Source organism: Phacochoerus africanus, chromosome 7 (assembly GCF_016906955.1).
Source record: "Phacochoerus africanus isolate WHEZ1 chromosome 7, ROS_Pafr_v1, whole genome shotgun sequence".
NCBI classification, from domain to species: domain Eukaryota; kingdom Metazoa; phylum Chordata; class Mammalia; order Artiodactyla; family Suidae; genus Phacochoerus; species Phacochoerus africanus.
In genome coordinates, this window is record NC_062550.1 from 43,165,590 (window position 1) to 43,453,947 (window position 288,358).

Below are 288,358 nucleotides of genomic sequence, written 5' to 3' on the forward strand. Positions count from 1 at the left end.
TATGCAGTCATTTGTTGATTGAAATACTATCACTGATTAGCCACTGTAATTAATGATTACTACCATCACCAATGAGCGGAATACTACCACTTATACTCTTTTGTCAGTTATCTCATGGTGGTAGACTGAGACACCACTCTCTATAGCATTAATACAAAATCCATTTTTGGTATTTATGTAATTAAAGTCTTACTATTTTCCACAAATTACAAGTTCAAAGAGACATGCTTTAATTTCGGCTCTTATTATCTAGATGCCAAAAAATTGCTAGACTTTGTTCATGCTTAATTTGATATTATTAAACTCATTTTTCAGATGAGGAAACTGTATAGATGAGACACAAACAGGTGCCATAAAGTGTTCAAGGTCATATACATAGCAAAGCTAGCATTTGAACTTAGAGAATTTGCTGACAGAAACTATGTTCTCAACCATTATGTAAAACTACCTCTCACTAACACCCTCCCTTACCAAAGCCCTGAGGCCTTCCATTACCTGGCCCAACGCAGCTTTCATTTACTGCCAGCCTCACTCTACTCCAAAGTACACTGGCCTCCTTGCAATTCTGTCCTCAAGTAGCCTTATGGCTCTTCTCCTCACTTTTTTTGGTGTGTATTCAAATGTTACCTCAAGAAAACAGACTTCCCTGGACTTTCTTTTCATAAATCCCTTTTGCCCCCTACCTCTTCACTCTCTATTAATCTGCATTATGTACATTCATAGCACTTATTAAATGTTATATGGTTACCAATTTATTTATTTATTGTCTATCTTCCCTAATCAGAATGTAAGCTCATGGGGCAGAGAATTTGACTGTTGTGTTCGCTGCTATAGTACTGGCTCTTAGAATGGGGCTGACACATACTAAATACTCAATAATTATTTGCTAAGGGACAGAATAAAGGAAGGAAGGACAGAATGGAGGAGAACAAAGCAATTCATTAAGGTTATGATGCTGGTTAGGCAACGAGTATTTCCAACCCCAATCATAACTTTTTTTAGCTATAACTTGAAAGATATCTATCTTTATGTCATTTCTTGAAGCAGATGAGGATTCTAGCTCTAATTTTCAAAGTTCCTGGGAATGGAGATAATACAAATTAGTTCTTTGATTATCAATGTATTCACAAACTCTAATATTTATTAAGCAGTTAACAGGGTCCAGACACTGAGTTAAGCACTTTACATGGCTTATTTCATTTTATTGTCACAATAGGGCTTTTGATTTTTAGTATGCCCGGTGTTTACATATGTGAGCCCTGAGGTCAACTTGTCTGGATTTAAATCCTGGATCCACCACTGACTTGCTGTGTAGCTCTTTGTTCATCTGTAAGGAGGACACCAAATGATATTAACTGTACACAACTCACAGAGTTGATGTGCAGCTTATATGAGATCAGACAGGTGAAGCATTTGGCATGGAGTCTGGTACACTGCAAACTTTCCAACATCTTAGCTATTTTTTTTTTGTCTTTTGTTGTTGTTGTTATTGTTGTTGTTGTTGCTATTTCTTGGGCCGCTCCCGAGGCATATGGAGGTTCCCAGGCTAGGGGTCTAATCGGAGCTGTAGCCACCGGCCTATGCCAGAGCCACAGCAACGCGGGATCCGAGCCGTGTCTGCAACCTACACCACAGCTCACGGCAACGCTGGATCGTTAACCCACTGAGCAAGGGCAGGGACCGAACCCGCAACCTCATGGTTCCTAGTCAGATTCGTTAACCACTGCGCCACGACGGGAACTCCCAATATCTTAGCTATTAATGTCACCATCTTCCAGATCAGGTAATCAAGGCTGAAAGTAATTAAGTAACTCACCCAAGGTGACAAACAGCTAAACAATTGCACTGGAATTTAAATTTGGCATTGTTTAACATCAAAGATTTTTGTTGACATGCCATCTTTTCTGCTTCTCTTAGTCTAGCTCTCTGTTCAAAGGGCCCTAGTAAAATAAATATAGAAAATTATACCAACTTGACTAGTATTCTCTTTTAAGGTATTAGAGGTAAATATTTGAGAACTTACACAAGGCATTATTATGCACTTGTAAATAAAACTAGGTTGAGCAATGGTGACCTTCAGAGCCACGGGTATTTACCCCTATGTCTAGAAAAAGGTGATCACATTTGATTGACTTCTAAACATAAAAAGGAAAATAATGCTAGAAGAAAGCTTAGGAGACTACTCTTATGATTTGGAACTAGGCAAAGATTGCTTAAGACACATTAGCTATAAATAGAATGATGAATTGACTACATAATATGAGGAATTTCTTTTCCCCAAAAAGACACCATTAAGAGAGTGAAAAAGGAAGTCACAGAGTGGGAGAAGATATTTACAATACTTACAAAGGATTCTTATCCAGAATACCTAAAGAACCCTACAAATCAATATGAAAAAGCCAGGTGACTAAATAGAGAAGTGAGGAAAAGGCATAGAAGGTACTTCAAAAGTGTCATCACAAAGGCCAATAAACAGATGTTTGTTTTTAAATCTGCCAAGCATGTGGAATTTTCAGTTAGGTCCAAAGAGTTGAAAATCCAGGAAGGTCAAATGCAGTGTGGATGCTGTCAGAGAATCAAGTGTAAATAAGACAGGATCCATGCCTACAGGGGTTACCTCATTAAAATGCACAATGTAATAAAATGCAAGGCATAATGTATAGATCCAAGGTATAAAGCTTGTGGTGGTAGCAGAGCTTAATTCTGAATGAAAGGAACAAGGAGAATTCAGAGGAGGTGACTGCTGAGCTGTGCCCCAATGGATGATCAAATGGTAATGTGTCCCTCCCCATGGAAGGCGCCTTGCAGGTGGCACTGTTGATAGACAAGGTGAAAGGATAATAGGAGCCAGCTTGTGTAATTTTCTGATAGTGGTACTCTTTTTTTGTTTGTTTGTTTGTTTTGTCTTTTTAGGGCCACACCCACTGCATATGGAGGTTCCTAGGCTAAGGGTCTAATCAGAGCTGTTGCTGCCAACATAGGCCAGAGCCACAGCAACACCAGATCCGAGCCGTGCCTGTGACCTACACCACAGCTCACAGCAACGCTGAATCCTTAACCTGCGGAGGCGAGGCCAGGGATTGAATCCACAACCTCTTGTTCCTAGTCAGATTTGTTTCCGCTGCTCCACAACGGGAACTCCTGTGATACTTTTTCAAGGATCGGTAAGACATGGGACTAAAACATCAGGGCTCAGTCTGCAAGCTCTCAGAGAAATGTGATCGAAAGGCAGTCCCTCTTTCATTAACTTTACTCCATCCACCAGTGGAATGAGCCTGTCTCTGTTCTGGCTCCTACTTTCTGCAAACTTCCACCCGTTTTCTAACCAGGCTTTTGCTTGCAGGCCACCAAAACAGAGATTCCTCTAGGTTGTTCCCCATTTTCTTCATGGGTCAGGTTTGATCTGATATCATTACAACCCATTTGGGTTTTGTTTCTACATCTTTAGTGAAGTAAGCACTTTTGTAGGTCATCAGTCTTTAGCCTCTGGAAGTTTTGGGACAGGTAGAATGTGTATTATTTCAGCTATCTTACACAAAGTCTTGCTCCTTTAAAAGGTTTCCAGTGTTAGGCTTCCAAAAATAATGAAAAGACTGTCAACTGGAAGGCAAGAATTTCAAAGAAGCCCTTTTATCTGTGGTGCGAGGGCACTGAGGTTAGCCTCCCTTGCTGTCAATCATTCTAGTTTAAGGCACAATAGCTTTACTGTTCTCCTGAAAACATGTGAAACCCTCCTGGAGCCATTTGGTAAAGGGATTTTTGGGGAAAAAAATTGTATTGCACGCCTTTCCAGTGAAAATAAATCATTCCCAAGTGGACTTTAAATGAAATTGCAGGGACACCGTCCTTAACACAGAATGAAGCACAGCTGTGGATACTCACCGGCATGTTTTACTCCAATTCATTTGATTGTAAGGATTTGGGTAGACTATTTGACTTTTTCGGTATTTCCTTTGGGGGGGAGGGGTCATTATAAATTATCTATAAATAACATCAACTCCCTTCCCTAAAATTTCTTTATTGTCTCATGGAGGGCGGTTGGAAGCAGGGGAGAACTACAAGTTTTAAGAAAGATTTGAATTGGATTCCTGAGGAAAAAGGGAAACTGAAAAAGTTAAATAAAGTGGCTTAAGTTCAACAAACTTCCAAAGCAGATTGGAAAACGCCATCTGGGAAACACAAATCGATGGCTGAGATACTAACAGTGGAGTAAGCAGCAATTCAGCCGTAATGTCTATGGCCTGTGTCCACATTTTTAGATGCATGGTTTTCAAGTTGTATTCCTTGGAGCCTCTTCCTAGGTGGGGATCAAGGGAGACAAAGGTGTTTCTAGGGCCATTAGCTAGATTCTGAGTCCTTATGACCCACTTCAAACACTATAATCTGGGCTGGCATCTGATTATATATTGGTGTTCCTTGTGAGATTTGTTTGAAAAAATATGTATGTTCAAGAGAAGGGGAGGAGGAAGAAGAGTTTGGAAATCATTATTTTGGATCATTTCCCTTAGCATCGTCTAAGAGTTTCTCAAATGAACCCCCAGCTCTTCAATACAGTGCCCCTTAAACTCTGAGCACCATCCTTAAGTCCCCTCCTGTGCCTGGGACTGGATGGGTCCAGCAGTGCCATTCAGACAAGGCACTTCTAGCCTGCAAGTTTTTCCTGGTCCCTGCTTCTTCTCTTTGTTCTCTGAAACTTGACCTGGTATGAGTGGTTGACCATTTGCCCCAAGAAACCCTGGCACTTGCTTCTATGGGGTGTTTCTGGGATCACATGGCCAAGCCCCAGTTCCAGGCATGTAGCCTGATAGGCAGATTGTTTCTACTGGCAAATGTGTTATCTCCTTCACAAGACACTTGAAGATCAGGTTGCCAGAGTAGTGGTGACATTCTGATTTGGGGTTACTGACACTAACAAAACTCACGAGAAAAAAAATCAGGATTCTGGACAATTGACAGTCCACTGCCCATCTTTGGACTTGAGCTGTGTGTGGGCCTGTGAACTGGCTCTTGAGTTCCATGCTCCAATTGCAGTGCCATCTCTCATCTCAAGCACCCAAGTGTACTGACAGTGGTAGCTAGAATCCCTTACCTCTAACCCTTGCTGCTGGCACCCAGGGCAGTCATCCTACTCCTTTTGCAGGTGATGTACCACATATCAGCAAGTCCTCAGGAGTGACCAGGCCCATCTTCTCCAAGGGCCTTTGAGATCATTGCTGTATCACAGCAACAGGCCTTCAGATCAATGTCCTTTCTTTCCTCTGATTGATAGGGTGACATTATGTTCTCCCAGGTAGATCTTAAGGCCTTCCAGACAGGGATGGATATTCCCTGAGTAACTGGACCTGTGTTCTTTCCACTAGGTCCATGGGCTCCTCTTCCATCCTTATTGTAGGTGGTGGTATGGAAGTCCAGAGTGTGTTCAATATCAAAAGAGATGACATTTTAGGAATGCAGTGATTATGGCCTAAGAGTTTAAGAGAAGGCATGGTTGGAATATGTGCTATTTCATATTTAAGGTATAAAATTCTGAACAATAAATTTAACGTGAGCAGAAAATGAATTACTGGGCAAGTTTCCTGGGCAAGACTTGCATTTGTGGTCATCATCAATGATAATGATCTCTGAGAGAATAACAACCTTGGAGAGGATCACTGGAAGCCAGTATCACAGGCAGCATGATGGATGATGCTCCATCAGAAGTATGATGCAAACAGCATGAAATAACTGATTTTAAGGAACTGCAGGATCAAAAAAATCTATGTTATTTTTATACAAATAGCTTGCGAAAAGCTGTAACATTTGAGTAATAACTGTTTTACAACCTCTTTCTTGTAGTGGAAGATATATATTAAGCTGGGAACAGCATATTTAAAAAGAAAGAGCATAAGGAGATAGTTCCTGGACCTGAATGGAATAAATGGAGCCTGGATACTACAAAAAAAGATTTCACTCACTGATTGGATAGCACACAATTATAAATATCTCTATTCCACCCACTTTCTAAATCATCAGTTAATCATCTTTCATGGGTACATGAATTTTGTAACACATTTTATTTTATTTTATTTTATTTATTTATTTTTGTCTTTTGCCTTTTTAGCGCCGCACCTGTGGCATATGGAAGTTCCCAGTCTAATCGGAGCTATTGCTGCCAGCCTATGCCACAGCCACAGCAATGCAGGATCAGAGCCGAGTCTGTGACCTACACCACAGCTCACGGCAACGCCAGATCCTCAACCCACTGAACAAGGCCAGGAATCAAACCCGCAACCTCATGGTTCCTAGTTGGATTCGTTTCCGCTGCGCCACAATGGGAACTCCTTGTAATATATTTTAAATCAAATTTTTCATATAGGGAGTTCCCATTGTAGTGCAGTGGAAACAAACCCAACTAGTATCCATGAGAATGAGGATTTGATCCCTGGTCTCACTCAGTGGGTTAAGAATCCGGCATTGCTGTGAGCTGTGGTGTAGGCCGGCAGCTGTAGCTCCAATTCAACCCCTAGCCTGGATCTCCATATGCTGCACGTGCAGCCCTAAAAAGCAAATTAATTAATTAATTTTCATATAGACAGGAACTCCAAGAGCAATTTGCCTACAGACTTACATTCTGGGGAAAGTCCCTCACCCTGTCTTGCTTGATATTTTGTAATAATTTCCTAATTTATCTCTCTGGTCTGTTGTTGTTGTTACTGTTGTTGTTTTTAAAATATCGACACCTTTTAATACATCTTTCAAACTAAACTGCCGAAATGTTCTCTTTTTAAAATACAAATCCAATCAAGTATTTCCTGCTTACAACACTTCAATATCTAGGGAACCAAACTGAAATTTTTGGGCTTGGCACGTCATTTCCTTCATAATCTGTCCCCTCCTTGTCTTTTTTAGCCTCATTTTCTGTAATACCCCAATAGCTACTCTATTCTAACCACATGACTAGCAATTTTCAAAATCCTCAGTGCTCTTAAATGCTCTACCCTTTCTTGGGATTCCTTTACAAGGAATTAATTATCTTCCTAAAGGATTCCTACCTGTCTGGCAAGACTCAGGCTCCCACCACCATCTCTGTATGTTTCCTTTTACCCCACTTCTCCCAGGCTGAGGGGAAGCAAGGGAGCCAGTGTAGATGGAGAGAAGTGGGTAAGGGAGGGAAGAAGGATGGAATTGAGGTGAGAGGGTGTGTGGTGCAGTTCACAGAGGTCCTCAGAGGATTTTATTCTGAGAGAGATGTGAAGTCATCAGATATCATCCCCACCACTCCCCAGTGAATTGCACCTCCCAATATTCATATCCTTAAGAAATCCCTTCCCACTTTAAATGCAGGCTGGATGTACGACTTAGTTTAACCAACACCACAAGGCAGAAATGTGTCTGTTCTGAGCCTAAGTCATCAAAGAGTATAAAAGCTGCTGCTTTTGTGATTTGCAAATCCTTGGGCACTGTGTGAGATGTTCAGCTTCCTGTTGGAGAGACCATGTAAGCAGGCCATATGAAAAATGGAGAGGCCTGAGACTATATTGTGAGAACAAGAGACCCAGCCATCAGTAACCCAGCTGAGTCCAACTTCCAGCTATCCCTGCCAAGGAACCAGATATATAAATGAAGCATCTTGGATGTTCTAGCCTCATCTATAGGTATGTAAAGGTCCTGTAAGACATTCACCTGAGCCCCAGCCAGTCTATACAATCATGAAAAACAACAGAAAGTTTATACTAAGCCACTAAGTTAACTGACAACTGAACCAGTGCTCAACAAATGAGAATGGGTTTTGGTATCAAGCATCAATGACAAGATATTGGGTAAGGGATGTGTAGCAAGTACTATTAGCAAACCCCACATGTGGCATTATGAAGCAGGGCTCAGAGACTCAACAGGCAAGCAGGGTGCAATAGTAGGCAACCAACAAGACTACACCCACACTTGTTGTTGACCTAGCCATATTCTCCCACTCCATATCATGCTTACCCCATCAATCCTACATTGACCAAGAGAGATGAGGCAGAAAACTAGTTCAGTGTGACATCTACCCATAGCCGTGCCAGGCAGGAAGGCAAGATGACCATCCAGCTGGCGAGAGGCTGAGGACAGGAAGCCAATACCTGATTAGATGTTATAACAGAAATGGCTGAAGCTGATTACCAGTTAGTCCTTTGTTCCTCTGGTCAAGGGCACAAATTCCATCCCAGTTAATTTGGCTCTATTTCATGGCCACAGGCTAAACCTTTAGCCCCAGCCAGCTGTCCAAATTGGACTCCCTCCATTAGACTCAGAAAAGATAGGACAAGAGACCATATCCAACTCACACGTTTTCTCATGAAAATTCTAGGTTGTGAGTGAGTCTATATAATAGTGGCATTATCAGCAAAATAACTGGGTTCAAAAATTCATCCACTAATGCCTTCCTTCCCATATCCCGGCCTAAACTTTTTCCTCTATTTGAATTCTCTGTATCTATTAATGGGATCACCAGTCTCTACCCAGGCCCAAAGGATGAAATTTCAACATTATTTGGAAGTCTCTATTTTGAAGTCTCTCTTCTTTCCACCTTCTACCCTCAATCTATTCCTTGATATTATTTCTGCACATCTCTTAGCTCCCTCTTCTTTTTTATACTTTTAAATTTTTTTTCAATTTAATCATTATTTTTATTTTTTTCCACTATGGCTGGCTTACAGTGTTCTGTCAATTTTCTACTGTATGGCAAGGTGACCCAGTCACACATACATGTATACGTTTTTTTTTTTTTCCCTCACATTATCATACTCCATCATAACTGACTAGATATAGTTCCTGATGCTATACAGCAGGATCTCATTGTTCTTCATTTTTAACTCACTTTTCTTATTCCCATTGCTCTAGTTAAGGTGTGTGTAATTTATGTGAAGTGTTTCAGGAGCTTCTTAACTGCTATTGCAGCTTCTACTCTTCCTCTCGCCTATCCATTTTTTATATCTTTGCAAGAATAATCTTCCTAAAATATGTTCTGAGTGTGTCATTTTTCAGCTCATAATCCATCAATGATTCTCTAGTTCCTGCAAAAGGGCTGCACACTCAAATACCTTTAAGTGATCTAAGTGTAAGATGTGACTAAACGTTGATGACAAGGAGCTGTGGAGGCCTGCTGGCAAGTATAGAGAATGAATCATGTTAAAGACATCTAAATTCCACATTAGAACTACTGTTCAGATCAAGCAAACCACAAAATTCCAGGAGTTCCCATCGTGGCTCAGTGGTTAACGAATCCGACTGGGAACCGTGAGGTTGCGGGTTCGATACCTGGCCTTGTTCAGTGGGTTAAGGATCCAGCATTGCCGGTAGCTGTGGTGTAGGTCACCGATACGGCTCCGATCCTGCATTGCTGTGGCTGTGGCGTAGGCCGGCAGCAATAGTTCCGATTAGACCCTAGTCTGGGAACCTCCATATACCGCGGGAGCAGCCCTAGAGAAAAGGCAAAAAGACAAAAAAAAAAACAAACCTACAAAATTCCAAAAAATAAAGGCCAGACTCTTCAGTCTGATATTCGAAGCTTTCCATGACTAGATTCCAACCTGCATCTCTAGGCCCAGAGCTTTCACTGTCAGTGTGTAGTTCAGAGATGGTACATATATGGCAGGTGGCCATTATCCTTCCATTTCTGGTCCATGGTAAATATTGCCACTGATCATGGTCCTCTCTCCTGCTGAGCTTAGATTCTGCCTCAGGATCCTCCTCAACACAACACTCCAGAGACAAACTATAAGCCAGAAGGGCTTCATGTGTCCGTTAAAATCTATTTGCCATTGTGTGCAACTTAGGTCTGATCAAGTCAAGCCCTGGCTGAATCCCCCAGGCTTACGGGGGAATTTGAGTATTCTGAAATAAACAGCCTATTACAGCTGTCTCCCTCTGGCCGACACTCTGGGTTACCTCAGAAGCTGCTAGGCTCTAGGCTCAACCCATTTTAGGTGAGTTGCCCCACAGGTCACCACGGTGATGGCAGGAGACTGATTCTTATCCTGGTGGTTTGCTTTAGAGAGAGGTTCATATGAAGACCTCATCTTAGTAAAAGCAGTTTTCTTAGAAATTCTCCCATCATCAGGCTCTGCTGATCCTGGTGTTTTAGATAGACTCACTCATAGCACAGCTGGTCCGCAGGATTCAGTCTATTAATAAGTGTCTTTTGTTTATTTTTTTTTTGGCCATGGCATGTAGCAGCTTCATGTGGGATCTCAGTTCCCAGACCAGGGACTGAACACAGGCCCCACTGTGAAAGCACATAGGTCCTTGTTAATGTTGTGTATTTAGATTCAGTCTCCCTAGACTGCCCATTGGATTTCACATATGGTTGTGTGTGGTTTGTTGGAGATGTTTATGCTATAGTGTCTATACAGAGTCCAAGATCTCCTCAATGAAAAATTTATTCTATTCTATAACCTTTGCTTCTGTGACATGGGGCCTTCTTCCCTTTTGCCTACTTAACTGGGGCCTGCACATTCCAAAGAGCCCAATTTTCCTCTTTGTTTGGCAAGATGTGTACTTTCTCCTAAAGCAACTGACTTTATTTTTTGTTCTAAAGGAGAAAGTAAGACAGATGCTAATAATATCACACAGACTAACTAAAAAACCCAAGGGAGGGGAAGTAGGAGAAGAACAATTTATTTTACAACCTACTTAATGGAGCTAGTTTGTCTTCATTTATGACCCTTCTGAGAGGCCTTCAGCCTGCTCCCTGTTGTGGTGGATATCACACCTCATCCCTGTGGATATCGTGCCCTAAAAATAGGCTTGGAAACAGCAAAACTGAACATGAAAAAGGAGTCCTGCTTCACATGTCAGCCTAAAGGCTACTCTGATTTCCTAGGTGGGTTAACATGTCTCCTGCAAAGCTTTAAAACTATTAGGTCCCTAGGGCAACCACAGCTAACAACACAGCAGGTTTGAGAGGGAATGTGTAGGGTGATCAAATGCATTGCAGCTGGGAGCCAGGACCTCATGAACCCCCATTCCCCCATGGCCTTAACCCACTGACTGTCTTTTGTCTCTTCAAAGTTCTGAATGGGTTGAATGTTTGCACACACACATTCCCCATGCATATGCTGAAGCCTTAATCCTCCATATGGTAGTAATTGGAGGTGGGGCCTTTGGGAGGTATTAAGGTCATGTGGGTGGAGCCCCCATGGATGGGATTAGTGCTCTTATAAGAAGAGACACAAGAGAGATGATCTCTCTTTCTGCCACATGAGGACCACCATTTGCAAGGAAGAAGTGCCCTCATGAAACACTGAACCTGCTGGCAGCACCATCTTGGGCTTCCCAGGCTCCAGAATGGTGAGAAATAAATGTCTGTTGTCATTTACAAGCCACTTAGTCTATGGTAATTTTTATAGCAGCCTGAGCTAACCATACAAACAAGCCACAAGAACTAGTTATATTTGAAGAGAAGGAAAAAGGTAAAAATCCATGCTAAAGATCACTTGCCAAAGTGTCTCTCCCAGGGAGACTGATTTCTTCCATCTATTCCATCTATACAAAGGTGGAAGGAGGCACTACATGGTGAGAATCACCCCCTACCCACCCCAAGAATGGGAATTTGTTAAAGTTGGGGTATTGCCTTTAATAAAGACACTGTAACTGGGGAGGGTTTGTGGAGAAGGCAGAATTTGCTCACTCCAAGAGAAATGAACCCTCACAACCACTCATGTTTCACCAAAAGCTTGCTCATCACTGAGAATTCACCTCAACTGACCACAGGGTCAGCCCAGGCCTGGGTAGCTAGGCCTCCCGTCTGATCCCTGCCCTGGCTCATGGAACATATGAAGTCCCCTGAGCCTGGGGTCCTGGTGGAGAGAGTTCTTTAACCTTGAGGACTCCAGGGCACATGGAGTTACAGTTTATGAAAATTCATGAAGGATTTAAAAATAGGCTTTTATTTTTTATTAAACATTTCCCCAATTAATTGATTTAATAACTTTTTGTGTAGAGGAAAATATAATTTTACCAAAAGAAGACAATCTGTCATCCTTATTCCCACCTACCCAACCCCCAACTCTTTGTTTGATCACCAGTAGAGTGATAACGTTAACTCACCACCCAGTAAGGAATCATGCCACAAACAGCCTCCTAGCCAAGGATCTGTGGGCTAAGGATGAAGACCACGGCTGGTAAGAGGAGTCAGGGACCTGTGATATTTAACACATGTTTACAAAACAATGAACTACTAAGTATGCTAGAAAACTGACAAAATTATGTCCCTCTCCTGATCATCGTAGAGATTTTAAAATTTAAAATTGTATTAGGAAATAGGAATACTCAGGAAGACAGAAAACAATCACAAGATACCATGAATAATTAATTAGGAACAGGCACAAAGAGAAGGCCGTGACAAATAATAACATATACAACTCCCCTGCTGGAATCAAGAGTCAGTCTTCTGATAATTTTTTTTCTCAAAGCCATGTTTCATTTTCATCATTTCTCAATTTATTTCTCAGCAAATATTTAGGCTCTTCACCCATTGTCTTATATAAAGTTACTAGTACATCTCCTGTGTTCTGTCTTGTCCTTGTTTCTCTAAATGCCGCTTTAAATGGCAGGCCAGGGTGTAGGGTGTTTGATGTTCTCTAAGTTACCATGAATTCTGGGCTGTAAATAAATCATGAATGTACCACATCATTCATGAATTATTCATTTTTGCTTGTGCTTTTATAGAACACTATGCATCAAAATTGAATCCAAAGTACTAAAGTCTTAGGTGGTTTCGGATCATTAAAATAGATGGTTATTCAGCCTTGCAAAAAGATTTTTAAAAAAGATCTATGTCTATGTAAAAATTCTTACTAGCTGAAAGAAGTACAGCCTTCCCTATCCTTACCAACACCATGAAGGTGATGCATTAGGTCACAGAGGACACGAAGGGCTTGAAAACACAGAGTCCTGATGTCGTGGGGTATATATTTGAATTTTTTTTAGCAAAAATAGTGCTTTCCCATAATATGCAACCTTTTAAGTCTTTGGGCTTAACTACATGGCTGATAGGATATTTTTTCCACCTTCACAAATGGAGCACAGTTTGTCCCCAACTTACTAAGTATCCAACTTAGAAGTTCCAAAGCTTCATTCAGAGGTTGTTTGGTTGGAACAGATTAAACACATTTTCCAAGAGAAACAAGATGAGTGGTTTCTGGCCCCATGTAAGCTCACAATCTGTTAATTCACAAGGTACCAGAAATATGGACCTAATGATAATCCAGAAAGTGATCCACAGATAGAAATATATTTCAATTGAAAACTGTTTTCAGTAATTCACCTTGGAATGAGAAGAACAGATTTTCTGTCATTCCTCTTTTGCTCCTGCTTTCCTCAGCTGTTATGTCACATAGGCCTGATGTTGTTCCAGTCAGGCCAGGGCTAAGAAGAACGGCAAGACATCAGAAAGAGGGTCAGTATAAATGGGTGCACCCATGTGGAAGATTGATTCTTACTTCTAGGGGTCATTGAATTCAAAATTACATTTCAGAAGTTCCCGTTGTGGCACAGAAGAAACGAATTCAACTGGGAACCATGAGGTTGTGGGTTTGATCCCTGACCTCGCTCAGAGGGTTAAGGATGTGGTGTTGCCATGAGCTGTGGTGTAAATCGCAGACATGGCTCGGATCTGGCATTGTTGTGGCTGTGGCATAGGCCTGCAGCTGTAACTCTGATTAGACCTCTAGCCTGGGAACCTCCATATGCCACAGCATGGCCCTAAAAAAAGCAAAAAAACAAACAAAAAAATCCCAAAACAAAATTACACTTCACATGTGTGTCATGCATGTGTGCATATACCAATGCGTATTTTCTAGAAACAGTCTGTTCCTTTTGTTAGATTCTTAGAAGGATCTCGGACCCTCAGATTAAAAAAAAAAAAAATCACTACTCTAGCAGATATAAACAAAGAATGGAAAGAGATTTCTTGCCACCACATCCCCTCAGGATCTTTCCTCCATCCTAGGCAATCTCCCAAGACATTTAGAATAAGCAAAAAGGTTCTTTTGCTCTCTGAGCTCCACTAATACCTGATTTTTAAATCACAGTTCCTCTTTCTGATGCACTAGGAAATAGGACCTCTTGCTCCGCAGGCAGTTTTTAATTGTTCTTGCTGTGTGTAAAAATGTGAAAGCAGAAGCAGAATTAAAGATAACTTTCCTCTTTCTTTCGACTTCTCTCTCTCTCTTCCCCCCTCTATGTCTGTCTAAAGGAACAGGTCATAGAGAGGCTTGATAAGAGAGAACTCAGATAAGACCCACTTACATTTTAGAGGAACACGTTCTCAAGTATTCTGTGGTGTGTCTTGGTGGTTTTGTTTTGGAGCACGTCTGTCTGTTCTGTCAGTGAAAGTCAGTGTGCTGTCCTGAGGTCTGCAGGGTCAGGAAAAGGTGGAACCTATAGAAGAGTTACTCCAGGTAGCCTGATTCAGTGCTACGGACCTAAAGAATTCAAACTGCTCATTCATTCACATATTCATTCTGTTTGGCTACCAAGAACCTACTACATACAGAGAATTTTGCTGGACTCTAAGGGGAACTAAGAAGAAAAGATCTGGTCCTTCTCTTTAAGTAACAATGTCATAGGAAGATGGACATGCAAGTGAACAACTGCAAATTAAATGCAATGGCTACAGGGTAGGTATATATTCAAGTAACAGAAGAAAGGGAATAGAAATACTTAATTCTGTCAGTTGGGGTACTGGTGGTATGAGATTCTATTTTGAAAGGAAGTGAACTGTAGCCAGGAATACACCAGGTTTTAGTCCTAGGGCAAGATGTTCAGCTCTTTGCTCTTGAGTTTCCTCATGTGACTATGGTAGGATAGACTAGATCACCTGTAGGGTAAACTAGAGAATTCTGCTTGGTGTAATAAGTGGAGCTTTTCTTAGATTTTTTTTTGCCTTGGGTTTTTGTAGGAATTGTTTGCTAAAATCAGGAGTGTAAATCAGGGGACTGCTTTTTTAACTAACAATTATCGAGTACCTACTATGTACACTAAGTACCATAAATGGATTTTAATCTCACAGCAGCCTAAGAAGGCAATTATTATTATCCTCATTGTTAGTGTTCTCCAGAGAAACTGACCAACAGTCAAACTTATGTACATATAGGTACATCTTGGAGATATTGGGGATTGGTTCCAGACCACTAAATAAATAAAGCAAATATTGCAATTAAGTGAGATGCATAAATTTGTTGGTTTCCCAATGCATACAAAATTTATGTTTACATTATACTGTAGTCTATTAAGTGTGCAATACCATTATGTCTAAACAAACAAGGTACATACCTTAATTTAAAAATACTTTAACGGAGTTCCCTTCATGGCGCAGTGGTTAACGAATCCGACTAGGAACCATGAGGTTGCAGGTTCGGTCCCTGGCTTTGCTCAGTGGGTTAACAATCCGGCATTTCTGTGAGCTGTGGTGTAGGTTGCAGACGCAGCTCAGATTCCTCGTTGTTGTGGCTCTGGCATAGGCCGGTCGCTACAGCTCCAATTAGACCCCTAGCCTAGGAACTTCCATATGCTGCGGGTGCAGCCCCAGAAAAGGCAAAAAGACAAAAAAATTAAAAAAAAATACTTTATTGCTAAAAAATGTTAACTAACCATCATCTGAGCCTTCAGAATCATGGTCATAACATTAAAGATCATTGATCATAGATCAACATAATAAATATAATAGCAATGAAAACGTTTGAAATGTGCTAATTACCAAAATGTGACACAGAGAAGTGAAGTGAGAGAATGCTGTTGGAAAAATGGTGCTGATAGACTTGCTTGACTCAGTGTTGCCACAAACCTTTAATTTGTAAAACATGCATTATCTGTGAAGCACAATAAAATGAGGTATGAAAGTGTAAATTGTTTTATATATATATGTTAATATATATATGATCTATATATATGATAAGGAACTGGCTCATGTGATCACAGAGGGTGAAAAGCCTCAAGATCTGCAGGTGAGTTGGCAAGCTGGATGGAGACCCAGAGGAGTCAGTGGAGTAATTATAATCCAATGTCCAGTAGACTAGAGATCTAAGAAGATCTAGTGTTTCAGTTGGACTCTGAAGGCAGAAAAAAGCCAATGTCTCAGCTCAAATGACATCAGCCACGAAGAATTCTCTCTCCCAGGAGAGCGTCAGCTTTTTCTTTCTGTTCAGGCCTTTCAACTGATTGGACAAGGCCCACCCACATTAGCAAGGGCAGTCTGCTTTACTCAGTCTACTGACTCAAATGTTAATCTCACCCAAAACTTCCTCACAGAAATTCTCAGAATGTTTGGCCAAATATCTGAGCACCTGTGGCCCAATTACGCTGACACATAAAATCAACCATTATATCTATACTGGAAATGAGATTAATGTACTTTTCTCACAAACTGTATTTGAAGGAGGGGAGATCTGAAACCTGGCCTTTTGACTTAGGAGTCCAAGACTAGGGCACCCCACTTTTGTTGGATTATCTTCCCCTGGCAAAGATACTTTTTTGCTTACTGAAGATAAAAAGAATCATTCCTAAATAGGGTCAGAATGATCTGGTACAGAGGGTTACTATAAAAGTAAATAAAAGGAAAGCAGGAAAACTGAAAGGTACTTCCTCATAATACAGATATATTTTGCTGAAAAGAATATGAAAAAGTGTAAGAGCATCACACGGAGGACGAGATAAGTGTTCCACTATCTACTAACTCAAAAGTCCTGCAACTCTGTAGAGGCATATTTCCATGCCTCTGATATCAGAAACTGATGTGCTATCAGAGATTCCCTTTAGAAGAAAATATTCTCTGGGAACTGTAATCTATGCCTGCCTTTCTTTCTTTATTTCCTTCTTTCTTTCTCTCTCTCTCTTTTTCTTTCTCTCCTCCTTTTTCTTTTTCAGCTGTGGAAGTTCTCAGGCCAGGGATCAAACCCACACCACATGGTAACCAGAATCATAGCAGTGACAATGCCAGATCCTTAAACCACTAGAGAACTCCTCTATGCTTCTCCACTGTTAATAATTTCACTTGTACCTTAAGTAGGGTCAGCCATTAGAAGACTCATGAATATTGTCTCTGCTCCAAGAGTGCATGTTCAGGAATACCTGGATTGTGTCCAGATGGTTTTGGTTATTATATGGAATGATATAGCTGATGAACTATGTCTTTGCATAATTTTGTAATCTGCATACCCCATTCTGTGGGTCTTTCTATAGAAAACCAGAATGATCTTGTCCTCCAACTCACCTCACACAACTGGCAACACCCCCACCACCATGACTCCTGTATCAGCATCTACAGTTCCTGATGGAACAACTGCCTCTTATTTAGGTGCCCTCTTTTAAAATAATTTTTCAAAAATAAATAAATTCTATATAATTCTTTATCAAGGAAGCTCTGATTACCATAAACTCTCGCTTTGTCTTTCACAGCCTAAGTAAGGCCCCTAACAAACTCCCTCTTTCCTTGTGACAGGGTTCAGGATATACTACTCCAACATATAACACCTTGACATATCATATATTTTTAAGCTGAAGGAATTTGAGATATGGAAACTGCAAGATAGATTTTCTGACTTTGCCCTAATGCAGGACATAAAACCCTACATGAAAAGTGCCCTCCTTAAACCCAGAGGAAAGGAATATCCTTATCACTAAGACACTAAGCAGAATCTGAACAAACAGGCCTGGCTGTTTCCCCAAGTTCACTACACTTAGCTCACACCCTCGGGTTCTCTTTTGTCTTTTGAGGGCCGTACCTGCAGCTATGGACGGTCCCAGGTTAGGGGTTGAATCGGAGCTGCAGCTGCCTGCCTACACCACAGCCACAGCAATGTGGTATCCCAGGCACGTCTGCAACCTACACTACACAGCTCGTGGCAATGCCAGATCCTTATCCCACTGAGCAAGTCCAAGGATCAAACCCATGTCCTCATGGATATAGGTCAGGTTCATTAACCACTGAGCCACGAAGGGAACTCTGCTCGTACCGTTTTAATTCTGTCACATTTTCCCATCTTTCCTCCCTTCATGAAACCTAGCATAAAATAAGTGTGAGGGTGTGTGTGAAAGAGAAGAGTGAATAAGTTTGCAACTGACTGAAGCAGCTTGCTGGAAAACAACAGAAACCAAGTGTGTGTGAGAGATGAAGGCAGAAACAGAAAGAAGAAAGGAGAAGGGAAGGGAAGAGACATAATTTCTCTAGTATCTAGCATTAGAATAGAAGGAGCAGACTGTAATATTAGAATGATGACCATACCCAGTCTAGGGTCTCTGGGTTCCTTTGCCCTGCAGGGTATCAGCTAGTGAAGACTGAAGTACAATGCCATCTGGGCAGTAAGACTGGACTAGACTCATGTCTACGGGAACATCCTGGAATGCTCTCACCAGACGGGCAGCTTGGTGAGCAAAGGCTTCTTTCATGGGTCACATGAGATTGGTCCACCAGAAAGATGCTGACAAGATGATTTGGGAAGGCTCCAATTTTTTATATGGACAAGGGCCCCATACACACTTGGGGAAGACTACCCACTAATTTTGCTCTTCCATGATAATGCTATACTGAAGAAAGAAGGAAGGCAGAGGAAAGTCTACCTAACCAGATGATAGGGAGGGAATCATAGAAATAAAGGGACCACATTTCCCAGAGGACATTGCGAGACTCGGAAATTATATCTCAGATTCGGATTCAAAAAAATTCTTAAATCTTGTAGAGAAAATATCTGAGTTGCGTAGTACATCTTATAACAACCTTGGCCACAGTGCGTCTCATTTGGAGAAAGATATGAAAGACAAATTGCAAAATTTCCCTACAAATGGAAATTTAAGGACTCTGGTTAACTGAATAAAACAATGATCTCAGGGAGTTCCCGTTGCAGCACATCAGAAATGAATCTGACCAGTATCCATGAGGATTCAGGTTCGATCCCTGGCCTCGCTCAGTGGGTCAGGGGTCCAGTGTTGCTGTGAGCTGTGGTGTAGGTCACAGAGCAGCTCAGATCCTGCGTTGCTGTGGCTGTGGCAAAGGCCGGGAGCCGCAATTCAGATTTGACCCCTAGCCTGGGAACTTCTGTATGTCACAGGTGCAGCCCTAAAAATAAAAAAAAGCAGAAACAAAAATAAAAACAAAACTGTATCTCAATGAGTAAGAAGTAGGAAAGTAGAAGACAAAAGAAAATGAAGGAAAAAGGAAAAAGAAGCACAGACTAGTAGGGGACAAAGCATATCTATATTTTGGGAAGACAAGTTGTCAGGAAGGACAGGAAGTTGAGATTGGGGGCTTTGGTGGTTTTATTTAAAAAGATGAAATAGCCTTGAGTTTGACACCTCTTTAGAGTATCTGTGTCAACGGGGAGAGCAGAGCCTACAGGGAGTCTCAAATTTGAGAGGTGGGTGTCTTATCGAAAATGTAAATTCCAGGGTCCTAAAGCTGTTTTGATTTGTAGTCTTATCCAGGGCCCAGGCATCTGCATTTAAACATGCTTTCTGGCTGATTCTGATACAAATGGTCCATGGGCCACACTCTGGGAAACTCAGATAAAGTCAAGATTCTTTTTTAATGATTAAAAGAAAAACATGTTACAAATGCAAACACAAGCACTTCCTCCAGGTCGCAAGGTTAAAAAATTCCAGGCCCCTTCAGAGCCCATCTCTGGGTCCCACCCCAACTCTCCACTTGTTTCTGTGACCTGAGGTCTGACCCTCTCCTTTTATGGGCTCCCCAAGACCACAAGCTGCTTTTGGATGGTAAGGAAGACTTTGTCTGAATCTAAAGATTATTTTCACTAATGAAAACAATTTTTCTAGAACATTGTGTAACTTTTTTTCCATGGAGGGGTAGGAAATCAGTGAATATAATTGTCATTTTTCTAGATTCAGAAAGGAAGAAAACAGTTGACTGGTAATTAAATTTAAGAAGCAGCTTAATTTTTGTGTAAGCACTGCAACTTTTAGAAAGCATTTAAAAAATACTTTCCCCAAGCAGTTGAAATGTAATTACTTATACCAACATTTTCTACACAGTAAATTAAAATGATAAAGAAAAGTTCTGCCGTAATTGATATAGAAAGGCTATTGAAGAGGCTGCAGGCCACCTAAATGGCCTCTTTTTCAATCCTAAGTGGATGGGAGACAGACACCCTGCCTAATCCAACTGGTGCTCAGAATGTGTTTAGAAGGATGAAGCCCATTTACTTTTTTTTGTCAAGTCATTTTCTTTATTAATAGTTCCCATTTATATGCCCAAAGAAATGAATGGGTCTGAAGGTTATTTAGTTCAACAGGTATTTCTTTCTTTCTTTTTTTTTCTTTTAATCTTTTTAGGGTTGCACACATGGAGAGTCCAAAGCCAGGGGTCTAATTGGAGCTGTAGCCACTGGCCTATGCCACAGCCACAGCAACAAGTGATCTGAGCCTCGTCTACAACCTACACCACAGTTCACAGCAACACCAGATCTTTAATCCACTGAGTAAGGCCAGGGATCGAACCTACGTCCTCATGGATGCTAGTCAGATTTGTTTCTGCTGAGCCATGACAGGAACTCCTCAACAGGCATTTCTTTTGTTTCAGAATTTCAGCTGAAATCTAAAGCTGAGAACAATAGCTAAGGGGTACAAGTTCTAAAAAGAGTGATGTTGGACACAGCTATTCCAGATTTGTTAAGGGTGGCCAAATGTGATGATGTGCCCCTTGGCCTATTGCCCACCTCTGGCTTGTCTAGGAGAAGGCTAAGGGTTTGGTGGAGGAAAGATACTTTCTTTGAAAAGACCTGTCAGTTAGGAAGGAGGGCTCTGGAATGTTCCTCTACCTCCAGTCAGGTGAAGGAAGCAAAGAACCTTTCAGAGCCAACAGTGTGATGTCTGCCACAAAGGGAAAGGGACAACTACCTAGCCCTCAGCTAGATGCTCAATTGAGGTGCCCCAGTTCTCCCACCAAGCAGGGAACCTACCTGTGACCACTGGAGTTGGGGTGTGTGCCTGATGAAGACAAAGGCTTCCCCTGAAGGCCCCAGATGGCATGGCAAGGACAGTGGCTTGATCTTCCAGGTTTCAGTGGAAATGAGGGGGCGGGGGATAAGAGAGGCAAGACTGCATGATGTTTTCTAGAGGGCCAAGTGGATGCTAGGAAAAGAAGCTGAGAGAAGAGCTGACTGGGAATTACCCAACGGGTGCATTACACGCATCAGGGAGTAGAGCTGAATGAAATTATGGAAGTGAGCGTGGGGAGTGTCCTTCAAAGAACCCACAAATGTTCTTCACCAAAACAGAGACAGCATTTGAGCTTTTTCTCTTGAGAGAAGGCATTCAACAGCCAGAGAGATAAACAACACTAGTTAAACAGTATTTTGCCCCTTTTCCTATCATCTTTCCTCCCCTCCACTCTTTGCTCTAAATGTGGAGGAATCAATACCAACCTGGGGATGGGGAGCATGGAGTATAAGGGCACGGAGTAAAGACAGACCACAGTCCCCTCCCCACTGCCCCCAAGCCAGGATTCTGAGCATAGGTTAGGTGTGAATAGGGGGAAGGAAAGAAGCTTTGAATTAGATGAGAGTAGAAGTTTGACATTAGCTTGGTCTGGATTTCCTAATTACTGAAATAAGAGTGTTCTACGGAGTGCCCACTGTGGTGCAGTGGGTTAAGACTGACTGCAGCGGCTCTGGTCGCTGGGTTCCATCTCCAGCCTGATTCAGTGGATTAAAGCATCGAGCATTGTTGCAGCTGCAGTGAGAAAGGAGAATCAACAGGATGTTTGATGGGAGTAATAGAAGAAAAATAAGACACGCACAAAAATAGACATTTCCAGATTGAATCCTCTTGAGTCCTATCTATTTATTAAACCAGATAGATACCTTTGCAATACGTATAGGCTACAGAGGATAGAAGCATGAGTAAGACCACTGGAGCTCCTGTCCTGGTGAAGTGGTTAATGAATCCGACTAGGAACCATGAGGTTGCAGGTTCAATCCCTGGCCTTGCTCAGTGGGTTAAGGATCTGGTGTTGCCATGAGCTGTGGTGTTAGTCGCAGACGTGGCTCAGATCCCGTGTTGCTGTGGCTGTGTTGTCCATTTATCAAACCAGATAGATACCTTTTCAATATGTATAGGCTACAGAGGATAGAAACATGAGTAAGACCACTGCTGTCACCAGAAAACTTGGACAAGTATGGCTGGATTCCTGATTGAGACAAGAACTTGTTTGTTCTCCCTGACTTTGCAGCCTTGCCCAGACTGAGAAGATTGCTCCTTTGCCTCAGGGAAGTTCATGTTTCAGGGCAGAAAGCAGAAATAGAGGAAGACAATTTCTCCTTTTTTCTTTTATAAAAGATTGTATGACTTGTGAAAATATTAGGTATCCATTAAGGAGAGGCAGAAAAAAAGGAGTATCTTTGAGGGTCAAAAGAGGAGGAAAATTTCCCTCAAATGGAAAATAAACAGAATTCAGCTGGGTCCATATGTAGCAGGAGCCTCTGCCTCCTTCCAGCAGCACTGTATACAGACAGAGCTTAGAGGACAAGAGTAGACCATGAGAGAGGGTATGTCCCAGCCAGGGGGCCCCATTCAAAAACAAAGAAGACCTGGATAATGAAAACAAACTATGGGTTCAGTGGGATACCCTGTAGGCTTCTTCTTTTTTTCTTTTTAGGGCTGCACCCGAGGCATATGGAAGTTCCTGGGCCAGGGATTGAATTTGAGCTGCAGCTAACGGCCTACACCACAGCCACAGCAATGCAGGTTCTGAGCCACTACTGTGACCTATGCTGTGGCTTGCAGCAACACTGATTCTTTAACCCACTGAACAAGGCCAGGGATCCAACACTCATCCTATGTTGGGTTCTTAACCCTCTGAGCCACACAATAGGAACTCCCATGTAGGCTTCTTAAATTCTCTTTCACCCCTGGAGAAGATTGAGTTCACTAATGTGGAGGTATTGGGACTTAGAGTCAGATATAATATGATCTTTGAATTGACATTTATTGACCATCAATATTTGGAGTTGTAAATTCATATCCACAGTATAAGAAAAAAAAAAATAACCACTCTATAAATGTCTTGATAAATTCCACAAGAGAGGTATATGTTAAGAGGTTGAGAAGAAGAAAACACTCAAGGAAAGGCTCACCAGCAAATCACTTTATGGAGGAGGTAGGAACTGAGATAAGCCTTGGATGATATGTAGGATTCCAATGGCAGCAGGAGCAGAGGGATGAAGGCATTCTAGTGTCAGCAAATGACTGGAGATGGAAAAGTCAGGGGAACAGTGAATAAAAGCACTTTTCTGAAGTTAGCCATAGAAGACACTACATAGGGAGATCAGGGATGAGGAATGGAATTGGGTGGTGCTTGAATGGGAATCTGAGGATTTGTATTTATTTTGGCAACAACAGGGAAACATTGACGGTTTTTTTCTTTTCCCTTCTCTTCTCTTCTTTTCCTTTCCCTTCCCTTCTCTTCTCTTCTCTTCCTTTCCCTTCCTTTCCCTTCCCTTCCCTCCCTTCCCTTCCCTTCCCTTCCCTTCCCTTCCCTTCCCTTCCCTTCCCTTCCTTCCCTTCCCTTCCCTTCCCTTCCCTTCCCTTCCCTTCCTTCCTTCCTTTCCTTTCCTTTCCTTTCCTTTCCTTTCCTTTCCTTTCCTTTCCTTTCTTTTCTTTTCTTTTCTCTTCTCTTCTTTTCAGGGCCACACCTGCAGCATATGGAAGTCCTCAGGCTAGAGGTCTAATCAGAGCTATGGCCACCAGCCTACACCACAGCCACAGCAAAGCGGGATCTGAGCCGCATCTGCAAACTACACCACTGCTCATGGCAACACTGGGTCCTTAACCCACTGAGCAAGGCCAGGGATTGAACCCTCATTCTTAAAGACACTATGTTGAGTTCTTAACCCACTGAGCCACAAAGGGAACTTCTATTGACAGTTTTTAAGGAGATATGTGACATGATCAGAGCTGAGCTTTAGAAAAAATCAGTCTGCCAGAGAGATATGGGATGGATAGGAGGAGAAAGTAATTGAGATGAGATGGGAAACAGGAGGTTATTGCTGAAATCCATCCAGGAGGTCATGGAGGGTGTGGCAGAGCAAATGGCCACGACCTTCGATTATGGGGAAGGCTGTGAAAGACACTGAGGAGGTAGATCTTAGACCTGCAAGGGTGTGAGACAAAAGACTTCTAAGCATCAAGCTCAACTGATGAGGAAAACATAGTGCCATGGTAGAAATGGGAAATAGGGGAAGAGGAGCTACTTTACAGTTGACAAGTTCTAAACTTGAAGTTTAACCTGATGACTGAATTAAGAATTAGGTGGAGGTATTGGGGAGTGGAAGAGTTTAGAGATGAAGAGTCAGTGGTGTCTTTGGAGCAAAGCTGCCTCTCTCCATATCTGGGACTGTCCCTTTGTGGATGTCTCAGAATGATTTGTGGGTAGGAGGGGAGAGGCTGGGCTGTGGATATGGGCAAAGAATGTGCCTCAGACCAGATACTGAACCTGAAAAGAACTGATTTTAAAGAATTTTCTGATTTACTTAAGATTTTTCCCCCATTTCCCCTAATGTTCCTTTCAGTCCCGGTCCTGTTTGTTTTTCCAGCATCTGTCCCATGGACCTTTATCAAAAATAGGATGAATATACACCTAAGAGCCAAATCAACCTCCTGAGTGGAGAGGCTTGGCCACTTTCAACTTGGTGGACATGGGGAGAATTTCTTAATCCCACTTGGTCTCAGTTTCATTACTCCCACATTTTTTTTCTAAATTAAAAAAAAAAATTAGTAGGTTTTTTTTTTGGTAGAGAAGAAATGAGATAATGCATAATAAAGTACCAGACAGAATGGCTGGTAAATATTAAACCTTCAATAAATGTTAGTTCCTTTTTCTTTTGCTGTGATAGAGATGAGGACACCTTATTAGCAGAGCAGCACTGAATTCCACATAGAAGAATGCACCGAGACCCACAGCCTTGTTCAGCTCCATTAATGGCAACTCCATCATTTTGGTTCCTCAGGTCAAACCCTGAAGTCATTATGAATCCCTCTCTCCCTCTCACATCCTTCACGTATCCCTCTGGCAAGTACTTTTGGCTTCACCAACAAAATATGTGTGGAAACTGACAGTTTTTCACCACTTCTGCAATAGCCTCACACCCATCCACCAGTATCTCTGCCCTGATTATTGCATCAGCCTCTGAATTGCCCTCCAAGCCTCTATTCTTGCCCCTCACAGACCATTTTTTCACACAGCAGCTGGAATGACCCTTGTAAAATCACATTTTCTTTTGCCCCTAACCCTCCAGTGTCATGTCATCTCCCTGATCAAGCCCAGATGCTCAACCTCCGTTCACATGGGCATGTAACCACTCCTGGCTCCTCTGACATCACTTCCTGCCACTTTCCAGCCCCCTGACCTCCTTGCAGTGTCCAGGCAGGCCTGGCACTTGCTGCTCCCTGCCCTTTGAATGTGCTTCCTCGGGGACAGCATAGCTCCCTTCAAATCTCTCTGAAATAACATATCTCCCAATTTCTTAAAAAAAAACGGATTAAAAAATAAAAAATTCAAATGTCATTTCATTAGAGAAAGCTTTCTCTCTCCCCCTCTGACAAAACAGCAAAGTCTCTTATCCCTTTACTCCTTTCTATTATTCTTTTTTTTTCCTTCATAGCACTTACCATCACTCCATCGTCTGTCACATTATGTTTACTTATTTATTTGGCTTTTTAATCACTTTCCAATCTCAGACCATAAGCTTCATGAACAGAGTTTTCCTCTACTGCTATATTCCCTGTGCTTACCTAGACATGGCACCTCATTTCTTGGTTTAAACCTGCTTGCCTTAGTCTCTGTCATTGCACCTGAGTCTTTCATTACAGTCCATCATAATTAGCCATTTATATTTTATTGGTCTGTTTACTCTTTTAATGTCTGTATCTGCAATGGCATGTGAGCCCCAAGAGAGCTGGAGCTGGTCTGCCTCATTCGGGCCCCACAGATTAGACATAGAGCCTATACCCTGGAGGCTTTCACTAAACTTAAGTGAATAGGTGAATGAGTGCATGTGACTGTAGTGGAAAGGGGTAAATGGCCATTTCAAGCAAACAGAAGGAAATCTGGCTGTACATGCTTTTAGATTCTTATGAGGTAGTGTATTTCTCATGGAGGAAGAATAGGCTTTTATACTGTCCCTTCCAACTTAAGGAGACTGGTGTGCCAAAGAGTTTGATCTTATTAAAGAAAGGCTAATTTCCCAGTTTCTATGGGTACTCTGTGCTACTAATGGCAGATATCCTGAATGGCCTTTTGTTTAGCAGAGAGCCTTAATGAGGTTAAGGATTTACCAAAGGAAGCTTTCGTGGGTTCAGAGCAGTGGAGAATAAAACTGTCCTACATTAAAAAGAGGAATGTTTAGTTTTCTAGGGCTGCCGTAACAGAGTAAAAACAGACTGGGTGGCTTAAACAACAGAAATTAAATTTCATACAGTTCTAAAGGCTGGGAGTTCAAGATCAAGGTGCCAGCAGGATGGTTCCTTGTGAAGCCTATCTCTTTGGCTTATAGATGGCCGTTTTCTTCCTCTGTCAACACAAGTCTTTCCTTTGTGTGTCTGTCCTAACTTCCTCTTCTTATAAATACACTGGTAATATTGGGTTAGGGCCTACTTTAATGACCTAATTTTAACTTAATTACCCTGACCCCCCCCCCCTTTTTTTTTTTTAAAGGACAGCACTTGCGGCATATGGAAGTTTCCAGGCTAGGTTGAATGGGATATGCAGTTGCCTGCTACAGCCACAGCCATAGCAACACTAGATTCACATCAAGCCGCATCTGTGACCTGTGCTGCAGCTCATGGCAATGCCAGATCCTTAACCCACTGAGCAAGGTCAGGGATCGAACCTGTTGGGTTCGTTACTGCTGAGCCACCACGAGACCTCCAAGGCCCTGACTCTTTCTGTGACTGGTTTATTTCACTTAGTATGAGCTCTTCCAGTTTCATTCAAATGAACCTGGATTTGTTTGTTGCAAATGGTAGAATTTCCTTCTTTTTAAACAATATCCCAGTTGCATCATTTGAAACTATTTTCTCTCATTCTGTGAGTTGTCTTTTGTTTTTGTTTGTTTGTTTGTTTTTTATGCTGTACAGTAGAAAATTGACAGAATACGTAAACCAGCTATAAGGGAAAAAAATAAAAATCATTAAAATAAATAAATAATATTCCATTGTATGTCTATACCACATTCTCTTTATCTATTCATCCATCAGTGGACATTTAGACTATTCCTATATATGCAGCTTTTGTTCCCATGCTTAGAAAGAATGTGATTGCCCTACATTTGTACTCTTTGTCTTCTGCGAGTGGTAATGCAGACTTGTCTGCAGCCCAGCTTTGACTGTGCAGTCAAGGACAAGACCTAGGGGGAGTCAGGGAAACAAGATGAGAAGAACTTAGAACTCTGCAGGACTGTGAGGCATCATCTGTTATGTGAGGTTGCACCATCAGCTTCTGTATTTTAGAGACTCTGATATGGCAGCTCAGCCTTTATCCTAACCAACACAGACAGCAAAACATCTTCCATAGTAACATGACTAGTGTTTTGTTTTTTGTTTTTTTGTTTCTGTTTTTTAGGGTCACATCTGCAGCATATGGAAATTCCCAGGCTAGGGGTTGAATTGGAGCTGCAGCTGTTGGCCTATGCCACAGCCTCAGCAATGCCAGATCTGAGCCATGCCTGCAACCTTCAGTATAGCTCATGGCAATGCAGGATCTTTAACCCACTGAGTGAGGCCAGGGTTCAAACCCACATCCTCATGGATATTAGTTGGGTTTGTTACTGCTGAGCCACAACGGGAACATCCTATTTTTAAAAACTCTTATTATAAAAACTTTATAACAGATGAAAAAATAGCAAAAATGGAAAAATTAACCCTATGTATCCATCTAATTTTAGACTATCAACTTTTTGCCACGTTTACTTCATCTATTTTCTTCCAAAGCGGTTTAAGAGGAGGCATGCTTTATTTTAAACTATTTTCTGTAATGTCTGGCATTGTAAAACTATTTAAAAAGTTGTTTCAAACTTCTGTAAATATTTGTTACACACAAACTTGTTGCATCAGTGGGGAAATCAGAGAAAAAAGTATATGTTTTCCCTTGTAAGGTGACAATGGATGGAGAAAGGTCAAGAACTGTAGGAAGTGGAATATAAAGTGGATTGAGAGTTCACCAGGACTAGGAAATCTGGGTAAGAAACAAGCATAGCAATCAAGCCCCTTGGGGGTCTGCAGAAATCTTGGGAAATGCACTGAAGTCTCCATACTGTTATGATAGGTACTCAAGCCATTTTTGTATAAATAGTAAATATGAAAGCAACCATATAGACTAGAGGGCTTAGGGACACTACGATGACAATTGGTGTATGCTTAGTATATACATGAATGATGAATGAGAGAATGAACTTAGTATATATGAACTAGAGAGTGCATTAATAGTACAATATCAGCTTTGGTATTTAAACCCTAGAGGGCCATTTCAGACCAAGATGAAAGAAAAATTAATGGGGTAGACCCGTGCAACTCCTTTCAGTGTTCAGATCCTTGATCTAGAATTTTACCTGGTGCTCCATTACCTGGGCCTGAAATGAAATTTCCTTTGTCTTTGACTTTGCAATCACTGACTCTCAGCTCTTGTCTCCACCTCTCCCACAGTTATGAGAGGGGAAGATATTCAGAAGATTGATATTCCATTTGCTTGTGAGCTGTTCAACCTGCCTTATTTGACCATATTTTTCTCCAATAAGGAGTAAATAAATTTACCATAACCTCCAAGAAGCAATCCTACCAGATCATGAGTATTGTTATTTCTTGATTGCTTACCAAACCAAAAGTGTGCATCTTGCTTCTTGATGCAAAAAGCCAGGATGAAATATCCAAATAGAAGTACAATGTGTCCAAGAGGCAGATGGGGGCCACATAACAAATATGCTGGTTTTTAAGTTTTTTCATCATAATTTTCAACCTTTCCTAATTGGACCTACAAGTCCATAGTCAAATGTTCTGTGTTATCCAGTTTTGAAATCATAAACCTATTTCCTCCTCCTACAGAAACCCTAGTTTCTGAGATAGTACTCATGCACATGCATCTCAAGGTGGGGAGGCCAAAGGCTTGTGATAGGGTTTCCTAATGTGCTAGATAAACTTCCGTAGTTAAAATTAATAGGGAAACGTGAAAATTTAGATGGATGTTGTATTGGATGATGAATTGGGTTAGGGGACTATATGAAAATAGAAAAATAATTTTAGCTTGACGACAATTTATAAGTCATATTTGGAAGGAAGTTTCTCAAATTCAGTTATTTAAATTTCAATTCTATTTAAACCAGTCTGTAGATTCTGTGTAGAAGATCAGACTATACAGAGAGAATTCCCGTTAAAATCTCTGGAGAAAGGACCCTTTCAGGATTATGTGATTTGTAAGAGATCTGTGTCTTTCATTGTCCCTGAGTATTTTGCAAGTCTCTAGAAATTGAAGTTAACTAGTGGAAGGCTGATGGTGATGCAAATAATTCCATTTTTAGAAATAAATGTGAACTTTATCCAGTGAAGGTAAATCAATTTCCACTCTATGGAAGATGCCAGTTTTGCATCTATTAGCAAATTTAACTCAGTATTCCTGATTTCCTATATATGTGCTTTTCCTTTGAACCAGTTTTTACTTCTCACTGGGCTCCTCATTAAATAATGAGTGAAATAAAATCTTTGACACATATTTATTTTACATTTATTCAAGAGAGTTACCATTTTTAAAACCTACCTTTTAGCACCCTGATTGTCTAGCAACTGAGTTCATCTCCAAAAGTGTAGTTAGAAAGGGGTGAGAGAGAAGCTTGAATTTCTGACAGTATTTACTAAGAAGCAGCAGTTGAATGGGCTATTTAATGGGGAAAAATAATGCTTATCCTTAGAGGCTCTAGATCTGAGTTTATTTCAGTATAAAGTTATAAAAAACATGTTTGACAGCCATATTTGAGGACTGCTGTCATTGCTCTCTTTTTCTTTCTTTTTTTGGTCTTTTTTTAGGGCTGCACAGGCAGCATATGGAGGTTCACAGGCTAGGAATCTAATCGGAGCTACCACCGCCAGCCTACGCCAGAGTCACAGCAACGATGGATCCAAGCTGTGTCTGCAACATACACCACAGCTCATGGCAACGCCGGATCCTTAACCCACTAAGTGAGGTCAGGGATCGAACCTGCCACCTCATGGTTCCTAGTCGGATTCGTTAACCACTGAGCCACAATGGGAACTCCTCTTTCTTTTTCTTCTCTTTTCTTTTTTTGTTTTTATATTCTGACCCTACATTTTTAACTGGTTCACTTATATAAGAAAAAAATGGTAATAACAGATGTGCTGGCCATAGAGAAATAGGATGGAGAACTAACACCACTGGATATTGCTCTGTCTCTGCACCCACCTCTCTCTCTTCCCAGTGCTTATGTCCTTACCTGTTCCTATGTTAATTTCACTCTCATAGGCTGGCTTCTCCACAGTTGTGGACTGGACCAGCTGCTAGCAAGCATCTCAGCATCTCTTAACCTATCCTTTGTGGAAAAAAACAGGAGTGCCATTAGCGTAAGTCTTTCTTCAAAACTGTCAGCAGGAGAAGGAGCATTCTAACTTGGGAGGGAGGGTGGAATTTTTTACAGGGCTTCAGCAGGCAGGGTCAGCTGAAGTTCAGCTAGTTTCAAGAATATTTGTTCAAAGATGGTTCTTAGTAAAGGGAGGAATTATTCTGACTAATTAGCAGCCATTGTTTGGACAATCTGGATTTTACAAAGAGGAGTGGGAGGAACAGTGAGGAGCAGAGGTCATGTGGGAGCAAAGGTACAAGCTACAGTTGACAAGGACATGGAAGGCCACAGAGGGACCTTTCCAGTTCTTCAGTATCTCTTACACTTTACAGTCCTCAGAACCTAGAGGCTTTTTCCCTACATGCAGGGAAGAATTTTGATTGATCTGACTTGAAAGCTCTGCCTATCCCTGGATCAGGCACTGTGGTCAAGGAGGCAGGTCAAGAATGAAGAAGCTGCTCCCAAAGCCTGGAGCAGGGAGAGGAGCAGCTCTTGAAAGGAGGGAGTAGCCCAGACCTGCCCTGTGAGTGCATCACAGTGAGCAGGGAAGCCCCCATCCCTCCTCCTCTTTGTGTCCACATGCCCCTCTTTTCTTTTGTCCAAGTGAATGGCTCCATTTTGTCTTTATGGGATACTGCTTAGGAGAGGACCACTTAGAGAACTTTTCATTTAAAGAGTGAGGAGAACCAACCCAGCAGAGGTGAAAGCCTCTTCTGGGAAAGCAGGCCCCAATTCGGACTGCCGAAAGGCTGGACACAGCACTAATGCCCTGATTTCTTCTTCTGAAATCCTTAGAACTTTCTAGATGATCACTTAGGAAAGATGAACAAGTTTGGTTTTAATAAACATCCCAAAATCAGCTGTGCTCTGTGCCTCTTGATTCTTCTCTCTCTCCTGTTTTTGGCAGCAAACCCCCTTTCGAGTATCTGGTGACCATTGCCCCTTCTGGCCTATGAAAATAAGGCAGTTCTGCCCTAAGAACATAGTTACCAATGGAAAAAAATGAAGGATTTAGGGGGAGAAACTATCTGTCCTTATCATTTATGTTTTGCTAGAAAAACAAAATTGGTTACATACCATAAACTTTAAAGTCAAAAGCCCGAGAATTTGAATCCTGACCTCCCACTGACTTGCTCCATGACCTTAGGCAAATAGTTAACCTCAATAAGTCCCAGTTTTCTCATTAGGAAATGAAGAACATCTACTTCAAAATGTAAAGGGATTGTGCATATGAAGAGTACATCACTTTATATAGAATATATTAAAATTCAATTATCAATTCAATTCAAATTATAAAATGTATACTTTTTTGTGATGTTAAGATGATGGTGATAATTATGAAGGTAGTAAAATCTACTCATTTATATGTTTTCAACCTTTCATTGCTTTTTTTTTTTTTTTGGTGTTTTTAGGGCCACACCCACAGCATATGGAAGTTTCAGGCTAGGGGTCGAATCTCAGCTACAGCTGTCAGCCTATGCTACAGCCACAGCAACATGGGATCTGAGCTGCCTCTGCGACTTACACCTCAGCTCATGGCAATGCCAGATCCTTAACCCACTGAGTGAAGCCAAGGATCAAACCAGCATCCTCATGGATACTAGTCAGACATTTCTGCTTAGCCACGATGGGAACTCCCTCATTGCCATCTTTAAAATAGAATTTCAGAATTAGAAGGGAACTCACAGATCACCTCAGCCAATGGTCAAACCTTTCCAAAGAGATCTCAAAGATCCAAGAAGGAGGGGGATGGGGTGGGGATTCATGGGGCCAGAAGCGGGTAAGTGAACTAGGGAAAAGGGAATCTTCATTTTAGAGAGATGGATCATGGCTCTCTTTGTCTTTGTTTGAGTGTGAGAGTATGACTGTATGTGTGTGTATCCCTGTGCCTCTGTGTGTCTGAATCTAAGTATGTTCATGTGAAGTGATGAGTAAACAGTACGTGACATCAAGGAATTACCAACATTGACACTGATTACAGATGCTGGTGAATTAGCAATGTAGAAAGGGGAAATGAAATTTGGCTTAGCTGTGAAAAAGTAATACTAATTACAGTGATTTACATGAACCCCTTACCATTTATGCTAATTACCATGCAGCACAATCATAATTATGTGCATCAATTAAATATGTGCCCAGTTAACTTTTGTGTAAGTTGTCTTGATTGGAACCATCACTTCTGTTCTAGACACCTGTTCAGAGACACACTGCTTAAAGTCCTGCTACTTCAGGAGCTCTCTAGAGGGACCTGACTCCCTGCAGTTCCAGAACTGGCTGCCAGGCTATATGATAGTTACTCTCGCTGGAGAAAACAGTTCTCTCAATCATGGCCCAGTGCAGGAGGAGGCACGAGATCTTTTTCCCTCTTCTTCCCACCAGCAGGTCTTTAGAGGGCCCAGGGAGCTCAGCTCCCACAGCTGAGGGGCCACACACGCATACACACAGACACACACACACATACATACACACACAGGGGCATGTGCACACAGCAGGAGATAACAATAGATACAGTGAGAAATAAAGATATGCAGACCAAGACAAGGAGAGAGTCAGAGAGAGGAAGATATAAAAAGTGGGGTAGAGGTATAGACACAGAGTCCGTTCAGTGAAAAGAGTAGATTCTGAGACATTCACAGGGCAGGTCGTTTGTCTCTGATGCTTCATGGGAAAAAACAGTTTCAACAGGCAGACCCAGCCAATTGCAGGGTCCTTCACTGCCCTGCATGGTGAAGAAACAGGAAGGAGACGAAAAGAAAAGCAGAGGCAGGGAAAAGATAGGGAGATAAAATAACAGAAAGAGAGATGGGGAAAGAGACATAGGGTAGTCAGAGAAAGGGAAGAGGGATGTGAAAGGGCTGTGAGTTTGTTGGACACTTGGTCAGTACCTATCAGGTCAAGGGCTGCGGAGACAGGGGTCATACTCATGTTCTCTTTTTTCTCTTCTTGGCTGCATCTGCAGCATGCAGTAGTTCCTGGGTCAGGAATTGAACCCATGCCAGAGCAGTGACAATGCCAGGTCCTTAACCTGATGAGCCACCATGGGAACTCCCCCACGTCCTTTTTCGTTGTGATAAAATTCCCAAGTCCTTAATGAGTTGTGTAGACGTAATCATTAACTGGGTACCTACTATTTACTTGAAACCTGGCTAAGAGTTCTTACCTGTATTGAATCATTCAGTCCTCAAAAATGACACTATCATGATGCCATATTATGGGAAAGGAAGCTGAGGCATGTCACTTGTCCAGGGTCACCCAGATAGTAAGTGAGATTCAAACCCTGCCGTCTGGCTCCAGATTCTGTGTTCTCAACCAGAGCATATCACCAGCAAAGCCAGTTACATAATAAACTATATAGTTAAGGGATCCCTGACTTAAGAGCATTCTTGTTTAATTAAACTTTTGTTATAAATTAGCTTATATGCAAGTCAATCAGCATTCCCAGAATAAAGCATTTTCATTTCCATGAAGATTTCAACACCGTCTCAGTTTAGCAAGACAAGCAAAGGCAGAATTCTAGTGTCGTGGTTGACAGATATTGAAGCTTCCAGGGGTTTAGTGACTCTGTGATTTCCACACAGTGGGATGGGGCAGATTCCAGTGTCCCACCTCCATGCATTTGGGTTCTGTTGTGTTTTTTTTGCTGAGAGACCTTGAAGGGACTGAAATCTCCAATCTCCCCTGTGGAAACTCATGCAAAATATCTCCATCAGCTTTCAGCTTTCTAATGTGTTAATAAATAATGATAATTTTTAAAAGAAATCATTCGGTTATCATCCTTAGAGATTAATTGGATAATTAATTTTAGCTAAGTGATTATGAAACATAAAGCGCTTCATAAGTCTTAAGGATTTATGCTCCCATCTTCTCATTAAGCCTTTAGGGCAGAACATCTCTGCAAAATGAGAAGCTGGTTATGAATGTGCCTCATCAGGGCTGATTCTCACTAGATTAAACCAATCCCCCCATGGAATAACTCATCAGGTAGGCAGATGATTGTCAGGGTCATTTCTATTTCCCACACTGAAACTCTGATCACTGAACTGCAAAGCAAAGGGAACTGGCAAGAAAGGGAGCTTGGCTTCTTGGTGACTCAGTTGCAGGCATCCATGCACCACACTGATTCTTCAGTAGGGGAATATTTTGGGGCTGGTGGCGGTACAGAAGGCTTCTTGTGTCCATGGAACCCTTGTCAACCCAACAACTGAGGGGATATTGGTACAACTTGAGGCTTCCTTTCTGTAGCTGCTGACTTTTGAACTTATTGACAAAATTAACATTTAAAAAGGGCAAGAAGGTGATGGCACAGGTTAGTGGTTAAAAGCATGAACTTTGGAGTTAGACAGCCTGAGTTTGAATCTGGAATAACAGTTCACTAGCTGCATATTTACAGTTTAGCCATTACCTCTATGCAAATAACTTCTGAATGCAATCTTGTATTATTATGTAAAAATGACTGTGCTAGATCCTTTAGAGAATTTGGTGACTGTAAACTGAGCCAGAAAGATACATACACATTCTAATCCCAGAATTTGAGAATATTATCTTATCATGGCAAACAACATGATTAAATTAATGGCTTTGCAAGAAGGCATTTATCCTGGATTATCCAGATGGGCTCTAAATCCAATGACGAGTGCTTTTGTATGAGTGAGGGAGAGGGATTATTTGACAGATGGAAGAAGAGAGGGCCATACGACCCTAGAGTAAGGTGGCCACAATCCAGGGAATTTCTGGAGCCACCAGAAGCTAGAAGAGGCAAGGACCGATTCTCCCTTAGAACATCCAGAGGGAGCACAGCCCTGACAATACCATGATATCAGACTTATGATCTCCATAACTGTGAGAGAATACATTTCCGTTGTTCTAAGCCACCCAGTTTATGGTAATTTGTTACAGTAGCCACAGGAAACTAATTTAGTAGTTAGTTCTGATAAGAATAAGTAATAGGATGAAGCCTGGGAAAACTGTCAGTTTGTGCTTTGGGTGACTGGGGTACCAAGACTGGACACAGAAGAGCAGGTCTTAAGAAAGATTTTGGTTAATTCGGTTGGACATGAGGGTGGTTGGAACAGTCTTCCTTGGGGTTTCTTCCACTCCTACATATTTTGCTCCTACATGTTTTGCTACATGTTTTGTTACATGTTTCTAAGAACACTAGGCCCTGACTGCTCTTTACCTGGGCCATTTCTCAGCCTTGTTTTTGCCCTAAGTAACCTTGAGGGACTCTTTCCAGGATAAAGAACAGACTTGCTCACTGCTTGCAATAAAACAGCAGGATCCTCAGACTCAGTGTCCCTTTCCTGTAGTGCAATCCACCGTGTGTGCAAGAATCCATCTGGCCCTCCATTTCACCCTTGTGGGACTTGGGGTGCCAAGGGCAACTGATGTCAACATGCTGATGCTCATCAGCTGTGCTGTGAGGCATAAAGACTTTTGTCTCTGAACCAAGAGCCTTGCTTGTTTTGTCTGCATCCATGAAACAGTAACAGGCTAATTTACTGGCTTGAAAACAGGGTAAAACCAACCTCCACTGGAGCCTGAGTTGAGGGTCTGTGAGTCCTCCTGGAAACCTCAAGTAGGGGTCTGCAATTCACCAAAGGTGTTTGGGTTACAGATAACAGATTTGTAAATCATCAGCTGAGAAGTCAATAGTCAAGACTATAAATATGAATAATGTCACCCAGGACAATTTTATGAGGTGGGAAGGGAAGAGAACAGAAGGGAAAGGAACCTGAGAAACGCTGACATTTATAGGACAAGGAGAAGGAAAACTTAAAAAGTAGACAAAAATGATACAAATATTTTCCTACTTACTCAGCCTCTGCATCTTAGCATTTTTTTTTACTTATCTAGACTCCCTTCCTCTGCATTCTTCTTCATCTAAACAGCTGTCAATTCCAGTCAATCTTTGAATCACATTTTGTCCCACACTCATCTATTCCTTCCATTCCTTAGCTCCCCATCTATTGCATACTTCTGTAATGACCTCCAAATTCTTAATTGGTCTGTATGCTTTCTGTTATACCTATAACAATCCATCCTACACAGTGCTGCCAGATTAATTTTCCTAAAATATCACTTGGATTGACTCACTCTCTCTAGTTAGAAGCAGTCCATCGTTCCTCAGGATGTCTGGGATTTCTGTTCTTTATCCATTGTTCTGGGATTCTCATTATAGAAAAAGAGCTGGCATCATAAGGATAAAAAATTAGAGAGAAGAAGCAAAAGGATAAGGGAGGGAGAAAAATGAAAAGAACAAAGGTTGTGAGGCAGAGTCAAATTTTCAGATGAGTGTTTGTTTTTTTAATGGCCGCATTTGCAGTATATGGAAGTTCCCAGACTAGGGGTTGAATTGGAGCTACAGATGCTGGGCTACACCACAGCCACAGCCACAGCCACAGCAATGCCATATCCAAGCCACATCTGCAAACTACACCACAGGTCCTGGAAATGCTGGATGCTGAACCCACTGAGCAAGGTCAGGGATCAAACCTGCATCCTCATGGATACTAGTCAGGTTCTTAACATACTGAGCCATAATGGGAATTCCACCAGTTGAGTCTTGTTCAGGGGGTTAGCAAGATACAACCTGGGGCCGAATCCAGCCTGTTACTATAATAAAGTTTTATTAGAACACAGCCACATCCACCATTTACACATCATCTGTGGCTGCTTTTGTTAAAAAACTGCAGAGTTGAGTAGTTGTGACAAAGACTATCTGGCCTTTTATTTTATTTTGGCTGCACTCACAGCACATGGAAGTTCCTGGGCCAGGGGCTGAGCCACAGCCATTACAGAAGCAAAGCCAAGTAGTTATGTTGTGAGCCACACAGGAAGTCCCTATCTGGCTCTTTATAGAAAAAGTTTGCCAACCCCTAGTCTAGTTATAGCTGTAACACATGAGAGGTATTAGACCTCAAGGAATATAGAAAGGGATATTTAAGAAGTAATTGCAGGAATCCCTGTGGACAGCCTTAGAAAGGTTCCAGAAAAGATTTGAATGATTTTTTTTTCTTTTGTCTTTTTAGGCCTGCACCCTCAGCATCTGGAAGTTCCCAGGCTAAAGGTCGAATCAGAGCTGTAGCCACTGGCCTACGTCCCAGCCACAGCAACACGGGATCTGAGCCATCTCTTCAACTTACACCACAGCTCACAGCAATACTGGATCCTTAACCCACTGAAGGATGCCAGGGATCAAACCCTCATGCTCATAGATGCCAGTCAGATTCATTTCCGCTTGGCCATGATGGGAACTCCAAGATTTGAATGACTTTTTTTTTTGTCTTTTTGCCATTTCTTGGGCCACTCCCATGGCATATGGAGGTTCCCAGCTAGGGGTCAAATTGGAGCTGTAGCCACCGGCCTTCGCCACAGCCACAGCAATGCAGGTTCCGAGCCGTGTCTGCAACCTACACCACAGCTCATGGCAACGCCGGATCCTTAACCCACTGAGCAAGGGCAGGGATCGAACCCATAACCTCATGGTTCCTAGTCGGATTCATTAACCACTATGCCATGACAGGAACTCCAAGATTTGAATAACTTTTAACGCTAGATTATATCTTTGAATGTCTTCTCAGAGACTGAGTCACAAGGCAACACCAATTAAATCTCCTTTGTGTACTGATTTCTTAGAATCTTTGTTTACACTGCTTACTCTCTCCTGAAATTTCTCCTCACATATCCAGGTCTACCTTATTCTTTTAAATTCTTTCCTTCAAATTCCAGCTCAAGTTCTGTCTCCTCTGAAAAGCCTTCCCTGTCCTTTACTGAACATACTAAATTTACCTCGCATACCAATAGCTGCATTTAATCAGTGCTCCCCCCACCCCATTCAACCCTTATATATGGATATGTATTTTTGGTTAAGATTTTCATGGTTCTGCTATCTCCAGGATACAGGAAGGAAGGGGACAAGGCACAATCATTGAAAGAATGGCACAACCACTAAGAAGAACAGGACACCACAAAACCTCTTTAGAACCTACGAGGCCCAAGATGGCAGAAGATTCAACTTCCTTGAGTCTCATTATATGCTCACGGTAATACATTAGCATGCTAAGTGACACACTCACAGGTGCCATGACAGTTCAAAGGCCAACCATTAAAGGCCAAAAAGTGGGTGGTGCCCCAATTCCTGGAAATTGTCACCCATTCTCCAAGATAGTTAGAATATCCCTCCCATTCGTTAGTATATGAAATTACCAGCCCATAAAAACTAACCACCCCCCATATCTCTGGCTGGTCTCACTTTTTAAGAAGACCCTGTGTCCTGGGGTTGCCTCTCTTGCCTTCTGAGATGGCCCACACTGTCTATGGAATGTGTACCTCTCTAGATACACCTGCTTTCACTTTGCTATGGCTCACTCTTCAGTTCTTTCCTGTGCGAAGCCAAGAACCACTTGGCAGCCCATCCCAGGAACTCACCAGAGACCTGGGACATGACCATTATTCTCTCATGTCCCATTTTTTTCAGTAACATTCCTGTTAAATCAATAGTGTATTGAAGTCAAGGACTGTGTCTTATGTATCTTTTTAGCTATCATAGCTCCTGGAAAAGGCACTTGGATACAGTTGTTTGATATATATGCTTAAAAGTAATGAAATCATGAGAAACACCAGAAAACATATTTCCAACCTCCAAGTCCTACAGAAATGCTGTGCCCAAATATTTCCACACATTAATGTCTGGGTCATTTTTAAAGTTTTAATGGTATTTATTACCTTGTAATGAGAATGTGACAGTGACTGGGCTATGAGCGTCACCGCAATGATTCCTAGACTTGATTTGCTCCTTAAACCCTCACTAAGTATCACCTTCTGAAGCCACCTGGTCAAAGAGGGTGTTTTCTCAGACAGGAGGACAGTTCTCTGGTCACATATGTGGCAACCTTCTATTACAACCGTGTATGATGATGGCGAGTGTGGTCTAATGTTCTAATTTTCTGTTTAGGGCACACATCTCCTATAGTTGTTCCATATATTTTCTTATTTTAAAAAACCTTTTTTATCGAAGTGGAACATAATGTATAAAAATGCACCTATCATAAATGTACAGCTCAGTGACTATCACACTGAACACTTTATGTAACCAGCTTCCAGATCAGAAAATGGAACATTTCCACCTCAAGAAATCCACAGCATGCTCTCTTTCAGTTGCTTCTTCCCCGGGCCCCACTTCAAGAAGACTGCTGTACTGACTTGTAATAGCATTGACTGATTTTGCCAAGTTTCGAACTTTATATAAATGGAATCAAACAGGATGCACGTTTGTAACTGACTTCTTTTGTTTGTGATTCATCCACAGTGTTGCCTGCATGTCGTAGGCTGTTCCTTTCCATTGCTTTGCAATGAATAAATAAATTGTGGTATATTTATACAATGGAATACTACCCATTTCATTTTCATTAACAATATCATACACTGGAAATCTTAAGAGCTCCGTTGTTGAAAGTGAAGTCTAGCGTTGTAATGAACACAGTGTTATTCTCAAGTCAGAAATTTCACTTAATACTCTCAGCGTCTTGCATAAGGATAATATTATAGACACTATATCAGCTTCTGAGCCAGGAAAACCTGCTTTGCTTCATATCTACTATTGGTTTTGTAACAAAATAACAGTCTCTTAAGTTCCATTGTTGAGCATCATTGTTGATCTTAGAACAATATTCATACAGAAACATCTTTTCAGGATAAAAATAGAGCAAACAAAAACGTCAGAGTTTACATTAAAGTAACTTGATTTATTACCTCTGAAATTTTTCTTCCCTTCATTCTTTACGTAGTTGTGAAAATGTTATTTTTAATGCCAAAAGTGTACTATATGTAGTTTACTTTGATGTGTTTAGTCCCCTACCCTTTCACCAACACACATACACACTCCCCTCATTCTCACTGACTGCAGGGTTTTAGCTACAGCACCACTAGATAGGTTAAACTTTATTGTGACAGTCTTCTGTTGATACTCAGGAATAATACTGTTTGGAAGAAACCCCAAATCTATATTATGGGAAAATTCACGATGTTATGCTACTCCTCCATAAAAGTGCTTGCATAAAAGTATGTTTTTTAAAACTCAGGTATAATGAGATAGAATTTACATATAGTAAAATGTACCCTCTTTAGTCTACAGTTCCAAGAGTTCCAACCAATGCATATAGTCTCATAACCAGCATCACAATCAAGATACAGAACAGTCTGTCATTCCCAAAATTTCTTCATGGCCCTTTGTAGTCAACTTCTACACCCAACTCTACTCCCTGGCAACTACTGATCTTATAAAATTATATGAGACTTTTTCCCCTCCTTTGTCAGACACAGATAAGCACAACAGAGGCTGGTTCCTGCCACCTCTCCTGTCTTGGGACACAGCACCTCCCCTGCCCTGGCCACACAGCCTCATCCAGTGCCTTGTCCTTTCCATGCTTCCACCACTAATCTTACCCTGTTGTCTCTTCTACTGAGACCGCTGTTCTTTTTCTTCTGTACCTAGTCAACTCCTACTCATCCTTGAGATCTCAGGTTCAACATCATTTCCTCAGAGAAGTTTTCCTACCTAGTTGTAGTCCCTCTATATTGCATTGTGTACATGTGAAGCAATGACTTCTTCTTCTTTTTTTTTTTGTGTCTTTTTAGGACCCCAATCTAGGGGTCCAATCAGAGCTGTAACTGCAGGCCTATGCCACAGCCATAGCAATGTGGGATTTGAGCCGCGTCTGTGACCTATACCACAGCTCATGGCAATGCCGGAATCTTATCCCACTAAGCGAGGCCAGGGATCAAATCTGTGTCCTCGTGGATACGAGTTGGGTTCATTAGCTGAGTCACGACGGGAGCTCCTGAAGAAGTGATTTTACATTTATATGTTATTTAATTAATGTCTGTATTTCCATTAAACTGTGAGCTCTTTTGGGCAGGGAGTGGGTTTTGCTCATGATCCTATGCTGAGCATAAAGCAGCACAGTAGTAAATACTCAATAAAGATGAAGTAAATGAATATGGACTTTGAAGCCAGCATTGTTCTAGACATTCACTTTTGATTCTTTCAAGGATACAATGAAATCAATATTATTATTTCTCTTTTACTGATGTTATGACCTTAAATCAAAAATTCTCTGACATTCCTCCCTCTAAAGGGTGGAGCCTAATCCCCCTCCCATCAAACATAAGCTGACTAATGACTCACCTCTAATGAATAGAAGACAACAAAAGTGACAGTATCATAAAAGTCATTGCACCTTCTCCTTGCTCCCTCTGAAGTCACTTCCTCTACAGGAAGCCAGCTGCCATGCCATTCAGACACATAAAGCCGCCTTATGGAGAGGCATAACAGTGAGGAACTGAGGCCTCCTGCCAACAGCCATGTCAATGAGTTAAGTGGATCCGTCAGCTCGTCATTGAGTCTTCATATGATTGGAATCCTGACCAACATCTTCACTGTAACTTTATGAAAGACCCTGAGCCACCCAGCTAACCCACTCCCAGATTCCTTACCCACAGAAACTGTGTGAGAGAATAAATGTTTGCTGTTTCAAATTACTAAGCTTGAAGATAATGCTGTTACACAATAGATAACTGAAAGCAATGAAGAGGGAAGTAAAGTACAGCAAGTTTAAATAACTTATTTAAGGTCACATAACTAGTTAGTGGCAGATCCCACTCCAACCACAGCTGGTGTGGCTCTAAAGTCCCAGTTGTCTGTACCATGCCATGCTTCCTCCTAAAGATGCTTAGTGTGGCAAATGCAAAATTGTTTGACTGTGCTATTATAAAATCTTTGCAGATTGGTTCATGGTACAGTTTCAAGAGGTTGTTTTTCAGATTTCCAAAGAAGCTGCTGACAGGAAGAATTTCTAAGAGAATGGTGGGTAAAAAGGCAATTCAAATGAAGTATACTGTACTATTTAAAGAATTTCTGTGAAGACATTTTGTTGGAAGACTAGATTGAAGCAAGTTTGTTATAAATCTCTGAAAGTAGCTAACCTGAAAGTAACTTTTTTCTTTAGCTTAATACTATGGTATTATAAAATAGTTTTCAGGGTGTGAATGGATTGTGCTAGATTGCTTGATTTTAATATACATTAAATATATTTTTGTGTTTAATAGTGTTATGTAATATACATTTTAAAATACATGTATTTATTCAAATGTATAAATTTAGTATTTATGAAGAAACAATTGAAATGCAGTATTTCCCTGAGATTTCTTAGTTACCACTGCAAAGGCCCAAATCTTTGAGTAGTCAAAGATGTGTTAAACAGGACATGAAAAACATCAATCTTAAAACACAACCTTAATTAGCCATTGCAAGCTATTTATATGCATGGTGCCCAGTGGCCTTTCAGTCTATGCTGTTAAAACCTAGTATCTTCATCCCATCCATCAATTCTTTTCTCCTCTGTTTCTTCAATTTTCCTAATCAAATTAATAAAACAGCACTTCTATCTAATCACTTCACCAATCTTTATTTTCTTTCTTTGTAAAAGCATTATCATTAGTTCCCTCCTCGGGAAGATTAGATTATTTGAGTTAATTTAAGTAGAGGAGTCACCTGGCACCCAAAAGAAGAAATATTGCTGGGCCTTGGCAAGCTCTGGACTTGAGAACTGCAGAGCTCTGTCCACCTTTTGTCTCTAATTTCAACATCATGTTTGTGGAGTATGTTTAATGGAACAACTTCTATTCAGTAGCAGAGAACATGGAACACTTTTAGATTCTTCAAATAACTTTGTTTTTTAGAGTCTCAGTTCACCCTGGAACTGGAAAAAATTTAATAATGCCAAGTAACAGCTCTTGGGTCTCTTTGACTAAATTAACCCATTCCAGGGATTGCTTTTAGAGCTGATTACTAAAATCTGTCTCCTGCCCAATTCACATATCTTCTTCCCAAGGACAGCTTAGCTGTTAGTTATGTGGAGACAATGGCCTTTCCATTTCTCTCTGTGGGCCTGGTTCACGGCTGCTAGGAGCCTGGGGAAAGAGTTCAGCCACATGAGCATGTGAATGCTCACAGGTGATGTTAAGACAGTTCATGGAGTTCCTGTTGTGCACGGCAGAAACGAATCCCACTAGTAACCATGAGGTTGCAGGTTTGATCCCTGGAACCACTCAGTGGGTTAAGGATCCAGCATTGCTGTGAGCTGTGGTATAGTTCGCAGACATGGCTCAGACCCCAAGGTTGCTGTGGCTGTGGCATAGGCTGGCAGCTGTAGCTCCCATTCGACCCTTAGCCTGGGAAACTCCATATGCTGCAGGTGCAGCCCTTAAAAAAAAAAAAAAAAAAAACAAATCAGTTCAACTAGTCTTTGCTGCTACTTGACATACTTGACACTGACAATAAAAAACTGGCAATGTCTGTGGCAGGGGAGGGGTTTTAGGAGAGCCAGTAAATAACTCCCCTCCCATTGGCAGGTACACATGGGAGTCAGGCTGAAGGAGACAGAAATACCACAGTAACTTCTGTCTTATGCTTATACTGGATCCCAGGGCTTAGACTACTAAATGGAGCAGGCAGGTGAGTGCTCCATCTCTGAATCAGACAGATGGACCTGGACATGATTCCAACTCAAGCTCATGATTCCTGCTCTAAGCCTGCAAGAGTGATAGGGGTGACACTGACCCTGCTTCCTTTCTCATAACCAAGAGAAAGAAAGGGAGTGCTGACCCAGGTATGTGCAGTTCCTCCAACTTACCCTTTTTTTCTCTGGAGACGAGTGAGTTAAGACAAGAGGCCAAGAGAAATCTCAACCAAGGTCAAAAATAATCCAAATGTACATATATGAATATGAGTGCACATTTGCATTTGATTTTATAAGCAGCATAAGGAGAAATATAGAAGGATACCTGGTAGGTGACTCACAGGATTACCTGGTTTGGAGATTAGTGTCTGGGGGACAATGTGAAAGGTGGGGGGATAGAGTGGGGAGATAAGCAAAATAGGAAAGGAAAATACATCACTAAAAAATAGTACGCAGGTAGGTCTGATAGTGATTTCCAGTTGATAATACACTTACTCATAAGTTAAGATCAAATTCTTAAAACATAACAGGAAAGTTTTCTTATCATATGCTACCTAATTCAGCTAATAGGCACAATTCACATTAAGAAAATCTGTAAATCCTAGGTGCTGAAGATCCTCTTCACGGGCTCAAATGACTGGTAAGCTGATGCTTGGCTGTTGGCTGCAAACTTCATCAAAGCTGCGGATTAGGGCCTTGGTTCTTCTCAGGCTGCTTGAGCTTCCTTACAGCACAGTGGCTGGGTTCCAAGAGCAAGAGTTTCAAGAGAACCAGAAGATTGCCTTTTATAATCTAAGAAATCACACACAGGGTCACTTTCATTACAGTGTCTGGGGCAGGGCAGTCACAAGGGCTAATCCAGGTTTAAGGAGAGGAGACTTAGACTCCACCACCTCATTGGAGGAGTGTCAAGGTCATACTGTAAGAGCACATGGCAAGGGAAATATGGAAGAAAATACAAATGCCACAACAAATTTCTACTCTATCTGTGATATCCATGGTCCATGCGGCATAAGTCCCAAAGGTCTCCGCTTTTTTCCAGGTAGGGCACAGGTTACAAAGTACATCAGAAGAATTGGAGGAAGGAGGGAAAAGTTTAAAATTTATGGGCAACCAAAGGAAGAAATAAAGCTAATATTTATTAAGCGCCTACTTAATAATGTGGCAGGCATTATGTTAAACACTTCTTATAAGATACCTTTACTTATCTTCATCACAGTTGTGTAAAGTAGGTACTATTATTACCACTTCACAGATGAGGACATTAAGGCACAAGAGGTATTTGGCAACTTGTCCAAAGTACACAAACAGTAACTGGTAGAGCCAGGATGGAATTCTGGTTTGCTTGACTTCATATACTATGTTCTTTCTGCTATACCGGGTCTTCAAAGTTTAGAACATAAACTCAATCTTCAAAATGTCCCAATTTTGTCTTCATTATACAGTTAATTTTGTTTTTCTGATACATTTATAAAAAATCTCATTTTTCACTTCTCAAAATGGTTAGAGTAAAATAATGTAAAGAATATAAATTTATAAATGGAACCCCCCCCCAATAACCAACAAAGGCTTCTTCTTAAGGAGCACATCTGGTAACTGCCTTATCAAGTTATGCCCAAGTTATCATTTGCTAATGCTCTTGTAGGAATCACTATCTGGGGGATTGTATAAGAAATTCTAATTATTAAGATTAATCATATTGCAAGTTAATATGAATTTTAAGACATATAACACAAATTAGAAGAATTTAATATAGGAGTTTATTAGGTACAAATGATGTGCAAACTGTGACAGAAACACAAGTCAAGTCCCCAAAAGCTTTGCATAAACATACTTTTAGAATATGTATTAAGATTAAATATACCATGGAGCTCCCTCTCCCCTTTTCAACATTTGTTGCTGCAGCAGGTATTTTTCTATAGTGGGAGACAAATAATGGAAACCTCCATAGGTAGTTTCTTGGAGCACACCTGTGTTTAATCTGGGCACAAGAACTTTGGTTGCTATGATCAGGGGTTTTTCACCCAAATATCTATTTATAATTGATTGGGATTTTACTTGAAGCTAAATAAAAACATCCAAAGAAATAGTTGTAAACAACAGAGACTGCAAGCATTATGCATATGTACCATACTGTCAACCTAAGCATAAATTCAATTCAACCAAAATACAACATGTCATCAATACATAAGGCTACAGGGAGGCTTTCGGCACAGACTTGGGAATAAAATTTCCTACTGAGAGCTACTTTTTAAAATGGCCAAAAGACTGTTTAGGACAGAGATGTCCTAAGTCATCTGAAAGAAAAAGAATGGCTCCCAGGCTGATAGACTCTGCAGTGATTTAGTAGTTTAATAATAATAAAAAAAATTAGATCCATCAGAGTTTAGGTGGTTTGGGAAACTAAAATAGTCATTGAGGCCAAATCTGGTTGGATCTATCCCATCACCACTCAGAAGGGAAACTTAGTCATTCTTTCAATTGGTTCACTTCTATTCAATCATTCATTCACTAAACTTTATTGAGTGCCTACTTGACCTAGCACTATCCTACATGCTGGAAATATAGATGTGAAAAAGTTGGAGTCCTCATGGGGTTTACATTATGGTGGAGAACGCAGTCAATACAAAAAATAAACACACACACTAATAACATCAGATATGTGCTTCAAAAAGAGCTTAACCAGGTAGGAAGTAGGGAACAAGGGAGGGCATGGGGAAGCAATATGGTATTATCTTAGACTGAAAGGTCAAGAAAGGTACCCTGGAGGTGACATTAAAGCAGAGATACATGAATAAAGTGAGGAAGTGAGCCATATGAAGATCAGAGGGGAAGATTTTAAAGAAGACAGAATAGCAAATAGAAAGCTTAGAGACTGGAATGAACTTTTGTGTTCAAGGGACAGAAAGGAAGCCATTGTGCTGTGTGCCAAATGTTCTGGTTCTCTCTCCTTCCAGGCACAAGGTAGGATTGCACTACCTGCTTCTTCTGAGGATGGATAGCACCATGTGACTAATTCTGGACAGTAAGCAGAAATGACATGTCCAGCTATGAACAGAGCCAACACAAGACCCTCTAGATCTCTTTTTTTCTCTCCCTCTGGCATGATTTGTAACACTCAAGATAGTGGCTACTCCATTAGCCTTTCTAGGAATGATGAGGAAAACAGTGTGGGGTCAGTGTTCCAATCAGACTTTTAACAGACATGAATGCGAGCAAGAAATCAATTTGTACTGTTAAGCCTCCTGAGATTTGGAGTTATTTGTTACCTTAGTGTGGCCTAACCTGTCCTGACTGATAGTGTACCTGGTAGGGAGAAAGACAGATGAGAGTGGTAGGAGATGAGGTTTAAGGGATAAGCAAAGGACAGTTCACATATGGCCCTGTAGACTACGATAAATTTGGATTTCATCCTCTGTGAAGGAAAAACCTTAGAGGACTTTGAGAAGAATGACATGACAGGATATGCATTTTAAAAACATCATTCAGTCATGTAAGTGAAATTCTTGTTCATGGGAAATATATACCGATGTATTTAGGAATACAACTTGTTTTCAAATAGTTCAATAAAATGTGTGTTTGTGTGTGTGTGCATGCACAAAGGTAAAATAGCAATTTGTGGAACTAGATGAAGGGTATGTGGGAGTTTGTTCTGCTCTTTTTCCAACTTTTTTTTGGGGGGGGGGTTAAAAATTTTTAAATAAAAAGTTTATGGGAAATCACACTCGAGGTGAGACGAGCAAAGAAGAGCATTAGGAGGCTGTTGCAGGTGAGAGAGATGAAGTGATTTGGGCTGGAAAGGCAATCATGAGAAATGAGTGGATTGGAAAATCTACTTTATATGTGGAGCCAGCAGGATTGCTCGTAGACTGGCTGTGGGACCTGAAGGAAAGACTGGAGCCAAGGTGTCTTTCAGAATTTTGTCCCAAGTAAGTGGGAAATTGGTGATGCCATTAACTGAGATTGGACAGCAGGGTAAGGTCCAGGTTTAGGGGATGAGAAATAGAGGTCCTGTTTTGGACAAGTTAAGCATCCATGTGGAGATTAGGTTGGGAGTTGCATAAATGAGTTGGGAGTTCAGAGAATGACTGACTGGAAATACAAAATTTAAAATTATCAGCATGGAGTGGTACTCAAGTTACAGAACTGGATAGGATCCCGTAGGAACCAAATATAGGTGAAGACTGAGGACTGAGCACTGGGGAACTGGACCATAACTGGCTGGGAGGAGGCTCAGGAAGTTAATTTGATTTCTCTTGTTCTGATTCCATGCTTATTGAGCAACCACCTGATCATTTGACTTCCCACATATAGATCTATAAAGGCTGATCAGATGGACATGGAATATTCTAGTTCCTGGGACAATACTCGTTGTAAATAAATTGACCACACTCACAAGTTTGGTTTGAGTCAGTCCTTGAGACAGAGCCGTTCTCAATGAGCTGACAAAATCTGATGCTGAGTCTGCAGAAGGGGAAGCCAGACTCATGACTGGAAATTGTTGAGGAAATGAAAGCCACATTGCTTGCCAGCACTTCCTTGGCTTAGAGTAAGTAGCCTGCTAAGGGAGAATGTTTTCAGAATTGTTGAGAAAACCCCTAGCCAGGTACAGCTAAGAGAATATTCCCACTTTTAATTGTATCGCTTTTCTGTTGTAAAATACTACTGATCCATTCCTGTGTCTCTTACATGGTTTTTCTTCCATGACCTTGCAATTCCTTAGATCAGGATCCTTATTACTCTGTCACTACTAGGGGGGCGGGCATTCTATATGTGTTTTCTCGGCTAAGTGGCTAAGTGGTTAACAAATCCGACTAGGAACCATGAGGTTGTGGGTTCGATCCTTGGCCTCGTTCAGCGGGTTAAGGATCCAGTGTTGCCGGGAGCTGTGGTGTACATCGCAGACTCGGCTCCAATATGGTGTTGCTGTGGCTGTGGCATAGGCCAGCAGCAACAGCTCTGATTAGACCTCTAGCCTGGGAACCTCCATATGCCACAGGTGAGCCTCTAGAAAAGAAAAGAAAGAAAAAAAAATGTGTTTTCTCTATTTTTAAAAAATTTATTTCATTTGAATAAGTAGTATTCAAATGGTTCCAAAATCAAAATGGCATAAGCTATACACTGAGAAATCACCTGTCTACCTCTTCCCTACACACCTTTCCTCCACTAATCACTGTCCCTATCCCATTTAGTTTGTGTGTCTATCTAGAGTTTAGGTTGTTACCAGTCTCTTGCTATGAACAAAGCTGATATACACACACACACACATTGTCGTTACCCTGCCCTCTGCCAAACTGTAGTTTTTGTTTTCTCTGCTGTGCTGTGGTGATGGGAAAAACATATTCTATTCCTTTTGGGAGGTGATGAGTAATTTCTGACAAAAGTTCAGGCTCAAACTGCATTGCTGTACCCCATCCCTATTAGTCTAAAACATGGATACCACGACACTCCAGTGTAACAAGGTTAAATAGCCCCCTGGTTAAAACAGTTCAAGGATGATCAACTATTTAATGTCTATTGTTTTAGGAATAAAAATGGCTTGTACTGATCCAATGAGAAAAAATAAGGAGTTCATAAAAGTTATTGGGGAAAGAAATTGGTACAACATTGTTAATAAAAAGTTATTGGGAAAAATGTGTTTGTGGGAGGTATATTGATATGTAACTTCAGAAACAATACAAAACTCAGCTGATAAGTTGTCCTCTGTTCTCTCCTATGGTGTATCAGATTCTATTTTCCAGCGAGCTGCCTCAATATATCTTATCCCACATGCTCTTCTATAATGTGACACTGACATTTCCCATTGAGTGGTAGGGCTTGTGTTCCCTCCCCTTAAACTTCAGCTGAACTTTACTGCTGCCTCAACCAACAGAATACAGTGAAAGATGTCCAGCTAAATCCAGGCACTCCCAGAGGTAATACAGTGATTCAAATCATCTAAGTATCACTATCTACTATCCATTAACCTCTGATGAAAGGTGCATGAAGGTAGGAACCAAATCTACTTATTTACTGTGGTATGTTAAGTATCTGGCACATAGTAAGCGCTTAGTAAGAATTTGCTGAATTAGTAAACTGGAAACACATAATTAGAACATATTAAAGATAACAGTTTTATTCAACAAGCACTTCTCAATTCTTGGTATGAACATACCACTGCCTTGGGTGTTACAGAGAACTACTAAAAGCAGAAGACACTGTCCTTATTCATGGCTAGATGCACAATAGTATTTGCATTTATAAACCTTTAAAATAAAATATATACATTAAAAAATTCATTTTGGAAAAACAGCTGTCTCTCAGTATCCAAGAGGGACTAGTTCCAGAAACCCCACTGTGGACACCAAAATCTGTGGATGCTCAAGTCCCTTATATAAATAGCACAGCATTTGCATATAACCTATGCACACCACCTTGTGCACTTCAAATCATCTCTAGATTACTTATAATAGCTAACATAATATAAATGCTAAGTAGTTGCCAGTGCACCTGGCAAATTAAAGTTTTGCTTTTTGGAACTTTCAGGAATTTTTTTTCCTGGAATATTGTCATCCACAGTTGGTTGAATCCATGGATGCAGAATGGACTGTAATTCTCAGATTATTTGCTACTATTGAACTCTGTCTATGCACCAAATACAATAAAAATCAGCAAATATATGAATTATTTTTGCAAGCTCTTGGGGGACAGAAGAAAATGATAGTATGAATTTTATGCCCTTTCTGGAATTAAATTTCAACTAAAGAAATGAAAATAATTTTATAAGGCACAGAGTCATATTTCAGGTAATACACTCAATGGTTTACAGATGGCGAAAAAAATCTATCCAGGATTTTCCTCATGAAATGGAAATAAACAAGGGGCCACATAAGAGTTAAAAACTAATTTTATTTATATGCTATTTGAGGGGAAAAAATGAGACATTTACTCACTGCTTCAGAAATTATGGGTAGGGAAAATAAATTACTTATTTATTTATTTATTTATTTATTTATTTATTTTTATTTTTTGGAGGTTCCCAGGCTAGGGGTCTAATTGGAGCTGTAGCCGCCAGCCTACACCAGAGCCACAGCAACATGGGATCCGAGCCCCGCCTGCAACCTACACCACAGCTCACGGCAACGCCAGATCCTTAACCCACTGAGCAAGGCCAGGGATTGAACCTGCAACCTCATGGTTCCTAGTCAGATTCCTTAACCACTGAGCCACAATGGGAACTCCCAAAAATAAATTATTTTAAATGATGCAAACAATGCTTTATGTTACAAACAAAGTAGAATGGCATTTGAAGACCTCATCCAAATCTGAGATTAAATTGTTCTATTAACTAAATACATAAAGGCAAGAGAGAAGAGGCAAGAGAGATGAGGAATGAAAAAAGATACAGAAAAGTAAAAATGATACAGAAACACCCTTCCCCAAACATACAGACTAACACAGATCTGAGGCAGAGGGTTACTGAGGGGGAAGAAAGACACTTACTCAGATCTTGGCTTCACTCATCCAGAAGGCTTCCTCCCTAAAACTCTTCCAATAATGTAGTATCTAATATTTCTGCCTGAATGTCCAATGGCCTTGTGTACTTTTCTAAAGACTTTTAAAGTTATGCTGTTTGCCTAACTGGACTGAATTGATTTGAGAATCAGTGGTCACATGCCTGCTTTGCTTTATGGTTTGAGTTGGATAACTTGCTAATAAAACACACCAAATTTTATAGTTCTTCTTCTGAATCTTCATCATAAATTTCCTGCGGTAGTCTCTTAATATTGATTACCAAATCAATGGTTAAAATGTTTGTCAAACACTGAAGAACTGAAGTTAGTAACTGGTATTTACCAGCAACTGATTCCAAACCTGCTGGATTGCTTACCATGGGTTGATTGGTTTGCAGTGCATGGAGAGCTCTTGTATATATTTGTGGGAAGCATTTATTTCCTTTCTTAGACTTATACAAGGTTTTGGGAATGCCTAATAGTGCATTAGCTATTATGATACTAACCATGGTTTCCTCTGATTGCTGGAATTTTTTGGCATAGTTGAGAAGATAGTAATGCAGTAAGATCTCAAAATTACCACCCACTGGCAAAACACAACCAGCTGGTATACATGAGAAACAGTAACTCTGGGAAGCACTCATTTCTAATGACTTATATCTCACTGGTAATATACTCCTCTTTTCAGCAATTTTTGTGACCTGTACATTTTCAAAGGAAATTTCTATCCTAGTATTTTCTGTTCTTGAGTTAGCAGAATCACTCTCAATAAATGGTTCATGGTCATCGATTATCTTGGCTTTGTCTGGAGATAAACATCTCAATGTTTCATCTGTCTGGTATGTATTTGCTGGCATCACTTCCGGTATTGAACATGGTATGTATGTTTCTAATTCTATACCTGGAACTACCAAATTTGAACATACTTTTGAATATGAATGAGTTTTTGCCAGTTCATCTTCATTCTTTACAACTGTGCCCTGATATGGCCTTTGAACTGAGCTGTTAACAATTTCTGATAACTGATTACTTTCTCTACTATTCTTATAAACATTAGTACTTGATGTACAATTTTGGTCACTTGCTCGTGTCACATAATTTAGATTAAGGTCTTTAAATAACTGCCGAAGCATTTTAAATGCTCCATGTAGAGCACCCTCATGTTGTTCAACAAGACCTTGCACTGGTCCACAAAGTACTATACAGTGTGGTATAAATGAACATGTGCTAATCAAGCCAAGATGAACATACCTTTTGGATCTAAGGATAAGGGGCTTACAAAATTTCACCAAAGCAGTATTAGAGATTTCATACTGCGAAGAGGCCTGTGGTAGTACAAAGGGAGCAATACCAGTGACCTTCTGGATAAGAGAAAGTTCTTCAGATGATAAACACTCCACCACGGATATGCCATTCAGTCTTGCATAATAAATTACTAAGTCTGGTTGCTTCACACTAGATAGGAGCAATCTTACATTCTCACTCTGTAAATGTTTCATTATTGCTTTTGTCTTTTCTTTAATCCAAAACTGAGATGTCTGAAACTGTTGTTCTGAATTTAGAATAAACTCTGATCCAGAAGTTGAAAAAAGAGGCTGAATGGTTTCAGTTACTATCACTATTCTTATGTCACCATCTGCTGGACAGTATACAGAAAAGTCTCTGTGAAGCACAAGCCCAGCTATGATCCTGGAATTGGAAACAGGAAGGCCGGTGACACCAACTTTCAACTCAACAAAACAGTCATCGACTAACTCAAATACTTCTTCAAATTCACTTTCACAGGACATACAGTTGAAAAAGTAGTCACACATCAACTGTGAAATAAAGGTGTGATTATTTCTTCCCACTCTTCCACAAAAAAATGCTTCTAAGAGCATCTCTAAAGAACTTCTACACAATGTTCTCTTTTTAGTGGATGAAGAAAAGATGGACAAAAAGTGTCTACTTAAGAAATGATCCATAACATAGTCTAATACTTGTGTCTGAAATGTTAGAAGAGCTTGGGAAATAAATTTCCACTGACAACAATTTTTCCAATGCCTTCCATGGGTTTGAATATTTTTGAAAAATAAAGAATCCTTTTCTTTGTCTGTGATTGCATGGAATTCTCTGAGTAAGTGGCAAAGAAAGATAATAAATGTTTTAGCACCATCTCCTGTTTTTCTTAGATGACTGGAAACACATGCCACCATCATCCTGTACAAAAAAAGAAATAAAGCAACTCAGATTTTCAGAAGGCTGCCTCCCTACATCTGAATAACAGTTGAAATCTTGTTTTTACAGCTACAGGCATAAAATGAGAATACTGTCCCTTTGATATACTTAGTTTTCGTTTTTTCCTTTTATAGGTTGCTTTGTTCTATTTCAAGATTCTAGGGTTGGGTCGAGCTGGAAGGAAAGCAGTGAAAAATGTTCTCGGCAGCTGTTAAGATCTTAAGTCTGGGAATGTTTTCTTGAGCAACGCTCAAACGCTGAGGGTACAGTGGTCTCATTTAAGGTCAGTTTTTTCAGGAGCATAACCTCAGGGACAAGAAGTTCAGGGAGATGGCCTGGAATGCCCATCTATGGGCTGGAGTGTGGGACGTGAGTACCTGATTACGAGACGCTCTAACCGGCTGGGGCGTACCTGGCTATGGGATGCTCTAAATGCAGCGCCTTCAGGAGGAGGCCTCCGTCCCGGCTGAGCAGCACCTCGCCAGTGGGCTTCGTACACAGAATCTGCCGCCCTTCGGGCCCCAAGCAGCAGCTCACGATGGTTTCTAACACTTCGGCCACCTGCAATGCCGCCCTCACGGAACCCACAGCAGCCATAGCCTTTCACGTGCCGGCGGCTCCAGGTCGCCAGAGCGGAACCCGGACACATCCAGGAGGGAGCTGAGCGGAGTGCAGCCGGAAGCGGAAGGGGCGGGGAGGCCGGAAGTCACGGCTGCGCGGCCTCTGGGTTGGGCGAGTGTCCGTTTTTTCGCCAGCTCTGCGGTAAAGACCCGCGTTTCTCCCGGTAGGAGCTATCGTCGGTAGCGCGCGAGGTCAGAGAAGAGGTCGGGACTTTAGAGATGGCTGGAGAGAAAGCCGCAGGCCCTTCCCTAGCTCCCTACGTGAATTCATTCTTCTCCAGAGGCTACAGCTGCCACCTGTTCCCTCCGTCTCCCAGGAAACTTCCTCTCAAGGACTCGGCACGGTCCTTGAGGGACTGGGCTCTGCAGCTAGAACTCTGCTCGTTCCCAACTCCCGACAAAAGTTGTTTGGTAACAAAACCTCTCTGCCTTGGACTAGCGCATACCATGTCCACACACTCCATCAGCGGTTCTTTATTGATGCAAGACAGATGGGGAGGGCCTGGCCACAGTCAGGAGCTGCAGGCATTCAGAAGGGGGCTTTACCACATTACCTGGGCTTAGGTATCACTATGAAACCCTAGTTACCACAATTTACTTTTTCTTTAGCAGAAGTGATGTATGTGAAGACTTAGCCATATTGGTAATCAATAATATGCTTTAAAAACGCATTGACCCAAGATGCCTGGACACAATTCGACGACAGGAAAAAAAAAATCCTGTTGAGCAGAAAGAACATACCGTTTCGCATACTAAGATACACCTTCTCTCTTAAGGATGAAATAGTTAAGAACATGGGCTTGAGATTTAGACCTGGGTTTGCTGTGCCATTTACTCATCTGTGACATTCTTTTGTGTCCACTTCTCAAAAAAAATGGTGATATGTAAAACTCAAAGTTTTGAGGAGGGCGAGAATGTTTACAAAGCATTCTTTTTGTTTTTGTTTGGTGTCTCAAATATTAACAGTATGTTCAACAAACTGCTGTGCCGTGCCATCACTGAAGGGGTTTACTATCTCCATAAGAAAGGGATGTTTTTTAAGGTGCAAAAGAGTCGATTATCATAACACAGGACACCTATTAGTGTGTGGTCAATATTATTAAGAAAATTATTTACACTATAGATGTTTCATTGAGATTGAACAGTGAGGATCTGTTTTCCCTACCTCTTATTCCCATACATAGGACAGGAGAAACCTCCCCTTTTCCCTAATAAGACAGAACCAACTGACTATTAGCCAGGAGCAACCAGATCCTGAGGAGAGCAAATATGGGAGGGGAGGATAATGGATGAAAAGAGGAAAACTAGAGAGGAGTGATTTCTTGGAACCTGTGTGATATTGACTCATAGACTAGTAGATAATTTGAGGGGTTTTGTACATAAGCTTGTGTAACAGCAAGGTTCTTTTTTTCTTACGCATTACAAATGAGTTACTCAGTACACATAGATTTGATCAGTGAATTTCAAGCATTTAAAGTCAGGTGTTTTGATCGGAGTTGTATTAAAGTACCCAGTGGAAAGAGGAGAATGGACAGTGAAGTCAGACATAGACTCAAACCTGGGCTCAACCCAGTCTTATGATACAGCTTTTGGAATCATTTTAACTTCTCTGAGCCTCAGATTCTTCATCTATAAAATCTAATCCCCACTTACCTGAAAGTCATTGTGAATATTCAAGAAGAATGAATCTAGAGCATTGGGTAAAGCATACATTAGGGAATCTACCTATTAAATCCCTTCCAAGCCCTTCAGCATCCTTCACAACTACTCCCCCCCAAATTATTTTTAAGTAAAAAATTAAGTAATTTAATCGCCATATGTTATATTCAAAGTCATTTTGTTACAGTTTGATTTTTTTTAAAAATTTTATTTAGAATGCCTACTTGTTGAAGTTAGCATCATCTTACAGATTAGAAAAATTCAATTGTTTTATCTCCGCAAACAATAGATTAGGAATAACAGATTAAAAATGTAGTTAATACATTACAAAACAGTTGCCTATGACTCTGTACATTTACTGTGCACCTTAAGGAAAAGAATTTGACAGTGTGCTGTACTTACATCGCAGATAACATATTTTATTCTATTTTATAAAACTGACCAGTGGTAGTGTTTGAATTTATAAATGGCCTTTAAATAGGATATTTAACTTAGATTTACAGTCAGCATGCTAAAAAGTGAAAATTTTCAACTGACGTTCTGTTGCTCATCAGTTCAAATGTTTCATGGCATTTTTTTCTTTAAATAAATTTCAATATTGTAATACTAAAGTAATTTTACATGATAAATGTGGAAAGAAATTTTCTAAATATTTTAGAAAGTATATTCACATTCATTTTGTCATGGGTTTCTTGTGGCTTTTCTAAATATGTTAATCATATTAAGGAGACACTGGTCCTATACAATTTTAACAGTCCATTTTCAATTAAAAAATGTAACAAAGCCAACAATATGTTAAGAGTAACAAAAAGTAAGTTAAATATACTAAATTTACACGGTAGGTGAACAAAATGAAACCAAATTACATAAAAGTGGCAGGTTATACATTTTAAAGAACCTCTTTTTCACATAGTCAAATAAGAGAAGTGGAAATGTAAGCTTAGTGATTTGTGTGGGGATCCTCCTTCCCCCTTCCACCAATGGTTCAAATTGGAAAATTTGGTATAAATGCTAATATTTTATTTCTATACATTTAACATAATTCAAAATAATCTGCAGTGTCATATATGGCTCATCATCATGCAATTATCACTATGTCAAACAAAAAAGCCTTCCAAATGTATTCATTGCTCACTAGAAATGCTAAACAATGGAAAAAACAGAATTTTATACTTTTGTTTCCTTAAATATTTGACTAAGATATTCTTCAAAAAGTTAAAACTGCCTTCCACATAATTTTGTGTTTATGGCACGAGTTGACACCCTAAAACAGTGTGAATTCCATTGAAAAGGCACTGTTTACAATACTCAGAATAATCTGACAAGTCTACTTCAACGATGTCTGAAAGTGAAGAATATATTTGAGATAGGTAAATAGACAAACCCTTATAAAAGTACAGCATTACTGTTTAAATATACTATAGCTATATAAAAGGAAATAAAGTGACACAGAGAAATGACCCTTTTAGGACAATTAAGCCTATAGAAATGACCCTTTTATGACAAGCCTATAAACACTTTGAATCATATTATAGTTCTGTAACACAAAAATAACAAAGTATTTTCTTAAAGGCACAAAAGCATGAATACTAAATGAGGGTTGTATTTTTACAAGGCCAACTTTTTCAATGGAATGGTGACAAAGATTACACTGTACCTTTATAAGTAATACAAAAGAGTACTGACATAAAATACAAGTAAAATATCTATTGCTGACACATTTCATGTGCCCTATTTATTGTCTTCCTCAGCCAGCTATATCTCACTAAAGGGTGGATAACTGAAGGCATAGTATATTTAACAACTAAAACAGAAATGCACATGTCAAAAATTGTTACTCATTTAAATTTTTAAGTGAAAAAATAAAATTTTTGAGCAACTGAAAAAAACTGGTCATAGGTCTTAAATCTTAGAAATCATCATGAGGCTCTCAGACAGTTGGGAACTATCACAATTTCTATGAATCCATGTGTGAAGGAAGATTAATTTCGGGTGGAGAACATTCAGAGTCAATTACACATATGGCTAAATACAAAGTTAATTATGTGTTTTGAAGGATTCACATACTAACCCTAGTAAGTCCTGATCTAAAACTAAGCAACCAATTCCTGAGTTTTGTGTTCAGTTCACAGAAAAGAACTCATACAACTAAAAGCAGAAGAAGACTAGAAGAAGATTAGATATATGCTTTTAGTGTATAAGAAACAGTCATGAGTAACTCTGCGCTTTCTCATGAAATAGTTTTTGACTCCCTGGGTAATAAGAACCCATAACGTCTGCCCTAAAAAGAAAATTAAAAAATAAAGAAAAATAACTACCACTCTAGTCTTAGAAGATAACCATACAAATAAAATGATACTTAGACCAAATGAAAAGTAACATACAAGTGGATAAGACTAAAGACCCAAAGGGGAGTTACCAAAAAAAAAATATATATAAGTTTTCATGGTTTAACAGTGAAATTATTTTTATGATCAGCCAATCAACTTAAATAAATTAATACTAAATTTAAACCATAAAAAAGATCAGGTTGTACAATATTTACAAAATATATATCAATGAGTAGGCAGTTGAGCATAATATTGGTAACAGAAATTGAGTACAAAAATTATATCAAGTACGAAATACAAACAAAAAGCCCATCTGTTCTAGTGTAGTCATATTATACCTATACTTATATTGGTATATTTTATTTACGTATAATCAATTTAAAAATATTTTCACACATATACATGGAATACAGCATTGTTTTGCCAAAAATACAAGGAAAATGCTTCTTCATAAAACATATGGTTATATTGGTTAGGAGGTAAAAAGTAGGCTCTTAATATCATTTTTTTTCTTTTGTCTTTGTCTTTTTAGGGCTGCACTCATGGCATATAGAGGTTCCCAGGCTAGGGGTCAAATCAGAGCTACAGCTGCCAGCCTACACCACAGCCACAGCAACACAGGATCCGAGCTGTGTCTGCCACCTACACCATAGCTCATGGCATCGCCAGATACTTAACCCACTAGACAATGAGAGAGACCAGGGATTGAACCCTCAACCTCATGGTTCCCAGCCAGATTCGTTTCCACTGCGCCATGATGGGAAGTCCTGTATCACTTTCGATTATCATAAATTATCAATCATTCCTTGATTTTATACTTACTATGGGATAAAATTGATTGTAATTTGCTAGTGTCTCACAGTCTCTTCTCAGTCAAAGGCATACGTAGTCAGAGCAATTATTCTTTCTGACTTCCATTTTCATTTCAGAATCTACCTTTAGAATTCTAAGATACAGAAAGTAAAAATATTAAACTCAAAAAAATATTTAGGAAAAAGGTTCTCCTGAGCCTGAAAAAGGAATCTTGAGGAACTGTGGTTTTTGCCACAGACTGCAGTTGCTAAGAACAGAGGAGGATAACGGAGAATTAAAATTCAGAACTTGCTGATCTTCTTGATGCTCAACTTATTGCACATTTTAAAGAAACCAATTTTAATGTACACATAAATACCACCACGTGAAGTATCTTTTCTTATTGCCCTTCTCTTATTTGGCTTTTGAAGTCAAATATTGATTACATATTTTTTCTATTCTACTTTTTCACTGAACACACTAGGATCTAAATGAAAGCTAAAATAAGTTTTTCATAATGAAAAATAATATCAGCACTTAATATGCCCTATAAACATTTTGTGAATTTGGCCAATGTTATTGGACCAAGAGAATTTAAAAAAAATTTAAGAAAAAAGACGGCTATCATGTTTGACCACACTTTTCTCAGCAAGTGCTAAAGGGATATTATATAGTTATGATAAGGAAGATATAATCAATAGATCCAAGTAGCTGCACACCAGTTTTTTGCTGTTGACATATACACATACACATACATATATTTATACTTGTATCTATAAATATTAAATTCCAGGGGTTAAAAAAATCTTGTGTAAACTTTAAAAAAAAAAGCAATTTGCCATCTTGTGTCTCAATTTTGACCACTTTTTTTTTTCCTGTTTCTAAGAAGACAATTAAGCTGAATGATTTGGAAATGATTTTTTTTTAATAGTACAGTGTATTGAACTATTTATGTCTATTGTCTCATCATTTTCCACTCTAATTCCTTACTGATAAAAGTTTTGTGCCTGCTTTATGAAGAAATAGATTTCTATAGGTATACTTACAAGATTGACAGCATTTTTGTTATGAACAATATTACTGCTATATATTTCAGAACATGAACATACTACGGACTACAAGGACTACTATAAGGTATACATAAGACAACTGTGTATACATGTGGATTTATTATACTCACATGTAGGCACATTCTCACAAAAGCTAGAAATGTTCTGGCACAACACATAGCTCACTTGAATAACCAAAAAGAATAGCTCTTGCTTCAGTTTAAGGATAAAAGGTATGAAAAGTCAACACTTCTACAGTTATCTCTAAGGTTTTCTGTTTTAGAAATATTGTGATGTTTTAATAAAGACCAAACCAACTTCGACACTGGTCCCAGGCCAAATCTGATCACTGCAGTTCATAGACCCAACTGTAAAGAACTTCTACTTAAACATGAAGTTTATTATGACTTGAAGCAAAATCAGGAGGAAAATGATGAAGTAGTCTTTTTGTTGCAGAAAATAATCCGTGGCAGGTGTGCTTGAAATTAAATGATTTCGAAGAGCCATAATATTTCTACAAAAATAAGTAAGAATAAATTAAATAATTATTTATCAAAAATATTAGCACAGAACTCATAATTGATATATGGTCACAGAATTCAATTGTAGCTGTATGGCAGAAATTGACACAACATTGTAAATCAACTATACTTTAATAAAAAATTTTTTTTAAATTCAATTGTATAAAGTTTAATCAATTACTACCACCTGAACAGGGAGCTGATTATGCTATGTGGAATATTATCTAAATCTATACTCCATTCTGTACCAAATATACTACTTAATGATATATATTAAACATAATTTTTAAAGTTTGATCATGTAAAATATACCACCTTCTTTGTTACAACAGTGTTTTTTAAAACAAAAATTTTGCTTCTTAATTGGCCCATTAAGTTTCTTTTATCTTTCTTCAGGGAGACAGAGGAGAGGTGAAGAAAAATCCTAAATTTACCACGAAATAAATAATTAATACAACAGATTTTGTGACATTCCTAACTTCAAGAATGCTCTGTAGGCATTTCATATGCTAACATAAATAAGACGTTAATTCAGTCATGAAATGCGTTTACACGATCCTCATGCCACCCTAAATGCTTTTGGCTAAAAAGAGCTGATTAGTAAAGACTTTTTCTTTTTCTGACTTCCTCTATTAAAGTGTCTTACCAGTATAAAGAAGGCAAAATGAACAAGAAGGCTCATTAATTTACAAATATAATTGAATTAGGAAAGTTGAGCACTTAATGTAAGGGCTGGTAATACCAAGATGCAGAAGACATACTTCCTGATTTAAAGCAGCTCATGGTCCAACTGGGGCAGAGTTGGGGAAGGTACAGTAAACAGACACACACAATAATAACTCTAGCCCAGTAAGCAAAAAAAGACTGTATAGGGCTAGCCATACAAGCCAGGTGGAAGGATAAATAACTACAGGGCAGGTAAATGATTAGAAATGTTACCAAAAGGGTGGCATTTGAGTTATATTCTCAATGATGGTTAGAGTGAGAGGAAGGGCAATCTAAGAAGTGGATTCAGTGTGGATAAAGATCCAAAGATGAGTTCCTGTCGTGGCACATCGGAAACAAATCCGACTAGGAACCATGAGGTTTCGGGTCTGATCCCTGGCCTTGCTCAGTGGGTTAAGGATCTGGTGTTGCTGTGGCTGTGGCTGGGAGCTGTAGCTCTGATTTGACCCCTAGCCTGGGAACCTCCATATACCATGGGTGTGTCCCTAAAAAAAAAAAAAAAAAAATCCAAAAATGAGAGAGTTACAGTATATTCTGGAGATGTGAGGGGTTTTATAGGATCATGGGATAGGAGTAGAGGATGGCAGGAAATGAGGCTATCGATGGAATAGCAACTTAATATAAGCCATAAGATCACTAAAACAGAATATTTTTTTATAATGATTTTTATTTTTTCCATTATAGCTGATTTACAGTGTTCTGTCAATTTTCTACTGCATAGCAAGGTGACCCAGTCACATATACATGTATATTCTTTTTTTCTCACATTATCATGTTCTGTCACAAGTGACCAGACATAGTTCCTAGTGCTCTACAGCAGGATCCCATTGCTTATCCATTCCAAAGGCTATAGTTTGCATCTATAAACTCCAAATTCCCAATCCCTCCTACTCCCTCCCCCTCCTTCTTGACAGCCACAAGTCTAAGAACAGAATATCTTTAAAAAATTCCTCCAGAATGTCTAGGACTGATTGCTGAACACAAAAGCAGGCTGGCTAATAATACAAAATTTCTAACATCTGATACAACAAATGGGAGACAATCATTCTGAACTCATGCTAGCCTTAGCAATGGAGCAGGATCAGGACCCCTTCCCCTCCAAGGAACTTCCCTAAGTATTATGACCATCAGTTGTTGGATTATGGGGAGGTGAATGTGAAGAAAGGTCTGTGAGTGCAAGAGGAACACTTAAAAGTCTCAAGTTCAAGTAGGGTAGCAGCTATTTACCCTCCACTATGGGAGTATTACAGTGTTTCAACAACAGGGAATCTTCAATTAAAATTAGCCGTGTACAAAGAGGACTGTGGGAAGCCTTTGTTAACTGATTCCCAGAAACCATCCCACTTTCACAGCCAACCCAGCTACATTCCCAGTATGCTACAGCAATAAAATGAAGAGATTCCAATTCTAGCCTCACAGAAGAGAAAAAAAACCTTCCCCAATGCCCCCAATATTTTAGTGCTAAAGGAATTTCTTTCAGTAGTCAGGGGATAAAAGCCAAGATTCTACTTTAGCTTAGCAATGTTATAAAAATGTAAAGTTTGTATATGATTATATATGATTTCCTATGATTCTTATCTCTTCTGGACTCAAATGAATAGTTACTGTCAGTACATATTACCTTTTAATTTCTTCCTGTGTTTGTTTTATAGATTCAATGGAAGTTTGAATGTCTCCCAGTTCTATCCCTTTCTTTCTTCTTGCACTTGGTTTCACTGATTGAGCTAAAAAGACATTTATAATAAAATTCGTGAAAATTAGTGAACATATTGATTGTAAATAATCTACATTTCAGATAACAATTCTCATGTAATAAAATTTTCCCTAGGCATTATTTTTATGGCTTAGAGACTAATATTCTACTACTCATACTTGGCATTTTTGAATTATATTTAAAAGTATACTAAAATAACAAGTATATTTAAAATAACCACAGGGAGTTCCCATTGTGGCACAGTGGAAATGAATCCAACTAGTATCCATGAGGATGCAGGTTCAATCCCTGGCCTTGTTCGGTGGGTCAAGGATCCAACATTGCCATGATCCATGGTGTAGGTTGCAGACATAGCCTGGATCGCATGTTGCTGTAGCTCTGATTCAACCTCTAGCCTGGGAACTTCCATATGCTGCAGGTATGGCCCTAAAAAATAGAAAAAAAAAAGGGAAAAAAGAAAATAACCACAAATTAGTTAAATTTTGGATTCAATCAGTTTTATTTCTTAAAAATTGAAATAGACAAAAATATTTCTTTAAAACCACAAATATTAATTTGGGGAAGGTATTACTCTCTTCTATATCTTACCTATTTGCCTAGATCTGAAGAAGTCAGCTTTTCCAATTCCCTTTTAATTATTTTTTTTATTATTAGTGTTATTTCTTCCCTTAATCACCCACTTTGAGCCTTTTCACTTGGTTTAAATATCTCTTCTATTAATTTTTATTGTTAACCCACAAAGTGTACGGATCATTTTTTAAAAATCCCTTCTCATATCCATTCCTTCCTTTCTACTTTTGTTCAGATCTTAACCTCTCTCCAGATCTCAGCTTTTTCATTTGTAAAACAGGGATAATAATAACACTCAAACTTCACATGGTTGTAGTAAGGGATGTTTAACATTCAACTTTGCACACATTAAGTACTCAAAAAATGTCAGCTGATACAGTATAAGTAATACAGCAGAGCAGATAAGAGAATGAATTAAGGATCCAAAATATCTGCATATGTTACATATAAATACTGTTTAACAGGTTATACGACCTTGGGCGGTTCAACCTGTGTTTCAGTTTCCTTTTCTGTGAAATGGGAAAACAGTGTAACTAATACTTCTTCTTCTTTTTTTTTTTTTTTTCTTCTTTTTAGGGCTGCGCCTGCGGCATATGGAAGTTCTCAGGCTAGGGGTTGAATTGGAGCTATACCTGCCGGATTACACCACAGCCGCAACGCCAGATCCGAGCCGCGTCTGTGACCTACACCAAGCTCACATCCAGCAATGCTGGATCATTAACCCACTGAGCAAGGCCAGGGATCGAACCTGAGTCCTCATGAATACTAGTTGGGTTCATTAACCACTGAGCCACAATGGGAACTCCTAACTAAAACTCCTTTTGAGCACGATGGTACTATATGACACTGGCTTTTAAAATTTTATTCATTTTATTCCTCTTTTACTCTACTATGTTGTCTACCTATCTGCATCCCTCAAGCCTAGATTGCTAGAATCCATTAGAAATCCTAACAATTCTCCAGGGTTCCTCTCCTCTAAGAACCTTCCCTCAAACTGAATTCAGCCCCCTTTCCTTTAAACTCTTTACTATTTGTCATCTACAAATATCTTAACATTTATCATTTGTTCACCTCTAGTATTTTCTCTGTAAAACTGAGTTCCCCCGTTTACCATAAGCTCAGTAGAGACTACGGCTTCAAAAAAATCTTTTTTTTTTTTTTTTTTTTGCTTTTTAGGGCTGCACCTATGGCATTATGGAAGTTCCCAGGCTAGGGGTTGAATAGGAGCTACGGCTGCCAGCCACAGCCAGAGCAACATGGGATCTGAGCCTCATCTGCGACCTACACCACGGGCTTGTGGCAACGCTAGATCCTTAACCCACTGAGCATGGCCAGGGATTGAACCTGCGTCCTTATGGATACTAGTCAGGTTCATTACTGCTGAGCCACAATGGGAACTCCAAATCTTTATTTTCCCATAATGTCTCAGACATGACCTTAATTCTTGATTAATCTCAATGTAGTTCAAGACAGTTTACGTGTTCTCTGACTTAACAATGGCACACTAGTTAATTCAGTTCATAATTTGATATGTTACATTTTCACTTGTCTATGTCTTCTAAATACCACAATAATTTATTATGAGAATGAAGAACTTCTCTCAAGCATGGAACTGAACCCAAAGCTCAAGAAATGGTGCCTCAGAGTTCCCATTTTGGCACAGTGGAAACAAATCCAACTAGAATCCATGAGGATGCAGGTACTATCCCTAACCTTGTTCAGTGGGTTGGGGATCTGGTGTCGCCATGAGCTGTGGTGTAGGTTGCAGACACGCCTCAGACACCACATTGCTGTGGCTGTGGCACAGACCAGCAGCTGCAGCTCCAATTCAACCCCTAGGCTGGGAGCTTCCATGTGTTGTGGGTGCGGCCCTTAAATGCAAAATAAATAAATAAGAAAAAGAAAAAGAAAAGAAATGATGCCTGCATTGAATCTAGGAAACCTCAAGTTTTCAGAAGCTAACAAGGCATAAGAGCTAGTATTGGGGTTTGGTTCTTGATTTGAATGTTTCCCCTTTTTTCATTTCCCATGACTTTACCTTGTGGCAAATTTATCTATAATCTAAAATGGCTTTTTATTCCCACATCATCCATGCCCCCATCAAAATTTACAAAGCTTCTTAATATGAGAAACCATTTTCATATATCAAACATAGTATTGTAACATACTTTTTTTTTTTTTGTCTTTTGTCTTTTTAGGCCCTCACCCTTGGCATATGGAGGTTCCCAGGCTGGGGATCCAATTGGAGCTGCAGCCGCCGGCCCATGCCACAGCCACAGCCACGCCAGATCCGAGCCGCATCTGTGACCTACACCACAGCTCATGGCAATGCTGGATCCTTAACCCACTGAGCGAGGCCAGGGATTGAACCTGAAACCTCATGGTTCCTAGCTGGATTCGTTTCCACTGCGCCATGATGGGAACTCCAGTAACATCCTTCTAAAATTGACTCTTATGGGAGTTTCCATCATGGCACAGCAGAGACAAATCCGACTAGGAACCATAAGGTTGTGGGTTTTATCCCTGGCCCTGCTCAGTGGGTTAAAGATCCGGTGTTGCCATGAACTGTGGTGCAGGTCGAAGATGCAGCTCAGATCTGGTGTTGCTGTGGTTGTGGCGTAGGCTGGCAGCTGTAGCTCTGACTCAATCCCTAGCCTGGGAACCCCCATATTCCACAGGTGTGGCCCCAAAAAGCAAAAAAAAAAAGGCAAAAAAAGAAGACTGTTATAGTGAATAATCTGCAATAAATATTTCTACCTTCACTTCCAGATGAGTCCTGGATATCAGGTTCTGGGGAGGAATAGCCTTTTGCCACTTTCTTCTGTTGCCTGGTTGGCTTATGTTTCATTTTGGGGACACTAACCTGAAAAAAAAATCATGGTATTATGCTAATTTGCATTGAATTTTATAATTAAAGACCAACATTGTACAACTGTCAAAAGTGCTTATGGGCATAATACTTAGAAATAAAAACAAAGATGAAATAGTCTAATTAAAACTTAACAAACAAGATGCGACGCACTTATATAATCAAATTATTTAATTTTAATAGGAAACATTAATTTGGCACAAACATCAAAGAGTATAAGAAAATAAAATAATGAAGAGGTTCCCTTCCACTCCTGACCCATATCCACCCAGTCTCTCCCTCACTAAAAAGATTCTCATTGCTATTAGTTTGTACATTCAAGAGACATTTTTATGCACACATAAATATGAATACAGGTACCCCACTTTTCTAACTGAACAATTTAGTACATCTAGCTGAATGTTAAGTAATAGTGACTCTTTTTAAGGTCATACTTATCTTGTTTCCAACATTAAAAACATTCTCATGGAATGATGTTTGGTTTCCAATAAAATTATTTTGGCTACGTCCTTTCAATAATATCTGGATAATGCAGAAAGCATCTTATAATAAATGGAAATATTATTTTGCAGAGCATAATTTAAACTTACTGAAAACATTGGAATAAAAATATAAGATTCAAAAGTATATTTAACCATCAATTAGAGTTAACTTTTCCTTAGGATAAAAAAACCAAATGCAAAAGAAGAAACAGAATTAGAAGGGCAAGATAATTTACATACTTAGAAAAACAGGAAACCAGTGGTCTTAAATCTCTACCTGTTTACTGTTCTAGATAGGAATTATTCCCAAATATTTATTCCTTGAAATGATTTTGCAAAATCTTACTCATGGGCTTAAAATTAAAACGAAATTCGTATAATTTTATTATAGAAAATAAATAGGCGTGTTCTGGATTCAGCCTACTCTGTGCCCTCCTACTTCAAATCACAGAAACTTAAGATTTTATAACATTTAGAATCCAAATTCATAGTCTTGGAGTAGGTTCAAATTGGAGACTGATAAAGACTGGTAGGAAGTTATTTAAAATGAGAAAGGGAGTCAGTAATCTAACTCTCAGTATACAAAGATTTAATGAGATCAGTAAGCTCTACAGTTAGGAGGAAATATGGATGCCCTATGTGTCTCTATCATGATAGTGTTGTTAAAGGAAGAAACCACATTTTAAAAAATTAGGAATTACCATATGATCCAGCAATCCTAGAAAAAAAACTATAATTTAAAAAGATATATGTATAGGAGTTCACATCATGGCACAGTGGGAACAAATCCGATTAGGAACCATGAGGTTGCAGGTTCGATCCCTGGGCTTGCTCAGTGGGTTAACTATTCGGCGTTGCTGTGAGCTGTGGTGTAGGTCACAGACGCGGCTCGGATCCCACGTTGCTGTGGCTCTGGTGTAGGCTGGCAGCTACAGCTTCGATTAGACCCCTAGCCTGGGAACCTCCATATGCCGTGGGTGTGGCCCTAAAAAGCAAAGATATATGTGTGTGTGTGTGTGTGTATATATATATGTGTGTATATATGTATATGTGTATATATGTATACACATATATATATGTGTATATATATATGTATGTATATATGTATATATATACACATATATATATACACATATATATATGTGTATATATATATGTGTGTGTATATATATATATATATGTGTATATATATATATATATATATATATATATATATATATATATCTCCTGAAAAAAACATAATTCAAAAATATACATGTACCCCTGCATTCATATTCACAATAGCCAAGATATGGAAACAACCTAAAACACCCATCGACAGGTGAATGGATAAAGAAGATGTGGTACATATACACAATGGAATACTACTCAGCCATAAAAAGAATGAAATGATGCCATCTGTAGCAACATGGATACAACTAGAGATTACCATACTAAGTGAAGTCAGAAAGAGAAAGACAAGTATCATATGATATCACCTATATGTGGAATCTAAAAAATGACACAAAAGAACCTATCTATGGAACAGAAAAAGACTTACAAACATAGAAAACAGACTTGTGGTTGCCAAGGGGGAGTGGGTTTGGAGGGGGGATGGAGTTGGAGGCTGGGGTTAGCAGATGTAAGCTACTACACATGAAGTAGATAATCAGCAAGATCCTACTGTATAGCAGAGAACTGTTCAATATCCTATGACAAACCACAATGGAAAAGAATATTTTAAAAAAGAATGTATATGTGTGTGTGTATATATATATACATAAAACTAAATCACTTTGCTGTACAACAGAAATGAACACAACATATTAAGTAGCTTCACAACATTTTACAATCACTACTTCCAAAACATTTTTATTATTCCAAAGAGAGCCTCTGTAATAGTTAAGCAATAACTCTGTATTCCCTCATCCCCTCAGTCCCTAGAAAATCTTTCTATGAACCTACCTATCTAGATATTTTATATAAATAGAATCAAAATAGTATTTATCCTTTTGTGTTCCATGTATTTTTCTTAGCATAATATTTTCAAAGTTACTCCATGTTGTAGAATGTAACAGAACTTCATTCCTTTTCATGGCTAAATAATATTCCATTGTAAATATATACCACATTTTGTTTACCCATCTTGTGATGGATACTTGAATTGTTTATACCTTTTGGCTATTGTGAAGTATGCTGCAATGAACACTTGTATGCAAATACCTGTTTGACTCAGTTTCCGTTTTTTGTAGTGGAATTGCTGGCTTATATGGCAATTCTACATTTAGCTTTTTGAGAAACCACCAGAAAATCATTCTCTGCAGCAGCTGCACCATTTTATATTCCCACCAGCAAAATATGAGGGTTTCAATTTCTCCATATCCCCACCAACACTTTTTATTTTTAAAACTATTACCATTCTAGTAGGTGTGAGGTAGTACCTAACTTCCTTATGGTTTTGATGCGTATCTTCTTTGGAGAAATGTCTATTCAAGCCCTTTCTTGGAGTTCCCTTCGTGGCGCAGCGGAAATGAATCCAACTAAGAACGATGAGGTTGCAGGTTCGATCCCCGGTCTTGCTCTTTCTTCTTCTTCTTTTCTTTCTTTTTTTTTTTTTTTTCTGTCTTTTATCTTTTTAAGGCCTCACCCGTGGCATATGGAGGTTCCCAGGCCAGGGGTCCAATTGGAGCTATAGCCGCCGGCCTCTACCACAGCCACAGCAACGCCAGATCTGAGCCTGTCTGTGACCTACACCACAGCTCACAGCAATGCCAGCTCCTTATCCCACTGAGTGAGGCCATGGATCGAACCCACAACCTCATTGTTCCTAGCCGGATTCATTTCCGCTGCTCCACGAGGGGAACTCCCTTTCTTCTTCTTTTTTTTTTTTTTTTTAATTGTGTTTGTTTTTGATTGTTAAGTAAGGAGTTTTTTACATATCCTGGATATTAAGCTCTTATCAGATAAATAATTGCAAATATTCCATCACTTATCTATTTCTTGTTGTTGTTCTGCATGCCTTTAGTGTCATATCTAAGAAAGAATACAGTGACAAATAAAAGGTCATAAAGATTTACCCCTGTGTTCTTCTAAGGGTTTATTATTTTAGCTCTTATTTCAGGTTGTGGATCCATTTGGAGTTAAAACTTGAAACCAAAACTCTCCCAGTCTTATTCAGCAGTTAGGCTCTGAGCAGGGGCACTCCTTCAACACTTCAAGCCTAGAAATTAGCCTGAAGTGAAACTTAGGGTTTTTTCAGGCATTTTTTAAACATAAGCATCCTGCCTTGGCATTTTCATAGCTTTCTAAATTCTCCTATAAAGGTAGGGTTTTCCATACCCTAGATTCCCCAAGAATCTCTATCCAGCTTTTTCCCCAGGACCTTACCTAGTCCTCTATATATTTTAATGGTAATCTTTTGCTGCAGGTACCTGCAAGTTGTTAGTTTGGCTTGCTGTACTTCCAAGCAATGCCTGCAGATCTGGCTGATCTCTCAGATTAAAAAATAAGATGCATGCCCTGCATAAACCCTTAAGGTAGCCCCCAGAGAGGTTATAAAACACACACAATTTGTTAATAAGGTCTGCTCTGTTCCTCTGGAACCAGGGCTCATGCCAGGAATGAAGGCACCTTTTAAGACTGCCACTGCACCAAAGAAGTATTAGGACAAGAGCAATTAAAAATGCCATACTCCTCTTACCGCTTTTTTTGTTTGTTTGTTTTAGGGCTGCACTGGTGGCATATGGAGGTTCCCAGGCTAAGGGTCCAATTGGAGCTACAGCTGTCGATCTATGCCACAGACAAAGCGATGCCAGATCCGAGCCAAGTCTGCGACCTACACCACAGATCACAGCAATGCCAGATCCTCAACCCACTGAGTGAGGCCAGGGATCAAACCTGCGTCCTCATGGATGCTAGTCAGATTTGTTTCCACTGAGCCACGACAGGAACTCCTTCTTACTGCTTTTAAGTCATCTCTTTTTTGATTCACCTCTCAGTTAGTTGCTGCAAACCTCTAATGGTTTTCCAGAGCTCTAGCAAATTTGGTTATGGTAGTTTCTGTTTGCTTTTTTATCTTTCTTTGAGAGAACAAGACCTTGGAACTACTTATTCTACCATTTTTCTGACCTAAAATTTTATATTTTGAAGCCAAATTTTAAAGGTTGGTAACTATGAAATGTATATATATGTATGACTGGGTCACTCTGCTGTACAGCAGAAATCGACACAACATTGTAAATCAACTATACTTTAAAAAAATACAGTTAAAAGTTGGTAACAAAAATCACTATTTAAAAACATTTATATATATTTAGTTTCTTTTTTACTACATACCATTGGAGTGCGATGTTTTACTTTGGTCTGGATAACACCATCTTTTTCAAATTGTATCATATCATTAAGTGGGTCCCATGGTCGAGTACTACAGAAATGAAAAAGCACCACTTATTTAATGACTAAGCAAAACATTCAAAAACTGTTTCAAAAATTTTAATTTTTTATTAGATTTTCATTGGTAATTGTAAACATAGCTATAAGATTAAGATTTGTCATATTTAATCTTATCATCCTCAGCTTATTTTATAGGCTATTATCACAGAGTCAAATTTATAATGAATGGAACATCAAGTGTAAAATCACAGTAATATACACACATATATATGGCTAATTAAAAACTATTCATACTAACAACAAAAAAAATCTAGAAATGAAAGCCAAAAACTTTGAGATATTTTTATAATGTACTCTTTTAAATTACTTACTCTGCAAACTTGTAATGCCATTCTCCTGTGAGTGGGTCAAGTTCAAATAACTTGCAAGTCCACTCTTCATTTTTTGTTTTCCGATCTCTGGCAGCTTGTCTTTGAGCTTCTTCTAAAACATACTTTTCTTGTGTAGCTTCTGTTTGGTCTTTGGCATTTATGGCTCGAGTTACCCGATGCCAGAGTCTGTGCAAAAGTAATATTAAAAAAGCAACAGAAAATCAAACCTGCATGGAATAAGCTTGAATCCCCTTAAGAGAAAGTGATGCCCATGTGGGTTTTTGGCTTTGACAAAGCTTATACTCAAATGCTTAGAAACAAGTCAAGATATAATGAGGTAAAAGTTTTCCCCTTCTGAAGTTTAGTTTTTTATTAGGTCAACAAAAATGGATCTACATTCTACCCATCTGAGAGCATGTCGGGACTGAAAGAATAAAGGCTATAGCATCAGATAGACTTGGTTTAATCCTAGATCTGCCATCCCTTGGCTGGTGAACTTAAAGTTATTTCTTTTGTCTCAGACTCCTTTTCCTCATTTTTAAAATGTTAACTTATATCCACATCTCAAAAACTGCCAAGTGAACTTGGCAAAGTTTCACTCTGGATGGAAGCATCATGTGGTTATAGCTGAAACAGAATTTTTATAACTGATACTCTTTCATCATCGACAATCTCAATTTTGCGTATAGAAGGCACAAAGACTTGAATTCTCATGAGAAGAGAATGTTATTTATGTGAAAACATGTAATGAGAATTAAACTGCATAATGTTTATAAAGTACCCAGTGTAGTATCTTTCACATGGCAGTTCCCTTCTCCTAACAAAAAGAAAGAAATATAAGAATACAATTGGGGACGTGTATATAAGATTTTTGGTGTAAAAGTATAAGAGATCCAGGAAGAACTGCATGATTTAAGAACAGAAATCATGGCCTTTAATTAAGTCCTCTAGAAGCCTGCACATCTAAAGGCATTATTTTTGTATTTTAGAAAAGAAAACATAAATAGATTTTGTACCACTCACTTCACCTAGAGTTCTACATGGCTAACCCAGGTTAGAAAATAGCTGCCAGATAAAAACAAAGAATTATTAGTCCCATAACTTTATGCAAACAAAACAGAAGTAGTTGTTGTTCTTTATTTAAAAAATAGGTACTCAAGCAGATAAGAGAAAGGAAAAAAGAGGATGTTTTATGTTAGAGCTGCAGAAAGCAGCAAGATTTGTATTATAATTATTTGATATTCACATATACCAAAACAGAATCTTGTCACATCCCACAAGTATTTAACTATTTTAAAACAGAGAAAAGTGACCACACTGTTGAGAGATTACAAAAAAAAAAAAACTTTGATTTTCATGAAGTTAGCTGAAAAATGGTATACTTACTTCTCTGATTCAAAATCTCCCTGCTCTTCAAATTTTACAGTGTGCCTTATTAATCTCCACTGCTTAATGTCTGGTGTTGGATTCCAGAAAACCTCTGAATTATCAGTCTTTTTGTCATTAATAAAAACTTCACTATCCTATATTTAAGGAAATTAAAAATTAATGTTGAGATTTATGTTTATTTAAAAGGAAACTAAGTTTAGTAATACAATAATTTCTTCTTCATGCTTAATCCACTGTGAAACATGTCTTTAAAATAAGTATAACTAGTATTTTACTAAAAGCCCCAAATCTTTTGTCATTCTCATAAAAAAACTAAGGTTAAATATGTAATACCCATCATTAAAAATTCAGTTGAATACACAGGAAGTTCATGAGATTTCACAAGCTTCACTTAATAAGCAAATTTTAGACAATTACATGCAAAGCCTCAACAACCATCTCCAAATCAGAGTGTAGTGTTTGCTACAGTTACAATGAGATGCTATAGATCATTTACGTATTTAATATATGTAGAAAAACCCAAGATGTTGGGAGACATGTTTCTACAGTCTTTTCTTAGCCTCTTTGCTTCTATTTTCTATGCTAAAAACTTCATCTTGTCCTGCTTTACTTTACCCCATATTCCTGTCTGAAAAACAGTCGCAGTGCTGATAAATAACTTTAGCTTAAGAACAAAGACCAAAAGGCATAAGTTATTCATGTGGTCAGCTGAATGAGGACATAATGTACTGGTCTAGGTATGCTGGACCTGTGCAGATAGGCACACCGTTTGCACAGCATGATATGTCCTGTTAAGAGGAAGATGAGCCTCATGGCCCCAAGGGGTTTATGAGGGGTCGTTAGCAGGATATGCATCAGCAAGGAGAACAAGGTGCAAACCTAGGCATTCGGGGTTGCTGCGGATAGGCATGCCATCTGTAAAAGCACAATAGTGATTCTCTAGATGATATGCATAGATAGCTGATGCCAAGCTTCCTCAATGCTAATGACTGTTAAATGCCTAAAGGTCAGAGTAAAAGCTTAACCAGCTACCAGCTATGTGACTTTTAAAATAATAAAAAACTATATCCTGCAGCTATAGCCCCCTCCTTACTTGACACAATCCTAAAGAGCATAATACAAGCAGTGTGGTTTTTTGAGGTGCTGCTCTTGGTCCCTGAGATCTTGAGTACCCTAGTTCCCACCTCTGATTAAGATAAATGTCTCTGTGTCTTGTTTTATGTTAACTTTTTCTTAAGTTTCACAGCACCCGTTCTTCAGGCCACACCTGCTGAGCTGGTCTCTGCACTAACAGCCTTCCTTAGCATTAAAAACCTTGAGTTCCTGTTGTGGCTCAGCAGTTTAACAAACACGACTACAATCAATAAGGATGCGGGTTTGATCCCTGGCCTCACTCAGTGAGTTAAGGATCCGGCATTGCCGTGAGCTGTGGTGTAGGTTGCAGATGTGCCTCGGATCCTACATTGCTGTGGCTGTGACTTGGGCAGGCAGCTATAGCTCCAACTCGACCCCTAGCCTGGGAACTTCCATGTGCAGTGGGTGCAGCCCTAAAAAGACCCCCCCCCCAAAAAAAGCGACTGTAATCAATAAAAGCCACTATCTTTTTTTTTTTTTTGGTCTTTTTTTGTCTTTTCCAGGGCTGCACCCACAGCATATGGAGGTTCCCAGGTTAGGGGTCGAATTGGAGCTATAGCTGCCAGCCCACACCACAGCCACAGCAATGTGGGATGCGCGAGCCCCATCTGCAACCTACACCACAGCTCACGGCAATGCCAGATCCTTAACTCACTGAGTGAGGCCAGGGATCGAACCTGCAACCTCATGGTTCCTAGACAGATTTGTTAACCACTGAGCCACGATGAGAACTCCTCTTTTCCATGTTCCTGAAAAGGAAATAAACTCTACCTGGAAATGCCTCTTCTGGTGAGAGGCAGTATACTATAAGCCAGAGTGCCTGGGGTGGAAATCTTACTCCACCACTTTGAACAAATTATTTAAACTTTCTGTGCCTGAGTGTTCTCCTCTGTAAGATGGGGACAATAATAATACTTACCTCAGAGAGTTATTATATTAAATATTAAATGAATTAATATGAGTAATATTTTAAAGCAATATAGTACATGGTGATATATGTTAGGTATTTTTGATTTAAATTTTGCACAAATCAAATAGTATATAAAACTAAATATTGTTAATAACAGCCAAAATATTTAAGTTGAAGCTTATGTTGACTTTTAGAAACGGAATAACTTCTAAAATCTGACTTGCAATTTTTTTACACAGAAAAATTTTTTGTAAAGCTAACATATAAAAATACTTACCCAGTGTCCTTCCAAAGTAGCTAGTACTTCTTTTCCTAATTTTAATTTCCCTGATATTTGATTAACACAGTCACTACTACCTAGAAATGGCTTTTAAAGGAAAAAAAATTAAAGAAAACATTTTATTTTTAACTTATATTTACATACAATGTAGACAAAAAACAACCGAAAAAGTAAGTGCATAGTTACAGTGCTATTAAAGCCACAAATGAAGAAATATTGACTTAAATTTTAGTTAGAAATGTTAACAAATATATATATTTGTTGCTGTAGAAAAAATAAGTAAAAACAGACTATGTGAAGTACAAATAAACATATTACAAAAGATCACACTGCAATAACTGACTTCTGTCCTGTGGTCTCTCCGGGCTCAAGAATGTATTCTATCAATGCTGCAATATTTTAAGCAATAACAACTCAGTAAACATAAGGGACTTAAACCGTCTATTGAAAATAAAGCAACCTTGTTTTTAAGACAAAACAATAAGATAATACCCAATTAAAAAACTTTTGAAAATTCAATTAGAAGAGATATATTTTGAGTCACTATATCGTCTTACTGGTATTCCTCCTCATTGACAAAATTCTGATGCATCAACCTAATCCTTAATGGTATCACAAATTACTTAGGACCTCTTTGGTCATGATCTTCAAATATCGTCATCATCAAACAAGCAAACAAATTTTGCTAAGAAGAAAAAAATCAGAAGACATTGCATCAAACAATACTATTCAACAGATCGTTTTTATTAAAGTTGCTGATTAGCTGGATTCAACACGGGAAGAATTTAGTCCTAAGTATCAAATAATTCATAGAAATATTTTAATCTAAACATAATGTACTGTTCTACACCAAGTGACACTGTGAAAAGGTCTTACATTTTCCTTTCATGCTGAAGCAGAGGGAATTTTCCAAAGATGGCCTCAATGACATTTCCTTTCCTCCTTCAGCCCACATTTCTCCCTCAATGAGCTCTTGTCATCCTCTCACTACATCCCTTCCCCTTGAATTTAGGTAGGAAGTAGTAGAGTTTGGTGGAAGTGATGTAATTGACTTCTGAGCCTGGGTCATGGACAGCAAAGCTGCCACCTTGCTCACAAGGATACTTCAGTTTTATTAATTAAAATTAAAAACATAAAAAATCATGGCTTTCTGTTGATTTGGATCTTCTAGGCATGTCCTTTCATGACTTCTCTGTTCTTGTATTTAGTTTTTAATTAGGAACTAAGTTGTGCTCTTTGTTTAATATTTACAGCATAGCTCCTCTTTAATTGTTAGCCCCATTATTCTCTACTAACCTTTAGTTTGAATTCAAGTATTGCACTGTATCCAGTTTTTTGACATGTAATATTGACTGTTCCACCAAGCTCCAGTGTCATTGTGCCATAAAGAATTCCTAAACAAAAAAAATAATTTTGACAAAAGGTTGAAGAGATACTGGCCAATAACAACTAAAACTTTATAATCTAATCTCCTTCTAGCAGAAACTAATAATTCAAGAGGATTCTGTCCCAACAAGCTATAATATAATCTGTAATAGAAATCTGTAGGATTTAAATAGATAACAGTTGATCCACATTATTTGCTGATTCCATGTCTGCAAATTCATATTCTCACTAAAAATATTAGTAATCTCCAAACCGTATAATACTGACAGCATTTTTGCAGTCATTCATGGACCTGTGCAGAGAGGAAAAATATTTGAATTGTCTAGTGCACCTTGCCAGCTAAAAGCAAACAAGGTGAGACTCTGCCTCCTGGCTTCATTTCTCCTAAAGTAAACAAGCATCTTTTTTGCAATATATCTAGTGCCACAATTTTTACATTTTTGTGTTTTTTTGCTGCTGATTTTACAGTGGTCTCCAAATGAGGAGCTAAAGTGCTGTCTGGTGTTCCTAAAGCACAGAACGCTGTGATGTACCTTAGGGAGAAAACATGTGTGTTAAAGCTTGGTTCATACATGAGTAATAGTGCTGCTGGTTGTTAGTTCAATGTTAATGAATCAAAAATATATTTGATAAGGAGTTTTTATTTATTTTTATTTTTGTCATCTTAGGGCCACACCCACGGCATATGGAGGTTCCCAGGCTAGGGATCGAATTGGAGCTATAGCTGCTGGCCTATGCCACAGCCACAGCAACATGAGATCTGTGAGAACTGTGCCTCGTCTTCGACCTACATCACAGCTGACGGCAACGCCACATCCTTAACCTACTGAGAGAGGCCAGGGATCAAACCTGTGTGGTCATGGATGCTAGTCAGATTTATTTATGCCAAGCCATGACAGGAACTCCTGATAAGGTGTTTTTAAATAGAAACAAAATTATGTTTTGACTGGTTGATGAAAATGTTGTGACGAAGCTCACAGGAACCTAACTATATGTTTCCTTTAGAAGCAACAGTTTAGTACTCACTAATTCAGTGTTTGTGGTGACATTATAGAACACAGAAATGACAAAAAACCAACTGTATAAATAAGATAAATTTTAAAATCTTTATTTTGGTTCTTGACTAAAAGTTGGGGAAAATATGTTTTATGAGTTACACAGGCTGTGTGTGTGTGTGTGTGTTTGTTCTTGGACTAAACTCTTTTTTTCCCCCAATGTTTATCATTCTCATAGTTTGTATATTTTTACTATGTATACATATAAATATATAGCTTCATTTTGCATATAATCATATTATACATATCTTCCTTCAATTTGATTTTGCAACTCAACGTTTCAGATAGGATTAAAATTTTTTAAAAATGTCATATAATTTTTAAAGATCACTTTCCATTTATTATTATAAAATTAGCTATATCCCCTATGTTGTACAATACATCCTTGAGCCTATCTTACAGCCAACAGTTTGTGACTGCCCCCTCCCCCCCAACTGGTAACTAGTTCAGTCTCTGTATCTGTGAGTCTGCTTCTTTTTTGTTATATTTACTAGATGGTTGTATTTTTTAGATTCCACATATAAGTGATATACAGGATTTGTTTTCATCTTATTTCACTCAGCATATGCCCTCTAAACTAGACTAGATTCTTAGGGCAGCCTTTAATATGCAAATGCACAATGTTAATTTCTAAGAGAGGAACAGGCTATGCAATGTTCCTCATACCTACTTGGCTAAGGAATTCTTTTTTTTTTTTTTTTTGGCTTTTTAGGGCCACACCCGTAGCATATGGAAGTTCCCAGGGGAGGCGTCAAATCAGAGCTAGAGCTGCCGGGCACAACCACAGCCACAGCTACACCAGATCCAAACCAAGTCTGCAACCTACACCACAGCTCATGGCAAAGCCAGAGCCTTAATCCACTGAGTGAGGCCAGGGATCAAACCCACACCTTCATGGATCCTAGCCAGGTTTGTTAACCTCTGAGCCATGAAGGGAATGCTGGAATTATTTTATTTTATTTTATTTTTTTTTGAATTATTTTATAAAACAGTTTGAGCTAGTGATTTAGGGAATGCATCTTAGAAAATACACAAAGGTAGAAAATAATGTTTTTTCTTTTTTCTTTTGCTTTTTAGGGCTGCACTTGTGGCATATGGAAGTTCCCAGGCTAGGGGTCTAATTGGAGCTACAGCTGCTGGCCTATGCCACAGCATCTTGGGATCCGAGCCTCATCTGCAATCTACACCACAGCTCATGGCAATGCCGGATCCTTAACCCACTGAGCAAGGCCAGGGATCAAACCCGCATCCTCATGGATTCTAGTTGGGTTCGTTAACTGCTGAGCTACAAGGGGAATTCCCTAGAAAATAATTTCTTATGCTCATTCACAAGGTTATAATCTCTTCTTTTTTCCATGCAATAAAAACACTTCTATGAAAAAAAAATTTTCCTGTTGATGTTTGGGTATGGCATTAGGTAGCCATCTAAATAAAGTATCATTTTTCTTATTCCAAATTATATAAAATTTAAAAATATTTTTATTTTTTAATTTTATTTTTGCTTTTTAGAGCCACACCCACTTACAGTAAATGAAAGTTTCCAGGTGAGGTAGGAGTCGAAGCGGAGCTGTAGCTGCCGGCCTACACCACACAGCACAGCAATGCCAGATCTGAGCTGCATCTACGACCTACACCATAGCTCGTGGCAACACTGGATCCCTAACCCACTGAGCAGTGCCAGGGATCAAACCCAGGTCCTTGAATCATTTGATACTAGTCGGGTTCGTTACCACCAAGCCATGACAGGAACTCCTCAATTCATGTTTTTAGATATTTCACTTCATGCCTATTTCAAGAATCACACATGAAGCTCTAAAAATTAGCTAGCCTGAGGCCACAAATTGGCACTCTTGTACTTAGTATTTAGGTAGCTTCATGGTACAGTGGATGAGGATTAAGAAGCCTAAGAGTTTAGTCTCTGTATTCTTACTAACTAGCTGGTTTGACTTTAGATAAGGTTCTTAACCCTCCCAGTTTTTTCATCTGTGAAATGAGGCCATATTAAATAATTTCTATGTTTTCATGAACCAGCTCCTAAAATAGAGGACAATTACCCTAAAAAATTATTTTTAAGAAATGGGTTGGAAGGGAGGGTACCAATAATGACCACACTGAGTGTTTAAGATGATGATGTTATACACAGTTGTACAGACTGCACAGCTGTGTGACCTCAGGCAAAATAACCTCTTTGTGCCTCATTTTCCTCATCCGTAAAACAGGGATAATATTACCCACTTTATAGGGCTGCTAGAATGATTAAATGAGTTTATTAATGTAAAGTGCACAGAACAGTTGAATGCCTGGCCTGTTGTAAATGACAGTTATTAATTAATATCTTTATCTATATACTAAATAATGGGGGAAACATTAATTTTTAAGAAACTGCCAAAAAAGAAAAATTTTAAAGAACTTAGTACACTGAAAATCAATAAATTATAAATTTTAAAAGGGGTGGTGGTGCAAGAAGAAGTAAACCACTTTTAAGGATTCTGAAATAATAGGCAGTTTCTTCAAACTTTAAAACTTGCAGATAAAGCAAATGAAATTACATAATTATGAATCAACCTCTTCAAACTAAAGTATGTGTCACAAAAAGCCCATTGTGGGTGAGCTAATTTACCATAGAAATATTCAGATGAAAACAAAGATCTTAAATATCTGTAAAACAAGGACATTTTCAAACAAACAGCTGACTCCCGCAATCTCAGAACATAACAAATTATAGTCATATACACTTACTTAAAAAGAAGGTTTAAGGAAAACCTAACTCAGGTGTGGAAAATATTTACCTTTACAATGAGCATATGGCATTGTCATTACATAATCTTCACCTCTATTCAAGAAAGTTAACCGTGCTTCTCCTTCTAATATTGCAGATAATGAGTTTCCTGAAATAAATATTGTTTATTAAGTTTCACAAAAATAATTCAACCAATTTAAAACAAAATGTATTTAGGACACCTACCAGATATCTACACTGGAATGTCTTAAAAATGTCTTATTCTATGGAGGGTCCTCAGAAAACAAAGTATAGAACTACCATATGATCCAGCAATCCCATTCCTGGACATATATCTAGACAAAACTTTCAAAAAGATGTGTGCATCCCTATGTTCACTGCAGTGCCATTCACAACAGTCAAGACATGGAAACAATCTAAATGTCCATCAACAGATGAATGGATTAAGAAGCTGTGGTACATATTCACAATGGAATACTACACAGCCACAAAAAGAATGAAATAATGTCATTTGCAGCAACATACAAACTAGAGATTTTCATATTAAGTAAGTCAGAAAGAGAAAGACAAATACCGTATTTTGTCACTTATATATGGAATATAAAATATGGCACAGATGAATCTATCTACAGAACAGAAACAGACTCACAGACATGGAAAGCAGACTTGTGGTTGCCATGGGGGAGGGGGAAGGAGTAGGACAGACTTTGGAGTTTGGGGTTAGTAGATGCAAACTATTACATTTAGAATAGATAAGCAATGAGGTCCTGCTGTATAGCACAGGGAACAATATCCAATCACCTGTGACAGAACGTGATGGAAGATAATATGAGAAAAATAATATATGTGTGTGTGTGTGTGTGTGTGTGTGTGTGTATGTGTGTACATATATGTGTGTGTGTGTACATATATGTGTGTGTGTGTGTATGTGTGTACATATATGTGTGTGTGTGTATATATATTTATATATATATAAAAATAACTGGGTCACTTTGCCATACAGCAGAAATCGACAGAACATTGTAAATCGAGTACAATAAAAAAATTTAGTAAATTCTTTCAAATTATAAAGGAAGATATACTTCTGACATATCCAATTACATACTATAACACAGAAAAAAAGAAGGTCACTGCCAAAGTAAGCCTAGAAAGTAACCAATTACCTGGTACTCAAAAATTCTACGAGGGCAGCACACACATTGACAAAAACCAGTTACACTACAGTCAGAGAATAAGCATGGCTGGATGGAAGGTGCAGTGAGCAGGGAATAACCCACATATATGTAAACTTCAGAGAAAATGATCACCCTCTGAAACAAGCAAAATATAAAACTACAAAAAAGAGCAAACCCAAAACTCAAACAAAGCAATCATCAAGGAATGATATTTGTTTGAATTGTCACGGGTTTTAGACTAAGGGTTTCCTACTGTAACCAATTTTTTAAATTTCCCCTTGTACTTCCAAAAGTTTTTATTAGTATGCTATTTGATCCAAAGTTAAATATCATTACTGATTGATCCTGGACGAAGAATTCTAATTGTATGCGGATTCTTCCTTTCTCTACTCAAAGACTAAAATAAAAAGATCATCCCCTCAGGTACAATGGGATGAAACAAAACACTTTAGTAGAACCAAAAGGCAAAAGAAACACATTATGCTAAACTAAAATGGCTAGCTATAGCAGACAATTACTATTCTGTCTTTGATTAAGTGATATTTGGTGAATTTATACATATGTGATGAACACATATAAACTGAGTCATACCTCTATTTATGAATGGGCAAAGAAAAACAACAAAAGAAAGGTCATTATCCGAGTCAAGATGATACTTAAAATGACTTATAAATTCCTTACTTCAGACAGCCCAAGACACTGTCTCTATAAAAGCTCACCAGGAAATACTTTCTACCAGAAAAGGTTATAGATTGAAGCAAGGGTAAACTCACCATAGAACTTGGACTTAGCCAGGATACTACCGCTAAGGCAAAATCCATCTTTTCGGTTACTAACATAAAAGGCAGATATTGGTGGATGATGAGACACCTATTGAACACAAGAAAAAACATAAAATATAATAATAAAATCATATTACTGTGCTATTATCAAAATTTATAGTCTTTTTTTTTTTTGTCTTTTCTAGGGCCGCACCTGCGGCATACAGAGGTTCCCAGGCTAGGGGTCTAATTCGAGCAGTAGCCTCTGGCCTGTGCCAGAGCCACAGCAACAAGGGATCCGAGCCATGTCTGTGACCTACACCACAGCTCACGGCAATGCCGGATCCTTAACCCACTGAGCAAGGCCAGGAATCAAACCTGCAACCTCATGGTTCCTAGTTGGATTTGTTAACCACTGAGCCATGAATGGAACTCCAAAAGTTATAGTCTTAAAAATATACTCTAATAATAAATTAGAAGAAACATTTGCTAAGTGGTAAAATTAAGTACTGATGATTGTAGTAACCAATCTCTAAGATGTAACTCAAGGAAACCCACTTCCTGATATTCACATTGTTAGGTGAGTTCCTCTTACACTGTACCAAAGTTAGTGTGGAAGTAATTGTATGTCATCTACCTTGGTGTCTCTCTCTTAGATCATTTGCTCTGAGAAACCAGCTTCCATGCTGTGAACAACTCTATGGAGAGGCCCATGTGCCAAGATGTCCTTTTATCAAAAACCATGTCCTTTTATCAAAAGCCATGTGATGAGCTTGGAAGAAGAATCCTCCAGCCCAGGTAAGCCTTCAGATGAATGCAAAGCTGGCAGACTTCTTTTTTTTTTTTTAATTATTTTTTTTTCTTTTTAGGACTGCACTCACAGCATATGGAAGTTCCTAGGCTAGGGGCTGAATTGGAGCTCTAGCTGCTGGCCTACACCAGAGCCACAGCCACAGCAAAACAGGATCCGAGCCGTGTTTGTGACCTACACCACAGTTCACAGCAACCCTGGATCCTTAAACCACTAAGCGAGGCCAGGGATCAAACCTGCATCCTCATGGATACTAGTTGGATTTGTTACTGCTGAGCCACAACAGGAACTCCAAAGCTGGCTGACATCTTGACCTAAACCTCTTGAGAGATCTGTAGTCAGAACCACCCAGCTAAACAGCTCTCAGATTCATGAACCTCACTGAGATAATCATTAAGTTTTTAATTTGTTATATAAACAGATAACTAATACAGTGTCTATTCTTCATGTAGATTACTGAACAGACTATAGGAAACAAAAGCTTTTACAAATGTTATTTTAATAATTAATATTTTAATATGTATACATCTTATGTTTTCTGAAATGGGATAAATTAAAATTAATTAAACACTTCTAAAGCTTAACTTAGTAAAGAATTCCTGTGAAAATGCAAGATAGCATAATTACTAATTTTTAAAAAGTTAATATAGATAGGTGGTTTCAATCTGAGAGGTATATCAAACTCTTGGGAAGAAGAAGGTTTTCAAATAACACATGGTCTTCTCATCTTTCTTACACTCTGTATATGCAAGAAAAGCAAATCTGGGTTTGTTTAGATGAAGAATGGCTGGGAAGAAATACCAGGGTGGGAGAATTAAATTTAAAATACCGAGGCAAAAAAGTATAATATAGGTTATCTAAATGTGAATGTACAGAGGCAGAAAGGCATGTAATCAGGATAAATTTAGAAAGATATGGAGGACCCTGAATGTCAGAGAAATGGGTATAAATTTGATTTAGGAACTGAGGGACCACTGAAGTATTTGGTCCAAAAAAAAAAAAGAAAAAAAAATGGGACAGAGCAAGAAAAATAAAGATTTATTTTTGATCACAGGATTCCAAGACTGTAACAGAATATGTAACTTAAGGGTATGGTATTTAATAGTGGTCAGTACTAAGAAGTTAAATACTTACCGAATGTTCACTAATAAGAAAGGTTAATCAACAGTGAGTTTAAAATTGGCACAACATTATAAGTCAACTATACTTTAATTAAAAAAAAACCAGTGAGTTTATTGAGTTAATATTTTATATAAAAATATCCCAGTAACTTCCAAATCAGTTCTGTTTCTATAACATGCATTTCTAGTACCTGTTCAGCAATATAGAAGGTTTTGCTGTTTGTTCTGGGATGAATCCACAAACAACGGAAAGTCTCACCAAGTATAGGATTGTAAGGTTTCTTCAGTCCCTGGTAAAAAACATCCAAGTTCCAAATTATAAACAAGGAAGATTCAAAGTACTAACTTAAGCCAGTCAAGACAGATTTAACTGTGTTACCTGGGAATTATCCTTATAAAATTTCATAGTAGTGACACAAAATAAAATTAAATGACTTTAATAGTCACAAGTATAGGTCTAAATAATCAAGTATTTTTCAATTTTGCTAACTCAAAGAGGTCCTATAATGCAATTATTAATAAATAATCTAAAGATAACATAAAAATAAAGAACACATATAAAGCTAATGAAAGTAAAACATAAACATTACCTTTGGCTTTTTATAGAATCCTGACAAATACCATTTTACTACTTTCTTCAAACGGAAATAAGGATTTTCTTCAAGAGCAGCCCTAAAATCAAAATGATATATGCAAAAATTTTATAAAATATATGACAAATTCTCCCTCGCATTAAGTCAACAACTGAATATGAGATGTGACTGGAAAGTATAATTCATATTTAAAATAGATGGCAAAAACAACCACGCAAATTGGTTTGCAGGAATCATTTTTAATAATCTGGTTACCCTTCTCCCTATTTTTTATATTCTTTGATGTATTGCCCAGGTCTTTGCTTATGCAGTTTCTGGAAACTCTCTTAAACAAGGCTTCTCAATCCTGCTGCAACAATCTTGTATATATGTCATTTTGCATATGTGGAGTTGCATCTGTAGGAGTTATTCCCAGAAGCAGGATTACTGGATCAAAGGACTGAATGCATCTATAATTTTGGTAAATACTGCCAGGGTCTGCTCAACCTAGTTTTTATCACCCAGCAGCATTCTGTAAGCACCTGCTACTTCACACAAGTTTGGCAACAGTGTTTGTTTACAGAAGAGCAAGCTTTCCCTTTGGGAAAATGATCATCTCTCAAGATCTGTGATTCATAGGAACCTGCCTCATATTCTGAGTGAAATAAGTTTCTACTCAGATAAAAGAAAACAGAAATGGGATATTCTGGTATTCCAACCAAATTGGATTTTTGGTCAATGTGATAGCTGAACAGATCTTACTATGGTCTGAATTTGTACCTTTCTTATTTTGAGTAAAGTTTAAATGTTTAAGGATTGTTTCTATTATTTTTTGAACTGTTTGGTCATTTTCCTTCATTCCTTTTTCTATTAGGTTGTTAAGCATTTTCCTTCAATGCCTAAGAGCCTTTTTTATTTTAAAGAGATTAACGCTTCATTTATTCCTTAATTTGCAAAAGTCTCCCACAGTTTATAAGGTATCCTCTAAATAAGCTTTTCTTTTTTTGCAATATTCATTAATGCAACTAATAAACTGAATACAGATATTGATGAAAAATCTAAAAATCAGGTCACAGGCCAGAAACTAGTTATCTAAGAAAACACAGTGCCTTGAAACTGTTGCTGGAATGGGGCAGCAGATGAAACCTGGAAGGGTATGGTCCTCTAAGAAACTGCTGGAAAAGAGGTGGGAAGCTCCTCTACCACCTCCTTTATGCCTGTCATCTTCAGAATTACACCCAGGACTGGCTGGCAAGAAGAAAAGTAAAGATGACAGTGGGGATTTATGCCATGAGCCAGCAGTTGGCAGGACATGAGGTCTGTTATAAGCTGCATATGCCTCACTGAAGGCAGAGAGGATAAGCACAAACAAAAGCACAGGCCCCAGGACAGGACCTGAATGAGGGCTTAGGTGAGGGAGAACAAAGAATGCCAACCATCTCTCCCTGTGTTAGGTCAGAGAGCCTGTGATGGCAGTGCTGTCAAGGCAGGAGCAGAATTCCTGTCTTCCTCAAGCTTGTGATCTCTCCATTGAACCTCATAAATGGAAACATCACAACGAAGCATTAAATACACTTCTTATGTTCAACTATGGAAGTGGTGGAAAAGAGAGACTGTATCTCATTAGAGCCTGCTTTTATTTATTTATTTTTAATTTTTTAATTTTTATTTTTTGCTTTTTGGGGCCACACCTGTGGCATAGGGAAGTTCCCAGGCTAAAAATCGAATCAGAACCTCAGCTGCCGGCCTACGCCACAGCCACAGCAATGTCACATCCGAGCCGTCTCTGTGACCTACACCACAGCTCACATAACCAGATCGTTAACTTACTGAGTGAAGCCAGGAATTAAACCTGCATCCTCATGGATCCTAGTCGGAATCATTTTCATTGAGCCACAAGGGAAACTCCCTAGAGCCTGCTTTTGTAAGGCATAACTGAAATTAGCACCCTGAAAAATCTCTTAAACCATAAATTATTTTTTATTTTAAGAAATGAGAATCTACTTACTCAGATAGGAAATCTGCATGATAGTAGTAATCTGAAAGTTTATCCAGGAAAGAACGAGGTTCCAAAATAAAGGTAGGCAGAACCACCCTGGACAGGTCCATGCCAGGACGTACTTGTTTCAGCAGAGTCCATATAAGGCTTTTGTTTTCTTCAGACACAGTTTCTGTTTGAGAAGCCTCACCTGCCTATAGCAATTAACACAAAATACTGAAATACTGTATTTATTTCAGACACACAGATATATAAGCCAATATTGAAAATATGAATTCTTTATAGTACTATTCCAAGTTTCTTAAAATGTGAAAATAATCCAGTTAGGTAATAAGTAAAATTCAGTAAAAGGATAGCTGCAAGAGACATTAATGTGAATGATTTATTTGAATAATCCATTAAAAAACATCCTACTCTATTATTTTATACTGTTTACTTCCATGCACTAGCAATAACAAGAAAGCTATAAATTCATGTTTCCTTGAAATTTACTTTGAACCTAGAAATAACATCAAGGGATATCTTTTGTGTTTTCTGGCTGTGTCTGAAGCATGCAGAAGTTTCCAGGCCAGAAATCAAACCTATGCCATAGCAGTAACCAGAGTTTCAATAGTGACAACGCCAGATCCTTAGCTCACTGAGCCACCAAGGAAATCAAAAGAGTATCTTATTTCAAAAACAAATCTGAAGAAAATGTAAACTTTAAATTTAATGGAATACAATGGCAAACTGCTGTATAGCACAGGGAACTCTACCCAATATTCGGTGACAATCTATATGGGAAAAGAACCTGAAAAAAAATGGACGTGTGTATATGTATAACTGAATCACTTTGTTGTATAGCAAAAATCATCACAAGACTGTCAATTATCTGTACCTCAATAAAACTTAAAAAAAAGAAATTTAATAGAATATATTGGTATTTGTGTGAGTGTATGTTTAGTTGTGCATAAATCTTGATGTATTTCATACGTATGCAACTTTTCAAAAGAAACAGGTTTAATACAAATACTATTGTCCTTCAGGAAAATAAGCGATAGGTCAAACAAATGTCTTCATTTCATCTGTAAATTTCCAAGAATTGGAAAACCTAAATCTCTGAAAGTTACAAACTTTTACCTCTCCAAGTTCTTCATGGCTTTGTTCAGTGTAGGTAGTCTCCTTTAAAGGCTCAACAGGCTCAGGTTCAATATATGAGTCATCCTGCCTTTCTGATGTATCTGTGTCACTTTCTTCACTTTTCCCCATCCCCTCATTGTCAGACTCATCATGCTCTTGATCATTTTCTTTATCAGATTTATCAGAATACATATCTTGGTCCTTAAAATGCTGTCGTTCAATTTCACTATCATTTAACCTTAAGGGAAAGAATTAAGAGGAAGAATAAAGGAGGTTAAGAATATTTAATTTATAAATTAGAATAATATGTAATATTTACTGAGAATAAATATGGTTGGGTACCATTCTAAGTGGTTAACTTTTAATCATAAAATAACCCTATGAGTTGATTAAAATTGAGTTGATTAAAATGATCATTCTCATTTCATAGGTTAATAAATGGAGGCACCAAGAAATTAAATTAAAACCTGGGAAACATTAAACGATGACAATGACACTCTGAGCTCTTTGCTTCTTTATTCTTTGGTTCTAAAATCTGCCAAAGACATAATTTTAGATTATCTCTTGTTAGATTTCTTTTCTTAGTTTTACAAACATCATCACTTGAATCAACCTATCACTTCTGGTCTGAAGGAAAACTTCAAGTTAAGACCATCAGATTTTCAAGTGAATGCAAATGAATTACAACTTTCTACCTAGAAAGGTCTCCAAAGTCCCCAAAATAAGTCCAAAAACAAAAGGAGAAAATGTATGAGATAATTATATTGATTTAATATTTGACTCTATTTACTCTTCAAAAAAAAAAAAAAAAAAAATCCAGGGAGAATTGGCAATGGAAACTTCAACTTAAGGAAATGAACCTACAGCCTAAAATTGTTAAGTTGCTATACCCAAACTTATTCTTAATTACAAGATCAGGGTTACTGATTTGTACAAAAAGGAAACAATTTTTTAAAAAATCACTTATAGAATCAAAAACTTTTAAAAGAAACTTATTTAAGAAAGTATCTGTGGGTTTTATATGGTATAAAAAATTTAAGTATTTTAAAAATGAATACATGGTGCCATTATATATAATTGATATTTTAACAATGTTGAGGTAATAGAACAAAGCAGTCCTATTTGATTCCTTAGTCTCTATTTTTCTAAAATCTTATGTTCTGATTTTAATCAGAGATCTTCAAAAAGAAATTCATGTTTACAATATATTATTCTTTCTTTTCCTTTACAATCATGTATTTTTAAAAAAGTAGTCTAAAATTGCTCTCTTTGCTTACTTACCATCTAGTCTCTCTTTAACCCTCTCACAACCTGATTTTTTATTTTCTTTTACCCTCTCTCCCCTTTGGCAAGCTATTCAATTTCAAGATGTCATCATCCTTTCTATGTGATGATTTCCCATGCATGCAAGAATAAACTTTAGACCCATTTTTTTTTTTTGGTCTTTTGTTGTTGTTATTGTTGTTGCTATTTCTTGGGCCGCTCCCGAGGCATATGAAGGTTCCCAGGCTAGGGGTTGAATCGGAGCTGTAGCCACCGGCCTACGCCAGAGCCACAGCAACGCGGGATCCGAGCCGCGTCTGCAACCTACACCACAGCTCACGGCAATGCCGCCGGATCGTTAACCCACTGAGCAAGGGCAGGGACCGAACCCGCAACCTCATGGTTCCTAGTCGGATTCGTTAACCACTGCGCCACGACGGGAACTCCTAGACCCATGTTTTTAAATGTTTGACTGACATCATCTATATGTCCTGGGACCACTGCATCCTCAACATGTCCAATATTTAATAAATTATCATCTCCCAAACATGGTCTTCTTAAAAAATTTTACCATCATCTTTCCACACACTAAAGATTAAAACTTGATAATCTTTTTTAAACCTCACCCATTTCCTGTCTCTTACAGCCAAGCAGATTCTAAGTCTCTGAGGTAGGTTCCCATCCCTGCTCATCTCTGCATGATCAGTTTCTAGCTAATTTTCTGTCATACAGCCAAATGAACATGTTGATACGCTGATTCTACCTAACAGTAAAATAGGTTATATCAATCCTCTCCTTGATTCCCTAGCTGGATACTACACTTTCATACTCTAAATTCTCCTGATCTTATTACTATAAGACATCTCTTCTTCCATTGTTTGTTTCATTCTTTTCTTTCCACTATTTATAGCTGCCTGTTATTTTTAGAGGTTTCAAACAAAACAAAACAAACATCTCTCTAGGATCACAAAGTAAACTATTACACTGGATTCAAATTTAGGATCATATCTGATTCATCTCCCTACTCACAATTCAGTGAATTATACAGAAAAGTATATTTATCTTACATAGAAAAGAGGGTCAAAAATATTTAATTAGTAAATATGTGAAGCAGATGAATTTTTAAGATCCCCAAACAAGAGCATTTAAGAATTACCTGGTATTCAATAATACCAGGGGAAGAGGCCCCAACAAAAACCTATTCCGGTATCAGTAGCAAACTACCCCCTCCAATCCTATCCCATTAAGACTCCTATTCTGGAGTAAGATAAAGATCCAGATTATACCTGCAAATAAAGGATTTAAAAGGTTAGGTAATGGCAGTTTTAAAAAAGAATAAAGAAAAAGAGTCAAACAAAAGGATAGAAAAAAAAGTTCAGCTCAGGTTACACGGAGGCAAGGAGAGGAGCAGTCTAACTTTGAGGAAGGTAACTCAATACTGATAGAAATAAGTAGCTGCAGAGAAGCTGAGGGCTGGAGCAAGGGGGCAAAAGGGGAAGTCTATTTTTCCTGCAAGGCAACAGAAGAGATCTGAACCTCCACAAACCTCTGAACCTCCAACAAAGGACCTTTTCGTTTTCCTGGCGAAAAATTTTTTTAGTATTAACTATAATGAAATGCTTCAAGGAAAAAAAAGACGCAAACAGGATATGGTTCCTAACTGAAACATAATATAATAGGAGAATTCCACAAATACCAGGTAGAATAAGTCCCATTATATATATATATAAAAAAAAAGTGCTGTTGAACAGCAATAAAAGAACAGATTACATTTCATTTTTATGAGGCAGGAAAGGCTTGACATATGATATAATATTTGAGATTGAGATTTAGCCTTGAAGAAAACACAGGAGTATGAGGAAAGGAAAGAGCAAGGAGGACTAGAAATCATTCTTAATGGAGTGAACACCACTCAGAAAGACAAGGTAGTTAGCATGGTTGTATTTAGCAAAGAACAAAGCTGGAATCAAAGAAATAACTTTTTACACCTCCCTATAGCAACTAAACAAATTTTAAACCAGGCCATAGGCCGTATAATGGGAAGAAGACAGCCAAGTTTCAATCCTAGATACACTACAAAAATTTTAGGCCTGCCAAGTAACCTAGTGAGTAACATAGTCTCAAAAGTAATCACCAGATTAGTGAGTACATCTACTTACTGGAAGTTGTCACCACTGTGGAGATTGTTAGCACGTAATAAGCCATACAAAGTCACATGTGTGCTGTCTGATGAGATGCTCAGGTCATGTTCCTTTCCTTCCCTGATCATTGTACGTTTAAGAAGACTAGAACATTTCAAAGCCAACTCCAAAGCATCCATCCAGCACCTTCCTAGAAGAACACAGAATATAATTCAGAAACTAGAAAAACTAGCATGTATCTTAACACTGCTAACTTTTATTTATTTATTTTGTCTTTTTGCCATTTCTGGGGCCGCTCCCGCAGCATATGGAGGTTCCCAGGCTAGGGGTCGAATCAGAGCTATACCCATGGGCCTACACCAGAGCCACAGCAACACGGGATCCGAGCAGCGTCTGCAACCTATACCACAGCTCATGGCAACGCTGGGTCCTTAACCCACTGAGCAAGGCCAGGGATCGAACCCGCAACCTCATGGTTCCTAGTCGGATTCGTTAACTACTGAGCCACGACAGGAACTCCAACACCGCTAACTTTTAAACAGTTATTATTGCTCTCAGAAACATGGACTATAAAAGTTAACTTGAACATAAAGTCCTGCCAGGGTTTCTTAAAGCAATTTTTCAAGTTTAGCAAGTGCTTTTTACATTTTAAATACCTAGAAATCACTGGTAAATACATAGCACTATGTACATTAAAAAATATACCTGATCTAAAATAAATGTACTTTATTTTTAAAATCTTTGAACATTAATGCATAGTATAACTTGAAGATAAACAAAGTACATAAAATACACTAAAGGGATTATGTTTCTACTATAAATAAACTATCTAAAATATTTTGTTATTGACAGGACATCTATCCCATGGCTAGCATCCATTCTGCTTACACATATGGAAAAAAATTTTTTTTTCTTTTGTCTTTTTTTGTTGTTGTTGTTGTTGTTGTTGTTGCTATTTCTTGGGCCGCTCCCGCGGCATATGGAGGTTCCCAGGCTAGGGGTTGAATCGGAGCTGTAGCCACCGGCCTACGCCAGAGCCACAGCAACGCGGGATCCGAGCCGCGTCTGCAACCTACACCACAGCTCACGGCAACGCCAGATCGTTAACCCACTGAGCAAGGGCAGGGACCAAACCCGCAACCTCATGGTTCCTAGTCGGATTCGTTAACCACTGCGCCACGACGGGAACTCCCATATGGAAAATTTTAAGTCAGAAAAATACCTGTACAATACTGTTATTAACTGCCATATTAGTTAGCAGAAACATTAATAACTTTATTTTTAAAATTAAAATTTAGAACAGTATCAGCAGAAAAAAAAGTTAGTTGCTCTTCAATGTCATATATATTTGTTTCAAGATACTTTAGAAATACCAGCCAAATAAAATCAATTTCATAATGAAAACTCACGTTTATGATTTTTTTTTTTTGTCTTTTAAGGGCTGCACCCTCGGCATATGGAGGTTCCCAGGCTAGGGGTCAAAATGGAGCTGTAGCTGCTGGTCTACGCCACAGCCACAGCAACACCAAATCCTTAACCCACAGAGTAAGGCCAGGGATCAAACATGCATCTTCCTGGTTACTAGTCAGATTAGTTTCTGCTGAGCCACGACAGGAACTCTTGATATTTTAATTAAAAAAATAATCACCTGGTAAAAGTAAACTTTAAAAGGTTATACAATTCCCTAGGCTAAGCTAGTATAAACTGTAGAACATAAAAATGAAGAAAAAATTACATTATCAATTATTAAGGTTTTAAAGTTACCTTGCTTTCATATAAGTTATACTCTACCTATATTTGCTTCAGTAATTATTAAGTAATAAAGTACAGAATAGAAGTTTGTATTTGAATGTCCTATATAAAAAAAAATCAGGCGTTCCTGATGTGGGGCAAGAGGGATTGGTGGTATCTCTAGAGGCCTGGGATGCAGGTTTGATCCCCGGCCTGGCACGGTGGAATAAGGGTCCGGTGTTGCAGCAGCTGCAGCATAGGCCACAACTCCAGCTTGGATCTGATCTCTGGCCTGGGAACTCCATATGCCATGGCGCAGCCAAAAAGAGAAAAAAAAAATCAAAATAGTGTATACAATGTCTTATGTTAACGTTTAATGATAAAATATAAACATTATTAAATGTATTTCTAAAATGACAAAACTTAATGTGTTATCACAGAGAATACTAACCAAGTCAATAAGGCATTAATATGTCAATAAAAGATGGAGAAAAGGAGGTCTTGTTGTGGCTCAGTGGGTTACAAACCCGGCTAGTATCCATGAGGATGTGGGTTCAATCCCTGGCCTCACTCAGTGGGTTAAGGATCTGGTTGTCATGAGCTGTGGTGCTGGTCACAGTGGTGGCTTGGATCCCATGTTGCTATGGCTGTGGTGTAGGCAGGCAGCTGCAGCTCTGACTTGATCCCTAGAGCCTAGAAATTTCCATATGCCACCAGGTGTGGTCCTAAAAAACAAGGAAAAAAAGATGAAGAAGAAAACTCGAGGCTGCTAATTTATCATTCAATTATATAATGCTTCCTTCCCATCTGATTTCCCTGTTCGTTAGCCAAGTTAATGATATATTTACTGTCCTAAGCAATTTATGATTATAATACCTCTGCTGCAAATTCCAGCCTGAAGACACATTTCCCCAGAGGAAAATGCAGTGATATATAAAATAAACCTATAAAAATGAGGACCAAAATCCAATCCATCACTTGTATTTACCATCTGACTCTGAAGTGGCTCGGATGATTAAATAACTGCTAGGTAAGGGCTGAGTTATAGATCCAACTGCTTCACCTTTTGGACCCTTAAAAGAAAAATAAACAAAGTAAATGGTGTACAGTATTACAACTTCGTATTATCTACTATTATCTATAATAATTTGAGGCATGTATTATAATTTTTAAAAGCAAACAAGCTTTAATTTCATGCTTCTTGAGAAGGTAACTGTTAGTATTGAGGAAAGTTTTCCTCTTCCAACAAATTTACGTCCTTACCTGGAAACTGATTTTATAGTTAACATTAAATATTACCTCTGCCTCTTGTTCACATGTTAAGAAGAAACCTAAAATTTATCATACTAGATGAAATTTTAATTTAACAGGGAATTTCTCTATCACAAAAGAAATACTAAATTTCTGGAGGCATAAAGAAATAGCTGGAAATATAGTTTATAAGAAAAGGAGAAATAATTTTTTACTAGGTCCAGGGAAAAATGAATCTCCATTTCACAACCAATGACACACTTGTTTATAAATATCAACTTAAAAGCTAATTTTATTTTTCCAGAAACAAGAGAAAAAAAAATATATTGTTGCTGGTGGTGATGAGGTTGTTTTAGAAGTACACACCACCAAGAACTTTACAGTGATTAGTATCACCAAGGCTAATATTAGATGGACATAGTTCTTATCTGGAAAAAAAAATGAGGATAGAATTTATAATATAATTTTGATTGAAAAAGCATAATTTTTCAAGGTTGTCGGATCAAAGAGTAATACGATTTTAAGATGCATAGACATTAGCAAGTAAAGATGGACATTTAAAATGAAAAAAGCAGAAACAAATCAATATGATTTTAACAAACCCTGTAATATCCCTTGGGGACTTTAAAGTAGCTTTATAATTTATGGTCCAGTTCCCAGAATCCGAGTAGGGCAGGACTCCGAGTCCTGCATTTCAATCTTGATTCCATGCTAGAAAAATTACTTAAGTAACCTATTTAGGCCTCAATCCCTTTATATGGGTAAAAGAGGAAATTTGTATTACCCTTACAGGTATGAGTATTTTAAAAAGATTCCATGTAACATGCAGAAAAGAGTCCCTGACACAAAGTAAAAGTTTATAAACATAACCATTACCTAATCATAGACATTGACTTTGAAGCCGTTTAACAATGTCCTAAGCAGGTTTTGCTTGTGAAGAATATTCTCATGTTTATATAACTATACAAAGTCCCCCCCCACCAATATTTGGAGTGAAATAATTTGACATTTTAAAGTATTTTTTAATGATTTAAAAATTCATTATAATTTTTACGATTCCTAAGAATAGCAGTAAAGAATAAATCATATATATATATAAAAGATTTTGAAACTTTTTTTCACATGAGAATTACATGATATAGAAATACCAGAGGTTTCATGGCTTGAATTCTTTCTCCTATGGGAAGTACATGATCTCAGAATAAAACTAACTTTGTAATCCTAAATTTACTCCTGCTATGACTCTGGACTACTGAAATAAAGGCAAAAGTCCAGGTCTTTTTCTAGGTGTATTAAGCAATATCCAACTAATTAAAAAGCTGAAGCTACTTTTAGTTAGCTCTAATCTCAATTAGGTTGTTTTCCTAAAGGAGGAGTCCTAATACCTTTATTCAAGTGTAACTGACTTAAGAAACTAAAACAAGGATCCTTTGTAAAAACTTAAGCTGAGAGTTCCCTGGTGACCTAGTGGTTAAGGATTTGGCATTGTGACGTAGTGGAAACAAATCAAACCATGAGGTTGTGGGTTTGATCCCTGGCCTTGCTCAGTGGGTTGAGGATCCAGCGTTGCCATGAGCTGTGGTGTAGGTCACAGACTCGTCTTGGATTTGGTGTTGCTATGGCTGTGATGTAGGCCAACAGCTGTAGTTCCATTTTGACCCCTAGCCTGGAAACCTCCATCTGCCGCAGTTGTGGCCCTAAAAATACAAAAGACAAAAAAAAAGAATTTAACATTGTCACTGCTGTGGCTCCTTGTCCCTGGCCTGGGAACTTCTGCATGCCACAGGCACAGCCAAAAAAAGAAAAAGAAAACTTAAGCTAGATTCATTTATTCAGTCAGCATGTATTACATGTCTACTGTTTGCAGAATTCCTTAGTAGTTTATCAAACAAAGGATTTCTATTTTCTAAGTGATCATGGTAATGCTTTTTAGTTATAAAAGCATTGGAGCTCCATTTTCAAAGAGAGCGACCTCTCAAGAGTAAGTAGGACTGTTCTACTTATAGGCTTCTTATCTCATATTTACATCGCTACAGGAAAGACCACCAAAATAAATGGCCAATTCTGTTCTGGGGACCTTATAATTTGATAAAGAGAAAAACACATTAAACATGATACAATATTACAAGGCAAAGCTGGTAATTGCAAACTGAAAAAACAGTACTAACTGAATACCCATGGAAAAGAGATAATATAAATATAAATTTCAGAACATTTTCTGGAGAAATTTTTAAGTTTGATCTTAAAGGTAAAACTAAGACTTTTGGCGCATATTTCACTGTGGGTAAAGAAAGAAAAAGGAATGGTGTAACTGAAAAGAGAAACACATTTTAAGTCCTGACAGAGGACAGCAATCATTCACTGATTTATCTCGGTTCTACTCATAGTCAGTCATCTTTACATTTTACTTATATAACAAATGCTTACTTACCTTCACCGCCCAAATAGACTGCTCCAAAGGATGGAAGAGTTTAAAACAAAAGCCATCTTTTTTTGATGGACGCTCAATGATCTCACAGGCATTCAGAAGGACTGTTCCTACCCACTGACCATTTTTTTGGGTTTTATAGATCAGTAGCACCCCGGGTTTCAATACACACCACAGTTTGGTCCAGCTCTTTAGAGTACCACGAATCTACAGAAAGATAAGTTTATTTAAGGAATAAGGCTCTGTTTTTATCTTTCTGCTTCACAAGATACTAATCAAAGAGAGGTAAATAGAGTATTTTAATCTAAAATTTCCATAGAATGTACACTTTAGATTCACTAGATATATGTTCCTTAAGCTACCAAAAGGCAAGCATGGCAAATAAACATGAAAATAGCATGACTCTTGCTTCTGAGGAACTTAAATTCTAAGGACAGACTGAGTCAACAGGTAGAAAATAACATACCAAGTAGAATGGTCTTCCTAACCTTCCTGGCCAGGGCAGGGACCATTAAAATATACTTTCCTAGTACTGAGATCTGGAGCTTAAAGACTGAGTAAGTAGAGCCAATATAAGTCAGAAGGTATTTTTCAGAATAACACTGAAGATGAATACCAGTATTACTTGAACTATCAAGGAAATTATCCTTAGACTTCCATTTTAGTAAGTGAATTTCCACAACAGATTTCATAAGGATTTTAGGTTAGAGGTTATATTTACTCTTGGGAAAGTGGAAAACTTGCATGGCTGGGGTGATTTTTTTAGGTGAGAGCTAGGTACTAAAACTTCCTGGGAGTCAGGGTCTTACAAGGTCATTCTTAAAGTTAGCACTGGTCTAAAGATTCCTAACAAGTATCCTACAAGTAAGAATGATAAAGGGGACAGGGTGATTAGGATGGTAGAAAAGAAGGTAAAAATAAGTGGGTCTAGTCAAAGGCCAAAAGAATAAGGTACAAACAGATGGCCAATGGGCACATAAAAAGATGCTTGACATCATTAATTATTAGAGAAATGTGAATCAAAACTATAAAGAGGCACCACCTCACACCAGTCAGAATGACTGTCATTAAGGAGTCTACAAATAATAAATGCTGGAGAGAGTGTGGAGAAAAGGGAATCCTCCTACACTATTGGTGGGAATTGTAAACTGGTACAACCACTATGGAAAACACTATGAAGGTTCCTCAGAAAAGTAAATCTAGAACTACCATATGATCTAGGAATCCCATTCCTGGGCATATATCCAGACAAAAATATAATTTAAAAAGACACATGCATTCCCATGGCAGGACTATTCATAATAGTCAAGACATGGAAACAATCTAAAATGTCCATTAAAAGATGAATGGATAAAGAAGATGTAGTACAACAACAACAACAACGACAACAACAAAAAAGGAGTTCCTGTTGTGGCTCAGAGGTTAACAAATCCGACTAGGAACCATGAAGTTGCAGGTTTGATCCTTGGCCTTGCTCAGTGGGTTAAGGATTTGGCATTGCCGTGAGCTGTGGTGTAGGTCACAGACGCAGCCTGGATCCCGCGTTGCTGTGGCTCTGGTGTAGGCCGGTGGCTACAGCTCCAATTAGACCCCTTGCCTGGGAACCTCCATATGCTGTGGGTGCAGCCCTAGAAAAGACAAAAAAAAAAAAAAAAAGAAGATGTAGTACATTATCAGCCATAAAAAAGAATGAAATAATGCCATTTGCAGCAACATGGAGGCAACTATAGACTATCATACTAAGTGAAGTAAATCAGAAAGAGAAAGACAAATACTATGTGATATCTTTTATGTGTATAACCTAAAATATGATGCAAATGAAACTATCTATGAAACAGAAACAGACTCACAGACATAGAGAACAGACTTGTGGTTACCAGGGGGTGGGGGAGGCAGTAGGGGAAGGAGAGATTGGGAATTTGGGGTTAGCAGATGCAAACTATTACATACAGAATGGACAAACAACAAGGTCCTACTACATAGCACAGGGAACTATATTCAAAACTCTGTGATAAACCATAATGCAAAACAATAAACATATATATATATATATATATATAAAGAATGTATATACATATGTAAAACTGAATCACTTTGCTGTACAGTAGAAATTAAGACACTGTAAATCAATTATATTTGAATTTAAAAATAAGGAATGCAAACAGCAATACGTATGTTTTTCTGAAAATTAATGCTTTTCAAATAACTTTTACATTAACTTTGTCTTATAATTTCTCAAAAATGCATATATACCAAGCCTACAATAATATTAAGTGATAATGTGAACAGCAAACAAAATATTCCTTTACAGCATATTGGTTAGACTATACCATGTCACATATATCAAAAAGCCTTTCTAAAAGAACTGCTATCCATATCTGATGCTATTGTCAATAGAGACAATGTTATGGTTCCTTCTCTCCATTAAGACTGGAACATAGATCCTCTGGGATACCATTAATAGCTTCTTTGTTAGTGAAAAACAATCTCCTAGGAATAGTTTTTGTCTTGTAGGCTTTAAGGGCACTCTGGACTTTCCTATTCCAGTAGGTAAATATCCAGCAATTTGAATTCAAGAGCCAATACAAACTGACCTTCAACCAGTCAGCCATAACGATAACAGAAGGATCTGTGATTGTACTGAGTAACTCCTTTGTGGCTCTCTTCTTTTCTTCTCGGTAATTTTTCTTCTGTACCTATTTTTATAGAAATGACAGGAAAATTAAAATTTCATTAGAAGTAGGCAATTTCTTTTCAATTTTTTAGCTCTACAGAATGTAGAGTATAAAATTCTAAACTGGAGTTCCTGTCATGACTCAGCGGAAACAAGTCTGACTAGGAACCATGAGATTGCGGGTTTGATCCCTGGCCTTGCTCAATGCATTAAAGATCTGGCGTTGCCATGGGCTGTGGTGCAGGTCACAGACATGGCTCAGATCTGGAGTTGCTGTGGCTGTTGCGTAGGCTGGCAGCAACAGCTCCGACTAGACCCCCAGCCTGCTAACCTCCAAATGCCTTGGGTGCAGCCCTCAAAAAGACAAAAAAAAAAAAAAGAAAGAAAGAAATTCTAAACCTCTTAGAATTCAAGCATCTTAGGCTAGAAAAAGGTTTTTTTGTTTTGTTTTGTTTTGTTTTTTTAAGATTTGGTAGGATTTTCAGAAAAGCAAGATTAGAATCTAGTTTTTCTGATCACTAGTCCAGTTCTCTGTATATTTTTAAAGAATTTTACCTTTTAAAATTATACAGTACACGAATACAAACTCATAGTAAAAATTTCAAACAACACTAGTAAAGCTAAAGGGCATTTTTATTATACCCTATCTTATCCTGATTCCCAGAACTGATGACTATTAACCTTAAGGAAAATGCTACCCTTTCAGGCCTTTTCTATGTATACAACTTATAGAAATACATAGCTTTTGTGTTTGTTTTTGTTTTTTTAATACATAAAAAAGATTCTCCTGTCAATATTTTTTGTAGCATTTCAATTCTATTTCCATTCCAATGTCTACTTCATTCTTTTAACTGCTATACAATATTCCTAGTATGAATACAATAATAAGACGTAACATTTATTGGGCACATTCTGTGTACCAGCGGCTGTTATAGACACTTTATATGTATTACATCATTAATACTGACAATAACCTTGGGAAGTAGGACTATCATTATTCTGATTTTAAAGATGAGAAAACTGAGGGACAAAGAATAACTTGCCCAGTAACTCACACAGTAAGTCTTAGAAGCAGAATTCAAATAGAGGCAGACTGGCTCTAAAAGACAGGCTTTTAATCACCATGCTATACTGCTTTTATAATTTTTCTTACTATAGTCTCTTACTGATGTAAATCTACTCTGTTGTCAGTTTTTCATATACAAACAACTGGTAATTTTGCTCTTTTTCCTGACACATAGCTATAAATAATTCAGAAACTACCAACAGTGAAATTCATTCAAATTACCAAAGTTTTACCCTTCATAAGTCACTTCTGAGATAATCTGGGTAAGCAGCCGTGGATTAATGAAATATTATTATTGCTTTGTTACTATTTATAAATGGGAGAAAATAACCTATGAGCGATTTCTTTTAAAAACCATAACACAAAATCCTCCTAGCTGCATTTAATGGTAAAGAGATTACACGCACACAACAAAGTTTTAATAGTTAACAAAGTTAGACTTTGATAACTGAATCACTTTGCTGTACAGCAGAAATTAACATAGCATTGTGAATCAACTATACTTTAATAAAAAATTTTAAACTTTTTTATTAATATGCATATCTGAATTAACAGATTTAATATGGGGTTGCAAATGCAAACATATACAGGATTAGATATGGGAAAAAAATGAGAGTTAAAGAGACTATATGAGAATCAAGAATCAACTGGAAAGTATATGTCTCTTAAGCTCCAGGATCTGTGGCTATTTTGGAAGACAGGCCCAAGATCATATATTTCTTAAGAAAAGCTGGAACTCTGTACTTGTAACTGTTGGCTCAAATTTTTAAAAACTGTGTAGATCAAAAAAAAAAATCTATCCATGGGCCAAATTCAGCCCATGATATACACTTAGTAAATGCAAATCTCAAAGGGCAGCAAAGCTTCCCATCAGGTGTTCCATAGCACAGTGATGTCCCTGGCTTAAGTACAACTATGCAGAAACATCTAGGCCTCAGCCCTGCTCCCAAACAGCCAGCTGAGGCCAGAGCAGCCCTGGGACAGTCATCAAAGGGCCTTTTCAGCTGACTCCAGTGTGATATACAAACATTAACTTTTTTTTCCTGTAATTTTTCTTTATCTTATTAGCCTACTGTCAAAAGCACATGCAAAGCATAACATTAGTTATAAAATAACTGGAAACTAACCTTGAGAGATTCTTTTTTTGTGAGCTTGCTTGAAGCTGAATTATCCTTCTCCGAGCCATTATAAAGTTTAGATTCAGACTGAAATCACATAGAAATGAAGAAAAGAGAAATAACAATTAAAACTGCCATTTATTCTATATATACATATGGCATATAAAAACTAATATTAAAACTATGTTTGTGAGGGGTTGCTGTTGTGGTGCAGTGGAAATGAATCCGAATAGGAACCACTGGTTGTGGGTTGGATCCCTGGCCTTGCTCAGTGGGTTAAGGATCCAGCGTTGCCATGGACTGTGGTGTAGGTTGAAGGCATGGTTCAGATCCTGTGTTGCTGTGGCTGTGGTATAGGCCATCATATGTAGCTCCAATTCGAACCCTAGCCTGGGAACCTCCATATGCCGTGGGTGCAGCCTTAAAACAACAACAACAAAAAACTATGTTTGTGACATTGTTCCCATTTATTGCTGTGACTCAGGCAAATATCAACTTTCAAATACTGATTTTCCCTATACAATATTTGGGTTTGAAAACGAATCCACACTAAAGCCACAAAAACACAAAAATAAAAACATCAGTAGCTTAGTTTATAATGTGAGGTTAAATAAGATCACTTATAAATTTTTACATTCTATTTTTCAGAGTATTTCTGAAAAATACAATTATTTATTTATTCTTAGGACCAACATATCCAAAGCAATGTAATATTTTAACTTGAAATATTCTAAAAACAAAATAAAACAAAACCAAAAAACTTTGGCAAGCTGCTGTACACACTGCCCTGTTACTACTTCTCCAAAGGGAATAAATACAAATACCTTCAGAACTAGTACTGAAACACTCTAATTTGTACAGAGTTGAAAAATCAATACTCCTAGTATCTATTTCTTCCTAACTACCCATGCCCCTAAATTATTATTGTCTTATATTTGTTTCCTGACCTTGTTTATACTTGATATTTCTATTCAGTCTTCATGAGAACACTGATAAATAGGCATTACAAGTGTTTTTATCTCCATTTACAAATCATGAAGGGAGACTCAGTGAGGTTGCTATTTCTAAAATCAATCAGTAGCAGAGATCATAACCTGGGCCTTCTCATCCAGTACTCTTTCAGAAGGCTATTTTCTTCCACCAGAGCAGAAGAATATAAAACTAAATGTGCCTCCTATAAATCCTGGAACAATAAAATTAAACATATTCCTTTACTGTCTTTTTACTATTGTTAGAAATGGAAGAAGGTACTTAAAGTTCATAGCATTACTCCCAGTGCCAAGAAAGGCTATGTAACTTAATCCAAATCGTAGCTTTCAAATATTTCATGTCCAGCTCTGTATAATATCACTAGATGTGCTCAAGGATGAAAAACTGGGTATAAAACTCCCTCACTCAATTTAAAAATTCCTGAGGATAAGGATCATCTTATTCATCAATTGTACCCAGATATCACCTGGAGAAAAGAAAGGGCTCCAAAAGTACCTGCTGAATTAATAAAATGAAAATGAAACTAGCATTTACAGCTAATTTCTTTCCTCTCTCCTAAAAGTACTTCTGCTACTTAGCACAAAATACAGATTATTATGCTAATGGTAATAAATGGCTGACCTGGAAGGGAACTGCAAACTACACTCAATGTAGAAGGTGTGAATTAACCTGATTACATTTTTATTAAAGATACTCCTCTGAGGAGTTCCCTGGTGGCCTAGCAATTAAGGATCCAGCGTTGTCACTGCTGTTGCCTAGGTTCAATCCCTGGCCAGGGAACTTCTGCATGCCACAGGTGTGGCCAAAAAAAAAAAAAAAAAAGTTACTCCTTTAGGAACTGGATTTGAAACATTATATAGCTCACTCCCAGAATGACAGGCTTTACTATGATACTGAAACAATTTCACAAAAGTTCTCAAGCCAAAGAGGTCTCTGTCCTCTCCTTGCCACTGGAAACCCAAAGATGAAATAGCTACAGGCAGAAGAATATTATGGTCTCTATTTCCCACAGCTTAACAGGAAAATGTGTATCATAATGTACTTTTTAGATACTATTATGTGAAGAATACTAATAGTATTAGTTAAAAGTTAATGAAAATAAATGACTGTTTAACTCTTTTATCAAGTACTATGATGTGTGTGCTCTTCCTCATTTAATCCTCGAAGCAACCCTATGAGACAGTGGCTGCTAATAAAGAAACTAGGACTAACATATTAAATAACTTCCCAAAGTCACAGAGCCATAGCAGGTGATATGGGATTTGTACTCTGGTGTGTCAGTCTCAGGCTCTTAGCCATCTCACTACATTAATTTTTCATCTCTTAAAACTGTTCATATAGAATCTCAGACTCAACTTTAAGACATCTTTATGAACAACAGGAAATCTACTTCCCTGGACAAGACAAAATCTGGCTTGGAGATTCCTAAAAAGTTCTAGTATATAAGGGACCAGCAGGCCTGTCAGGTATCACATGAGCTTGGTAATTACAGCACACACACACACACACACACACACACACACACACACTTCAAGGAATCCTTGCCCTACCATATAGCTAGTTCTGAAGAAAAATAAAAATCCAATGACCAAGTGCTATAGTCTTTCTAATATGGTATACTTAAGTTTTCTCAATCAAGTTACCTTTTTTTTTTTTTTTCTTTTACAGCTGCACTTGGAGCAACTGGAAGTTCCTGGGCTAGGGGTCGAATTGGAGCTGCAGCTGAAGCCTATGTCACAGCCATGGCAACAATGGATCTAAGACACATCTGCCACCTACACCACAGCTTGTAGAAACGCCAGATCCTCAACCCACTGAGTGAGGCCAGGGATTGAACTTGCATCCTCACAAACACTATGTCAGGTTTGGGAACTCCAACAAGTTACCTTTTAAATTCCAAAAATCTTTAACTGTTTTTGTTGGAAATAAACTGAGTTTTCTTTCTTTTATAACCTTAAAGACTACTATCTTCATGATGACACCCTATGGGCTGTGTGACTACGGGAAAGTATTCAATCTCTTCCAGGCCTAGTTGCCTCATTTGTAAAATAAGGATATTCCTACTAACTCATAGGGTTGCTTTGAGGGTTAGATGAGGTAGTATGAGTGATATGTTTAACAGAGCACTTGTGTGTCAAATTTGTCAGAGCACTATTTTGTATCAAGTTTGTGACTATCTAAATTGCAAGTGCTGTCAAAAACTTGACCTTTAGGGAGTTCCTGTCATAGCACAGCAAAAATAAATCCAACTAGGAATCATGAGATTGGCGGGTTCGATCCTTGGCCTTGCTCAGTGGGTTAAGGATCTGGCGTTGCTGTGTCTGTAGCATAGGCCAGTAGCTGTAGCTCCAATTCGACCTCTAGCTTGGAAATCTCCATATGCCGTGGGTGCTGCTCTATAAAGCAAAAACAAAACAAAACAAAACTTGACCTTTAATAAATGGAATATTAACATACGGGAATGCTTTCAACTTGCTTTGAAAATTATAAAATACTGAAGATATAGGATTAATAACAATAATGATAAGTTACTAGGACAAATATTTTCATTTAGAAAGGTTTTTTTTTTTTTTTTTAAATGTCCAAGTAAATACATTTTTAACAGCAAGTGACAGATGGCTTAGCAAACCCATAGGCAAGCAGACTGATGACGGGGAAATCAAGTCAAGAGATCTGGGCTCAGAAACCCTTATCCTTGTAATAGGATTCCTTTCATCCCCCTAGACATAATACTCATGCTGACAATTCCTTTCATTGAGATGGACAATTAAAATTTTATTTTAAAATGCTAAAAGGAAGGTGTGATGATTTGATTAACTGACTTCTCTAATTCACTCATTTCCAGGATGCATGAGAAATAAGAACTGCCTTTATTTTAAAAATGGCTGGGGCTGGTGGAAGAAGAATTGCGCTTACTGGTCTCAAACGTGTATTTTTTTTTTTTTTGTCCTTTTGCCATTTCTTAGGCCGCTCCCATAGCATATGGAGGTTCCCAGGTCAAATCAGAGCTGTAGCCACTGGTCTAGGCTGGAGCCACAGCAACTTAGGATCTGAGCCACGTCTGCAACCTACACCACAGCTCACGCAATGCTGGATCCTTAACCCACTGAGCAAGACCAGGGATTGAACCCGCAACCTCATGGTTCCTAGTCGGATTTGTAAACCACTGAGCCACGACGGGAACTCCTCAAACGTGTATTTTTAAGAAATAACACAACCCCAAATTCAATGACCAAAATAACAGTATTGATACTTTTTGCATAAAATTCATAAAAATGATAAGGTTAAAGCTATTTAATGGTCTGAATTATACAGATCAATCCTAGAAGGAATAAGGATTTTATTTCTCAAAGTTACTTAGATAAGAATAAAATCTTTAGGGAATTCCCATCGTGGCGCAGTGGTTAACGAATCCGACTAGGAACCATGAGGTTGCAGGTTTGATCCCTGGCCTTGCTCAGTGGGTTAAGGATCTGGCATTGCAGTGAGCTGTGGTGTAGGTTGCAGATGTGGCTCAGATCCCAAGCTGCTGCGGCTCTGGTGTAGGCCGGTGGCTACAGCTCTGATTAGACCCCTAGCCTGGGAACCTCCATATGCCATGGCAGCAGCCCTAGAAAAGGCAAAAAGACAAAAAAATAAAATAAAATAAAATAAAATAAAATCTTTAGAATTCCATGAGAATAAGATTTGATCATAAATGTATACATTTTAGGATTATTCTGAAAAATAATAGAGTGGAATGTATATTAAAATAAGGACAAACTAGTCACTATGCATCTTTTAAGCTAATAGAGTAAACCAAGATTAAATCTAAGTTAAGACAGAATCAGTATGATTCAGCTCTTGGAAAATAACAGAATGAATTTTACTTATACCAAATAGTTACCATGTCAAAAAGCCCATTCTTTCACTGTAGTTCTTTATTCAAAGGAAGAAAAACAAATTCTCAAATACCTACTATTAACCAGGCACTTTGCCAGGCACTTAAAGTATCATAATCTGGGAGGTATAGATCGTATCTCCTTTGTACAGATAAGAAAAGTGAAGCCACTCTAAATTCTAGCCGTACCACTTTGACCCTTGGGAAGTTACTTAACTTCAGTTTGTTCACTTACAAAATAGGGCCAATAATACCTGTTATGAGAGTTAAGAATGACATTTATCATGCTCTTATATTATAAAGGAACTTTAATATCATTGTAATTAGCCCCTTAGAAATCATAGGTAATGTATGAGAGTCAAGATTCAAACTCACTTTTTTGACTCTAAAGCAGTGAACGACTGCTGTCCAGTAGAACTTTCTGAATAACAGAAATGTTCTCTATCTGAATGATCAAATATGGTACTGAGCTATTGAGTTTTGGCTATGACTGATCTGCATAGTTGAGACTGAGGAACCAAATTTCTAATTTTATTTCATTTTAATTTAAAGAATTATATACAAGTAGGTGCTACTGTACTCAAAGTGCAGTCCTAAAGCCTATGTTTCCTTTTTTTTCATTAATGCACACTGCTTCATTAAGGTATGTAGGCTTGCTTTTCAGGCTCCCTACCATCCCCTCACCCTCCTATTTAGAAACTACATGTAGATGGCTGTGGTAGGTAGGTCTGGGATTTAGATTTCTGAGTAGGAATACCACTATACCATATATTCACCAATTCTGGCATTAATTGCTTGAAAATAGGTTTTTTAAATTCCATAAATTTCACCGTATTTTTAACCATGTCAGAATCAAGATAAATTATGTCCTCATTAATTATGTGTCTCATATAAAATGACAAAGGCATTTCTCATGTATATGTTAGATACACAGACTTTCACCTGAAGTACTTAGCACATATAAGTATAGGATGGACTGTTATGTAACTTTAATAAAAGTTTAGTGTGAAAAAAATGTGTGTAAAACATACCATGGAATATGATAAAAATATATTGTGGAATCCTTTCAACTACTCTCAAGAATAGGAACAAAAAATGTAGGGTTTTAAAAGCAAAGCCTGCTGCTGAGAATAGCAGACAATTTACTAGCTGAAGAAATAGATTTTCTTAGTCATTGAAGTTTGATTACACAAACACAAAAGCTTCCCCTACTACTAAACCTGACCAGACATAGTAGTACAAAATCAAAACCAGTGACAAATTATAGAAAATCCAGTGAATTACAAACCCATAGGAAAGACAATGCATTATATAGTGCTTCTCAAATTTGAACAGTACTCTTTAAAGAAAAAAATTCTCAATAGACTTAAGAATATGCACAAACATCCCGGTTTGAGAATTACTTATTTAGGGAACTATGTCTTATTTTAAGAAATTGTCTTTCAATTGCAAGCTATTACAGTGAGAGATGTTTGGCCTTTAAGTGGCAAAATGTACATTTATTTTTTTTCTTTGGCCTTGCCTGTGGCATGTGGAAATTCCTGGGACATGGATCAAACCTGTACCATAGCAGTGACCCAAGGCACTTCAGTGACAATGCTGGATCCTTGACCTGCTGCTCCACAAGAGAACTCCTAAATGTACTTTTTTTTTTTTTTTTTGGTCTTTTTTCTAGGGCCACACCCTTGGCACATGGAGGTTCCCAGGCTAGGGGTTGAATCGGAGCTGTAGCCACCGGCCTACGCCAGAGCCACAGCAACGCGGGATCCGAGCCGCGTCTGCGACCTACACCACAGCTCACAGCAACACTGTGATCCTTAACCCTCTGAGCGAGGCCAGGGATCAAACCCGCAACCTCATGAATTCCTAGTGGGATTCATTAACCACTGAGCCACAACAGGATTATCAATTGATTATATTTTGATTATCAATTGAATGAATCCAAAAAAACTTCCCCAAGATTGTTTTTTTTTTTAAAAACAATGAACCCTGACTATTTCTCTCCATGGTACCCACAGAGATACACTGCTGTCACAGACATCCCAGAAACAACATCATTCTAGAGAGATCACTGGTTACCAATAGGCTGTATTTCCAAGTAACCAATATCACCTAAATAGGCACCAGTGGAACTTTCTTTTTTTCACCCAAACTACACGGTTTACATATATCAACATAAAAACATCTCATAAAAATCTGATAGGATTTCAGTGTTAGCTCACTCATCTTGAATATTGGAAAAATGTTAGGATCATATATTTGAAGACAACAATATGCTTACCTTGCTCTTTGACATAGAAAGTGAAGATTCATCTTTATTTTGAGAAATGTCTTCCTTTCCTCTTTCAAAACCTTTAAAAACATGATTACCTCAGTATTTGAACATATAAATAGGCATTCAAAAAGCTATTCAATTTCAAATATACATTATATTTGATATATATCAGTGCAAGAAAGTCTAAACTGAACATACCATTTTAAACAACTATGGTTTAAAGACTACCAAAGGGACATCTGTAGTATAGTAATTCATTAGCATAAACCAAGGCTTACAGAGGCACTGATCCCTTTTCCTGAATCCATCAACATAAACTAAATATCTGTTTTCTCTGCTCATTCACTTGGCATGAATTCAACTCATGGAAATTTTATTTCAGTTAGGTGTTTTCTAACAAAGAATCCTAAATGACAGAACCAGCCCAACATATTTTCACAACTCTTGCCAAACAATTCCAGAATTGGTGATAAAAGAAAACTAGAGAAATAAATCTGAATTGAGGGACAGACTTTTAAAAAGTCTAATAATGCGTTTATTGTGAGAATTAAATGAGGATGTATAGAAAGCGCTTAGCATAGTATTTGCACATAGTATGTATTCAATTAACACTGACCTTTAATATTATCACTGTTGCTTCTTTTTTTTTAGGGTTGTACTTGTAACATATGGAAGTTCCTGGACTAGGGGTTGAATTGAAGCTGCAGCTGCCAGTCTACATCATAGCCATAGCAATGCTGGATCCGAGCTCCATCTGCGACCTTGGCCATAGCTTGGGTCAATGCCAGATCCTTAACCCACTAAGCGAGGCCAGGGATTGAACCCACATCCTCACAGAGACTACACTGGGTCCTTAACCTCTGAGCCACAGTGGGAACTCCACTGTTATTTACTATTGCTATATAAATTTTAAGATAGATCTAAAAATATGAGTGCACTGGGGTAAACATGCACACATCTTTGCAATCATGTAACATTTTAATAGAGCACTATGGTGAAAGTAATCAACAAGTTAATGCTGAGGGGGTATAACTAGAGAAATGCTAATGCTGACAGGCATAAGAGGAGCACTACTTATTCTGTTCTTTCTACTTTTGAAGATGAGTAATATTAACTCTTCCTCACAATTCTGAGTCCATTAAAAGCCTATATTAAATATACAATCATTCCTAAAGCACTGCTTAAAAAGTCATCAGTAGTACTAGTAACTGAAGCATTTAAAAATCATTTCTAGCATATAAATGACACCATTTCTTCTGTATTTGGTTTATATTAACTAAAACAAATCCTTTCCATCTTCACTTTTGTTTTCTTGGGCCTTCCTTCCACATGTTCCCTGACCAGGTCTCAAACTTGTGCCTCAGCAGCAACATGAACCACAACAGTGACAACACCAGATCCTTAACATGCTGAGCCACCAGGGAACTCCACATTCCATTTTCTTAATCCAGAGATTTTACTGATTTTTTTTTTTGTAATATGAATAAATGATCTTTTTTCATTCTATCTCTAATAAGGATTAGGATCAGTTAATCCTAAAACTGAGGGGGGAAAAAAAACTTTCATAAATCTGACATGGAATTTTAAATGAAAACTTACCAGAATTGGAAACTTTCTCTCCCCCCCCCCCTTTTTTTTTTTTTTGCTTTTTAGGGCTGCACCTGCAGTATACTGAAGTTTCCAGGCTAGGGCTTGAATTGGGGCTGCAGCTGCCGGCCATAGTCACAGCAATGCAGGATCAGAGCTGCATCTTCAACCTACACCATAGCTCACAGTGATGCCAGATGCTTAACCCACTGAGTGAGGCCAGGGATCAAACCTATATTCTCATGGACATTAGTCGGGTTCATTACTACTGATCCACAATGGGAACTTCCAAGAATTTGAGGTGTAAAGCAAACCAAAGTTACATAACTGAATTTAAAAATTTTAAACTATTCATTCAGAGTAATGAACATTTTGTGATAAGTATTTCTCAATATCAATAAATTAACATAAATTATTTCAAAGACCTAAATATATATACAAGTGAACAAAGATTTTCTAAAAGCATATGTTATGAATGGAAGAAAGATGATGTCTTCTTTCATTCTTGTAAGAACAGACTTTTACTTCAATTTCTCTAATGCAATTTAGCTGAATCTAGATCAATCCATTCATCAATGTAAGAAAAATGCCCATTTCACTGTGTCTACATTTTCATATTAAAAACAGAACAGTAAATTAAAACAAAGTAGAAGTTATAAATCTGAATAGACCTTTTTTGAACATGCAAATGTGTCTTGCAGAAAGCTTCAAATACTTGAAAAGGACACTCATACAAAAAAAAAGACAAAATTAAACCAAAAGAAGAGAAAAAATGAAAGAAAGAGGCACTCATAAACCTAGATTGCATATTATCTGTCAGACCAATAAATGTATCCTATTTTAAAAGATTTTCTAGGAGTTCCCGTTGTGGCTCAGTGGTTAACGAATATGACTAGGAATCATGAGGTTGCCAGTTCCATCCCTGGCCTCGCTCAGTGGGTTAAGGATCTGGCGTTGCCGTGAGCTGTGGTGTAGGTCACAGACGCAGCTTGGATCTGGCTCCAGAGCTACAGCTCGGATTAGACGCCTAGCCTGCAAAATCTCCATATGCCGTGATGCGGCCCTAGACACAGCCCTAGAAAGAAAAAACAAACAAAAGATCTTCTATACCTCACACTTGCAAATCAAATCATTATTTTAAAAGCTGGCCCCGATAATTTCCAAGTTATTTAAAATAATAGCAGGACAAAGCAAAAGGTTCTCAAAGTCCAGTCAAATAATTTTGAGTTTCAGCTACATGCAAATAGGGAGATGATTAGCATAAAATTCAGAGACCGTATAAAAACGTTAAAAAGCCTTAAAAAGAAAACACTGCCATATTGTACACTAAGTTTTCAAGGGTAATCTGAAGGTAAACAAAGCAAAAAGCACCGCATGAGGGACTCTTTCTTTTGACTAGATAAAAGTGGCTTCCTAAAAACATGCAAAACAGTCTTACAATGCAGAACAATCTCAGATCATAACTTTTCACCAAGTTTGCTTATTAGCAATGGTGGTAGTAAATTCTCTTCCTACTATCCTGCTCACTGCCACCATGAGATGGAAACCTACATCCGACTAAGATGGGTAAGATTAAAAGGACTAACACCATCTAAATACAGGCTGGAATATGGAGGAACTGGAACTCTATTCACTACTGGTGGGACTATAAATAGCATAATCACTTTGGAAAACTATTTGACAGTATCTAAAAAACTGAAAGTTCTCATTCTAACAGAGCGTTTCTCATCTGATCCTAGATATACCAAACAGAGATGACTGCATTCATGTTCATTAAGAGACAGATACAAAAATGCTCACAGAAGTCTTATTCATAATTGCAAAATCTGGAGGCAACTCAGATAACTATTAATAAACGAATGTATTAGATTATAGTCATACAACAGAATGATACACAGCAATGAAAAAGAACCAATTATCACTATACAAACCAACAAACAGACTATTGAGTGAAAAAAACTACCTCTCACCATCATCAAAAAAAAAAAAAAAAAAGCACATACCCCATAAGATTCCATTTGTATAAAGTCCAGGGATTAGCAAACCTAATCTATTCTATGGTGTTAGAAATTGGAACACTGGTTTATCTCTGTTGTAGGAGAAACTGACTAGGAGGGACATGAGAGGGTCTTCTGGGGATCTAGGAAACGGTTACATGTGTCAATACATAACTAAAAATCCAAAAAGCTGTACACTTAACTATAAGCTATGCCTCAATAAAAAATAAAAAAATTCAGATATTTTTCCTTTTTTTCTAGTTTATTAGACTTCTCCTGCTTTGACATCTTTTCTTCTTTAGCCTATATCTCTTTAACCTATTCTGCTCTGGGCTAATTATGATTCAACAATGATGACAAATATCATGATAATTAACAGAATAATTTTTTTTTTTTTTTTAAGAGCCACATCCACAGCATATAGAGGTTCCCAGGCTAGGGTCTAATCAGAGCTGTTGTTGCCGGCCTACGCCAGAGCCACAGCAATGCCAGATCCAAGCCGTGTCTAAAACTTACACCACAGCTCACAGCAATGCTGGATCCTTAACCCACTGAGCAAGACCAGGGATTGAACCTGCAACCTCATGGTTCCTAGTTGGATTCGTTTCTGCTGCGCCACAACGGGAACTCCGACAGAATAATCTTAATGAAAACAACAATAAAGCCACTAATATCCATTTGTAGGAACACTTGTGGTTTTAAGACACTATGCCAGATGGTTTACTTCTAATCTTTAAAACAATGCCACACCCTTCCCCTAAATATTAGGTATATTCTATATAACTGAAAAACTAAGGCTCATGGAAATTAAGTGACTGGACCAATGTCTATAACGGTTTATCAGAACTGATTCAAACTTAGGTCCAACTTTAGAATTCATGCTGTTTCTAGAATGCCAGGGTACCTCTCAAGATCTTAGGCCAATATCTCTAGGAGTCCTTGCTTAGATCATGTAGGCATAGTTAGCTGTCTCCTTCTCTATTTGTACTATCATGTTTCTAACAATGTACTTCAATTCTTGCTTTCATGTTCATGTCCCATACTTGACTGTGAGTTCCTGAAAAGAAGGGTCTAATTCTTTTTCATCTTTTCAAATACAAAGTTTGATAAGTTGATCCAAATATTAATAAAAATGGACCCCAATTTTATTTGTAGTAGCTTTTTAAAATATGTGAAATATAGCACACCTTCAGAGAAATGCATAAAACATAAATGTGTAAGCTAATGTATAGAGTGAACATTTGCCTAATCACCCCCCAAATCAAGAAATACAGAACTGTCAACATTCCAAAAGATTCAGTCCCCACCAGCCCCATGCCATTCCTGATCACAATCTATTTTCTCTTCTTCTCCTCAAAAGTAACTACCATGACTTGTACAATTATTATTTACCAGCATGTCACAGCAGGTATTTCATTCATTTTCAGTGCTGACTAGAATCTTACTGCATGACGATATCACTATTTATCTACCCACTGTTTGTTTGGGTGGTTTCTAGTTTGTTCCTCTTATGAACACTTGGTGATACGAATATTCTTGGAAATGTATCTTAGTAGACATATACATTCATGAGTTTCTTTAGGGTTTAAACCTAGAAGCAGAACTCCTGGGTTAGAGTATATGTGTCTTCAACATTAAGAATACCAAATTGTTTACCAAATTGTTTATTTTTCCACTAACAGTGTGCAAGAATTCTTCTTTCTCCATATCCATAGTAACATAAGTATTGACAAATTTTTAATACTTTTGCCACTCTGTTGGGTGTGTACAATAATGGTAAATCAAAGATATTTTGGTTTGCATGGCCCTGATTACTAACGATGTTGAGTACCTTCTCGTACATTAATTACCGTTTTCACTTTCTCTTTGTGCATTAAAAAACCCCCTCATTGCCACTTCTTATTTTTCCCCTTTGGCCATGCCCAAGGCATATGGAAGTTCTCAGGGCTAGAGACCGAACCCACGCCACGGCAGTGACCTGAGCCACAGGAGTGACACCAGATCCTTAACCTGCTGAGCCACCAGGGAACTCCAATTTTTATAAGAATTCCTGGAGTTCCCATCGTGGCGCAGTGGTTAACGAATCCCACTAGGAACCATGAGGTTGCGGGTTCGATCCCTGCCCTTGCTCAGGGGGTTAAGGATCCGGCGTTGCCATGAGCTGTGGTGTAGGTCGTAGACACGGCTCGGATCCTGCGTTGCTGTGGCTCTGGCATAGGCTGGAAGCTACAGCTCTGATTCGACTCCTAGCCTGGGAACCTCCATATGCCATGAGAGCGGCCCAAGAAATGGCAAAAAAAAAAAAAAAAGAATTCCTGATGTTTCCCCAGAAATTGGTTCTTTATAGTTATATTCATTACACATATCTCTCCATTATATGTTTTGTCTTTTAGTTCTCTGCACTATCTCGTTAAATGAACAGCTCTTAACTTTAATGTTGTCAAATTCAGCAATTTCATTCTTTCAACAGTTAGTGCTTCTTGGTCTTAAGAAAGTCTTCCCTAAATCTGCAGTTATGAGGATATTTTCTAATAATGTAGTAGTACAGAGAGTTTATGTTCTACTAATTCAATGGACTATTATTCTTGAATAAATTAGCACTCTGTCCCTAACTTCTAATTTGTTAAGAGAATATAAGTGCTATCATTATTGATAAATTGTAACCTTTTTATATACTTCAGTGAAATGTGTTCCATTAATGCTTAGATATAATAAAGCAAGTTTTATGCTGCTTCAGTATTCTTAAAATGAGAACATATAACATATCTACAATTGTAGATTTAATTATTTACAAAATATAGAATTGTCACATTAAATATACTGAACATAGCCAAGAATCAAGAAATTGTATAAGAAAAAAACCTCTGAGAAGTAAAAATAGACTAAAAAGATCTATCTAGGTACTAAAGCTCATACAGAGTGTCTATAAATTTCTTTCTCAAAGTTTATTTATTCCAATTATTAGGTACATGGACAGAGGGTACCAATTCTATTTTATAACTCATCATAAAGAAGAAGGTCATACCAATATATTCGCAAGGTAGAAGTGACAAAAAGAAAAAAAAGATTTTCCTAAGGAAAACTAAATTGAAAGAAGGGTTGTGCTCAAACTAGTAAAACAAAGTTATCTTTAAATATCACTAATGTAGAACCTCTCTTCTAATGATGTCTGATAAAAACAATGAAATGTCCCAGAAAAAAATCATAGTTTTTAACTTAAAAAAATACATAAAAAGCCACTTCTTTGAAGTATCTAATTCTACCCTACTTCTTAGCTGACAAAACAAAACATTTTAAAGAGCTTTTGATCATAGTTGTTTGCAACACAACTGCTGGCTGTATTAAGGAGAATATGGAAGCATCACTACAAGTATGATTTCCTCTATTTCAAGAACTGAAAAACAAAGCCAATCATTTACTTTTCCATTCAAACAAATCTATTTAGAATGACCTTCAGTATATTCTTTGACAGGATAAACTGACAACTCTGTCTTCAATTACCTAATTAAGTAAATATCAAACTTCCAAAAAGTAAAGTTTTCTATTGTTTAGTAAGGTCACCTGATTATTTATATTAAGTAAACTCATGGCATGAAGGTCAGCAAACATGTGCTAGCAGACTTGCTAGCTTAAAAAAAGAAAATCAAGGAAACAAAGACAAATACAGAAATGGAATTAAGTCACATTGTAAAAGCAAGTAAATATTTAACAACATTAAAACATTTCTATGTATTGTATTTTCAGAGCCACTTCTGAACAAAGACAAATCTACACCATTTTGAGAACATTAAGAAAGAAGCATGACAGTAACCATGCTACACTAAGAAGACTAAATACAGATTACGAATGCTGTTTAAAGCTAATGCTACTTAGACAACAATTCAGGTCTATGGTTTCCAATTCTTTTTGGAAACACTATAAGAAAAGAAAATGAAACCAGTAAATTTATAATAATTGTCCAGGTAACATTTTCTATAAGTTGTTTCACCACCTCAAAAGAATGTATTACCTATCAACATGAATATTCACAAAAAGCCAAAAAAAGGGTAAGTATGAAAATAGAAAATATAATTCAAATATCATAAAACATGTTTCAGAAAAATATATAAAAATTAAAACAAGCATCAATTTCAGTCAATATTTGCCATGAGTATTAAAAGAATATTTTATTTTAAAAGAAAAAATAACCTTAAGAGTAGATATAGTTATATACCAGTTTAACCTTTTGAAAAGAAAACAAAGATTGTTTATATTTTAAAATATATATCCAAATATTTGCTACAATAAGTCTTTTTCAAATGGTAAAAGATCAGTTTACATCTCACTGACCAACTGTTTCATGTATATATCATAGCTGTCGAATGCTTAATTTCATTTAATAAATATTACTCTAAAAAATAACATATTTTTAAAGCAAAATCTTATCATATACAAACACATCTAACAACAAGAAGTAAGGCATTTCAAAAATTTTATTTAGGTAGAAAACTTCACTTTAGTCAGGACTTAAACTATTAAAGTTTAAACTAAACATCACACAGTTACTATTTTGCAGAAAATAGCCAAAAAAAATCAATATTAAATATGTGCGTTTCATTTGCAAAACGCTCACAGCAATTGGTATATTAATAGAATTTTATCTCAAGTCCAGAAAAGGCTTTAATTTTATCAAAGGGTTATAGTATTTATTCCTATAAATAAAGCAAAAATTTATGCTATATAAGCACTCAAGATTCATATTTTACTGAATCATTAGTTCTCAAGTTCAAGCTTAAGAGACTGTAAAAGAAAATATGGAAAAGCCAAGCCATATAGCAGCAATTTTCACACCTAATCTTTCACTATAGAATTGTTTTGTTAAACGAAAACAATTTAAGACGTTAAAACGTATAGTTCATTTTAATGAAAAGTCTATAACAAATTAAGAAAAGAATGCAAGATTAAACACACAAACCTGGCAACGAAGGAGAAAGTTCATTGTATCCTCCGAATGAAGCATTCCGGACAAGCTTTCGGCCATCAATTCGTGGAGGAAATAAAATAGGCGAAACCACAGTACAGGAAGAAAATCTACGTTGTTGTGAGCTCTCTTCTTTCATGGCTTAGAAGGTCTATTTAATGTATATGCTCACCCAGAAGGCTAATTAGACCAGTATGGCAATGACAGGCTTTTCTCTCACACCCCAGTGTAGCAAAACCCACCAGCACAAACAAAGGACACACACATTTAACAGCAAAGGAGAAGGACCAGAGACTGTCAAATCAGCAATAAACAGAGAATGAGACTGACAGAAAAGACATTAAGGCATGCTGCTGGGTTTTTAAAAAATGAACCGATAAACAAAAAAGGCTATTCGACTCTTTTACCTTTTTATCAAACCAGTAATGCCCTGCACTTATTTGCTGCTTTAGGAAAACAAAGCAAGATCAATACTTAGAGATTCAGGATGAAGTAATACAGTTTCTCTTCTTTTCTCAAAAAATGCAACCCTCCTCTCTCATTCATTAAGTTTTTGTAGTATCTGCCATACTTCCCATCTCTCCCGATTCATTCCCTTCCAGTTTTTGCTTACTTTGAAAATGGATATAAACATTAGTGTTTTCTTTCCTGAAGCTTCTAGATTTATATCTAATCTACTGCTTGCTTCAGCCATGACTACAAATTCATAAGGAAAGATATTCTTTCAAGTACAGTTCTGATGGATTCTAACAGCTAAAGCAGAGAATAAACATTGAAGTCTTACCTCTAGTAAAGATATATGCATCATTAAGACCATGTTAATGCAAACCAATCAACAGAGATGATTAAAAGGATACCAATAATAATGCTGTATACTACAGTATAGGGTTCTTTGAAACAGCTGCTAGAGTTCCTCTTCATTACATTTAAACTTTTCAAAATATGTAATCTGCCAACAAGTATTTTCTACTTAAAACTCTCTTTCTAAAAAATGTAACTTTATTATCCCAGTAACAAATGGACATATCTTTCTTTTCTAGGTTAAAACTAAGTGACTATATATGATCCTGCATCATTAAATCTAATAGGAAATCACCTACAGCCAAAATGATACTTTATCATCTCTTTGTACCTAATTTTTAAAATTCCAAAGAATCCTTTCCTAGCTATAGGTCAATTACTTTCCTTATATATTGTAGACTGATTTTTTTTTTTTTTTTGCTTTTTAGGGCTGTACCTTTGGCATTTAGAAGTTCCCAGGCTAGTGGTCAAATCAGAGCTGCAGCTGCTGGCCTACACCACGGCCATAGAACACCAGACCCAAGCCGTGTCTGCAACCTATACCACAGCTCAAGGCAACACTGGATCCTTAACCCAGGGATCAAACCCACATCCTTATGGACACTAGTTGGGTTGGTAACCCACTGAGCCACAATGGGAACTGCCTAGACTGATTTTTCTGATCACAGTTCTTTCAGTTGGGAAATATACTTCTTTAGCTAGACAACAACCTATTCAATTATAACTGATTCATTCAATGGTTCATTTTTACAGGCATCTTACTATAAGATTCCAGTTTCCTTCCTCATTATGTATACATTTCAAGCTGGTTCTCCACCCATGTACAACTGCATCCCATATAATCTCAGACTGTTTCTCTAGTCAAGAAAAGACGCTTAAAAATAAACAAACTCAATTTTATATACCTAACATATTCTTTCTCTGGCAAAGGCATTTCAAAATCAATTAGCAGTAAAAATAGTTCATGGTTGATACCCACAACTATAGCAGGTTTTGTGTTTTTGTTTTGGGGTTTTTTCCCACTTTTTTCCATATCATGACATGTAAATTATTTGATATAGGCAACAGGGAAATAATTACAATTAATTCATGCAATGGTGCTTGCCTCTCAAAGCATAAAGAATATAATATTACAAAAAGCATTTACAGTATAATGGTTAAAAAGAATTTGAAATTAAAAATGCTTGGATTGGAGTTCCCATCATGGCACAGTGGAAACGAATCTGACTCGGAACCATGAGGTTGCAGGTTCGATCCCTGGCCTTGCTCAGTGGGTTAAGGATCCCTCGTTGCTGTGAGCTGCGGTGTAGGTTGCTTGGGTTCAAATCCTAGTTCTATCCTAGTTGGATGCATTTGAGCAATTAAGCTTAATTTCTCTGTTTCCTCATCTATAAAATGCTAATAATACTACTTATATTACAGGATTGTTATAAGGACCAAATTGGGTAATACATGCAAAATCAAGAAAGGTTTCAGGTTAAAATGGTAGAATGAAGATGTTGACCTAATGTATTCCCTCCTAAAACTCAACAGAAATTACAGGAAAGGGGTATTTTTAAAAAAACTTAAACAAGTATGTGTATGTATCCCACAAGTATGTATTCCAGGAGAGGATACATCAACAACAGAAATCTGACACTGTAAAGCACAAAATGAACTTGTACTCACTGTCTCTGAAGATCAAGAAAGCAGAATCACAAAGTGGCAGTAGTAGAAACTGAGAGCCAATTTTCAATCAAGTTGTTTGTTTTCTTATTGCTGAGTTTTAAGAATTCTTTGTAGGAAGTTACCGCTGTGGCTCTGTGGATTATGAACCTGACTAGTATCCATGAGGGTGCAGGTTCAATCCCTGGCCTTCATCAGTGGATTAAAGCCCTGGCATTGCTGTAAACTGTGGTGTAGGTCACAGACACAGCTCAGATCTGTGGCTGTGGTGTATGGGCGGCAGCTGCAACTCTGATTCAACCCCTAGCTCAGGAAAAAAAATTACTTGTATAGCTTGGATAAGTCCTTACTAGGTGTGTCTTTTGCAAATATTTTTTCCTGTCTAAAGAATGAGCTCACAAGCTCATTCTCTTGTCACTTCCACAGAGAAAAGTTTTTAATCTAAGTGTTCTAATTTCTACCTATTTCTGGTAGAACATGGTGAACTAAAAGGTAGAAAATAACTTTCCTGACCATATTACTGCCAGGTGTTTAATACCTAAACTGCAAGCTATGATGAATCCTATGTTTCCCAGGACTCACTTGCCCAATGCTTTCCATAGAAGAGATTCCTATTAAACTCTCAAAGAAATTAAAGCCAAACTACAACCCAGAGAATGTGTTCAGCTTATCCTCTTCTAGGAAGTGTTACCAAATGGTGATAATACTATCCTTTATTTGCCCAATGAGGTTTGTGTTTACTACCCAGTCTTTCAAAATAAATCCTGAATTGTTTAGATATGTATAAAAGACAGTAATGTTATCTGAAGGGAAAATAAAAGCAAAAAAATTCGCAGAAAGATGAGAGGATTACTAGTTATCTAGGGCATGTAGAGGACAAAATGGGGAAGAGATTGGAATTCATAGAGACTGTGTACCCATATTTACACAAACTTCACAAAACTTCAACAAGATTCTTTATGTTAAAGATTTAAAAATACTTGGTAAACTCAAAATACTTCATGACAATACTTGGTAAACTAAAAAAGCATTATTTCAATTAGAACCAATGGAAACAACATTTTAAAAACTAATATTTCTGGGTCCTAGATCTAGTTTAATTATTATCTTCTTTTTTATATTACTCAATGAATTTATTAGTTATAGTTGTACAGTGATCATCACAATCTAATTTTATAGATTTCTATCCCACAACCCCAGCGCATCCCCATAATTATTTTCTATATGCCTTGCCTAAACATCATACAATTACAAGGATAAATATAAATATATATGTATATATAATGTTTTGACTAATAGAAAGTATTTTGTAAACATAAGGAAGTAATAATAACTTACATTTTTTGAGTCTATAATCGAATTCAAAGAAAATCATTCTATTACAGTGATCTTAAGACAGGATATAATGAACTGCTGGACATTAACTTTACAAGGGAAATACAAATACATTTCTTTAACAACAACAACAAACTTTAAAAAAACAAATGTTTAAAAGCAACTTCTGGGAGTTCCCATTGTGGCTCAGCTGGTTACAAACCCAACTATTATCCATGAAGATGTGGGTTCCATCCCTGGCCTCACTCAGTGGGTTAGAGATCCAGTGTTGCCATGAGCTGTAGTATAGGCTGCAGACGCGGCTTGGATCTGGTATTACTGTGGCTGTGGCACAGGCCTGCAGCTGCAGCTCTGATTCAATCCCTAGCCTGGGAACTTCCATATGCTGCAGGTGTGGCCCTAAAAAAACAAACAAACAGTAAAAGCAACTGCTAATTTAAAACCAAAATCTAGATTTGTTACCCTAAAGAACAAAAGATCTGTTTTGTTTTTTTTTTTTGTCTTTTGTCTTTTTTGTCTGTTGTTGTTGTTGCTATTTCTTGGGCCGCTCCCGCGGCATATGGAGATTCCCAGGCTAGGGGTTGAATCGGAGCTGTAGCCACTGGCCTACGCCAGAGCCACAGCAACGCGGGATCCGAGCCGCGTCTGCAACCTACACCACAGCTCACGGCAACGCCGGATCGTTAACCCACTGAGCAAGGGCAGGGACCGAACCCGCAACCTCATGGTTCCTAGTCGGATTCGTTAACCACTGCGCCACGACGGGAACTCCCAAAAGACCTGTTTTTAAAACATTTTATGTACTCTTGTGATTTCAATTTAATTTCAGGGCTACTTATATTCACTATGGGTTTGTATTAATTTTAAAGTCAGACTGAGGATCAAACTATGCTCAAAGCCAGATTTACCTCTCTGAAAAGATTTGCAGCAAAATGTACAATGGAGAAAAGATAGTCTCTTCCTTCAGCAAGTGGTGCTGGGAAAGCTGGAGAGTCACCTGTAAATCTATGAAGTTAGAACACTCCCTTACACTATACACAAAAATAAACTCAAAATGGCTTAAAGACTTAAATATTAGACATGACATCATAAAACTCCTAGAAGAGAACACAGGCAAAATATTTTCTGACATAAATCCTGTTCTTAGGTCAGTCTCTCCAGACAATAGAAATAAAAGCAAAAATAAACAAATGGGACACAACCAAACTTTTAAGCTTTTGCACAGCCAAGGAAATCATAAACAAAGCAAAAAGACAACCTACAGACAGGGAGAAAATATTTGTAAACAATGTGACCAACAAGGGCTTAATTTCCAAAATATACAAACAGCTCATACAACTCAATACCAAAAAACAACCCAATCAAAAAATGGTCACAAGACCTAAACAGACATTTCTTCAAAGAAGACAGACAGATGGTCAATAGGCACATGAAGACATGCTCAACACTGCCAAGTATAAGAAACATACAAATCAAAACTACAGTCAGGTACCACCTCACATCAGGCAGAATGACCATCCTCTAAAAATCCACAAATAATAGATACTGAAGAGGGTGTGGAGAAATGGGAAACCTCCCACACTATTGGTGGGAATGTAAATTGGTGCAGCTCAATAAGGCTGTTCCACTAAGGAGAACAGAATGGAGGTTCCTTAAAAAAAACTAAAAACAGAGTTTCTATACAATCCAGCAACAGCACTCCTGGGCATACATCCAGAAAAAAAACTAATTTGAAAAGATACATGCACCCCTTTATTAATAGCAGCACTATTCACAAGACATGGAAGCAACCTAAATATCCACCAACAGACGAATGGATAAAGATGTGGTATGTACACAATGGAATACTACTCATCCATAAAGAATGAAATAATTCCATTTGCAGCAACATGGATGGACCTAGAGATGATCATACTAAGTGAAGAACGACAAATACCAACCATATTATATTGCCTAATTATGGAATCTAAAACATGACATAAATGAATTTATTGATGAAACAGAAATAGACTCACAGACAGGGAAAACAAACCTAAGGTTACCAAAGGGTAAAGGGGATTGGGGAAGGATAAATTAGGAGTTTGAGATTAGCAGGTACAAACTGTTACATATAAAACAGTAAACAACAAGTCCTACTGTATATAGCACAGGGAACTATATTCAAAATCCTGTAACAAACCATTATGTAAAAGAATATATATATAACTGAATCACTTGCTGTATACCAGAAACTAACACAACATTGTAAATCAATTACACTTCAAAAAAAAAAAAAAAAAAAAAAACCTGTAGCGTAATCTCTTAATCACATTTACTGTGCCATGCTGGCTAGATTTGACCACTGTAAAATGTACAGCAAAGCTGAATATCTGGGTTAATATTTGAATTTACCATCTCATTTTACACTACATTATCTTTGTATGAAAATTAAAAAAATTTACAAAAAAATAATGTTGTAAGATCATCAAAATAGTTTCAAAGGTCATGTGAAACATTTGTGTTAGAAATAGATTTTGACCTATGGATAAACACACTCATTTAAAAGTGCTTTCAAAATTCAAGTCACCACTCATTGGTAAGTTGAAAATTAATTTAGTGGTTCAAAAATAGCATTTTAAAAAATGAAATAGATTACTCCAGGATAGGAAATATTAGAGTGCATCATACTCTGCATTGTTTCATCAATCATTTGTTTTAGACTTTTTATATAACCCACCCCATACACACATTACGTTTTAGGTAAAATGTATTTCTTACATGCATTACGGTCAAAACTAGAAACTGGAAAACACTGACATAAATGATATTATTCCTTTTGAAATTCTCCTAACACAAAAAAGAACTAATATCTCCTCTTTGCCTCTGAAGAGACCAACTACATCTATTATGTTTGGTCTAAGGGTTCTTTCCATATTTAAAATGGCATACATTTACAGAGCAACAAAACCCATGAAAGTCCGTAATAAAAAGATTCTCTAGATGTTCCTGCTATAGGCCCAAAGAAAATGCCCAGCTTCAATTTCTCCTGCTATAGAACCAAAAGATTAGGACTGGAGAAGGTATCTTACTGTAATATTAGAACTCTATTGAGTTCTCTGGACAAATTTGAGATCATCTTTATTTAAAAAGCAGAAGAATAGCAAGCAGAGGCGATATTTATTTTTATTCAGGCAGCTCAGGCTTAGCGAACAAGTCCATTAATAACCTTTCTCAGGATGTATAAGTTGAGATGGATGATAGAAAATATTGCTTTAAAATAGAAAACAACAATAAAGCTCTCGGTCATTATGTCAAAGTAATTTCTTAGCTGTAATTAGTAAAATTTTACTGATGATTATATGGCTTGAAAATTATACAAGGCAATCTTATTATCTTATATTTCCTCATAAAATAACTCCACAGATTCTTAGCATTAAATATGTTCTCAACATAAAAGCACATGTAAATGCACATACAAAATTAAAAGGATAGCTTAAGATAATTTTAGGCTAAATAGCATTCTTGTCTATATATCCATTTTCACTGGAGTAAGTGTAAGACTTTCCTTTGGATGAAAAAGTTCTTTATAATTATATATGTATATTATATAATTGTTCATTCAGTAAAAATTTAATGAGCACCTACTTTGTGTTAGGAACTATGTTAAACACAACAGAATTATGAACATAACAGTCCCTAATTTCTGCTCTTACTGAGCTTTCAACATGTGTGAGTACATGTTCATTAAAAGTTGACTAAAACTCAAGAGTCTATTCCCACAAAGTAAATGTTAAATGAGGTGCTTAGGTTTCTTTCTAAGACTGTTCACAAGAATTGATTTAACTGAAAATGTATGAAGAGTACTTGTGAATGTAACCATCATAATACTACCTAATAACTATATAGCGATTAATGTTTCCAAAAGTGTTTTCACATATGTTCTCAATAGACGCAAAGAACAACGGTAAGAAACATAAAAGGAGTATTATTCTTTTTATAGGTAATCTGAGACATAAAGGCTCAACATTACATAGTAAACAAGCAGCAGAGCCAGGATTAGAATCCAGTCATGTGGAGTAGAATTAACTTCTCCCACCTCCATAATTCTGCTTTTCCCAAGCCTGCAAAAACAAATGCCAGCATCAAGCAGTTTTGTGGTAAAGTGAGACTCAAAGACTGAGGATTAAAAAAGTTCATTCCTTGGAGTTCCCATTGTGGCTAGGTGGTTAACGAATCCAACTAGGAACCATGAGGTTGCAAGTTCGATCCCTGGCCTTGCTCAGTGGGTTAAGGATCTGGTGTTGCCGTGAGCTGTGGTGTAGGTCGCAGACTCGGCTCAGATCCCCTGTTGCTGTGGCTGTGGCACAGGCCAGCGGTTACAGCTCCGATTCGACCCCTAGCCTGGGAACCTCCATATGCCGCGGGAGTGGCCCAAGAAATGGCAAAAAGACAAAAAATAAAAATAAAATAAAAATAAAAAAGTTCATCCCAGGCAACAAAAGGTCTATGGTGAGAAGGAAGAAAGTGAGAAAAATCTTAACGATAGTGAAAAAAGAAAGAGGCAGCTACAGGACAAAAAACACTCAACTGGCTCACTCTTTACATAAAAGGACATTCTGTAAATCACAGAGTCAATTCAAAACTTTTTAAAAAGTCCATGTTTCAAAAATTCTTCCACTGGAAAGCTGTGCAAAATCCATGTTATAAGAAAGCTAACTCTTTGCTATCTTATAACTGAGTTCTCCAAATGTAACAGATAAAGAAAATCCCCCCCCTCCTGACTCCTGCTGTTCCCATTTAAAACTGTTAGTGTTCCATAAGTAACTAGTCTTTCAGACCCTCTCTCCAAGCATAGGCACCAAGTTACAGTCAACATTGCATGCTCTAGGATGGCAAGAATGGATACTGAGTTCTCCATTCCCTCTCCTAGCTGATGTCTAAATACTGGTGCCAAAGCTCACATCTTACTTACCCACAACCATTTGATCCAACTCTATCCAAGCTTTGGAGTTGGCCATAAACTGTAGGTTGCCACAGTTCAGAAATTTCCTAATGATGGGCCCAACAAGGTCCTAAAGAAGCTTTTTTGATTCCACAGTTGTAATCACATCTCTAACTAACCTCATGGTCTATTACTCCATCTAAAATACAAAGATTTTCCTTATCTTTTACCCTACACCCACGATCTCCTGACATAGATAAATCACTTAAGTCTATGGTTCCTAGATTTTGAATTTTGGGAACAGTAAAATTTTTCTCCCAAACTATAGCACTGTTATCAGAGTTTTCATCTTGTTAAGTTTTTTTTTTTTTTTTTTTTGCTTTTGCTTTTTAGGGCTGAATGCTTGGCACATGGAAGTTCCCAGGCTAGGGGTTAAATTGGAGCCACAGCTTCCAGCCTACACCACAGTCACAGCAACACGGGATCCAAGCTGTGTCTGCAACCTACTGTGTCTACACCACAGCTCACAGAAACGCCAGATCCCCAACCCACTGAGTAAGGCTAGCATCCTCATGGATACTAGTCATATTCGTTTCCACTGTGCCACAATGGGAATTTCTATAACACATATATTTTTAAACCTGTAATTCATAAAAGGATATTAAATATCATACAGCAGGAAGACTATAATCTCATAATAATGGACTCCTTTACACTGAAGGAATTTCACTTAGTGAAAACTCATAATAGTGTATTTATTTTTCTCCTGTAGTTAACAGAACTAGGAAAACACCACAGGCACCAGCACCAGTCCACAGACTATACAATCAGGACCAAGATAGGCAAATGCACCACAGTCTTCCTCTGTGGGCATATTTCCCAATATTTTTTAAGTAAGTGGTGCCCTGAAATAAAGTATTAAAACATTGGAATTATTTTTTCCCCTAAATGTTTGGTAGATCTATCTGGGATTCATGTTGTCTTTGTAAAGGCAATCTATATTACTAATTAGATTACAAAAATCACTAGAATTTTCTGTTAGTCAATTCTGAAAAGTAGTATCTTTTCAGAAATTTGTTTACTTTGCCTAATTTTTTAAGCTTATTGGCTTAAAGTTTTTTATACTCTCTTTCAAACATTTTATGTTTTTAGTTATTGTTGGAGGCATGAATATGCCACTGACAAAGAATGGAAAGAAAAGGCTGGTGCCATAGAGTGGCTGTAGAGGTCAGTCTATACAGTCTTGTGACTCTCTCATGACCCTTGAGGCAAAATGAATGAGAACAACATCAAAGAATGGCATCTTGAAAACAAGACTGCTGAAGCACTGATGTTGCTGATGGAAAACCATCAGCTCTGACATTCTCAGGACTGGAGCCTTGGGGGATTTATGGGAGAGGCCATTGATGGCTTGAAGCAAACAACAAATTACACAAATTACGGCCTGGGAGGGCTAAAACATTTATGACTACTTTATGTGCTTAGGAATCCCTGTCCTAGCACATCTTGCTTCCAATCTGTTTGAAGTAAAATACCAATGTATCCCCTGCACATACAAGGAAGCAGAAAATAGTAAAATAAAAACTGAGTTGGCTCAGAGGGTTGCTATTGCCTCTTGAAGGCAGTAGTCCCCTGACCCCCACTCTATTTCTGCGTCTCTTTCTCCTTATTTCTGCAGCACCGCTGACTTGGGGACCTGGGTTGACAAGAAGGCCTTGTCAAGCTGTGTCCCCTTTTCGTTCTTAATGAGTTTTATTCCTTTTGCCCCTTAATATTGTCAAAGGTTGGTAACTTTATTAGTGTTTTTGAACAACCAACTTTGTCTTTCCTGATACTTTCAACCATGTCTATTCTCTTACCTTTATTTCCTTCCATTTACTTTGGGTTTATCCTATTATTTTTCTAATTAATTTAAATATTTATCTAATTCATTACTTTTCAGCCTTCTTTCTTGTCAGGTATCAGCATTTTTTAGATTTCCAATTTGGCAATTACAAGGCTTCCTTAGGCAAAGGATGGCTGTCTTTCATCAGTTCTGAAAAGTTCTCAGTATTACCTATTTTAACATTGCCTTTAAACCATGACATTACATTATGAAAATTATCATTCCAAATGATACAGACTTTGTTTGGTCTGGATGGTAGGCAGTTTACGTAGAATCTCTCTGATGGTATCTTGTTACCTCATGTGTTTACTGATGTTTCCACATCCTTGTCAGAATTTGGTATTGTCAATGTTTTGGATTTTATCCATTCTAATATGTGCAAAATGGGATCTTGTTGTTTACTAATGTTTAATTATAGTTCATATGTAATTGTTTTTGACCACGCCTGAGGCACGAGGAAGTTCTCAGGCCAGGGATCAAACCCATGCCACAGCAGTGACCAGAACCCCTGTAGTGATAATGCCAGATCCCTAACCTGCTGTGCCACTCCTATATGTAATTTCTTGAGGCCCTGTGTTTACTTTTTTTATTTTTATTTTTTGCTTTTTAGGGCCATACCTGCAGCATACGGAAGTTCCCAGCCTAGCAGTTGAATCAGCGCTACAGCTACTGGCCTTTCCCACAGCCAAAGAAACACGGAATCTGAGCTGTGCCTGCAACCTACACCACAGCTCACAGCAACACTGGATCACCAACAGGCCAGGAATCAAACCCTCATCCTCATGGATACTAGCCAGATTTTTTTTCTGCCGTGCCAGCAAGGAAAACTCCCAAGACCTGTGTTTAAAATACTCTCCTCTAAAGAGGATCTGTGCCTATTCTTTCAGGCATCTAAGAATACTAATAACACAAGAAGGGAGCTGCTTTTATTTTTGTGACAGAGGTAGTATAAATTCTGATCCCAAGCCTAGATAAGTATGTTTTTGTTTCTGAAGGAAGAATCCTCACTCTTCCCTTATTCTACCTAGAGTCAGGACCAAGACAGGCAAATATACCACTGTCTTCCAATTTTTTTTTTTTTTAAATTAAGTGCTGCCCTGCAGAATTCCTAATTTCAGATGGAGAGATAACAATCCAATTTTCTATCAAAAATGGGCTACAGGCTTTTTCTCCTTTCTCTTGTTAAAACTCAAGCTCTAGACCTTTAGGAATTAACAAGTGCCAGTCAGATATGCTTCAAATGCTGGTTCCAGAGCTCATAACCTCTCCAGATCTCCTCTCTCTTAGCAATTCTGCCCCTCTTACTAATTCCCTTACTTTACTGACCACTAGTCACACTTAAAATACATTTTAAAACACTACATCCAGCATTTTGATGTTCTTATTAGGAGGATTTTCTCTGAACATTTAGTTTGCCATGTTACTAGAAATGAAAGTATAGTTACATGTTTTCATGTTTCCTTATGTTTTCTTACTTTTGTCCCTAAACTTCACAACTACAAATTATACTCTTGAAGGCAAGGGCTGAGAATTTGGTTTGTTCTTTCTTTCTAGTACAGAACTATGAACCAAACAGGCTAAATAAAGGCCAGCTTGACAGAGCAGACCTTTGGAAAATCCTGGAATCCCCAGGTGGTATGTGTCCCTCTGTGACAAACATCCTTCCTTCACCTGGAAAGAGATGAGTCTGCTAAACTTTCACTGTTTCATCCTTAAATAAAATTTAATATATGTTCAAAGTGACGACAACCAAAGAAATGGGAACAAAAATTTCTATGAAACTATTATTTATCTTGTCTCAGAAATTATGCCAATATTACTTGGTAATAAGTTAAATTGATATTTATCTTGCTATCTATTTATGAAAAATACAGAAAGCTTACCTCCACAAGCCTCCAATAAGGAAAGGAAAATTGTGGCAACTCTTTGACCATTATTGCTAAGAGGGAGATCTCAACCTCTCAGACTTTTGAAATAAATGGGGGGTGTGGGGGTGGAGGAGAAATCCCACCAGAAAAGAGCTGAGAAACTAGTGCAGGTAGTTTGACAGTCCTTTCTTATTAAATAAACAGGGGGAGGGGGAAGAAATATATGAATGAGAAAAGCATATGTTAGCTTTTTTAATGTACATCTTACTGCTTTGTTAAAGAAGTAATTAAGAAGGCCTGGCAAGGATAAGACAGAATTTCTCATCTTTGTAAAGATGCTTAAAACAAAGCTGAATTATTCATTCTCACTTTCCAATAAATAATTTCAAAGTACTTCAGTTTCCCCTGCAGGAACAGTTAATGAACATAGAAATTGCAATGCTTCACAAGAGAGATTTAGAAAAATATTTTATTTTTTTAATATTTTATTCTTATTTTGTTAACTTGCCAATCATTATACCCTCTTGCAATATTTAATAGGTACTTTCATAGCTCTATGAAGCAACTACCCAAAAAAAAGGATTAAAAAAATTTTTAAACAGAAAATAACCATGTCTTAAGAAATAACTTCAGAAATCTAACTTATTGAGGGCTCAAAAACGTAGAAGGAAATCAACATAACCTCTACTTTACACTATTTCTAAAGAAAACCACCTACGGCTATAAACCAAAGCACAGAATCTAGGGGAAAAAAAGATAGTGTGTGTGGGGGGTACAAATTCAAGTTTTCCTTCAGGGAAACAATTTTCATGAAATATAACATACATATGAGAGAACACACTTGCTATGTGTATATGGTCTCATGTATATTCAGAATCAATTCTAGAAATGTCTTACCAAGGAAGGAAGAATTGCTTCGGTTCATGGAGGAAACTGACTTCTAGGTCTTCTTTTGTCTACGAACCATTTAATGAAGGTACTCTGCATTAGTCACCTGAGATTATGCCAACGATGTCTAAAACTGTCCCCTAGGGAATCTGGTATAACATCCTCACAATAATAAAGTCTCTGTTAAAGAAAATCCTCCTTTAAAGTTTTTTGTAAAGTTAGAAAGTATTAGCTACAGATCCACAGTGTCATGTTTAATGCTGCCAGAGCATTCAAGGTGAAGGGGTTGGTTTCACAGGTTTAAGAGAATTTATTAAAGGATAAGAGAAATGCAATACTAAGCATAAATATTTTAATGCAAGCTTAGATAAACCAAATATGGCCTAAATTAATTTTGATAAAACTGATAAAAGAGGTAAAACTCTTAATCTTAAAAGTTTTAAAATTTTATTCACTTAAAAATTAGTTTGAAATGGATTCATATAAATTTTGGCAAAGTAACATTTTACATTCTATAATTAAAAGGTGGATTTTTAAAAGTAAAAGTATAAAAACAACTTTTATGACCAACGAATGAAAAGGTAGCTACGAAATAATTATTAGTAACTTATCAAGCTTTGATAACAATTTCAAACATGATCCAGAGGGAATACAGCATCTGTCTGTGAGATGAGCTATAACTTAGTCTCTAGGCTGCATTACCATTGTGCTTACTCAAAAGTACAGGGGAAAGGGAGACAACAGCCTAATTAATTTACAAGTCTTTTCTTTCTTGATAAACAATTGAAATATATTACATTCAAACAAAAGTCAGCATAAAACAAATTTTATCCTATTTAAGAGATCGTAATCACACTTAAAACTATTTTGAAGTAAGCTGGTACTTAGTCTCCAAACAGAGAAAACATCTGGCAAATACACAATATTTGGAATAATCTAAACATATAACAAATAAAAGATTATCTTTTTTTTGGTCTTTCCTAGGGCCGCTCCCACAGGATATGGAGGTTCCCAGGCTAGGGGTCTAATCAGAGCTGTAGCTGCCGGCCTATGCCAGAACCACAGTAAAGCGGGATCTGAGTCACGTCTGCGATGTACACCACAGCTCATGGCAACACTGGATCCTTAACTCACTCAGCAAGGCCAGGGATCGAACCTGCAACCTCATGGTTCCTAGTCGGATTCGTTAACCACTGAACCACAACAGGAACTCCATAAAAGATTATTTTGATGAGTGTGGACTTTAGTTAGGAAAGCCAGAGTATCCCTAATTCCTAAAAAAAAAAAAAAAAGCCTCCTAAAATGATGGAAGGAAACCACACTGCAAAAAATAAAAAAAAAAAACCTTTGACAAAATCCAACACCCATTTCTGATAAAAACCCTTCAGAAAGTGGGCATAAAGGAACCTACCTCAACACAATAAAGGCCATATATGAGAAACCCACAGTGAACATCATTCTCAATGGTGAAAAGATGAAAGAATTCCCACTGAGATCAGGAACAAGACAAGGATGTCCACTCTTGCCGCTACTATTCAACATAGTTTTGGAAGTCCTAGCCACGGCAACCAGAGAAGTAAAAGAAATAAAAGGAATCGAATTGGAAAGGAAAAAGTAAAACTATCACTACTTGCAGATGACATGATACTATACCTAGAGAATCCTAAAGACTCTACCAGAAAACGGTTAGAGCTCATCCATGAATTTGGCAAAGTCACAGGATACAAAATTAATACACGGAAATCGACAGCATTTCTATATACTAACAATGAAAGATCAGAAAGAGAAATGAGGGAAGCAATCCCGTTTCCCATCGCATCCAAAAGAATCAAATACCTAGGAGTAAACCTATCTAAAGAGACAAAAGACCTGTACTCTGAAAACTATAAGACACTGATGAAAGAAATCAAAGATGACACAAATAGATGGAAAGACATACCATGCTCATGGATTGGAAGAGTTAATATTATCAAAATGACTATACTACCTAAGGCAATCTACAGATTCAATGCAATCCCTATCAAATTACCAAGGACATTGTCACACCACTTGAACAAAATATTTTCAAGTTTGTTTGGAAGCACAAAAAAAGACCCAGAATAGCCAAACACATCCTGGAAAAGAAAAATGGAGCTGGAGGAATCAGGTTCCGGGACTTCAGACTATACTTCAAAACCACAGTCATCAAAACCGCATGGTACTGGTACAAAGACAGAAATATAGATCAGTGGAACAGGGTAGAAAGCCCAGAATTAAACCCATGCACCTACAGCCAACTAGTCTATGACAAAGGAGGCAAGAATATACAATGGAGAAAAGACAGCTTGTTTCCCAGTGCTGGGAAAACTGGACAGCCACATGGAAAAGAATGAAATTACAACACTCCCTAACACCATACACAAAAAGAAACTCCAAATGGATTAAAGACCGAGATATAAGACCCGATACTATAAAACTCTTAGAGGGAATCATAGGCCAAACACTCTCTGACATAAATGACAGCAACATCTTCTCAGGTCCACCTCTTAGAGTATTGACAATAAAAACAAAAATAAACAAATGGGACCTAATCAAACTTAAAAGTTTCTGCACAGCAAAGGAAACCCTAAACAAAATAAAAAGACAACCCACAGAATGGGAGAAACTCTTTGCAAGTGAATCAACTGACAAGGGATTAATCTCCAAAATGTATAAACACCTTCTGCAGCTCCATACCAAAAAAACAAACAACTCTATCCAAAAATGGGCAGAAGGCCAAAAAGCCCATGAAAAGATGTTCAACATCACTCATTATTAGAGAAAGGCAAATCAAAACCACTCTGAGGTACCACCTTACACCAGCCAGAATGGCCATCATCCAAAAGTCTACAAACAGTAAGTGCTGGAGAGGGTGTGGAGAAAAAGGAACACTAGTACACTGTTGGTGGGATTGTAAATTGGTGCAACCACTGTGGAAAGCAGTATGGAGATTCCTTAGAAACCTAAACATAGAACTACCATTTGATCCAGCAATCCCACTCCTGGGCATCTATCCAGAGAAAACCATGACTCCCAAAGACACATGTACTCTGATGTTCACTGCAGCACTATTTTCAATAGCCAAGACATGGAAACAACCTAAATGCCCATGGACAGAGGAGTGGATCAAGAAGAAATGGTACATATACACAATAGAATATGACTCAGCCATTAAAAGGAAAGAAATAATGCCATTTTTAGCAACATGGATGGACCTAGAAATTATCATGCTGAGTGAAGTCAGTCACACAATGAGACACCAAGATCAAATGCTTTCACTGACATGTGGAATCTGAAAAAAGGACAGAATGAACTTCTTTGCAGAACAGATACTGACTCACAGACTTTGAAAAACTTATGGTTCAAGGGTGAGGGGATGCGCTGGGGTTGTGGGATGGAAATCCTATAAAATTGGATTGTTATGATCATTGTACAACTATAAATGTAATAAATTCATTACATATAAATGTAATAAAAAATTAAGACTAGTTTTTAAGAGAAAGTGACTAAGTTAAATTGTTACGAATCAATATGTATAAAGGAGAATCAGCCAGGAAACAGGACCAATGAAAATCTGCCATTCTAAAGCACTAGCAAAACACAAATTTCTAACACCATTATGTATAGAAAAAGAAAATACCTAATCTGGGAGTTCCCTGGTGGTTCAGTGGGTTAAGGATCTGGCACTGTCACTCCTGTGGCTCTGTTTACAGCTGTGGTATGAGTTCAGTCTCTGGCCAGGGAACTTGCACATGCCGTAGGCATGGCCCCCCAAAATTACATAGTGGAACAGTTAAGACTATGGGCACTGACAGTCCTGAATTTGAAACCTGCCTCTGGCATTTATGAGTTTTGTGAATTTCAACAAATTTTCTTAACATCTCTAATACTCAACTGTTCCCTTGTAAAGCAGACATAGTAACTATGCCTAAGTCTCCTAGGTCTTATGGGGTTGTTTCAAAAGTTAAATACAATTTTGCATATAAAACGTTTATCATAATAGCCAAACTCAGTAAGTGCTCAATAAATGGTAGCTATTAGTATGATTCCAGCGAATAGCACCAAAACAAATGCCAATTTAAAATAAATAAATGAATGAATCTATCTTGATGGTCATCTACTCTCCTTAGCAAATGCAGAAACAATGTTATATGTGAGGTTCATGTTAGAGAAGGGGCTTCTAGCACATGAAGATCACTTCCAAAATTGCATTTATTTATTCAAAAATGAGCCTATAAGCTCACAATGGCAAGGACCAGCACATAGTAAGGGCTCAGTAAAGACATTTTGTTTACTTACTCAACACCAAAGTACCTACTATGTTCCATGTACAATGCTAGGCATGGGGGAATATTAAAAACAAAAAAACAAAAAAACGAAAAAACAAATTCTTCCCTGAGGCGCTAAGACATTTATTTGATCTCTACATTTTACACTAACCTTCAATTATTTTATCAATTCAGTATTCATCTGTAAGAGAGTCCTTGCCCCCACAGCCTCTTATATGCCTCTAAGCTGTTCACTGATTCTGACATTTCCTCCTATAGATCCTACCCCCTCCACCAAAGTAGTTTACCAAATTTATCCATTAAAGCTCCACTCCCTTGCAGAACCCCACACTCACTCTGCCATCATGCTTTTATTGCATATACCTAGCAAAGCCTAACACTACTGAAAAAAATCCCATACTAGGCCAGACTGATACTAACCTAAACACTAGTTGACAATTCTATTACTGTGGTTGTTCCACTTTCTAGCTCTATTTCTAGTCCAGTAAACCCCTAAATTTTCTGGACCTCACCTCTGCTGCCTTCTTCAAGAACTGCCCTATTAATTAATTCTCCTGTCTTTCTCCTATAGTATTTCTCTCTGTTGACCTTGTCCTGTTAATCTTTGAAATGTCCAAGTACTCATCTTAATACAAATCTTTTTGTTTCATGTTCTTTCTCTCTCTACCCTACACTTTCTTTCCCTCCAAAGGCATAATTCCTAAGAGTTTGATATTCTAACTGCCCCCAATTCCTTTCTTTCTTGCTCCTCATTCTACTGCCATCTAGCTTTATCACTGTCTCCAAAACTTATCAGCAAAGATATCTTGTCAATGGATAATTTTCCAGCTGTTTTAATTGGCCTTTTTGAGTTGTACATAAAACTGGATGTCACTTTCTTTCCCTCATAAAATCCCATTTCATTCGTCTAGGATATAACATTCCTTTACAAATCTTCTTTGCTAATCCCTTCCCCACCAGATCCTTAAATGCTGACATTTCCTAAGACTCTATTCCAACTCCCTTCTTTTCCCAAGACACAATTCTTTCCAAACTTTTCACAACTCATAATGAGAAATATATTTTACATCGTTATTAAGTGTGTGTGTGTGTACGTATGGATATCAGGTAACATTTTCACATAACAGATTAAGTGAGCTTTGAAATTTTGATCTTATTCTATTTCATTTTTTTAAAAAAAACCTTATTGTCTGAGAATCACTAAACCAATCTACATGACGTGTCTTCAATTACTGCATTTATGCTAATGACTTCCAAATCTACATTTCCAGTGGATAAGTGTCTTCTAAATTCCAAATCTGTAAAGTCAATTTCCTCCTTAACAACTCCACATGGATAACTCTAAAGTCCTTCAAACTCACCATGTCCAGTTGGGGTTCTCAAGCAACTTTCCCCCAGTCTTCCTCCATGGTTCCCTATCTTGGATTACCTGTTGTACTAGCTTCTCAAGTAAAATATCTAGGAGTCATTGCTTAGTCCACCCTCTCTTTTCCCACTGTCAACTCCCACTCAAACAATCACTAACCCCTGAGAAATTTTCCTCTATATGTTTCTCCACTTTTTTTCCCCACCACTGTCACTTTTATTCAGGCTGTTCTCACCTCACCTAGACAGTACAGTCTAGTAATAGAAGTCTCTCGTATACTGTAGCCTTCCAAATTTATCAATGCAATTCTAATCATTCTGTGTTTCCTACTGTTACAGTTATCTATTGCTCTGCAATCAACTACTCAAAACTTAGTAGTTTAAAACACTAAAATTATTTCCTCATAATTCTACAATTTAGGCAAGGATGTCTGGTCCTTTAGCTGGGTGACTAGAACAGCTGGGGGCTGCCCAATTTTGGCTTTCACATAGCATGGTACATGAGACTTTCAGGAGTTCCTTTTGTGGCTCAGTGGAAATGAACCCAAATAGTACCCATGAGGATGTGGGTTTGATCCCTGGCCCTGTTCCATGGGTTAAGGAGCCAGCGTTGCCTCAAGCTATGGTGCAGGTGCAGACACAGCTCGGATCTGGCATTGCTGTGGCTGTGGTGCCACACTTACAGCCCTAGGGGAAGAAAAAAAGCTATCTATGAAACTTCTATATGGCAACTGGCTTCCTCCAATATGTTAAAGCAGAAGTCACCAGATAATTTTAATGCCTAGTCTCAAAAATCCTAAAATGTCACTTTTACCACATTCTATTGGCCACAGCAAACAGATTGGCCAACAGATATGGCCAGCACAGACTAAATGGAAGTAGGGGTGGAAGAGGGGTGGACTTCATTTCTTGATGGGCAAACTGTAAGGACACATAGAAAAAGAGCACGTGAGATGAACTGTTGCAGTCCTCTTTGAAAATGAAACATAGCACATTTTGGCTAATTCACATTCCTTCCACATGCCAAATATACTCAATGCCTTCTCCCTAATCAAAATGTCATCCTATTACAGCATTGGCTGTAAGGCCAGGATCTTACTATCTAAATTAGGTTCAAGTGCAAATGTATTCCTTGGGGTTTAGTTCCTTAAGTATGGCTCCTTAGATACAGCTCTTCTCAAGCCAAAATTTTATCACCTCAAAAGGTAGCTTATCTGAAGCCAGGGATAGAACTGCAATAGATACTTGAGTTTAGAAGATATAGGGAATAGGGAGTTACACAGCAGGCGCGTAATAGTACCAGAGCAATTGTGAAATGTGTCATCAGTAACTTGACTAGAACACAGTTCTGCTCCCTGAAAATAGTCCTCTGTGGCTCTTTGCTTATCCTCTGGGCTCCCTGCTCCATCTTCTGAATCACTCTACCTATTTCATAAGAAATGGTCCATGTTTGCAACAGTGCGGCTTTCTTAGCCTGCTTCCAACCCATGCAAGACTTGGATTCCCCACACATATAAAAGTTCCTTGTAGTTGAACTATGTCTATCATTTTCTGTCTAAGCTGGTAGTACTTTGATTAATACCACTCTTGTAAAAACTCTGAATTTCCTATGGATTTTATTGGAAATAACTCCATTAAACAAATACCACATCCACAAATCTCTGAGACAGGCCACTCTTCTTTGGGCTGTCATTGTACTGTGGTACAGCCAACTTAAGAGCACTGAAGCTCTTTGGATTAGCTGAGACTTTTTTTTTTTGTCTTTTTGCCTTTTCTAGGGCTGCTCCCACGGCACACGGAGGTTCGCAGGCTAGGGGTCGAATCGGAGCCGTAGCCGCTGGCCTTCACCACAGCAATTGGAGATCCAAGCCGCATCTGCGACCTATACCATAGTTCACGGCAACACTGGATCCTTAACCCACTGAGCAAGGCCAGGGATTGGACCCACAACCTCATGGTTCCTAGTCAGATTCTTTAACCACTGAGCCACGACAGGAACTCCAGCTGAGACATTCTTAAAAGGTATGTCTTTAAGATACTTTGAAGCACTTTTGTCTAGCTGAAAGGCTCTAGGAGGCATTGTCTTAAATCTTCCTGAGGTCTCAACCAAAAAAATCTTACTGAAGCACTTTTGATCTGATTCCTTATCCTGAGACCATTTTTTATCGACAGCATTCTGAGATTTAAGAAGGATTTAAATAGGCAAAGGGAAGGGAAAGGACATTCTACAATGGAGAATCTGAATCAATAAAAGCAGTCTTGTGGGGAACAGGGAAGAAAGCTGGGTTCATGATGAGGGGAAACACAAAATGAAATTGGAAAGGTAGAATAAAATCAGAAATGCTAAGAGCCCTGACTATGAGATTGAAATCTGTAATTTATGTTCATTATTGCTGGTTTGTTCACTGATCGAAATGTTGCTACATTAGATACACTTGGATGACTCTAAGTACACAGCCTAACCCTGGAGATTTTAAAAGGTTGGAGTAGAATTTATTTCTAAGTAAAGAAAGCTCCCAGGTGATTCTCAAGCACAGCCAGACTCAGGAACCACTGCTCTAGGCAACAGTCAGTTGTTAACTTTTTTTTTTTTTTTTTTAATTTATAGCTGCACCCATGGCATATGGAAGTTTCTGGGCCAGGGATCAAATCTGGGCCACAACTGTGAACTATGCCACAACTACAGCAATGCTGGATGCTTAACCTACTGTGCCACAATGGGAACTCCAGCTGTTGACTATTTGAGAACGGGAGTATTGTAAATGCAGATACCTAATGAAGTTTTCTGTTACAAGACTGAATAATAAAAATTACTTGTATTTCCATATGTAATTTTCTATTTCTCTTTATTTATGTCATTTCCTTCAGAGTCCTACTTCATATGACCAATGTATTCTCTGGTCCTATACATCTATAAGAACCCTAACACAATCACAGCTTTACATGTAATAATAAAGATGAGCCCAGTACATTGAAAGACTAGGTCCTTAGAGAACCTAGTTAGGATAATGCGGTACTACATAATGTAGGTATGGAATAATAAGGACTTGACCTAAGATGATGATAGTTAGGAAGGGAAATGAAAACCAGAATCTGGAACTTCTGAACTTTAACACTTCTATAGAAATCACAAAAAATATCCTTGCAACTTTAGAGTAAACAAAGATTTCTTTAATAGAAGTGGCGTGGGGTGGGGGGAAAGAGCTTGAATTATAGCAAAAAATTGAATCGATAAATTGGATTTCACCAAAATTAAAAACATCTATTCTTGAAAGAAATCACTTAGATGGTGCACCAAGACTACAAGAAAATACAGCATATAGGAGTTCCCGCTGTGGCGCAGTGGAAACCAATCTGACTAGGAACCATGATGTTGCAGGTTTGATCCCTGGCCTCGCTCAGTGGGTTAAGGATCTGGTGTTGTTGTGAGCAGTGTGTACGTTGCAGATGCAGCTCAGATCTGGTGTTGCTGCGGCTGTGGCGTAGGCTTGGCGGCTACAGCTCCGATTAGACTCCTAGCCTGGAAACCTCCATATGCTGTGGGTGTGGCCCTAAAAAGACCAAAAAAAAAAGAAAGGAAAATACAACATATACAGCTAGCAAAGGATGATACTGAAATACATTAAAAACACTTAAAAGTCAATAGTAAGACCAGTCAATTTTTCGAATGGGTAAAAAAATGGCAATAAGCATATGAAAAGATGCTGACCATGATTAGTCATTAGAGGGAATGGAAATTAAGACCACAATATTATACTACTGTATACCCATTATAAAGTCTAAAATAAAAAAGATCAAGGATATAGAGCAACTGAAATGCTCATACATTGCTGACAGAAATGTGAAATGGTATATCTACTTTGGAAAATAGTTTGGTCATTTCTTATAAAGTAAAACATACATCATCATCATCATTCTACAACTGCACTCCTAGATAGTACTCAAAAGAAAAAAAAAAAAAAACCCTCCACATAAAGCACTGTACATATAATGGAGTTTTATCAAAAGACATAGAAGCCAGAGTTAAAGTTTGGAAATTTTAAGCCTCAAAAAAATCTATGACTGAATTGACTAAAACTTGAAAATTATGAATGGAATCATATCTAGGTTCAAATTCTAGCTCTATCACATACTGTGTAAACTTGGACAAGGAAACTACTCTTACTAACTGCTCAGTTTCCTCATTTGTGAAACAGGGAGAATGATTTATGTCCATAAGGTTCTTTTAAGAATTCCAGGAGCTAATACATGTAAAAAGCACTTAAGAGATGTGGGGAACTTTAAATGTTAGTCATTAATACTATCAATAACTTTTTGGAACTTTAATTCTTTCCGTTCAATAGTTGAAATACAAGAGCACTTGAGTTGTGGTAGACCTATCAAAGAGTTTTTCTAGATATTTGCTAATCTTATTTTCTTCATAACCAAGGGTTAATGGGCTTATCCTATTTCAAACACACCTCTGACACCTAAAAACTATGATATGTAATTTCAGGAGGTGAACCAGAGGAGTTATTACACATTACAAAAACCTAAAAGGTTGACTTTAACAAGGGAGTATTCAACATGTAATTCACTCTACAAATATTAAATTACCCATAACCCAAGAACATGTAGGTGTAAATCAAGATATAACTAACATTATAGCCACTGTAAATGCAAAAAATCAGAGGTTATACATGGTTATCCATGCCAAAGGAATTTCCAAATGAGCCTCAATAAGATGCTAAAAAGTATAGGGTGGAAATATCAGCCTTCAATTCAAACACAATCATTTATTTAAAATACTACTAGTTTGGGAACTTCCATATGCTGCAGGTGTGTCCCTAAAAAGGCAATAAATAAAATAAAATAAAATATTACTAGTAATAATTGTCGTGGTGGTTATTATGTTATTATTATTATTAATCAGCTATAAAAGAGTGGTTATTATTTACCAGGATTTGTTCTAAGGTTTTTATATGTATTAAACTCATTTTAAGCCTTATAAAATTCTTATGTGCTAGACAGATACTATTATCTTCAGTTTACCAATGACTGAAACATAATGAATATAGTAAAACACGGGGTGGAGTTCCCATGATGGCTCAGCAGTAAATGAACCCAACTAGTTATCATGAGGATGTGGATTCGACCCCTGGCCTCTCTCAGTAGGGGTTAGAGGATTCAGTGTTGCTGTGAGCTGTAGTACAGGTCACAGAGGTGGCTCATATCCCTTGTTGCTATGGTTGTGGCATAGGCTTGTGCCTACAGCTCTGATTCGACCCCTCACCTGGGAACTTCCATATGCTGAGGGGACTTTAAAAAAAAAAAAAAACATGAGTTCTTTATGATATTAAAAAAATTTTAAGCCAAAAAACTTATTTGTCATCACTGGAAGTAGACGTTGTATCTTACTTTTTTTTTTTTTTTTTTTAATGGTCACACCTGCAGCCTATGAAAGTTCCCAGGCCAGGGACTAAGTCTGAGCTGCAGCTGTGATACAAGCTGCAGCTGTGGCAATGCTGGCCTGGGGATTGAACCCATACCTCTGCAGCAACCCAAGCCACTGCGGTTGGATCCTTAACCTGCTGTGCTATGGCAGGAACTCCTATGTTGTATCTTTAATCTAAAAACTAGTAGTTAGGAGATGGAGTTCCCATTGTGGCTCAGTGGGTTAAGGATCCGATGTTGTCTATGTGAGGATGCGGATTGGATCCCAGGCCTCACTCAGTGCATTAAGGATCTGGCATTGCTGCAAGCTTTGGTGTAGGTTGCTGATGCGCCTCAGATCTGGTGTTGCTGTGGTTGTGGAGTAGGCCTCAGCTGCAGCGGATTCAACCCCTTCCATATGCTGCAGGTGCAACCGTAAAAATAAAAAATAAAAATAAAGGATTTAAGAGCAATAACCATTTTATCCTAACTTTCCTACAGGAACTATATTTCAGTGTTTACTAAGTAACCTTAGGACAATTAAAATTTTCTTTTCTTTCTTACAGAAAAACTTAAGTAACAAATGTAAAAAGAATGACAGAATTAGAAAATCACCGTTTTCCAATCCCTAATGTTATAATTGATTCAATGATCATCAAAGGCTCTTCTATCTTTAGATGAAAAGTTGATGGAGAACAGAGTTATTTACTAGGTGCTAACTATATTTTACTTTCATGTTATGAGGGGAGAAAAGATGCAACTTTAAATGAAGAGGATCAGGCTATCACCAGCTGAATTTACTTATTAGTCTCACATCACTAATAGTGGGACAATGATATATAAAACGAACTCTCATATGAGGCAGCATGAAATGGTACACAGCCTCTACAAAACAATCTTGCCAAAATGTTCAACTTGAATGTAATTAAGCCTATGCATTTAACTTCCAGTTCACAGAAAATACAGAAAACAGGGAAACAGATTACAATACTGCAAGGAGCCAAACAAATCCAAAAAGTCAAACACTCTATAGGGACACTGACCTAGTTTCTTAAAAAAGTCAAAGGTACAAGAGAAAATGAGAGTAAACAAGGAGACTTTTTGGAATTAAAGGCGATATAATGACAAAATCAAATGCAATGTATGAACTTTTCTTGGATCTTGGTTTTAACAAGCCTATTGCAAAGACTTAGGGACAACAAGGGGAATTTAAATATAGTTAGTTCATATTAAATAATTATCATTAATTTTGTTAGATCTGATAAAGGTTTTATTGTTATTTTAGATGTTTTATTCTCTTAATTTGTAGAGATGGGTTAAATATTTGGAGTACAACATCATGAGGTCTATGATTTACTCCAAATATTCCAGTCCCAGCCCAAATAAATAACATTTTTAAAGAGTTAATAATTTCTTAAATCTACCTGATGAGTATATGTGTTTACTGTACTATTTTCTCAAATCCTTTTTTGCTTGAAAATGTTTATGACATATAAGCTTCATCCTTTCAGAATTTTACCTTAATGAGGCTTCTTTATACCAATGTGTGCAATATATCCATTTTCAAGCTTCAAAAAAAGCATCTGACAACAGAAATGCTCTCTCTGAAAATACGTTCAACAACTAAGCAATAAATTTTAACATAGTAATAATTGTTTTTATCTTGTTATATAAAGTTTTTCTAATTCCAATAATACTATATAAAAATATTTCCATCTAACACTTGACTATAAAAGCATTTTCCACTGGAATAAATTAGAAAATGATCATGCAACTTACCATTTACAATTAGTCATTTAAAAAGAATTAACTAAAGGCTACTTTTAAGAGATGATTCATAAATTAACACCACCAAAATCTGACTAATTATACAAACAGTATAACATAATAGATAAGACTCTAAATTTTTAAAAATACTCGATAACCTAAGTACATATTAGCTTTCTTTTTTCTTTCTTTCTTTTTTTTCTTTAATCTTTTGTCTTTTTAGGGCCACACCTGCAGCATATGGAAGTTCCCAGGTTAGGGGTTGAATCAGACCTGTAGCTGCTGGCCTATGCCACAGCCACAGCAGTGCTAGATCTGAGCCACATCTGCGACCTATAGCATAGCTCATGGCAATGCCAGATCCTAAACCAAATGAGCTAAGGCCAGGGACTGAACCTATATCCTCATGGATACTAGTTGAGTTCATTACCACTGAGTCACGACAGGAACTCCCATATTAGTTTTCAAACACCAAATTTAAGTTCTCAGCTTTAAAAGCAGAAGTCTTTCCACCACAGCTATCACAGCTCTCCTATGGAAAAGTTCAGAGCATTTGACTAAATAAATTTTAGCAAAGAAGCAAAATCTAATATACAAAACTTATCAATTAGGAATTAGGAATTTCATAATCCCTGGAAGTCCCCAAGACTATTTTAGAGAATCTGCAAGGTCAAAATTAGTTTCCTAATACTTTTTCATTGTGTTGACATTTTCACTGATAGTACAAAAGCAATGCTGGGGAAAAACTGCTGACACTTTAGCACATATCAAGTCAGAGTCATCAAATTGTTAACAGCAGTCACTGATTTCTTCAATGCCATGTACAAATGTTCCATTTACAAATGTTCTTAATAAAGCAATAAATATATCCTACTGTATAGCACAGGGAACTATATCCAATCTCTTGTGATAGAATATGATCAAAGAAAACATGGAGGAAAAGAATGTACATATGTACAACTGGGTCACTTTGCTGCACAGCAGAAATTAACATTGTAAATCAATGGTTAATTTTTAAAAAAGCAATAAAGCTAGACATAAATTAAAGAAATTTGCAAAAACTGTAAAATAGTGGCTCTCAGGAGTTCCCAATGTGGCTCAGCAGAAACGAAATCTGACTAGCATCCACAAGGACGCAGGTTTGATCCTTGGCCTTGCTCCGTGGATTGAGGATCCGGTACTGCCGTGAGCTGTGGTGTAGGCCAGACGAGGCTCAGAGCTGGTGTTGCTGTGGCGTAGGCCAGCAGCTACAGCTCCAATTGGACCCCTAGCCTGGGAATCTCCATACGCCATGGGAGAAAGTGCCACTAAAAAGTCAAAACAAACAAACAAAAAAACAGTGGCTCTCAGCCAGAGATAATATTTTCCTATAAGGAATATTAGCCAAAGTCTAGAGATATTTCTAGTTGTCACAATCAGGAAAAATGGTCTTGGCATCCAGTGGGTAGAGGCCAAAGATGCTAAATATCCTACAAAGCAAGGGATAGCTCCCTTCGACAAAAAATTATTCAGCCCAAAATGTCAAAAGGGCCAAGGCTTAGGAACTCTGAGGGAAAAGAATACCACTCTGCTCCTTCTTATTCAACTTTTTTTGGGAGGGAGAACATAGTTATTTTTCATAAAAATATGTTATTCATACTAACCTGTGATACGTTTGTATTATAATTTTAAATGAACTAAGAGTAAACATTTTTACAAATTATTATGTATAAAATAAGCTACAAGGATATATTATGTAACACAGGGAATGTAGTCAATATTTTATAATAACTGTAAATGAAGTATGAAAATTGTTAATCACTATATCGTACACTCGTAACATATATAATATTATACATCAACACACTTCAATAAAAATAAGAATAAAGATTTTTTTCCTTTTGGCTAGTCCATGGCATATGGAGTTCCCAGGACAGGGATCAGATCTGAGCCACAGCTGCAACTTATGCCACAGCTGCAGCAACACTGGATCCTTTAACCCACTCTGCTGGGCCAGGGATCAAACCTGTATCCTGGCACTGTAGACATGACGCTGATCCCATTGTACCACAGCAGGAACTCCAGAATAAACTTTTTTTTTAGTCTTAGTTTTAAGTTTAATGTCTTAGTCTTAATTTATAATATAGTAAGTATCCAAAGGTTAACTAACCCACATAAACAAAAAGTTCTGGAGTTCCCGCTGTGGTTCAGCAGGTTAAGAATCTGACTAGTATCCATGAGGATGCAGGTTCGATCCCTGGCCTTGCTCAGTGGGTTAAGGATCTAGAGTTGGCTTGAGCTGAGGTGAATGTCACAGATGTGGCTCAGATCTGGTGTTACCATGGCTGTGGCTTGGGCATAGGCCAGCACCTGCAGCTCTGATTCAACCCCTAGCCCAGGAATTTCCATATGCCACAGGTGCAGCTATAAAAAGGAAAAACAAAAACAAACAAAAAAACCTCAAAAGTTCTCTGGGGTCTACAGTAATTTTTGACAGAATGAAGATGAGTCCTGAGACCAAAAAGTCTGAGAATCCCTGAATTAGAACAATGTCATAACTAACCAAGTAAGTTGGAAAACATAAGAACTCTTAAGGAAAATGTACTCATTCTAAGAGTTTTATGGATCACCAAAACAAAACAAAACTAAAATCTCCAAAAAAAACAAATAGTTAAAAAGAAAAAAGTTATGATAGATCCCAAAATGTCATTTTTTTTTCCTGTAAAACAAAACCAAAACCAAAACACTACCATAAACAACAATAAAAAAAACATTAAAAGCACAACCCCTTACCTTGGGTATGAGGACTTGCTGGACTAAATGATGGCTGATACAAGTCTTTGGTTGGTGTTGGAAAAGCTTCTTTCCCTTGGCGCTGACTCATCTTTCCTGGTGTCAGGTGTTGAGTATCCTCACTGTTTGCTACCACAGCTCAAAAAAAGAAAGGGAAAAACAATTAGTACTTAAGTCATAGATTTACATAATGGTATAGTTAATAATATGGTTATATTCATTTTACCAACTCAATACTTTATTACTGTCACTGCTTCATTTTATTTTTAGGTTTCTGTCAATTTAAAAGGAATTTATAGGTCTGAGTCAAAGTATACAAATTATAGACCTCGTCAAAATGAAAGTACATGTTCTCATAATGAAAGGTACTTTGAGGTTTCCTGTTGACTTTTCACTATTATTTACTCCATATATTTGCCAACAGAGCAATAAGCAAAAGATGATGTCATTTCACAGAAGAAATATAAATGGTCAATAACCTTATGAAAAGATACTCAACCTCATCAGTACTCAGAAAAAATACAAATTAACAGTACTAGAATTTCTACTCTAATTTCTAATTTTCACAGAAAGTAGGCTATGATTCTTGTTTTAGAAATGGGAAAACCTGAGGTTCAGAGATTGCCTTGCCTAAGTTATTCTTAGAGGTAAGAATCTAACTCAGGACCATTTGGTTCCAAAGCCTGGTCTCTTAAAAGCTTGCTAAATAGTTTTTAAGGGTGCTATTCATCCATGTGGCCAAGCTACTAGTAGAGGAGAACAATGTCCAGTTTCAAAGAGGACAGAAAAGAGAAAAACACTAAACACAGAAGTAGCACAAATCGTGACAAGTCCTCAGTGCCATAGGATCTCCATCCTTTCATTTTATATGTCTGTGCTTTCAGTCTACAAAGACTTTAGTTTTACCTTCGGGGAGAATAGTTCTGTCTTCAACCTAGATGTAATTTTTAACTTAACCAGACTTAATATTCACATTTTAATTACCATATCTTTTTTTTTTTGGTTACTCCCATGGCATGCACCAAACTGAACCTGTATCACAGCAGTGAGCCCAGCCACAGCAGTGACATTGCTGAATCTCCAATGTTAGGCCACCAGAGAATTCCTTGCCATATGTCTTAAATCAAACTGCTTTAACATATTTTCAACTGTGCTTAAGTTTTCAAAATTATATTTTAGCTCCTTAAGTTTCAAAGTAAAAATTCAAAAATACTTTCATCTATCATTCAAGTAAAGACACAAAAATTTATTTTCCCATCAAGTCCATAAAAAAGAATCCACACTCTGATGACTACTAAATTTTTATCTCCTCCTGAACTAAAAAACTCATATATCCAACTGCCTGCCTTATAATCACCCCTGTAAATACATTGCATCTCAAATTTATCCAGAACAATTCTTTTTTTTTTCTCTCTCTTTTTTTGGGCCATACCCATGGCATATGGAAGTTCCTAGGGTAGGAGTCAAATGGAGCTTCAGCTGCCAACCTATGCTATAGGCATAGCAACGCCAGGTCCAAGCCTCCTCTGCGACCTACACCACAGTTCACAGCAATGCAGGATCTTTAACCCACTGAGCAGGGCCAGGGATCAAACCAGCGTCCTCATCGATACTAGTCACGTTCGTTACCGCTAAGCCACAACAGGAACTCCCAAAACAATTTTTGATTCCGTTTATCCTCCAAAGCTGCTTCTCTCCCTTCTCAGTTAATGGAATCACTATTCCCCTCCCCACTTTCTCACACCAAAAACCTTACATATATTCTTTGATTTTTCTCCTTTCACATTTCATATCCAATTCATCTGTGAGCTCTTTATCTTCAATATTTATCTGAAATCCTACTTCACTTCACTTCCACAACTACCACTCTGTTCCAAGGCACCATTACCTTTCCACTGGATCATAACAGATTTCTACCTATTCTCCAGACTTACCATCTTGTTCCTTGTTTGTATGGAGTTCATCCTCCATATAGAAACATGAGCAGGAGTTCCCATCGTGGCCCAGTGGAAACGAATCTTACTAGGAACCATAAGATTGCAGGTCCGATCCCTGGCCTCGCTCAGTGGGTTAAGGATCTGGCATTGCTGTGGGGTAGGTCGAAGATGTGGCTCAGATCTTGCATTGCTGTGGCTGTGGCATAGGCCGGCAGCTGTAGCTCTTATAGGATCCCTAGCCTGGGAACCTCCATATGTTGCAGGTGTGGACCTAAAAAACCAAAAAAAAAAAAAAAAAGGGGCAAAAAGAAAAAGAAACATAAGCAGTCTTTGTAAACCACAGATCACATGTACATCATGCATATGCAGATTTGCATATCCACAATGGTTTTCCATTACATTTGGAATAAATTCCATGGTCTAAAAATTTAACAGTCTGGTCTCTCCTTATCTTTTCAACCTTATTCTCTACCACTCTCCTCTTTATTCACTTGGCTCCAGCCATAATGACTTTTTGGTATTCCTCAAACATGCCATCTTGCACCAGTTTATCTTCCCCTCTGCCTGGAATATTTCTACCCCAGATCTTTTTATTATTGACGACTCTCATTATGTGCTGTCTGTGTTCAAATGTCTTCTCTTTAAAAAAGCTCTTGTATCTTTTGATAAATAAGTTCTTACTTTTAAAATAGTACAATTTATCAATTCTGGTTTTCTTCTGATTTTTGTTTTTATTTTTGGTTAGTGCCCTTCTGCCACAGTTATATTCTATCACACACACTTTTTTTACTATAGGGTCTTACTGCTATCTTAAATTATATCATTTATTTGTCTATTATCTGCCTTCTACATACCTAAGACCATAAATTCCAAAAGAGAAGGGAATTCTGTCTGCCTTATATTCCCATAAATCCTCAAGTTCTGGCATGATGCTTGTACACTGAAGGTATTAAACAGAATTTTGTTGAAGGAATCAAATCAATAAACTTTATATTTTTATGAAATTCTATTATCATAAAGTATATGTAGCTTATTCAGTTACTATATCCAATATCCATTTAGTACCTAAAAATTACTATCAAAATTAAAAATGTATGGCACTGACAGAGAGACAAAATGACCCAAGGAGCTTAGCAGAGAGCTCTCAGAAACAAATCCATGCATATGTGGAGCATGGATATATGCTAGAGGTAGGAAAAGGAAAGACTATTCAATTAGTAAGATTAGGAAAATTGGTCATCCACATTAAAAATAGGACCCTACCCTCATACACACACAAAGAATAGTCTTTATGAAATTAAATACATAACTGTGCAAAAAGCGAAACTTGAAAACTTTTAGAATAAAATACAAGATAATATCTTTATAAACTTCTAGTAGAAAATGATTCTTTTATTTTTATTTTCTAAATTTTTTAAATTGAATTTTATTAGAGTATAGGTGACTTACAATGTTGGGTTAGTTTGAGGTGTACAGCAAAGTGAATCAGCCATACATATACAAATATATCCATCCTTTTTCAGATTCTTTCCCTATATAGGCTATCACAGAGTACTAAATAGGCTCCTTTTAAAAGATACAACAAAGGCACTAACCAAAAAAAGAATGAAGTGATCAATTCTACTATATATATATATATAGTATATAAATATTTATATATAGTATATAAATATTTATATATATTTATATATAGTATATAAATATATATGTATATAAATATTTATATATATGTATATAAATATTTAATTTAGAATCTAAAGATATAAATACTTTGAGAAAAGCAAGAGAAGATTACTTCAACACATATAATTAATAAAGAGTTGGTGCTCAGGACATGTTTAAAAAAAAAAACTATAAACCAATTAGAAAAATACCAACAATGTAAAAGAAAAAATGGGGGATGCATTAAAGAGAATAAAATGCTAAGAATAAATCTAAACAAGAAGTAAAACACTTATACATGGGAAACTGTAAGACACTGATGAAAGAAACTGAAGAAGACACACACAAATGGAAAGATATACCATGCTCATGGACTGGAAGAGTAGAGTTAAAATGTCCATACTACCAAAGCAATCTACAGACAATGTAATCCTTCTCAAAATTCCAAAGGCAGCTTTTTTTTTTTTTTTAAACAAAAACAAAACAAAACAAAATCCTTGGAGTTCTCCTATGGCACAGTGGATTAGGGAGCTGGCACTTTCACTGCAGCAGCTTGGGTTGTTGCTGTGGTGTGGGTTCAATCCCTGGCCTGGGAACTTCCACATGCTGTGAGTGTGGCCGAAAAAAAAAAAAAATCCTAAAAATTTGTGTGGAACCACAAAAGACCCTAAATAGCCAAAGCAATATTGAGAAAGAAAAAAGCTAGAAGCATCACACTCCTTGTTCCCAAAGCTACAGTAATCAAAACACTGTTGTATTGGCATAAAAAGAGACACATAGATCAACTGCCCAGAATAGAGAGCCCAGAAATAAACTTAGACATTGACAAAGGAGACAACACTATACAATGGGGAAAATAATAGTCTCTTTAATAAAAAGCAAGAGAAGATATCTTCAACACATATAATTAATAAAGAGTTGGTGCTCAGGACATGTTTAAAAAAAAAAAACTATAAACCAATTAGAAAAATACCAGCAATGTAAAAGAAAAATGGGGGATGCATCAAAGAGAATAAAAGAGAGAGTATTGGAAAAACTAGACAGCCACATGCAAAATAATGAAACTATATTATCTTATTCTTACAAAAAAAATTAACTCAGAATGGATTAAAGACTCAAGTAAGACCAGAAACCACAAGACTCCTAGAAGAATATTGGAAGTAAGCTCCTTGACATCAGTCTTGGCAATGATATTTTTAGATTTGACACCAAAAGTAAAGACAATAAAAGCAAAAATAAACAAATGAAACTACACTAAACTGAAAAGCTTCTGCGCAGCAAAGGAAACCATTCACACAATGAAAAGGCAATGTACTGAGTGGATAAATTGCTTGCAAATCATTTATCTGATAAGGGATTACTATCCAACATATATAAAGAACTCATACAGCCCAAAGCCAAACGGTACATGAAAAGATGCTCAACTTCACTGATCATCAGGGAAATGCAAACTGAAGCCACAGTGAGATATCACCTCACACCTGTCAGAATGGCTATTATCAAAAAGACAAGAAATAACAAGTGTTGAGGAGGATATGGGGAAAAGAAAACTCTCACGCATAATTAACTGGTGGGCATGTAAACTGGTGCAGCCACTATCGAAAATAATACAGAGGTTCCTCAAAAAGTAAACCTCAGAATTACCATATGATCCAGCAATTCCACTTCTAAGTACTTATCCAAATAAAATAGAAATCCTAATTTGAAAAAATACATGTACTCAATGTTCACTATTGCTTTATTCATAATAGCCAAGATATGGAAACAACCTAAGTGTCCATTAATGGATGAATGGAAAAAGAAAATGTGCTAATATATATATACAAGGGAATATAACTCTGTCATAAAAATGAATTAATTTTCATTTATGACCACATGGATGGACTTCAAGGGCATTATGCTAAGTGAAATAAGTCAGACAGAGAATGACAAATACCATATCATCTCCTTTATAGGTGGCATCCAAACAAATAACCAACAAAAACAACAAAAACTGAGCTCATAGACACAGAGAACAGATTGGTGATTAGCCAGAAAGGGAAAGAAGGTTTTGGTTGGGCAAAATGGGTGATGGGTGTCAAAAGGTACAAACTTCTAGTTATCAAATAAATAAGTCTTGTAGACATATTATACAGCATGGTGACTATAGTTAATGATACTGTCATCATATCTGAAATTTGCTGAGAACAAATCTTTTTAAAAATATTTAAGAATAGTTGATTTACAATGTTTCAGATGTACAGGTGAGTGGTTCGGTTATATCAAACTATTCATCTATCTAGCTATCTAACTCAGATTCTTCTCCATTATAGGTTATTATGAGAGTAAATATTAAAAGCTCTCATCACAAAAAAACACAAATTCTGTAACAATGTATGATGATGAATGTTAAGGAGATTTATTGTGGTTTTCATTTCACAGCATATACAAATACGGAATCATTATGTTGCACATTTGAAACCAATACAATGTTGTATGTCAACTATTCCTCAATTTAAATTTTTTTAATTATAAAAAAAAGAAAAATGGGGGGAAACATGAACAGTCAGTTCATGGAAGAAGAAGAAACACAAATGACCAATAAATGTACAAAAAGATGTTGATCCTCTTCAGTAATGAGGAAAATACAAATCAAGATCACAATGAAATAAATATTTCATACTCAGTAAAACAAAAAAATTAATAACTCTGATAATACCAAACATTGATAAGGATGGGATCAGTGAGTCATCTTGAGCCTTGCTGGTAGAGTATAAAATGATACAAGCACTTTGGAAAACTATTTAGGTCTCATAAAATTGAATCCCAATACACCCTACAGGTCCTAAAATTCTAGCTTTATACCTAGAAATACTCTTATATGTGTTTACCAAGGGACAAGAATAAGAATGTTTACAGCAACACTATTCATTTTGTTTTGTTTGTTTTTTAGGGGCATATCCACGGCACATGAAGATTCCCAGGCTAGGAGTGGAATCAGAGCTATAGCTGCTGGCCTACACCACAGCCACAGAAATGCCAGATCTGAGCTGCATCTAGGACCTACACCTGCAGCATATGGAGATTCCCAGGCTAGGGGTTGAATCGGAGCTACAGCCGCTGGCCTACACCACAGCTACAGCAACAATGGCTCCTTAATCCACTGAGCGAGGCCAGGGATTGAACCTGCAATGTCATGGTTCCTAGTCAGATTCGTTTCCAATGCGCCACAACAGGAACGCCCACTATTCATAATAGCAAAAAAAAAAAAAAAAAAAAAAAAAAAAAATCAAAACAAATAATCATTATTTGAAAATAAATAGATTAATGTATTGTGGTATAAGTATATAATGGAATAGTATATTTTACTAAAATGGGATAGTCTATATCCATACCAGTAACATGGCTGAAATTTGGAAAATGAAATGTTAACTACAAAAAACAAGTCCTAGAAGTTGACATATAGCTTAATACCATTTTTATAAAATTAAAAACTCAGCAAAACTTAGTGATGTATATGTAACCTAAAAATAACAAAAAAAAAAATCTGTTTTTAAAAAAGCGAAGAATAGGTAGTTCCCGCAATGAGGTTGCGGGTTCGAGCTCTGACCTTGCTCAGGGGGTTAAGGATCCAGCGTTGCCGTGAGCTGTGGCTGTAGGTTGCAGATGCAGCTCGGATCTGGTGTTGCTGTGGCTCTGGCATAGGCTGGTGGCTACAGCTCTGATTAGACCCCTAGCCTGGGAACCTCCATATGCCACAGGTGTGGCCCTAAAAGGACAAAAGACCAAAAAAAAAAAAAAAAGGGAAGAATAATAAACAAAAAATACAAATTATTCATCACCACTCGGGTGGGGGTGGTGTAAGGCAAAGGGACAAAGAGAAAAGCAGCACATAAATAGTCATGAGGCATCTCTGAGATTCAAGTTCTTAAACTGAGTGGAAGGTTCAATACTATGCTTTATAATATGCTGCATATATTCTTTTGTAGTATTAGTACATTTAAGCTAGTTTAAAGGCGTTTTAAGAAGCTAATAGAATTAAAGTATGCTTTAGTATTACATCAGTAAGACATAGTATCTAAGTCTTGAATAACTTCATTATATATAAAAGGAAATAGTCTGAGAAGTATAAGTTTAGTTCTATTTATCCCTTTCTAACGCTTTATTGATTGACATATTGTTTATGATCTTGATAACCTAGAAGTGAGAAGTTTTGTAGAAATAGCAATATAGAGTGTATTTCCTTGGAAAAAGCAGAAAGGCTATGTTTCTATTTGTTTACTCACCCCATTCACAAACATTAACTATACAGACAACAGAGAATTAGCAAAATATAAAATCATTTGGATATCCTATATCCTTTGCACAACTGCAGACTATTCATATGTAAGCTCAAGAAGGGCAGTAACTTTGTTTTCATTTCTATCCTTTGGCATAAAACTAACAATAAATACATGCCAAATGCTTGGATAGAAATTCAACCAGTGTATCACAGCATGATTGCAGAATAGTTTCTGATAAAACAATTGTTTCACCTTCTAAAGGTAGCATTACAGTGCCCTCTTCTGGTTATACTTTGTAGTAAAAGTAAAGCAAAGCAAAGAGAAGCATCCTAGTTTGCTATTCATATTGCTGTTAAGCATGATAAAAACTAATCATACTGGAATAGTTCATAATAATATACTTAACAAACCAGCTGTAACTTCTAAGGAGAGTATGATTCTATAACTTCCATTCTTTACTTCCTGAATTCAATTTATCAATACAAAATCTGAAGAATTTTACAAGCTTCAAAGTCTGGTATTTGCCTTTAAGTGAAAGCTAAGATGAAGTTAAATCATTATGTTAAAGCCATAAATAATTTCTATGTAAATTCTAGATATCCCCTTACAGATGGTATACCTTTTCTCAAATACTTTAGTTTAAACATGTTGATATCATTATTATTTTTTTCATTTAATAATACAGATCTTAATTACTTAGTAATAGATGAAATTGCTTTTCACTCTAAAAGACATATGGTCTCCAAAAAGTAATTATATAGCCTAAGCCTTTTAATAGTTGGCTGAGTACAACATAAACTCATCTCTAATGTATACTGTATATTTTAATTTGTATATGTTTAAAATATATAACCACAATAAATCTCTTCTCTTCCAAGTAGAAATTAAAGACTTCCATTTATAAAATGGTTCAAGGAGAACCATTTCAACTGATACTGAAAATGTAATTCTATTTGTAAAGTTCAGCAGTGCCAATCAGTTCACCTGAACCAATACTTAAATATATGAATTAAAGTAACAGAAAAATACACCAAAAATATCTACTAGTATCACAAATTAGGTTCAACAAGAAAATATAAAAATGTTTTGGGATTTGTATACTTCTTCTACTTTTAAAATTTACTTTTCTAATAATGCTAGATGCATAATAAAAATTATATTTTATGAGTTCCCGTTGTGGGTCAGCAGTTAACAAACCCGACTATGGTCCATGAGCACGCAGGTTTGATCCCTGGCCTCACTCAGTGGGTTAAGGATCTGGCGTTGCTGTGAGCTGTGGTGTAGGTCGAAGACACGGCTCAGATCCTCGCAGTTATGGCTGTGGTGTAGGCCAGCAGCTGTAGCTCCGATTTGACCCCTAGCCTGGGAACCTCCATATGCCGTGAGCGTGGCTCTAAAGAGCCAAAAAAAACCAAAAAAAAGTGGTGCTGGGAAAGCTGGACAGCTATACACAAAAGAATGAAATTAGAACACTCTAACACATGCACAAAAATAAACTCAAAATGGATTAAAGACCTAAATAATATATGACCGGGTACTATAAAACTTAGAAAAAAAATCATAGGCCAAACACTCTTTGACATAAATCAAAGCTATCTTCTTTGATCCACCTCCTAAAGTAATGAAAATAAAAAAAAAAAAAATAAACAAACGAGACCTAATTAAACTTAAAAGGTTTTGTACAGCAAAGGAAACCATAAATAAAATGAAAAGAAAACCCACAGAATGCGAGAAAATCTTTATAAAAGAAGAGAGACAAGGGATTAATTTCCAAAATAGACAAATACCTCCTGCAGCTCAATTAAAACAAACAAACATAGTCAAAAAATGGACAGAAGATCTAAACAAACGTTTCTCCAAAGAAGACATACATATGGCCAAAAACATATGAGAAGACACTCAACAAAATATTATTTTAAATTACCTCTCTTTTCAGAAAACAGAATTACAAATACATTATAACCATTATTAAAGACAAACAGCAATTGATCTAGACATAAGTATTTTACGACTAGAAGAAACTTTACCATTACCTTGCTTAGTCCTTTTGCTTAGTCCTTTAGCCAATGAAAAAAATCAGCTGCAAAGCAGTGAACTGACTTGCAAGTCAGACAATCATTTAGGAATAAATACTAAAACTTCCTAAATTGATATAATTTACACATTGGTCTTGAACAAAAGTTAAAATCTTTGTCTGACTTGTGATGCAGTAGTATTAATTAGTTGGTTAAGACTTGAATTCAGTAAATGATAGTTTCATTCTGACTTCTGAAAAGCAGATGACACACTGAGCTGGTAACCAAATCTAATTCCTTGAATATTTAAATTTATAGCCTCAGGCTCTTCATCTATATAATTAATGCTTTCTTAAATGACCTCTGAAGTTTATTTCACCTCAGTAATTCTATGACTTTTAATATAAAAGTTGCATCTGTCACAAAGCTTTGAAATGATCTACTCATGGGTCTAACTTCCCTACTAAACTCTAACGATCTTTAAGAGCACAGCACATGCTTTTTTTCATCATGTACCCCCGAAGCTAGCATAGTGGTCAAAAACATTTTTCTGGACATAAATTTAAAGGGCATATCTTTAGGAGTTCCTGTCGTGGCTCAGCAGAAATGAATCTGACTAGCATCCATGAGGACGCAGGTTTGATCCCTGGCCTTGCTCAGTGGGTTAAGGATCCGGCATTGCTATGAGCTGTAGTGTAGGTCGAAGATGTGGCTCGGATTAGGCATTGCTGTGACTGTGGTGTAGGCCAGCAGCTACAGCTCTGATTTGACCCCTAGCCTGGGAATCTCCATATGCCATAGGTACGGCCCTAAAAAGACAAAAAGGGAAAAAAAAAAAAGGTTTCACTTATGAACTCACCAAAGTATAAATAAATTTTCTTCATAACCAAACTATTATATTATGCAAAAATTCTGACAAAATAAAGCAATATTTCTCATTTTCATATGGGAATTAATTGATTGTACCATGTCCAACCTCTAAATAGTCTGATCTATACTTTGTGATGATTACAGAGAATACTACAAAGAATTATTAATTCATAATTTATAACATGAATTTCTAAATTATGAATTAGATAATTGGCTAAGTAAATAATCCATCTGTAGATGATCAAGATGTAAATATATAAACACTATCAATCTCAGATGGGTACTCAGACTGACAACAGATGGGCACTGAATGATCATTTATATTCTTTACATTTCAATGCCTGGAAAGAAAAGTAGAAGACTTAATAATCAAAAAGTAAATACCACATGCCTTTAAATAAGTACATATCAAAATATTATCACGTCTCCAAACATGCTATTCAAACTTTAGCTACTTACTTGATGGCCCAAGGACATCTTTGCTATCACCAAGAAGCTTTTAATGCAGGGTAATTTGAGCAGCAAACAAATACAATCCAAACCAGGAAGAAGCAAAATGCATCAGGATTGAAGCAGTAGTGAAACAAAAGGACAAGGAAAATAGCATTAGTTTATAAGTAGAAAGCACATGCATATCAATTCTAATAATAATTCATGAGGAATTTTTTTCCCCACATAAAGAGATCTTGACTTAGGCATTATCAAATGTTTGTTTTAAGTTTGGAAAATGAAAGTGGAAAGAGAAAAATAAAATCACCCAAGTATTTTGTTTTGAAAATTACTGAAGTGAAAAATTACTTTCACGTATAATTCAAGATAGGGGTTAGGAGTGGTAAAAATTATTTAGAAATGTAAAGGACAGTCAAAAGTACTCATTCTTTAAATTAGAGTAGTTTAAAAACAGCCATGCACTATTAAATATTAGTTCTGCATGCCATAAAAGCCCTTATCATTAAAGAGAAATTTAGTCTGTTTCTTCTACAAAAAGAAAGGAGTTTACTGAATGCTTATATTACACCAAGCATTGGGCAAAAAGCTTTTACAAAGACCTTGACAAAATGGAACAATTTATTTCTCAAAGGGCAAAAAAGAGGAATACTGATTAGAAGAACAATACATTTTATTAAGTCAGACAAAACTTTCTTAGGACCCACTAATATCAAGCATATGATCCAGAGCTACTAGTCTAAGAAATGTCAAGAACCAATTCTTAAATGACTGATTTGCTATCAATGAAAAGAAACAGGAAAAAGATCGTTAACTTTTGACTGGTAACTTTTTAAAATGTACGAAATGACACTAAATGTCACCTATAGACAAGTGTTTTTGGTCTCCCTTAGCAGGCACCAAGCGCTTATTTAGCTCTCCTTCACTTCAAATACCAGATATATTTCTGTCATATGAATCTGATTCTAGGAGTTCCCGTTGTGGCACAGTGGTTAACGAATCTGAGTAGGAACCATGAGGTTGAGGGTTCAATCCTTGGACTTGCTCAGTGGGTCAAGGATCTGGCATTGCCGTGAGCTGTGGTGTAGGTTGCAGATGCAGCTCGGATCCCGCGTTGCTCTGGCTCTGGCATAGGCTGGTGGCTACGGCTCCAAGTGGACCCCTAGCCTGGGAATCTCCATATGCTAAGGGGAGCAGACCTAGAAAAGGCGAAAAAAAAAAAAAATCTGATTCTACTGGATTAATCCAGTATTTTTTTTTTAGACTGAGGCCTTGGAGACTAATCAAAGTAAACACTGTCTAGTCTTATCATTGATCCACCATCCATCAATCTATCCATCCAAATATTCACTGAGTACCTACTACCTTAGACAGGTATGATTTTAGGTACCAAGGGGTATGGCAGTGAACAAAACAGACAAAAAATCCTGCCCTTGTGGTTTTATATTATAGTGGGGAAGATAACAATGTAATAAAAATTTGTTGGATATTATATAGTATCAACATTAAGGAAAAAATAAGCAGAAAATGAAGGCATAAAATGTTACAGAAGAGGGGAGTTCCCTTCGTGGCTCAGTGGTTAACAAATCTGACTAGGAACCATGACATTGCGGGTTCGATCCCTGGCCTTGCTCAGTGGGTTAAGGATCCGGCATTTCGACGAGCTGTGGTGTAGGTCACAGACGCGGCTGCTGTGGCTGTGGTGTAGGCCGGGGGCTACAGCTCCGACTAGACCCCTAGCCTGGGAACCTCCATATGCCGTGGAGGCGGCCCTAGAAAAGGCAGAACGGCAACACAAAAAAAAGTTACAGAAGAGCGAGTTAAAATTTTAGACAGGTTGGAAATATTCCAAGGAGAGGGAGGATCAAGTATAGCGTAGAGGACTGGGATGGGAGCAAGTCTGGAGTGTGTGCAGAACAGTAAAAAGGCCAGAGGGCTGGAACACAATGTAAGTAGGAGATAGTAGAAGAAGTCAAAGAAGTAAAAAGCTGTAGGACTTTGCAGGACCTGGTCAGAACTTTCTATTCTGAATGAGATGGGGAGTCACTGGATGGTTCTGAGAAAAGGACTGACATATCTGATTATGGGTTGTTTTTTTGTTTGTTTGTTTTTGTTTTCATTTTTTAGGGCCTGCACCTGCAGCATACGGAGGTTCCTAGGCTAGGTGTCAGATGGGAGCTGTAGCTTCTGGCCTATGCCACAGCCACAGCAACTCGGGATCTGAGCCATGTCTGCGACCTACACCACAGCTCACAGCAATGCCGGATCCTTAACCCATTGAGCAAGGCCAGGGATCGAACCCGCAACCTCATGATTCCTAGTAGGATTTGTTAACCACTGAGACACGACGGCAACTCTGAGGTTTAATATTAGTTTACATGAGTGTACTTCACAGGTTTTTGTTAAAGCAATATATAAACATAAGGCAGAATAACAAAAGACAAAGACCAGGAAAGGACCAAGACGGAATGGTCAATTTAAGAATTTAAGTTAATTCCCTACACTATCACTTAGGCCACATTGCTCCACCACTTAAAAACATTTGATTGAGTTCCCATTGTGGCACAGCAGCAATGAATCCGATTAGGAACCAGGGGGTTCGGGTTCGATCCCTGGCCTCACTCAGTGGGGTGAGGATCTGGCAGACGTGGCTCAGATCTGGTGTTGCTGTGGCTGTGGTGTAGGCCAGCAGCTGTAGCTCTGATAGGACCCCTAGCCTGGGAACAGCATATGCCATGGGTGCAGCCCTAAAAAGACAAAAGACAAAAAAAAACCCAAAAAACACTGCACCCACCCGTTAGAAAGTAAGTGCCACACCCTGAAATTTAAATCTATAATTTGACCCAATTATTCATTCCACAGAAACGTTCTGATCTCCTATGAGACAGCCTTGAAACTGTATAATTTCACTTACTTAAGTTAAATTATCTGTCTAGTAAATTGTTCACAGCGATCTGCAATATTCTCCCTGCTTTGTTCTTGCTCCCCTGTTCTACAGCTCCAAAGTTCCCTGACTTGAAGGCTCAACTCAAATTGCCAATTCTGCAACCAAAATTCAAGCTGAAGTTATCTTCCCCCAAATCTATCTTCCCCCAGTTCTTTAATAATGCATCATTAGTTATAATATTTCTCTGCTGCTACCATAAAGAAATAGAATCAAGTTGCTATTTAACTTTTTCCTAAAATTAAATGGTTTTAGTACAGTGCTGTCAAATAGAATAATTATTGGATAATTCAAGTCCAGCGCAACTTTATTTCTTCCCAGCCCAAAGTAACTGACCACTCTCTAACATTTGCCACGCTGACTACTCCTCTTTTCAAAACTTTCTCCCCTTCCTTAATTTCCAAGCTATTTTCTCTCCTTTCTCTTTTCCTTCTCTCCTCCTTAGGACCATTATTTCCCTAGGCTGTGTTCTAGAATCTCTTTTGTCCCCATGCAACATGATTTCCCCAGGTGATTCCACTGACTTGATTTTCAAATGGACTCTATTCACCGCAACTCCCCAGATTAGTTTCCCACAGTAACCCCTCCTGAACCCTTAGGGCCTTCTCAATCACTCCCTTGGTACACTCATTCTTATCATTCCAGAAAAATTACCATGTCCTTGGTAAGGGTATTCCTGACCTCCCATGCATAACAAGGGGATACCACATTCTAGGTAGACATAACAAAGGGAGACTCACACCATCTGTATTGTTATTGCATCTTTCTATCAGGCAGAACTGCCCACAGAGTTCCACGTGTTCCTAAAGACCATCTCCCTGAGAGAGGAGGTGGAAAGACCCCTCACCCACCTTACTTCCAAACATCAACATTTACAGTCTAACCACTACAGTCTGCCTAACAGAACTGAGGACTCTACACTTGACTCTTATCTCTGTCTAGAAAGCTTCTTTAGGACTCTGTTCGATAGTCACTGCATCAGAATATTTCCATGATATTCATAGAAAATAGCAACACATATCTCCTATTCTAGTTCTATCCTCCTTATGCTGCTTTATCTTTCATCACAACAATCATCACATAACATGGTATATATTTATGTATATTTTTGTCTTTCTCCAATGGAATGTCAGCTCCACTAGTATAGAAACTTTGTTTATTCTGTTCACTATAATCTCTTTTAAAATTAGAACAAACCTTGAATACGGTAGACTTTCAAACGCTAAATGAATGAATAAGGGTATGAATAAACAAAAGGCTTAGTTATTATAGTCCTAATACCTAGTAAATAATTTGTTATATATAGTTCATTGAGTTCCTCTGTTTATTAAATGATTTAGTTAAATATCTTATGGTAAAAAAAACCCCAAATCTTGCTCATCTTTGTATTTTCCAAAATTTAACATTCTGCATGCTTAAAATAGGTTCACAAAAAACTAATACGGACTAGAATCATGAAATCTGAATTCTAAACATACTCCATCAAAAATCTTGAATATAGTTTTTTCATTTGCTCATGAGATGTTAGAGTCCTAAAGTTCTGTTAAACTAACAATTCAACACAGAAAATTACCTCAATCCTAAGAACATTCTTAGCTGTAACTTAGAGTATATTCGTATTTTCTTCAACTATTAGTCTCTGACCATCATATATGCTCAAATTCCATTACTAGAAATTCCTGCATGCTTTTTCTTAAATATTTCGCTTCTTTATAAGTAATGCTGATACAAATTCACCACTGTTTTTTGATAATGGATTATATTTCTTCTGCTATCAGTGGTCTCTTGATGGGATTAAACCAACCTACTTCAACAAGATCTTAACATTTAAGGGAAGTTCAAAATCAGTGAGTATGATGTCAGTTGCAACTGATGTCACTCATCCGTGAGAATGCTGTTGAGGTCTGTGATTATAAAACAAGAAAGAGGAGTTCCCACTGTGGCCCAGCAGAAACAAATCTGACTTATATCCTCGAGGACACAGGTTCAATCCCTGGTCTCGCTCAGTGTTAAGGATCTGGTGTTGCTGTGAGCTGTGGTATAGGTTGCAGACGTGGCTTGGATCCCATGTTGTTGTGGCTGTGGTGTTGTGGCAACCGCAGCTTTGATTCAATCCCTAGCCTTGGGAACCTACATACATAGAGGGTGCAGCCCTAAAAAGACAAAAAAAAAAAAAAGAGAGAGAGAGAGAGAAAAGTTAAAAGAACAAAACTTATTACCGTGGCCTTTGACCTCATTAACATTCTCCTCTATGTCTGACCTAACCATCCAGAGTTACCTGAAAAGGGTATAAAATAACAGCTCAACAGAAACCCATGTTATCACTATCATATTAACCAGTTATATGAGGTAGCCCATGTGCATTAGTATTTCAGTCTATGATGTTTAATCTTATAACTTCTTTACATAATTTCGAGTTTCAGTCTGAAACAAAAGCTTATATTATGTGGAATTTCATTTTGACCAATTCTTTACACAGATACATGAGCCTACATTCTATCCTGAAATCATGACCAGAATCTGAATTAAGACGTAAGAACTCTTTAACAAATACCTTCTTTCCTTCTAAAGTTCTATTCCATTTCTAACAAATCACTCATTAGTATATTACATTGTTCTGTATCAAGCCACAGATAAGACTACTACTAATAATATGAAAACATCAACCTCCGTGACTCAGAATATCTACCACACATTAAAACACAGCTAGCAACTGCTCTTCATGTGTCAGCCACTATGTGGTGCCTAAATTGCCAAAAAACTCACCCCTGATAGAAAAGTCAAAATTAGTTACAAGAGAACAAAACTTTGGGTTAAATAAAATAGATCGTGGATCACACATTTTTTCAAAGTATACATTATATTAGGTAATGCACATAAAAACTTTAAAGAGATACTTAAAAGGCTAGGTGTAATATAGATCATTTTATAACATAAAAATATTAGTCTTACATTCAATGACAAGAATAACAGAGTCTCTGTATTTAAATCCTAGCATGGCCTACTCAGTAGCATATGTGATCTTAGAAAGATTACTAACCTCTTTAGAGACTCAGTTTCTTCATGTCTAAAAACAGAGTAATGACTACTTCACAGTAGTAGGTAGAGAATTAAATGAAAAAGTATAAGACACCAAGCCCAGATGAAGGCACACAGTAAGTCTGCAAAAAATAATGTTTTTTTTCTCTCCACACAAATAGAGTAAGTAACCCAAATATGGAAAGCGCAAACTTTATAAATCTATGGGAAAAAGCAAAATCCCAAAAAGGACATAGTGTCTACTCTGCTACTATGACTTCACAGGTTTAACTGCCTTTTACCTAGACTACACAACTGCATGCTAACTTGTTCCATGAGCTAATTGCTTCTATTTCTATGGTTCTCAACCTTAGCTGGACAATGAAATCAGCTAGGAAAAAGTACTGATATCTGTGTCTCACCCTCTAAGATTCTAAGTCAATTGAACAAGGGTGCAATCTGAGTACTCGGATTTTTCAGAACACCCTAGAAAATACTAATGCTTGGTTGGTTGCTCCTCCCTCCAATATCCATAATGCTGCCAAGATAATTTTCCTAAACCACACACTCTGAACAAGCAGTTTCTCCACTCAAAAAAAAAAAAAAAAAATTAACAGTTTGACATTACCTTAAAAACAAAATTCCCAAACTGTAAAAATAGTATTCGAGGCTCTGTATAATCTGATTCAAAAATCATAGATGAGATGCAGTAAAGGAAAATGCAAAGCTTAGTCTCTGAAGACAAACTATATCCCAGTTCTGCCACTTAACAGCTCTGTGACTCTGAGCAACTTTCTCATCTCTCTGTGTCCTCATCTATTTACTAATGAGATATAAATAATATTATCTCATAGGATTATGTGAAGATTACATGAGTTTATCTGCAAAGCACTTGGAACAGCTCTTGGCACGTGACAGAAATTTAACAAATGTTAATTGTTATTCATTTCCTCTAACTTTATTTTCTAGTAATTCCCCTAAAGCAGCAAATAATATTGCCCCTGGGACCTAAAATGTGTTCAAAACATGGTACAGTCAGTCATAAACCCGGCAAGGTACTATGTGTATAGATGTTTTCAATGATGGTAGGCTTGTTTTCTTTACTCAATAAATGTTTGGCCAAAATTTAATTGTGTGTGTGTGTACATGTGTGTGTGTACATTTACATACAAGCATATAAACATAAATTCATACACACATATGTAAACTCATTCCCTCTCTCAAAGCTCCATTCCTGCAGTTTTCACAGTATTAACTTAAGGTGACCTCTGGGGAGTTACCATAATGGCTCAGAAATAACAAGCCCGACTAGTATCCGTGACAGGATGGGTTCAATCCTTGGCCTTGATCAGAGGGCTAAGGATTGAGCATTGCAGTGAGCCGTGGTGCAGGTCACAGACACAGCTCCGATCTGGCATTGCTGTGGCTGTGGCACAGGCCGGAGGCTACAGCTCGGATTCGACCCCTAGCCTGGGAACTCCCATCTGTCACAGTGCGGCCCTTAAAAGACAAAAAACAAACAAATAAAACTTAAGGTGATTTCTGAAGCAGTCGTAAGTTAATGGAAACCTACTAAGGTGATGTGAGGTCTGGATAAAAATCTCTTCATTGCTCTATTCTCACTAGATAGTTGGACAGGTGGAGATTTTCTTGACTTTTTAATCAAATTTTGTCTTTATGTATCTCTAACATGCTAAAATTCTAATCATTCAAATGTCTTTCTGAGGTTTTGTGGGACTCTCATCTTTTTTTTTTTTTTAAGTAAAAATAAATTTAAGATTCTTTCTTTCTTTTTTTTTTTTGGACTTGCCCATGGCGTGTGGAAGTTTCCAAGCCCGCGCCACTGTTGTGACGACGCCAGATCCCTAACCCACTGTGCGACAGGTGAATTTCCAGAAATTTAAGATTTTTTAACACACATGATTTTAACTGAGTTAACTGCAGAGCAGTGAGTACCTTGGCTTTAATTATATTCTGCTTACAAAAAGCAACTGTATATCTTAAAACTCAGGAGAAACAGCAAATGATAATGTTTATGAAAAATCTTTAATCCAATACTTTTAAAAACTGAATGACTTCAATATTTACGGATATTGAAAGAAAAACATAAATCTTTAAAGCCATGTTCCCTCTTCAAGTCTAATTTAGCAAAACAAACAGCTTTCTACCAGGTAAATGACAAAAACTACCTACTTGAGAGTAAGTTAAAGGTTCCACTTCTGATTTTTAAACTGAAGGCTTATCACAGCTGGTAAAGATTTTAGTCATATAGCTAACAGTTATTTGCTTTTAAAGTGTTAGTTGCTGCAAGTTTATTTTTTTATTTTTTTCGTCTTTTCCAGGGTCGCATCTTTGGCATGTGGAGGTTCCCAGGCTAGAGGTCTAATCGGAGCTGTTGCCACCGGCCTACGCCAGAGCCACAGCAATGCCAGATCCGAGCCGTGTATGCTACCCACACCTCAGCTCATGGCAACACCAGATCCTTAACCCACTGAGCGAGACCAGGGATCAAACCCGCAACTTCATGGTTCCTAGTCGGATTCGTTAACCACTGAGCCACGACAGGAACTCCTAGTTGCTGCAAGTTTAAATAGGGTGTTCTCAAACCTCGGGGTCTCCAGATTTCTTTCACTCCTCAAAATTACCAAAGACTTCAAAGAGCTGTTGTTTATGTGGATTATACCTATTGATATTTGCTGTATTAGAAATTAAAAGTGAAAACTTCATTATCTTTGCCAGATTAACAAAGATAGAAGGTACTTTTCCTTAATAATTGTGATGAAATGGCATTTTATCTTTGTGGTCTCCTTCCAAAAGCCCATAAGGTCAGTCTAACTATGAGAAAAACAATCAGACAAATCCGAAATAAGGGACATGGTAAATTACTTAACCAGCACTCTTCAAAGCTGTCAAGGTCATCAAAAACAAGGGAAGTCTAAGAAATCATAAGTTCCAAGAGGACCTTAGAAAGATGTGATAACTAACTGGTATGTGCTATCCTGATGGGATTCCAGAATGAAAAAGCGTATTAAGTAAAAACTAAGGAAATCTGAGGTGAAATACGGACTTCAGTTAATAGCTTATCAATTTGGATTCATTAATTATAGCAAATGCACCATGCTAATATGCTAATAATAGAGGAAACTGGGTACTAGCTATATGGAACTCTGTATTCACAATTTTTCTTTTGCTTTTTAGGGCCACCACCACAGCATATGCAGGTTCCCAGGCTAGGGATCTAATTGGAGCTACAGCTGCTGGCCTACACCATAGCCACAGCACCATCAGATCTGAGCCACGTCTGCAACCTACACCACAGCTCACTGCAATGCAGGATCCTTAATCCACTAAGCAAAGCCAGGGATCAAAGCTCAAACCTCATGGTTCCTAGTTGGATTTGTTTTCACTGTGCCATGATGGGAACTCCCACAATTTTTCTCTAAGCCTGCAACTCCTCTAAAAAATGAAGTTTATTTAAATTTAAAACAGACAAAAAAAACCCCACCACTTAGGAGTTCCTGTTGTGGCATAGGGAAAATGAATCCGACTAGAATCCATGAGGATGCAGGCTCGATCCCTTGTCTCACTCAGTGGGTTGGGGATCCAGCGTTGCCGTGAGCTGTGGTGTGGGCTGCAGATGCAGCTCAGATCCCATGTTGCTGGGGCTGTGGTGTAGGCCAGCAGCTGTCACTCTGATTCAACCCCCAAACTGGGAACTTCTATATGCCACAGGTGGGGCCCTAAAAAGCAAAAAGTAAATTAAAAAATAAAAAAAAAAAACACTGCTTATGAAAAAAAACAAGAAAATTTGAAAACATAAGAAGAATTCACAAACATACACTTCATTAGTCATAATCACACTTCATACAATCTTGGAAAAAACTGCATTATACATTCATGAGAGAATGAGAAAAAAAGCAAATAACATTAAGTACCACGGTATTACTACAAAAATAACTTCAACATCATAGATTCTCTGAAAAGTCCTTGAGTTCCACAGTCCTGGGAATATACTGAGAAAATCTCCAAGCATGATGAAAATACAAAGATTTTTGCCTTGGAAGTTGGCTGACAGATTGTGTACACCACTGGCTATTTCTTTCACTTTTTCAAAATTAATAATCTTTTCTCTAATTTAGCTCAAATTTATTAAAGAGTCCCAAATGTATTCAAGAATACCTGCAAAAATTTGACATTATATTACTCAAGCCTCTAATAGGAATAAGAATAACCACTAACAAAACCTGCCCGAAAAGAAGATATGGTAAGAATCTAAGTATCCTGGAGTTCCCATCGTGGTGCAGCGGAAACAAATCCGACTAGGAACCACGAGGTTGCAGGTTCAATCCCTGGCCTCGCTCAGTCAGTTAAGGATCCAGCGTTGCCGTGGGCTGTGGTGCAGGTCGCAGAAGCAGCTTGGATCTGGCATTGTCGTGGCTGTGGTATAGGCCGGCAGCAACAGCTTCTAGCCTGGCAACCTTCATATGCCATTATGCCATGAGTGCGGCCCTAAAAAGCAAAAAAAAAAAAAAAAAAAGAAAAGAAAAGAAAAGAATCTAAGTATCCAAACAATAGGAAAAAATACGGAATGGCATTTTCCCACTTGGGAAGTTCAAACATTTACAAATATTTAAGTACTACTATTAATTTATACTCATTTTGAATTAACAGACCTGAGCAATGATCGTCAATGGCTGCTATCACAAGAAGAGACAATCAGACATTATGCGCCTCCTGACAGTAAAGCAAAACAACATCAATGAAGTATTTTTGTAAAAAAAAGACTGAACCTGAACCCAAGCAAGCCTCAAATTAGGATTATCTAATGACCAATTTGCAAGAAATACAAGTAACTGAAGAACACATTAAACAACCACCATGGGGGAAAATTCAGGTTGCAGTAAATGCTACAAAACAAACTACTTTATTTCTTCAATAGATTGAAAACGAAAATTAAAAACCGAAAAAGAGCAAGTTTCTGTGGTGGCTCAGAGGTTAACAAACCCGACTAGGATCCGTGAGGACAGAGGTTCAATCCCTGACCTCACTCAGTGGGTTAAGGATCTGGCAATGCTGTGAGCTGTGGTGTAGGTCACAGACGAGGCTCGGATCTGGTGTTGCTCTGGCTGTGGTGTAGGCCAGCAGCTCCAGCTCTGCTTCGACCCCTAGTTGGGAAACCTCCATATGCTGCAAGTGCAGCTCTAAAAAAAAAGCAAAAAAAAAATTTGGAAAGGAGAAATCAAAAACAGATGCAGGAAAGACTTAAAAGAGGAAAAAAGAGTTAAACTGACTTATCAACCAGGTCCAACACAAATAAAAAACATATTTATAAGAAAATCAGGGGAGTTCCTGTGGTGGCTCAGCAGAAACAAATCTGATTAGCATCCATGAGGATGCAGGTTCGATCCCTGGCCTCACTCAGTGGGTTAAGGATCTGGCATTGCAGTAAGCTGTGGTGTAGGTAGCAGATGCGGCTCGGATCTCGTGTTGCTGTGGCGGAGGCCAGCAGCTGCAGTTCCAATTTGACCCCTAGCCTGGGACCCTCCATGCACTGCTGGTGCAGTCCTAAAAAAAAAAAAAGACAAAAAAATTAGGTATGTTAAAGCAATGACCAATTTGATACTAAAGAATTACTCATTTTTAGGGTAATAATAGTATTTATGGTTAAAGTTTGAAAGAAAAGTCTCTATATTTTAGAGATATATATTGAAATAGTTATGAATAAAATAAATTTTTCCAAAAAATATGGGGTGGGAAGTGGGAATATACATGAAACAAGACTGACTTGAGTTGACAGTGCTGTAGATGAGTGATGAGTACATCAGGATTCATTATACTAGTTCATCTTATTTTAAAAAACATATTTCAAATTTTATATAATAAAGACTTCAAGAAAGATTACTTCTGGAGTTCCCGTTGTGGCACAGCGGAAGCAAATCCGACTAGGAACCATGAGGTTGCGGGTTCGATCCCTGGCCTTGCTCAGTGGGTTAAGGATCCAGCGTTGCCGTGAGCTGTGGTGTAGGTAGCAGATGCGGCTTGGATCTGGCATTGTTGTGGCTGTGGTGTAGGCCAGCAGCTACAGCTCTGATTAGACCCCTAGCCTGGGAACCTCCATATGCCACAGGTGTGGCCCTAAAATCCAAAAAAAAAAAAGAAAGAAAGAAAGATTACTTCTAACATTCTTGAATATGTAATTAATATAAAGTATTATAGCTGGCAAGCAGCTATTGGGAAGATGAAGCTATTTTAATATAAGAGAGAATAAGTATGTAGGTGTATAAAATTTCCAGTTATTTCATTTCTTTTCATGTGAACATCTTTGGGCAAGTTCCCATTGTGGCGTCGCAAAAATGAATCTGAATAGTATACAAAAGGATGCGAGTTTGATCCCTGGCCTTGCTCAGTGGGTTGGGGTTCCGGAGTTGCTGTGAGCTGTGGTGTAGGCCAGCAGCTACAGTTCTGATTTGAAGCCTGGGAACTTCCATATTGCCGTGGGATGCATACCTAAAAAGCCAAAAAAAAAAAAAAAAAGAAAAGAAAAAAAGGAACATCTCTGCAACCTAAGAATTTACATAACTTAAGATCTCAATGTAACCGGCAACTCTCCAGGTGAGATGCCCTACCAAACTACCGATTTTTGATTATTTAGCAGTAGGACCCATTCACTAGACTGGGATGCACCTGAGGTTAGAACTCTGACCTTCATAGGCAGAATAACAGCCTCCCACCTGCTGTATAGCATAGTGAACTCTACTTAATATTCTGGGATAGCCCATACAGGAAAAGAATCTGAAAAAGAACAGACATGCGTACATGCATAACTGAATCACTTTGCTGTACAGCAGAAATTAACACAACATTGTAAATGAGCTATAGTTCAATAACACTTTTAAAAATTAAAAAAAAAAAAAAGCAAAAATCCTGCCTCCCAAAGGTGTCCACATCCCAATGCCTGGAACCTGCGAATGATGAATGATGATAAAAGGGACTTTGCAGATGTGAAGTTAAAAATCTTGAGATAGGGAGGTTATTCAAGATTATCTGAGTGGGCTCAATGCAAGAAAGGCAAGAAGGAGATGAAACAACAAAAGCCAGAGGCTGAAGTAATGGGAGGGAGGGGCCATAAGCCAGTGAAAGAATGCAACCTCTATAGGCAGTTAAAAAGAAAGGAATTCTCCCCCTCAGAGCCTCCAGAATGAACAAAACACCTTGCTTTTAGACTTCTGATACCCAGAACCATAAGATAATAAGTTTCTGTTGTTTTAAACCACTAAATTTGTGGTAAATTGTAGCACTGAGGAACTAGAATAATTGACCAATGGTAAGATTTAACAGAGAAGCTTATCTCAGTTCAAATATAAAGACCTGAGCTCCCTTCTGAGAAACTGAGTTACCTATAACTCAAGAACATGTGTTCACACCCACTGTCAGGGGATACTGTAGATAGAATTCTTATATTAAGCAGGTCATTAGGCTAAATGACCTCTAAGTTTCCTGCGAAGACTAAGAGGGAAAACCTGCCACAGGACTCATAGGTTTGCAAAAAGCTCTGCTGGTAGCATAATCTTTGTTAAAGATTAAAAGGAAAGGCACAAGGCACAAGTATATAAGCATTAGCCACACTCAGTAGGCAGGTCTCAAAGGATATTCAAATATTACATAAGCACATGTACCGAATTTGGTGGCGCATTTAGAATAGATGAGACAAGAAACTTCACAGCTCTTCTTCCCATCCATTCCCACTTTGTGGTGGGGACAGGGTAATAAGAATAACCAAGTACCAGTGTGAAAATACTTTAAGAGGAAATACTGTCCTTATAAATATGCTATCACTAACAACATTAAATACACTGAATCAATAATGACAATGATGAAGCTTAACTAATAGTACAGTTGACCTTTGAACAATGCAGGATTGAACTGCGCAGTGGATTTTACAGTGGACTTACAGGTAGATTTTTTTCTATAGTAAATACCACAGCACTGCAGTTCAGTGGTTGGTTAAATCACAGATACCAAGGAAACCCTGTTCTGCACTGAGGGTCAGAGGCTTTACCCCAATAGTTCAAGGGTCAACTGTATTTAAACAAGAAAACAAAAAGAACAACATTTAAAATCTGTGACTCACTACTCAAAAATAATACTTGATGTTACCAAAATTGGGCAATTCCATTAATTTGTATGCCCATACACACAAACTATATGATGTTGCCAAATGTTATATATAGTAGCCATACTTCTTAGAACATGATTTAAAAGCTCTCAATAAACTCTAATAACATACCAACTTTACTTTATCAGCACTGAATCGCAATAATTATGAAAACCTTGCCGAGTTTCAAAGTTTCAGGAAGTTGGGTCATCTCTGGGCCCAACAAGAAGATACTCATTTTACTACATTCTGAGAATTACTGAACCAAATCATCTTTACAGTTCCTTTCACTTCAGAAAGCATTTAATTCAAATATTCAAGTTAAATTACAATCTTAAGAGTTCCTCAATTGAGAGTCCCTTATAGTATAAAAAGATTCATACATATTTTAAAAACTTTTATTCTTTTCTAAAAAGTCATTTATATAATCAATTTTTAATATAACTAAAGATTTTGACCACTAATAGAACTTCTAAGGTAGTTTCCTCTGGTAACAATAATAAAAACAAGATACTAAAAGATCCTTAAGGTAAGACATATTTCATTTTGTTTAATCCTAAAATATATTTATTTCCCTTATTTAGTTTATCTCAATCCAGCAATAAAAATCCCTATACTTAAAGGATTTCTTAGTGGTTAATTTCTAAAGTGATGAATTCTGGACTTTTACAAAATATTTTTAGACAGGTATTAAGTCCACACTTGTGTTCTGAAGTACATTAATAGAGTATAAAGATTCAATTCTTATTTTTCAGTATTTACCACCTCAAACAATACTACCATAAAAACAGAACTATACACAACTGAAATAATAAATGAGCAAATGGATTTTTTAAAAAATAGAAAGCATAATCTCATGTAGAAGAAGAAAACTGAATAAATGGACACAAAAGTCACTTGAGTCCAAAATTTCACCATCTCACACACAGAAGAAACTTAATGAACAACAGGAAGAAACTTGCTCTCATTTTTAAAATAATGTGCTCTCTCAGTACCAACAGAATTTAGAATAAAAATTGATTAAAACTTTATCAATACAATGCAGATATTCTGTATAGAATTTAATACTCTCTATCTAGATATTTGCTTTAAAAGGTAACAAATTTTAAGCAATTCTGTTCAGAAAGACAAGTACATAGTCAAGATGTTAGTAACAAAGTATTCAGAAAAAGAAACCTCAGTGCTACCATTTCAACTGTGAGCTTTTAGAGAATTTACCTTCTGAGCCTATTTCCCTATCTACAAAAGTAAGGATATACAAACATCTACCTTCAATGGCTGATAAAGTATATACTTAGAAAATATATACTTTTGTTATTACTGATTTTTTATTACCAATAAAAGATTATTTTAGCTAAAGAAAATACAGTTAATTAGCTTAAATAAGAAAATATTTATGGCAAAGTAAATATCATGTTCTAAGACAGGGCTTTAATCTTTCTATTTTTTTTTTCTGAAAATACAGTGAAAGCAAAATAACCTACCATCAGTTTTCCATTTAAAATTGCCATTACAATAACCTACTCTATAAATGAGTTACCTTCATGCTCATCTTATTCTCTATTAACAAGTTTAACTTTTAAAGTTTAACTTTTTTTTTGACCATTAAAGAAAAAGTGTGAACCAGAAATTCAAAAAAGGTTAGATCAAGTTAACACAAGTAGCAAAATTGTATTTTGCTATCAATCATTAGACTGATCCTACATTTGAGCCTGAGCAAAGGACACTAACTAGATTAAAATTCACAAACACCTCAATTCAGTAGTGACTCTCAACTTTTTTTGTTTTTGTTTTTTAGGGCCCCACCTGTGACATATGGAAGTTCCCAGGCTAGGGGTCGAATTAGAGCTACAGCTGCTGGCCTACGCCATAGCCGCAGCAACACCTGATCTGAGCCGCATCTGCAGCCTACACCACAGCTCACAGTCAACACAGGATCCCCAACCCACTGAGCAAGGCCAGGGATCGAACCCACATCCTCACAGACACTAGTCAGATTCGTTTTCCGCTATGCCACAATGGGAATTCCATGACTCTCAACTTCAGTATGAAAGACAGAAAAGTTGGCCTCTACATTATTCCAAAAATATAAATTTGTCAAAGAATCTACCACCTAACAGATCATAGAGCTATCAGCTAGCTACCTTTTACCTACAGGCACCTTTAAAGTCCATAAATCGACATTTAATGGAATCTTCAGAAAAGCAAAATAATTAAAACTGAAATTATCCTGGTACAAATGTTCTTATACAATGACAAATCATCATTTAATCTACCCTACTGGTGAATTTTTATTGTTGTTGTTTTTTGCTTATTGGATAAGGTACAGATAACCACTACCCCATCTATAAGTTTTAATTTTAGAATACAATTCAATCACAACACAAGGCAGCAATATTAAGTCTCTATACTTTTATAGAAGAATATATGTGAAAACTGCTCTTAATTCTTAACTATGATTGTTGTATTCTGTCCATTTGCTGATAGCTGCATGTGATTGAGATTTGCAGGTATTTAATCTCAACTGTTAACAACCTCTTGATTTCAGTAAGACAAAAAGTTTTTTAGAAAAACATAAACTATTATATAGGTATGGCTTACACTATATGGCAAGGGAAGAGAGGTAGAAGATATGACAGAAATAGCAGAAAACTGGGCTATGCTTCAACAAGCTTTAAGAATTTTCCTATCAACGGAGGAGTTAAAGTATTATTTTAAAATAGTTTTAAAAGTTTGTTTTTAATTCACTTTTAAATAAAATGATGGCTTATATCAAACACTTTACAGCTGCAGATGATAGTACCTTATTATGCTGTACTTGAACCACTGTATTTGAACCACTCACCAAAGTTCGGTCAGGTTCTCCATCTGCCAAACCTGCCTCCATAGTGAAAGAAGAAAGGTTTATGCTTCTCTTTCCATTAATGTTTAGCCATCCTGTAAATATGGAAATCCTAGAAGAAGAAAATCATATGTATTAGTTCTGGTATAAATCTGTAATAAGTGGAAAATAAAGCATTTAGTATATAAGGAGGGAGAAATCATTTTAGGCTGAGGTTATTGGGAAATCCAGTCATGGGAAAAAAACAACCAACCAACCAGATTTTGACATGGGCCTTGAAGAATGGTAAAAGTTCAGAAAAAAAGGAAAGAAAATACTCCAAGCAAAGAGGAATAGCAGCAAAAAATAAAAACAAAAAAATTAAAAATAAAGAATTAAAAAAAAGAGGAATAGCAAGAGCAAGGTTAAACACGAGATTGTTCAAAATTTGAAAAGATGCTTCTATCTATTTACAATCATGGAAATAAAATTAGTTTTTTTTTCCACTATTACATTGGCAAAACTGAAAAGTGTGCTAATATTCAACACTGGAAATAATATAGGAAAAAAGATGTTCTTATACACTTTTTTTTTTTTTTTTTGCTATTTCTTTGGGCTGCTCTCGCGGCCTATGGAGGTTCCCAGGCTAGGGGTCCAATCAGAGCTGTAGCCACCGGCCTACGCCAGAGCCACAGCAATGCGGGATCCGAGCTGCGTCTGCAACCTACACCACAGCTCACAGCAACACCGGATCGTTAACCCACTGAGCAAGGGCAGCGACCGAACCCTCAACCTCATGGTTCCTAGTCGGATTCGTTAACCACTGCGCCACGACGGGAACTCCCCTCATACACTTTTATGATAAGAACACAAATCAGAAATAATTAGGGGGGAGGACAATTTAAAATACATATGCTTTAATCCAGTAATTTTAAGGCTAGGATGTATCCCACAAATGTATTATACAAATGCACAAATAATAAACACATCCAACAAAGCAAAAGATGAGAAAAACTGGAATAAACCTCAATGTTAATCATCAGAAGCTTGCTTAAATTAAATTATTACAGACATAAAATGAAATATCATGCCGTGATTTTTAAAAATGAGTTACACATATATAAACTAAACCAGAAAAAAGACCGTAACATATTAGGTATAAAAAAACCAAAAGGATAGAACACTGTATAAAATACTCTGTTTTTGTAATTTTCAATTTTTACAGTAGGCATGTTTCACTTTTATTCTTATTTTTACTTTGAAAAGTCTTAGAAGTGTCTTCATCACATCTTTTTCTTTTGAGCTTTTTAACTAACAAAGCTTCCAAGCTGAACTCCTATAGTAATTTCATATGTATATTCAAAAGTCTCTAATAACCTCTCTAATAATTCTTCCTAACAGCTGACTAACAAAACTAAAACCATGAAATAAGGTAGACTTCTGGTCATATCCTGGTATTCCAAAATAATTTTATTTTTATAAACTATAATACATCTGCACTCAAATACATACATGCCTGTTCTCTGGATACAAGTCAGCCTTTTTCCCAGCCAATCCTCTCAATGCCCAATGGGCTTATGAACAAAGTAGCTACAGTGGTAAGGATGAAAGTTATGTATGGGTTCAGCAACAAAGACCTCCACTCACCAAGATGAGCCTGGTTCCTGCTACTGCTGAGTGCCAAATATGCCAGGAGCAAGGACCAACACTGAGTCCCCAGTACGACACTATTTATTCCCTGGGGTCATGGTCATTAGCCAGCTACCTGGTGACTGATTGATTACATCACACCACTTCTACCATGGAAGAGGCACTGCTTCATTCTTACTGAAATAGACACTCTAAGTACAGAATTGCCTTCCCTGAACACAATGCTTCTGCCAAACCATGGACTTACAGAATGCCTCACCTAACTATCCTATTATTCTATTAGGCACTGCTAATCAAGGAACTCATTTCATAGCAGAAAAGAAAAGAGGAATTCCCATTGTGGCTCAGCTGTCAGCGAACCTGACTACATGAGGATGTGGGTTCGATCCCTGGCCTCGCTCAGTGGGTTAAGGATCTGGTGTTGCTGTGAGCTGTGGTGTAGGTCACAGACACAGCTTGGATCCTGCATTGCTGTGGCTGTGGCCAGCAGCTACAGCTCTGACTGGACCCCTGGGAACCTCCATATGCCACAGGTGCGCCCCTAAAAGGACAAAAGGACAAAGAGAGAGGAAGGAAGGAAGGGAGGAAGGAAGGAAGGAAGGACGGAAGAAAGGGGGGGGGGGTGAGGTAGTGAAATTCACTGGTCTTACCATGACCCCTATAATCCCGAAACAGCTGGCATGATAGAACAATAGAATGACCTTTTGAAGACTCAGTCAGAGCATCAACCAGGTGGCAATCAGGACCAGCACTAACTACTTCATTTTAATTTAACTCTTTAAAGATCCTATCTCCAAATACATTCATTTTCAGGGGTACTAGGAGTTAGGACCGCAACATATGAATTTTGGGGAGACATAATCAGCTCAATACAAGTATGGTTTAAGGAAATGTATATGGGTGCCAATTTGATAAGAAGTGGACCCGTAATGGCTAATTTTATATTTTAACTTGGCCAATATATGATAACCCAGCTGTTTGGTCAAACACCAGTCTAGATGTTGCTGTGAAGGTATTTCTTAGATGTGATTAACCTTTAAATCAAAAGACTTTGACTAAAGCAGATTATCCTCCATAACGAACCTCATCCAATCACATAAAGGTCTTAAGAGATAAAGACTGAAGTCCTCCAAAGCAGAGGGAATTCTGCCTCCAGATTGCCTTTGGACTCAAGACAGCAACATCAACTCTTTTCTGGGTTTCTAGCCTATCAGCTGCAAATTTCAGGCTTGTCATCCCCCACAATCACATGAGCCAATTCCTTAACATAAATCTATCTCTTTCTTCTCTTCTCTCTCTTTGTATACACACATATCCTACCAGTTCTGTTTCTCTGGAGAACCCTGACTAATAAAATATGTATGTGTGTATTCATCTCCACATACTTATACATTTTATATTCTATTAATCTTATTCATTCTCATCACCTTCTGTGCTCTTCTCTATATCACAAAAGCTAAAAGTATGAGAACTCCATTTTGCAATTATCTCTGCCCATGGAATTCGGTATGTGATTTACATTTGGCAAATGCAATGCATTTGCACAATGTATGGAAGGAAGATGACAGACAGAAACAAGGCCATTCTTCTGAATGCCGTCAATACACATGGAGACTTTGACAGACATGAGGTTTTATAGCAATCACCAAACACTCACTTATCAGTTCCCTATGTTGGTACTATTAGGCAGCTACAATCAGCAGCATCAGTGACAAACCTGAAAGCTGAGAACAAGTCTTCCAATCTCCATACCTCCAGTTTTTCCAAATAAATTTATAAGCATCTAATTCCCCTTACTAATTTCCCTTTTGCTTGAAGTACCTATGCAATTTGTTTTCCTCAATGAACCTGGCCTGACAGATTTTTTAAAACTAAATAATTAAAATGTATTATATCTTTCATGTTTTAGATTTATAGTAATCAGTACTTAGAAGAAAAATTAGGAAGGGAGCAATTATATGACATGTCACAGGAGTAGGAAAGAATTTTAAACAGAATTGATTCAAGATCTCAATAACATGAGGGGGTAAGCTGCTGAAATATCCAGAAAACCTTCCAGGGAGAAGAGAAAACAGCAATCACAAAGACCCTACAGCAGGAGCATGTGGCATACCTGAAGAATAGCAAGGAGACTAATATGACAAATAAGGCAGACAGTGGTAAGCAATGAGAACAGAAAGATAACTATATTTGAAATCGAAGAGATCCTCATAGGACAGAAGAACCTTGACTTATTCTCTGAATAAGATGGGAAGCTATCTGCTGAAAAGAGAGCAAAGAAATAATAGAATCTGACTTACTACACAAAATCACTCTGACTGCTGGCTGACAACAGATTAGAAGCTGGAAGACTATTGCTATAATCCAGGCAAGAGAGCATGGTGGCTATGCCAGAAGCATCAACAGATGTGATAAATAATGTTGAATTCTTTAAATACTTGAATACAGACAGAGTAAAAAGATATGCTGATGAAGCAGATATAGGGTATGAACTTAAAGAGAGAAAGACAGGAACTTAGAAGGTCTGTGCCCTTAGCAATTGGAAGGATGAAATTACCACTATATGGAATACATTATGGGAAGACTTAAAAAGGGATAAATACCAGAAGCTCCTTTTTGGACATATTTGCTTTGAGATGTCAGTTAGAGATATGAGTAGAGATATCCATGAGGCAGTTGGACCTGCAGATGTTAGGCTGAGAAGTCAGGCTAGAAATGTAAACTATGTGCTAGAATTAGCATATAGATGGAATTTAAAACCATGAGACTAAATGAGATCTCCCTGGGAATCGATGTAGACAGAAAAGAGGTTCAAGTTTAGAGCGCTGGGGTACTTCAATATTAAAGAACAGATATTTATAGAGAGTTCTCTTCCTGGCTCAGTGGTTAATGAACCCGACTAGGAACCATGAGGATGCAGGTTCAAACCCTGGACTCACTCAGTGGGTTAAGGATCTGGCGTTGCCATGAACTGTGGTGTAGGTCACAGATGCAGCTCAGATCCTGCTTTGCTGTGGCTGTGGTGTAGGCTGGAAGCTGCAGCTCTGATTCGACCCCTAACCTGGGAACCTCCATATGCCGCAGGTGCGACCCTAAAAAGACCAAAAAAAAAAAAAAATCAAAGCAGAACATTTTCTCACACTATATATACAAAAATAAAAATTTACTCAAAATGAGTAAAGACCCAAATTTTAGACCAGAAACCATAAAACTCCTAGAAGAAAACATAGGCAGAACACTCTTTGCCATAAATAGTAGCAATATTTTTTTTTAATGTCTCTTAAAGCAAAGGAAACAACAGCAAAAATAAACAAATGGGACCAAATTAAACTTAAAAGCTTTGGCATAGCAAAGGAAACCACCAACAAAATGAAAAGACAACCTACTGAATGGGAGAAAAGATTTGCAAATGTTAAGACCAATAACTAGTTAATAAGCTCATACAACTTAATAACACAAAAAGCAAAATAATACCACCAATTAAAAAATAAGCAGAAGACCTGAATTTTTCCAAAGACCCAGAGATGGCCAACAGGCACATGAAAATATGCTCAGCATTGCTAATTATCAGAGAAATGCAAATCAAAACCACAAGATACCACTTCACATCTGTCAGAACAGCTATGGTCAAAAAGACTACTTAAAAGAAATGCTGGTAAGGACATGGAAAAAGGGAACCCTTGTACACTACATGTAAAGAATTGCCACTGTTGGTGGAAATGTAAATTGATACAGCCATATGAAAAACATTATGAACTTTCTTCAAAAAACTAAAAATAGTTTTTTAGTCAGACAGAGAAAGTCAGACAGAGAAAGACAAATACTGTATGACATCACTTATATGGAATCCAAAAAAATAATACAAATAAACGTTTATGCAAAACAGAAACAGACTCAGATATAGAAAACAAAGTTGTGGTTACCAAAGGGGACGGAGAAGGGAGAAGGAACAAATTAGGGGATTAACAGATACAAACTACTATGTATACAATAGATACACAACAAAGATATACAGGAACAAATAAGGGCATTAACAGATATAAACTACTATATATAAAATAGATACACAACAAAGATATACAGAATAGAATAGGGAATTATAGCCATTATCTTCTAGTAAGCTATAATGGAGTATTATCTATAAAAATATCGAATCATTATGCTGTATATCTAAACCTAATATAATACTGTAAATCAACTATAGTTCAATAAAAATCATAATAAATTAAAAATTTTAAAGGGAGCAGGACTGGCAGCAACATATCATTTAAGTTACTGTTAAACTTAGTTAACATAATGAGTTTTAAGAGCTTCCCAGTACTATGTTTTAAGTCATTTTTCAAGCTTGTACTTACAGTTTAGTTTTTTCTTCTGGTTGTTAGTGATTGAAATGATCAGGATGAGCCTCCTTTTAGCAATTTGAACCCTTTTTAAAAGGCCACTTTAACAACAACCACCAATATACTGTTTAGAGGCGGTTTCTATCTAGTGTAAAACTGAGTGGTCTAACACTAATAAATGGTTCTGAAATGTATGACTGGTATTATAAAATTTGTGAATAAAACATATAAAATTTAAAAAAGGCGGGGGGAGCAGGAAAAGAAAGATAAGTGCCCTAAATTCCTCACTGTTAAAAATAGGGTGCTAAGGCAAGAGATACTACTATGTCAAAAAACAAATTTTTATTATATTCTTTGAAACCAAAAACTAGAATCAAAAATGTACAACAAAAAATCCTAGAGGGAGAGAGAGGGTGATTGATTGGAAGCTCAAAATATAAGCATACTAATTTCCCCATCTTTTAGAGTTTAAAGCAAAAGGCATTATAAGTCTGGGGATAAAAAAGTGTATTTTTTAAAAGTTAAAAGTTATTAAACACAACCCTAATGGTAATAGGCCCTAGGGAGTTGGCTTGAAGAGAAGAAATGCAGTCTCCTATTTTAACTCCTTTTAAAAAGTGTATGTTGCTTCTAAATAACAACAAAGAATACCTAATAAGTTCTTTGTAAAAGAGTACAATGCATCACAATTCTGAAGACTGCTTTCTCCAAAATGCCAAACTAAAGCTAGGCCTGCATCCTAATTTAAACATAATTACTAGTTGAATTCAAAGTTTAAAGAAGACTATGTTCCCTCCTTTGTTATTCTATTATGAGTACTCTAGACATTATTTGGGGAACTGCAGCCTTACTGTCTACACTTAAACTAACAAGAAAAAGAAAGAAATTTTATAAAAATCTTGTCTATTTTGGGCTTGAATTGTTCTTTCAGTCACAGAAAGGATAAAGGAGAATCTACTGAGCAAGGGTTTTAACACATGCCATCTAATCATAACAACCTCATGATGCTGTAGTGAATGATGGTTGCCTCTGAAGGCAGTTACAAGTTGTATACCATTAGTCTATGGCTTCCTATCTTTCACTGGATGCCCCAGAAGTTTTTTGGTTTGTTTTGTTGAATGTTTAAGTTATAAAAACAAAGATTCTCAAAAGCAAGAATGCCTATGAAGAAGTTCCCATTGTGGCTCAATGGGTTAAGAACCTGACATAGTGTCCACAATGATGTGGGTCCAATCCTTGGCCTCGCTCAGGATCCAGAGTTGCTACCAGCCATGATGCATAGGTCACAGACACAGCTTGGATATGGTGTTGCTGTGGCTGTGGTGTAAGCTCCAGCTGCAGCTCCAATTTGATCCCTAGCCTGGGAACTTCCATACGCCGAAAGTGCGGCCCCAAAAAGAAAAAAAATAAAATAATAAAAAAAATTTAGAAAAAGAATGCCTATCAATGAATATACTATACTTCCAAAGAATAACACGACGTCTTTATCACTGGAAACTAGGATTAAATTCAATAATCTTAATCTCACTTACTAACAATTTGATTTAAAAAACTAGATTGCAAATAAGAGTAATTTGGTGTAGTTAGTCCCAAGTACTCTACAGTATTTACACTAGGTTGAATCCTAAAGGAAAATCTAATATAATGAAAAATTAATTATATAAATGTGGCAGGTCCCCTAAAGCAAGCTAGCAACAACATCCTATTCATAAGCAGTTTGGAAAAAACATACGTGTTGTTTGTATGTGTGTGTGTGTGCGCGCGTGCACACACACACACACACACACAGTCTGTCTATCCAAATAACTTTCATCAAAATTACTGTAAAATAGGGAGTTCCCCTCATAGCTCAGTGGTAATGAACCCAACTAGTATCCGTCAGAACGGGGGTTTGATCCCTGGCCTCGTTCAGTGGGTTAAGGATATGGCATTGTGGTAAGCTGTGGTGTAGGTTGCAGATGTGGCTTGGATCCCATGTCGCTGTTGCTGTGGCTTATGGCACAGGCTGGCAGCTGTAGCTACAATTCAACCCCTAGCCTGGGAACTTCAATATGCTGCGGGTGCGGCCCTAAAAAGACAAAAAAAAAATATTGTAAAATAGTGTAGTAAATATCTTTCATAAAGTATATTAATATTTTGGAACCTTATCAATTATGTTAAGATTTTGTCCATTCTAAAGATAATAACAATAAAAACACCAACAACAGTGATGATACTGAAAGACTAGGAAGTAAGCAAAAAGCTCGAATGGGCAGGTAGGGAGCAGGATAAAAGTGTGCAAGGCAAATTATCCCGCTGTGGGTATACAACCTCAGGGAGACGTGATCAGGGAGACAGAGAAAAGAAATGGGCTAAACTAGTCAGACCAACTCTTAGAAGAGGGAAAGGCATAGTAAATAACCTAAAGATATAAAGATGAAAGGAGAAGGAAAAAAATCTAGATGATTCCCCTTATCTGGATTTCTCTGGAGCATGTAGGTATTGTAAGAAGTCTGAAGCACTACTCCTCCTAAAAACAAAACAAAAACAAAACCCTCATTAAAAGTACTTTATTTCAAAAATACTGTGCCTATATGTGAGTCTATCACAAAATCATTATAATCCAGTTCACATTGTGAACTGAAGTTTGGCACCCGCCATCAGCTTCTACACGGAGTAAAACATGAGCTACTGCAGCTGCCAGCACCCCAAGTGGAGCTCAGGGTGGAGACCAGAGCACTCTGTGCGCTGGGAAAACTGGAAGAACAGGTCTTCAGACAGATATTTTTAGGAAAAGATTTTATGAGCCCAATTCTTGCATCTCCTCATATCTAGAAAAACACTAAAATCCTTCAATGATGACTGATATCTGTGACTAGTAGTAATAACCTACACAAGACCAGCAGCAAACTTTTGTAAAATGTGTTGTGCATGGCTGCGTGCATCTCCCCCTTCACCTTTATCACTTATATCGTGATAATCCCCCTTTCCTCTTTGAGGCAATAATTCAGAGCTATCTGAAATATACTTAAGGCTGTACTTAAGTAGACAAAAGATGTCACGGTCATCTAAGAGAACTTCCACTCCCAAGTGTGGGCCAGTGAGCCCAGAGGGAACTCAGGAAAGAAACAAAGGAGACTGACCCATAGCTGAGGTGCCTATCAAAGGAATGATTCCTATAAGCCCAGACCTTTACATCTTCCCATAGAAACTGGTTTTCAGTAAATCTTTTTCTATAAATCTTACAGCTGTAAACCTTTTGTACTTTTACTACCTTCCCTCTGTTGCAAAAACTCATCTATCCTAGCTTCCCTCCTTACCTCCTTGGAGTGGTTTCTCAAGGCTGTCTCCCAGACTTAAGACCAAATTTCACCCCAAATAAAACTTAACTTTCAACTTTCAGGTTGTATGTTTCTTCAGTCGACAGCATTTATCTAATCACTGACTGACAATATATTAAAGCCTAGTAAATTACTTAAATTCTGGATTAGAAGGGTATCCAAATACTTTTTATATATCTAATTTGACAAATTCATTAAATACTCCAACTAGATTATATGCGCTGTCTTAGAAATATTAGGCATATAGCTGTGATATTGTGATTTATAAGAAATATATATATTTGATCATTCAGTTTCATCCACAGTTCCTTGTTCACAGCTCTCAAAATTTTCTGAGCAATAAGAACAATGGGATAAGAGTTCCCTTTGTGGTGCAGTGGAAACAAAGCCAACTAGTATTCCTGAGGATGCTGGTTCTGGCCTCGCTCAGTGGGTCAGAGATCCAGTGTTGTTGTGAGCTGTGGTGTAGGTCACAGATTCGGCTCAGATCCCACGTTGCTATGGCTGTGGTGTAGGCCAGCAGCTGAAGCTCTGATTCAACCCCTAACCTGGGAATCTCCCTATGTTACAGATGCAGCCATAAAAAGCAAAAAAATAAAAAATAAAAAAATAACAGGATAATATTTGGTCTCTTGTCCTTGGGTTCCTGCAAACTCTTCAGGGAAGGTGACTTTTGGATTCCACGGTTGGGGCGGGGAGCCTGGTTGCCAGGAAACAACCATGTGATTAGAGTACCACCCCTTGATTTCCAGGGAGGTGAGAAGGGCCTGAGGCTGAATCAATCGCCACTGGCCCAAAGACTTAGTCAATCACAACTATGTAATGAAATCTCCATAAAAGCCCTAGAGGGCAGGCTTTTGGGGGGAGAGCTTCTACATCTGGGAACCAAACTCCTCCTGGTGCCACCATGCTGGACCTCAACTTGAAGGAACTACCAATAGCCAAAGAAGGAAATGATAGGTTCCCAGAAGGATGGAGACAGACCCCCCCCAATCCCCAAAAGGGGCTGTTCACCTTGGAGACTTGCTGTGGACACCCTCTCCCAGAATCTGGATGCTCAAGTTGGGCAGCAAGAAACAATGGCCTTCAGAAAACAACTGCCTGCATAGATTAACCTTCTACAAGGATTAAAAGCCCTGTGTCATGGGATTCTATCCCCTACCCCTCCCTTGACCTTCCCCTCCTTCTTCATCAATCCTGCCATAAGTTCCCGCCATGAACTCCATCCAGCCACAGATCCTTTATTTATTTATTTATTTATTTATTTATTTATTGTCTTTTTGCCATTTCTTGGGCTGCTTCCGTGGCATATGGAGGTTCCCAGCCTAGGGGCTGAACCGGAGCTGTAGCTGCCGGCCTCCGCCAGAGCCACAGCAACTCAGGATCCGAGCCACATCTGCAACCTACACCATAGCTCACGGCAATGCCGGATCCTTAACCCACTGAGCAAGGCCAGGGATTGAACCCGCAACCCCATGATTTGTTAACCACTGAGCCACGACGGGAACTCCAGCCTATAAGCCTAGCATCCCCTCACAGTCAGAGCTGGCACCATCTTGAGCTCAGCTCGCCCCCCTCTAATGCCTTTAATAAATCTCTCTTGCTTTACCAACTAGGCCTTGCATGTTCCTCCCTTGGAAAACCTAACATTTGGTGCCAAAACCCGGCAGGGGATGACAAGGGAATGGGTAGCAGGTCAGTGGTGCCCAAAATTACTGGGTTTGCAACTCAGAGAGCAGAAGGCAGGGGGGCAGCTCATCTTGGGCTAACCTCTGGATAATCCCACCCAGGTTTGAGTCCCTGATCTAGGCACCTCTCCACCAACCCTCTCAAGCCCAGCTGGGGAGGACACTGAACCAGGAACTTGCCATCTTTCAGGGTCATCTGTCAGCACGACCACTGGGCCCTAGTTCCTCTGACACATCAGAGTGCGACCCTCTCAGACAAACCCTAGCACTACGTCAGAAGACTCCACGGCCATACGGCCCCTTGTTCCTTTGATCTGGGGATGCCCACATCAGAGCATAACCTCTCTCTTTTCTCGAGTCCACTATTCAGACCTTGGGGACGCCCAGCCTGAGGAGTGGCACTCCCAAAGGTGGTCCCTTACTTACTCTCTGTCCTCTCTTAGCCTCTCTTTCCTTCTCATCATGGGGAACACTTCTTCCACTCCTCCGGGAACACGCCTCTTGGCTGCGTCTTACAAACTCTAGATACTCTTGGACTAAGAGGAGACATTAGGTCCAAGCGTTTTAAATTTGTAATACCACCTGGACACAACAGACATTGGATCATGGCTCTCAATGGCTCCAAAATGGCACTTTTGATTTTAATATCTTGCATGACCTCAATAACTTTTGTCACGGTAACAGCAAGTGGCTCAAAGCTCCCTAGGTTCAGGCCTTCTTTATCATCTGCTCATGACCCTCCCTCTGTTCTTCTGGCTCCACCTTTCAAATTCTTCTCCTTCCTTCACAACCACCCCCCCCCACCAGCTGATTCTGATATCTCATCCTTTGATCCTGCAGATAATTCCCCCACCCCCCAACTCTCTCCTTGCAGCCACCTCTCCCACCAGTTCACCATCCTCTCCTCTACCCTGGGCCTCCTCAGCTCCACCTGATCCTAACCCAGACCCCAACCCCTCTTTCTTTCCCCCTCATACATAGTCCCAGACCCAACCTTCTGCCTCCAAAGACACCTCCCAACCAGCTGCTTTATTCCCTTTAGGGGAAGCTGCAGGAGCTGAAGGGATTGTCTGGGCCCACGTCCCTTTTTCAATGCCCAACCTCTCTCAAATTTAAAAAAGGTTCTCTTCTGGCCCCGCCACTTACATTAAGGAATTTGAATATCTCACTGGTGACCTTACCTGGCATGACATCCATATCATCTTATCCTCTATCTTCTCCCCTGAGGAAAAGAAAAGGGTCAGCTTAACTGCTTAGGTCCATGCTGACGACCTCCACTGGCAAGAGAACCACCAGCAGGTTGGGGCAGCAGACACCAAAGTCACATGATAACTTGCCTCATAGAAGGGCTCTGGAAAGCAGCCTACAGAGTTGTTAACTATAAAAAACTAGAAGAAATTAGTGAAGGCCCAGATGAGAACCCTGCCCTCTTTCTCATTTAACAGAGGCTCTTCAAAAATATACAAATTTAGACCCTTTCTCAGTAGAAGAAAGACTTTTCTTAAACACTTACTTCATTTCTCAATCTGCACCTGACATAAGGCACAAACTACAAAAATTGGCAGATGGCCCTCAAACCCCACAATAGGATCTCTTCAGCCTCACCTTTAATAATCAGGATAAAGAGGCTAAAAACCAAAAATTAAAAAGAAATTGGGCTAAATACCAAATGCTGGCAACTGCCATTCAGGGACCCCCAAAATATAAGCTCCCTCACAAGAACAATGGCTCTAAGGCCCCTACAGGCCCATGTTAAAGATGCGACAAGAGAGGCCACTGGAAGGTCGACTATGACCACCCTCTGCAGGGGAGGGCCACATGCCTCCCCGTGGAGAGACCTCAATCATCGAACCTCAACCTGCCAAGCCTCCGTGGCCTGGCCACAGAAGACTAGAGTGCCCGGGCCCCCCAGCCCCATGCCTACTACTCTATCAGAGCCCCCAATAACTCTGCTAGTTGCAGGTAAGCTGATCTCTTTTCTTATTGACACAGGGGCCACTTACTCAGCACCACCTGAATTTATAGACCCCCATGCACCCCTCTCAAGTCTACACTGTGGGGGTGACAGTTTAATATCCAAACCCTTAACAACACCCCCTCTAAATTGCACCTTATCAGGAACACCCTTTAGCCATTCTCTCCTGATACTACCCAGGTGCCCAACCCCGATTCTTGGCAGAGACATTTTATCTAAATTAAAGGGTTGTCTCCAGCCTAGATAAAAGGTTTCTTATCAGAATTCTTAAGCACCATATGCACAAAGAAAGTGAAGAAAATTAACTCTTAAATTTATATTTCTCACTTAATATAGGCCTCTACACTGCACTGCTTTATAGAGAGAACTACTGACTTAAACTCACCCTAAAACAAAGCTCTAATAAGAAAAACACCAAAGTTCCCGTCATGGCTCAGTGGTTAATGAATCCAACTAGGAACCATGAGGTTGCGGATTCAATCCCTAGCCTTGCTCAGTGGGTTAAGGATCCAGTGTTGCCTTGAGCTGTGGTGTAGGTTGCAGACGCGGCTCAGATCCTGTGTTGCTGTGGCTGTGGCGCAGGCCGGCAGCTACAGCTCCGATTAGACCCCTAGCCTGAGAACCTCCATATGCCATGGGAGCAGCTCAAGAAATGGCAAAAAAAAAAAAAAAAAAAAAGAAAAGAAAGAAAGAAAGAAAGAAAAACACCAATGCCTCTACAAAAAGAAGACAATATCAGAAGCAGACCACTGTTCCAAGATTGCCACACCTGACTCTTACAGTTGTTTTACTTCTGATTTACACTGGTGGGTGTCTCCCCTCCAAGGCTCTTACTATTGATGTAACTATGTGGGATCCCCTCACCTGGCCAATTAATACCTACTCTGACCCAGCCCACAAATATGTTTTCTTCTAATGTTACTCTAGCTCAAAGCAACAAGTAAGACTTCAGCCAAGGAATATAACTTTCCCAGGTTATATTAATTTAAATTTAAAGGCTCCCTTATGTTGAGACCAATTAATCCATCTAGGGGTAACCAGCCTAATAACACTAGGAAACTAGGCTAAACAGACAAAGCTAATATATAACTTCCTTTAAAAATCAGAAACAGACTAAGCCAGTTGAACAGGGATATACTGGGCTGTACTTGATGAAGGCTCTTAAATTTATATTTATGACTTTACTAATACTGCTATTTATATTATTTTTATTAACTGTTTTCACAAAATTGCTATTTCTTGCATTGCCAAATGTGTAACTGAGTCTCTGATAAAATGATACAAAATTCCATATGAGATCAGTGATCTCTAGATAAAGGAAAATGCAACAAGAGGGAATATTTTCCTGGACCATAAAGGACTAGGAAGACAGGTGGTCCGGAGACTTTTGGCTACTGTTAATAAGGCCTAGTCCAGTAATAGCACACAGAGTGGCTTATCGGTGGAATCTTGCCAGAACTAGGAATGTTCATTCCTAGCGTGGGATGCAATGGTCATGAAATGCCTCCCAAAACTGTGGTTGAATTTATGACCATGGGGGAGCACTGTGAACTGAAGTTTAGCACTTGCCATTAGCCTCCACATGGAGTAAAACATAAGCCACTGCAGCTGCCAATCTGCAGCACCCCCTGGGTGGAACTCAGGGTGGAGACCAGGAGCAAGGCACTCTGTGCTCTTGGAAACAGAACAGGACTTCAGATAGTTAGATTTCAAGTAAGGATTTTTATGGGCCCAAATTCTTGCATCTTCTCATATCTAGAAAAAAACAGAAATCATTAACTGCATCTGCATGGGCCATTCTAGAGAAAAGGCAGAATGGAGTAGCTGTGGGTCAGACATCCAAGGTAATACTAGGAAACATTATGGGAGTAATTTTAGACATGTCTTTGTATTGCTAAAAACTTAAGGTTTATGTGCCCTGTCAGACTTGATGCCACCAGCTGTTCTCAAACCAGCCTCAGCAGGCAGCTGCAACCTTACATTTTCAAGGTCTCCTCTTATAACAACAGAAAGGAGGCAACATGTATAACAACCAAGACCTCCTGTTAATTATGTGTTAATACCACATCAAATGTTAAAATTGACTTAGATGAAACTACACTCCTCCTTAAACAGTACCAATATCAACCTATATGCCAAACCTCTGCTTAACCTCATTTTTCTTTTTTTCCCATCCTCTATGGTAGGAACCTACCACGTCCAGCCACCCAGTACTTGTCGCCCCTAGCCAGCAGGAAGTAGCTACAGAAGAGTGGAATTTTTCTTTTTTTCCCATCCTCTATGGTAGGAACCTACCACGTCCAGCCACCCAGTACTTGTCGCCCCTAGCCAGCAGGAAGTAGCTACAGAAGAGTGGAATTTTTCTTTTTTTCCCATCCTCTATGGTAGGAACCTACCACGTCCAGCCACCCAGTACTTGTCGCCCCTAGCCAGCAGGAAGTAGCTACAGAAGAGTGGACCATTGCCCCATTCCATATAACAAGACTGGAATGATAGGTTCCCAGGAGGATGGAGACAGACTCCCCCCCCCAACCCTCAAAAGGTGCTGTTCACCTTGGAGACTTGCTGTGGACACCCTCTCCCAGAATCTGGATGCTCAAGTTGGGCAGCAAGAAACAATGGCCTTCAGAAAACAACTGCCTGCATAGATTAACCTCCTACAAGGATTAACTGCCCTGTGCCCTACCCCTCCCTTGACCTTCCCCTCCTCCTTCATCAATCCTGCCATAAGTTCCCGCCATGAACTCCATCCAGCCACAGATCCTTTATGAGCTTAGCACCTCCTCACAGTCAGAGCTGGTACCACCTTGAGCTCAGCCCGCCTCCCTCTAATGCCTTAATAAATCTCTTTTGCTTTACCAACTAGGCCTTGCACGTTCCTCCCTTGGTAAACCTAACATGAACGATTTAAGCACTGAAAAAAATAAAGGGATATAGAAGCTATGAACAATGGATTTAAAAATTTTATTAACAGACCTATAAATTTCGCTGCAGCCAACAAATGCAATATATCCTTTTCAAATACTCATGTTTCCAAATTTAACTACATGCTGGGCCAAAAAGCAAGTCTCAAATAACTTGCAAAAGACTGAAAACAAACACACAGATGATCTCTGACCACAATGCAATTAAGCTTGAAATCAATGCTGGAACAATGTTACCAGAATCCGGGTTCTTGTTCACAGAGCTGAAGAATGAACTTCGAGAACACACAGGCAGCTTGCAAGCAAAGCCTTTATTACAGGAAAGCAAATAGCTCCCAGGACAGCTGGGAAGGGGGGGAAGAGCCCCCCCCCTCTATTGTCCTATAGGGGTTTTTAATCCCTATAGGGATTACCAACATGGGTTACCAACATGGGGTCCAGAAAGATGTGGTTTTCTCCCACTGGCCTTGCCCAACTACCTTTATCAGTCCTTGTCCAATATGGGTCTTACAAGTGGAAATGTCCCATAAGTCTCATGGTTTCTTTGCCCTTCTCTTTCCAGAGACTGAGTCTCAGCGGGTTAGAGATTAATGTCCATCTGGGCATAGGTACACTCCCTATAGTAAACAAAGCCTGTGGGATGTTACTCCCCAGAGCCCTTAAGCCACAAATGTTAATCAACAGCCACATCAAAGAATGCAACAAAGCCCATGATCCTATACTGACTACCTGAGTTATTATTCCGCCTCAAAATCACTGACAAAAAGATAGAAAATCTTCATGTATTTTGAAATTTAAGAAATATACCTCTAAGTAACCTATGAATTGAAGAAATAATCACACTGGCAATTAGGAAGCAACAAGGAAAATTGGGTTTTAAACTAACTGATAATAAAAACACTATGTATCAAAACTTGAAGTACCCAGAGAAAATTTATAGGTATAAAAGGCAGTTTGAAAACCAAAGAACTAATCATCCATTTCAAAAAAAGTTAAAGAGAAGCAAACTACACATAAGAAAATAAAGGAAGGAAACAAAAAAAGAGCAGAGACAACACAGAAAACTGAAATACAAAAAAGTAAATCAACAAAGTTAAAAATCAGTTCTTTGAAAAAATTAATGAATACTAGTAAGACTAAACAAGGGAAAAAAGATCAGAAGTAACCAAGATTATAACTGATAAAGAAGACAAAACAGGAGTTCCCATCATGGCGCAGTAGAAACGAATCCACATACAACTTTAATCAAAAGGCTGCAAGACCCCAAAAATGGGGATTCTGTTTTGGAAAGCTTTGTTATAAATTTCCTGGCATAAACAAATAGGCCAGGGAGTTCCCGTTGTGGCTCACTGGTTAACGAATCCATCTGGGAACCATGAGGTTGCGAGTTGGATCCCTGGCCTTGCTCAGTGGGTTAAGGATCTGGCGTTGCCATGAGCTGTGGTGTAGGCCGCAGATGCGGCTTGGATCCTGTATTGCTGTGGCTGTAGTGTAGGCTGGCAGCTGTATCTTGATTAGACCCCTAGCCTGGAAACCTACATATGCCACGGGTGCGGCCCTAGAAAAGACAAAAAGACAGAAACAAAAAACCAAATAGGCCAAATGTTTTTAAATTAATGAAACATATTCTAACAGGAACAGAAAACAGCAAATAGACTCTATTTCTCCTCTAATGCATAGCTGTTTCCTCCTCTGTGCACTCAAAGTGTTTCTAGTGCAGAACTAATCATACTGTATTTCTAAATATTTAACCACCTGCCTCCCCCATTTAGATCCAAAACTCCATGATGACAATCAATTTATACAAATTAATGACTGCCTAATATGTGTTAGGCATATGCTACCTTCTGGAGAATCAAAGAACACGAAACACGCATGGTCATGAACTCTTGAGGTCATGTGAAGCTTCTCATTGGAAAGTAGAGACCTAAACGATGAGTGGCAGTTAGCTAAACAAAGAATGGCAAGAAACACATTCCAAGAAGAGAATATGCATAAGACCTAAGGCAGGAGACCAATCGCAGATTTTTCCACATTTCCAGTAGCACTACATACTACAGAGTAGATACATTATATTAGAGATTATGAGATGGTTGATGAGGAAGCATGAGAGGATGGATGAAAAAAATTAAGTCAATATAAAAACAGCCCTATTTCACTTGAGATTGTGTATTTCGGACTTGACAATTCACATTTAAACATGATATTTGACCAAGACTTTTTAAGAATTTAAACTATTGTGAACCAAGGTCCATTTAGTAGCTGCTTCTCCTAGTCACTGTAAGATAATGTGGAAGAGAAGCAATTAGAGCAGGTAAGATTTTGATATTCCTCTGCTCCAGAACAAGATAGCTCTCAAAAGAATAACATTGGATAGAAAGAACAAGTTATTTTTTTCCATCACCTTACTTAACTGCCATTTTCTTCTTAAGAGCTTTTGCTGTACTCTAAGAATCCAATAACAGCGTCCAAATCTTTTTTGCACCCACTAAATCAGCACTTAACATAGTGTGAATGATAACATCCTTAACTGTTCACAACTCATACCTTGGGTTTTCACAGTAGCCAAAACTTAATTAACTCCTAATTATCCCAACATGTTGTGACTGTAAAAGAGTGTAAATAACAAGACTAATGTTTCTGTCTACTGAAAGTAGTGCATTAAAAAACAGTGTGTGGCAAATGTGGAAAAAGTGGAGTCTTTGTGCACTGCTGATGGGAATGTAAAACGGTACGAACACTAATGGAAAACAATATGGTGAATCATCAAAAAAATTAAAAACAGAATTTTTTACATATGATCTAGCAATTTCACGTAAAACAACTGAAAGCAGAGTCTTGAACAGATATATGTACGCCTGTGTTCACAGCAGCATTATTAACAATAGCTAAAACATAGAAGTGGCCACTGATACATGAATGGACATACAATGGAATATTATTCAGCCTGAAAAAAAGAAGAAATTTCTGACATGTTACAACACAGATGACCTTTGAGGACATTATGCTAAGTAAAATAGGTCAGTCACAAAAAAAACCCCAAACAAAAACTGTATAATTTAACTTATATGAGGTCCCTAAAACAGCCAAAATCAGAGACAAGTAGAATGGTGGTTGCCAGGAGCTGGGAAAAGGGGAAATAGAGAGTTATTGTTTAATGAGTATAGAATTTCAATTCTGCAAAATGAAGGGAGTCCTACAGATGAATGGTGGTGGTGGTTGCACAATATGAATGCACTTGACTGTATACGTACAAATGGCTGAGATGGTAAATTATATGTGTATTTTACCACTGCTTTTTAAATTTAGGGGGAACAAGTAGTGTGCAGTTTTCCTTTTTAGAAATACCATAATTAGAAATCACATTTAAGACATACCAACATTCCTCAAAGACAAATTTGTCTGGTTCTGTTTAGAAATAAATCAGTCATGGTGGCACTGTGATCCCTTTCCACCATGTACTAGTTATTCACAGTGAATCATTTAAACCTGATGATCTCTTGTCTCATTTGTGAGTAAAAGACCCAGTCTTTCCTATTAATGGGTTTGTCTTAAATCTTTCAAGTAAACTGGACTATAAGTTTGCTGCTTCTTAAGGACTTCCTATAAATTAAGTAGTTCTAGAACACTTATGAGTTTTAAGAGGAAAAAAATATGCTTAAATAAAAATAAACTATAAAACCTGAAAAAAAAGGTGAAATGGTTAAGGTACCTAAACAAGTAGTTCTAGAACACTTATGAGTTTTAAGAGGAAAAAAAATATGCTTAAATAAAAATAAACTATAAAACCTGAAAAAAAAGGTGAAATGGTTAAGGTACCTAAACAAGGTCCTAAGCCAAAAGTTACAGTACTGAAATACAGTAGGCTCCTTTCTTGTGTTTACAGTAAAAAACCCTGTCATTTCCACTGTGCCAATATGTACTGTCTGCTCAAAAATTATCCATAAACTTATTTTTATACTTTCCTAGAGGAAAAAAAATTTTTAAGGAGCAGGAGAGAGTTTACTGTTTTGTTCTCCCTTACAAATTTCTAAAGTATCCCCCCATTTCCCCAAAACAAAGCTGCCAAAAGAATAAGGGGCAGAGTTCATAGAAAATGGAGCAGCTATCTATAGAGTCAAAAAGAATACTTAGGTCATTTAAACACGTATTTTATAAGCTGATTCCCCACCCACTCATCTCCAAGAAAAAGAAAATTCAGAGTAGCATACTCTAAAGGTCAATACAGTATATCTCTTCATTCAAATAAAAAACAGAACACCTATGAATATGGCAAATCTTCTCAGCAGAAAAGCATGATGGCTCTATTTAAAAAAAAAAGTTATGATCATTATAAAGTAATATGGAATAGAGACTATGATATGCTAACTTCTTTTGGAACACAAAATATAATATTTAGGTATTCTGGTAAATTACAACCATTTTAAGTATGTATATAAACAATAAAGGACTAAGAGAAAAGAGAATAAATTGGCCTTTGAGGTGAATGAACACTTTAATGTTGGTAACAGACTGTTCTTCAGATAAATAACATTGGAGATAAGTAAATTATGGAAGAATGAAAATGTTCACAAACACCAAAACCATGGACTCAAATTAAAAACTGGCTATGGGAGTACCCATTGTGGCTCAGTAGTAATGAACCCAACTAGCATCCATGAGGATGAGGTTTCATCCCTGGCCTCACTCAGTGGGTTAAGGATCCGGAACTGCCATGAGCTGTGGTGTAGGCTGTAGACATAGCTTGGATCTGGGGTTGCTGTGGCTGTTTTGTATGCAGGCAGCAGTAGCTCCAATTCAACCCGTAGCCTGGGAATTTCCATATGCTTGGGGTTTGCAGGATAGGGGAGAGGAGGGGAAGGGAGAGGAGAAAAGGAAAGAAATCAGACTGAGATATAAAGAACAAACTAGTGGTTACCACTAAGAAGAATGGTGAGAAGGAAGGGTGAGACATAAGTATTGGATTAAGAGACACAAACTACTGTGTATAAAATACATAAGTGACAAGGATAAATTGTACAGCACAGGGAAAAAATAGCTATTCTTTTGTAATAACTTTAAAAGATATTAATCTATAAAGGAGTATAATCTACAACAGTATTGAAACCCTGTATTACACACCTAAAGTTAATACGATATTATAAATCAACTATACCTCAACAAAGAAATGAAGTAATACATGGTAACTTGGTGGTGTGGGGGAAGGGGGGAGAAACCAAGGTGAGAACTTCACCAAAGAGATAGAAAACAAAGAAGAAACAAATGAATTTTGGAGATGAAGAAAACAACAAAGAGTTTCAATAGCAGCCTAGAGCAAGCAGAAGCACAAGAAAGAATCAATGAGCTAACAGGCAGGACTTTTTTTTTTTTTTTTTGTCTTTTTAGGGTCTCACCTCTGGCATATGGAGCTTCCCAGGCTAGGGGTCGAATCAGAGCTGTAGCCGCTGGCCTATGCCACAGCAACATGGGATCCGAGCCACATCTGCAAACTACAGCGCAGCTCACAGCAACACTGGATCCTTAACCCACTGAACAAGGACATAGATCAAACCTGCATCCTCTTGGGTGCTAGTCAGATTCATTTCCACTGAGCCACAATGGGAACTCCAGATCTTCTGACATTAAACAGAGGAGCAAAAAAAACCACCAAAAAACAAAAAATAAAACAAACAAACAAACAAAAACACTAATGAAGAAAGCCTATGGGTCCTATGAGATGCCATCAAAAGAAACTATGCATCATTGGAGTCCCAGAAGGAGAAGGCAGGGAGAAAAAGGTAAAAGCTTATTTAAAGAAATAATATCTGAATACAACCACTATGGAAAACAGTATGGAGGTACCTCAGAAAACTAAATATTGAACTACCATTATGACCCAGCAGTCCCACTCTTGGGCATCTTTCCTTGAAAAAGACACATGCACCTGTGTGTTCACTGCAGCACTGTTCACAATAGCCAAGACGTGGAAATAACCTAAATGTCCATCAACAGATGAATGGATTAAGAAGATGTGGTACAGGAGTTCCCATCGTGGCTCAGTGGTTAATGAATCCAACTAGGAACAATGAGGTTGTGAGTTCGATCCCTGGTCTCGCTCAGTGGGTTAAGGATCCGGCATTGCAGTGAGCTGTGGTGTAGGTTGCAAATGCGGCTCGGATCCCGCATTGCTGTGGCTCTGGCATAGGCTGGCAGCTACAGCTCCAATTAGACCCCTAGCCTGGGAACCTCTATATGCCATGGGTGCAGCTCTAGAAAACACACAAACACACACACACACGAAGAAGATGTGGTACATATACATGATGGAATATTACTCAGCTATAAAAAAGAACAAAATAATGCCATTTGCAGCAACATGAATGGAACTAGAGACTCTCATACTAAGTGAAGTAAGTCAGAAACAGAAGACAAACACCATGTGATATCACTTACATATGGAATCTAATATATAGCACAAATGAACCTTTCCACAGAAAAGAAACTCACGGACTGGAAGAACAGCCTTGTGGTTGCCAAGGGTGGGGGGAGAGAGTAGAATGGACTGGGAATGTGGGGTTAATAGATGCAAACTACTGCATTTGGAGTGGATAACCAATGAGATCCTGCTATATAGCACTGGGAACTATATCTAGTCTCTTATGATGGAACATGATGGAGGATAATGTGAGAAAAAGAATGTATGTGTGACTGGGTCACTTTGCTGCACAGTAGAAAATTGACAGAACACTATAAACCAACTAATGGAAAAAAATGTCATTAACATCAGATAAAGAAATAATGGCTGAGAAGTTCCCAAACCTGAGGAGACATTTGAACACCAAGTTCATTAAGCTAATTAATTGGTCATCCCAAAATTACAATCCTAACTTATCTTCTCCAAGATATATTATAACAAAATGATCTAAAATACAGTACCAAAATTTTAAAAACAGCGAGAGAAAACAGTTTTCCTTCATTCAAGGGTACCCTCATAAGTGTATCAGCAGATTGCTCAACAGAATCCTTGCAGGCCAGGAGAAAATATAATGATATACTGAGAATACTGAAAGAAAGAAACTGCCAACTAAAAAACTTTTACACACAGCAAAATTGTCCTTCAGAAATGAAAGCAAGATAAAGGCTTTCCAAAACAAAAGCTGAGGGTGTTCATCACCACTAAACTTATCTTACAAGAAATGCTGAAACTAAAGGACACCAGCTAATAATATGAAAACAGCACCTTGGTAAAGGCAAGTATACAGTCAAATTCAGACTATTCTAATACTGTAATATGGTGTTATGTTAACCACTTAACTTTGGTATAAAGGTTAAACAACAAAAATTTTAAAAATAGCTACAGTAACAATAATTTCAAATGAGTACACAATATTAATAGATGTAAAGTATGACATCAAAAACATAAAATGTGTGGGAAAAGAGACACTTAACTTTGGTATAAAGGTTAAACAACAAGTTTTAAAAATAGCTACAGTTAACATTAATTTCAAATGAGTACACAATATTAAAAGATGTTAAGTATGACATCAAAAACATAAAATGTGTGGGAACAGAGATTTGTATGAAATCAAATTATCAACTTAAAATTGATTGTTATATCTAAAAGATATTTCAGATAAGCCTCAAAGTAACAACAAAACAAAAACCTGCAAAAGACACACAAGAGAAAGGAAATCAAAGTATACCACTATGGAAAAACATCAATTCACAAGGAAAGACAAGAGACAAAGAAAGGAACAAAGCAACTATGTAAAAGCCTGAAAACAACAAGATGTTAAGAGTAAGTCTTTACTTATCAATATTTATCATAAATATAAATGGATCAAACATTCCAGTCAAAAGGCACAGAGTAGCTGAATGGATTAAAAAAAAAAAAGACTCAATTACATGCTGCCTACAAGACATTCACTTCAGCTTTAGAGACACAAAGGATAAAATATAAAAGCGAAGAGGTGGAAAAAGAAATTCCAATAAAATAATTTACTTTATTCCAAATAAAAACCAAGAGAGCAGGAGTAGCTATACTTACATTAGACAAAACAGACTTCAAGTTAAAAACTATAACATAACAAGAGACAAAGAAGGTCAATTATATAATGATAAAGGGGTCAATTCACCAAAAGGATGTAACAATTATAAGTATATATGCACCCAACATTAGAGCAACTAAATATATTGAGCAAAAACGAACAACCTGAAGGGAGTAATAGACAGCAATACAATAATCAAAGGGGACTTGAATTGCCTATTGTCTTTTTTCTTTTCTTTTTTTTTTTTTTGTCTTTTTGCCATTTCTTGGGCCGCTCCAGCGGCATATGGAGGTTCCCAGGCTAGGGGTCGAATCGGAGCTGTAGCCGCCGGCCTATGCCAGAGCCACAGCAATGCAAGATCCGAGCCGCGTCTGCAATCTACACCACAGCTCACGGCAACGCCAGATCGTTAACCCACTGAGCAAGGGCAGGGATCAAACCCGCAACCTCATGGTTCCTAGTCGGATTCGTTAACCACTGCGCCACGACAGGAACTCCGAATCACCTATTTTCAATGATGAATAAATCCAGACATAAAAAATTAAGGAAATAATCAGATTTTAACTTAACTTTAGACCAAAGAACTTAATAGCCAGATATAGAACATTTCATCCAACAGCAGCAGAATACTCATTCTTCTCAAGCACATTTGGGACATTTTGTAGAATAAATCATGTTAGGTCATCTTAGCAAATTTTAAAAGACAAGTCATATCAAGTATCTTTTCCAATTGCAATGTTATGAAACTAGAGATCTGTAACAAGGAAAACTGGAAAACTCATAAACATGTGTAAATTAAACAACAGACTCCTGAACAACCAATGGGTCAAAGAGGAACTCAAAGGGAAAATTTAAAAAAAACAAATCTTGGAAGTTCCTGTCATGGCACAGCAGAAACGAATCCGACTAGGAACCATGAGGTTGCAGGTTTGATCCCGGCCTCGCTCAGTGGGTGAAGGATCTGGCATTGCCGTGAGCTGTGATGTAAGTCGCAGACACGACTCGGATCTGGTGTTGCTGTGGCTATGGCCAGAGCTACAGCTCCAATTAGACCTGAGGCCTGGGAACCTCCATATGCCATGGGTACAGCCCCAAAAAGACACACACACACAAAATTCCAACGGAATTTTTCCAGTGAAATAGAAAAAGCAATTCTAAAATTCATATGGAACCACAAAAGATCCCAAGCAGCCCAAGCAACTTTCAAAAAGAAGTAACAAAGCTGGAGGCATCACACTTCATTCCAATCTATACTGCAAAGCTGCAGTAATCAAAACAATATGATACTGGCATTAAAAAACAGGCACATAGAACAATAGAACAGAATCAAGAGCCCAGAAATAAACCTACACATGTATGGTCAACTAATATTTGACAAGGGAGCCAATAATAGTGGGGAAAGGATAGTCTCTTCAATGGATGGCATTGGGAAAACCAGAGAGCCACAGGCAATGCAATGAAACTATACTGCTATATTACACCATACATACACACACAAAAAAACCCAACTCAAAATGAATATAAGTCCTGACTGTAAAACTCCTAGAAATAAAAGGAAAAAGCTCCTTAGCATTGGTCTTGCCAATGATTTTTTTTTTGATATAACACCAAAAGCACAAACAACAAAAGCAAAAATAAACAAGTGGGACTACATAAAACTAAAAGGCTTCTGCACTGCCAGAGAAAAACAGAAATGGTAACCTAATGGCAACAGAAATGGCAACCTAGAGAATAGGGAAAAATAGTTTCAAACCACATATCTGATAAGGGGTTAATATCCAAAATACATAAGGAAAGAATACGATTCAATGGCAGAAAAATAATCTGATTTAAATATAGCTAGAGGACTTGAATAGACACTTTTCCAAATAAGATATATAGATGGCTAATGGGACGTGAAAAACTGTTCAACATCACTAATCATCAGGGAAATGCAAATCAAAACCATGTAGATATGTCTCACACCAGCTGGAATGGCCATTATCAAAAAGACAAAGGTAACAAATGCTGGTGAGGATATGGAGAAAAGGGAATGCTGTACGGCCACAATAGAAGAGTATGGAGGTTCCCCCAAAATTAAAATGGAGCAACCATATGATCTAGTAACTCCACTGAGAATACATCTGAAGATGAAATCATTATCTTGAAGAAATATCCACACCCCCATGTTCATTTGCAGCATTATTCACAATAGCTAAGACAACCTAAAAGTCCATCAATAGATGAATAGCTAAAGAAAATATGGTAAATAGGTACAATGGAATATCATTCTGTCCATAAAAAAAGGAATTTCTTCCATTTGCAACAACATAGATGGACCTTGAAGGCTAAGTAAAATAAGTCAGACAAAAAAAGACAAATCTTGTATGATCTCACTTATACTTGGAATCTAAAAACAATGAATGCATAGATACAGAGAGTAGAATGGTGGTAGCCAAGGGCTAAGGGGTAGGAGAAAAGGGAAAGGGTACAGACTTCAGGTACAAGATGTATAAGTTCTTGCCGAAGTAATATACAGCACAGTGACTACGGTTAACAACACTATATTGTATACTTGAAAGCTCCTGTGATGGTAGAGCTTTAATGTTCTTACCATAACAACAACAACAACAATAACAACAAAATGGTAAATATGTGAGGTAAGGAATGTGTTAACTAATCTTTCTATGGTAAATATTTCATAATGTATATACATCAAATCATCACACTGTACACCTTAAACTTACACAATGTCAAATGTCAACTATATAATTCAATAAAACTTGGGGTAGAGGGGAGCATGTTAGTTCTTATTTTATTTTTGAAACCTTGGCATCTTGGATAGTACTGGCACATAGCTAGCACTTAAAAAAAAAAAATTCATTCAATGACTAAAAGAAACAAACAAACAAAAACTCTTAAAACTTACTGACTTGGTAGTTTAAATCACTTTTTTTTGTCTTTTTTTTTTGTCTTTTCCAGGGCTGCACCTGTGGCATATGGAAGTTCCTGGGCTAGGGGTCTAATTGGAGCTGTAGCCACCAGCCTATGCCACAGCCACAGCAACACCAGATCCGAGCCGTGTCTGTGACCTACACCACAGCTCATGGCAACACCGGATCCTTAACCTACTGAGCAAGGCTATGGATCGAGCCTACAACCTCATGGTTCCTCGTCGGATTCGCTAACCACTGAGCCTTGATGGGAACTCCTAAATCACTTATTTAAATAAGAGTATGAACTAAAGACAAGGCAAAAGCAACTGAAGTATAAAGCAGACCAGTCTTAATAAGTGCCATTTTATGATCATGGCAAACCAATAAAGGCTGGAAGGTCCAAACCCAAGTTCAGCCAAGAAATAGTTAATATTACATAAGATTAAAGAAATATTATACCAATCTAGAAACTATAACTTTTTTTTTTAAACCGGTCCACATCCACTTTCCCTTCCTTTGATAAGGCACCTTGATCTTCCTCTGAGGAAAACATCCCTCTTTCAAACTATGCAACTGGTGCCCCACCCTCTCCTAACAAAAAGCAAGCAATAAATACAAGCCAGGCAAATCAGTCCCTATCTGTATGATCTCTGAAAAATCTGAATCATGACCAAAGTGATCATATGAATCGAAAAATAATTAAAGAAGATCTATCCTAACAGGAGGCTCCATAAAGACTATCCATTGCTCCCTGCTCTTTAGATCTCAGGAGCTGCTCAAGTGTCTGTGCTTTCTAAAACTTACTGTTTCAGCTTTTATTTCCAGAGTATGAGCTTATCATTGTAGTGGTTTAAGTTAGCCAAAGAACCATAAATGGACATAGATACTATTTCAGCCACTTACAACCAAAATAGACAACCTTTGAATAATAAAACAAAATGAAAGTTAACTTTAAAATATTTTTAAATGAACTTACAAAAGTGAAATCAATGTCAGACCTGGAACATAAAACACCATATGTGCTACCATAAGAAAAAATACAGTAGCGTAATACTCACCTATGTGTTTCTGGCTAGGTGCTTTAACATCTTTAAATTGGATCTTTTATATAAACATCATGCAAGATCAAGTTTTTATCAGAATCATAAGGCAAAAAGATTTAATTTAATCAGTATTGTTTAACCAAAAATGTGATCTCTACCTCAATTTCAGGTTGGATCTTACTATCCAAGGTGCTTCCTCTGGAGCCCCTGCTTCATACCTTCTCATCCACTATCAAGTGAAAGATTTTCAGTCAACTGCATGACTAGTACTAAGAAGAGAAACATATCTAAAAATATCTATTCAAGCAGCTGAATGACATTTCCATTTGTCTGACTGATCTTATAATCTACTGCAGTTTTTTTTGAAACAAATACAGAAGTGGACACAAAGTGATGACAAACCCTTTAAGGCCCAGGACCACAATCAACCTATAGCCAACAACTTAAAAAGGGGAAGCTATTAACTAACCTCTACATCATCACCTACCTGGTTTCTAAAATTCTAGTCTATGTCAAGTGCAAAGCTAAGAAACACCCTTCAGAGGAGAAATGTGATTTCAGTAGGAGGAAAAAATATACATATATTTCTGCTGTGGCTTAGGACTTATAATTCACTAGAGGTTAATTAAAATGCATAATTGAGATCCATCAACATTTCTGGTATGTGAGCAATGAAGAAAATGGATACAAAATAAGCATGATAAAATCCCCACTTAATAAAGCACACAATATAATTGGAAGAACCAAATATACACATACAACATATGTGTTATTGATTTGACAAAAAAACAATACACAGTTGAATACATGTTACATTTACCTTTTCTTCCATTACTTTTACTCCTAAGTAAGGGAAGGTGGTTTAAAAAAAGAAGAAAAGGTGAAAGCATCTGGGCACTGTCCTGAAACCAAGAACAGTATTCATTAACCCAGCACTTTTTACATGCAGGAGAAACTAAATTAAATTCAATCTGTGTCTAACATTTCTCTTCAATTCAACATGTTCCCATTAAGCACATACTATAGTTTTGGCAACTGCCATTAGAGTTCTTTAAATATTCAGGCAAAAGACAGTGATATGTAAGAGTGGGATGTTTCTGCTAAAAAGAGGAGAAGAAAGTAGTTTCCGTCGTGGCTCAGTAGTTAACGAATCCAACTAGGAACCAGGAGGTTGGGGGTTTGATCCATGGCCTTGCTCAGTGGGTTAAGGATCCGGCGTTGCCGTGAGCTGTGGTGTAGGTCACAGATGCGGCTCGGATCCCACGTTGCTGTGGCTCTGGCGTAGGCCCCTAGCCAGGGAATCTCCATATGCCGCGGGAGCGGCCCCCAAAATGGCAAAAAGACAAAAAAAGAAAAGAAAGAAAGAGGAGAAGAAGGAAAAGAAATATATGATCTTAAAGTAATTGCAAAGTGTTACAATTTCCTTTCCTGTCAAGTTTCATATTTGGTATTTAAACACTTGGCTTCTGGAACACACTTTTGCTGCTGCAGCCCCACTTTACTGACCTTCTCAAAAATCATACATATGTACCAATGGACTGTAGAGTTGCTTACTAGCAATGATAGTAAGACAACAGAAGAACCCCAATTACTACGTAATTTCTACTATCCCAGTTAACATCGTCCATAATACAAATAATATCTGCCCTGGAAAATACCAAGCACAATGTCTCTGCTGGTGGCAACATCTTCAAAAGCAGAAATCAACAAAAAAAAAGAAAAAGAAAAATCAACAACACATACACAAATATGAGCAGTGAGGGCAAGGTAGGAAATTATGCAACTGATTTTTCTTTCTATTTTCAAAATGATGTTCCGTTGGGGGATTTACACTATCTCCAAAATTTTAAAAATAAATTTAAAGAGCATGATGATATTGGCACACCACATATATTATCAATGGAACAGAACAGGAAGACCAGAAATGGATCACACAGACATGGTCAATTATCAAGAAAGGTGCCAAGGGAATACACTGGTAAAGGAAAATATTTTCAATAAAAACTAGATTATTAAGTAAAAGGAAAAAAACTTGGCTCTTACACTAAATCCAAAAACAACTCAAAAAGAATCACAGACCTAAATATAGAGGGTTACACTATAAAAATTCTAATAGGAGATCCTGTTGTAGCTCAGCTGTAAAGAACCCAACTAGTAACCATGAGGACTCAGGTTTGATCCCTGGCCCCATTCAGTGGATTAAGGATCCAGTGTTGCCATGAGCTGTGGTGTAGGTCGCAGATGGGGCTCGGATCCCATGCTATGGCTGTGGTGTAGGCTGGCAGCTGCAGTTCCGATCTGACCCCTAACTTGGGAACTTCCATATGCCTTGGGTGCATCCCTAAAAATCAAACAAACAAACTTCTAGAATAAAACATGAGAGAAAATCTTCACTTTAGGGTAGGAAAAAAATTTTTTTAGGAGACCAAAAACACAAACCATGAAAGAAAAAACCGAAACACTGAAGTTCATAAAAATTAAAAGCTTCTAGGAACTTCCTGTTGTGGCTCAGCGGGTTAAGGACCCAACATTGTCTCTGTGAGGATGTAGGTTCCACCTCTGACCTAGCTCAGGAGGTTAAGAATCAGCACAGGTCATAAATACACTGCTGTGCTGTAGTATAGGCCAGCCACTCTAGCTCTGATTCGACCCCTGGCCCAAGAACTTCCATATGCCACAGCTGTGGTTGTTAAAAATAAATAAATAAATAAAAATAAGCTTCTCTTCAAAAATAGTTAAGAAAATGAAACACAAACCACAGATGAGGTGAAAATGTGCACAATATATATATATATCTGACAAAGAATTAAGATCCTGACTATCTAAAGAACTCTTAAAAGTCAACAAGAAAAGGAGTTACCGTCATGGCTCAGTGGTTAACAAATCCGACTAGGAACCATGAGCTTGCAGGTTCGATCCCTGGCCTTGCTCAGTGGGTTAAGGATCCAACATTGCTGTGACCTATGGTGTAGGTCGCAGATGCAGCTTGGATCCCACGTTGCTGTGGTTGTGGCATAGGCCGGTGGCTACAGCTCCAATTAGACCCCTAGCCTGGGAAGCTCCACATACCGCTAGTGTGCCCCTAAAAAGCAAAAAAAAAAAAAAGAAAGAAAATTAAGGGCTGTTGGTGGGTTAAGTGGTAAAGAGCGGGAAAGGAAAAACTATAGAAATTGAGAAAAGCAGAATGACTCTGTAAAAAGCAATGTTTTTAAAAATCAGGAAAAAGTTAAAAATTTGACAAAGCTAAAAATAGGAAAATGTAAGGAAACTTATTTAATTTCATCCATAAAATGGGAATAACTCACAGGATAGCTATGCAAATTAGATGAGATAGGTAACATGACACCTGGCATATCATGGAAACAACTCAGAATAATTGAATCTATAGCTACCCATGTTAAGTGTTAAGGAGAAACCAAGAAAATAAATAATAGTTACATGCACTAAGGAGTTTCTAGAGATTTTAGATGCCAGTTTTAAAAGGAGAAAAGGAAATGGATGAAAGGATGCAGGTGGAGGGAATGGTAATATGCAGAAGAACGGAGGCGGAAAGGAGCAAGTCATGTGTAGGAGATGGCAAAATTAGCGTGCCTGTGGCAGTAAGTCCATGTAGGGAATAACAAAATTTTACAGTAGGATCCAGAATAGAACCTTCATCCACTTGATGCTATGATACAAAGTAAATACATCCAACTATTTAAAATAGGGGGGAAAAGTTCTTTCTGTTGAAAAAATATAAATACTTAACAATCATCAGATTCAGTCTCTTGGAGATTAGCTACAGTTCTTCCTCCAAAGAAAAAAAAATTATTAAAATGTAATTATAGCTAAGCAACATATGGACTTGCTGTGTAGCTGTCACTGTGCCTCTGAAATTATGAAGCATTCACATTCTCCAGAATCTGAATTCTGTAAGTGATTGTTATTTTGGAAAATGATACCAAAAAATCTCCCCAAAGAACTATCAGCTACAAGAATAATCTTATGGCATGCTACTTAAAAAGTATCAGAATACTACATATATTTTCAGAGACCTGATGGTCAAGGTCAGAATTCCTGGATAATTATAATTCTGAAGTATTTTTACATATATACATTTTGAAGTGTTTCATAAAAGAATGCAGAGTTTGCATTCTTATGGCATTTAAACTAACTTAAATCTTTGCCAAGATTTTATGTATTTGGCAGAATAATTCCTTTCTATATTGAATATACAGAAAAGTGTCTTTTCAATGCTTTGTATCTGGGAAGACACAGCCAAAATAGTAATAATTTGAGCTATATTAGTTGCCAAAGTGAGAGAGATGTTCAGAAATGCAGAATGAGAAAGAGATATACAATGAGAGATATAATATTAAATAAAGGGCAACAATGCTGACCTTTAAACAGAGTAGCAGCAATATAGCTATGGTAAGGACAACAAAACTAAAGATTAAATTAAGTCAAGTCTATTACTGAGAAAGAATATTATGTAGTGACAGTCGGCTAACAAACAAGCTATATCAAAGCAATATCCAGTTAAAGGTCTTGGCCCAGAGTAGAGCATGTGAAGACTAAAGAATGACCTTGGAGCTCCCTGGTGGCTCAGTAGGTTAAGGTTTCAGCATTGTCATTGCTGAGGCTCTGATTACTGATGTGGCACAGGTTCAATCCCTGACCTGGGAACTCCTATGAGCCATGGGTACCACCAAAAAAAGAAAAAAAAAAGTGATGTTATTCACTTTTGCTTTCTTGGGCCCACATGTTATACAACAAAGTAATACCTCAAGTATTTATGAATACTTTAAAAAATTTACTGATATATCACTCAGAATCACACATGCTTTTCTTTTTATTTTTATTTATTTATTTATTTATTTATTGTCTTTTTGCCATTTCTTGGGTCGCTCCTGCGGCATATGGAGGTTCCCAGGCTAGGGGTCTAATCGGAGCTGTAGCCACCGGCCTATGCCAGAGCCACAGCAACACGGGATCCGAGCCGCGTCTGCAACCTACACCACAGCTCACGGCAACGCCGGATCGTTAACCCACTGAGCAAGGGCAGGGATCGAACCCGCAACCTCATGGTTCCTAGTCGGATTCATTAACCACTGCGTCACGACGGGAACTCCTGCTTTTCTTTTTAAAAGTTACTTTATATGATAGTATTTTATATTATAAAATGCTTTTCAAAGTATTTCCTATATGCACACTAAAAAAAAGTTCCTATTTTAAGAAATATATTAAAGAATTTTTTTAAAAAAAATAAGATTAGCAATGAAATGTTAGCTAAGAGCCATCCCTGTTTTCTGTTTCTGTTCTCTGTTGAAAGGAGATCTGGGGAGGCTGATACTGCTAAAGATTATTTATTTTTAAAATGAAGATTGTGAAATTTTTTAAATCAAATACTTTCAAAATAATGAAAGGGATGACAGGAAACATGAAAGCAGGCTTTATCACTGTAAATAAACTTATTTTAGTTAAGAGGTGGGAAATTTGCCCATGGTGCATCTGCATTGCTCAGATTAGAGCTATGAGGAAGAGGTTCAAAATTTAAAGGAATAACAAAGTCCCTTATGCGAAGCCCTAAGAATTACTTTTGGATAAGTGGAGGGGAAAAAAGGTACCCTGAATCTCTTGCTTAGAGTGTGAAGTATACTTGGAGCCACCCACATTAGAACCATGCCATCCAACAACCACATATACAGAAAACAAAAATACATATTCTCAATAAAAATAAATTTAAACTAAAGCTCTCCTTGGGCAAGCCACTGTTGGAGTCATTAATTTTCTCAATTATTCATCTTTATATTTACTTGTGTCTCTGCCTTAATAAAATCCTATCTGGAAAAATATAACTTTTTTAAAGAGTTTAAGCAAACAAATCAAATGAAAAGGGCAGAAAAATTCAAAATATATAAAGGTGACAAGAAAATAACAGAAAAATACAAGCTGAAGATTAGGAATAAGAAAAGACTCCCTAAAAGTTTAATGGACAAGGAACACTATGGATAAGAAAAAAAGATGAAAAGAATTAAAAGCAGAAAAAAATGAAAAGTAAACAATGTCAGCAACTTAAGACATTGAAAACAAGAAAACAAAATCTTTTAATAAATGTAGTATTAATAATAAGAACAGAGCAATGTTAACTCAAAAGCTGGACACATTCACTCACAGATTCTTTAAACTAAAACTGTTTTGCCTTCTCAAGTTTTTTGTGAAAATTTAACTGAGCAAACAGTCCCAAAGTGGAAAGCCAAAGAACAGAAAGCACAGCTCCCGGCCTCCTTCCTATCAATGGCTCCTATCCCTAGTGCTCTGGCTTTTCTTAGACACTTATGTGAGAAGATACCACAATCTTAAAGAATGCTGAGCAGGCAGTAAGTCTCATTTGTCTTATCTTCCATGAACAAACAACCAATGGGTAAAACCAAACACAGACCCAAAGAGACCCACCCACATTCCACACTCCCAAAAAAGTGCTGTGAACCTCCAGTCAAAATTTTAATCAGCTCTAAGAAAGTTTCTTGCTTTTTGTGTTTTTTTAGAGGTCAGTGTTACCCTAAAAGCAACAGTTATGCCTACTAAGCACACTAGTAAATGGCAGAAAATCATCTTTTTCAATCCTGTTTCTAACATGCTTCCCCACCACCACCACTATTGTGGTTTTAATTCGGCAAAAACTTATCCCTTTAAGTGTTCACAGGTCAGTTAAGATAATCAATTTCCATGTAAAATTCAAGGAACTGTCTGCCCTTTGAAATCCTAGTATATCTAAATAAACCTTACAACTATGAGAAATCTTCAACCACTCATCATCTCTAAATTTTACAGATGAAAAAACTAAACACACAGGAATTAAGTGACTTGCCCAAGATCATGGAGCAAAAAGAGATCAAAATCCAAGTTTCTTAAATCTGAGTTTAACATTCTAAGAACAAAATATAAATTCAATGGAAGGAATTACTAGGATTCAGACTTTGGGATTTAATACGTACTAATTGGAGAAAAAAACTGCAAAACAGCATTACATTATAATCGCAGCTCTGTTTTTCAAAAAATTATACATACATGTTATATAAATATAGATAGAAAGATAGATAGATATATCTACATCCATCGTCTATCTACCTACCTATCTATCTATGTACATATATAAAGAGAAAGAGAAAGAAAGAAGGTAAAGGGAGAGATGGAGAAAGGGAAGACTGAAGAATAATAGCAAACTGGTAAAAAGCAGACTGTTTGGGACATAAAGTAGAATCTAGTGGTAACAGAAATTAACTTTATGAGTTTCTATAGCTACCAAATTTTACAGTGAGCATATACTGATGTAATAATCATGTTTTTGCTTTTTAAAAAATTTAGACAAAAGTATTTCACCAAGAAAATGCATCTCAAAATGACTTGTCTGTCTCCCTCTCCCCCGCCCCTTCCTCGTGTGCTGCACATCATGCACACATCCACATACACACACACCTCAAAAGATACTACTTCGTAATTGAGGTTGACCTTGAAATTACTTTAATTTGGTTTCACATTAAATGTGGTCTTCCTGAAGAATGGCATAACATTAACATGTTAGAGTAAGTCCAACAAGCTAGAGTAATTAAAGAAATTAAAAGTCTGAACTTGAATTATAAAATATATTTAAGGAAGTAAACTTCAGCTTCTTGGTAAGCTAAACTCTCACCTCCGTCTCATTAACTTATTATTATAGTAAAGCATTCCTTGCAAAATGGTAAAGACAACGATAAACTTGAGCTCAGTCTTCTACGTAAATTATGAATTTCAAAATCAATAGGTCCAAAGAGTGAGATTTTATTATATAGTTCTTAAAACAATCTTATGCTAGTTAGTTGCCCATCCAGGTTGTTTACTTTTATTTCCTATATTTTGGAATTTTAAATATCTGTCCAAAGAGTAAAGGATGTTTTAAATGAGTAAATTATATTTTCTTCATTCCTCTCTCCATTTACTTCTGAACCCACTGAAATCCAGTGCCTACCTCAGTAATTCCGCTACAATTACTCACACAAAGATCTTCTATTGCCAGAGTTCCTATGGTGTTGCAGCAGTAACAAATCCGACCAGTATCCATGAGGGTGTGGTTTCGATCCCTGGCCTCACACAGTGGGTTAAGGATCTGGCATTACCATGAGCTGTGGTGTAGGTCACAGACATGGCTTGGATCTGACGTTGCCATGGCTGTGGCATAGGCCAGCAGCTACAGCTCCAATTCGACCCCTAAAGCCTGGGAAATTCCATATGCCTCAGGTGGGGCCCTCAAAGGAAAAGAAAAAAAAAAAAAAAGATTTTCCCATTGCCAAATTTAATGCTTCCTTTGCCATGCCTTTATCCCAAGAGGCTTCTGACTTTGGAGTCCCTCTAAGCAATCCTTTTCTGATTCTTTCACTACCTCCCCTCACTCTGTACAGGACTCAGACACTTAAGTGTCTCAAGGCTTCATTCTATTCAGAGCCTCTTCCTCTCATTTTCAACTACCACCTTAATGCAGTTACTCCCTATTCATATAACCAACCTAGAACTTTCTCATACACCAAAACCATATATCTAATGACCTGAAGCAGAGGTTCAAAAACTTCAGGAAGCACCAGAATCACCTGGAAGGCCTGTTCAAAATCAGATTTCTAAGCTTCACCTTCAAAGCTGATTCAAGAGTCTTGGGAGAACCCAAGAATCTTCATTTCTAATAATGTTCCCAGGTGACACACTTTGAGAACCACTAACCTACAGGATTCTCCCTGGATAAGTCATAGATACCTTAATTTCAAAATGACCCAACGAGTCTCTCAGCTCTACCCTGGTGGCTTCCAAACTATCACAGAGCACCCAGAGTGATCGTTCTAAACTTGATAATACCATGATCCTTTGTTTTTGTTGTTGTTTGGGGGTTTTTTTTGCTTTTTTTTTTTTTTCCTTTTTAGGGCTGGACCTGTGGCATATGGAAATTCCTGGGCTAAGGGTGGAATCAGAGCTGTAGCTGCTGGCCGATGCCACAGCCATAGCAATGCCAGATTTGGCCCACATCTGTGACCTACAGTGACACTCACAGCAACGCCAGATCCTTAACCCACTGAGGCCAGGGATCCAACCTGCATCCTCATGGATACTAGTCGAGTTTGTAACCCACTGAGCCATAACGGGAACTCGTGATTTTTTAAGATATTATTAATGGTTTCCAAGGACCTTAAGACAACAATCAAAATCCTTAACAGGGTCTATCAAGCCTCTCATGACCCAGCCTTGCCTACTGCAGTCATATTGCTATCACTCATTTTTTTTTTTTATACTCCAGACACAGTGGACTCTTTCATTTCCTAGCAAAAGCCAAGTTCCTTGCTATTCCAGGATATTTAGATAAGATGTTCTGCCAGAAATATTCTTCTTTTCTCCCTCAGCTTAAGTCACCATCCTTGGCTCCCCTGCCTCACTAGGTCAGCAAAATCTTCTATCACTCACTATTTCCTCCTCTTAGCACTGTCCACAATTGCGAAAATTAGTAGTTTACTATCTGTTCCAACCTTTCCTACCCACATAAACTGAGAGGTCACATCTCTAGTTTCCATTAAATTTTTAGCCCCTTGCATAATGACTTGCACTCAAATATCTGTTGAATTAAAGGCCTTGTAACATTAAATTATTTTGAAACCTCAAAAGAAAAAGTACTATTAAAAAGGGACTAGAGGCATTTTTTTTAGAATCTTTTAATACTCACAAATGAAGAGGCTTCATTAAACTATACCATCTGGGAGCTGAAATAAAGAAATAACACCTTTGAGGAGTTCCCTTTGTGGCTCAAAGATTAACGAACCTGACTAGAATCTATGAGAATTCTAGTTTGGTCCCCGGCCTCGATCAGTGGGTTAAGGATCCAGTGTTGCCAGGAGCTGTGTAGGTCAGATCCCATGTTGCTGTGGCTGTGGTGCAGGCTGGCAGCTGTAGCTCTGATTCTACCCCTAGCCTGGGAACTTCCATATGCAGCAGGTGTGGCCCTAAAAATCAAAAACAAAAACAAACAAACAAACAAACAAACAAAAAACAAACCACCTTTGAAAAATAAAATGAAATCTTCCTATTCCGAGTTCCTCTGCAACAAGATACAAAGATATATTATTGCTTATTATCTGTACCAATAGAGTACAGCAGTGATATCCAAAAACAATTCAGTAATATATGCTTATAATGTGGTCTAGTATAATTTTTGCAAAAAAAAAAAAAAACCTTACTATTATTTTACATGTAAACCTGAATTAAAGAGTACATTCAGGGAGCTTCCGTCATGCGCAACGGAAATCCGACCAGGAACCATGAGGTTGTGGGTTCAATCCCTGGCCTTGCTCAGTGGGTTAAGGATCCAGCGTTGCCATGAGCTGTAGTGTAGGTCTCAGACACAGCTCGGACCTGGCATTGCTGTGGCTCTGGTGTAGGCTGGCAGCAACAGCTCTGATTAGACCCCTAGCCTGGGAACCTCCATATGCCATGGGTGTGGCCCTGAAAGGACAAAGGAGGAAAAAAAAAAAGTACGAATGTACTTTAGCAACAGAAGTGGTTTTAATTCATACTAGGAAACAGAATGGAATAGCTGTCTGGAATTATACCTAAACACAGATAAGCACAAATTACATAATAAATATGAATATAACCAAAGAACTAAATTATTATGAAAACAAATGTTATATAGATTCTGATCTCCTTTAAAATGGAAAGAATACCTGCCATGTATAATTAATTCATTCACCAACTCTTTTTCTCTCAAGTGCATGCTCAATCAGCATAGTACTGGCCTAAATGGCAGAAAACAAGTATAACTATCTTAGGATGTAACTTTAGGAGTTCATGTCATAGTTCAGTACGTTCAGTGGGTTAAGTACTCAATATTGTCTCTGTGAGGATGCAGGTTCAATTCCTTGCCTTGTTCAGTGGGTTAAGGATTCGGCATTGCCCCAGGCTGTGGCACAGGTTACAGATGTGGCCTGGATCTGGTGTTGCTGCTGCTGTGATGTAGGCCTGCAACTGTGGCTCTGATGCAACCCCTAGCTGGGGAACTTCCATATGACAGGGGTGCAGCTATAAAAAGAAAGGAAAAAAGGGTGTAACTTTAACTAATATAGCAGAATTTACATCCGAATAAAGGTTATCTCCACTCAGAGTAGTCACTTTTAGAGATCATTTAAATTTGCCACCATACAAAACAATTCTGGAACTCTCCTCTTCGCTTTCTTATAAATGACACAAAACTAACAGGTTTCATCCTCTTGGTCACTGGTTATTTTTAACTAAAAAGGGCATTTCTTACCTTGAGCCCTAATTTTATGTATAATACCTGGTTCAGAATGACTTCCCGCTTTTTCCAAATATCAAATCCACTCTCAAGATACGTGATTCACTACCATAGAATATAGGTAAAAGAATGAGGCTGAAGGCACAAAAGTAATGTCAAAGAATAATTTCTAAAGTGTTTTTGAACAGTCACTAAATTCAAGGTAACTCCGAACACCTCAGTCGTATGTTTTAATACATTTATTTAAAAACTGGTCTCAAAGTTCCCACAGTGGCTCAGGGGAAACGAATCTGATTAGTAACCACGAGGACAGAGGTTCAATCCCTGGCCTCGCTCAGTGGGTTAAGGATCTGGTGTTGCTGTGAGCTGGGGTGTAGGTTGAAGACACAGCTTGGATCTTGCACTGCTGTGGCTCTCACGCAGGCTAGCAGCTGTAGTTCCAATTCAACTCCTAGCCTGGGAACTTCCATGTGCTGTGGGTGTGGCCCTAAAAAAGCAAAAAAAAAAAAAATTCTTTTTAATTAAAAAAAATAAAAACTGGTCATATTTTTACTTTGGGCACAACTTATAGATAGGCCTGATCCCTGACTTCTGGTTTTCCTGAGTAATAGATGATATAATAATGCAAAAGCACATTTACTCTAAAGTATAGATTAAGAAATGGAACAAATATTAAGAATAAAATCTGATAGTCTACTCTAACAACATGGCTTAGGGAGGAGGTATTATATACTAAAAAGAACATAGCTGTAGAATGAGATAAGCCAAAGTTAAACTCCTTGCTTGGCCCCTAGCAGTGGCTACATGACAGGGCATTTTACTTGAACATGGAGTCTTGTACAATAGCAATAACTCTATCTGTAAAATAGAAATAACAACACCTTTTTCAGAGCTATTATAAGGATTACATTACATAACATATTATCTGATTGGATTTCTAGCCCCTAACATTGTCAAGGAATCCTCAAAAGAACCTAAAAGGCTATCTGTTCTGAACTCTCCATTTTACTAAGACCCACAGAGACTAAGTGGTTTGCCAAGGTCACAAAGTTACTTAGTAGGAAAGACAATACTTCTGGCAGGATTCTTATTTTCCCAGTGCATCTGTTTACTAAATCAGTTGGTGTTTGAAATGCTCTAAGTTACACAAGGCTGTGACATGGTGCCTCAAAGAGGGTTTCTGAGATGGTAATAACTCAAGGTGTATTAAGGACAGTGTTTGGAGATATGTCACTGGCAATCATGTATTAATTATTTAGCCTTATGTATTTAATGTCTTCCTTGGATTTTAAGTATTCATTTTTAAAGTCAGATGTTTTAAATTACAGCTAAAACCACCTCATTCTGCATAAATTTTCACTGTTTTCTTGAAAGGTTCTTTCCTAAGGAAAATACGAATCTTACTTTAAATCAAGATACTAGAAAAAAGTGAATGTGTTTCTCATTAATTATAGCAACTGGTTATAATAAACCAAAAGACGCACCCCTGTTTCCTATAATTCAAACCCATACTTAAGCTGAGGGTTCTTTATTAAGGATCAAAGCTTGAAATGCAAGATCTAAAGTTAAGATAATCTCAAGGAATTTTATTACTGATTTTCTTATTCAATCCAAAAGCAATTTCTTCATATCATGATACAGACTAAGGATGGCTTTCTATCTTGGGCATGAAAGAAAAACGAGTGTCTGAGTACCTAACTCTGGCCTAGATGCTTCTGGGTTTTGAATTCGAGGTATAAATTACCACAACCAAAGTACTCATCATCTTTAATTCATCATGTAAGTAACCAAGACATATAATTACACCTCCACATGCCAATTCAAAAAGGATCTGAGAACCAACACAATTTTTAATATTTCAATTAAAAATGACTACCAAAAATGAGGAAACTATGGAAATAACTCACATTGAAAAACTGTCCCTAATAAATTCAGCAAAGTAGCAGGATATAAGATTAACATTCAGAAGTCAGTTGCATTTCTGTATACCAGCAATGAAATATTAGAAAAGGAATACAAAAATACAATACCTTTTAAAATTGCACCTCACAAAATCAAATACCTGGGAATACACCTGACCAAGAAGGTAAAGGACCTATATGCCGAGAACTATAAAACTTTAATCAAAGAAATCAAAGAAGATGTAAAGAAATGGAAAGATATTCCATGTTCCTGGATTGGGAAAATCAATATTGTAAAAATGGCCATCCTACCCAAAGCAATCTACAGATTCAATGCAATCCCTATCAAATGACCCAGGACATTTTTCACAGAACTAGAACAAACAATCCAAACATTTACATGGAACCACAAAAGACCCAGAATCGCCACAGCAATCCTGAGAAACAAAAACCAAGCAGGAGGCATCACTCTCCCAGACTTCAAGAAATACTACAAAGCCACAGTCATCAAAACAGTGTGGTACTGGTATCAAAACAGACAGGCAGACCAATGGAACAGAAGAGAGAGTCCGGAAATAAACCCTGACACCTATGGTCAATTCATCTTTGACAAGGGAGGCAAGAACATCAAATGGGAGAAAGAAAGTCTATTCAGCAAGCATTGCTGGGAAACCTGGACAGCTGCATGCAAAGCAATGAAACTAGAACACACCCTCACACCATGCACAAAAATAAACTCAAAAGGGCTGAAAGACTTAAATAGACGACAGGACACCATCAAACTCCTAGAAGAAAACATAGGCAGAACACTCTCTGACATCAACATCATGAATATTTTCTCAGGTCAGTCTCCCAAAGCAATCGAAATTAGAGCAAAAATAAACCCATGGGACCTCATCAAACTGAAAAGCTTTTGCACAGCAAAGGAAACCCAAAAGAAAACAAAAAGACAACGTACAGAATGGGAGAAAATAGTTTCAAATGATGCAACCGACAAAGGCTTAATCTCTAGAATATATAAACAACTTATATAACCCAACAGCAAAAAAGCCAATCAATCAATGGAAAAATGGGCAAAAGACCTGAATAGGCATTTCTCCAAAGAAGATATACAGATGGCCAGCAAACACATGAAAAAATGCTCAACATCGCTGGTTATAAGAGAAATGCAAATCAAAACTACCATGAGATATCACCTCACACCAGTCAGAATGGCCATCATTAATAAATCCACAAATAACAAGTGCTGGAGGGGCTGTGGAGAAAAGGGAACCCTCCTACACTGTTGGTGGGAATGTAAACTGGTACAGCCACTATGGAGAACAGTTTGGAGATACCTTAGAAATCTATACATGGAACTTCCACAGGACCCCGCAATCCCACTCTTGGGCATCTATCCGGACAAAACTCTACTTAAAAGAGACACGCGCACCCGCATGGGCATTGCAGCACTATTCACAATAGCCGAGACATGGAAACAACCCAAATGTCCATCGACAGAGGAGTGGATTCGGAAGATGTGGTATATATACACAATGGAATACTACTCAGCCATAAAAAAGCATGACATAACGCCATTTGCAGCAACATGGATGGAACTAGAGAATCTCATACTGAGTGAAATGAGCCAGAAAAACAAAGACAAATACCATATGATATCACTCATAACTGGAATCTAATATCCAGCACAAATGAACATCTCCTCAGAAAAGAAAATCATGGACTTGGAGAAGAGACTTGTGGCTGCCTGATGGGAGGGGGAGGGAGTGGGAGGGATGGATCGGGAGCTTGGGCTTGTCAGACACAACTTAGAATAGATTTACAAGGAGATCCTGCTGAATAGCATTGAGAACTTTGTCTAGATACTCATGTTGCAACAGAAGAAAGGTTGGGGGAAAAATGTAATTGTAATGTATACATGTAAGGATAACCTGACCCCCTTGCTGTACAGTGGGAAAATAAAAAATAAAAAATAAAAAATAAATAAAAAAAAGAAGGACTTCCAAAAAAAAAAAAAAAAAACTGTCCCTAAAAGAAAATTGATGGATATGGTGACAATGAGAAAATTTTTAGAGAATACCATAATTTGTCTTATAGCCAGCCATAAAATGCATCACTGATTAATTTCAACAGAAGTGTGAAGAGGCTAATTATTACTACTGCAAATTAAGAAGTCCCAAAAGATAACCAAATAAGACCTTGTTAGTTAAGATACTAAATATGTTAAGCAATGAACCTCTTAAATGAATCTCTGTTTTGACAGAGGAATTTTTCCTTAGTAATGACAGGGTATTATTTTTTTAGTTCCTTTACCATAGTCCTAAATTTTAGGGACAATAAAGATAAAAAACCATAATTCCCCAAATAATCAAACCTTTGAAAACAGTCAAAGTACTATCTATATAATGCTGAAAATCCTATTTAAAAAATTTCAGGAACAGAGAGAAAAAGTACCAAAACCATAAATATAATAGAAGCAGAAAAGGGCACCATAATGAGGAAATTTTGACAGGTATCTGAAAGAGAAAATGCTTAGAAAATATAAAAAAGATAAAGCAAGAGATATAACCATAATCTAACCAAATCTCTAGATTCTAAAACCAAGAGTTTCACAGAATATAGAGAAAGTTCACAAAACAATCAGCAAATAGATGTCAAATGCATTAGGGAATATTTACAATTTTGACTCCCTCTACACTGAGCAAATAAAAAAACTGCATAAGAGCCAATTTCTTTTCTAAGCTACTTTAAATTTCAAATAATTATGTACCATGTAGGTTCCACAGTATCTTACATAATCAGGTCAAATCTAGAGACTTAAACCTTTCAAATCACAACACTTTTGACAGGATTTCAACTTCAAAGTAGTTAGCATTTTAAAAATCTGGATTGTATAAACTTCTAATTGCAAGAGAATTATAACTCCAGTGATAAAGGACACATTCCAGCAGTCAAAACCATAACTGTAGAAGAAAGAACTATAGTTTCATGAGAGAAAGACTGAAGAGTAACAGAGAAATGCAGCAATGACATAGAAGAGAGGGAAAATAGAGAAATTTATTTTCCCAGGATAAATTATAATCAATCAATTTTATTGAAGATTCAGGAAAGGAGACTAGGAAATAGAGAGGAAAAGGTATATAAAATGTTAAACAATGCTGGAAAATTTTTTTGAGTAAAGGAGATGAAAATTCAGGCCTTCAACGAACCTGCTAAGCAATCCAAGCCCAATATTTAAAGTGCCCAAAAAAAGGTAGAAGAGGAGGAAAAGTATTAGAGAAAAATATCAATAACCAAAGAACCAGAGTAGCTATAACAGTTAAGGCAGACAAGTAAATGAAGAAGAGTAATAACACCTCGCCTGCCTAGACACAGTTGAGAAACAAGAAAATAAGCAATGAATAATCAAAATCTCACAAGAGCCAGGGGCTTATAGCTGACATGCCAGTCCCTAGACCAAAGTCACTATTTTATGCACTATTTTATGTCTCATTCAGTTTCCACGTATCAAACTAGAAGTGGCGAGACAATCATAATGACATGTACAAGTTGGGGCAGGTGAAAACAGAAGAGGAAGCAGAAAAACTAAGAAGCAAATAAGAATTCAAGAAACATGAGTTTTAGGACCAACTGGCAAAAAGATACAAACACCTCTACAAATCAAGAGTAAAGAAATATCACTCTATTTCAACACAGGATCATGATCATAATTTCTATGAATAAACCTGCATTAACAAAAAAAAAAAGGAAAGGTCTCCAATAAAAGATGATGAACTGAATATAAATTTTTCCACATATCCCACTGAAATAAAAACAATTCAGGAGTTCCTGAAGAGGCTCAGCAGAAACAAATTTGACTAGTAACCATGAGGACGCAGGTTCGATCCCTGGCCTTGCTCTAAGGATCCAGTGTTGCCATGAGCTGTGGTGTAAGTCGCAGACAATCCCAAATTGTTGTGGCTGTGGCATAGACTGGTAGCTGCAGCTCTGATTTGGCCCCTAGCCTGGGAACCTCTATATGCTGCAAGTGCAGCCCTTAAAAAAAAAAAAAAAAAAAAAAAGACAAGAAACAGTTCATATAGGAAAAAAAAAAAGTAAGAGCAAAGAATTTAAAATGGGGATGGGGCAACAACAGAGAGATGAGGGAGTGGGAGGTTTGAACTACTGAGTAGGGAGTTCCCATTATGGCTCAGTGGTAACAAACCTGACTACTATCCATGAGTAGGATCTGGGTTCAATCCTCGGCCTCGATCAGTGGGTTAAGGACCGGGCGTGGCTGTGAGCTGTACTGTAGCTCTCAGATTCAGCTTGGATCTGGCATTGCTGTGGCTGTGGTGTAGGCTGGCAACTGCAGCTCCAATTCAACCCCTAGCCTGGGAACTTCCACATGCTGTTGCTGCAGCCCTAAAAAAAAAAGCCCCAAAAATACTGAGCAGTAGGCTCAAGGATATACTGTACAACACAAGAAATATAGCCAATATTTTGTAATAGCTATAAATGGAAACAACCTTTAAAAGTTGTATAAAATAAAGTTAAATTGAAAGAAAGACATATACACATAAAAAGTGGGGACAGAGTAGAGAGGGAAGTCAACAAATTTCTGAAAGAAGAAAGTAGATGTGATACTGATTGCTATAACAAGCAGAGGGGGCCACAGCCTCATTATACCTTTAAGAATGATGCAAATGGTTGAGAACCAATACATCTGAGAGAACCCCTAGAGAAACACCATTGCACAGTAAATGGTTCAGCAAAGAGTGGGAATAAATAGTGGGGCTAAAAATAGGAGAATTATATATTACCTGATTACAAGGAACAACTACATTTTCCCATCCTCCATCTCCCAGCAGCACCTAAACAATTGGCATTTACTCCCTAGCAAAAAGACAGTCAACTTTTCTCAAGATAAAGCAAAAAACTGGGGATGCTGGTGCAGAGTAATAAATCCTTCTTATCTGGCATTTTGAGGGTCCACAGCCTGGAAGCTGGTGCCCCTTCCTCTTACTCCAAAACAATGCTTGACAATAGGCCATACCCTATACTATCTTGCTCCTAAAGTGCTGTGCCCAGAATTTCCATTCAAAGGAAAAACCTAATAGGGAAAACAGTCTCAGGAACAGGGAGGAGAATATCCAGGTCAGGAAGCCAGTCTTTTTTCTGTCACATGAAGAGACAACCAAGCATCATCAGGCATATAAAGAAAACTAAGCATGAAAAAAAAATTTATAAAAACAAGTATAAGGAACTCCCATGGTGGCACAGCACAAACAATTCAACTAGGAGCCATGAGGTTACATGTTTGATCCCTGGCCTCCCTCAGTGGGTTAAGGATCTGGCATTGCCATGAGCTGTGGTGTAGATCACAGACACAGCTCAGATCTCACATTGCTGTGGCTGTGGTGTAGATCACAGACGCAGCTCAGATCTCACATTGCTGTGGCTGTGGTGTAGGCCAGCAGCTGTAGCTCCAACTGGACCCCTAGCCTGGGAACCTCCACGTGCCTTGGGTGCGGTCCTAAAAACCAAAAAAAAAAAAAAAAAGTATAAAAGCTGATGAGATGGAAAAAGGAAATAGCTGAGGAAACACAAAATATCTTTTAAAAATCTACTTTGCATATTGTGAGACCAGGGAGAGTGTTACAGCATAAAACAAGAAAAGAAAGGCAGGAAAAAAAAATAATAAGCAAATTCATAGATTATCCCACCCCCTCAAAAAAATCCCTTGAACACAGAGCAAAGAGAATCATAAAATATGAAATTAAAAATGAGATGAGGGGAGTTCCATTGTGGCTCAGTGGAAATGATTCTGACTAGTATTCATGAGGATGCAGGCCCAACCCCTGGCCTCACTCATTGGATTAAGGATTCAGCATTGCCTTGAGCTGTGATGTAGGTTGCAGATGCAGCTCGGATCTAGCATTGCTGTGGCTACGGTGTAGGCCAGTGGCTACAGCTCCAGTTTGATTCCTAGCCTGGGAATCTTCATGTGCCGCGAGCGCAGCCCTGAAAAAAAAAAAAAAAATGAAATGAGGATCAGTCCAGGAGAGAAAACATCCCCTCATGAAGCAGAAGAAAACAAGAAAATGAAGGGAGGAAAATATCAAAGACAGAAGAGAATTTCTCAGAGTTGAAGAATCTGATTCAAACAATAAGGGCAACTAAGGGCCTAGAAAAATAATTTCTCAGAGTTGAAGAATTTGATTCAAACAATAAGGGCAACTGAGTGCCTAGAACAAATAACCAAAACAAAACAAAATGAAGTGTAGACCTCATTATGACTTTGCAACAGAAAGACAAAACAGAGAAGATACTAAAAGTTTTTAGACAGAAAAAAATAAAGAACTAACCACCTTAAAAAGGATAATAAATTAGACAACACAGGACTTCTAATCAGCAGCCCTGGTTGCTGGAAGACAACCAAGCAATGCTTTCAGAGTTCCAAAGGAATATTATTTGGAACCTATAACATTGTGCCCATATTATCAGTCAAATGGGAGGATAAAATGAAAACATTTTATATACAGAAGAATTCAGAATATGTGACTCTCAAACACTTTCTAGGGAAGTTACTTGAAGATGTACTTCAGAAAAAAAAATCAAGTAAATTTAGTTAAAAAAGGAAGGTATATAACAAAATGGACCCAATCCAAGAGGACAGTGAAAGAAGTTCCTAGTCCAAACTGAAATAGAATGTTTTTAAAAAATTACAAAATTAAATTAAAAACAAACAAACAAACAAACAAAAAAAACCCAAACTGAAACAGATTACAGACAACTCCAGATTTTTTCTTTTTTCTTTTTTTTTTTGCTTTTTAGGGCTGCACCCACAGCATATGGATGTTCCCAGGCTAGGGGTCCAATTGGAGCTACAGTTGCCGGCCTATGCCACAGCCACAGCAACGCCAGATCCAAGCAGCGCCTGCAACCTATACCACAGCTCACAGAAAGGCCAGATCTATAACCCACTGAGCAAGGCCAGGGATCGAACCCGCAACCTCATGGCTCCTCGCCAGAATTTTTTCTGATGTAAGCCGAGAACTCCAGATAATTAAGGAACACAATATAAGAGGTAGTATGCAGAAGAGTTAGAGGGGAGAATGAGGGTGGAGATTATGATAAAAGTATACAACACCAAAACAATTAGAAACACCAAGAACACAGGAGGTCATGTCCACTATTTTTAACTCAATGGCTACATTCTGAAAAACTAATAAAATCCACTGGACCTTGATGGTATCAAGGTATTTTTCTTCAAGTGGCCCAAGGGATGCTTAAAAGGATCTGTAGGAAAGAAATCATAATCTGAGCATCCTACCTGTCCTAGCATTAAATGATATTTACATTGTCATAACATCAAAACTATTTATTGGTTTTTGTTATTTTGAGATGGATGTATGAACATGACAGCTAGGGCTGGTGGGATGGGGGAAATGTGTTTAGGAAATAAGAAACATAGCTACCAGGTTAGAAAGAAAAAGAAGAAAGAAAAAATGGAAAATCTAGGCACTAAGGTGATAAATTAATAAGTATAAATCAACATTCAATAGAAACTAGTGTGTTTTTGGAGTTCCCGTCGTGGCACAGTGGTTAACGAATCTGACTAGGAACCGTGAAGTTGTGAGTTCGATCCCTGGCCTCGCTCATTGGGTTAAGGATCTGGCATTGCCGCGAGCTGTGGTGTAGGTCACAAACTTGGTTCAGATTCCCAGTTGCTATGGTTCTGGCATAGGCCGGCAGCTACAGCTCCGATTAGATAGACCCCTAGCCTGAGAACCTCCATATGCCATGGGAGCGGCCCCAGAAAAGGCAAAAAAAAAAAAAAAAGAAAGAAAGAAACAAAAAAGAAACTAGTGCCTTTTATAGAAACAACAAAGCTTTCTTTGTGGTATATTCATAAACAAACCTCCCCTATGAACTACACCCATCTCCTAAAAGAAAAAGTCCTTTAATTAAAGATAAGTTTCTTTCAGTTTAAAATAATTTCTTTCAGGAGTTCCCTTGTGGGGACAGCGGGTTAAGGATTCAGCATTGTCACTATAGCAGCTCAGGTCGCTGCTGTGGCACAGCTCTGATCCCTGGCCTGGGAACTTCCACATGCTGCAAGCACAGCCAAAAAATAAAAATAAAAGTAGTGCTCCCTTCAGCAGCACATATACTAAAACTGGAACGATACAGAGAGGATTAGCACAACCCCTGAGTAAGGATGACATGCAAATTTGTGAAGCATTCCATATTTTTATGCAGCTAGAGATTATCATACTAAGTGAAGTAAGTCAGAAAGAGAAAGACAAATACCATATATCACTTATATGTGGAATATAAAACATGGCTCAAATGAACCTATCTACAAAATAGAAAGAGACATAGAGAACAGACTTGTCATTGCCAAGGAGGATGGGAGAGAGAGTGTGATGGGCTGGGAATTTGGGATTGGTAGATGCAAACTATTATATTTAGAATGGATAAGCAATGAGTTCCTACTGTACAGCTCAGGGAACTATACCCAGTCTCTTGGGATAAACCATGACGGAAGATAATATAAAAAAGAGAACATATACACACACACACGCACATATATGTATGATTGGGTTACTTTGCTATGCGGCAGAAATTGGCACAACATTGTAAATCAACTATAATAAAAATTTTAAACTAATACATAAAATTAAAATCAAATAAATTTGGGGGGATTAACTCAGTGGTGGCTCTCCGCTGGGGGTGATTGTGCCCCCCTCCTGCAAGGGTATTTGGCAAGGTCTAGAGACATTTTTGGTTGCAAAATTCGTGAAGTGCTGCTGACATCTAATGGGTAGAGGGTAGGGATGCCGCTATATGGTCTACAGTGTGCAGGACAGACCGCACCACAACTAAGAATTATCCAGCCCAAAATGTCAATAGAGCAGGTTGAAGAACCCCAGCATTATGGGAACACTTCAGACTTTCATAGAAAAATTCATAATGTCTCTGTTCTTCATCCTTTAATGGTATCTGGATATGTTCGAAAGCTTTCATGGGCACAGGGGATATTATGATTGGTCTGAATGTAGACCCATGTACCACACTCTGGGTGCTAACGAGCCTCTGAGATTTGATGCAATCATAATGGCATATGCTGATGAGTATGTTGGAAGAGCATCCAGTGTCTCCTAACTTGGTCCTAGGCCCCTTGGCTCTCAGCTCCTGCTGAGGGCTCCATACCCTTTCTACGCAGCCCATACATAGACCACACATAGAGTTAAGACAACACTAGCTGCTTAACGCATAAACCTCAATTTTTCAGTAATTTCACGCAACTAAAATGTCTCATTAAAATTACAGTCTATCATGAGTGCTCCTGTTTGATGCACAGCTTTCTTCCACATGGTAATCTAGGGACTTGATATCCTCCCAATCTTATGGCTCTATCACACCAAAGAGGCCCAGCCTCTGCACCTGGTGCTTGGCTTGGAAGGGAAGGTGGAGAAAGACAGCTGCTTTCTCCCACCTCAACTTGGAAGTGACAACACATCACTCCCATTCACGTTCCACTGGTAAAAAAACAGTCATCTGGCCCCACTGAGATGCAGAAAAGGAGGATAGGGACAGAGGCAAGAATGACAGAAATGTGTTGCTGGCTGGGCAATCACTTCCCAGTGTTAGATATACTACAGCAAGAGAGAGCACAAATTCTGCTGGGCATTGAGCTGAACCTGCCACAGCTGCCCTCTCCACAACTTCTACTGCCTGGTCTTCACAACAGCAGCCTCATGACAGGTTTGCTGGCCCTCACTCTGTTAACTTCTATTTCCTTCACTAGGATTATGTGAGAATTTCCAGATCTCTTTTATACCACGTAAGAACCACAGGGTGTATCTCTAGGCCTCACTTTACCTAAATACACCATTTTCTTCCCCTGCAGCCATCTCATGTCAGCATAGGGCTGGGTACAGGGCAATAACTAGTTAAGTGACTGTGCAGGTTCTCAACATAAGTAGTCTGGCTCCAGAGCCTGTGCTATTCTGCCTCTCCAGAGTTCTAAAATGACAGGTAATAAGAAAGTCCTTCTATGATGATCAGTCAATATTTATAACGGATCCACATCTAGAAAACAGCATAGAACTATTACAAACTCCCCACTACAATGCACAGCACTGTTTTTCTTTACTTCTGGAACCCTGATACTAAATGTTGTCATGGTCAAAACAACAGGCAAAACTCATGTTTAGAAGTTTCTCACTAAACTTTTTTTTTTTGTCTTTTTAGGGCAGCACTCTCGGCATATGGAGGTTCCCAAGCCAGGGGTCGAATCAGAGCTGTAGCTGCCGGCCTATGCCAGAGCCACAGCAACACGGTATCTGAGCTGCGTCTGCAAGCTACACCACAGCTCACATCAACCTCAGACCCTTAACCCACTGAGCAAGGCCTGGGATTGAACCCACGTCCTCAGGGATGCTACTTGGGTTCATTAACCACTGAGCCACAACAGGAACTCCTCTCACCATACTTTCTACAGGAATAATGTATCTGCGCCCTCATGTCCAAGACATCCCACTTCATTCTTAGCCAGTAATAGTGTTACCTAGACTGAACACCTCTCTCCCCAAATCTACTAAACTGTCACCCCATTAAAACATACCTACACAGATTTCATAATTTTCACAAGGGCCTGAGCCTTTTATTAGTTACGTAATCCGACACACTACTCCTGCTAATAGTGGCATTTGGCTGCCAAAAAAGAAGTTACTTTAGTGGTGGACATTTTGATAAGATAGACTTCAATTATACTGATCTATGTCCCTCAAGTATCATTCATAAAAACTATCCATACTAATTCTGTCCATCAGTGTTACTCTTTAAAAAAAAAAAAAAATATGAGTTTGGGAGTCCCCACTGTGCCTCAGCAGGTTAAGAACCCAACACTATGTCTGTGAGGATGAGGGTTCAATCCCTGGCCTGGCTCAGTGGATTAAGGATCCGGCGTTGCCACAAGCTGTGGTGTAAATTGCAGATAGGGCTCAGATCTTGGGTTGCTGTGGCTGTGGCACAGGCTGGCAGCTGCAGCTATGATTTGACCCCTAGCCCAGGAACTTCCATATGCCATTAGACTGGCTATAAAAAGAAAACAAAAAACAAAAAAAGTAGGAGTTTAAAAATTGTAGCAAGTCACGTTAAAATACCATATCTATTATGTTCTTATAGTTCTAATTGAAATGTCCTAGTGAGAAAATGGCAACTGAATGAACATTAAAGAATCATTTATTTACTCCAAGTAAAAAAAAAAAAAATAGGATGTCAGTCAAACACACATGAAATGAGAAAAATCGAGGCTACATGCCATCTTATTACTAACTGTATTTTCCAAATCATCAAGTTAAAATAGACTGAAAAAGATCATAAAGGTCAAGAACAATCACAAGGGGCAACTCCAAATAAACTACAGAAGGCAGTAAAAGGCAATGGTTAAAAGGACAAGTTCTGATGTCAAAGGTCAGGTTAAACCTTGAATTCAAATCCTTTTGGTAAGCTCCACCACCTGCTATTTAGCCTCCCTGTGACTCAGGTTTAGTTCAAATCCTGGTTCTATGGCCTACTAATTAATCTCTCAGTGCTTCTGATGTTTAAAAAAGGACAAAGAGGAGTTCCTGCTGTGACACAGTGGGTTAAGAACCTGATTGCAGTAGCTTAGATTGCTGCAGAGGGTTTGATCCCCGGCCTGACACAGTAGGTTAAAGGATCTGGCACTGCTGCAGCCACGGGCTAGGATTCAGTCCCTGGCCCAGGAACTTCCATATGCTGCAGATGTGGCCATAAAAAAAATTAAAAATAAATAAATAAATACAAAAAAATAGTCTGATTTGGGTGGTCATTGTCAAGTACACATATATGTCAAGTACCTGATACATAGTTAGTGGTCAACACATATAAGCAATTATTATTATTATGACCTCTTAGGTGTCCTACTAAGACACCTTCAAGAACTATCAATGTCCCTCTGAATCCATCATTTTTTAAAAACCCTGAATCAAAAGTTTCTCCTTTTTAAGCTGAAAAGAGTCTTCAAGCTCAAAAACCATTTCCTCTTTTTTTTTTCAGTCTTTTGTGAATATGGAAAATGGTGGGTAACTGACATCATTTGAAGAGTCAAGGCTCCTTTTAGTCTATTTATAATAAAATTCCCTTCCAAATCTTACACAAAGAACAGCCTACTCCATGGATTTAAACACTACAAAAAGTTCTCAAAGTATAATGAAATTTTGAGAGTCATAAAAGAACAGCTACTGGAGCAAAAAGCTTAGATAAGAAATGATGCAAAAGTCTATTAGCCTGTTCAAAAAATATTGAATTCTAAAATAAAGCACAGCAGATAGAGATTCTTTATGGTTTAAGCAACTCAGGTCACTGAAAACATATAGTGGATACTTTTGGTGATATTTTTTCCTTACTGGCAGAAAATTGCCATTTTTTTCACAACAATGAATAGACAATTGCATGATAGGCAGTGGCGATTTCTTCAAAAACCAATTCTGTAGAGAAGAAAAGCCCAAAGGTTCAGATTTTTCAGTCACATATATCACTTAAGGCATCACAAATTTGAGGCATCTAGCGTTCCGTGCAGTCTGTAACATTATGAAGTAACATAATTAAAACTCATTTCTATGAGAAAACATCATGCCTGACTGAAAGAAAACAAAGCATCTAGATTTTTGATACTGATCAGTATAAAGGTAACACCATGGGTTAATGCAAAAGTCAAGTAGATATTAGAGTTTGTGATAAATACATCAAAATCTTTTCAAAGATCTAAAGACAAAGAAATGTTTAAATAATTTAATATTTATTGATTTCTCCTATGTGTTCGATATCGAGATAGGCACTTTCATACACATTATGTAATTTCATTCTCCCAAGTACCCCGTGGGATGAAGTTTATTATCCTCTTTCACAAATGAGAAAACTAAGGCCCAGCGATTTGCCTAAGGAAACTTGCTTATATAAGATGCAATGAGAAATTCAATTCAAATTTTCTAACCCACAGTTCAATGCTCTTGCTTTCACTGTACTATTGTCATTTCCAAAACTCAAGTACTCTAAATTTTAGCTAAAAAATGTGCCAATCTTTTTTATCTGGGAGAGGTAACAGTTGTGAGGAAAGAAAAAATTCTGCATAATATTACACAAAAAAGAAGACTCACTGTGCTTAACCTGACATGACTACTCAGTCCAATTTAAAATGCTCTGGTTGGTGCTGTTTACTACTCTCAGAACACTTGCTTATCTTCAGATATACATCTTTCAGCAAGACCTAAATGAAGAAGAATCTTCTCCAATAAAATTCCCCTTTTTAGACTACCTGCTTCCCTCCTTCCAAGCCAACAATGTTTCTTTGTCACTTCACTGATTTATCTAATTTGGACTAGATTATCACATACTCCTCTTTGTTCTCCAGTAATATATCTAGAACTCTATTTTTTCATTCAATAACTATTTCTCACTTGGAAAGTCAATCGTGAGCAAAATAGGCAAGGTCCTTGCCATCATGGAGAGCTTACATTGTTTCCAACTTTTACAAAAGTAAAAATAAGGAAGGGTAGAAGAGGATAATGTTTCAGGGCAAGGATTCCTCTCCTACAAGATCTCTGAAAAAAAAAAAAAAAAAAAAAAAAGCTCTCTTCTTGCAAACTTGATAGCATTTTTCCAGGAGGAAAAATCCCTTCTACCATGTGTTTCAGATGAGGTCCTCAATTTATGCCTCTGAGAGGCTATATGAGAGGGTGGGGACCAAAGTGGAAGGAAAGTCGGTTTCAGGAGTTTCTTGAAAGAAAATATTGACATGAAATCTTCACACATTAGTCCAGACATCTCTTCCTGTGTCCCAACCACAAGGAAACTATATTTCAATCTCCCTGCACCCAGTCATGGTCATTAATGAAGTATCCAGAGGCCTTTTCTTTTTTTCACCCACCCACGGCATATGGAAGTTCCCAGGCTAGGGGTAGAATCAGAGCAGCAGCTGCTGGCCTACACCACAGCTCATAGCAAGGCCAGATCCTTAATCCGCTGAATGAGGCTGGGGATCCAACCAGCATCCTCATGGATACTAGTTGGGTTCATTACCACTGAGCCACAACGGGAACTTCCCCCAGAGGCTTTGTTTTGTTTTGGTTTGGTTTTTTGGCCTTTTTTTTTTTGGGGGGGGGGCTGCTCCTGCGGCATATCGATATGCTCATGCTGGGGGTCTAATCGGAGCTACAGCTGCTGGCCTATGCCACAGCCACAGCAACGCCAGATCCGAGCCGTGTCTTCAACCTATGCACCACAGCTCATGGCAACGCTGGATCCCACTCAGCAAGGCCAGGGATGGGACCCTAAACTTCATGGTTCCTAGTCAGATTCATTTCCACTGCACCACAATGGGAACTCCCCCCAGAGGCTTTTTAATTTGAGCTGTATTTATGTATAATTTGTAGGTCATATTCATAAGAATAAGATAGGATCAGTATCTTCTACTTTTGAATCCCCCAATGCTCCAACTTCACTGCTATAAATATGTTCAGCTTTGGATACTGTAATATAAATATTAAGACATAATACTTCAAGTATTACTATTAGGATAAGGATTTTCAAAAATATTACAAAACTACACCTAAGTATCAATTCTTTATTTTGTCATTCATTCTTCAGTTCAAGTAACCTACTCTTGAAGGATTATCTATAAACCAAGTTTAAATGTACTAAGCACTCACTTGTTAAAGAAATTATGCAATTAGTCCTTTAAAAAGAAAGATCTTTTGGAGTTCCCGTTGTGGCTCAGTAGTTAACGAATCTGAATAGGAACCATGAGGTTGCAGGTTCGATCCCTGGCCTTGCTCAGTGGGTTAAGGATCCGGCGTTACCATGAGCTGTGGTGTAGGTTGCAGATGCGGCTCGGATCCCACGTTGCTGTGACTGTGGTGTAGGATGGCAGCTACAGCTCTGATATGACCCCTAGCCTGGGAACCTCCATATGCTGCAGGTGTGGCCCTAGAAAAGACAGAAAAAAAGAAAGGTCTTTCTATAAGGCTAATGTAAATCTTAATTTTATCAATTTGTTCTTAAATCAAAACTAAACTATAATTTCCTTACACAGAAATGTATATTTATCCCCAAAGTATATATTAAGGCTTTTCAATTCAAAAGAAACCTAGATATTGCCAAATTTATAGATTCCATAAATTTTCAGTAAGAAACATTTGATTGACTCTAATATGTAATATTCTAACTGAAAAAAATGTGGCAGTTCCTTTTCAGATACAACAAATACTATGATTCAGTGAAAGAAATAAACCATAACCATTTTAAATTAAACAGGCATTTCTTTTTTATTTATTTATTTATTTATTTTTTGGTCTTTTTGCCATTTCTTGGGCCTGCTTCCGAAGCATATGGAGGTTCCCAGGCTAGGGGTCGAATCAGAGCTGTAGCCGCCGGCTACGCCAGAGCCACAGCATCTTGGGATCCGAGCCACGTTTGCAACCTACACCACAGCTCACCTCAACACCGGATCCTTAACCCACTGAGCAAGGCCAGGGATCGAACCCGAAACCTCATGGTTCCTAGTCGGATTCGTTAACCACTGAGCCACGACGGGAACTCCTAAACAGGCATTTCTAATGCCTGTGAACAATGTACTGAAGCTTAAATGGTTCACACAGAATTTGACCGCAACAACTTAAGTTCCATAATTAAAGACCTAAAAGGTAGTTCTTATGTTTCATCTTGCCCTTTTCCCATTACTCTGAACAGGCACACTGTAGTCATTCCAAACACAGCTGCTATCAAAAAAACGGTTAACAAAAATTTGAAATTAGTTGTACTTTTAATAGAGCACAAATTGCATGCCTTACTTCCCTTTCCCAACCTGTTTCATAAAGCTAGCATTATCTTAATAATTTCACTACAAAAATTAGGAAGCACAGAAATTAACCATGGTCCCTCAGCATGGTCAAGTTCAAGTGACACCTGATGGGATGGAGGGAGGAAACCTAACAAGCAGTTCACCCATGTTTCTCCACCAGTCCCTGTCTGCGCTCCTTGGAGTCCTAAATGAGGCAAACAAACAAAAAACCCCACTAAAATGGCACTAATTTGAAGCTAAGTTTTAGGGGAAGTTAATAAAAACTAATAAACCTACCATACACGGTGCATTCGATTATCATTTAGAAGTCATTTAAGTCTTCCAGCATCAGAAAGGCAAAAATCTCATTAAATTACTTAAATATGCTTATATCATTAGTTAGCTAAGTTTTCCCATCTAAGTAGGAGCCTAAGATACCCATTATCTCAAGCAGCATTTTGACAAAATGAAATTAGGAATGGTCCCCAACCGCAGACGTTTCTCATAAAAAAGAATGTTAAATGACTTTTGTAAATGGAAAATCTGCATATACTGCTGCTGCGCCTCGGCCAGTCTTGAGTCGGTGGCTCCATGAACCAAAAACACACGCTCTTTGTGAAGCTCCTTGGAATCTTAAGGAACGGCTCAGAAGCAATCATTAAATATAAAAGTCCAGCAAAGGCTTCGCCTTCCTCCTGCGCTACATAAGGCCACAGGAACTGAGGTTTAGAGGAACATCACCGTGTCACTCGGCTCTGCAAGGCCGGGTGCGGTCTGCGGTGCGCGGCACAGCCTCCTCTGGGGCTGTCACAGGAAAACGGGAGCCTCGCCTTAACTGCACCAAGTGACAAAGCGCCAGCTCTCCCCGGCGCTGGGGCTTCCGGCAAGACCCCGCGGTCCGCCCAGTCAAACTTCGGGAGGAAGCAGACAGTCAAAAAGCTCCTAACGGCCCCCAGCCCCTGCCGCGGCTTTGTAAGGTTGCAGACGCACCTACCGCGGGCCCCAAAACACTCCATCCCCGCCAGCCTCTGGAATTCCCCACTCCAAAAGCGGACAAAGGAGCCAAAGAAAAACTCCCCGGCGCAGGGTGCCTGGAGTCGCCGCCAGGCCGAGCTCAGAACGTGGGAGGGCAGGGGGTGCAAGTCGCCCGTAGGGGAGCGAACCTGTCACATCCCAATTCACCGACCCGCGCGACACTCACCGATGCGGAGTCCTCGGAGAGGCGGGGCGCAGGCGGCCGGTTCCTCTAGGGCCCTGCACGCGTCCAATCGGACCCCAACTTCTCTCAGCCGCTGTCGCCGGCGGCAGCTGAGACGCGAGCCCACAGCAAGGGCGCTGTCTCGCCGCCACTGAGGCACTGCCTGCTTCGCCCTCGAAGGGGGAGGGAACTCCGGCCCCGCGGTCTACTCGCCCTCACCTTCCCTCCGCCTGCCGGCTATTGACGGCGGCTGCGGCCGCGGCGAAATCTAACACTGCAGCCGATGCGGCTGCCGCTATCACCCGCGCCTGGCTGGGAAAGCGTCGCGGCCTAATGCTGTCATCATCGACCGAGTCGCCGCCTCTCTGGGCACCTAGAGCGGCCAAGGTCCTACGCTTTCGATCGCCCTCCCCTCCCGACCCCGCCCCCCGGCTCCGCCCCCCGGCCTCGGCTAGAGGGCTCGGACCACACCCCTTTTCCGTCATGTGACGACGCGGGGAGAAAGAGGCGAAGACCCCTCCCATACCCGGCAGGCGTCAGCCGCACGGGAGCAACTGTCAACACTCCGCCCTGGTGGAGTCTTGTCGCCGCGGAACCGCTTCCGCACACTCGAGGGCGGTCTAGGGAGGCGAACCCACCGCCGCCCGCCCGGAGCGTACAGGGGCGAGGCCTTCGGGACCGGTTGTGCAGGGCACTGCCCATTCTGAGGAGACTGCAGAACAGAGCTCGGGGTAGGGCCCTGGGCCCCACGCCCATCCTGAGGCCCCAGCGTGAGGCCCGCCTCCCCAGTTTGGGTTTGGCTAAACTTTCAGCCAAACAAAGGAACACAGAAGGCATCTTGGTGTCTGGCTTGGAAAGCCATAACTACTTGTTCCCGTTTCTGGTAGCGCATTAATTGTGGCATTTAGTGTACTGTTTTCTTCAGTAGAGGTTTTTATTTTTGAGGAAAGGTTGGTGCATTTCCTTCACGCTAGGATGAAAATAGCCTAGCAAACTTATTTTTGTTCCTAGTCCTGTTCAAGATCCTTCATGCCAGCTTTACAGTGTGATAGGTTGATGGCGGTTTACACAGATACACAGGAATTTGACAGTTTATTCTATTTTTAAAGTAAAGCCTACTTCTTGATTTTTTTCAGGTGCTTTAACTTTTGGACATACCTTTTGCCTTCCGTTTTAACTGTGGTTGAAGGAACTTCCCCCCCAACCTGTTAATAAGAGGAAAAGAGCAAAAGGCTAGACACCAAAAGAAGGACAATGACAATACAAAAATAAGGGAAGTGCAAAAGCAGAAAGATCATTAACTCTACTAACAATGAAGGCTCATGAGAAAGCTTTCTGTAATACCCAAACAGTTTGTAACTCATTTTTCCTTTTATCTAAGTTTTCTCTCTTAAGCGATTCTTACTTCATTTTCTTAAGACCTCGAAAAGCATTTTGATCAGCTGGATAATTTGAAATGAATAAGCAATAGCGTTTGGCTTATGTAATCTCTTTACAAAGGTACTCTAAACAATCATGGACTTTAAGACTCACCATTATTTCATATTACCCAAGAAAGGAAAAGAAATACTGCCAATTAAACTATGCCTTGCTACTGATTTTTTAAAGACATATCTTGAACCCAGAGATGTTAAAATGTGAAAAACAATGAGTCTTAGAATCTATGAGATTGTAATGAATTGGTGTTCCAATGAGGAAGATTCTATAGGTTCTGTTCTGAAGTCTGGGAGATAGTACTTGTAGTTCAAATAAATATGAGGGAAGTTTATTATTCTGTGAATGACACAGTTTCAGCAAAGCTGGTAATTTTGGAGATTGATAGATTGAAACCTGCCTCCTAGTTCCTTGAGCAAGATTTTTCAAACTTTTCAAAAAAAGTCAATTTTATTTAATAGCTAGCATGGAATAAAATAGAAAAGATCAGAGGGCACATATAATAAAGGCAAGAATTCTTCGTGAAACTTTTGGTTCAATTATGGAGGAGAGTGTTTATGTCTTATGTGTGTGTTTTTATTGCGAGTTGAAATCACATACATTTCAAAAAGAATGTTCTTACAGTATAGCTAACATGCAAAATATACCATCTGGGCTGTTTTTCTCTGGTGCTTTTCCTTTACTTTGGGAACTGAGACTAAATAAAGATCAGAAGGAAATGAATCGCCTTGTCTAATCCTCTCTTGCCTCAACCGCACTTTCTTATACTGGCTGTTGAAAATAAATGGTAATTTATTGAAACGGAAAACACTGTACTGGAGTCAAGGAGGCCTAAGTTATAGACTTAGGTACTTAGATACCTGGCTAGATAAATTACTCTCTGTATATCAAGTTCTGGTAAAAGTAGGGAGATGCTCTTTAAAGAATGATACTCAATCTTTTTTTCCACTGGATGAGATTCACAGATGAAACAAGTAGTCGTGGTGAACCCAGGATTATGGAAATTCCTGTCAAACTATAACTCCTTTCAGCTACTTAACAAAAAAAAATCAGAATGCAAGTAAGTGAAAGTGGAGATATCATAGGAAAACAAATAGAAGTATGTTAAGGAACTAAATTTGGAGCGGTGTTCCTGGTCATGGCACAGCAGAAACGAATCCGACTAGGAACCATGAGGTTCAATCCCTGGCCTCGCTCAGTGGGTTAAGGATCCAGCATTGCTGTGAGCTGTGGTGTAGATTGCAGAGGAGGCTCAGCTCGTGAATTGCTATGGCTGTGGTATAGGCCGGCAGCTGTAGCTCCGGTTCGACCCCTAGTCTGGGAACCTCCATATGCCATGGGTGTAGCCCTAAAATGCAAAAAAAAAAAAAAAAAAAAAAAAAAAAAAGAATCAAACTTGGGTCCACTTGCCTGTGCATAGTAAAGCCAATCTTTTGGCACCAGGTTGTGGTGAAGGAAAGTACAGGGTTTATTGCAAGGCACCCAACATAGGGCCAACCAAAGAGAAAGGACAGCTCTTGAACAAAAGACCTGAACTCCCTGATGGCTTTCAGGGAAGGGTTTTTAAAGGTAAGGTGAGGGAGAGAGTGGCAGGATGCCTGATCAGCTTGTGGACACCCTTCTGATTGACTCGAGATGAGGAAACAAAGTGGTACTTTAGGAGTTAACATCATCCTTCTGGTTCCACTGGTCTGGGGTCTATGTGCTGATGGTCAGGAGTTAATTTCATCCACCTGGTACCAGTTTTAGTATCTGCAAAACAACTCAAGAATATGGCTCTGGATATCATCTATTGCCCTTGAGGAGGAACTGAAGGCCCTTGACTTTGTTTTATGGTTAAATTACTATTATATTGTCTTGCTTGACAGTTTTCCTTTGTTTCTTATTTTCTAAGTTCTCCAATTAAATTTGCTCTGTGGAACTCAAGGAAGTCCTAGGAGGCTAAGGCTTTTCTATAAATTAGAGTTGGAGGGAGGACTCAGCTCTGTCTCCAAGAAGGCCTCAGGGCTGTGCTTGGTTTCCTAATCTTCCGTATTTTAACTATTGTTAATAATCGTTACTTGTCATGAATAACTAATGATTTTAACATACCTCACAATTGATTGCAGCAAAATAGTGTATCTATACACTGAAGTTGAAAAATATATGCTTTTCATATCCTTTCAAATCTTGATTCCAGGAATTATTCAATCTAGCATTTTCAATGTGATCACAACATAAGCAGAAGCTATAATATGTGATTTTGCACTGCAACCGAGAAATATTTGTAACTTTTTTTTTTTTTTTGCTTTTTAGGGCTGCAGGTGTGACATATGGAAGTTCCCAGGCTAGGGGTCACATCAGAGCTACAGCTGCCAAACTATGCCAGAGCCATAGCCACAGCCACACCAGATCCAAGTTGAGTCTGCAAACTACACCACAGCTCTTGGTAATGCCAGATCCTTAACCTACTGAGTGAGGCCAAGGATCAAAGCCAAATCCTCATGTATACTAGTTGGGTTCATTACCCCTGAGCCATGATGGGAACTCCAATATTTGCTGTACTAAGAAAGATCCTGAATATTTGCTACGTTTAAAATGCTTTTGGAGTTCCCATCGTGGCACAGGGGAAATGAATCCATCTAGGAACCATGAGGTTGCAGGTTTGATTCCTGGCCTCACTCCATGGGTTAAGAATCCCACGTTGCCATGAGCTGTGGTGTAGTTTGCAGATGCCAACTTGGATCTGGCGTTTCTGTGGCTGTGGCATATGCTGGTGGCTACAGCTCCGATTAGACCCCTACCCTGGGAACCTCCATATGCTGCAGGTGCAGCACTAAAAAGACAAAAAAGTAAAAATTAAAAAAAATAAAATTAAATGCTTTTAAGAACAGTATCTTAAGGAGTTCCCGTTGTGGCTCAGCAGTAACAAATCCAACTAGTATCCATGAGGATGTGGGTTCAATCCCTGGTCTTGTTCAGTGGGTTAAGGATCTGACGTTACTGTGAGCTCTGGTGTAGGTCACAGACATGTCTCAGATATGGCGTTGCTGTGGCTGTGGCATAGGCTGGCACCTGACTCCTGGGAACTTGCATATGCCAAGGGTGGCCCTAAAGACCAAAAAAAGGGGGGGGGGGCGGGAGTTAGCATCTTTATTTAATTTAAACTCCAGTAGGAATTCATCTCTTTTGGCTAGTGTTTAATTAATTATACATTTCTAAGAATGAGAAATTCTTTTTTCCAAATCAGTTTAAACACTGACAGGCATGATAATCTTTCCCACAGAAAACTCTGACCTAGCATGTGAGAAATTTGGCTTGAGGGGTTTTTTGGTTTTGGTGTTTTGTTTTGTTTTTTAAAAACCTTCCATTTAGACATTTATGTTGCCAAAGATTCCTGGTGAGAATTTTAGATTAAAATCTTCACTTTCTCAAAGAAGACTGAGATTAAGAGCAACCTCAGGCATAAATAACATATCTAAGGTAATTTCAAAGACTGTAGTAGTTGTATTGCTATCCTTGGTCACAGGACTTGCTTTACCCAATTGTTTGTGAGCAGAGGTGACAAATGCTAACTTCTTTAAATGTAGTGCAACATTCAGGTCAATATCAGGTGTTCTGCCTGATATGAGAAAAACATGTTACAAATTGGGTCTCAGAATAAGAAAATATGTGGAGCAGACCTGAAACTGACCTTTACCCTGGAGCAGAACTGCAGCAGCTCACCTGCCTCTGCTAACATGAAACAAGAGTAAAACATAAATATTTGTTGTTCTAAATCACAGAGATTTTTGAAATTGTTAAATAGCATAACCTCACAGAGCACCTAAAGTGAATTTGAGCCCATAGAGTAATGGTTCAAAGACTAAATGCACTGTTGAACAATATTTAAACTTCTATTTAATAAAAATAATAGACATCTATGAAGTAGTCAACCAGATATTTGATAAACATTCAACTAAAAATTCATATTTAAAAGTAGTCTATAATATCTACAACTTTTCTTGTAAAATATATGCATATTGAGTTTAAGTATTTCTGTTAACTACTGATTATTGTAAGGAAATATTCATCCAGGAAATTTTGGATAATAAACTGTAAATAAGAATATAGGCTTTGTTTCTGGCAATTTCATGGACTAAATACCTCAAGCAGTGATTATATTGAAAACAAATTCCTGGAAAAATATTTTTAAATCTTATTAAATATATTGATTAATTGGTAATAAAGAAATTATTAGGGAGTTCCCTTTGTGGCTCAGTGGTAACGAACCAGACTAGTATCCCTGAGGATGAGGTTCCATCCCTGGCCTCACTCAGTGTGTGAAGGATCCGGCATTGCCATGAGTTGTAAGTCACAGATCCTGCATTGCTGTGGCAGTGGTGTAGGCAGCAGCTGTAACTCCAATTTGACCCCTAGCCTGGGAACTTCCATATGCAGCACATGCGGCCCTAAAGAGAAAAAGAAAAAAAAGAAAGAAATTATTAGGTTAAAAAACTTAAATGAAGGCAGAAGCGTAGAGAGTTGAACAGAGCCTAAAGCCAGCCTTTGTTTACCCCATGGGCATTTGCTAAATCCAGTTAACATAAAGTTGAAGTTTTCATGTTCTTATAAGAGGCAAAACCCATGACCTGCACCACACACATAAACACACGTCAGAAAGCTGCAGTTCCAAGGATTATTCATTCAGTATAAAGATGCACTAGAAAGAAATTTGCCTCTTACTAGCATACACATCCTTCCCAAGTCAACAAGGAAAAGTTACTCTCTTAAACCCTAGCACCTATGATCAAGGAAAAATCAAAATCATATCATAGAATTTGAAGTCAATCCAGCTCTCACACAAAAATGTAACTTGAATTCAGACTGCCTGATAAGCTGATAACTTAATTAAGAAAATTTTTTGACTGATAATGTTCTCAGACATCTTGTAGAAGCAAATGCCAATCCTCTCTGGATGAACCCGTCTTCATCTTAAGCCTAAAAGAATGATTATAAATAAAATTCTGAGAAAAATGAGCATTCACATTTAAAATAACAAGTGCAGAAGAAAATAAAACACCATTCGTGAGAAACAATACAAACATAAGACAGCAGAAACAGATGAAAAAGGACTTCAGATGCTGAATCACTAGCCACAGTCTATCAAATATATATAAAAAAGGAATAAATATCAAGCTTGAAAATATGTACAGAGAACAAACTATAAAAATGAAGATATTTGAAAAAATTAAATTTAAAAATTAACTTATTAAAATTTAAAATGCAGTGGGAAAATGTAATAGTCTATTTGACATAACAGAAGTATAATCTAGTAAACTGGGAGATAGAAATGAATAAATTATCCCAGATATGACAGAAAAAGAAAAAATAAATGAAAAACTATAAAAGAGATTTAAGTGACATGGAAGATATTGTGAGAAGAATTCTGATTATCATTTCAGAAGAATAGGAAAGAGGCAATATTTGATCAGATAATGAAAGAGAACTTTTCCAGACTGATGAAAGACTCAACTCCCAGACTTAGAAAGTCTCTCAAAACCCAAGCAGGTTAAAGAATAATAAATCCACACCTAGATACATTATAGTGAAATTCTAGAATACCAAAAACAAAAAAGAAAACCTTAAATATAGCAGAGGAAAAAAAAATACAAACATTCGAAAGTATCTGATAAAAAGTATGGACTTTTCATCAGTAACAACAGAAACCAAAAGACAATGGAATAATATCTTCAATGGGCTAAAAGAAAATGACTGTCAGTCTAGAATTCAATACTCAGTGAGAAGGTCTTTCAAGAATAGACAAAAATTGAAAGTTCCTGTTGTGGTAACAAACCTGACTAGTATCCATAAGCATGCATGTTCAATCCCTGGCCTTTCTCAGTGGGTTGAGGTTCTGGTGCTGCCATGAGCTGTGGTGTAGATCGCAGATGTGGCTTGGATCCTGCCTTGCTGTGGCTGTGGCACAGGTGGGCAAATGCAGTTCTGACTTGACCCCTAGCCTGGGAACTTCCATATGCTGTGTGTGGCCCTAAAAAGCAAAAATAAATAAATAAATAAATAAATAAATAAATAAATAAATAAATAAATAAGAATGAGGCAAAAATAAAGTCCTTTTCAGGCAAGGAAGAGCAGAATTAGCTGCTAATAGATTCTCAAACAGAAAGTCTAAAGAACTTTCAGACAAAAATAAAATGATCCTGAATGGGAGGTCTGAGCATCAAGAATAAAGGAAAAGCATTAGAAGTGGTAAATACTTGTATAAATCTAAAAACTATTAAAATAAATTATGCAAATGAGTAAGAATTGTTTAAATTATTTTAATAATGCTTTTTAAAGAAAAAAAATCACCCATGAAACAGAGTAAGTCCAATCAAATTCTCACTTTATAACTACTGCTAAGCAGGCCTCATCAAACCAAGTATGTCACCCATTTGTAATATCTCTGTCTAGAATGTGTTTATTATTTTTAATTTTTTTCTTTTCTTTTTTATTACTCAATGAATTTATTACATTTATACTTGTGCAATGATCATCACAATCCAATTTTATGCAATTTCCATCCCACACCTCAGCACATGCCCTCACCCCCTGAACTGTTTCCCCTGGAAATCATAAGTTTTTCCAAGTCTGTGAGTCAGTATCTGTTCTGCAAAGAAGTTCATTCTTTCCTTTTTTCAGATTCCACATTTCAGTGAAAGCAGTTGATGTTGGTGTCTCATTGTCTGACTGACTTCATTCAGCATGATAGTTTCTAGGTCCATCCATGTTGCTAAAAAATGCTGGTATTTCATTTCTTTTAATGGTGGAGTCATATTCCATTGTGTATATGTACCACTTCTTCTTGATCCACTCCTCTGTCCATGGGCATTCAGACTGTTTCCATGTCTTAGCTATTGAAAATAGTGCTGCAATGAATATCAGAGTACATGTGTCTTTGTGGGTCATGGTTTCCTCTGGATAGATGCCCAGGAGTGGGATTGCTGGATCAAATGGTAGTTCTATGTTTAGTTTTCTGAGGCATCTCCATATTGTTTTCCATAGTGGTTGCATCAATTTACAATCCCACTAACAGTGGAATAGGGTTTCTTTTTCTCCACACCCTTTCCAGCACATCTTGTTTGTAGACATTTTGATGATGGCCATTCCCACTGATATAAGGTGGTACCTCATCGTGATTTTGATTTGCATTTCTCTAATATTGAGTGATGTTGGACATCTTTTTATGTGTTGTTTTGGCCATCCATATGTCTTCTTTGGAGAATTGTCTGTATAGATCTCCTGCCCATTTTTTGATGGGGTTGTCTGTTTCTTTGGTATGGAGCTGCAGAAGGTGTTTATACATTTTGGAGATTAATCCCTTGGCAGTCACTTCATTTGCACAGGTTTTCTCCCATTCTGTGGGTTGGTTTTTCATTTTGTTTAGGGTTTCCTTTGCTGTGCAGACACTTTTAAGTTTAATTAGGTCCCATTTGTTGATTTTTGCTTTTACTGTCATTACTCTAAGAGGTGGATCTGAGAAGATGTTGCTGTCGTTTATGTCAGAGAGCCTATGTTTTCCTCTAAGAGTTTTACAGTGTCTGGTCTTATATCTAGGTCTTTAATCCATTTGGAGTCTCTTTTTGTGTATGGTGTTAAGGAGTGTTCTAATTTCATTCTTTTCCATGTGGATGTGCAGTTTTCCCAGCACCACTTATTGAAGGGGCTGTCTTTTCTCCATTGTGTATTCTTGCCTCCTTTGTCATAGACTAGTTGGTTGTAGGTGCGTGGGTTTAATTCTGGGCTTTCTATCCTGTTCCACTGATCTCTATTTCTGTCTTTGTGCCAGTACCATACGGTTTTGATAACTGTTGCTTTGTAGTATAGTCTGAAGTCCGGGAGCCTGATGCCTCCAGCTCCATTTTTCTTTTCCAGGATGTCTTTGGCTCTTCTGGGCCTTTTTTTTGTGTGTGTGTGCTTCCAAACTGCCGAGACCAGCTCAGCAGGATGGGGCTGAAGAATGGGTGCTATGGAACTTAAGGAAAAAAAGTTAACATAAAACAAGACACAGAGACATTTATCTTAAGTAAAGGTGGGAACCAGAGAACTCAAGGTCTCAGGGACCAAGAGCCCTGCCTCAAGAAACCACACTGCTTTTATTGTGCTCTTGAGGATTACGTCAAGAGAAAAGGGGGTTGTAGGTGCAGGATATATGTTTTCTAATTATTTTAAAAGTCACTTAGCTGGTAACTGGTTAAAGTTTTTACTCTAAACTTTAGGCATTTAAGAATCATTAGCATTTGGGTTAGCTATCTATGCATAGCATTTCAGAGAACCCTCACTGTGCTTCTGCATGCCTATTTGTGGTAACCCTGTGTGCCTAGGTTTGCACCTTGGTTCTCTTTTCTAATGCATATTCTGTTAACGACCACTCATAAACCACTTGGTCATGAGGTTTCTCTTTCTCTTATTCCTTAGAAGACACTTCATGCTTGTGCAAATGGCATGCCAATCTGCACACGTCTGGTGCACCTAGACCACTGTATTATGTCCTCATTCAGCTGACCCCACGAATAGCCCATGCCCTTAGGTCTTTGTTCTTAAGCTTAAGTCATTTACCATCACCGTGACTGTTTCTCAAGCAGGAAAACGGGACAAAGTAAGGAAGGACAAGATGGAGTTTTCACCAAAGAGGCTAAAAAAATATTATAAAAACATGTTTCGCAACACCAAACTTTAAAATATTTTGTTTGAGTTCTGTGAAAAATGTCCTTGATAATTTGATAGGGATTGCCTTGGGTAGTATAGTTGTTTTGATAATATTGACTCTTCCAATCCAAGAGCGTGGTATGTCTTTCCATCTGTTTGTGTCATCTTTGATTTCTTTCATCAGTGTCCTATAGTTTTCAGAGTACAGGTCTTTTGTCTCTTTAGGTAGGTGTATTCCTAGGTATTTGATTCTTTTGGATGCAATGGGAAACGGGATTGCTTCCCTAATTTCTCTTCCTGATCTTTCGTTGTTGGTATGTAGAAATGCTGTCGATTTCTGTGCATTAATTTTGTATCCTGCAACTTTGCCAAATTCATGGATGAGCTCTAACAGTTTTCTGGTGGAGTCTTTAGGATTCTCTAGGTATAGCATCATGTCATCTGCAAGTAGTGATAGTTTTACTTCTTCCTTTCCAATTTGGATTCCTTTTGTTTCTTTTTCTTCTCTGGTTGCTGTGGCTAGGACTTCCAAAACTATGTTGAAGAGGAGGAGTGGCGAGAGCGGACATCCTTGTCTTGTTCCTGACCTCAGAGGGAATTCTTTCAGCTTTTCACCATTGAGAATGATGTTCACTGTGAGTCTGTCATATATGGCCTTTATTGTGTTGAGGTAGGTTCCCTCTATGCCCACTTTCTGAAGGGTTTTTATCAGAAATGGGTGCTGGATTTTGTCAAAGGCTTTTTCTGCGTCTCATTGAGAGGATCATATATGGTTTTTATTCTTCAGTTTGTTAATGTGGTGTGTATCACACTGACGGATTTGTGGATATTGAAGAATCTTTGCATCCCTGGGATAAATCCCACTTGATCATGATGTACAATCCTTTTAATGTATTTTCGGATGCAGTTTGCTTGTATTTTGTTGAGGATTTTTGCATCGATGTTCATTGGTGAAATTGGCCTGTGGTTTTCTTTTTTTGTGGCATCTTTGTCTGGTTTTGGCATCAGAGGGATGGTGGCCTTGTAGAATGAGTTTGGAGTGTCCCTTCCTCAGCAATTTTTTGGAATAGTTTCAGAAGGAGAGGTGTTAGCTCCTCTCTAAATGTTTGATAGAATTCACCTGTGAAGCCATCTGGTCCTGGACTTTTGTTTGTTGGGATTTTTTAATCACAGTTTCAATTTCAGTTCTTGTGATGGGTCCATTCATCTTTTCTTTTTCAACTTGGTTTAGTCTTGGAAGATTGTACTTTTCTAAGAATTTGTCCATTTCTTCTGGGTTTTCCATGTTATTGGCTTATGGTTGCATATAGCAGTCTCTTATGATCCTTTGTATTTCTGTGATGTCCGTTGTTACTTCTCCTTTTTCATTTCTCATTTTATTGATTTGAGTCCTCTCTCTTTTTTGCTTGAGAAGGCTGGCCAAGGGTTTATCAATGTTGTTGATCTTTTCCAAGAGCCAGCTTTTCATTTCATTGATCTTTTCTATGGTTTTCTTTGTTTCTAGTTCATTGATTTCTGCTCTGATCTTTATGATTTCGTTCCGGCTACTAAACTTTAGATCTTGTCTGTTCTTCTCTCTCGAGCTGCTTTAGATGTAAAGTTAGCTTGTTTCTTTGAGCTTTTTCTTGTTTCCTGAGGTGGGCTTGTATTGCTATCAACTTTCCTCTTAGAATGGCTTTTGCTGCATCCCATAGGTTTTGGAGTGTCATATCTTTGTTGTCATTTGCTTCTAGGTATGTTTTAATTTCCTCTTTGATTTCTTCAGTGATCCATTGGTTGTTTAGTAGCATGTTGTTTAGTCTCCACATGTTTGTGGTTTTTGCAGATTTTTTCCTGTGGTTGATTTCCAGGCATACAGCGTTGTGGTCAGAAAAGATGCTTGATATGATTTCAGTTTTCTTAAAGTTACCGAGGTTGAATTTGTAGTCCAGGATGTGATCAATCTTAGAGAATGTTCCATGTGCCCTTGAGAAGAAAGTTTATTCTGTTGCTTTTGGATGGAATGTCCTATGAATACCTATTAGGTCCATCTGGTCTGATGCTTCATTCAGGGCCTGTGTTTCATTATTGATTTTCTGTCTGGATGATCTGTCCATTGCTGTAAGTGAGGTGTTAAAGTCCCCCACTATGATTGTGTTATTGTTGATTTGTCCTTTTAAGGTTGTTAGCAGTTGCCTTACATAATGTGGTGAACCTATGTTGGGTGTGTAGATATTTAAAATTGTTATATCTTCTTCTTGGATTGATCCTTTGATCATTAGGTAGTGACCTTCCTTGTCCCTTAAAATATTCTTCATTTTAAAGTCAGTTTTGTCTGTTATGAGTATCGCTAGTCCAGCTTTCTTTTGATCCCCGTTTGCCTTAAATATTGTCTTCCATACTCTCACTTTTAATTTGTATGTGTCCCTAGAAGTGAAGTGGGTCTGTTGAAGACAGCATGTACACGGGTCTTGCTTTTTTTGGTATCCATTCAGCCAGTCTATGTCTTTTGGTTGGGGCGTTTGTTCCATTAATATTTAAGGTAATTGTTGATATGTATGTTCTTATTGTCATTTTATTAACTGCTTTGGATTTGTGTTTGTTGCTCTTTTTTCTTCCCTTCTTCTCTTGTTCTCTCCTCTTGTGGTTTGATGACTATCTTTAGCGTTGTATTTGAGTTGGTTTTTCTTATTTGTTTGTGTATCCATTGTAGATTTTTGGTTTGCAGTTATTCTGAAGTTTTGATATAAGAGTATATATATATACATGAGACTGTTTTAAGTTGTTGGTCTCTTAATTGCAAGTGCATCTCCAGTGTCCTGCAGCTGTACCCTCCTCTTCTCGTGATTTCTGATTTTGGTGGCATAATTGTGTGTGGGTGATTTCATAACTTTCCTGTATATTTGCCTTTACTGGTGAGCCTTGTCATTTGCGGTATTTTTGTTTCTGGTTGCGGCCTTTTCTCTTCTGCCTAGAAAAGTTCCTTTAGTGTTTGTTGTAAAGCTGGTTTAGTGTTGCTGAATTCTCTTAGCTTTTGCATATCTGTGAAGGTTTTGATTTCTCCTTCAAATCTGAATGAGAGCCTTGCTGGGTAGAGTAATCTTGGTTGGAGGTTTTTTTCCTTTCATCATGTTAAGTATATCATGCCACTCCCTTCTGGCCTGCAGAGTTTCTGCTGAAAAATCTGCTGATAACCTTATCGGGGTTCCTTGTATGTGATTTGTTTCTGTCCCCTAGCTGCTTTCAAGATTTTCTCTTTGTCTTTAATTTTGGTCAGTTTGATTAATATGTGTCTCAGGGTGTTCCTCCTTGGGTTTATCTCATATGGTACTCGTTGTGCTTCCTGGATTTGAGTGAGTGGTTCCTCTCCCATGTCAGAGAAGTTTTCAGCTACTATCTCTTCAAGTATTTTTTTCTGTCCCCTTCTCTCTCTCTTCTCCTTCTGGCACCCCTGTGATACAGATGTTGGTGCGTTTAACGTTGTCCCAGAGTTCTCTGAGACTCTCTTCATTTGTTTTCAATCTTCTTTCTCTTTTCTGTTCTGCATCTGTGATTTCCACTAATCTGTCCTCCACCCCTCTTATTTGTTCTTCTTCTGCCTCCTGTATTCTGCTGTTGGCTGCTTCCAGTGAAGTTTTTATTTCAGTTATTGTATTTTGCATCTCTTTTTGCTTAAGTTTTACATCTTATATTTCTTTGCTCAGTGTTTCCTATAAATTATCCGTCTTTGCCTCCAGTTTATTTCCAGTGTCTTGCACCATCTTCAGCATCAACAGTCTTTTTCCTGGAGGCTGAGAATCTCCTGATCACTAAGTTGATTTTCTGGGGTTTTTCCTTTCTCCCTCATCTGAGTTATAGTTCTCTGTCTTTTCATTTTTATAGGTTTTTGGTGTGGTGACCTTCTTACAGATACTAGAGTTGTAGCCTCTCTTGCTTCTGGCGTCTGCCCCTCTTGTGGCTGAAGTTGGTACAGGGGCTTGCTGTAGGCTTCCTGATGGGAGGGGCTGATGCCTGCCCACTGGTAATTGGAGCTGAGTCCTATCCCTCTGGTGGGTGGGGCTTTGTCTCTGGATGGGATTAGAGATGGCTGTGTGCCTGGAGGGTCTTTAGGCAGTCTGTTTACTGAGGGGTGGGGCTGTGATCCCACCTGGATTGTTGTTTGCCCTGGGGCTACTCAGCACTGATGGATGGGGCCAGATTTTCCCAAAATGGCCACCTCCAGAGAAAGGCACACTGCTCAATATTCCCAAGAGCTTTGCTTCCAAGGTCCTTCCCCCACGACAAGCCACACTCACCCCTACTTTCCCAGGAGGTCCTCCAAGAACTGTAGTCAGGTCCGGCCCAGATTCCCATGGAGACTTTGCTTTGCCCTGGGACCCAGTGCATGTGAAAGTCCATGTGCACCTTTTAAGAATGGGGTCTCCATTTCCTCCAGTCCCATGGAGTTCCTGTGCACAAACCCCACTGGCCTTCAATGCCAGATGATCTGGGGCCTCTTTCTCCCGGTGCCAGATCCCCACATGTGGGAATTTGATGTGAGGCTCAGAACTCTCTCTTCTGTAGGTGGGTCTCTGTGAACCAGTTACTTTGCAGTCTGTGGGGCTTACCACTCAGGAGGTATGGGGTTGTTTATATCCCATAATTGCTCCTCCTACCTCTTGATGTGTCCTCCTCATTGTCTTCTGGTGTAGGCTATCTTTTTGAGAGATTCTGGTCCATTTGGTTGAAGATTGCTCAGCATTTGGTTGTAGTTTTCTTGTTTTTAGGAGAGAAGTTGAGCTCCAGTCCTTCTAGTCCACCATCTTAATCCCATTTCCTAGTATGTGTCTTTAAATGCAGAAACTCTAAACATTCCTTTTTTTCCCTCTTTTCTCATCCATATAGGCAAAACTGTACTAATATTTTATTTGTATTCTCTTTTTAAAGAGCTGTACTGGTGCAGCATTTTAAGTGATCTTTTTCATAATGACATTTTTAGTTCAAATTTGCATAATGTACCAATGAGCATGACTCATTAATAATCAGATGAAGAGCTTAGCATACATTTAGGAGATGAAGATTTAGAGTAATGAAAAACAGAATTATATACTATTTTTCAAATAGCTATGAAGCATTACTGATTCCCACCACAGAAGTCTAAAAATGTAATTTCATCATAATGAATTACGTAATTATGTATTCACAGGTTAAGGACAATTAAGTCTTATTGAAAAGCTCTGCCTACTCTTTCCACCCACATTGCCTCTTCAAATTTAGGTGTGTGCTATGTCTTTTAACACCATCTCTGGAAATAGTTACAAATTTATGCTCAGGTGTAAGGATTGACTCTTGAATTTCAGTCCAGCTCAGAGAGCACCTTAAACTCAAAATTAGAAGAAGAACCCATTTCTTTCTAATAACTAACTAAACATTCAAATTTGTGAATATGTTTTTCAGTTCATCTTTAGTACAGTATATAAAATACTGTTCATCACAATTATGTAAACATGGGAAACATTTAACACATGATCCCTTAAATTTCAAAAATTGTAACTATAATGCAAAGAAATTATACCTTTTTTTTTGGCTTTTTAGGGCCATACCCATGGTATATAGAGGTTCCCAGGCTAGGGGTCTAATCAGAACAACAGCTGCAGACTTACGCCAAAGCTCTAGCAATGCCAGATCTGAGCTGCCTCCATGACCTACACCACAGCTCACGGCAATGCCAGATCCTTAACACACTGAGCAAGGCCAAGGATCAAATCAGCAATTTCATGGTTCCTAGTCAGATTTGTTTCTGCTGTGCCATGATGGGAAATCCAGAAATTGTTTCCTTTTTTTTAACCAAAGCTTTACTCTCTCTTTCCCTCAATCAATGAGATTATTCAAAATATACTTAGATGAGTCAAATTTATAGGAATGAACTTTGTAATATTAATTGAAGTGATTTTTAAGATTTTGGGAGGACCAAATAAATAAATAAATAAATAAATAAATACATGAAGACAAGGAAAAATGGAGGGCAATATTATGGATTAAAATAAACTTATCAGGAGTTCCTGCTGTGATGCAGCAGGTTAAGGATTTGATATCTCGGAGTTCCCATTGTAGCACAGAGGAAACGAATCTGACTAGGAACCATGAGGTTGCAGGTTCGATTCCTGGCCTTGCTCAGTAGGTTAAGGATCTGGTGTTGCCATGACCTGTGGTGTAAGTTGCAGACACGGCTCAGATTCGATGTTGCTGTGGCTGTGGCGTAGGCTAGTGGCTACAGCTCCGATTGGACCTGTAGCCTGGGAACTTCCATATGCTGCAGATGCAGCCCTAAAAATCCAAAAAAAAAAAAAAAACAAAGGATCTGACATCTCTTGTCTCTGTGGAGGCACAGGTTTAAGACCTGGCCTGGTGCAGTGTGTTGAGGAACCGGCATTTCCATAGCTGTGCTGTAGGTTGCAGCTGTGGCTAGGATTCTATCCCTGGCCCAGAAACTTCCATATGCCATGGCTGTGGCCAAAAATAAATGAATAAAGTACAGTCGACTTATCAGACATAATAACCATGTATGGGTCTTTTTTAGATTCTCCCATCCAGCAACTTACTAGGCCCAACGCTGCTTAGCTTCCAAGATCAGATGAGATCACGCACATTCAGGGTGGTATGGCCAGAGACCTTTTATAGATTCTAATTCAACCAAACCATTTTTATAAAAAGACACTAATGAGATAACCTGGGAAATTTTAATACTGACTACATGTTACATAATATTAAGGAATTATTCATTGTTTTAGGTGTGATATATGTGATTATGGTTTTTTTAAAAATATTCCATTTCTTAGAGACATATATACTCTCGACTATAACTACACCCCTGCTTTAGGAAAAAAGAAACCTTTCACAACATGTTACTTTCTATTCTCTACCTATAGGTCAGGTTAATGGGAATGTACCCTACAACTATTACTTATTTTCTACCCTTAACCAAATATAGTAATAATTTCCTCCTTATCATGACTATGATTTTTTGAGGAAAAGTACTCAAAACAAAAGCAACTCACACTACTTATTATTTGCTCCAAATGCCTGTTAAACCACTGTTAAAAGCCTACATTGAATTTGCCTGTGATAAATAAATCTGATTTAGCATATTAACATGTTCAAATTTATATAAGGCATTTTGCAAGTACTTATTACTCTAGAGATGCTAAGAAGCAGATGTACTGATTTCCTTGGCATTCACATGATTTAGCTATAAATAGAATTTGAACAGATTCCAAATGCACAACTGTCAAATTCATAAAAAGTAGAAAAAAATGCCAAGTAAAAGTTTAAGCTTTGCCTTTAATAGCACTCACATCTGGAAAAAAAAAACAAAAGTATTTTGTTAATGTTTTATTTCTATAGTACTAGTATTGGATAAGTACTTTCATTTCACACGTAGATGTCCCCATTATGTTAGCAGTGATAATTTAGAAACTGTTATGAGTTAGTATTACTATTAGGTCCTCCAAAAAACTTAAAAATCACTTCAGTCAATATTGCAAAGTTCATTCCTATCAATTTGACCCACTGAAGCAGTGTAGAGTAGAGGGGTTGAGCTCCAACTCTGAAGTCAGATCTTGGTTATAATCCTAGCCATATCATTTATTAGCTGTAGGACCTCATCAAGTCTCTTTTCCTCTTCTCTAAAGTGGAGTTTAAATAAATCTATTTACAATGTTGTTATAAGAATTATAGAACTCAAGAAATATAAACTGTCATGATTACTGCTTTTTGAAAATACTACATTCAACACAATATTGCTAACTGTATTTTCACTCTACTCAGTTTTAAGAAAACTATACAGTCTATCAAGCTTCCATTGATAACAAACATTTTGCAGCAACTGGTCTAATTTGAGAATTACAGAAGATACACAGACAAGGATAACTTGGGGCTGTGAAAGCAGATTTACTTAAGAAACTGGACAATCCCCAATTATCAAGACCTCACATAAAATATAACCAGGAGATAGACTCAGTTTCAGAATTGTGTTTTCCATTAAAGTAAGACTCCGCCCTAACCTCTTACCATATATGGAGTTAAAACTTAAGCCATTCACCTCTTGCCAAACTTAAGTTACAGTAAATCATAGTAAAACAAAATTTATTTCTAAGCACAGTATATACATTTCCTTATTTGCTGCCTTTGCAGTCACTTAGCAACTCAGAACATCTTATCTATGATTTTCGATAGTTGTAGAAATAGATTTTTGAAATCCTTCTTTGAACGATATTAAATGTAAAATCTCGATCAAGATAAACATTTTGGGCTAGAATACTTATAGGTGATGTAGTATATTTCTATATAGCACCTTTCATGCTATTTGATTGATGGCAATTATTGATGCTTAGACTGATAACTGAATTAGTGGTATGGCAGTCATGTCCCTACTTTATAAGTTTGTGACTAAGAAGTAATTTGTATGGCATTACTTTGATCTATACAGATGTCCACTTCCCCTTCAAACATAATGCTCATCCTTTAACATTCATTAAAAAACCTTATATGAGCCAATAATTTCAATAAGAATTGCAAAATCTAATTTTGTCATTCCATCTATATTCTGATATACTTCAGTAAACTACAGCTTGCCTTTATGTGGAACTCTTTGGTTACCCTGAAATGTGGTTCCTACAGGAAAGGAAAAATAAGTAATACTTCTTTACTTTTAGTTACTATTTCCAGAGTAAGGATATTTTGGAAAGTAATGAAAAAATCTGAATTTGGGTTTTAGATAAGATGAAATGCATTGACTTGGAAAGGTAGAGATTGTTAATTTTAAGAAGGTAACTAAGTTACAAGACTGCACATCAAGTATTGATAGCACTTTGGTTAAAAAATACATATTTATGAGTTCCCTTGTGGTTCAGCAGGTTGAGGATCCAGCGTTGTCACTGTTATGGCTCTAGTTACAGCTATAGCACAGGTTCGATCCCTGGCCCAGGAACTTTCTGCATACTGCAGGCATAACCCCCAAAATACATATTTACATATATTTATAGGTGTACTTAGAGATATAGAAAGATATACAATAAACTGCTAACGGTAATAAACTCTGGATAGGGAATACAGTTGATTTTATTTTGCTGTTTTGCTTGTATATGGTATGACTTTCTATCTTTCTATACTGCTTTTATAATAATGAGGTTTTATTTTTTTAAAAAATCACCATTTCCTGCTAAACCCACACATAGCTCCTGAATCATCAACACAAGTCTGTACATTCCAGGTTGGGAAGTTGCCAGGGCACCAGTCTAGCTGGTTACTTCTTCAAAACCTCTCTTTGCCTGCTGATTTCCTTGGCCTGTACATCTTACCTATGGCTCAGAAGGGCTACCTTAGCACCAGACCCACACAGCCTTTTTCTTTTACCAGCTCTTGCCAATTGGCAACTTCTTGGTATATTCCTTGTTTGCCTTTGGGCAGAAATTCTTTTCTTTAGTTTTTATGTCATCATAATCCCTTAGTTTTCCTTCTCTCTAACTCTTTCTCAGACTCCATTGCAAGTTTATCTTTCTTTGCTATTTCTTTTCTTTTTTCTTTTTTTCTTGTCTTTTTAGGGCCACACCCATGGCATATGGAGGTTCCCAGGCTAGGGGTCCAATAGGAGCTGTAGCCACAACACAGCTTCACCTGCAATCTACACCATGGCTCAGGGCAATGCCAGATACTTAACCTACTGAGCGAGGCCAGGGATTGAACCCACAACCTCATGGTTCCTAGTTGGATTCATTTCCACTGTGCCACGATGGGAACTCTGCTATTTCTTTAATTGCTCCCCAATTCCATACTTAGCCCTCTTCTTTTTTCACTCCACATATTTTTTTCCTGGAAAAGGGAGAAGTGGACCTTGAATTCTTTTTAATCTATCAAGTATATATCTCTAGCTCACTCCTCTCTCCTGAGCAACATAATCATATATATAAAATCACTAATTATTGTAATCTCCAGTTAGATATTTCACCTTGAATATATCTAAAACTTAGTCATTGTCTTCATTTACGCATTGATTTTTGAATAATTACTATCTTCTGTAAATCTTTCCTAGAACTGAACATACACTGTTGTGAGTAAAACAGGTATGGATGGAAATTAAACTGAAGTGAAAGAGGCCAGACCCTGCATGCTTAGAGTTTTTGATTTCTTTCAGGGTACAGCTGGAAACCCTAGATTGTTTTTAGCAGATAAGTGACCTAATCAAAACTGCTTCTTAAAAAGGTCACTCTAGCTTCTCTGTAGAGGGCTGGAGGAGGATAAAAGGGGAAGCAGGGAGACAGGAGGTTAGTGTTAAAACCCAGACAAAAGCTAAATTGGCCTAAACTAGGATGAAGCTATTTTTTTGTATATTAGCTTGATTTGGGGAAGAGAAGATCAGTAACAACTTTCAGATTCTGGCTTTAGAGAGGATCTGAATGAGGAGTTCCCATGGTGGCTCAGAATTAACTAACCCAACTAGTATCCACTAGGACGTAAGTTCGATACTTGGCCTCACTCAGTGGGTTACGGTTCTGGTATTTCCATGAGCCGTGCTGTAGTACATAGACATGGCTCAGATCTGGTGTTACTGTGGCTGTGGTGTAGGCCGGTAGCTGTAGCTCCAATGCAACCCCTAGCCGGGAAATTTCCATTTGCTACAAGTGTGGCCCTAAAAAAAAAACTAAAAAAACTGAGCTTTATAAAAACTCAATTTTAAATGCATAGATTTTTGCAAAGAACCTTGTAGACTTAAAAACTAGCCAAAACAATCTGCAACATACAGGCCTTAGAGTGTGGTTTTATAGTCTGTCTAGGTAGGGGAGTGTTCTAATTATCTTCACAAATGCAGTGTTGTGAGACTGTGTGGCTAGGTGTTAATCATCATTTTAGGGGTTCAGTTCTCCTACACAACTGAGAATGCTAACAGTCTCTAATTTTAATTTGTTTGCCTGTACAAGATGCTGTTTCTGAAGTATTTAGTTGCCCCCTACTGGTCACATTATTATAAGCTTCCTAAAAATATGTATTTCTCAGTGACTTGCACATGATGACAAACTTCTAAAGAGATGCATTGATCTTTTTCATCACATGAATTCACGGTGGATTTCTGATGCTGAATTGAAATAAGTAAGTTAACTCAGAGTTCTTCTTAAACAAATCCTCTTCTTTTATGTCATATTTTATGTCTCTTCAAATACTTTTTGAAACCAAGTGGGAATAACATCAAAATGAGAGGGGGAGAAAAGCACCTGTTCAAGGCTCTTAGGAGCTGTGGTTTTGTTTGTTTGTTTGTTTGTTTTTATTCTGTCCCTGTTAGAATCTCTCCAACTAATCTTGCATGAGACATTTCGATTTCTTTGCCTCACCTGAGGCATATGGAGGTTCCCAGGCTAGGGGTCGAATAGGATCTGTAGCCGCCGGGAACTACAAAAACCGTTCAACTTCTTGATACTTACCGCCTCATCTGCAATTTGAAGTATAATTGACATGCAATAAACTGTACATATTTAAAGTATAATTTGATATTTTGACATATGTATGCAACCATGAAATTATCATTGCAATCAATATAGTGAACAAGTTTCTCACTCCCAAAAGGTTTTTTGGGTTACTTTGTATTTCCTTCTTCCTGTCTCCTGCCCTTCCCAACTTCTCCCATCCTAAGTGCTGATGTGTTTTCTGTCACTCTAGATTAGTTTGCGTTTTTCAGAGAAGAAGAGAAATTTAAACTCACTAGTTTGACTAAAATGGGGTATGGGAAAAATTAAATTCTTTAAAAATATTTTTTAAAAATCGTGATTTCCCTGTGTTCCTGTCATGGCTCAGTGGTGAATGAACCTGATCAGTATCCATGAGGACACGAGTTCGATCCCTGGTCTCTCTTGCTCAGTGGGTTAAGGATCTGGTGTTGCCATGAGCTGTGGTGTAGGTCACAGACATGGTTCAGATCCTGCGTTGCTGTGGCTATGGCACAGTAGCTTCGACCCCGAGCCTGGGAACTCCATGTGCCAAGGGTGTGGCCCTAAAAAGACAAAAAAAAAATTGAGATTTCCCATCTTGAAACCTGAGACAGCAGTGACTCAGTGGTTAAAGTCCTTAACATTATTAATTAAAAAAAATTTTTATTGGCGGTAGTTCCCATTGTGGCTTAGTGGAAACAAATCTGACCAGTGTCCATGAGGATGAAGATTCGATCCCTGGTCACAGACACAGCTCGGATCTGGCTTTGCTGTGGCTGTGGCATAGGCTGGCAGCTACAGCTCCATTCGACCCCTAGCCTGGGAATCTCCATATGCCACGGGTGCGGCCCTAAAAAAAAAAGAGCAAAGATAAAAAAATCTTTTAATTGGAATATAGTTGACTTACAAAGTTGTTTTAATTTTAGAAATATAGCAATGTAAGTCGGTTATACATATACATATACCCATTCCTTTTCAGATAATTTTCCCAAATAAGTTACCACACAGTACTGAGTAAATTTTTCTGTGCTGTACAGTAGGTCCCCATTACCTGTTTTTTCGGTATATAGTAGTGTGTATATACATCAGTCCCAACACTCTAATTTATCTCTCCCTCTGCCATGTTTCCCCTTTGTAAAACATAAGTTTGGTTTCAAAATCTTTGTTTCTATTTTGTAAATTCTATTGTATTGTTTCTATCAGATTTTACATATTAGTGATCTCATAGATTTGCCTTTCTCTCTCTGACTTACTTCACTTAGTATGATAATTTCAAGGTCCATCCATGTTGCTGCAAATGGCACTATTTCATGCTTTCTTAATGGCTGAATAATATTCTATCAAATATATGCGTCACATCTTTTTTATTCATTTGGTTGCTATCAGAAAACTACTAGAGCTCATTGATGAATTCAGTAAATTTTCAGGATACAAAATTAATACACAGAAATCCTTTGTATTCCTATACACTAACAATGAAAGATAAGAAAGAGAAATTAAGGAAATAATCCCATTTACCATTACATCGGAAATAATAAAATACCTAGGAATAAACCTACCTAAGGAGCAAATTGCTTGTAGTCTGAAAACTATAAGATACTGATGAAAGAAATCAAAGAATACACCAACAAAAGGAAAGATATACTATGTTCTTAGAGTGGAAGAATCAATATCCTCAAAATGATTTTATTACTCAAGACAATCCACAGATTCAGTGTAATCCCTATTAAATTACCAATGGCATTTTTCACAGAACTAGAAGAAAAAAATTTTAAATTTGTTTGAAAACACGAAAGATCCCAAGTAATCAAAGCAGTCTTGAGAAAGAAAAATGGAGAAGGAGGAATCAGGATCCCTGGCTTAAGACTATACTACAAAGCTACATTCATCAAAACAGTATGATACTGGCACTAATACAGACATATAAATCTTTGCAACAGGATAGAAAGCCCATAAATAAACCTATGCACCTATGGTAAATTAATCTACAGCAAAGGAGGCAAGAATATGCAATGGAGGGAAAAAATGATCTCTTCCCTAAGTGGTAGAAGGAAAACTAGATTAGCTACATGTAAAAGAATGAAATTAGAACATACTCTTAACACCATACACAAAAATAAACTCAAAATATATTAAAGACCTAAATGTTAGACCAGATACCATAAAACTCCTAGAGGAAAACAGAGGCAGTACACTTTTTGATATGTTACAGCAGTATCTTTTTTTTTCTTTCCCCTTTTCAGGGCTGCACCTGCAGCATATGGAATTTCCTGGGCTAGGGGTCAAATTGGAGTTGCAGCTGCCGGTCTACACCAGAGCCACAACAACACAGGATCAGAGCTTTGTCTGTGGCTTACACCATAGCTCATGGCTGCAGCTTGCAGCAATGCCTGCTCCTTAACCTACTGAGTGAGGCCAGGGATCCAACCCACATCCTCATGGACACTGTGTTGGGTTCTTAACCCACTGAACCACAATGAGAACTCCTCATACAGCTTTATATAAAAAAAAACCAAGCAACCCAATTAAAAAATGGTCAGAAGGTCTAAACAGATATTTCTTCAATGAAGACAGACAGATGGCCAAAAAGTTCATGAAAGTTTACTTCATGGGAGAAAACTCAGGGAGTTCCCATCGTGGCTCAGTGTGTAACAAACCCAACAAGGATCCATGAGGTTGAGGGTTCAATCCCTGGCCTCACTCAGTGGGTTACGTATCTGGCGTTGCCATGAGCTGTGGTGCAGGTCGAAGACGTGGCTCAGATCCAGCATTGCTCTGGCTGTGGGGCAGGCCATCAGCTGTAGCTCCAATTAGACTTCTAGCCTGGGAACTTCCATATGTTGTGGGTGCAGCCCTGAAAAAGCAACAAAACAAAATAAAATAAATAAAAATAAAAAAGTTATTCAACATCACTGATTATTAGAGAAATGCAAATTAAAGCCCTTAATGTTAGAGTAAGCAGATGTGAACTTGTGTCTTGGCTCTGTCAATCACTAGCTGCTGTGACTCTGGGCAGATTACTCAACATCCTAACTGAGGTTAACAATTTCCCCATACTTAGGGGAAAGGATAATAATAATATCCTTAAAAAATATGTTGTAGAATTGCATGCAAAGTAGTTAGCTCAGTGCTGGAGCTAATACACTCAACCAATGGTAGCCACCTATCTTTAGATATTTCTCTTTTTTTTTGCTATTTCTTGGGCCACTCCCACAGCATATGGAGGTTCCCAGGCTAGGGGTCGAATCGGAGCTGTAGCCGCCGGCCTACGCCAGAGCCACAGCAACGCAGGATCCGAGCTGCGTCTGCAACCTACACCACAGCTCACGGCAATGCCGTATCGTTAACCCACTGAGCAAGGGCAGGGACCGAACCTGCAACCTCATGGTTCCTAGTCGGATTCGTTAACCACTGCGCCACGAAGGGAACTCCTATCTTTAGATATTTCAGAGTACTAACCCAAATTTTAAGTAAAGGAAATGAGAATTCTGACCATGTAGCCAGTGTAATTTTTTTTCCCCCCCGTCCCTTGGCATATGGAGATCTTGGGCCAGGGATCAAATCCAAGCCATATTACTACGCCACAACTGTGTCAACACCAGATCCTTTAACCCACTGTGCAGGGCTGGGGATTGAACCTGCTTCCTGGCATTGCAGAGATGATACCCATCCCATTGCACCACAGCAGAAACTCCCAGCCAGTGTAATCTTAAGGAAACGCTTTTAGAAGTTTTATGTGAAGACCACAAGAAGTCACTGTGCTAGATATGATATCCACATGACTCTGACTCAAGTCCTTTTCATAAGTACCCCACTGGTTTTTCTTCCTCATAACTCTTTCCCCAATTGTCATGCTTGCTGTGCCCTCGGCAAACATATGACCTGACAATCACTGATTTGACAAATAACTTGGCCAAAGTTGAGTGAATGGTAGTCACTATTTCAGATGACAGACATCATGAAAATAGAGATAACCAAAGAAAACCTGTCCTTTTTGTGTGGTAAATATCCTTTAATTGTTTTCTTCTCTTTTTGAACTGTTATTCTTTTTGAACTGCTAATCATTGCCAGGTTCATACTTGATAAATCTCTTTCTCTACAACAGAAGCTAAGCTCCACTTGCCAGTCTAACCCAATCTATTATCCAGGGTAAGTTCTGGCTTCATGGAGAAGAGAGTTAGATACTGTATCTTGGAAAAGTCTCCTGTGCTTTGTTTTATGAAGTCTTAGCATTGCTAAATTATATGGGGGTTGGGGGGAGTCATAATTCTTCTTTGGGAAGGAGAGTCTTCTGCTTACCATCCCTCCTATTTTGTAATGTACCATCTTTACAGGTTTATTCACTTCTACCTTAACCTGGCTTTTTCACAGAAATTAGACTCTAACAATAACTCATGGTCAGGAAAGAGATCCCAGTGAGTAAGAGTGGAGAACTGGGAAACTAAGACATGGAAGGAAGGAAGCCAATTCAAGATGGTTGCATTATCAATCTAGACATTGCTGTAGGCAAAGAGGCTTCATTTTTCTAGACCTTTGAATAGTTTTCTAGAATTCATCTAGAATTGTCTGCCTGAGTGAAGAGAGGGAAGCATTTACCCACTAGTTTGCACTCTCCATTGGTCAGTATGGTTGATAGATCCTAAGCTAACCACCAATGATTTCTGCCTTCTGGTCTTATGCTCTTCTTTAAGCTCCTTCCCCTGAACATAGGTGGAGCCTATTAGTTGCTTCCAGCCAATAGAATGTGGCAAAGGTGATAGGGTGTTAGTCCCACATTTATGCTATGTGGCAGGTGTCATGGGAAACATCATTCCTATCATTATGTTACTTTAAGTAAAAATCCATCTTGCTAGCAGAATTGCTCCTTCTCACTATGCTGCTGTCTTTGAAGAAGTAAGCTGTGTTGTGAACTGCCTATGGAGAGAACCATGTAGCAAGAAACTCAGATGGCCTGTAGAAGCAGAGGACAGCCTCTGGCTGACAGCTGGCAAAAATCTCTGAAGCCCCCAGTCCTGCAGCTTCAAGGAAATGAGTTTTTCCAACAAACTTTGAGTTTAGAAGGAGATTCTTCTTCACTTGAGCGTCTATGTGGGAATACAACCTAACCAACACATTAATTAGAGACCTCAAAGTGGAAACTCCAACTAAGCTGTGCCTGTGTTTTCCACAGAAAAACAAATAGTAAATATGTACTATTTTAAACTGATAAGTATATGGTATTTCTTACACAGAAATAGAAAACCAATGCAAATTTTGGTACCTAGAAGTAGGGTGCTGTTGTAACAAGCACCTAAAAAATGTGTCTGTGGTTTTGGAACCGAGTTTTGGGTGAAGGCTAGAAGAATGTTGAAGGGCATGATAGAAAAAGTTAATCACCATTAGAATCATTATGACTATCAGGAGAAAATATGGTCACTGAGGACGCTGTAATGTAGGACTCAGAAGGAGGTGAGGAACATGTTATTGGAAACTGGAGGAAGGAGAATACTTGTTACGTAGTGACAAAAGACTTCATGAAGTTGTCTCTTGCAGTTATGTCTGAAAGCAAAACTTGTAAGTGATGAGCTTTGTTATATAGTTAAGCTTATTTCCAAGCAAAGTGTTGAAGTTTACACTGGTTTATTCTTGATATATGTAGCAAAATAAAAAGGCAAGGGAGAGAGAGACAGAAACAGAGAATTTAAGGGGAATGCTGTTAAACAAAAAGGGATCAGGACTTGAAGATTCTGAAAATATTTTTTTCCCTTTTTTTTCTTTTTAGGGCCACACCTGCAGCATATGGAAGTTCCCAGGCCAGGGGCCAAATTGGAGCGGCAGCTGCCAGCCTATGCCACAGCCACAGCAACACCAGATCCAAGCTGCATCTGCGACCTATACTGTAGATTGCAGCAACACCGGAACCGCTAACCCACTGAGGGAGGCCAGGTATTGAACTCGCATCCTCATGGATACTAGTCAGATTCTTAACCAACTGAGCCACAAGAGGAAGTCCACTGTCCCTTTTTCTTAGTGATATAATGCTTCTCTTCTCTGCTCTCCTCTAATGTCCCGTAAGTGTTATCTATTTGTTGAACCGAACAAGAAACTAATTGGCAAAGGAATACTGGTAAATACAGTTTAACCTGGTCATATCAGAGTAGAATAGGCAAAGAACTGGGAATGATGGATCTGAGAGCAAATAGGCTAAAGGCCACCACAGAGACTAAACACCTAGAAATTTGCTGTAATTCAGCCCTAATATGGTTTCTTCCTTCCTTCCTCCCTTTGTCCTTTCTTTTTTTCCTGTGTTGTACAGTGGCTTGTTGGGGAAATTTCAGTTCCCAGACCAGGGTTTGAACTCAGGCCACAGTGGTGGAAGTGCCAAGTCTAACCACTAGACCACCAGGGACCTCTCCCTAATTTGCTTTCTTATGAAATGTTAGTCTCTCCATTTCTATCCTGTTTTTGTCAGTGTCTTTTTGCTTCCTAGGTAAATATTTGCTTTTCTTTGCTAACTTTTTGTGATTGAGAGGATCATTGTCTACCATTTAAATATAATGGTAATAACTAGACAATTTTCCTTTTTCATTGCAGAATTTCTCTTTAACAATAATATAGCTCTCCACTTTTTAATATCAAATTCTCCCTTCCATTTATGTTTTCAATTTTCCTTATCCTTCAATGCTCTCACCATACTTTAGTCATGCATAACTAGTTTAGGAAACTACAAACCATTTGAATTAACATACAGATGTCTGTTCATCAAATTAAAGCAATCTCAAAAATATAATCCAACTTACATTAGGGAAACTCTTGCATATAGGAGACTAAATCTGGGAATATTTATGAGATATCATTTATTTTTTTAATAAAATTTTTTGGAGTATAGTTGACTTGGAAAGTTGTGTTTCAGGTGTAGAGCAAAATAAATCAGTTATACATATGCACATATCCATTCCTTTTCAGATCCTTTTCCCATATAGGTTATTACACAGTATTGAGTAGATTTCCCTGTGCTATACAGTATGTACTTGTTACCTATCTATTTTGTATATAGTAGTGTGTATCTGTCAATCCCAACCCCCTAATTTATTCTTCCTGCCCCACATCTTCCCTTTGGAAACCATGAATTTGGTTTCATTTTTTTTTTTGGTCTTTTTAGGGCTGCACCTGCGGCATATGAAGATTCCCAGACTAGGGGTTGAAATGGAGCTGTAGCTGCTGGCCTATGCCACAGCAATGCCAGCTCTGAGCCTTGTCTGTGACCTACACCACAGTTCACGGCAACGCCAGATCCTTAGCCCATTGAGCAAGGTCAGGGATCAAACCTATGTCCTCAAAGACACTAGTCAGATTCATTTCCTCCAAGCCATGACGGGAACTCCTGTTTCAAAGTCTTTTTGTTTTGTAAGTTCTTTTGTATCTTTTTTTTGGGGGGGGTTGTCTTTTTAGGGCCACACCCCTGGCATATGGAAATTCCCAGGCTAGGAGTTGAATAAGAGCTACAGCTGCCAGCCTATGCCCCAGGTGAAAGAACATGAGCTGTGACTCGTGAATCTGAGCCGCATCTGTGACCTCCACCATGGCTCATGGTGATGCCAGATCCTTAACTCACTGAGCAAGGCCAGGGATCACACCCACATACTCATGGATACTAGGTGGCTTTGTTGCCACTGAGCCATGATGGGAATTCCTTTTTGGTAACATTTTTTTGATTCCACATATTAGTGATCTCATATGATACTTGTCTTTGTCTGACTTATTTCACTTAATATGGTAATTTCTAAGTCCATCCTTGTTGCTGCAAATGACATTATTTCATTCTTTTTATGGCTTGGTAATATTCCATTGTATATCTGTACCACATCTTCTTTATCAAATGATATCTCATTTCTAAAGTCTTCTAAACATTATCTGATCTCTTCTTGGGCTCCCTCTCCACCCCTAAGATCATAAAACTGAAGCTCCTCTGCATTTTCTATATCTATCTCATATTTCACCAGTCTCTCTACTTCTAAATCAAAATAAGCACTCCAGTTCTTTGAAGCCTACACTCTAGTGAATGATATAGATTATGAGTTTAGACCACCTGATCACATAACTATAGTGAACATAGCTATGGTTTTGTTAAACTAGGATGGATATTGTTAAGAACAAATCTAGGGAGTTCCCATTGTGGCTCAGTGGTTAATGAATCTGACTACTATCCATGAGGACTCGGGTTTGATCCCAGGCCTTGCTCAGTGGGTTAAGGGTCTGGTGTTGCTGTGAACTGTGGTATAAGTCACAGAAGCAGCTCAGACCTGGCATTGCTGTGGTGTAGGCCAGCAGCTACAGCTCTGTTTCAACCCCTAACCTGGGAACCTCCATATGCCTCGGGTGCAGCTGTAAAAAGACAAAAGACAAAAGACAAAAAAAAAAAGAACAAATCTAGGACCTCAGCCCTCAAAGCCACTTATTTTAACTTGCCTGTGTGTTCTAGTGCCATTAAGCCTATGCTCTAGACTGTCATCCTAGGCTTCCTTGGGCTGGGGGCATCAGAACTCTGATCAAACAAAGCTAAAATTTAGATCAGACATGAATAAACCAGGAGATGCAGGTAAAAATAACTTCATCTGACTTTCAGGCCAAGAGGTTGACCAGCTGACCCGGCCGACATGGTCCCGGGTCTGAAGAGCCGTGGGGTCGACCAGCTGTCCGGGCGGATTCTGTCCTGGGTCCGAGGGTCCGAGGGTTCGACCAGATGTCCCAGCCGACTCTGGCCCTGGGACCGAGGGTCCGAGGGGTCGACCAGCTGTCCTGGCCGACTTGTTCCCGTGTCCAAGAGGCTGCGGTGTCGACCAGCTGTCCCGGGCGACTCGTTCCCGTGTCCAAGGAGCCGAGGGGTCGACGAGATGTCCAGGCTGACACTGTCCCGTGTCTGAGGGTTTGAGGGTTCGACCAGCTGTCCTGGGCGACTCGGTCCCGAGTCAGAGGGGCTGTGTGGTTGACCAGCTGTCCCGGCGGACTAGGACCCTGGGTCCGAGGTGCTGTAGGTTCGACCAACTGTCCCGGCTGACTCAGTCCCATTTCCGAGGGGCCGCATGGTTGACCAGCTGTCCTGGCAGAATCGTACCCCGGATCTGAGGTGCTGTAGGTTTGACCAACTCTCCCGGCCGACTTGTTCATGTGTCTGAGGGGCCGTTGGGTTGACCAGCTGTCATGGTCGACACGGTCCTGGGTCCGAGCTTCCGCAGGGTCAACCAGCTGTCTTGGCCGAATGGGACCCTGGGGCTGAGGGGCCGTGGGGTCGATCAGATCTCCCGGTCGACTCAGACCCCGGGTCCGAGGGGACGCCATGTCGACCTGCTGTTCCAGTCGACTTGGTCCCGGGTCAGAGGAGCCGAGGGGTCGACCAGCTGTCCCGGTCAACTCGGTCCCGAGTCCGAGGGTCCGAGGAGGGGCGGGGTCGACAAGCTGTCCCTGCCGACTCGGTCCACAGACCGAGGGGCCGATATGTCTACCAGCTGTCCCGGCTGACTCGGACCCCAGGTCCCAGATGACGCGGGGTCGACCAGTTGTCCTGGCTGCCTCAGTACCGGATCCGAGGAGCTGTAAGTTTGAACAGCTATCTCAGCCCACTCGGTCCTGTGTCTGAGCTGAAACGGGGTCGACCAGCTGTCCTGGCCGACTCAGACCCAGGGTCCGAGGTGCCAAGTTTTCGACCAGCTGTCCTGGCCGACTCGGTACTGTGTCCGAGGAGATGTGCGGTTGACCACCTATCTCGGCCCACTCGGCATTGGCTCCGAGCTGAAACGGGGTCGACCAGCTGTCCCGTCCTACTCGGACCCGGGTCCGAGTAGCCGTGGTGTCGACCAGCTATCCCGGCCCACTCGGTCCCGGGTCTGAGCTCACGCGGTGTCGACCAGCTATCACGGCCGAATCGGACCCCGGGTTCGAGGGGCCGCAGTGTCAACCAGCTTTCCCGGCTGACTTGGTCCTGGATCCGAGGAGCTGTAGGGTCGACCAGCTATCTCGGCCCACTCAGTCCTGGGTCTGACCTGAAAAGGGGACGACCAGCTGTCCCGGCCTACTCGGTCGCGGGTTTGAGTGTCCGAGGGGGGGCTGGGTCGACCAGCTGTCCTGGCCGACTCTGTCCCTTGTCCGAGCTGCTGCGGTTTCAACCAGCTGTCCTGGCCGACTCGGTCCTGGGTCCGTGGGCCACAGTGTCCACCAGCTGTCCTGTTTGGCTCGGTCCTGAGTCCGAGGGTCCAAGGAGGGGCAGGGTTGACAAGCTGTCCCTGCCGACTTGGTCCCTAGACCGAGGGGCCAAGTTGTTGACCAGCTCTCCTGGCCGACTCAGACCCCGGGTCCGAGGGGCTGCGAGGTGGACCAGCTGTCCCAGCTGCCTTGTACCCCCGGGTCCGAGGGGCCGGACAGTTGACCAGCAGTCCCGGCCGACTTGGACCACGGGTCTGTGGGGCAGGGGGTCGAACAGCTGTCCAGGCCGATTATGTTCCTCGGCCGGAGAGGTGAGGGACGGAGGGTCCACAGGGCCTGGCGTCGACCAGCTGTCATGGCCGACTCACTGCTGGGGGGCGAGGTGCCACGAGGTTGACCAGCTGACCCAGCGACATGGTCCCAGGTCCGAAGAGCCCTGGGGTCGACCAGCTGTCCCGGCTGATTCTGTCCCGGGTCCAAGGGTCTGAGAGTTCGACCAGATGTCCCGGCCAAATCTGTCCCGGGTCCGAGGGGCCGCAGGGTTGACCAGCTATCCCAGCCCACTTGTTCCCGGGTCTGAGCAGCCACGTGGTCGACCAGCTGTCCCAGCCAACTCAGTCCCGGGTCCCAGCTGCCATGGGGTGGACCTGCTGTCCCGGCTGACTCGTTCCCAGGTCCGAGAGTCCGAGGGGGGGGCCTGGTCGACCACATGTCCTGGCCGACTCGTACCCCGGTTCTGAGGGGCTGCAGGGTCGACCAGCTTTCCCGGCGGACTCGTTCCCATGTCCAAGGAGCCGCGGGGTCGACCAGCTCTCCCGGCTGATTCAGTACCGGGTCTGAGGAGCTGTGGGGTCGACCAGCTATCTCGGCCCACTCGGTCCTGGGTCAGAGCTGAAACGGGGTCGACCAGCTCTCCCGGCCGACTCAGACACCAGTTCCGAGGGGCTGCAGGGTTGCCCAGCTGTCCCAGCTGACTCGGCCCCCGAGTCTGAGGTGCCACGTGCTCGACCATCTGTGCCGGCTGACACGGTCTTGGGTCCGAGCTGCCGCGGGGCCGACCAGCTGTCCCAGCCAACCCGGTCCCGGGTCCAAGTGGCTGCAGTGTCGACCAGCTGTCTTGGGCGACTTGTTCCCGTGTCTAAGGATCCAAGGGGCTGACGAGCTGTCCCGGCCGATACTGTCCCCGGTCCAAGGGTCCGAGGGTTCGACCAGCTGTCCCGGGTGACTCGGTCCTGTGTCCGAGGGGCCGTGTGCTCGAGCATCTGTGCCAGCCAACTCGGTCTCGGGTCCGAGCTGACGCGGGGTCGACCAGCTGTCCCGGCCGACTCGGTCCCGGTTCCGAGGGGCCACGTGGTTGACCAGCTGTCCCGGCGGACTTGGACCCCGGTTCCGAGGTGCTGTGGGTTCGACCATCTGTCCCGGCCGAATCATTCCCGTGTCTGAGTTTCCGAGGGGGGGCGTGGTCAACTACCTATCCCGTCTGACAAGAACCCCGGGTCCGAGGTGCCGCAGGGTCGACCAGCTGTCCCCACTGACACGGTACCGTGTCCGAGGAGCTGTGGGGTCGACCAGCTCTCTCGGCTGACTCGGACACCGGGTCCGAGGGGCCGCAGGGTCGACCTGCTGTCCCGGCCGACTCGGTCCCCAGGTCCGAGGTGCCGAGGTTTCGACCAGCTGTCCCGGCCGACTCGGTCCCTTGTCTGAGGAACCAAGGGGTCGACTGGCTGTCCCAGCTGACTTGGTCCCTTGTCCGAGGAACCGAGGGGTTGACCAGCTGTCCCGGACCACTCGGTCCTGGGTCTGAGGTGACGCGGCGTCGACCAGCTGTCCCGGCCGACACTGACCCGGATCCAAGGAGCTGTGGGGTTGACCTGCTGTCCCGGCTGATTCGGTCCTGGGTCTGACTGTCCGAGGGTACAACCAGCTGTCTCAGCCGACTCGGTCCAGGGTCCGAGTTGCCGCGGGGTTGACCAGCTGTCCCGGCCGACTTGGGCCCCAGGACAGAGGGTCCGAGGCGTCGACCAGCACTCATGATCGACTAGGTTTTCTGTCTGAGCTGCCGTGGAGTCGACCAGCTGTCCCGGCCGACTCAGACCCCGTGTGCGAGGGGTCACGTGTTCAAATATTTGTCCCAGCTGACTCGTTCCTGGGTCCAAGGGTACGAGAGGGGGCGGGTTCGACCTGTTGTCCCGGCCGACTCTTTCCTTGGTCCGAGCTGCTGCGGTGTCAACCAGCTGTCCCGGGCGACTTGGTCCCAAGTCCGAGGGTCCGAGGGTGGGTGGGGTGGACCAGCTGTCCCGGCCGATTCTATCCCGTGTCCAAGGAGCCGCGGGGTCGACCAGCAGTCCTGGGCGTCTCGCTCCTGTGTCTGAGGGGCCGCAAGGTCGACCACCTGTCTGGGCTGACTCGGGCCCCCGGAGTGAGGGTCTGTGGGGTCGACCAGCAGTCCTGGCCGACTCGTTCCCGCGTCCAAGCAGATGCACTGTCCACCAGCTGTCCCGGGCGACTCGTTCCCGTGTTCAAGGAGCCGAGGGGTCGATGAGCTGTCCTGGCCATCACTCTCCCGAGTCCGAGGTTCCAAGGGTTCGACCAGCTGTCCCGGGCGACTTGGTCCCGAGTCTGAGGGGCCGCGTGCTCAACCATCTATGCTGTCTGACTCGGTCCCGGGTCCGAGGGGCATGGGGTCGAACAGCTGTCCAGGCCGACTATGATCCTTTGCCGGAGAGACCGGGGGACGGAGGGTCCGAAGGGCCTGGGGGTCGACCAGCTCTCATGGCCGACTCGCTGCTGGGGGGCAAGGCGCCGCGAGGTTGACCAGGTGACCCGGCCGACACGGTCCCAGGTCCGAAGAGCCGTGGGGTCGACCAGCTGTCCTGGATGATTCTGTCCAGGTCCAAGGGTCCGAGGGCTCTAGCAGATGTCCCAGCAACTCAGTCCCGGGTCTGACGGGTCTCAGGGTCGACCAGCTATACTGGCCCACTCGGTCCCGGGTCTGAGCTTCCGCGGGGTAGACCTGCTGTCCCTGCCAACTCGGCCCCGGGACCGAGGGTCTGAGAAGTTGACCAGCTGTACCGGCCGATTCAGTCCCGGGTCCATGTGGCTGCGAGGTCGACCAGTTGTCCTGAATGACTCTGTCCTGGGTCCAAGGGACTGCGGGGTCGAGCAGCTGTTCCTGCCGACTCGGTCCGGGTTCCCTGTTGCCACAGGGTCCACCAGCTCTCCTGGCTGAATTGGACCCCAGGACCAAGGGGCCACGGGGTCGACCAGATGTCCTGGCTGACTGGGACCCAGTGTCCGACCTGCTGCAGGGTCGACCAACTTTCCCGGCCAACTCAGACCCCAGGAACGAGGGGCCGTGTGGTCGACCAGCTGTCCCGGCTGACTCGTTCCCGTGTCCGAGGTGCCACGGGCTCAACCAGTTGTCCCGGCCCACGTGGTCCCGGTTCTGAGGGGCCGTGGTGTCGAAGAGCTGTCCCGGCTGACTCGGAATCCTGGTCCAAGGGGCCATGGGTTTGACAAGCTGTGTCAGCCGACTTGGTCCCGTGCCCGAGGAGCCAAGGTGTCGACCAGCTGTCCCAGTGGACTCGGACCTGGGTCTGTGGCGCCACGGGGTCGACCAGCTGTCCCGGCCGACTCGGTCCTGGGTATGAGCTGCTGCGTGTTCGACCAGCTGTCCCGGCCGACTCATGCCCCGGGACTGAGGGTCCGAGGGGTCGACCAGCTGTCCTGGCTGACTCGTTCCCGGGTCCAAGTGGCTGCGGTGTCAACCAGCTGTCCCGGGAGACACGTTCCCGTGTCCAAGGAGCCGAGGGGTCGACGAGCTTTCCCGGCCGACATTGTCCCAGGTCCGAGGGTTCGACCATCTGTGCTGGCTGACTCGGTCCCACGTCCGAGGAGCTGTTGTGTCGACAAGCTATCCCGGCTGACTCGGTCCCAGGTCTGAGCAGACGCAGGGTCGACCAGCTACCCTGGACCACTCAATGTCGGGTCCGATCTGCCGTGGTTTCGAACAGCTGTCCCGGCCGACACGGGCCCCGGGACCGAGGGTCCGAGGGGTGGACCAGCTGTCTTGGCCGACTCGTTCCTGGGTCCCAGGGGCCAAGGGGTCAACCAGAACTCCCGGCAGACTCGGTCCCATGTCTGAGCCGCCACAGGGTCAACCAGCTCTACCAGCTGACACGGGCCCTGGGACCGAGGGTCCGAGACATTGACAAGCTCTCTCAACCCACACGGTCCTGGGTCTGAGCTGCCGCAGTGTCGACCAGCTGACCCAGCCGACTCGGTCCTGAGACCGAGGGGCGGCGTGGTCGACCAGCTGTCCCGGCTGACTCGGGCCCCTGGGCCGAGGGTCCGAGGGGTCGACCAGCTGTCCCGGCCGACTCGGTCCGGGGTCTGAGCTGCCATGGGGTCGACCAGCTCTCCCGGCCAACACGGGGCCTGTGACCGAGGGTCCGAGACATTGACTAGCTCTCCCAATAGACTCGGTCCAGGGTCTGAGCTGCCGCAGTGTTGAACAGCTGTACCGGCTGACTCGGACCCATGGTCCTTGGAGCTGCGGGGTCGATCAGCTGTCCCGGCCGACTTGGACCCGCTTCCGAGGTGCTGCGGGCTGAACCATTTGTCCTGGCCGAAATGGTCCCGGTTCCGAGGGGCCGTGGGGTCGACCTGCTCTCCCAGCCAACACGGAAACCTGGTCCGAGGGGCCGTGGGTTCCACCAGCTGTCCCGGCTGACTCGGTCCCGGGTCCAAGTGTCCGAGGGGGGGCGGTGTCGACCAGCTGTCCCCGCCGACTCAGACCCCTTGTCCTCAACATTGCGTGGTCGAATATTTGTCCTGGCCGACTTGTTCCTGGGTCTGAGGGTCCAAGAGGGGGCGGGGTCAACTAGTTGTCCCAGCCGACTCGGACCCCGGGTGGACCCGTGGTCCCGGCCAACGCATTCCCTGGTCTGAGCCGCTGTGGGCTCGACCAGCTATCGCAGGCGACTCGGTCCCAGGTCCGAGGGTCTGAGGGTGGGCAGGGTCTACCAGTGGTCCCGGCTGACTCGCTCCTGAGTCCGAAGGGCCTGGCAGGCGACCAGCTGTCACAGCCAACTCGCTGCTTGGGGGCGTGGTGCCATGAGGTTTACCAGCTGACCCGGCCGACACGGTCCCGTGTCCGAAGGGCCGTGGGGTTGACCAGCTGTCCGGGTGGATTCTGTCCCGGGTCCGAGGGTCCGAGGGTTCCACCAGATATCCCAGGCAACTCTCTCTAGGTAAGAGGGGCCGTAGGGTTGACCAGCTATCCTGGCTGACTCGGTCTTGGGTCCGAGCTGACGTGGGGTCGACCAGCTGTCCAGGTCGACTTGGAACCGGATCCGCAGAGCCGTGGGGTCGACCAGCTGTCCCAGCCCACTAGTCCTGGGTCTGAGCTGATGCCGTGTTGACCAGGTATTCCCTCCTCCTATGTCCCGTTTCTGAGCTGATGCGGGGTTGACCATCTGTCCCAGCTGACTCGGACCCCGGTCCGAGGGGCCGCGGAGTCAACAAGAATCCCAGCTGACCAGGTCCCCAGTTCCGAGGGGCCGCAGGGTCCACCAGCTGTCCAGCCCAACTTGGTCCCGGGGTCCAAGGGGACAATGGACCGGGGGACCGATGGTACGAGGGCTTGAGGGGCTGCGTTTTCATACAACTTCATGGAAAGCTCAGTCACGTGGGAAGAGCCGTGCGGTTGACCAGCTGTCCCAGCTGACTCGGACCCTGGGTCCGAGATACGTGGGGTCGACCAGTTGTTCCGGCTGCCTCAGTACCGGATCCGAGGAGTTGTAGGTTCGACCAGCTATCTCAGCCCACTCGGTCCTGTGTCCAAGCTGAAACGGGGTCGACCAGCTCTCCCGACTGAATGGGACCCCGGGACCAAGGGTCGCGGGGTCGACCAGATGTCCCGGCTGACTGGGACCCAGTGCCCGAGCTGCTGCAGTGTCGACAAACTCTCCAGGCCGACTCGGACCCCGGGTCCAAGGGGCCGAGGAGTCGACCACTGTTCTGGCCACCTAGGGCCCCAGGAACGAGGGGCTGCGAGGTTGAACAGCTCTCCCGGCTGACTCGTTCCCGTGTCCGAGGTGCTACGGGCTCAACCAGTTGTCCCGGCCCACCTGGTCCCGGTTCCGCGGGGCCGCGGTTTCGAACAGCTGTCCTGGCCTACTCGGATTCCTGGTCCAAGGGGCCGTGGGTTTGACAAGCTGTCTCGGCCGACTCGGTCCCGGGTCCGAGCTGCCGCGGTATCGACCAGCTGTCCCGGCCATCTTGGTCCGGTGTCTGAGCTGCAGCGGGGTTGACCAGCTGTCCCGGCCGACTTGTGCCCCGGGACTGAGGGTCCGAGGGGTCGACCAGCTGTCCTGGCTGACTCGTTCCCGGGTCCAAGCAGTGCGGTGTCGACCAGCTGTCCCGGGAGACACGTTCCCGTGTCCAAGGAGCCGAGGGGTCGACGAGCTTTCCCGGCCGACATTGTCCCGTGTCCGATGGTCCGAGAGTTCAACCAGCTGTCCCGGGCGACTAGGTCCCGAGTCTGAGGGGCCGCGTGCTCGACCATCTGTGCTGGCTGACTTGGTCCCACGTCCGAGGAGCTGTGGGTCGACCAGATATCAAGCACACTCGGTCCCGGGTCCCGGATGACGCGGGGTCGACCAGCTGTCCCGGCCGACTCGGACCCAGGTCCGAGCTGCCATGGGGTCGACCACCTGTCCCGGCCGACTCAGCCCCGGGTCCGAAAGTCCGAGGGTGTGTGGGGTTTACATGCTACCCTGGCCGACTCGGTCCCGGGTCCGATCTGACGCGTGGTCGACCTGCTGTCCCGGCCGAATCGGCCCCTGGTCCAAGGAGCTGTGGGGTCGACCAGCTATCCGGGCCGATTCGGTCCTGGGTCCGAGCTGACGTGGGGTCAACCAGCTGTCCCGGTTTCCTCAGACCTGGGTCTGTGGAGCTGTCGGGTTGACCAGCTATCCCGGCCAACTCGTTCCCGGGTCCGTGCTGACTCATGGTCGAGCTTCTGTCCTGGCCCACTCGGTCCCGTGTCCAGACTGATGCGGGGTCGAGCAGCTGTCCCGGCCGACTCGGACCCGGGTCCGAGGTTACTTGTAGTTGACTAGCTGTCCTAGGCCACACGGACCCGTGTCTGAGGAGCTGTGGGGTCGACCAGCTATCCCAGCCCACTCGGTCCCGGGTCCTGGAGGACGCGGGGTTGACCAGCTGTCCCGGCCATCTCGAACCTGGGTCCGACGAGATGTGGGGTCGACCAGCTGTCCCGGCCGACTCGGACCCGTGTCGAAGGAGCTGTGGGGTCGACCAGATCTTCTGACCAACGTGGTCCCGGGTCTGAGCTGATGAGGGATCGAACAGGTATCCCAGCCCTCTCGGTCCCGGGTCCGGGCTGCCGTGGGTTTGAGCAGTCGTCCTGGCCGAATCGGACATGGGTCCAAGGAGCTGAGGGGTCCACCAGCTTCACTGGCCAACTCGGTCCCGGGTCTGATCTGACGTGTGGTTCACCAGCTGTCCCTGCCGACTCTGACCCGGGTCCGAGGAGCTGTTGGGGTTGACCAGCTCTCCTGGCCGACTGGGTCCCGGGTCTGAGCTGATATGGGGTCGACCAGCTTTCCCGGCTGACTCGGACCTGGGTCCAAGGGGCTGTGTGGTCGACCAGCTATCCTGGCCATCTCTCTCACTGGTCCGAGCTGACGTGGGGTCAACCAGCTGTCCCGGCCATCTTGGACCCAGGTCCAAGGAGCTGTGGTGTCGACCAGCTGTCCCGGCCATCTCTCTCACTGGTCCGTGCTGACTCGGGGTCGAGCTTCTGTCCCAGCCCACTCAGTCCTGGGTCCAGACTGATGCGGGGTCGACCAGCTGTCCCGGCAGACTCGGACCTGTGTCCAAGGAGCTGTGGGTTCGACCAGATCTTCCGACCGATGTGGTCCCGGGTCTGAGCTGATGAGGGATCGAACAGGTATCCCGGCCCACTCGGTCCCGGGTCCGGGCTGCCGCGGGTTCGAGCAGTCGTCCTGGCCGAATCGGACACGGGTCCGAGGAGCTGTTGGGTCGACCGGCTATGCCGGCCGACTCGGTCACGGGACCGAGCTGATGCGGGGTCGCCCAGCTTTCCTGACCAACTGGACCCAGGTGTAGGGAGCTGTAAGGTGGACCAGCTCTCCCAGCTGACACGGTCCCGGGTCTGAACTGTCACAGGTTCGACCAGCTGTCCTGGCCAACTCGGACCCGGTTCTGAGCTGAAGCGGGGTCGACCAGCTACCCCGGCCCACTCTGTCCCGGGTCCGATCTGACGCGTGGTCGACCAGCTGTCCTGGCCGACTCGAACCCGGGTCCGAGCTGCCGTGTGTTCGACCAGCTGTGCGAGCTGAATCGGACCCGGGTCCGAGGAGCTGAGGGGTGGACCAGCTACCCTGGCCGACTCGGTCCTGGGTCCGATCTGACACGTGGTCCACCAGCTGTCCCGGCCGTCTCGGACCCGGGTCTGAGGAGCTGGGGTGTCAACCAGCTACCCCGACACCCTCGGTCCCGGGTCCGAGCTGACCCAGTGTCGACCAGCTGTCCCGACCGACTTGGAACCAGGTCCGAGGAGAAGTGGAGTCGACCACCTATCCCAGCTGACACGGCCCCGGGTCCGAGGTGACGCAGGCTCGACCACCTGTCCCGGCTGACAGGACCCTGGGTCCAAGGGTTCGAGGGGGGGGCAGGGTCGACCAACTGACACAGCCAAGTCGGACCTCGGTCTAGGGAGCCGTGGGGTGGACCAGCTATCCCGGCCCTCTCGGTCCTGGATCCGAGCTGACACAGGGTCGACCAGCTGTGCCAGTCGACTCGGACCTGGTTCCGAGGAGCCGTGGGGTCATCCAGCTCTCCAACCGACTTGGTCCCGGGCCTGAGCTGACTCGGAATCACCCAGCTATCCCGGCCCACTCGGTCCCGGGTCCGAGCTGCCGCGGTATCGACCAGCTGTCCCGGCCATCTTGGTCCGGTGTCTGAGCTGCAGTGGGGTTGACCAGCTGTCCCGGCCGACTTGTGCCCCGGGACTGAGGGTCCGAGGGGTCAACCAGCTGTCCTGGCTGACTCGTTCCCGGGTCCAAGCAGTGCGGTGTCGACCAGCTGTCCCGGGAGACACGTTCTCGTGTCCAAGGAGCCGAGGGGTCGACGAGCTTTCCCGGCCGACATTGTCCCGTGTCCGATGGTCCGAGAGTTCAACCAGCTGTCCCGGGCGACTAGGTCCCGAGTCTGAGGGGCCGCGTGCTCGACCATCTGTGCTGGCTGACTCGGTCCCACGTCCGAGGAGCTGTTGTGTCGACAAGCTATCCCGGCTGACTCGGTCCCAGGTCTGAGCAGACGCAGGGTCGACCAGCTACCCTGGACCACTCAATGTCGGGTCCGATCTGCCGTGGTTTCGAACAGCTGTCCCGGCCGACACGGGCCCCGGGACCGAGGGTCCGAGGGGTGGACCAGCTGTCTTGGCCGACTCGTTCCTGGGTCCCAGGGGCCAAGGGGTCAACCAGAACTCCCGGCAGACTCGGTCCCATGTCTGAGCTGCCACGGGGTCAACCAGCTCTACCAGCTGACACGGGCCCTGGGACCGAGGGTCCGAGACATTGACAAGCTCTCTCAACCCACACGGTCCTGGGTCTGAGCTGTCGCGTGTTCGACCAGCTGTCCCGGCCGTCTTGGTCCGGTGTGTGAGCTGCAGTGGGGTTGACCAGCTGTCATGGCCAACTCCTGCCCTGGGACTGAGGGTCCGAGGGGTAGACCAGCTGTCCTTGCTGACTCGTTCCCGGGTCCGAGGGACCGCAGTGTCAACCAGTTCTCCTGGCAGATTTGTTCCTGGGTCTGAGGGGCCACAGGGTCTACCAGCAGTCCCGGCTGACTCGATCTGGGGTTCGAGCTGCCACGGGGTCAACCAGCTCTCCTGGCCAACACGGGGCCTGTGACCAAGGGTCCGAGACATTGACCAGCTCTCCCAATAGACTCAGTCCAGGGTCTGAGCTGCTGCGGTGTCAAACATTTCTCCTGGCCAACTCAGACCCAGGGTCCAAGGATCCACGAGGTCGACCAGCTGTCCCGGCCAACTCGGTCCCAGTTCCGATGGACGTCGTGGTTGACCAGCTCTCCTGGCTGACTCGGTTCCGGGTCCGAGCTGAAGTGGGGTCCACCAGCTGTCCTGGCCGACACGGTACCAGATCCGAGGAGCTGTAGGGTCGACCAGCTATCTCGGCCCACTCAGTCCAGGGTCCAAGCTGCCGCGGTGTCGACCAGCTCTCCTGGCCAACTCGGGCCCTGTGACTGAGGGTTGGAGATGTGGACCAGCTCTCCCAACAGACTCGGTCCAGGGTCTGAGCTGCTGCAGTGTCAAACAGCTGTACCAGCTGACTCAGACCCATGGTCCTTGGGGCTGCGGGGTCGAACAGCTGTCCCGGCTGAATTTATCCTGAGGGCCGAGTTGCCGTGAGGCTGACCAGCTGTCCCGGCCAACACAGTCCCATGTCCGAAGATCCGTCGGGTCGACCAGCTGTCCCAGGTGATTCTGTCACGGGTCCGAATGTCCGAGGGTTCGACCAGCTATACCGGACGACAAGGTCCAGGTTCCGAGGTACCTTGGGGTCAACCAGTTGTACTGGCCAACTCGTTCCCAGGTTCGAGTGTCCGAGGAGGGGCCTGGTCGACCAACTGTACGGTCCGACAAGGACCCAGGCTCCCAAGGGCCACGGGGTAGACCTGCTGTCCTGCCTGAACATACCCTGGGTCCATGGTGCCGTGGGGTCGACCACTTGGCCCAGCCGACTCGTTCCAGGATCCGAGCTGCCACGGGGTCGACCAGCTCTCTGAGCCAACACGGGCTCTGTGACCGAGGGTCCGAGACATCGACCAGCTCCCAATAGACTCGGTCCCGGGTCAGAGCTGCTTCGGTGTCGAACATTTGTCCCGGCTGACTCAGACCCAGGGTCCGAGGAGCCACGGGGTCGACCAGCTGTACTGGCTGACTCGGTCCTGGTCCGAGCTGCCGCGGTGTCGACCAGCTCTCCTGGCCAACTTGGGCCGTGTGAACGAGGGTTGGAGATGTGGACCAGCTTTCCCAACAGACACGGTCCAGTGTCTGAGCTGCCGCGGTGTCGAACAGTTGTACTGGCTGACTCAGACCCATGGTCCTTGGAGCTGCGGGGTCGACCAGCTGTCCCTGCCGACACGGAACCGATTCCGACGTGCCGCTGGCTGAACCATTTGTCCTGGCCGAAATGGTCCCAGTTCCGAGGGGCCGTGGGGTCCACCTGCTCTCCCAGCCGACACGGAACCCTGGCCCAAGGGGCCGTAGGTTCAACTAGCTGTCCTGGCCGATGCAGTCCTGGGTCCGAGTGTCCGAGCGGGGGCCTTTTCAACCAGCTGTACCTGCCAACTCGGACCCCTAGTCCTCAACGTTGCGTGGTGGAATATTTGTCCAGGCCGACACATTCCTGGGCCTGAGGGTCTGAGGGGGGCGGGGTCGACCAGTTGTCCCGGCCGATTCGGACCCTGGGTCCAAGGGGTCGTTGGGTGGACCCGCGGTCCCAGCCGACGATTTCCCTGGTCCGAGCTGCTGTGGGATTGACCAGCTATCGCAGGTGACTCGGTCCCAGGTCCGAGGGTCCGAGCGTGGGCAGGGTTTACCACTGGTCCCGGCCAACTCGCTCCTGTGTCCGAAAGGCCTGGCAGTCGACCAGATGTCACGGCCGACTCGCTGCTTGGGGGCGTTGTGACACGAGGTTGACCAGCTGACACGGCCGACACGGTCTCGGGTCCGAAGGGCCGTGGGGATCACCAGTTGACCGGGCGGATTCTGTCCAAGGTCCGAGGGTCTGAGGGTTCAACCAGATGTCCCAGCCAACTCTGTCCCTGGTCTGAGGGGCCGTAGTGTTGACCACATATCCTGGCCGACTCGGTTAAGGGTCCAAGGTGACGTGGGATCGGACAGCTGTTCAGGCCGACTTGGCACCTCATCCGCAGATCCGTGGGGTCGACCAGCTGTCCCAGCCCACTCGGACCCGGATCCGAGCTGACAAAGTGTTGACCAGGTATTTACTCCTACTAGGTCCCGTGTCCGAGCTGACGTGTGGTTGACCAGCTGTCCCGGCCGACTCGGACCTAGGTCCATGCAGCGGCATGGTTGAACAGCTGTTCGGGCCTACTCGGACCCCGGCCCGACTCAGACCACGGTCTGAGTGGCCACGGAGTTGACAAGAATCCCAGCTGACTAGATCCCCTGTTCCGAGGGGCCACAGGGTCCACCAGCTGTACAGCCCAACTCGGTACTGGGCTCCGAGGCACTGAGGGGACAATGGACCGGGGTATCGATGGTACGAGGGCTCGAGGGGCCGCGTTTTCATACAACTTCATGGCAAGCTCTTTTGTGTGGACCCTAGTACTGAGGGACCAAGGGTCTGAAGAGCCTTGGGGTCGACCAGCTGTCCCGGCCGACTCGGGCCCCGTGTCCAAGAGTTCATGTGGTCGAATATTCGTCCTGGCCGACTCGTTCCTGGATCCGAGGGTCTGAGATTGGGCAGTGTCGAACAGTTCTCTTGGCCGACACGGACCTTGGGACCGAGAGGCAGCTGTGTGGCCCAGCAGGCCTGGCCGACTCTTTCGTTTGTCCAAGCTGCCGAGGGGTTGACCAGCTTTCCCAGGTGACTCGGTCCCGGGTCCAAGGAGCTGTGGTGTCCAATAGGTACACTGGCCCACTCGGTCACGGATCCGAGCTGCCGTGGTGTCGACCAGCTTTCCCAGCCGAATGAGACCCCGGGACCAAGGGGCCGTGGGGTCGACCAGCTGTCCAGGCTGACTGGTACCCAATGTCCAAGCTGCCACAGTGTCGACAATTTCTCGCAGCTGACTCGGACACCGGGACTGAGGGTCCAAGGGGTCGACCGCTGTCCCGGCCACCTAGGGCCTCAGGAAGGAGGGGCCGTGGGGTCGACATGGTTCCAAGGGATGGCAGGGTCGACCATCTGTCCTGTCTGACTCGGTCCCGGGTCCGAGCTGCTGCAAGGTCGACCAGCTGTCCCGGCCTAATAGATCCTGGTCCGAGCAGCCGCGGTGTCGACCAGCTCGCCTGGCCAACTCGGGCCCTGTGACCGAGGTTCGGAGATGTGGACCAGCTCTCCCAACAGACTCGGTCCAGTGTCTGAGCTTCCGCGGTATCGAACATCTGTACCGGCTGAAACGGACCCATGGTCCTTGGAGCTGAGCGGTCGACCAGCTCTCCCGGTCAAAACGGGCCCTGTGACCGAGGGTCCGAGACATCGACCAGCTCTAACAATAAGCTCGGTGCCGGGTCTGAGCTGCTTTGGTGTCGAACATTTTTCCCGAATGACTAAGACCCAGGGTCCTAGGAGCCACGGGGTCGACCAGCTGTCCCGGCCGAATCGGTCCTGGTCCGAGCTGCCGCGGTGTCATCCAGCTCTCCTGGCTAACTCGGGCCCTGTGACCCAGGTTCGTAAATGTGGACCAGTTCTCCCAACAGGCTCGGTCCAGTGTCTGAGATTCCGCGGTGTCAAACAGCTGTACTGGCTGACTCGGACCCATGGTCCTTGGAGCTGTGGGGTCGATCAACTGTCCCGGCCGACTCGGTCCTGGTCCGAGCTGCTTCGGTGTTGTCCAGCTCTCCTGGCTAACTCGAGCCCTGTGACCCAGTGTCAGAGATGTGGACCAGCTCTCCCAACAGACTCGGTTCAGGGTCTGAGCTTCCGCGTTGTCAAACAGCTGTACCGGCTGACTTGGACCCATGGTCTTTGGTGCTGAGCGGTCGACCAGCTCTCCCGATCAAAACGGGCCCTGTGACCGAGGGTCCGAGACATCGACCAGCTCTAACAATAAGCTCGGTGCCGGGTCTTAGCTGCTTCGGTGTCGAACATTTTTCCCGAATGACTCAGACCCAGGGTCCTAGGAGCCACGGGGTCGACCAGCTGTCCCGGCCGACTCGGTCCTGGTCCGAGCTGCCGCGGCGTCATCCAGCTCTCCTGGCTAAGTCGGGCCCTGTGACCCAGGGTCGGAGATGTGGACCAGCTCTCCCAACAGACTCGGTCCAGTGTCTGAGATTCCGCGGTGTCAAACAGCTGTACCGGCTGACTAGGACCCATGGTCCTTGGAGCTTCGGGGTCGATCAGCTGTCCTGGCCAACTCAGTCCTGGTGCGATCTGCCACGGTGTCGTCCAGCTCTCCTGGCTAACTCGGGCCCTGTCACCCAGGGTCGGAGATGTGGACCAACTCTCCCAACAGACTCGGTCCAGGGTCTGAGCTTCTGCGGTGTCCAACAGCTGTACCGGCTGACTCGGACCCATGGTCCTTGGAGCTGCGGGGTCGATCAGCTGTCCCGGCTGACTCGGACCTGATTCCGAGGTGCCGCGGGCTGAACCTTGTGTCCCGTCAGAAATGGTCCCGGTTCCGTGGGGCCGTGGGGTCGACCTGATCTCCCAGCTGACAGGGAACCCTGGTCCGAAGGGCCGAGTGGTGGACCAGCGGTCCTGGCCGATGTTTTCCCTGCTCCGAGCGGTTGTGGGGTCGACCTGCTATCACAGGTGACTCATTCCCTGGTCCGAGGGACCGTGGGGTGGACAAGCGGTCCCGGCCAATGCTTTCCCTGGTCCGAGCTGCTCTGGTTTCGAACATTTATCGCAGGCGAATCTGTCCCAGGTCCACGTGTGTGAGGGTGGCAGGGTTTACCATGGTCCCGGCCGACTCGCTCCTGTGTCCGAAGGGCCTGGAATTCGACCAGCTGTCATGGCCGACTCGCTGCTTTGGCGTGTGTTGCCACGAGGTTGACCAGCTGTCCCAGCCGACACGATCCCGGGTCTGAAGGACCTTGGGTGGACCATTTGTCTGGGCGGATTGTGTCCCGGGTCCGAGGGTCCGATGGATCGACCAGATGTCCCAGCCAACTCTTTCCCAGATCCGAGGATCCGTAGGGTTCACCAGCTACCCTGGCCGACTCGGTCTCGGGTCCGAGCTGACATGGGATCGACCAGCTGTCCAGGCCGACTTGGAACCACATCCGCAGAGCCGTGGGGTCGACCATCTGTCCCAGCCCACTTGGACCTGGGCCCGAGCTGAGGCAGTGTTGACCAGGTATTCCGTCCTCCTAGGTCCCGTTTCCAAGCTGACGTGGGGTTGACCAGCTGCCCCGGCCGATTCGGAACTAGGTCGAGGGGCCGCAGGGTCGACCAGCTGTCATGGCCGACTCGGTCCTGGTCCGAGCCTCCGTGGTGTCGACAAACTCTCCTGGCAACCTTGGGCCCTGTGACTGATGGTCGGAGATGTGGACCAGCTCTCCCAACAGATCCGTTCCAGTGTCTGAGCTGCCGCAGTGTCAAACATCTGTACCCGCTGACTCGGACCCATGGTCCTTGGAGCTGCCAGGTCGGTCAGCTGTCCCGGCTGACTCGGACCTGATTCGAACGTGCTGCGGGCTGAAGCATTTGTCCCAGCAGAAATGGCCTCGGTTCCGTGGGGCCGTGGGGTTGACCTGCTCTCCCAGCTGACACGGAACCCTGGTCCGAGGGGCCTTGGGGTGGACCAGCGGTCCTGGCCAATGCTTTCCTTTGTCCGAGTTGCTTTGGGGTCAACCAGCTATCACAGGTGACTCGGTCCCAGGTCCAAGGATCCGAGGGTGGGCAGGGATTACCAGTGGTCCCAGCCGACTTGCTCCTGTGTCCAAAGGGCCTGGCAGTCCACCAGATGTCACGGCCGACTCGCTGCTTTGGGGCGGGGTGCCACCAGGTTGACCCACTGACCCGGCTGACAGGGTGTCGGGGCCGAGGGGCGTGGGGTTGACCAGTTGTCCGGGCGGATTCTTTCCCCGGACCGAGAGTCCGAGTGTTCGACCAGATGTCCCAGCCAATTCTGTCCCGGTTCCGAGGGGCCATAGGGTTGACCAGCTTTCCTGGCCAACACGGTCTCGGGTCCAAGCTGACGTGGGATTGACCGGCTGTCCAGGCCGAATTGGAACGGCATCCGCAGAGCCGTGGGGTCAACCAGCTGTCCCAAACCAATCAGACCCGGGTCTGAGCGGACACAGTGTTGATCAGGTATTCCATCCTCCTAGGTCCCGTGTCTGTGCTGACACTGTGTTGACCAGCTGTCCCGGCCGACTCGGATCTAGGTCCGAGGGGCCGCATGGTCGACCAGCTATCCGGGTCTACTCGGACCCCAGGCCGACTCGGACCCCGGTCCAAGTGGCCGCAGTGTTGACAAGAATCCCAGCTGACTAGATCCCCGGTTCCGAGGGGCCACAGGGCACACCAGCTGTCCAGCCCGACTCGGTACCCGGCTCCTAGACACCAAGGGGACAATGGACCGGGGTACCGATGGTACGAGGGCTCGAGGGGCCGCGTTTTCATACAACTTCATGGCAAGCTCTTTCGTGTGGACCCTAGTACTGAGGGACCGAGGGTCTGAAGAGCCTTGGGGTCGGCCAGCTGTCCCGGCCGACTCAGGCCCCGTGTCCAAGAGTTCACGTGGTCGGTTATTCGTCCCGGCCGATTCGTTCCTGTGTCCGAGGATCTGAGATTGGGCAGGGTCGACCAGTTCTCCCGGCCGAATCGGACCCCGGGACCGAGGGGCATCAGGGTCGCCCAGCTGTCCTGGCCGACTCTTTCCCTGGTCCAAGCTGCCGAGGGTTTGAGCAGCTGTCCCAGGTGACACATTCCCGGGTCCGAGGGGCCGAGGTTGGACGGAGTCGACCAGCGATCCTGGCTGACTCGGACCCGGGTCTGAGGAGCCATGGTGTCAAACAGGTATACTGGCCCACTCGGTCCCGGATCCGAGGTGCCGTGGGGTTGACCAGCTTTCCCAGACAAATTGGACCACGGGATATGCGGCCGTGTGGTCGACAACATGTCCAGGCTAACTCGGACTTGGTCCGAGCTGCCGCGGTGTCAACCAGCTCTCCTGGCCCACTTGGGCCCTGTGACTGAGGGTCGGAGATGTGGACCAGCTCTCCCAACAGTCTCGGTCCAGTTTCTGAGCTGCCGCGGTGTCAAACAGCTGTACCGGCTGACTCGGACCCATGGTCCTTGGAGCTGCGGGGTCGATCAGCTGTCTCATATGACTCGGACCCGATTCCGATGTGCCGTGGGCTGATCCATTTGTCCCGGCCGAAATGGTCCCGGTTCCGTGGGGCCGTGGGGTCGACCTGCTCTCCCAGCTGACACAGAACCCTGGTCGGAGGGGCTGTGGGTTGGACCAGTGGACCCGGCCAATGCTTTCCCTGGTCCGAGCTGCTCTGGGGTTGACCAGCTATCACAGGCGACTCGGTCCCAGGTCCGAGGGTCCGAGCATGGGCAGGATTTACCACTGGTCCCGGCCGACTCGCTCCTGTGTCTGAAGGGCCGGGCAGTTGACCAGCTCTCACGGACGACTCGCTGCTTGGGGGCGTGCTGCCACGAGGTTGACCAGCTGACCCGCCGACAAGGTCCCAAGTCCGAAGGTCCTGTTCTGAGCTGCCCAGGTGTCGACCAGCTCTCCTGGCCAACTCGGGCCCTGTGACCGAGGGTCGGAGACATCGACCAGCTCTACCAATAGGCTCGGTGATGGGTCTGAGCTGCTGCGGTGTCAAACATTTGTCCCGGCCGACTCAGACCCAGGGTCCGAGCTGCCACGGTGTCGACCAGCTCTCCTGGCCAACATGTGCCCTGTGACCGAGGGTCGGAGATGTGGACAAGCTCTCCCAACAGACTCGGTCCAGTGTCTGAGCTGCCGCGGTGTCAAAGAGCTGTAGCGGATGACTCGGACCCATGATATTTGGAGCTGCGGGGTCGATCAGCTGTCTCATATGACTCGGACCCGATTCCGATGTGCCGTGGGCTGATCCATTTGTCCCGGCTGAAATGGTCCCGGTTCCGTGGGGCCGTGGGGTCGACCTGCTCTCCCAGCTGACACGGAACGCTGGTCCGAGGGTCTGTGGGGTAGAGCAGCGGTCCCGGCCGATGCTTTCCCTGGTCCGAGCTGCTGTGGGGTCGACCAGCTATCACAGCTGACTCGGTCTCAGGTCCAAATGTCGAGGGTGGGCAGGGTTTACCAGTGGTCCCGGCCGACTCGCTCCTGTGTTCGAACGGCCTGTCAGTCGACCAGCTGTCAAGGCCGACTCGCTGCTTGAGGGCATGCTGCCACGAGGTTGACCAGCTGACCCGGGACTCACGGTCCAGGGTGCGAAGGGCCGTGGAGTTACCCAGTTGTCCGGGCGGATTCTGTCCCAGGTCCGAGGGTCCGAGGGTTTGACCAGATGTCCCAGCCAACTCTGTCCCGGGTCCGAGGGGCCGTAGATTTGACCACATATCCTGGCCACCTCGGTCTCGGGACTGAGCTGACGTGGTATCGACCAGCTGTCCAGGCCGACTTTGAACCGCATCAGCAGAGCCATGGGGTCGACCAGCTGTTCCTGGCCACTCGGACCCGGGTCCGAGTTGATGGTGTTGACCAGGTTTTCCGTCCTCCTAGGTCGCGTGTCCGAGCTGACGTGGGGTTGACCAGCTGTCCTGGCCAACTCGACCTAAGTCCGAGGGGCCGCAAGTTCGACCAGCTGTCCGGGCGTCCTCGGAACCCAGGCCGATTCGGACCCTGGTCCGAGGGGCAGTGGAGTCGACAAGAATTCCAGTTGACTAGATCCCCGGTTCCGAGGGGCCACAGGGTACACCAGCTGTCCAGCCCGACTCGGTACCGTGCTCCGAAGCACCGAGGGGAAAATTGCCCTGGGGACCAATGGTACGAGGGCTCGTGGGGCCGCGTTTTCATACAAATTCATGGCAAGCTCTTTCGTGTGGACCCTAGTACTGAGGGACCGAGGGTCTGAAGAGCCTTGGGGTCGACCAGCTGTCCCGGCCGACTCGGGCCCCGTGTCCAAGAGTTCACGTGGTCGAATATTTGTCCCGGCCGATTCGTTCCTGTGTCCGAGGGTCTAGGATTGGGCAGGGTCGACCAGTTCTCACGGCCGACTCGGACCACGGGAACAAGGGGCAGCAGGGTCGTCCAGCTCCCCTGGCCGACACTTTCCCTGGTCCAAGCTGCCGACAGGTTGACAAGCAGTCTCAAGTGACACGGTCCCGGATCCGAGGGGCCGAGGGTGGACGGAGGTGACCAGCGATCCCGGCTGACTTGGAACCGGGTCCGAGGAGCCGTGGTATCGAACAGGTATACTGGCCCACTCGGTCCCGTATCCGAGCTGCCGTGGGGTCGACCAGCTCTCCTGGCCCACTTGGGCCCTGTGACCGAGGGTCGGAAATGTGGACAAGCTCTCCCAACAGTCCCGGACCAGTGTCTGAGCTGCCGCGGTGTCAAAGAGCTGTAGCGGATGACTCGGACCCATGGTCCTTGGAGCTGCGGGGTCGATCAACTGTCTCGGATGACTCGGATTCGATTCCGACGTGCCGCGGGCTGATCCATTTGTCCCGGCCGAAATGGTCCCGGTTCCGTGGGGCCGTGGGGTCGACCTGCTCTCCCAGCTGACACGGAACCCTAGTCCGAGCTGCTGTGGCGTCGACCAGCTATCGCAGGTGACTCGGTCCCAAGTCCGAGGGTCCGAGGGTGGGCAGGGTTTACCAGTGGTCCAGGCCAATTTGCTCCTGTGTCCGAAGGGCCTGGCATTCGACCATCTGTCACGGCCGACTCGCTGCTTGGGGGCGTGCTGCCACGAGGTTGACCAGCTGACCCGGCCGACACGGTCCCGGGTCCGAAGGTCCATGGGGTTGACCAGTTGTCCGGGCGGATTCTGTCTCGGGTCCGAGAGTTCGACAAGATGTCCCAGCCAATGCTGTCCCGGGTCCGAGGGGCCGTAGTTTTGACCAGCTATCCTGGCCGACTCGGTCTCGGGTCTGAGGTGATGTGGGATCGACCAGCTTTCCAGGCGAACTTGGAACAGCATCCGCAGAGCCGTGGGGTCGACCAGCTGTCCCAGCCCACGCGGACCCGTGTCTGAGCTGACGCCGTGTTGACCAGGAATTCCGCCCTACTAGGTCCCGTGTCTGTGCTGACACGTGGTTGACCAGTTGTCCCGGCTGAATCGGACCAATGTCAGAGGGGCCGCAGTGTCGACCAGCTGTCTGGGCCTACTCGGACCCCGGGCCGACTTGGACCCCGTTCCGAGGGGCCGCGGAGTCAACAAGAATCCCAGCTGACTAGATCCCGGTTCCGAGGGACCACAGGGTCCACCAGCTGTCCAGCCCGACTCGGTACCTGGCTCCGATGCACCGAGGGGACAATGGACCGGGGGACCGATGGTATGAGGGCTCGAGGGGCCGCATTTTCATACAACATCATGGCAAGCTCTTTCGTGTGGACCCTAGTACTGAGGGACCAAGGGTCTGAAGAGCCTTGGGGTCAACCAGCTGTCCCGTCCGACTCAGGCCCGGTGTCCAAGAGTTCACGTGGTTGAATATTCGTCCTGGCCGATTCGTTCCTGTGTCCGAGCGTCTGAGATTGGGCAGGGTCGACCAGTTCTCCCGGCCGAATCGGACCCCGGGACCGAGGGGCAGCAGGGTTGCCCAGCTGCCCTGGCCGACACTTTCCCTGCTCCAAGCTGCCGAGCGCTTGACCAGCTGTCCCAGTTGACACGGTCCCGGGTCCGAGGTGCCGAGGGTGGATGGAGATGACCAGCGATCTCGGCTGACACGGACCCGGGTCCGAGGGGCCGTGGTTTCGAACAGGTATACTGGCCCACTCGGTCCTGGATCCTAGCTGCCGCGGCGTCGACCAGATTTCTCAGCCGAATGGGAGCCTGAGACCAAAGGTCCATCGGGTCGACCAGCTGTCCCGGCTGACTGGGACCGAGTGTCCTAGCTGCCACAGTGTGGACAAACTCTTCAGGCTAACTCGGATTCTGGGGCCAAGGGTCCGAGGGGTCGACCATTCTCCCGGCCACCTAGGGCCCAAGAAAGAGGGACCATGGCGTAGACCTGGTTCCAAGGGACGGCAGGGTCGACCATCTGTCCTGTCTGACTCGGTCCCAGGACCGAGCTGCTGCGAGGTCGACCAGCTGTCCGTGCCGACTCGGTCCTGGCCCAGCTGCGGCGGTGTCGACGCTCTCGTGTCCAACTCGGTCCCTGTGACCGAGGGTCGGAGATTTGGAAGAACTCTCCCAACAGACTCGGGCCAGGGTCTGAGCTGCCGCGGTATCGAACAACTGTACCGGCTGACTCGGACACATGGTCCTTGGAGCTGCGGTGTTGATCAGCTGTCCCGGCTGACTCGGACCCGATTCTGACGTGCCGCGGGCTGTACCATTTGTCCCGGCTGAAATGGCCCGGGTCGGTGGGGCCGTGGGGTCGACCTGCTCTCCCAGCTGACACAGTACCCCGTCCGTGGGGCCGTGGGGTGGACCAGAGGTCCCGGCGGATGCTTTCCCTGGTCCGAGCTGCTCTGGGGTCGACCAGCTATTGCAGGCGACTCGCTCTCAGGTCCGAGGGTCCGAGGGTGGGCAGGGTTTACCAGTGGTCCAGGCCGATTCGCTCCTGTGTCCGAAGGGCCTGGCATTCGACCATCTGTCACGGCCGACTCGCTGCTTGGGTGCATGCTGCCACGAGGTTGACCAGCAGACCCGGCCGACACGGTCCCGGGTCCGAAGGGCCGTGGGGTGGACTAGTTGTCAGGGCGGATTCTGTCCCGGTTCTGAGGGTCCGAGGGTTTGACCAGATGTCCCAGCCAACTGTGTCCCGTGTCCGAGGGGCTGTAGTGTTGACCAGCTCTCCTGGCTGACTCAGTCACGAGTCCGAGCTGACGTGGGATCGACCAGCTGTCCAGGCCGACTTGGAACCGCATCCTCAGAGCCGTGGGGTCGACCAGCTGTCCCAGCCCACTCGGACCCGGGTCCGAGCTGACGCAGTGTTGACCAGGTGTTCTGTCCTCCTATGTCCCGTGTCCAAGCTGACGCGGCGTATACCAGCAGTCCCAGCCGACTCGGACCTAGGTCCGAGGGGCCGCAGTGTCGACCAGCTGTCCAGGCCTACTCGGACCCGCGGCCGACTCGGACCCCGGTCCTTGGGGCCACAGAGTCGGCTAGAATCCCAGCTGACTAGATCCCCATTTCCGTGGGGCCACAGGGTCCACCAGCTCTCCAGCCTGACTTGGTACCAGGCTCTGAGGCACAGAGGGGACAATGGACCGGGGGACCGATGGTACGAGGGCTCGAGGGGCCGCGTTTTCATACATCTTCATGGCAAGCTCTTTCGTGTGGACCCTAGTACTGAGGGACCGAGGGTCTGAAGAGCCTTGGGGTCTTCCAGCTGTCCCGGCCGACTCGGACCCCGTGTCCAAGAGTTCACGTGGTCGAATATTCGTCCCAGCCGATCCGTTCCTGTGTCCGAGGGTCTGAGATTGGGCAGGGTCGACCAGTTCTCCCGGGCGAAACGGGCCCCGGGACCGAGGGGCAGCAGGGTCGCCCAGCTGTCCTGGCCGACTCTTTCCCTGGTGCAAGCTGCCGAGGGGTTGACCAGCTGTACCAGCTGACTGGGACCCAGTGTCCGAACTGCCGCAGTTTCGACAAACTCTCCCAGCTGACTCGGACCCCGGGACCGAGGGGCAGCAGGGTCGCCCAGCTCCCCTGGCCGACTCTTTCCCTGGTCCAAGCTGCCGACAGGTTGACTAGCAGTCCCAGGTGACACGGTCCTGGGTCCGAGGGGCCGAGGGTGGACGGAGGTGACCAGCGATCCCGGCTGACATGGACCCGGGTCCGAGGAGCCGTGGTATCGAACAGGTATACTGGACCACTCAGTCCCGGATCCGAGCTGCCGTGGGGTTGACCAGCTTTCCCAGACGAATGGGACCCCGGGACCAAGGGGCCATGGGGCCGACCAGCTGTCTCGGCTGACTGGGACCCAGTGTCCGAGCTGCCACAATGTCGACAACCTCTCCCAGCTGACTCGGACCCCGGGACCGAGGGTCCGAGGGGTCGACCACTATCTCGGCCACCTAGGGCCCCGGGAAGGAGGGGCCGTGGGGTCGACCTGGTTCCAAGGGACGGCAGGGTCGACCATCTGTCCTGTCTGACTCGGTCCCGGGTCCGAGCTGCTGCAAGGTCGACCAGCTGTTGCAGCTGACTCGGTCCTGGTCCGAGCTGCCGCGGTGTCGACCAGCTCTCCTGGCCAACTCAGGCGCTGTGACCTAGGGACGTGATGTGGACCAGATCTCCCAACAGCCTCGGTCCAGGGTCTGAGCTGCCGCAGTATCGAACAGCTGTACCAGCTGACGCGGACCCATGGTCCTTGGAGCTGAGTGGTCGACCAGCTCTCCCGGTCAAAACAGACCCTGTGACCCAGGGTCCGAGATATCGACCATCTCCACCAATAGGCTCGGTCCCGGGTCTGAGCTACTGCGGTTTGAACATTTGTCCCGGCCAACTCAGACCCAGGGTCCGAGGAGCCACGGGGTCGACCAGCTGTCATGGCTGACTCAGGCCCTGTGACCGAGGGTCGGAGATGTGGACCAGCTCTCCCAACAGACTCAGTCCAGTGTCTGAGCTGCCATGGTGTCAAACAGCTGTACCGACTGACTCGGACCCATGGTCCTTGGAGCTGCGGGGTCGATCAGCTGTCCCGGCTGACTCGGACCCGATTCCGACGTGCCGCGGGCTGAACCATTTGTCCCGGCCTAAAAGGTCCAGGTTCCGTGGGGCCGTGGGGTGGACGTGCTCTCCCAGCTGACACGGAACCCTGGTCCGAGG

At 40.4% G+C, this 288,358-nt stretch overlaps 2 protein-coding genes and 1 non-coding gene across 10 annotated transcripts; 1 reads left to right on the forward strand and 2 right to left on the reverse strand.

The window, feature by feature from the left end:
• Window positions 1–51,305: 51,305 nt before the first annotated feature.
• BBS10 (Bardet-Biedl syndrome 10) lies at window positions 51,306–54,486 on the reverse strand. Its single transcript, XM_047787227.1, has 2 exons — window positions 54,230–54,486; window positions 51,306–53,799 (listed from the first exon to the last, which is right to left on the reverse strand). Exons 1-2 carry the CDS (start codon window positions 54,412–54,414, stop codon window positions 51,819–51,821), a joined length of 2,166 nt encoding a protein of 721 aa, XP_047643183.1. The 5' UTR covers window positions 54,415–54,486; the 3' UTR covers window positions 51,306–51,818.
• Window positions 54,487–60,038: 5,552 nt separating this feature from the next.
• OSBPL8 (oxysterol binding protein like 8) lies at window positions 60,039–233,318 on the reverse strand. 8 transcript variants are annotated; one of them, XM_047787229.1, is made up of 24 exons: window positions 232,943–233,318; window positions 174,846–174,954; window positions 157,896–157,932; window positions 146,691–146,819; window positions 109,167–109,237; window positions 102,025–102,102; window positions 99,752–99,853; window positions 97,161–97,364; window positions 94,467–94,551; window positions 91,766–91,937; window positions 88,344–88,581; window positions 87,234–87,418; window positions 85,244–85,325; window positions 84,845–84,943; window positions 82,734–82,830; window positions 80,835–80,933; window positions 76,901–76,998; window positions 75,602–75,691; window positions 73,278–73,414; window positions 71,892–72,077; window positions 71,464–71,551; window positions 66,556–66,661; window positions 63,136–63,238; window positions 60,039–60,781 (listed from the first exon to the last, which is right to left on the reverse strand). In XM_047787229.1, exons 2-24 carry the CDS (start codon window positions 174,885–174,887, stop codon window positions 60,649–60,651), a joined length of 2,661 nt encoding a protein of 886 aa, XP_047643185.1. In that variant the 5' UTR covers window positions 174,888–174,954; window positions 232,943–233,318; the 3' UTR covers window positions 60,039–60,648. The 8 variants fall into 8 exon arrangements, with proteins under 8 accessions (XP_047643185.1, XP_047643184.1, XP_047643190.1 ...); XM_047787228.1 differs by having other exon boundaries at window positions 146,691–146,828; window positions 232,943–233,317; XM_047787234.1 differs by lacking the exon at window positions 232,943–233,318 and adding an exon at window positions 168,519–168,579 and having other exon boundaries at window positions 146,691–146,828.
• LOC125131906 (U6 spliceosomal RNA) lies at window positions 224,020–224,126 on the forward strand. Its single transcript, XR_007136081.1, has one exon. It is a non-coding gene; the product is annotated as a U6 spliceosomal RNA (small nuclear RNA).
• Window positions 233,319–288,358: the final 55,040 nt, after the last annotated feature.

Coding starts and splice junctions, on each gene's coding strand:
- OSBPL8 (XM_047787228.1), bottom strand. CDS start 174,887: ATGGAGGCAGGTTTGGCAGATGGAGAACCTGACCGAACTTTG. Junction 109,238..146,690: donor AGCAAGTCCTCATACCCAAG/GTAAGGGGTTGT, acceptor ATGTTTTTAAAG/GTTTTGAAAGAGGAAAGGAA. Junction 91,938..94,466: donor AGCCACTTCAGAGTCAGATG/GTAAATACAAGT, acceptor GTGTTCTTCTAG/GAAGGTGCTGGATGGATGCT.
- BBS10 (XM_047787227.1), bottom strand. CDS start 54,414: ATGGCTGCTGTGGGTTCCGTGAGGGCGGCATTGCAGGTGGCCGAAGTG. Junction 53,800..54,229: donor TTAGAGCATCCCATAGCCAG/GTACGCCCCAGC, acceptor TTTTTTGTACAG/GATGATGGTGGCATGTGTTT.